Here is a 287629-nt window from a genome sequence, read left to right as displayed (position 1 = left end):
TTCAATCATATTTATTGAGTGCTTACTGCGAGCTGAGCACTGTGCTAAGCACTTGGCACTGTACTAAGTGCTTGGCACTGTACTAAGCACTTGGTGATGACGATGTCCCTGGCCTGTTGGATGGATTTAGGCAAGTCACTTGATCTCTCTGGGATTCAGTTTCCACTTTAGTAAAATGGGGGTAAAGAACCCAGCTTTTCCTCCCTCGTAGACGGCGAGCCCCACGTGGAACAAAAATTTAGTCTGGTATGATTACCTTATACCTACCCAAGTGTTCATTCAGTACAAGTCTTGGCTCATAATAAGTCCTTAATGAAAATTGTCTTTATTATGGTTTGTTCCATTTTTTCACAACATCCGTTAAGCACTTACTATGTGCCAGGCACTGTATAAGCGCTGAGATAGTTACAAGCTCATCAGGTTGGACACAATCCCTGTCCTACGCGGAGCTCACCGTCTTCATCTCCATTGTACAGATGAGGTAACCGAGGCCCAGAGGAGTGAAGCGACATGCCCAAGGTCACACGGCGGACATGAGGCGGAGCCGGGATTAGAACCCAGTTCCTCCTGACTCCTCTTCCCGGGGTCTATCCTGTGGGAATTCTGCAGTGAGCAGAGAGCATATGACACCTGGCTCATTCTCTATCCATTTCGACCTGATTTCTACCAAAGATCACCTCTACACGTCCCTGCAAAAGAGAATTTTTGCAGTCAGGTTGAGAGTGTGCGCACACGTGCGCGTGTGTGTATTTACTCCCCATCAGGAAATGCCATTTTTGAAGGTTCTTTTCGAGAGCGAGGGGGGAGAGGGGGAGGAACGGGAGAGCTGTTTCTTATTTGAGTGTGGCGATCACGTTAGACTGGGGGCCACCCAAGTGTCATGGCACTGGAGGAAATTAGTGGAAACGAGGAAATGAAATAGGCCATGACCCCAGAAAAACGGAAAATCAACCAGTGGGTTTTTTCCTCTGCCCAGACAGAGGGATGTAAACGAATACCATAAACTTTCCTGGAACCGAGTCACCGCAGACGATGCCATGTTTAATTTTCAGACCGCCGGTTCCCATCCGTTTTACAGGACGTTTTTCCCCATCCGATGGAACCGAAGAATCGGATGCCCTAATAGGTGATCCTAATAATAATAATTGTGGTATTTGTTAACTGCTTACTGTGTGCCGGGTATTACACTAAGCACTGGGGTGGATACAAATAAATCGGGTTGGACACGGTCCCTGCCCAACGTGGGGCTCACAGTCTCGATCCCCATTTTATAGATGAGGTAACTGAGGCCCAGAGAACCACTGACCTCCTGGCTTCTAGGTCCGTGCTCTAGCTCTATTGCAGATTCACATATGTAAGATTCAGAGGGGAGGGTGAATAGGATGGGGCGATAAATCAATCACTGATTTATCTTTCAATCATTGATATTTATTTATCTCTATGTGCGGAGTACTGGACTAAGTGCTTGGGAGAGTGCAGTCCAACAAAATTAGCAGACAGGTTCTGTGTCCTTAACAAGCTTACAGTCTAGAATAATAATAATAATGGTATTTGTTAAGCGCTTACTATGTGCCAAGCACTGTTCTGAGCACTGAGCACAAAAGAGATGACCAGACTAAGCCCCCCTTTTCCTCAGCTCCCCCTCCCCTCCGCCTCAACTCTCTCCCTATGCCAACCCTCCTCCCCTATGGCGCTTATGTATTTATTCAATCGTATTTATTAAGTGCTTACTGTGTGCAGAGCACTGTTCTAAGCACTGGGAAAGTACAATTTGGCAACAAATGGACACAATCCTTACCCGCTGGATGGTTTCACGGCTTCCCATGGGAGTGGATTCATTCGTTCGTTCGTTCAAGCGTATTTATAGAGCACTTACTGCATGCAAAGCACCGTACTAAGTGCTTGGGAGAGCGCACTATAACAACAAACAGACCCATTCCTGCCCACAGTGAGCTCACAGTCTAGTGGGTGAGACAGACATTAATATAAATAAAGAGACGCGTACAAAAATAAATCATTTACGGATATATACAGATATAGACAGATGTGCTGTGGGCATGAGAGGGAGGATAAATGAAGGAGCAAGAAAGAGTGACGCAGAAAGGAGTGGGAGAAGAAGAGAGGAAGGCTTAGGGAAGTCAGGAAGGGATCTCCTGTGCTTGTCCCCTGCTGAAGGAAAAGTCAACCATTAATCAATTGTATTTATTGAGTGCTTATTGTGTGTATTCCTTCTCCAGGAGGCCTTCCCAGACTGAGCCCCCTCCTTCCTCTTCCCCTCCTCCCCCTCTCCATCCCCCCCACCTTACCTCCTTCCCCTCCCCACAGCACCTGTATATATGTGTATATATGTTTGTACATATTTATTACTCTATTTATTTATTTTATTTGTACATATTTATTCTATTTATTTTACTTTTTTTAATATGTTTTGTTTTGTTCTCTGTCTCCCCCTTCTAGACCGTGAGCCCACTGTTGGGTAGGGACCGTCTCAATATGTTGCCAACTTGTACTTCCCAAGCGCTTAGTACAGTGTTCTGCACACAGTAAGCGCTCAGTAAATACGATTGAATGAATGAATAAATGCAGAGCACTTTACTAAGCGCTTGGTAGACTACAAAATAACAAGACCTCCCAACCCAGAAGTTAGTTTTGAGGGAGAGCGTAAACGGGGATGGAAGAGGATGAGGGGAAGGCGTAGACGGAAAAGGCAGGGAGATTTAGGGGAGACGTGGAGAGGGATACAAAGTGGGAAAAGTTGCGGAGGTGGAGGGCGAGGTTGTCAGACGAGAAGCCAGTCGAGAAGCAACATAGCCCACGGAAAAGAGCCTGGGCCTGGGAACCAGAGGACCTGGGTTCTTCTCCCAGCTGCGTTCCTTGTCTGCTGTGTGACCTTGGGCAAATCACTTCTAGACAGTCTTCTAGACTGTGAGCCCGCTGTTAGGTAGGGACCGTCTCTATATGTTGCCAACTTGTACTTCCCAAGCGCTTAGTCCGGTGCTCTGCACACAGTAAGCGCTCAATAAATACGATTGAATGAATGAAAGTCACTTCTATTCACTGTGCCGTAGTGGACTGCGTCCAACCCGATTTGCTGGTATCCACCCCAGCGTTCAGTACAGTGCCTGGCACATACTAAGTGCTTAACGAATATTACAATTATTATAAATGATTCATTCATTCATTCAATCGTATTTATTGAGCGCTTACTGTGTGCAGATCACTGTACTAAGCGCTTGGGAAGTACAAGTTGGCAGCATATAGAGACGGTCCCTACCCAACAGTGGGCTCACGGTCTTATTATTATTGGGGGTGGGGGGCCCTTATTTCAGTGCCTCCTGACGCTGCTCCGTTTATGTCAATCCTTTCATGCATTTTCATCTTACACGGCACCTTCCGCCTCGCATCGCATAGCCCAGCGGGGGACACCCAGGACCCCCCATTCCCCAGTTCAATTGAGGTCAGATTACCTCAGGGACGGCCCGGTCGTTTCGACCACCCAGAAGGAAGCAGGACCGATGTTCGGCGGGGAATCGGGGCCTGGAAAGTGGGACTGTCACCTCCCTCCTCATCCGGGCCGGACCACGGAGGCGTTGCTCCCCAGAGCACGTTGACAATTATTTCGGTCGAGCGGGTTTCAAGCGACTCAGGTGAGGGGTTTTTACGGCCCCTGCGGGGCGAGAGGGGCTGGGGTCTGCTGAGCCTCGCCATGCCTGCCAAGATGGGTGGGAGGGGGGATTCCAACCCAACTTTCCCTTTGTGACTGGTGACAAATGTAGCCTCCTCAAAAGGAGAGAATGACTTTAACCGGAGCCATTCCACGTTCTATCCATTTCAGTCTTAGGAACAGTGCGGCAGCCTAGAGAAAGGAGCCTGGGCCTGCTGGGTGACCTTGGGCAAGTCGCTTGACTTCTCCATGCCTCAGTTTCCTTGTCTGCAAAATGGGGATTCCATACCCTGATTCAATACCCTATTGAGGGTGAGGGGGAAAGATACGGTGGGAATTGGCAGAGAGCCATGAAGAAGGCTGTGAGGAGTGTTTACTTGATGAGCCAGGACGAGGAAGGGTTTTGAGGAGAGATGTGGGCCAAGTGGCTCTTCAAGAAGACGGTGAGTACTGCAGTGCGGAGAGGAGGAGGAGGAAGAGGAGGCAGGGAGGCAGGGAGGCCAGCGAGGGGAGGAAGAAATAATCAAGCAGAAATAGGACAAGAGGCGCTCAGACCAGGGAGGGCGAGGCGGAGGGGGTGGATCTGGGAGGTTTCGGGTAGGAAGAATTAAAGGGATTTGGCAGGAGGCTGACCGTGACCGTTGAAGGAGGGCGAGGAGTCGAGGACGAGGTTGAGGCTACAAGTGTCCCAGCCGGGGTGGAGACGTGGTTCAGTGGAAAGAGCCCGGGCTTTGGCCCTCTGACTCCAAAGCCCGTGCTCTTTCCAATGAGCCACGCTGCTTCTCGACCTGGGCCCTTGCTGTGCCCTGCATTGCTGTGAACATCGCTTGGTTGCTGAGTTTCTGACCTAGACGACGTCCGCGAGAAGACACCGCCGTTTTCTCATTGTCCCCACCCTGGTCTCGGGTTGTTATTAAATGAAGTCTGTTGCGCCGGCCAAGCGCTGAGCTCTGCCAGCTTCCGAAGGGCGCCCAGACCCCGACTGCCGTCCCCGGCCCGATCCCGGAGAGGCCTGAGTCATCTACGTCCGGCATTAAAAATGACCCCTGGGGAGTTTCCAAAGCGCCTATCTTGGGCCTGGCAGTGTGCACATCGCTGGGGTGTGACTTTGGGCAAGTCACCTAACTTCTCTGGGCCTCAGTTACCTCATCTGGAAAAATAGGGATTAAAACTGTGAGCCCCCCGTGGGACAACCTGATCACCTTGTAACCTCCCCAGGGCTTAGAACAGTGCTTTGCACATAGTAAGCGCTTAATAAATGCCATTATTATTATTATTATATGAAATAATCAGGTTGGTTACAGTCCCCGCCCACATTGAGCTCAGAGCCGAAGTAATGATAATAATATTAATAATGATGGTACTTGTTAAGCACTTACTACATTCCAAGCACCATTCTCAGCACCGGGGTAGATACAAGTGAATTGGGTTGGACATAGTCCCTGCCCCACATGGGGCTCAGAGTCTCATTCCCCATTTTGCAGATGAGGTAACTGAGGCCCAAAGAAGTGAAGTGACTTGCCCCAGGTCACACAGCAGACAAGTGGCGGAGCTGGGATTAGAACCCGTGTCCATGGTGGGAAAGAGCAGAGGTGTCAGCCCCCCTTCTAGGCATGAGGAAACCATGCCTAGAAGCAGCTGCTTAAGAGAAGCCGCATGGCTCAGTGGAAAGAGCCCGGGCTTTGGAGTCAGAGGTCGTGGGTTCAAATTCAGGCTCCGCCACTTGTCAGCTGTGTGACTTTGGGTGAGTCACTTCACTTCTCTGGGCCTCAGTGACCTCATCTGGAAAATGGGAATGAAGACTGTGAGCCCCCCGTGGGACAACCTGATCACCTTGTAACCACCCCAGTGCTTAGAACAGTGCTTTGCACCTAGTAAGCGCTTAATAAATGTCATCATCATCATCAAGGCCCATAGATGTCTTGCTGTAGGTCTCATGGCAGGCCACTGGCAGAGCCGGGACTCGAACTCAGGAGTCCTGATACTCTGATGCACATCATCCCCACTGGGACAACACTTTCCCTTTCATGGTTTAATAATAATAATAATGATGGCATTTATTAAGCACTTACTATGTGCAAAGCACTGTTCAAAGCAGTGGGGGGATACAAAGTGATCAGGTTGTCCCACACGGGGCTCACAGTCTTAACCCCCACTTTACAGATGAGGTAACTGAGGCTCAGAGAAGTTAAGTGACTTGCCTGCGGTCACACAGCAGACACGTGTTGGAGCTGGATTAGAACCCATGACCCTTGACTCCCAAGTCTGTGATTTTTACACTGAGCCAAACTGCTTCCCAGTACCCACCAGGAGCCCCTCTGGTCGCCTGTCTCACCCAGTTCAGGGGTCGTGGTCCGGGCCCGTCTGCCGGGAATTCGCACCTCTCCCAGCCTGGAAAGTGACAGGTGGGGGTCAGCTGGGCCGGCCGCGGTCCACCCCCTGGTCGCCCTTGATCCATGCGACAACCCTCCGGGCCCCCGGCCCGACAGCCGTCCACTCCCAGGGTCCGGAGCCTGAAGGCCTCTGGGAATGTCGTCCTGTCCGGATGCGACCATTCCCATCAAGCACGGATAAAGTGGTGTGGCCAAGGGGGCAGAGCATGGAATAAGGAGACGGGGTATCTGGGTTTTAGTCCCGGCAGGACCCCTGGGTGACCGGCAGGTCACCTACCTCATCATCATCATCATCAATCGTATTTATTGAGCGCTTACTGTGTGCAGAGCACTGTACTAAGTGCTTGGGAAGTCCAAGTTGGCAACATATAGAGACAGTCCCTACCCAACAGTGGGCTCACAGTCTAGAAGGGGGAACTGTCGGGCACTTCAGTTTCCCCATCTGTAAAATGGTCCGGGGGACGGGTGGGGACCTCCGGCTTCCCGCGGGTTGGAAAGTGGTGGGCCGGGGTCGGCCCGGCTGGGCTTCCAGGCCCCCCCGGCTGGAGCTGGGGTTGGGGCTGGGGGTTGGGACTGGGAGTTGGACACTGGGCCTGGCATTGCATGAACTGTGGCTGCTCCCTGCCGGAAGACCTGGCACAGTGCTGCCTCTGGAAAACTGAGGCTGGGGCCATTCCCGGGCCTCTCGAGGGAACGAGCACGCGTCCAGGATGGAGGGAGGGAGGGAAGACTCCGGCTTCTTCGTGGATGCATATGCTCCACAAACGTTGTAGACATTAGCCGCAACAATCTCGAGCATCCTACAAGTTCCCCTCGGCCCGGTCGTCTTCCCTGACGGACAGGGAATTTATCATTCAAAGGTATAATAATGATGGCATTTATTAAGCCCTTACTATGTGGAAAGCACCGTTCTAAGCACTGAGGAGGGTACAAGGTGATCAGGTTGTCCCCTGGGCGGCTCACAGTCTTAATCCCCATTTTACAGATGAGGGAACTGAGGCACAGAGCAGTTAAATGACTTGCCCAAAGTCACACAACTAATTGGCAGAGCTGGGATTTGAACCCATGACCTCTGACTCCAAAGCCCGGGCTCTTTCCACTAAGCCACGCTGCTTCTCTGAGCAGAGTATAATTATGATGGCATTTATTAAGTGCTTACTATGTGCAAAGCACCGTTCTAAGCACCGAGGAGGGTACAAGGTGATCAGGTTGTCTCCCGGGTGGCTCACAGTCTTCATCCCCATTTTACAGATGAGGGAACTGAGGCACAGAGAAGTTAAGTAACTTGCCTGAAGTCACACAGCCGAGAAGTGGCAGAGCCGGGATTTGAACCCATGACCTCTGACTCCAAAGCCCGGGCTCTTTCCACTGAGCCACGCTGAGAGATGTGTCCATGGAGTAGCTGTGGGTCGGAAACAACTCCACAGCATAAGAGAAGAAATGTTCCACACACTGTTCATTCATTCATTCAATCGCATTTATTGAGCGCTTACTGTGTGCAGAGCACTGTACTAAGCGCTTGGGAAGTACAAGTTGGCAACATATAGAGACGGTCCCTACCCAACAGCGGGCTCAGCGCTGGAGTGGATACAAGCAAATTGGGTTGGACACAGTCCCCGTCCCATATTCATTCAATCGTATTTATTGAGGGCTTACTGTGTGCGGAGCCCCACCTGAATCCCGATTTGCAGATGAGGAAACTGAGGCACAGAAAAGTTAAGTGACTTGCCCAAGGTCACACAGCAGACACGTGGAAGAGCCGGGATTAGAATCCAGATTCTTCTGATTCCCAGGCCCGTGCTCTAATCACTAGACCGTGCTGCTTCTTAACCAGTCAGTCAGCATGGCTCAGTGGAAAGAGCCCGGGCTTTGGAGTCAGAGGTCATGGGTTCAAATCCCGGCCCCTCCAATTGTCAGCTGTGTGACTTTGGGCAAGTCACTTCACTTCTCTGGGCCTCAGTTCCCTCATCTGTAAAATGGGGATTAAGACTGTGAGCCCCCCGTGGGACAACCTGATCACCTTGTAACTTCCCCAGCGCTTAGAACAGTGCTTTGCACACAGTGAGCACTTAATAAATGCCATTGTTATTATTATTATTATCATTATTATTATCATTATTCAGGCCATTTTAATGATTGAGCGCTTACTGTGTGCAAAGCACAGTACGAAGTGCTTGGGAAAGGACACTATAACAATATAACAGACACATTCCCTGCCCAGAGTGAGTTTACAGTCTAGAGACATTAATATAAATAAATAAAATTATAGATACGGACATAGGTCCTGCATTACTGGGAGGGGGGATGAATAAGTCAAGGAGATGCAGAAGGGAGTGGGAGAAGAGAAGAGGAAAGGGGGGCTTAGTCAGGGAAGGCCTCTTGGAGGAGATGCTCCCCTTTTAGACTGTGAGCCCACTGTTGGGTAGGGACTGTCTCTATATGTTGCCAATTTGTACTTCCCAAGCGCTTAGTACAGTGCTCTGCACATAGTAAGCGCTCAATAAATACGATTGATGATGATGATGATGATGATGTGCCCTCGTGGCTCCGTGGAAAGATCCCGGGCTTTGGAGTCAGAGGTCATGGGTTCAAATCCCGGCTCCGCCGCTTCAATCAATCAATCAACCGTATTTATTGAGCGCTTACTGTGTGCAGAGCACTGTACTAAGCGCTTGGGAAGTACAAGTTGGCACCATATAGAGACAGTCCCTACCCAACAGTGGGCTCCCAGTCTAGAAGAGTGGGCTCACAGTCTAGAAGTCACTTGTCAGCTGGGTGACTTTGGGCAAGTCATTTCACTTCTCTGGGCCTCAGTTCCCTCGTCTGTAAATGGGATGAAGACTGTGAGCCCCACGTGGGACACCCTGATCACCTTGTAACCTCCTCAGCGCTTAGAACAGTGCTTTGCACAGAGTAAGTGCTGACTAAATGTTATTATAAAAAACAAGACTTTGAAGGAGAAGAGAGTAATTGTCTGTCACGTAATTGCTCAGATAAACAGCACAGCCTAGTGGAAAAAGCATGGTGGGCCTGGAACTCAAAACCTATTCCCAGCTCCATCGCTTGCCTGCTGGGTGACCTTGGACAAGTCATTTCACTTCTCTGTGCCTCAGTTTCCTCTTCTGTACCATAGGGATTAAACACCTCCCCTCTCTCTCCCCTCAATCAATCGTTTTTATTGAGCGCTTTCTGTGTGCAGAGCACCGTACTGAGGGCTGGGGAGAGAAGTTGGTCGACACGTCCCCCGCCCACAGCGAGCTCACAGTCTAGAGGGGGAGACAGACATTAATATAAATAGATAAATCACGGATATGGACGCAAGTGCCGTGGGGCTGAGGGAGGGGTGACAAAAATGCAAGGACGATGCAGAAGGGAGTGGGAGGAGAGGAAAGGAGAGGCTAAGTCAGGGAAGGCCCCTTGGAGGAGGCGGGCCTTCAGTAAGGCTCTGAAGGCGGGGAGAGGCATTGTTCATTCATTCAATCGTATTTATTGAGCACTTACTGTGTGCAGAGCACTGTACTAAGTGCTTGGGAAGTACAAGTTGGCAACAAATCAGATATGAGGAGGGAGACCGTTCCAGGCCAGAGGCAGGATGCGGGCGAGATAGAGAAGGTGACGGTGAGCCTCATGAGATGAGAGAGGGGGTGTGATCACCTTGTGTCTCCCCCAGCACTTAGCACAGCTTTCGGCCCGTAGCGAGTGTGGAACAAACACCTCAACGGTCATTATTGGGTTCCCTTCCCCGCAGTCCCATCCCCAACTAGGCAGCCCCCTGGGCAAACCCAGCCGCTACCCTTTCACTTCTCAGCCTTTTCAACACCAGCAGGTATTTTTACTCAGCTGAACAGTCAACTATTTATTTTGATTACTGTATCTGTGAATATTCGTGAGGATCTATAAATATATTTCCGTCCATCTCCGCCGTTGGAGCTTACGTTGCTCTGGGGGAAGGAGATGTATCTCTCTGCGTTGCGCTTTCCCAAGGGTTCAATACAGCGCGCTTATATTCATCTTATACCGTCCAGTCATCTCCGAACCATAGCGACGGCAGGGACACGTCTCTCCCAGAATGCCCCCACCTCTGTCTGCAATCGTTCGGGTAGTGGATCCACGGAGTTTTCTCGGGAAAAATCTGGAAAGGGTTTTCCCTCTCCTCCTCCCGGGCAGGAAACTTGAGTCTCCTCTCTCCCAGCCCACTGTTGCCCAGCACGGGGGAGTTTGGACTTGTAGCCGATTGCTTGCCACTGGCTAGTCACTGCCCAAGCTAGGAATGGGATGGGTAGGCCTCTGCTTGACTCTCCCTCCCGGTAGTCAAGACGGATAGAGGACTGGAAACTCTCCAGGTGAGACCCTGAGAGGGGACTACAGTGCACTGTCCCAGCTGAATCTCCTCCACTAGACTGTAAGCTACATGTGGGCAGGAATTGGGTCTATCATCAGCTTTATTGTCCTCTCCCAAGCGCTCAGTAATGATCATCATCGTCATCATCATCAATCATATTTATTGAGCACTTACTATGTGCAGAGCACTGTACTAAGCGCTTGGGAAGTACAAATTGGCAACATATAGAGACAGTCCCTACCCAACAGTGGGCTCACAGTCTAAAAGGGGGAATAATAATAATAACTAATCATGGTACTTGTTAAGCACACACTGTGTGCCAAGCACTGGGGGGGCGGGGGATGGAAGCAGGGGGCAAATAAAATCACCTGTATATATGCATATATGTTTGTACATATTTATTACTCTATTTATTTATTTATTTTACTTGTACATATCTATTCTATTTATTTTGTTAGTATGTTTGGTTTTGTTCTCTGTCTCCCCCTTTTAGACTGTGAACCCACTGTTGGGTAGGGACCGTCTCTATATGTTGCCAACTTGTACTTCCCAAGGGCTTAGTACAGTGCTCTGCACACAGTAAGCGCTCAATAAATATGATTGATTGATGGATTGATTGTTCTTCTAGACTGCGAGCCCACTGTTGGGTAGGGACCGTCTCTATACGTTGCCAACTTGTACTTCCCAAGCGCTTAGCACAGTGCTCTGCACACAGTAAGCGCTCAATAAATATGATCGATTGTTCTAAGCTCTGGGGTAGATACAAGTTAATCGGATTGGACACGATCCCCGTCCTACGTGGGGCCACGCTCTTAAGCCCCATTTTCAAGATGAGGGAACTGAGGCCCAGGGAAGTGACTCGCCCAGGGTCACGCAGCCGACGTGTGGAGGAGCCAGGATTAGAACCCAGGTCCTCTGACTCCAGGCTGTAGCCACTAAACCGTGCTGCAGACTGTTAGCTCCCTCTAGACTGTAAATCCGTTGTGGGCAGGGAATGTCACTGCTTATTGTCGTATCGTACTTTCCCAGGGGCTTAGTAATAATAATGACGGCATTTATTAAGCGCTTACTATGTGCAAAGCACTGTTCTAAGCGCTGCACACAGGAAGCGCTCAATCAATACGATTCATGCTCTGCAAACAGTAGAGCATAAGCTCCTTGTGGACAGGGATCTCGTCTACCAGCAATATTGTACTGTCCTCTCCCAAACTCTGAGTTCATTGCTCTGCCCACAGTAAACGCTAAATAAGGACTGTACTCTTCCAAGTGCTCAGTAAAGTGCTCCTAACATAGGAAGCGCTCAATAAGTAGGATTGATTGGTAAGTAACATTGGCCGATGGATAGCCCTCAGTGGGCGCACAGCAAAGAGGGGGCTGTCCGCTTCTTGACTTCGAGACTGTGAGCCCGCTGTTGGGTAGGGACTGTCTCTAGGTGTTGCCGACTTGTACTTCCCAAGCGCTTAGTACAGTGCTCTGCACACAGTAAGCGCTCAATTAATACGATTGATTGATTGATTGATTGATTGGGTCAGGTGAAATCGGGCTAAGGCTGGGGGGAAGAGGGAGGGAGGGATGGCTGACGTGTGAGTTGGGTGTTGGGAAAGTCGACGTCCTCTATTCACATGCTAATGGATTCTTTGTCTAGGGTGTGAATCGGGGACAGATGGAACCATTTGGACACGGTGTGGGACTCCAGGCGAAATCAGCTTAAAGAAAGCAATAAAAATCCCATCCTCCCATTTTTTTTTTAATTTTTTATGGTATCTGTTAAGCGCTTACTATGTGTCAAATGCTGTTCTTAGCGCTGGGGAAGCCGGTGAGATTGGACAGGGTCGCCGCCCCGCTCACGGTCTAAGTAGGAGGGAGGATAGGAGAACTGGGGCCCAGAGAAGTTAAGTGGCTGGCCCGAGGTCACCCAGCAAGCAACTGGCAGAGTCAGGATTAGAACCCAGGTCCTCTGACTCCTCCCAAAACTGTGCTTTATCCCCTAAGTCAATGCTGCTTCTCTGGGAAATGGCAGCATAGACTGTGAGCTCGCTGTGGGCAGAGAAGGTGACTACCAACTCTGTGATATTGGAGAATCAGTGTGGCTCAGTGGAAAGAGCCCGGGCTTTGGAGTCAGAGGTCATGGGTTCAAATCCCGGCTCCGCCACTTGTCAGCTGTGTGACTTTGGGCAAGTCACTTCACTTCTCTGGGCCTCAGTTCCCTCATCTGTAAAATGGGGATGAAGACTATGAGCCCCCTTGGGACAACCTGATCACCTTGTAACCTCCCCGGGCACTTAGAACAGTGCTTTGTACATAGTACGCACTTAATAAATGCCATCATTATTATTATTTATTTCATTTTGTTCATATGTTTGGTTTTGTTCTCTGTCTCCCCCTTCCAGACTGTGAGCCCGCTGTTGGGTAGGGACCGTCTCCATATGTTGCCAACTTGTACTTTCCAAGGGCTTAGTACAGTGCTCTGCACACCTTAAGCGCTCAATAAATATGATTGAATGAATGAATGAATGAATATTGTACTCTTCCGAGCGCTTAGTACTGTACTATGCACACAGTAAGCTCTCAGTAGCTACCATGGATTGATCGATTGATTGTTAGCATTCCTCTAAGCGCTGGGGCAGGTATAGTGGTAGAGGGTTCTAATCCCGGCTCTGCCACTTGTCGGCTGTGTGACTTTGAGCAAGTCACTTCACTTCTCTGTGCCCCAGTGACCTCATCTGTAAAATGGGGATTAAGACTGTGAGCCCCATGTGGGACAACCTGGTCACCTCGTAACCTCCCCAGCACTTAGAACAGTGCTTTGCACATAGTAAGTGCTTAATAAATGCCATCATTATTATTATTATTATAGTGCAACAGCCTTTATCCCACAAGCAGGTCTCAGACTCTAAGGCAAAACCCCTTCTAGACTGTGAGCCCACTGTTGGGTAGGGACCGTCTCTATATGTTGCCAACTTGTACTTCCCAAGCGCTTAGTACAGTGCTCTGCACACAGTAGGTGCTCAATAAATACAATTGAATGAATGAATGAAGTGGCGGAGCTGGGTTTTGAACCCATGATCTCTGACTCCAAAGCCCGGGCTCTTTGACTCTCTTTTGTTGTCTGTCTCCCCCTTCTAGACTGTGAGACCATTGTTGGGTAGGGACCCTCTCCATCTGTTGTCAACTTGTACTTCCCAAGCGCTTAGCACAGTGCTCTGCACACAGTAAGCGCTCAATAAGTACGATTGAATGAATGAATGATTGAATGAATAGATGTGATCGAGGTCCATTAGAAGAGTGAAACGTGTGGACTGGGTTGTAAGAGGAGAGCAATGAGCGTGGCTTAGTGGGAAGAGCCCAGGCTTGGGAGTCAGAGGTCGTGGGTTCTAATCCCGGCTCCACCGCTTATCGGCTGTGTGACTTCGGACAAGTGACTTCACTTCTCTGGGCCTCACTTACTTCATCTGTAAAATGGGGATGAAGACTGTGAGCCCCACGTGGGACAACCTGATAGCCTTGTATCCACCCCAGTGCTTAGAACAGTGCTTGGCACATAGTAAGCGCTTAACAAATACCATCATCGTTATTATTACTATTAAGGTTGGAGGGGGCAAGGCGATTGAGTGGTTTAAAGCCGATGGAAAGGAGTGTCTGTTTGACGTGGAGGTGGATAATAATAACAATAATAATTGTGGTATTTGTTAAGCACTTACTATGTGCCGAGCACTGTGCTAAACATTAGCACGGATACAAGCAAATTGGGTTGGACACAGTCCCTGTCCCACATGGGGCTCACGGTCTCGATCCCATTTTGCAGATGAGGAAACTGAGGAACAGAGAATAATAACAAGAATGGTATTTGTTAAGGGCTTACTCTGTGCCAGGCACTGTATTAAGCACTGGCTAAAGCGACTTGCCCAAGGTCACACAGCAGACACGTGGCGGAGCCAGGATTAGAACCCATGACCTTCTGACTCCCACATTGGGCCCTAACCACTACACCACGTTCACTCCTTCCTCTCCCCTTCCTCTCCCCTCCATCCCCCCCGCCTTATCTCCTTCCCTTCCCACAGCCCCTGTATATATGTATATATGTTTGTACATATTTATTACTCTATTTATTTATTTTACTTGTACATATCTATTCTATTTATTTTATTTTGTTAAAATGTTTGGTTTTGTTCTCTGTCTCCCCCTTCTAGGCCCACTGTTGGGTAGGGACCGTCTCTATATGTTGCCAACTTGGACTTCCCAAGAGCTTAGTACAGCGCTCTGCACACAGTAAGTGCTCAATAAATACGACTGATTGATTGATTGATTGATTGAGGAGTGGGGAGATGCGGACTGACCTTTTTTTCAGAAAATCGATCTGGGCAGCCGAGTCAAGTAGGGTCCTAGTAAGGGCTTGATAAGTATTCCCATTTTCATCCTCCTCATCATCAGAATTATTAGTCTTTTTTTCCTACCTGCCCAACCTCTCAGGCTGTGAATTGTCCCTTCCATGGACATCCTCACGGAAAAGTCCCGGACATTGACGCATCCACCCCTAGTGCTTTGGTTTCTCCCACGGGCCACTGTGGGCAGAGCATTCATTCGTTCATTCATTCAATCGTACTTATTGAGTGCTTACTGTGTGCAGAGCACTGTACTAAGCGCTTGGGAAGTACAAGTTGGCAACATAGGGCACTGCCCTGGCCATCTGCACTGGGTGCTCACTGTGGACAGGGCACTGTACTATCTCCTTGGCAGCTTGCAGGAATATGATAATAATGATGACATTTATTAAGCGCTTACTATGTGCAAAGCACTGTTCTAAGCGCTGGGGAGGTTACAAGGTGGTCAGGCTGTCCCACGGGGGGCTCACAGTCCTCATCCCCATTTTCCAGATGAGGTCACGGAGGCCCAGAGAAGTGAAGTGACTTGCCCAAAGTCACACAGCTGACAGGTGGCGAAGCCGGGATTTGAACCCATGATTCGATACTGGAAGCAGAAGAAGCAGCGTGGCTCACTAGAAAGAGCCAGGGCTTTGGGGTCAGAGGTCACGGGTTCAAATTCCGGCTCCGCCAATTGTCAGCTGTGTGACTTTGGGCAAGTCACTTCACTTCTCTGGGCCTCAGTGACCTCATCTGGAAAATGGGGATTAAGATTCTGAGCCCCCTGTGGGACAACCTGATCACCTTGTAACCTCCCCAGCGCTTAGAACAGGGCTTTGCACATAGTAAGCACTTAATAAATGCAATTATTACTATTATGGGGATTAAGATGCTGAGCCCCCCATGGTGTCCCACCTGATCACCTTGTAACCTCCCCAGCGCTTAGAACAGTGCTTTGCACATAGTAAGCGCTTAATAAATGCCATTATCATTATTATTATTATTAATCAATCAATCAATCAATTGTATTTATTGAGCTCTTACTGTGTGCAGAGCACTGTACTAAGCGCTTGGGAAGTACAAGTTGGCAACATATAGAGACAGTCCCTACCCAACAGTGGGCTCACAGTCTAATTATTATTAGTAGTAGTATTATTATTACTAGTGGAAGACACCGTCCCTGCCCTCAAAGAGCTCCCCGTCTAAGGGGGAGACCTACCCACACAGTCCAGATCAGAGCATACGGTCCATGTCAATAGCAGGAGCCCGGCAGGATACACAGAAAAGGAAATATCAATTAAACTGAGTCCGGCTGCGGTTAAGAAGGCTAAACGGAAACAGAGATTCCCAGGGCCGCGGCCGGAGACGAGGCGGGTGGCATCAGAGTGTAAGCTCGTCGGGGGCAAGGAATGTGCCCGTTTCTTGTGGTATGGTGCTTAGTAGAGTGTTCTGCACAAAGTGCTCAGTAGATACAGTATTCAGTAAGCACACAGTAAGCGCTCAATAAATACGATTGATGATGATGATGATACGACCGAATGAACGAAAGGACGAAAGGGACGGGCTTCGCCCTGGCTCTGGCCTACGATGCCTGCCCACAGACCCCTCTGTGAGGGCTCCGGGCCCGGCTCGCGGCCGGATTTTCCGTCCGCCTTTGTGGCTCACTGCCCTGGGTCGACGGCCAGGCCTCCCGGGCCCCGTGTCTGGCAAAAGTCCCCGTGGAGCGCCTCCTGCTCCCCTCGCCCCCCCCTTTCCGCCGCCCCCCACCCCCGGCCTCCCAGAAGCAGGCGTGCCATCTGCAAACTGTGATTCATAAACACTCTGTCAGCCTGCCACGGACCCCGACATCATAAAATCACAAGCGGCGGCGGCGACTGAGGCATCAGAATAAAGAGGGGTGAGGGGGAGTGGGGGACCACAGCCTTCCAATTATGGGCATCTCATTTATTTCTGTTACAGCTGAGACTTTATTTATTAGTAAACAGCTGCATTTAGGTCCCTTTTCACGCGAGGGGGAGAGCACAAGGGGCACTTCGGATAATGCGTTAATCCTAAATCATCATCTGGGCCCTCCTGGCAGTGGGCGTGCCCACCGGGGCCGGTGGCGGGGCGGGCAGAGCAGCCCAGGGACCAGGCCGGAGCGTCCTGGGAAAGGGCCCACGTCGTCCCCCCGCTTCTCATTCATTCAATCGTATTTATTGAGCGCTTGCTGTGTGCAGAGCACTGTACTAAGCGCTGGGGAGGTTACAGGGTGATGGGGTTGTCCCACAGGGGGCTCACAGTCTTCATCCCCATTTCACAGATGAGGTAACTGAGGCTCAGAGAAGTGAAGTGACTTGCCCAAAGTCACACAGCTGACAAGTGGCGGAGCCAGGATTTGAACCCATGACCTCTGACTCCAAAGCCCGGGCTCTTTAATAATAATAATGAGGGCATTTATTAAGCGCTTACTATGTGCAGAGCGCTGTTCTAAGCGCTGAGGAGGTTACAGGGTGATCAGGTTGTCCCACAGGGGGCTCTCAGTTTTCATCCCCATTTCACAGATGAGGTAACTGAGGCTCAGAGAAGTTAAGTGACTTGAGAAGTGACTTCTCTAGCATTCATTCATTCAATTGTATTTATTGAGCGCTTACTGTGTGCAGAGCATTGTACTAAGCGCTTGGGAAGTACAAGTTGGCAACATATAGAGACGGTCCCTACCCAACAGCGGGCTCACAGCACTTCCCAAGCACTTAGTGGGCGCAGTCTAGTGGAAAGAGTCTGGGCCTGGGAGTAAGGGGACCTGGGTTCTAATCTCGCTCTGCCACTTCCCTGCCTCCTGACCTCGGGCGAGGTACTAAATTTCGGTGGGCCTCGGTTTCCTCCTCTGTAAAATGGGGATTCAATTCCTCCTACTGGGACTGTTAGCCTCATGGGGGATAGGGACTGCGTCTGACCTGGTAATCTTGCCTCTATTTAAGTGCTTGGCACATAGTAAGCACTAAACAAATACCATAGTTAATTTTTTTTTGAGTGTCTTGTCCCCAATAGGCAGTTAATTAACGCTGTTACTACGACCACCACTACCACCATTACTACTAGTAGTAGAGAAGCAGTGTGGCTCAGTGGAAAGAGCCCGGGCTTGGGAGTCAGAGGTCATGGGTTCAAATCCCAGCTCTACCACTTGTCAGCTGTGCGACTTTGGGCGAGTCACTTCACTTCTCTGGGCCTCAGTGACCCCATCTGGAAAATGGGGATGAAGACTGTGAGCCCTCCGTGGGACAACCTGATCACCTTGTAACCTGCTCAACACCTAGAACAGTGCTTTGCATATGGTAAGCACTTAATAAATGCCATAATTATTATTATTGGAGAAGCAGCGAGTCTCAATGGAAAGAGCACGGGCTTGGGAGCCAGAGGTCACGGGCTCAAATCCCGGCTCCGCCACTTGCCAGCTGTGTGACTTTGGGCAAGTCACTTCACTTCTCTGGGCCTAAGTGACCTCATCTGGAAAATGGGGATGAAGACTGTGAGCCTTCTGTCTTAATCCCCATTTTACAGATGAGGTGACTGAGGCACAGAGAAGTTAAGTGACTTGCCCAAAGACAGGATTTGAACCGATGATCTCTGACTCCAAAGCCCAGGCTCTTTCCACTGAGCCACGCTGCTTCCCCATGCTGCTTAACAAGTACCATTACAAAAATGATTTTTTTTGTAAAGTGCCCAGATCTGATGCTGGCAGTTATGTGGGATCAGAGAGGGGTCCCTAGGAAGCCCCCAGGGAAGGTGAACTGGGACCTGGGCTTAGCCAAAGGCCTCTCTTGCAGCCTTATAATAATATTAATAATTGTGGTGTCAATTAAGGGTATTTTTATAGTATTTGTTATTTGCTGCGCTCACTCCTCCAAACTGGGGGACAGAATATAGGCCTAGGGGGTGGGGGGAACGTGTGTCTATGGGGGGTGGGGGGCCGATCCGTGGGGGCATTGCCTGAACCTGGGCCTCTGAGAACACAGCCCCATCTTCCATGATCCTCTCCCAGCCTTTAGTTCGGAGAGGACTTTTATCCGTCAGCTCATTCGAGTCCTATTACCTTAATCGTTCCGGATTAACAAATGGGTCATTTTCTCCGGCTCGATAGAGCCAGGCCCAAATGCCAGTTAAATGCTTTGGAAAAATTCAATCTCTCTTCCTCCTCTTTATCCCTTCCTGATTCCTTGGAGCTAATACGCACACATACTACACCTAAACACAAACACGCGTACCCACAACCACACACGTACACGCACAAAAACACGTGCAAACACACACCCGCGTACATTCATTCATTCATTCATTCGATCGCATTTATTGAGCGCTTACTGTGTGCAGAGCACTGTACTAAGCGCTTGGGAAGTACAAATTGGCAAGATCTAGAGACGGTCCCTACCCAACAGCGGGCTCACAGTTTAGAAGGGGATCACCATTACTACACACACGGGGAGAATCATTTCCTGGTAGGACTGCGTTAAAAACAGGTCTTCCAGGTTATGAAGCAGGGAGGGGAATTAGGGTTATTTAAAAGCAAGCACTTTTACACCTGGGCTGCCTCCCCCGGCTACGGATACCCGGGGAAATCCGTTCCCCACCGTGTGCCATCCAAGGGGGAGGGAGAGATGAAATCGAAATTACCCGTGGGCCGTTTCTGGGTGAAATCCTCCCTGCCCGTACCCCAAACCACGAAGGCTCTGCCCTCCGAGAGACGAGGTTTTCCTCGGCCCAGAGACGTCGTCTCTCCACCTCCACCCCCCAGCTGAGCCCGGCCCTCCCTGCCCTTCCCCCTGAGAGGGTCTGGTTCCCCTCACCAAACCTGTAACTTTAACCGAGGGTGACAGGGTGACCTTGACGACAGATGTTCTCATGGCAACAGATGGCCCTGGCAAGGCTGATCGGCGGCTGGGTGCCGTCCCCGTGCCACCTGTGCCCAGTCTGATGGAGTCCATTAATTATGCCGGCACGTCTCTTTCCGGTTCCAGCCGGTTGGGTGGGCAAGCTCGGGGGGCACAGGCTGAGAGCCGGCTGCACCTCGTCATGTTGGCCCGCTTTCTGCGTATGCCCTCCTCCTCAAGGCCCTCCTGAGAAGAGAGAGAGGGCAAGCCCGTCGAAGCCAGGCAAGGCGTCTTTTGTTCCTGCCGTGCCCTCTCCGACGCTGGGCACCAGCCCCCAAACTCCGGGCCCCCTCTATAAATGGCCCCTCTTCCCGGACAGAGGCAGAGCTCATCACCCCCATTGAAAAGAGAGGAAAAGTGGAGGCCCAAAGAGCTGAGGAGCAGCAGGGCCTGGTGGAAAGAGCCCAGTCCTGGTGTCAAGGGACGTGGGTTCTCATCCTGGCTCCACTCCTCTCCTGCTGGGTGACCTTGGGCAAGTCACTATTGTGTGCCTCTGTTTCCTCATCTGGAAAATAGGGATTAATAATCATAATAACAATAATGATGGATTTGTTACACGCTTACTATATGCCAAACACTGTTCTAAGAGCTGGGGTAGATACACGGTAATCAGGTTGTCCCACGTGGGGCTCCCAGTCTTCATCCCCATTTTACAGAGGAAGCAGCTGAGGCACAGAGAAGTGAAGATTGCCCAAAGTCACACAGCTGATAAGTGGCGGAGCCGGGATTAGAACCCACGACCTCTGACTCCCAAATCCAGTTTCTCTCCATTAAGCCGCGCTGCTTCTCCCTAAGTAGGAGGGAGAAGCAGCGCGGCTTAATCAATCAATCAATCATATTTATTGAGCGCTTACTGTGTGCAGAGCACTGTACTAAGCGCTTGGGAAGTCCAAGTTGGCAACATCTAGAGACAGTCCCTACCCAACAGTGGGCTCACAGTCTAGAAGGGGGAGACAAAGAACAAAACCAAACATACTAACAAAATAAAATAAATAGAATAGATAGGTGCAAGTAAAATAAATAAATAAATATTAATGGAAAGATCCCAGATTTGGGAGTCAGTCATGAGCCCCACGTGGGACAGGGACTATGTCAAACCTGGCTATTTTATATCTACCCCAGCGCTTAGTATTTAAGCCCTCACAATGTGTCAGACATTGTCGTAACGCTGGGGTAGATTCAAGTTTATCAGGTTGGACACAGTCCCTGTCCCACGTGGGGCTCACAGTCTTAGTCCTCATTTTACAGATGAGGGAACTGAGGCACAGAGAAGTGAAGTGATTTCCCCAAGATCACCCAGCAGGCAAAAGGCCAAGCCAGAATTAGAACTCAGGTCCTCCCTGACTTCCAGGCAAGGCTCTAGCCACTAGGCTACACCGCCTCTATTTATTGATTAAACACGCATTATTGCACCAAGGTTGGCACTGAGATGCAAAATAAGCAGAACGAGACTTAGTCCTGGTCCTCAAAGATGAAAGGGAATTTAACCCCCATTTGACAGATGAGAAATAAGAGGCACAGAGACGTGAAATATAAGCTCGTTGAGGGCAGGGAACATGTCTACCAACTGTATTCTATTGTACTCTTCCAAGCACCTAGTACAGTGTGCTGGCTCAGTGGAAAGAGCCCGAGCTTTGGAGTCAGAAGTCATGGGTTCAAATCCCGGCTCCGCCACTTGTCAGCTGTGTGACTTTGGGCAAGTCACTTGACTTCTCTGTGCCTCAGTTACCTCATCTGTAAAATGGGGATTAAGACTGTGAGCCCCACGGGGGACAACCTGATCACCTTGTTTCCTCCCAGCGCTTAGAACAGTGCTTTGCACATAGTAAGCGCTTAACAAATACCATTCTTTTTTTTTTTACATACTGTAAGTGCTCAGTAAAGAAAATTGCTTGACTGATTGATTGATTGGCCTACCCAAGATCACTCAGCAGGCGAGGAGCAGAGCCGGAATTAATAATAATAATAATAATAATAACAATAATAATAATGACATTTGTTAATGCTTACTATTCATTCATTCAATCAATCAATCATATTTATTGAGCACTCACTGAATGCAGAGCACTGTACTAAGTGCTTGTGAAGTACAAGTTGGCAACACATAGAGATGGTCCCTACCCAACAATAGGCTCACATTCTAGAAAAAAATAATAATGATGGCATTTATGAAGCACTTACTATGTGCAAAGCACTGTTCTAAGTGCTGGGGAAGTTACAAAGTGATCAGCTTGTCCCACGGGGGGCTCACAGTCTTCATCCCCCTTTTTCAGATGAGGGAACTGAGGCCCGGAGAAGTGAAGTGACTTCCCGAAGGTCACGCAGCTGACAAGTGGTAGAGCCAGGATTCAAACCCATGACCTCTGACCCCCAAGCCCGGGCTCTTTCCGCTGAGCCAAGCTGTTTCTCACAGTCTTAATCCCCATTTTACAGCTGAGGGAACTGAGGCCCAGAGAAGTGAAGTGACTTGTCCGAGGTCACACAGCGGACGAGTGGTGGAACAGGGATTAGAACCCAGGTCCTTCTACCTCCCGGGCCCCACGTGGGGAAAACTCTCTCTGGGGGACGGCCGACAATAAAAAATCTTATACTCTACAAAGTTTGAGGAAGCAGTGCGGGCTAACGGATAGAGAATGGCCCCGGGAGTGAGAGACAGTGGCTCCACCACTTGACTGCTGTGTGTCCCTGGGCAAGTCGCTTCACTTCTCTGTGCCTCACTTTCCTCAACTGGAAAATGGGGGTGAAATACCCGTTCTCCCTCCCGCTCCTAAGTGAAGCAGCGTGGCTCGGTGGAAAGATCACAGGCTTTGGAGTCAGAGGTCATGGGTTCAAATCCCAGCTCTGCCAATTGTCAGTTGTGTGACTTTGGGCAAGTCACTTCACTTCTCTGGGCCTCAGTTACCTCATCTGTAAAATGGGGGTGAAGACTGTGATTCCACGATCACCTTGTAAGCCCTCCAGCACTTAGAACAGTGTTTTGCACATAGTAAGCGCTTAATAAATGCCATTATTATTATTATTACTTAGAGTGAAAGCCCCAAATAATAGTAATAATGATGATGGTATTTGTTAAGCGCTTACTATGTGTCAAACACTGTTCTAAGCACTGGGGTAGATACGAAATAATCAGGTTGTCCCACGTGGGGCTCACAGTCTTCATCCCTGTTTTACAGAGGAAGCAACTGAGGCACAGAGATGTGAAGTGACTTGCCCAGAGTCACACAGCTGATAAGTGGCAGGGCCGGGATTAGAACCCACAACCTCTGACTCTCAAGCCCGGGCTCTTGCCACTGAGCCACGCTGCTTCTCTTTCATTCAATCGTATTTATTGAGCGCTTACTGTGTGCAGAGCACTGTACTAAGCGCTTGATCTATATAGAACAGAGACTGCGTCCACCCTGATTAACTTGTATCTACTCCAGCGTTTAGAGCAGTGCTTGGTACGTCGATTCATCCGTATTACCATCGTTATCATTATTCAACGATTCTCCTTCCTCTTCCGCGGCGCGGAGACGGGCCGGGAAAATCCGTCCGGTTTGCCTCCTTTGGAAGAAAAGCGGAATACCGTATGAAATCATCAGTAGGCCGTCAGCCAGATGGCAGTGTCATTTCGAGGGAAAAGCATATGTTAGCTATTATGATACTTAAATGTAATGGTTTTATATGGCTCCAGTGCGGAGGAGGGATGGATTGCAGCGTGGCTCAGTGGAAAAGAGCATGGGCTTTGGAGGCCGAGGTCATGGGTTCAAATCCCGGCTCCACCAATTGTCAGCTGTGTGACTCTGGGCAAGTCACTTCTCTGGGCCTCAGTTCCCTCCTCTGGAAAATGGGGGTGAAGACCGTGAGCCCCCATGGGACAACCCGATCACCTTGTAACTTCCCCAGCGCTTAGAACAGTGCTTTGCACATAGTAAGCGCTTAATAAATGCCTTCATTATTATTATTATTATGGATTGGCGAGCAATCGCTTTGAATCCGAGGCCCTTCCCGGCGGGCCGGGAAGAGTGGGAGTCGACCCACCCTCCGCCTCGCGTTCCCCCTTCCTCGAAGGGGGACGGGGTCGAGACGATTCACCTCGCGACCGCGATGGGGGGTCTATTAAACCCTCCCCCTGCGATCGGTGCCGGCATCGCCACGGGATCACCCAGCCGTCAGTGGTGTTTACTGAGAGCTTACTACGTGTGGAGCACTGTGCTAAGTGCTTGGGAGAGCCCAGTACAACAGAGTTGGTAGAAACCATGCCTGCCCACGGGAACTTATAGTCTACAGCGGGAGAGATAGATGTAGGCCCCATCCCCCATAATAATAATAATAATAATAATAATAATAATAATAATAAATTAGTATATTAATTAATTATTATATTAAATAATATTAAAAATATTAAAATATTTAAAATAAATTAAATATAAAATAAATTAAATAAATTAAATTAGATTAAATAAATTAAATATAAACTGTTTAATATTAAAATATTAAAATATTTTAAAATATTTTAAAATATTAATTAATTATTATATTGATTAATAATAATAATTATTATTATTATTATTATGGTACTTGTTAAGCGCTGACTATGTGCCGGGCACTGTACTAAGCGCTGGGGTGGAGACAGAGCAAATCGGGTTGGACGCAGCCCCCGTCCTACATGGGGCTCACAGACTCAATCCCCATTTTACAGATGAGGTCACTGAGGCACAGAGAATAGTAATAATAATTATTATTGTGGTGTTTGTTAAGTGCTTACTATGCATCACACCGTTCTAAGCGCTGGGGTAGATACAAAGTTATCAGGTTGTCCCACGTGAGGCTCACAGCCTTAATCCCCATTTGAGAAGCAGCGGGCTTGGGAGTCAGAGGTCATGGGTTCTAATCCCGGCTCCGCCGCTTGTCAGCTGGGTGACTTTGGGTAAGTCACTTCACGTCTCTGGGCCTCAGTTCCCTCCTCTGTAAAATGGGGGTGAAGACTGTGAGCCCCACGTGGGACAATGTGATTACCTTGTATCTCCCCCAGTACTTAGAACAGTGCTTTGCACATAGTAAGCACTTAACAAATACCATCATTCATCAATCGTATTTATTGAGCGCTTACTATGTGCAGAGCACTGTACCAAGCGCTTGGGAAGTACAAATTGGCAACATATAGAGACAGTCCCTACCCAACAGTGGGCTCACAGTCATTATTATTATTATTATTCTTATTACAGATGAGGTCACTGAGGTACAGAGAATGATAATAATAATAATGATGGTATTTGTTAAGCACTTACATGTGTCACAACTGTTCTAAGCTCTGGGGTAGATACAAGGTAATCAGGTTGGACAGAGTCCCCGCCCTACAAGGGCTCAGTCTCAATCCCCATTTTACAGATGAGGTCACTGAGGCACAGAGAATAGTAATAATAATAATAATGATGGTATTTGTTAAGCGCTTACTATGTGTCATGCACTGTTCTAAGCTCTGGGGAGGTTACAAGATAATCAGGTTGTCCCACGGGGGGCTCACAGTCTTCATCCCCATTTTACAGATGAGGTCACTGAGGCCTAGAGAAGTGAAGTGACTTGCCCAAGGTCATACAGCAGACAAGCGGAGGAGCCGGGATTAGACCTTCCAACTCCCAGGCCTGTGCTCCAGCCACTGTGCCAAGCTGCTTCTTTAGGGCTCCCAGGCTAAGAGGAAATGGGGGCAAGGGCCCTCTCCCCATTTTATGTTGCCAACTTGTACTTCCCAAGCGCTTAGTACAGTGCTCTGCACACAGTAAGCGCTCAATAAATACGATTGATTGATTGATTTTACAGGCGAGGAAACAGAAGCCCAGAGATTCAGCAATATTACTAGTAACCAAGAATAATAATTATAATTATGGTGTTTGTTCATTCATTCATTCATTCATTCAATCGTATTTATTGAGCGCTTACTGTGTGCAGAGCACTGGACTAAGCGCTTGGGAAGTACAAGTTGGCAACGTATAGAGACGGTCCCTACCCAACAACGGGCTCACGGTCTAGAAGGGGGAGACAGACAACAAAACAAAACATGTTAACAAAATAAAATAAATAGAATAAATATGCACAAATAAATAGAGTAATAAAGAAGGGGGAGACAGACAACAGAACAAAACACGTGTACAGGTGTCAAGTCGTCAGAACAAATAGAATTAAAGCTAGATACACATCATTAACAAAATAAATAGAATAGTAAATATGTCCAAGTAAAAGAAATAGCGTAATAAATCTGTACAAACATATATACAGGGGCTGTGGGGAGGGGAAGGAGGTAGGGCGGGGATGGGGAGGGGGAGCGCTTACTATGCTTAATATTTGCCAAGCACTGTTCTAAGGGCTAGAATAGATGATAAGAGTAATAGTGTGGTATTTGTTAAGCACTTACTATGAGCCAAGCAGTGTGGCTCATTGGAAAGAGCCCGGGCTTTGGAGTCAGAAGTCATGGGTTCGAGTTCCGACTCCGCCACATGTCCGCTGTGTGACCTTGGGCAAGTCACTTAACTTCTCTGTGCCTCAGTTACCTCATCTGCAAAATGGGGATTAAGACTGTGAGCCCCACATGGGACAACTTGATCACCTTGTATCCCCCCAGCGCTTAGAACAGTGCTCTGCACATAGTAAGCACTTAACAAATGCCATTATTATTATTATTACTAAACACTGGGGTGGATACAAGGAAATTGGGTTGGACATTGTCCCTGTTCCATGTGGGGCTCACAGTTTTCATCCCCATTTTACAGATGAGGAAACTCAGAGCCCGTTGTTGGGTAGAGATTGTCTCTGTTGCTGAATTGTACTTTCCAAGCGCTTAGTACAGTGCCCTGCACACAGGAAGCGCTCACTAAATACGATTGAATGAATGAGTGGCACAGAGAAGTGAAGTGACTCATGGCACACAGCGCCCTGCACACAGTAAGCGCTCACTAAAGACGATTGAAGGAATGAGTGGCGTAGAGAAGTGAAGTGACTTGTGGAGCACAGCAGACATGCGGCAGAACCAGGATTAGAACCCACATCCTAGGCCCATGCTCTCTCCACCAGGTCGTGCCGCTTTGCCAGTGACTCGGCCAAGGTCACACGGCAGAGGCCAATTAGAACGTGACTCTCCCTACGTCCAAACCTGGGCTCCGTCCACGATGGGCCCGCTGACCCTTTTTCACCCACGAGCCCACGGTATCTGGGGTGGCTGGCGGATTTTAAAAATTTCCCCGAAAGGTTATTTACACTCGCTTTATAACAAAGAGGGCAAGAGAACTCATTTTCTTCCTGGGGCGATTGACCGTGAATCATTTCCCAAGAAATGAGGTTAATTAACGCGTGGAGGAAGATAGCGATAAATCACCGAAGGGGCCACTCCCTAAGTGGGGTTAAAAACGTCTTGTTTCAAACCCCCACGGACGCAATCTCCGGCTGTAAATTATGTGTGCGGGGAAATCATCTTCTCCCGGGCCGGGCAAACTCGGAAACGGGTGAGGGAAGAAAAATGAAAAGCCAGGACTGGTTGAGGTGGTCAGAGCGCGGCCTAGTTAAAAAAGCCTGGGCCTTGGAGCCAGATGACCTGGGTTCTAATCCTGGCTCTCTCCCGCATCAACTATGTGATCTTGGACAAGTCACTTCACCGCTCCGGGCCTCAGATTCCTCATCTGAGGAAGCGGCGAGGCTCAGTGGAAAGAGCCCGGACTTGGGAGTCAGAAGTCGTCGGTTCTGATCCCGGCTCCTCCACATGTCAGCTGTGTGACCTTGGGCAAGTCTCTGAGCCTCAGTTCCCTCATCTGGAAAATGGGGAGGAAGACCGTGAGCCCCCCGTGGGACAACCTGATCACCTTGTAACCCCCCCCCCAGCGCTTAGAACAGTGTTTTGCACATAGTAAACGTTGAACAAATGCCATCATTATGTTATTTGTAAAATGGGCTCATTCGTTCGTTCAATCGTATTTATTGAGTGCTTACTGTGTGCAGAGCACTGGACTAAGCGCTTGGGAAGTACAAGTTGGCAACATAGAGAGACGGTCCCTACCCGAAAGTGGGCTCACAGTCTAGAAGGGGGAGACAGAGAACAAAACAAAACATATTAATACGATTATTAATATATTAATATTTCTATTATATATACAATATGCTATTATATTATATATTATGTATGTTGTGTATAATATTTTATATAATATATAATATGTGTTATTATATATTATGTATAATATAATATATGATATTATAGATATATAATATATGTAATCTAATATATAATTATATGTGATATGATATATTATGTATTAATAGGTTATTTATATATTAATATTTATATTAATATATCGATATAAATACGATTGATGATATTAACAAAATTAAATAAATAGAATAAATATGCGCAAATAAAATAAATAAATAGAGTAATAAATTCATACAAACATATACATATATACAGGTGCTGTGGGGAGGGGAAGGAGGTAAGGCCGGGGGGATGGGGAGGGGGAGGAGGGGGAGAGAAGGAATTAAATCCTACTCCCCCCTACTTAGACTGTGAGCCCCATGTGGGACATACCAATTAAGCTGTATATTCCCCAGCGCTTAGAACAGTGCTTAGCCCATAGTAAGAGCTTAATCTCCACAATGGTAACTTCTCCAAAAAGGTCTTCCCTGACTAAATCCTGCTTTAGTGGGAAGAGCCCGGGCTTGGGAGTCACAGGACGTGGGTTCTAATCCCGGCTCCGCCTCTTGTCCGCAGTGGGACCTTGGACAAGCCACTTAACTTCTCTGTGCCTCAGTTCCCTCATCTAGAAAATGGGGATTAAGAGTGTGAGCCCCACGCGGGACAACCTGATCACCTTGTAACCCCCCCCCCCAGCGCTTAGAACAGTACTCGGCACATAGGAAGCGCTTAACAAATACCATCATTATTATTATTATTATTATTTTCTTATTCTCCTTCCCTTCTGTGTCACCTGTGCACATGGGGCTGTACCCCTTGAGCACTTTGATATCCCTTCTACCCCCGTCCCCACAGCCCTCATGTCCATTTCTTTTTTCTGGTATTTTTTAAGCACTTATTGTGTGCCAGGCTCCGTACCGAGCACTGGGGTAGATCCGAGCAAATCAGATTGGACACAGTCCCCATCCCTCATGGGGCTCACAGCCTGAATCCCCATTTTACAGGCGAGGGAACTGAGGCCCAGAGAAGTGAAGCGACTTACCCAAGGTCACACAGCGGACAAGTAGCGGAGCCGGGACTAGAACCCAGGGCCTTCTGATTCCCAGGCCACCGAACGATGCTTTAGATTGACGGGTCGATTGGCCATTGGGGGTTTGGTGGACGGTGGTTGGCAGGCATCAGCAGTATTTACTGAGCGCTTACTGTATATGTATATATTACAAATAATTTAGTCATATTAACCTCCATTTAGTGTACTCTCCCAAGCAGTTAATCCAGTGCTTTGCACCCAGTAAACTCTCAATAAATACAATTGAATGAATGAATGAATGAATGAATGAATGAATGAAACTCCCCATCTAGACCGTAAGCTCGATGTGGGCAGGGAAAAGTATTTTATTAATGATGTGTATATATAGCTATAATTCTATCCATCTATTTTAATGCTACTGATGCCTGTCTACTTGTTTTGTTGTCTGTCTCCCTCTTCTAGACTGTGAGCCCGTTATTGGGTAGGGATTGTCTCTATCTGTTGCCCAATTGTATTTTCCAAGCGCTTAGTACAGTGTGCTCTGCACACAGTAAGCGCTCAGTAAATACAATTGAATGAATGAATTTTATTTTCCAAGAGCTTAGTACAGTGTGCTCTGCGCACAGTAAGCGCTCAATAAATATGATTGAATGAATGAATTTTATTTTCCAAGCGCTTAGTACAGTGTGCTTTGTGCACAGAAAGCGCTCAATATAACGTGCATCTAGCTTTAGTTCTATTTATTCTGATGACTTTTATTCTTTTGGACTGTGAGCCCACTGTTGGGTAGGGACTGTCTCTATATGTTGCCAACTTGTACTTCCCAAGCGCTTAGTACAGTGCTCTGCACACAGTAAGCGCTCAATAAATACGATTGATTGATTGATTGATTGACTTGACACCTGTCCACATGTTATGTTTCGTTTGTCTCCCCCTTCTAGACTGTGAGCCCGTTGTTGGGTAGGGACCGTCTCTATATGTTGCCAACTTGGACTTCCCAAGTGCATAGTACAGTGTTTTGCACACAGTAAGCACTCAATAAATATGATTGAATGAATGAATAAATATGATCGAGTGAATGATTGAATACAATCCTCGCTGTTGGGTAGGGACCATCTCTAGATGTCACCAACTTGGACTTCCCAAGTGCTTAGCACAGTGCTCTGCACATAGTAAGCGCTCAATAAATACGATTGAATGAATGAATGAACATGATCGAGTGAATGATTGAATACAATCCCCGCTGTTGGGTAGGGACCGTCTCTAGATGTCACCAACTTGGACTTCCCAAGCGCTTAGCACAGTGTTCTGCACACAGTAAGCGCTCAATAAATACGATTGAATGAATGAGTGAATCTACCAATTCTGTTATCTTGTCCTCTCCCAGGCGCTTACTAAAGTGCTCGGCACCCAATAAGTACCGCTGATTGATCTGTGAAATGGGTGAAGGTGGCTTTTCGGGGCCTCCTCCGCAAGGACCCCGGGAGGGGCCGGGTCAGCGATAGGGGCTCGGTGGGCAGCCGAGGGTTAAACTTCCCCCCACCCCCCCACCCCAGTTCGGGGGCTCTCTACCAAGCCCGCCCCGTAAATTAATTTCTGCGGGCCATCCACGTCGGTTTCAATAACTCCTCATTATTCCATCCCCCAGCTGAGACTTCTTCAAATGTTGATCTCGTTTCGCGAGGGGTGTTGTCTGGCAGAGGCTCCACTCGGGCTCCTTCGCCGCCTGCTCTATGTCATTCTCACTATTTTTGGAACGGAGCTGGGGGTCCAGGTGATTTAATAAATTGCTTTTTGTGTGTGTGTGTGTGGGGGTCCCTTTTAACTTACCCATCTGCTCAACACATGCGTAACTTGCAATCTGTCGGCAGTTTGCAGAAAGACAAACTGTCAGAGCTCCCGCATTTGATAACTTTGTTCCCAATTAGATCCGTGGTGATTTTAACAGATTTCGGGATGACAGGTTATTAAAGCATCCGTTTTGACAGGCCCGAGCGCAGATGATTTCGACGTTAGCGATTTTAAATCCTTTAATTAAAAGCCCGCAAGATCTCCCTTCTGACGGGTTTCAAAGGGGAGCCGGGAGCAGGGGAGTTTTTTCGGGTGTCATCCGTGCGGATGTGATTTCCCTTTCTTCCCCATTTCTACCTCTCCCCCCTCTTCTTCCTCTTCCCCACCCCTTCACTCAACCCAATGCCGCCGGCCTTTCTTTTGGGGCTGGGGCGAGCTCCCCAGCGCTCAAGACTGGAGATGCCAACCCTCAGCTGTCTGCAAAACTGTTAGCAAGTAGTACATTGGATTTCATTCATTCACTCAATCGTATTTATTGAGCGCTTACTGTGTGCAGAGCTTGGGAAGTCCAAGTTGGCAGCATCTAGAGCCGGTCCCTACCCAACAGCGGGCTCACAGTCTAGAAGCGGGAGACAGACAACAAAACAAAACATATGAACAAAATAAAATAAATATGTACAAATAAAATAGAGTAATAAATACGTACAAACATATATACAGGTGCTGTGGGGAGGGGAAGGAGGTAAGGCTTGGGGGGGATGGGGTTGGATCCTCTGGAGAGAGGGAAAGGATAATAATAATAATGGCATTTATCCATTCATTCAATCGTACTTATTGAGCGCTTACTGTGTGCAGAGCACTGGACTAAGTGCTTGGGAAGTACAAAGTTGGCAACATATAGAGACGGTGCAAAGCACTGTTCTAAACGCTGGGGAGGTTACAAGGCGATCAGGTTGTCCCATGGGGGGCTCCCAGTCTTCATCCCCATTTTCCAGATGAGATAACTGAGGCCCAGAGGAGTGAAGTGACTTGCCCAAAGTCACACAGCCGACAATCGGCAGAGCCGGGATTTGAACCCGTGAACTCTGACTCCAAAGCCCGGGCTCTTTCCAGTGAGCCACGCTGCTTCTCTGAGGGACGAGGGAGAAGAGAGGGGAGAAGGAGGTGGGGGGATGGAGGAGCCATGGGAGGAGCAGGAGAAGGGCAGAAGGTGGGAGCTGGGAAGCGCAGAAGTCCAAGAGAGGGATTGGATTCTGCATTCTTGAAATTCCAGACAAGCATACCTGGAGGACGGAGTGAAAAGTTCACGGGGGCCCAGAGCTCGGCTCGGGGAGACCATAAATCACAAGACAGCCCTCCGACCGGTCTTCTGTGTAAATGAAGCATCAGTCATACGGTGATCGTAAGCCCTTGGAGCGCGGAGATCACGTTTGCAAGCACAAAAGATCGGAGAAAAACAAGTACCCGCGAGCCGCCACCCTGTCCATGTCCCTCCCTTGGGGCACTGACGCCCTCTCGGGTGCCATTTCTCACCCATATTTACTGAGCACTCACTGTCTGCAGAGCACTGGACTAAACGCTTGGTAGAGGATTCATTCAATCGTATTTATTGAGCACTTACTGTATGCAGAGCACTGTACTAAGCGCTTGGGAAGGACAAGTCGGCAACATATAGAGACGGTCCCTACCCAACAACGGGCTCACGGTCTAGAAGGGGGAGACAGACAACAAAACAAAGCATGTGGACGGGTGTCAAGTCAGCAGAATAAAGAGACGTAAAGCTAGATGCACATCATTAACAAAATAAATAGAAGAGTAAATAGAATAGCATCATCATCATCATCAATTGTATTTATTGAGCGCTTATCCCCCGCGCTTAGAACAGTGCTTGGCACATAGTAAGAACTTCACAAATACCATAATTATTTATTAATGATTACTGTTATTTTGGATGGCCGCCCAAGTCAGGCCAACGCCGTTTGTCCCTCCCGCCCGAGGGGCCTGGAAGCCAATGGCGCAGCCCGCTGTTGAATAGGGACTGTCTCTATGTGTCGCCGACTTGTACTTCCCAAGCGCTTAGTACAGTGCTCTGCACACAGTAAGCGCTCAATAAATACGATTGATTGATTGATTGATTGATTGATGGTGCACTGGCCACGTTTGCTGGCCGCGTTTCTCATGGCCACCCGAAGGCATCGACGGCCTCCGGTGGGCAAAGCTCGAGGATAATACCACAGTGTCGGTAGACACGTTTTTCACCCACATCTCTCCTTTTCTTTAAGTTATTTTAGTGTCTGTTCCTCATTTATGGATCAATCTGTGGTATTCTCATTTGGAGAAGCAGCATGCCATAGTGGCTAGAGCAGGGGCCTGTGACTGGGAAGGTCATGGGTTCATTCATTCATTCATTCAATCATATTTATTGAGCGCTTACTGTGTGCAGAGCACTGTACTAAGCGCTTGGGAAGTATGGGTTCTAATCCGGCTTCCGCCACTTGCCCGTGGGGTGATCTTGGGCAAGTCACTTTACTTCTGTGGGCCTCAGTGGCCCTCCTTCTAGACTGTGAGCCCACTGTTGGGTAGGGACCGTCTCTAGATGTTGCCAACTTGTACTTCCCAAGCGCTTAGTCCAGTGCTCTGCACACAGTAAGCACTCAATAAATATGAATGAATGAATGAATCTTTCCTCAAGGTGCCAATAAACGGTGAGCTCCTTGAGGGCAGGAAAGAAATCGGCTCTCCTTAGCGCTTGGTACAGTGCCCTGCGCACGGTAAGCGCTCGACAAATACCACCGATCGATCGATTGATTGCTTCTATTCCCAAAGCCAGCGTCCTCCGGAAGCCCCCCGGGAGGTAGAGGGAAGGGAGATTTGCATGAGAAGCAGCGTGGCTCAGTGGAAAGAGCACGGGTTTTGGCATCAGAGGTCATGGGTTCAAATCCCGGCTCTGCCACTTGTCAGCTGTGTGACTTTGGGCAAGTCACTTCACTTCTCTGGGCCTCAGTTACCTCATCTGTAAAATGGGGACTAAGACTGTGAGCCCCCCCGTGGGACAACCTGATGACCGTGTAACCTCCCCAGCGCTTAGAACAGTGCTTTGCACATAGTAAGCGCTTAACAAATACCATCATTATTATTATTATTATTACTTAGTGCCTTCTCCAAGGGCACTGCTCTGATCGCCAGGTTTCCCGAGGACCGTCTGTTCTCCCTCTCCCCGTTTGTTCATCTTACGGTCCATCACTGTAAGGAGCAGCGTGGCTCAGTGGAAAGAGCCCGGGCTTTGGAGTCAGAGGTGATGGGTTCAAATCCCAGCTCTGCCAAGGTCAGCTGTGTGACTTTGGGCAAGTCACAACTTCTCTGCGCCTCAGTTCCCTCATCTGTACAATGGGGATGAAGACTGTGAGCCCCGCGTGGGACAACCTGATCACCTTGTAACCTCCCCCGTGCTTAGAACAGTTCTTTGCACATAGTAAGCACTTAATAAATGCCATCATCATCATTATTATTATTATCACAGTCCATCGCGGTCTTCAGACTCTGAGCGGAAACGCTGGGCTAGCGGAGAAATGGCGCAGAGAATGCACAGAATCTCCGGGGAGAAAACCTTTCTTCTTCCTCACGGATCACGTCTCTAATCACCACGGGCACCCTCCGAGCCATTAAAACTAGCCGGTTGTGGCCAACCACCAACTCCCCCTCCGAAAAACGTCCATTGGGGGAATCGTGGGTGCCGGCGGAATCGCTTCTTAACGGCGGAGGCCCCGGCTCCGTGAGCCAACCTCTGGAGGGTCTGATTCTATTTCTCCAAGCCAATGCAATCTCCTGGCCTAATTGCATTTCATTTCGGATACCTTAAGGAGACCCTCGCCGGTAGTTTTCGCCATCCCGTCTCTTTCTGGAGACTACGCATTATCCCTCGCAGACGCGAAGGCGTACGGGGAAGAAGGGCACGCGGGGGTGGGGGAGCCGCTGCAGGATGGGGAATGGACTTCGGGCAAGTCACTTCACTTCTCCGGGCCTCAGTTCCCTCATCTGTCAAATGGGGATTAAGACTGTGAGCCCCACGTGGGACAACCTGATGACCCGTGCTCGGCACATTGCAAGCGCTTAACGAATATTCATTCATTCATTCAATCTTATTTATTGAGCGCTTACTGTGTGCAGAGCACTGTACTAAGCGCTTGGGAAGTACAAGTCGGCAACATATAGAGACGGTCCCTACCCAACAGTGGGCTCACAGTCTAGAACACCATCGTTATTATTATTACTCTATTTATTTATTGTTACTCTACTTATTTATTGTTACTCTATGTATTTATTTATGTATTTTACTTGTACATATCTATTCTATTTATTTTACTTTGTTAATATGTTTGGTTTTGTTCTCTGTCTCCCCCTTTTAGACTGTGAGCCCACTGTTGGGTAGGGACTGTCTCTATATGTTGCCAATTTGTACTTCCCAAGTGCTTAGTACAGTGCTCTGCACATAGTAAGCGCTCAATAAATGTGATTGATGATGATGATTATTATTATTATTGTTATGATTCATTCATTCATTCAATCGTATTTATTGAGCGCTTACTGTGCGCAGAGTACTGTACTAAGTGCTTGGGAAGTACAAGTTGGCAACATATCGAGACATTCCCTACCCAACAGTGGGCTCACAGTCTAGAAGGTGGAGACAGAGAACAAAACCAAACATATTTACAAAATAAAATAAATAGAATAAATAAATTGAGGACTCTTTTTCTTTAGCAGCATTTGCTAAACAGTGCCTGGCACTGTACTAAGCCTGTATATATGTATATATGTTTGTACGTATTTATTACTCTATTTATTTATTTATTTTACTTGTACATATTTATTCTATTTATTTTATTTTGTTAATATGTTTTGTTGTCTGTCTCCCCCTTCTAGACTGTGAGCCCGCTGTTGGGTAGGGACCGTCTCGATATGTTGCCAACTTGTACTTCCCAAGCACTTAGTACAGAGCTCTGCACACAGTAAGCGCTCAATAAATACGATTGAATGAATGAATGAATAATAACAATAATAATAATAACGATGGTATTCCAGACTGTGAGCCTACTGTTGGGTAGGGACCGTCAATAAACATGATTGAATGAATGAATGAATGAAACGCCAGGGTAGATACGAGACAATAATAAGAATAATGATGGGATTTGTTAAGCGCTTAATCCCCATTTTACAGATGAGGTCTCTAAGGCACAGAGAAGTGAAGTGACTTGTCCAAGGCCACACAGCAGACAAGTGGAGGGGCCGGGATTAGAACATGGGTTCTTCCTAGCTCTGCCGCATGTCAGCTGTGTGACTTTGGGCAAGTCACTTCACTCCTCTGTGCCTCAGTTCCCTCATCTGTAAAATGGGGATTAAAACTGTGAACCCCCCCGTGGGACAACCTGATCACCTTGTAGCCTCCCCAGCACTTAGAACAGTGCTTTGCACATAGTAAGTGCATAACAAATACCATCATTATTACTATTATTATTTATTGAGCACTTACTGTGTGCAGAGCACTGTATTAAGCGCTTGGGAAGTAATAATAATGGTATTTGTCAAGCGCTTACTATGTGCAAAGCACTGTTCTAAGCGCTGGGGAGATGCAGGGTGATCAGGTTGCCCCACATGGGGCTCACAGTCTTAATCCCCATTTTACAGATGAGGGAACTGAGGCCCAGAGAAGTTGTGACTTGCCCAAAGTCACACAGCTGACAATTGGCGGAGCCAGGATTTGAACCCACAACCTCTGATTCCAAAGCCCGGGCTCCTTCCACTGAGCCACGTTGCTTCTCTATAATAATGTTGGCATTTGTTAAGCGCTTACTATGTGCAGAGCAATGTTCTAAGCACTGCGTGGGGGGGGATACAAGCTGATCAAGTTGTCCCACGTGAGGCTCACAGTCTTCATCCCCATTTTACAGATGAGGGAACTGAGGCTCAGAGAAGTGAAGTGACTTGCCCAAGGTCACACAGCAGACATGTGGCGGGGTCAGGATTCGAACCCATGACCTCTGACTCCAAAGCCCGGGCTCTTTCCACTGAGCCACGCTGAAGTACAAGTTGACAGAGACTGCGTCCACCCGAATTTGCTTGCATCCGTCCCAGAGCTTGGTACAGTGCCTGGCACATACTAAGCGTTTAACAAATACCACAATTATTATGAATCAATCAGTCAATCAATTGTATTTATTGAGCACTTACTGTGTGCAGAGCACTGTACTAAGCGCTTGGGAAGTACAAGTTGGCAACATATAGAGACAGTCCCTATTATTATTATTATTATTATTATTATTATTATTATTATTATTATTATTATCATCATCATCCCATGTAGGTCTTAGACTTTTAGACTGTGAGCCCCTTGTAGGACAGGGACTATGCCCAACCTAATCAGCTCGTACTCAACCCAGGGCTTAGAGCAGTGTTTTACACATAGCACTTAACAAATAATGTGAGAAAAAAAAAAGACCACAAAAGCCAGAGACCCCAGAATGCGATAGTGGGGGGGGGAGAATGAAAACACAATCATCTTTAAGATATTAAACTGTCTTTCTTCTTTCCAACCTTCCTTTCAGTGCAGCGAAACCATGAGTCATTGTTTATATAATTTAATTAACATTTGCCAGGGCCTGTAACCTCAAAGCCCGCCTGAAAATGTTTTCTCAAATAGCCTCCCGCGCGGGACCTGCCACTCTCCCGCGTGATAGATGACGGATAGAAATAATTATCCCGGATCAGGGCAGACAGCTTGAACGATCGGAGTTTCAAAGAATTAGCCGCCTTAGCAAAACATCGTGGTTCTCCAGGCCCGTTAATAGGAGGGGGGAAAGGCACAATCTGGGGGACAGATCTGAGGTTGATAATAATAATAATAATAATAATAGCATTTATTAAGCGCTTACTATGTGCCAAGCACTGTTCTAAGTGCTGGGGAGGTTACACGGGGATCAGGTTGTCCCCCGTGGGGCTCACAGTCTTCATCCCCATTTTACAGATGAGGTCACCGAGACTCAAAGTGAAGTGACTTGCCCAAAGTCACACAGCTGACAAGTGACGGAGCCGGGATTTGAACCCATGACCTCTGACTCCAAAGCCCGGGCTCTTTCCACTGAGCCACGCTGCTTCTCCATGCTGATGATGATGGTATTTAGCTCACTGTTGGGTAGGGACCGTCTCTATATGTTGCCAACTTGTACTTCCCAAGCGCTTAGTACAGTGCTCTGCACACAGTAAGCGCTCAATAAATATGACTGATTGATTGTTAAGCACTGTTCTAAGCACTGGGGTAGATACAAGGTCACCAGGTTGTCCCACAAGGGATTCACAGTGTTAATCCTCATTTTCCAGATGAGGTAACTGAGGCACAGGGAAGTTAAGTGACTTGCCCCAAGTCACACAGATGACAAGTGGCGGAGGCAGGATTAGAACCCACATCCTCTGACCCCCAAGCCCGGGCTCTTCCCACTAAGCCACGCTGGGCCTTGGGAAAAACACACTGGAGATTTTCTGGACACAGAGGGGCTAAAATTAGCCTGCCAGCCCACTCGGCATAAATCCACCCACGCAGCGGCCTCCAGGTAGTGCTGAATTTTGATTAATTGGTTCATTCATTCATTTATTCATCATCATCATCATCTTCATCAATCGTATTTATTAAGCGCTTACTGTGCGCAGAGCACTGTACTAAGCGCTTGGGAAGTACAAGTTGGCAACATATAGAGACAGTCCCTACCCAACAGTGGGCTCACAGTCTAAAAGTCATTCATTCATTCCGGTACTTATTAAATGCTTACCCCTGTGCCGAGGGATGATCATACGGAGAGCAGCATGGCATAGTGGACAGAACACAGGCTTGGCGGTCAGAAGGTCGTGGGTTCTAATCCCGGCTCCGCCACTTGTCTGCTGTGTGGCCTTGGGCAAGTCACTTCACTTTGCCTCGGTTCCCTCATCTGTAAAATGGGGATGGAGACCGTGAGCCCCATGTGGGACAGGGACTCTGTCCAACCCGATTTGCTTGTAGCCACCCCAGCGTTTAGTACAGGGCCTGGCATGTTTAAGCGATTAACAAATACCGCAATTATTATGATCAATCAACCCACTGTATTTATTATTTATTATTATTTATTATGATCAATCAACCCATTGTATTTATTGAGCACTTAAGCGATTTACAAATACCACATTACCACATTATTATGATCAATTATCAATTATTATGATCAATCAATCCATCGTATTTACTGAGCGCTTACTGTGTGCAAAGCACTGGGCTAAGCACTTGGGAGAGTACGCAATGACAGAGTGCGTAGACACGTTCCCTGCCCACAGGGAGCTTAAAGCCTAGAGGGGGAGACAGACATTAATAGAAATGAAATAAATTACAGATTAGGACATCAGTGCTGTGGGGTTGAGGGACGGGAGAAGCAGCGTGGCTCAGTGGAAAGCGCCCGAGCTTGGGAGTCAGAGGTCGTGGGTTCTAATCCTGGCTCTGCCGCTTGTCAGCTGTGTGACTTTGTGACTGTGTGACTGTGTGACCCCACAGCACCTGTATATATGTATATATGTTTGTACATATTTATTAGTCTATTTATTTATTTATTTATTTATTTATTTTACTTGTACATATCTATTCTATTTATTTTATTTTGTTAGTATGCTTGGTTTTGTTCTCTGTCTCCCCCTCTTAGACTGTGAGCCCACTGTTGGGTAGGGACTGTCTCTATATGTTGCCAACTTGTACTTCCCAAGCGCTTAGTACAGTGCTCTGCACACAGTAAGCGCTCAATAAATACGATTGATGATGATGATGACGACTTTGGACAAGTCACCTCACTTCTCTGTGCCTCAGTTCCCTCACCTGTAAAATGGGGATGAAGACTGTGAGCCCCACGTGGGACCACCTGATCACCTTGTATCCCCCCCCCCAGCGCTTAGAACAGTGCTTTGCACATAGTAAGCGCTTAACAAATATCATCGTTATCATTATTATTATTAAAGGGGGCAAATCCAAGAGGAAGGGGGGTGCAGAAGGGAATGGGAGAAGAGGAGAGGAGGGCTTGGTCAGGGAAGGCTTCTTGGAGGAGGCGGGCCTTCAATAAGGCTTTCAACGGGGGAAGAGTCATTGCCAGTCAGATCAATCAATCAATCAATCGTATTTATTGAGCGCTTACTATGTGCAGAGCACTGTACTAAGCGCTTGGGAAGTACAAATTGGCAACATATAGAGACAGTCCCTACCCAACAGTGGGCTCACAGTCTAAAAGGGGGAGACAGAGAACAAAACCAAACATACTAACAAAATAAAATAAATAGAATAGATATGTACAAGTAAAATAAATAAATAAATAGAGTGATAAATATGTACAAACATATATACATATATACAGGTGCTGTGGGGAAGGGAAGGAGGAGGGAGGGCATTCCAGGCCAGAGGCAGGGTGTAGTTGAGCGGTCAGTCAACCTTCTGTCCCCCCAGGGGGTTTACAGTCAAAATAGGAGGAAGAACAGGAACCGAATCCCCATTTTACAGATGAGGTAACTGAGGCACAGAGAAGTGAAGTGCCGCTTACTATGTGCAGAGCACTGTACTAAGCGCTGGGGAGAGTACAATGCATCAGAATGAGCAGACACAGTTCCCTGCCCCTACTATGGAGTTTACAGTCTATTGTAGTAGGAACCGTATTTACTAAGCGCTTCCTGTGGGCAGAGCCCTTTCCTGAGCACTGGAAAAGAAACAACAGGTGGGAATTCAACACAGTCCCAGGCCCTACAGGGATTCGTAATCTAAGGACTAAAAATGAAGAGGATCTGCATGGTATCACCTTGAAAATTAAACAAGCTACTCTCCTATGTCCACCAAAAAGATCTAATTCAAAAGCTTTCGTTTTCCCGACAAACTTGCAGTGCTCACAATCTGAGGACTGTAAATGAATAGGATGTGAATGATATTACTGAGAAGCAGTGGGGTGCAGTGGCCAGAGCTCAGGACTGGGAGCCTATATATATATATATAGGTAGGTATATATGTTTGTACATATTTATTACTCTATTTTATTTGAACATGTTTATTCTATTTATTTTATTTTGTTAATATGTTTTGTTTTGTTCTCTATCTCCCCCTTCTAGACTGTGAGCCTGCTGTTGGGTTGGGACCGTCTCTAGATGTTGCCCACTTGTACTTCCCAAGTGCTTAGTACAGTGCTCTGCACACAGTAAGCACTCTATAAATACGATGGAGTGAATGAATGAATGAATGAATGAAGGGCCTGGATTCTAAACCTGCCTCCGTCGCTCGTCTCTTGTGTGACCCTGGGCAAGTCACTTTCCTTCTCTGTGTCTCAGTTCTTCAACTGTAAAACAAGGATTAAGACTGAGCTCCATGTGGGACACGTCCTCTGTCCAACCTACTTTGCTTGTAATAATAATGATAGCATTTATTAAGCGCTTACTATGTGCCAAGCACTGTTCTAAGCGCTGGGGAGGTTACAAGGTGATCAGGTTGTCCCACGGGGGGCTCACAGTCTTCATCCCCATTTTACGGATGAGGGAACTGAGGCCCAGAGAAGTGAAGTGACTTGCCCAAAGTCACACAGCTGACAATGGGCGGAGCCGGAATTTGAACCCATGACCTCTGACTCCAAAGCCCGGGCTCTTCCCATTGAGCCACGCTGCTTCTCTAATAATAATGATGGCATTTATTAAGTGCTTACTATGTGCAAAGCACTGTTCTAAGCGCTGGGGAGATTACAAGGTGATGAGGTTGTCCCACAGTGGGGCGCACAGTCTTCATCCCCATTTTACAGATGAGGGAACTGAGGCCCAGAGAAGTGAAGTGACTTGCCCAAAGTCATACAGTTGACAATGGGCAGAGCCGGAATTTGAACCCATGACCTCTGACTCCAAAGCCCGGGCTCTTTCCACTGAGCCACGCTGCTTCTCTGATTCTCTACCCACCCCAGTGCTCAGTACAGTGGCTGGCATGTAGTAGACACTTAACAAATATCACTGTTATGGTTATTATCGCTTGGAAAATTAAATACACTATTCGCTTTAGCCCCACCAAAAAGTCTAATTCCAAATCTTACATTAGCCCCACGGATTTGCATTGTTTTTTTCAATCATGTGTCTTTTAATCACTGATTTTTTATCGCTCCAGGATTGGTTTCATTCCGGGTCTTTGGCTCTTGGGCAAGCCTTAATGCACTTTCTACTATTTCCTGCGGGAAATGTAACTTAGCACAGCGCTCTTTAGCTTAACACTCTATTGATCTGGAACTAATTAAGAGCAGTCACCGGAGGGGACAGCTTATCCTAAATCCTGCCGGGGGACCAGATCGGGGCTGAGACAGGTAGGGGGAATAATAGTAACCGTATCTATTGAGCGTCCCGCAGGCGCGAGGCACTGTACGAAGCGCTCGCTAAATTAATCGATCGATCAATCGGTCGTCTTTATTGAGCAGAGCACTGTGTTATGCAGCTGGGAAAGTACGATAGAACAGAATTAGCAGTCACGGTTCCTGCCCGTCTGCAGGGCTTCAGTTCTGGGTCCGTGAAGAATTCATATCTTGGTGCTTATAAATACGGTAATCCCGATAAAGGCTGAATTTATGAAAAATTGAGGACTGACTGTGAGCCAAGCATTGTACTGAGCACTTGGGAGGGTATGGTAGAGGTAGTAAACTCAACTACGGGTGATCCCCTTTACACCGTAAGCTCGTTTTTTCATTTGTTTTTTCCCAGTGTTATTTGCTAAGTGCTTACTATAATAATAATAATAATAATGGCGTTTATTAAGCGCTTACTACGTGCAAAGCACTGTTCTAAGCACTGGGGTAGATACAAGATAATTAAGTTGTCCCACGTGGGGCTCACAGACTTAATCCCCATTTTACAGATGAGGTAACTGAGGCCCAGAAAAGTCAAGTGACTTGCCCAAAGTCACACAATAGACAAGTGGCGGAGCCAGGATTCGAACCCATGAGCTCTGCCTCCAAAGCCCGGGCTCTTTCCACTGAGCCACGCTGCTTCTCTATACCAGGTACTGGTCAAAGCACTGGGGTAGATGGAGGGTAAACAGGTTGGACACGGTCCATGTCCCTCAGGGGGCTCTCAGGCTTCATCCCCATTTTATAGATGAGGTAACTGAGGCACGGAGAAGTGAAGCGACTTGCCCAAGGTCACCCGGCAGTCATGTGGCAGAGCCGGGATTAGAACCCAGGTCCTCGACTCCCAGGCTCTATCCGCTAGGCCATACTGCTTCTCAGCTCATTGTAGGTAGGGAATGTGTCGACCAACTCTGTTATACTGTACTTTCCCAAGCGCTCAGTACAGTTCACCGCACCCACTGATCCATAAATGAAAGACAGACACTAAAATAACTTACCGAAAAGGAGAGAATTGAGCAGGGAACGTCTTGCCGGCTCTGCTGTATTGTCCTCTCCCAAGCACTTAATACAGTGTCCGCACACAGTCAGCGTTAGATAAATACCACTGATTGATTGACAGGGACGTGAATTTGTGAGTTAACAACGGGAAGGCAAGATGGAAACAGACGTGCCCAGGGAGGAGAGTGTGAGGGCGGGGGGCCGGGGGGATCTAAGACGTGGCGGCTACCAGGATTTGGCCTGGGGAGCGGAGGAATTAATCGGGGAAGACTCTTGGAAGAGGTGGGCTTTCAGAAAAGACCCTGAAGATGGGAAGAGCTGAGGTTCTGGTGAATTTAAAGGGACCAAAGGGCTCGCAGTTCCTGCCTCTTGCCCCGGGTCAGTAAAGGACACCTCCTGCTGCGGCTTCCAGCAGAGAATGACCCTGAGGAGAGATAAACCCCTTTACTGCCCACACCACCCCCGAACAATGAAAAACGTTCAGCTCAGAGCTGTGCGTGTGGACTTCAGTCTTTAGAGATTAACCACCGCAATATCAACGAATCAATCGAACCGTTTCGGGGGGCCAGGAGGTCCGGCGGGGCAGCCCTTCCCAAATCCGTTCCCGGGAATGAGCCAGATAATTAATAATAATAATGATGGCATTTGTTAAGTGCTTACTTTGTGCAAAGCACTGTTCTAAGCGCTGAGCAATCCCGGGACCGAGTCGCTCCTTGATTAAATGGGCAGGAAATCAATCAACTTTGAGGAGGGATTAAGGGGCAGTGGGATCAGAGATGTCAGGCCCAATCAATCGAGGCGCGGCGGAAGTTGGGAGAGCGGGAACTGGGCCGCTGATAGGTGGGAATCCCAGATTCCTTTGCCCGCCCAAGGTCACCTGGCAGACAGGTGGCAGAGCCGGGATTGGAACCCAGGGATTTGGGAACGCGTGAGCGGGAGGAGCTCATGGGAAACAACAGGATGGGGAGGAGGGAATTGGCCACCTTGATATCGAGGTGGGGGGTACCTGTGAGTGGGTAGGGGCCGTCTCTATATGTTGCCAACTTGTACTTCCCAAGCGCTTAGTTCAGTGCTCTGCACACAGTAAGTGCTCAATAAATACGATTGAATGAATGATGGTGATGATGGATGAGCTCGTGAAAGCCTTAATCCCTCGTGCCTACGTACAGGAGTGGATTCAGTCAATCAGTCAGTCAGTCGTATTTATTGAGTGCTTACTGTGTGCAGAGCACCGTACTAAATGCTTGGGAAGTACAAGTTGGCAACATATAGAGACAGTCCCTACCCAATAGTGGGCTCACAGTCTAAAAGTGCCATCATTATTATCGTTATTATTATTATTATTATGGTACTTGTTAAGTGTTTACCATGTGCCAAGCATTGTTCTAAACGCCGGGATAGATACAAGCTAATCAGGTTGGACAGAGTCCCTGTCCCACATGGGGCTCACACTCTTAATCCGGCACTTAGTACAGGGCCTGGCGCATAGCAAGTGCTTAGCAAATGCCATAATAATGATAATAACACAGTGGGGTTTTATTATTAATAGTAATAATAATAATAATCCCCATTTTTTATGAGATGAAGGCCAGAGAAGTGAAATGACTTGCCCAAGATCTCGCAGCAGACTTGGGGCAGCGCTGGGATTAGAACCCAGGTCCTTCTGACTCCCAAGCCCGGTCTCTATCCACTAGGCCTCGCTGCTTCTTTTGAAGTCACCGTGTTGACTTCAGCCCGTTTCCTCGTGCAGATGGCGGACACTTGTTGAATTAAGGAGGCAGGCTTACTCTGAAGTGACTTCTAATCGGCCTATTCCTGTGGGTCGGTGAAACGTTTTTGCGGCTCTGATGACAACCGGAAGATGTAAAAAGCTGTTGTTTTGCGGCGACCGGGATTCCCGTCCCCTTCCGTGCCCCCGGCTCCGACACCTTTTCAACCTGTGACAAGCCTGAAAGAGATGGGTCACAGATCTGGATTTTACTCTCTCAAGTGCAGTGCATTTTACCCAAGGGGCACTCAGCAGATAACAATAATAATAATAATAATAGTGGCATTTGTTAAGCGCTTACTATGTGCCAAACACTGTTCTAAGCACTGGAGTAGTTACAAGGTGATCAGGTTGTCCCACATGGGGCTCACAGTCTTAACCCCCATTTTACAGATGAGGTAACTGAGGCCCAGAGAAGTGAAGTGACTTGTCCAAAGTCACACAGCTGACAAGTGGTGGAGGCGGGATTAGAACCCACGACCTCTGACTCCCAAGCCCGGGCTCCTGCCACTGAGCCACGCTGCTTCTCTAGATGCCACTATCACTTCCACAGAATAATAGTTCAAGGAAGTTCAAGGAAGCAATATGGCCTAGTGGAAAGAGTCTGGGCCACAGAGTCAGAAGGTCCTGAGTTTTAATCCTGCCTCTGTCACTTGTTCGCTGTGGGACCTTGGGCGAGTCACTTCACTTCTCAGTGCCCCATTCCCTCATCTGTAAAGTGGGGAGTAAGATTATAAGCCCTATTTGGGGTAGGGACTATGTCCAACCCAATTATCTTGTATCTATCTCAGCGCTTAGAACAGTGCCTGGCACACAATAAGCGTTTACCAAATACATAATTTTTAAAAAGTTATATAATGATGTAATAGTAACGGTATTATTGTGGGTATTTGTTAAGCACTTACTATGTAATGAGTTAAGTGCTGGAGTAGATACACCCAGATAGACTGTCTTCTAGACTGTGAGCCGCTGTTGGGTAGGGACTGTCTCTATGTGTTGCCGACTTGTACTTCCCAAGCGCTTAGTACAGTGCTCTGCACACAGTAAGACCTCAATAAATACGATTGATTAAGATAGGACATAGCCGCTACACCTGACTGGGGCTCACAATCTAAGTAAGAGGCAGAACGGGTATATTCATCCTCATTTAACAGGTGAGGAAATCAAGGTGTGGAGAAGTAAAGTGACTTACCCAAGGTCACACAGCACCCCAATTTGTTTGTATCCACCCCAGGGCTTAGTATAGTACCTGGCATAGTATAGTATTATTATTATATATATATTATATATTATATATATTATATATTATATATTATATATATATATATTATATATATTATATATATTATATATATTATATATTATAATAATAATAATAGCATTTATTAAGCGCTTACTATGTGCAAAGCACTGTTCTAAGCGCTGGGAGGATACATGGTGATGAGGTTGTCCCACGTGGGGCTCACATTCTTCATCCCCATTTTACAGATGAGGGAACTGAGGCCCAGAGAAGTTAAGTGACTTGCCCAAAGTCACACAGCTGACAAGTGGTGGAGCCAGAATTTGAACCCATGACCTCTGACTCCAAAGCCCAGGCTCTTTCCCACTGAGCCACGCTGCTTCTCTAATTATTATTATTATTATTATTAAGTGGCAGAGCAGGGATTAGAAGTCAGGGTCTCTGATTCCCAGGCCCAGGCTCTTTCCACTAAGCCTCGCTATTCTTTGCTTTTCTTGTGGGATCCCAGACCCCCTCCCTGAGGAAATCAAGTCAGCCTGCCGGTCCAGCCTCCACAGGGAGGCAGGCACTTCCTCTCATCAATTAATCGCATTAATTGAGTGCTTACTATTTGCAGAGCACTGTACTAAGCACTTGGGAGAGGACAGTTTAACAATAGGACAGACAAATTCCCTTCCCATAACGAGTTTACAGTCCAGTCGGGGACACTGACATTAATAAACAGAAATTATGGACATGGACTTGAGACCTGTGGTGGTGAGGGAGGGGTGAAAAAAGAGTGCAAACCCAGCGCTTAAAACAGTGCTTGACACATAGTAAGCGCTTAACAAGTACTATTATTATTATTATCCTAGTGCAAGAGTGACGCAGAAGGGAGTGGGAGACCTGGAAAGGAAGACTTAGTTAGAGAAGGCCTCTTGGAGGAGATGAGAAGCAGTGTGGCTCAGTGGAAAGAGCCTGGGCTTGGGAGTCAGAGGTCATGGGTTCTAATCCTGGCTCCGCCACTGTCGGCTGTGTGACTTTGGTCAAGTCACTTCACTCCTCTGTGCCTCAGTTACCTCATCTGTAAAATGAGGATCAAGACTGTGAGCTCCATGTGGGACAACCTGATTACCTTGTATCCCCTCCCCAGCGCTTAGAAAAGTGCTTGGTACATAGTAAGCACTTAACAAATGCCATTGTTATCATTATTATTACCTTCAGTAAGATTTTGCAGTTGGGGAGAGTGATCGCCCGTCGAGTGTAAAGAGGGTGGGGGTTCCGGGGCCGAGGCAGGAGGTGGGCGAGGGAAACGTGAGGTGTGTGATGGCCTGGCGGAGAAATCCTCCACTTCTGGCAGCCCCAGGCCTCGCCCTCATCATCAATCGTATTTATTGAGCGCTTACTGTGTGCAGAGCACTGTACTAAGCGCTTGGGAAGTACAAGTTGGCAACATATAGAGACAGTCCCTACCCAACAGTGGGCTCCACCTCAGTGCCAGAGGGAGTGGGAGGAAGGCCAAGAGAGTCCTCTCCCAGATCTTAGCACGATTCATCTCCAGACACCGGGCCCCCCTCTGCCCGCCTCCCTCCCCGCCTCACGCGCTTCACACTTTGGAAGATTTTAGAAAACAGGCTCCATCTTGGCAAGGGACGGGGGACGTTTCGGCAGCAAACGGCTTTCTGGCTCAGTGTAAAATCCGTTTGGGATGGCGAGAGCGGAAAACCGTTTGCTCTTTTATTTTCCCTCCAGGGTTGAGGGTTTCCCAACACCTCCAAAGGAAGAGCGCGGTCCTCTCGCCCCCCAAGAGACACCGCCTCCTGTTTTAGCGCAGACACTATGTGCAGAGCGCTGAGTCAAGCTCCAGCTGTGTGCAGAGCACTGTACCGGGTGTCTGCTGTTGCAGAGCACTGAACTGAGCGTCCACTATGTACAGAGTGCTGTGCTGGGTGCCTGCTGGATGCAGAGTGCTTTCCTGGGTTCCTGCTATGGGCAGAGCACTGTCATAATGATAATGACGGTATCTGTTAAGCGTTTACAATGTGCCAAGCACTGTTCAAAGCACTAGGGTAGATACAAGGAAATCAGGTTGTCCCACGTGGAGCTCACTGTCTTCATCCCCATTTTACAGATGAGATAACCGAGGCACAGGGAAGTGAAGTGACTTGCCCAGGGTCACACAGCTGACAAGTGGCGGAGGTGGGATTAGAACCCACAACCTCTGACTCCCAAGCCCGGGCTCTTTCCACTGAGCCACGCTGCTTCTCTAGATGCCACTATCACTTCTATTCATTCATTCAATCGTATTTATTGAGCGCTTACCGTGTGCAGAGCACTGTACTAAGCGCTTGGGAAGTACAAGTTGGCAACAACTTCTACTGAATAAATTATTCTACTGGATAAATAGTTCAAGGAAGTTCGAGGAAGCAACGTGGCCTAGTGGAAAGAGCCTGGGCCGCAGAGTCAGAAGGTCCTGAGTTTTAATCCTGCCTCCGCCACTTGTTTGCTGTGGGACCTTGGGCGAGTCACTTCACTTCTCGGTGCCCCATTCCCTCATCTGTAAAGTGGGGAGTATGATTATGAGCCCTATTTGGGACAGGGATTGTGTCCAACCCGATTATCTTGTATCTACCCAGCGCTTAGAACAGTGCCTGACACACAATAAGCGCTTACCAATTACATTATTTGTAAAAAGTTATATAATGATATAATAATAATAATGATAATGGCATTTATTAAGCGCTTACTATGTGCAAAGCGCTGTTCTAAGCGCTGGGGAGGTTACAAGGTTGTCCCACGGGGGGCTCACAGCCTTCATCCCCATTTTACAGATGAGGTAACTGAGGCCCGGAGAAGTGAAGTGACTTGCCCAAAGTCACACAGCTGACAATTGGTGGAGTCGGGATTTGAACCCGTGACCTCTGACTCCAAAGCCCGGGCTCTTTCCACTGAGCCACGCTGCTTCTCTAGCCACGCTGTTTTACTGTGGGTATTTGTTAAGCATTTACTATGTAATGAGTTAAGTGCTGGAGTAGATACATTCAGATAGGACATAGCTGCTACCCCTGACTGGGGCTCACAATCTAAGTAAGTGGCAGAACAGGTATTTCATCCTCATTTTAACAGGTGAGGAAACTGAGGTGTGGAGAACCCAGGACCTCTGACTCCTAGTGCAGAGCACTGTAATAATATAATAATCATAACAATGGCATTTATTAAGCGCTTACTATGTGCAAAGCACTGTTCTAAGTGCTCGGGAGGTTACAAGGTGATCAGGTTGTCCCACGGGGGGCTCACAGTCTTAATCCCCATTTTCCAGATGAGGGAACTGAGGCCCAGAGAAGTGAAGTGACTTGCCCAAGGTCACACAGCAGACAAGTGGCAGAGCCGGGATTAGATTTATTGAGCAGCTCTGGTGCCCAGAACACCGCACTAAAGTGCTTGAAGGAGTGAGTAGACATGATCTTTGCCTTCCATGAGCTCAGTCTAGGGGTGGGAGACTGAGTCTAGAGAGGGAGGGAGGGAAAGAAGGAGGGAGGGAGGAAAGGAGAAGGGAAGGAAGGAGGGAGGGAAAGAAGGAGGGAGGGAAGGAAGAAGGAAAGGAGGGAGTGAAGCGCTTAGTACGGTGCTCTGCACACAGTAAGCACTCCATAAATGCAATTGAATGAAAGCAAGAAAAGGAGGGAGGAAGGGAGGAAAGGAGGAGAAGGGAGGGAGGGAAAGAAAGAGGGAGGAAAGGAGAAGAGAAGGAAGGAGGGAGAGAAGGAGGGAGGGAGGAAAGAAGAAGGGAAGGAAGGAAGGAGAGGAGGAGGGAGGAAAGGAGAAGGGAAGGAAGGAGGGGAGGAGGAGGGAAAGAAGGAGGGAAGGGAGGGGAGGAAGAAGGAAAGGAAAGAGGGAAGGAGGGAGGGAAAGAAGGAGGGAGGGAAGAAGGGAGTCAAGAGCTTAGTACAGTGCTCTGCACACAGTAAATGCTCAATAAATGCAATTGAATGAAAGGGAGAAAAGGAGGGAGGAAGGGAGGAAAGGAGGAGAAGGGAAGGAGGGAAAGAGGGAGGGAGGGAGGAAAGGAGAAGGGAAGGAAGGAGGGAGTGGAGGAGGGAGGAAAGAAGAAGGGAAGTAAGGAGGGAGAGGAGGAGGGAGGGAGGAAAGGAGAAGGGAAGGAAGGAGGGAAAGAAGGAGGGAGGGAGGGGAGGAAGAAGGAAGGGAGGGAGGGAAGGAGGGAGGGAGTCAAGCACTTAGTACAGTGCTCTGCACACAGTAAGTGCTCAATAAATGCAATTGAATGAAAGGGAGAAAAGGAGGGAGGAAAGGAGGAGAAGGGACGGAGGGAAAGAAGGAGGGAGGGAGGAAAGAAGAAGGGAAGGAAGGAGGTAGAGGAGGAGGGAGGGAGGAAAGGAGGAGAAGGGAAGGAGGGAAAGGAGGAGGGAGGGACAGAAGGAGGGAGGGAGGAAAGGAGAAGGGAAGGAAGGAGGGAGAGGGGGAGGGAGGGAGGAAAGAAGAAGGGAAGGAAGGAGGGAGAGGAGGAGGGAGGGAGGAAAGGAGAAGGTAAGGAAGGAGGGAAAGAAGGAGGGAGGGAGGGAAAGAAGAAGTAAAGGAGGGAGGGAAGGAGGGAGGGAAGAAAGGAGTCAAGCTCTAGTACAGCGCTCTGCACACAGTAGGCACTCAATAAATGCAATTGAATGAAAGGGAGAAAAGGAGGGAGGGAGGAAAGGAGGAGAAGGGAAGGAGGGAAAGAAGGAGGGAGGGAGGAAAGAAGAAGGGAAGGAAGGAGGGAGAGGAGGAGGGAGGAAGGAAAGGAGAAGGGAAGAAAAGAGGGAAGGAAGGAGGGAAAGAACGAGGGGGGGAAGGAAGGAGGAAAGGAGGAAAGGAAGGAAGGAGGGGGAAGGAAGGAGGAAAGGAGGGAGGGAAGGAGGGAGGGAAAGAAGGAGGGAGGGAAGAAGGGAGTTAAGCGCTTAGTACAGCGCTCTGCACACAGTAAGCACTCAATAAATACAACTGAATGAAAGGGAGAAAAGGAGGGAGGGAGGAAGGAAAGGAGGAGAAGGAATGGAGGGAAAGAAGGAGGGAGGGAAAGAAGGAGGGAGGGAGGAAAGAAGGGACGGAGAAAAGGAAAAGGAGGAAGAGAGGGAGGGAAGGAGGAGAAGGGAAGGCGGGAGAGAGGAAGAGATGGCTTTTCCCTCCATGGTGTCTGGCCTGCCGATCTAGGAAACAGGAAGCGTCAACAAAGAGTTTCCAAACAAAAGGCATCAATATTATTCCGGAAAGTCTAGATTGCCTGGGGCACAATATGGTTCTCCATGAACTAAGCGGTCTGTTTTCCTGTTCCCAGGAGCGTTTTGCCCGCGGGTGGTGAGGAGGAGTTGGGGGGGGGGGGGTGGTCCCCATTAGGAGGGAGGGGAGCGAGGCGAGCATCGCGACAGAGGACTCAGGGCCCTACTCTCCTCTGCCTCAGTCTATCTGCGTGGATGGTGGGCCTCTCAGCATGGAGCCACCATCCTGATTTCTGCTGGAACACCAGGGTTGAGATGGGGGCTCAATCCGTCAATCAGTCAGACAGGTATTGAGCATTACTGTCCGGCAGTTAGTTATTGACGGGGAGAGGAATTGTCTGTGGATGTGAGGAGGGAGGGTGTTACAGGCCGGAGGCAGGACATGGGCGAGAGGTTGGTGACGAAACAGATGAAATGGAGGGACAGTGAGAAGGTTAGCATAGAGGAGCAAAGTGTGCCGGCTGGCTTGTAGCAAGAGAGCACTTATGCTGTGCAGAGTTCCTGAAGCCCCTCATAGTTCCCGAAGAGTTTGAATGTAGAAACCGTTGATTAGATTGGAGATGACGGATTAGGGGGTTAAGAAGTTGGAAAGCTCCACGACTGAAAATTCTCAACACAAAGTGTTACCGATCCAACCGAAACTCCCTCAAGGAGTTTCCAGTCTACTGTGCGCAGAGTGTCATTATAAGCACTTGGGAGAGTCCAAAGGAAGAGCCCTCCCCACAGAAGCTCAGGGTTTGATCTCTGCCCACAAGGAGTTTACACTCTAATACAAGCTCCCATCATAATACGAATGCCATCGTTATTATTATTATTATTATTATTATTATTATTATTATTATTATTATGTCCTTCTGACACCCAGCCCCGGGCTCTATCCACTAGGCCATGCTATACTATTCCAGTACAGTACAGTGCTCTGCACACAGTGAGCACTCAATAAATACGATTGAATGAATGAAGACGTCCCGAGAGGCTATTGCTCCTCCAGTCCGGCCGGACCTCTTTAGGACAAAATTCCAGCGCCGACCGGAATCAGGATTTCCGATCCCTGAAGCCGCGGTGGACTCTGGCGGACCCCCCAGGCAGGACCCCCAGGGAGACCCGGGTTGCCCCCCGCACGGTCTTTCTTACCTGCTGTTAGCCGGCTTTCGGGAGCTGTGGGATGCTTCGATTTTAGTGGCTGGATTTTCCATCTGTCGTGCCAACATTCAGGGCTGTTTGGGCTTTCATTATCCAAACCAGCCTCCGGCTACGATTGTTTTATTCATTTGCTCCCTCTTTTGTCTGTTCGTTGGCCGCTATTTCTTGAGCACCAACTAGAGTGCTCAGTGCTTGGGAGAGCGCAATAATAATAAAATAATAATAATAATAATAATAATAATAATAATAATAATAATAATAGCATTTGTTAAGCGCTTACTATGTGCAAAGCACTGTTCTAAGCGCTGGGGGGATTCAAGGTGATCAGGTTGTCCCACATGGGGCTCACAGTCTATATCCTCATTTTACATATGAGGGAACTGAGGCTCAGAGAAGTTAAGTGACTTGCCCAGGGTCTCACAGCGCAATAGAAGCCCAACATGTTCCCTGCCCTCACGGAGCCTTAAGTGATGAGGAAACTAAAGTCCACAGAAGTGAAGTGACTTGCCCGATGTCACACTGAGGGTGCAACAAGAATAATTAATAATTGTGGTATTTAAGTGCTTACTATGTGCCAGGCACTGTACTAAGTGCCAGGCAGTGCTCTCTGACCTCAGGCTGGTCACTTCACACCTCTGGCCCTCAGTTTACTTATCTGTAAAGTGGGAATTAAGTACCCCTTGACTCTTCTCCATAGACTGCAAACCCCCAGGTCAATCAATCATCAATCAGTGTCAGTCATTAGGTCAGTCAGTCGGTCAATCGTATTTATTGAGCGCTTACTTCAAGCGCTCAGTACAGTGCTCTGCACACAGTAAGCACTCAATAAATATGATTGATTGATTGATTACTGTGTGCAGAGCACTGGACTATGCATTTGGGAGAGGACAATTTAACATTCATTCATTCATTCAATCGTATTTACTGAGCGCTTACTGGTGCAGAGCACTGTACTAAGCGCTTGGGAAGTACAAGTTGGCAACATATACAATATAACAGACGCATTCCCAGTCCACAGTGAGCTTACAGTCTAGCGCTTATTATGTGCAGAGAACAGTACTAAGCATTTGGGAGAGTCATTCACTCATTCAGTCGTATTTATTGAGCGTTTACTGTGTGCAGAGCACTGTACTAAGCGCTTGGGAAGTACAAGTCGGCAACATATAGAGATGGTCCCTACCCAACAACGGGCTCTAGAAGAAGCACTATGGCCTGCTTGATAGAGCCCGGGCCTCGGAGCCAGAAGGACCTGGGTTCTAATCCCGGCTCCACCACATGTCTGCGGGGGGACTTTGGGCAAGTCACTTCACTTCTCTGGGCCTCAGTTCCCTCATCTGTAAAATGGGGGTGAAGACTGTGAGCCCCACGTGGGACGGGGACTGTGACCAACCTGATTAATTTCTATCTATCCCAGTGGTTAGAACAGTGCTGGGCACATAGTAAGTGTTTAACAAGTACCATAATAATAACAGTAATAATAACAATAACTATAACAATATTAATAACAATGATAAATATTAATAACAATAATGACAAGGACCATGAGTGATCTGACTGTATCTACCCCAGCATTTGGGACAGTGATTGGGCTTCATGGTACAGTGTGCTCAAAGGACACCACAAAAAGCAATATAATTTTTATGCTGCAATCAATTCGAGGGGAATTGTCCGTTCACCTCCCTTTTGAACTGGGGTCCTTTCGTGCATCCGGGGGGATGAGGGAGAAGAGGGCTCGGAAGCTCCCAGGGTGGCTTCTGTCCATGCGGAACACTTGTCCCAGCTGGGGACAGATCGCTTCTTCCTTGGTTTCTCCCTTGTGGAAAAAAAAGGAGAGGGGGGAAAAAAAAATAAATCCGAGTCCGGGAGCGCCTAGAAAAGCAACACGTGAAAGCCATATTCTCCAGAAAGAGCAAGAGCGATGGGTTTGAGGCCCCAAACAGCTGCATGAGGGAGCCAGTGGGAATAGCAGATCTGTGTGTGAATAATTTATATGTTTGGGCTGTGTAAAAAAAAAACACCCCTCATTATCAGGATGGACGGAATTTCAGTCACCCGGCTATTTGCAGTACATTAGTTAATTTTATGGCCTTGTTGTGAATCTTACAATATTTCATCTTCCTAATTCGGAATACTCGTTCCGAGCCGTTCCAACTTTACAAATAATTCCTGTCGGAAAATAAGAGTTTTTCCATCTGTCGGGTCCGTTTTCCATCTGTTCCTGTAATCTCGCAGCAGCGCTGATCTAGTGTCGGAGGCTTCGTTTATTAATCCTGATTTAAGAAGGAATTTCCCCCCCAGATTGATTACATTTAGGGATTTTTTTTAAAAAGGAAAATGGGATTCAGATGGCATCAGGGTGTTGGGGAGAGAAGGTTTGTGGAACCCGGTTGGAATTCGAGGGGGGGACGTCGGCTGGGGAGGGGGCTGAGGGGGTTGGGAGGAGGTCAGGGTGCCGGGGGTGGGAAGAGGCTGGGGGAGAGGAGGCTGGGGAATCGTTGCCAACTTGTACTTCCCAAGCGCTTAGTACAGTGCTCTGCACACAGTAAATGCTCAATAAATACGATTGAATGAATGAAGTGGGGTTGAGACTCGGGGGTTGGGGGACCAGGTGAGGGGAAGTCAGGGTGTCAGAGCAGGTGGAGGCCTGGGATGTGGGAATGAGGGGAGGTCTAGGTTTTGGGGGTGGGAAGAGGCCAGGGGGTTGGGAGACTGGGTGGAGAGGAGGCTGTGGGGTTGGGAAGCCTGGGAGGCCGGGGATTTGAAGAGTCCAAGGAGATAGAGGACCCGGGAAGGGGAGGCCAGGGTGCCGGGGACGGAGGGAGGCGGGAGCCAGAAGCTATATCTCCTCCCCTGTTCTCTCTCCCTCCCTCCAAGCTCACGTCTCCTCCTGCCTTCAGGACATCTCTACTTGGATGTCCTCCCACCACCAAAAACCCACCATATCCAAGACTGAGCACCTTATCTTCCTCCCCAAACCCTGTCCTCTCCCAGACCTTTCCCGTCACTGTGGACGGCACAACCATCCTTCTCGTCTCACAAGACCGCAAACTTGACTCCGCTCTCTCATTCACCCCACACATCTAATCCTTCACCAAAGGCTGCCGGTCTCACCTTCACGACATGGCCCAGATCCTCCCTTTCCTCTCTATCCAAACCGCTAGTACAATCACTCATCCTATCCCGACTGGATGACTGCATCAGCCTCCTTCCTGACCTCCCAACCTCCTGCCTCTCCCCACTGCAGTCCACACTTCACGCCGCTGCCCGCATTATCCTTCTACGGAAACGTTCAGGGCATGTCACCCCCTCCTCAAAAATCTCCAGCGGTTGCCCATCCACCTCCATATCAAACAAAAACTCCTCCCTCTCGGCTTCAAGGCTGCCCATCCCCTCGCCCCCTCCTACTGCACCTCCCTTCTCTCCTTCTCCATCCCAGCCCGCACCCTCCATTCCTCTGCCGCCGCTAACCTCCTCACTGGGCCTCGTTCTCGCCTGTCCCACCGTCGACCCCCGGCCCAAGTCCCACCTCTGGCCTAGAATGCCCTCCCTCTTCAAATCCACCAACAATCACATTTTCCCCGTTCAAAGCCCTACTGAAGGCTCACCTCCTCCAAGAGGCCTTCCCAGACTAAGCCCCCTGTTCCTCAGCTCCCCCTCCTTTCCACGTCACCTCGATTCATTCCCTTTGCTCTTCCCCCAATCCCTGCCCCACAGCACTTATGTATATATGTATATATCTATAATTCTATTTATTTATATTGATGCCTGTTGATTTGTTTGGATGTCCGTCTCCCCGGCTCTAGACTGTAAGCCTATTGTGAGCAGGGATTGTCTCTCTTTATTGCTGTATTGGACTTTCCAAGTGCTTAGTACAGTGCGCTGCACACAGTAAGCGCTCATTAAATACAACTGAATGAATGAATGAATGAATGTTTATTAAGGTGACCTTCCAGGGTAATAATAATGATGGCATTTGTTAAGCACTTACTATGTGCAAAGCACTGTTCTAAGTGCTTGGGGGGATACGAGGTGATCAGGTTGTCCCACGTGGGGCTCGCAATCTTAATCCCCATTTTACAGATGAGGTCACTGAGGCACAGAGAAGTTAAATTCATTCATTCATTCATTCATTCAATCGTATTTACTGAGCACTTACTGTGTGCAGAGCACTGTACTAAGTGCTTGGGAAGTACAAGCTGGCAACATATAGATACGGTCCCTACCCAACAACGGGCTCACAGTCTAGAAGGAGGAGACAGACAAAAAAACCAAACATACTGACAAAATAAAATAAATAGAATAGATATGTATAAGATTAATAAATAAATAAACAAATAGAGTAATAAATATGTACAAACATATATACATATATACAGGTGCTGTGGGAAAGGGAAGGGGGTAATGTAAGATGGGGGGATGGAGAGGGGGACGAGGGGGAGCCCACTGCCCACGGGTGGCCTAATGACCATTACAGAGCGGGCATGGAGACGGGTGCCTGTAGCTGGCAGGAAAGGTCCCAGGCAGATTGCCGTAGTGGGTTTTTTGGTATTTTTATGGTATTTGTTAACAATAATAATAAGAATAAGGATGGCATTTAGTAAGTGCTTACTATGTGCAAAGCACTGTTCTAAGTGCTGGGGAGGCTACAATCAATCGAGCAATCAATCATATTTATTGAGCGCTTACTGTGTGCAGAGCACTGCACTAAGCGCTTGGGAAGTCCAAGTTGGCAACATATAGAGACGGTCCCTACCCAACAGCGGGCTCACAGTCTAGAAGGGGGAGACTGACAACAAAACAAAACATATTACCAAGATAAAATACATAGAATAAATATGTACAAATAAAATAGAGTAATAAATCTGTACAAACATATATACATATATACAGGTGCTGTGGGGAGGGGAAGGAGGTAAGGCGAGGGGGAGGAGGGGAAGAGGAATCAATCAATCAGTCATATTTATTGAGCGCTTACTGTGTGCAGAGCACTGTACTAAGCGCTTGGGAAGTCCAAGTTGGCAACATATAGAGACAGTCCCTACCCAACAGTGGGCTCACAGTCTAAAAGGGGGAGACGGAGAACAAAACCAAACATACTAACAAAATAAAATAAATAGAATAGATATGTACAAGTAAAATAAATAGAGTAATAAATATGTACAAACATATATACATATATCCAGGTGCTGTGGGGAAGGGAAGGAGGTAAGATGGGGGGAATGGAGAGGGGGACGAGGGACGAGGAAGGAGGGAGGTCAGTCTGGGAAGGCCTCCCGGAGGAGGTGAGCTCTCAATTGGGCTCTGCACATCATCATCATCATCAATCGCATTTATTGAGCGCTTACTATTGAGCGCTTCCCCCCCATCTTACCTCCTTCCCTTCCCCACAGCACCTGTATATATGTATATATGGTTGTACATATTTATTACTCTATTTATTTATTTATTTATTTATTTATTTATTTTACTTGTACATTTTATCCTATTTATTTTATTTTGTTGGTATGTTTGGTTCTGTTCTCTGTCTCCCCCTTTTAGACTGTGAGCCCACTGTTGGGTAGGGACTGTCTCTATGTGTTGCCAATTTGTACTTCCCAAGCGCTTAGTACAGTGCTCTGCACATAGTAAGCGCTCAATATATACGATTGATTGATTGATTGATTACTATGTGCAGAGCACTGTACTAAGTGCTTGGGAAGTACAAATTGCACATGGGAAGCGCTCAATAAATACCATCGACGGATCGACTGGGGGTGGTCCCGATGCGGGGTGGGGGTACCGCCTCTAGGTCCCGATGTGATGTTTTAGGTTTGGAAGGTCGGCCGGGGCCCGGGCCTGGCCCTGCTTGGGAGCGCGGTGGAGTTTGGCACGGGCCGTGTTTTGCAGGGAGAGGAGAGCGTGTGGTGAATGTGAATGAAATCAGGGGTGGCTTGGTGCCCGCCGCCTGGGGAAGACTGAGCCATGGCTTCGGCAGGCGGGGGATCTGGGGGGACACAGACTGGGGGGGAAGCAGATGACAAGGCCGAGCCTCGGACTCAGCCTAAGGAGGGGCTCCTCCCCGTTTTACGGATGAGGAAGCTGAGGCTCGGAGAGGTGCAGTCATTATTATTTTACCCACACCCACAGGTGCGGGGCCTAGCTGGCGTGAAAACTGGATCTCGGGGGGCCGGACCAGCTAAGCTGTTGGTCCAGGGGGCCCTCCCCGCACCACGCCGCCTCAGATTCATTCATTCAATCGTATTTATTGAGCGCTTGCTGTGTGCGGAGCACTGTACTAAGCGCTTGGGAAGTCCAAGTCGGCAACCTAGAGAGACGGTCCCTACCCAACAACTGGCTCGCAGTCTAGAAGGGGGAGACATTATATTCATTTGTATGTTTATAAACATATGTTTATATATGTTTACTTACATTGATGTCTGTCTCCCCTCCTTTAGGCTGCGAGCCCGTTGAGGGCAGGGATTATCTCTCTTCATTGCTGCACTGTAATAATAATAATAATAATGGTATTTGTTAAGCCTGTACTACATGCCAGGCACTGGACTAAGCACTGGGATGGATACAAGCAAATCGGGTTGTACACGGTCCCTGTCCCATGTTGGGCTCGCAGTCTCAATCCCCATTTTCCAGATGAGGTAACTGAGGCCCAGAGAAGTGAAGTGGCTTGCCCAAGGTCACACAGCAGACAAGAGGCGGAGCTGGGATTAGAAACCACAACCTTGTATTTTCCAAGCGCTTAGTACACTGCTCTGCACACAGTCAGTGCTCAGTAAATAGCTATAATTCTATTTATTCTGACGGTTTTGACACCTGTCTACGTGTTTTGTTTTGTTGTCCGTCTCCCCCTCCTAAACTGTGAGCCCGTGGTTGGGTAGGGACTGTCTCTATATTTTGCCGACTTCCCAAGCGCTTAGTACAGTGCCCTGCACACAGTAAGCGTTCAATAAATACGATTGAATGAATGAATGAATAAATACAATTGACTGAGCTGCTGCCTCCCCCCGTCCCCACCCGTCTGCCTGTTTGCTCGTCTCACAGAGGGAACACAACCGGCAGGGGAGAGGGTGTGTGAGTGATTCTGGACAAGCCAGTAGTACTAGCATCAACTCCTCCGCACAGTTTCTCAGTCTAGAAGGTTCAGGGTGGAGGTTTGGCCTTCTTTTCCGAGGGGATCTTCTCTGCTACCCCCTCGGCTTGTACGGCTCCCGGATAATGATGATAATAATGACGGAGCCCTTCTTTAAGCACTTATTATGGGCCAGGCATTCATTCGATTTGAATTGAATTGAATTTGAATTGAGGACAATTTGAATTGTCCTCTCTCAAGAGCTTAGTAGTAATAATGATGGCATTTACTGAGCTCTTACTATGCGCAGAGCACTGTCCTAAGCACTTAGAACAGTGCCCAGCGCTTAGAACAGTGCTTTGCACATAGTAAGCGCTTAATAAATGCCATCATTATTATTACTAAGCTCTTGAGAGAGGACAATTCAACAATACAAAAATGAGGGAACAGAGGCATGGAGAAGTGATGTGACTTGCCTGCAGTCACGCAGTAGGTAAATGATGATGGCATTTATTAAGCGCTTACTATGTGCAAGGCACTGTTCTAAGCGCTGGGGAGTTTACAAGGTGATCAGGTTGTCCCACGGGGGGCTCACAGTCTTAATCCCCATTTTACAGATGAGGTAACTGAGGCCCAGAGAAGGGAAGTGACTTGCCCAAAGTCACACGGCTGACAAGTGGCGGAGCCGGGATTTGAACCGATGACCTCTGAATCCAAAGCCTGGGCTCCTTCCACTGAGCTGGGATTAGAACTCAGGTCTAATTTCCACTGAGCCACGCCGCCTCCCAACGTGAAAATCACCTCAGAGACCAAGAGCAGTCCAATCAATCAATCAATCAATCGTATTTATTGAGCGCTTACTGTGTGCAAAGCACTGTACTAAGTGCTTGGGAAGTACAAGTTGGCAACATATAGAGACAGTCCCTACCCAACAGTGGGCTCACAGTGCAAAAGTCTAAAAGTCCAGCACCCAAATGTTTGGGAAAGCGGTAATCTTTATCTATTTTTTTATTGGTATGGGTTAAGCTCTTGCTCCGTGCCAGGCACTGTTGTAGACACAAGCTCATCAGGTTGGACACGGTCCCTGTCCCACATAAGGCTCCCATTTTACAGATGAGGTAACTGAGGCCCAGAGAAGTGAACTTGTCCAAGGTCACACAGCAGACACGTGGCAGAGCCAGAATGTTTTGTTTTGTTGTCCGTCTCCCCCTTCTCGACTGCGAGCCCATTGTTGGGTAGGGATTGTCTCTATCTGTTGCTGAATTGTACTTTCCAATCGCTTAATACAGTGCTCTGCACACAGTAAGCGCTCAATAAATACTACTGAATGAATAATAATAATGATGATGGTATTTGTTAAGCGCTTACTAAGTGCAAAGCACTGTTCTAAGCACTGGAGTAGTTACAAGGTGATCGGGTTATCCCACGGGGGGCTCACAGCTTTCATCCCCATTTTCCAGATGAGGGAACTGAGGCCCAGAGAAGTGAAGTGACTTGCCCAAAGTCACACAGCTGACAGTTGGCGGAGCCGGGATTTGAACCCATGACCTCTGACTCCAAAGCCCGGGCTCTTTCCACTGAGCCACGCTGTCCTTCTGGCTCCTCCGCCCAGACTTTGTCCTCTAAATTGGCCTTGGTCTCTGGCCCTCGGGCGGGTCATGCAGGGGAGGTATTGTCCTCTCGCAAGTGCTTAATATAGTGCTCTGCGTATAATAAGGGCTCAATAAATGTCATTGATTGATTGATTGAGGAGAGGGAGAGGCTGGGAGTCAACAGACCAGGGTCTCTGTTTATATTAATGTCTGTCTCCCCCCGAGACGATACGCTCCTCGTGGGCGGAGAATGTGTCTATTATTCTTTTATGCTCTCCCGAGCTCTTAGTACAGCGCTCTGCACATAGTAAGCGCTCAATAAATACGATCGAATGAATGAATCTGTTCTTTGCTCGGTCTCTGGCCGAACCCGGGCAGCCCGGGTCAGAGGCACCACGGGACAAGGAAGCCCGGGAGACCCCATGTGCCCGGGATTTCTGTCCACGTGCCCTGAACCTAGGGGCGAGGCCCAGAGCCCACATTCTCTGGAGGGCAGATGAGCTCTCCAGGTTTTCCAGGACGGCCCCGGGAGAGTTTTCCAGAAGTGGATGGGCTTGAACAGACTTCTGTGATCCTTGCTCCATGAACTCTCGACCTCTGGTACGTGTTTTCCGGCTGCCTGAAACTTGTTCCTTGTTCCCCCTCCCTCCTAACCCTGCCCCTCCCATTGCAGCGGTGAAGGCCTACGACGGGACCTGCCCGCTGTGGCCAGGGTGTCGACCATGCCTCCCCAGGAGGGATCGTTGCCCGTTTCCTTTTGGGAAAAAGCCACTTTTCAGAGCGTCTTGCTGTTCCTGGTCGCCTTCCTGCTGTTCGTGGATCTCAGGAAGAGACGGCGGCCCGAAGGCTACCCCCCGGGACCCTTCCGTCTGCCCTTCTTGGGGAACATCTTCCACTTGAACTTACAGATGCCTACGGGCCACCTCCAAAAGGTACTCAGGGGGCCAGGGCCGTCTGGGAGGGACACATCTGCTCCCACTACCAGGCTCCCGTTTCCACCAGGCCTCAAAGGCAGTGAAAAGTCTCCCTCTGCTGGTTTTTACCCCGTGCAGAACCTCCATCAATGTTTTGGGGGGCTATTTCTGTGAGGAGAACAATAATAATTATTATGGTACTCGATAAACACTTACCCCGGGCCAAGCACTGTTCTAAGCGCTGGGGTAGATGCAAGCACCGCCCTCAACAGTGCTCTCGCACGCAGTTTTTTGGTCCTTTCTCAAATGCCGTTGAGTCACTTCCGATTCACAGCGACTGTAAGGGCGCATTTCCTCCAGAACGTCCTATCTTCTGCCATAGTCCGTATCCTCGCTAACGGCTCCTCCGTTGTCATTGCTATGGTTTCTAGCCATCGTAATAATAATGGCATTTATTAAGCGCTTACTAAGTGCAAAGCACTGCTCTAAGCGCCGGGAAGGTTATAAGGTGATCGGGTTTTCCCTCGTGGGGCTTACAGTCTTAATCCCCTTCTAGACTGTGAGCCCACTGTTGGGTAGGGACCGTCTCTATATGTTGCCAACTTGGACTTCCCAAGCACTTAGTACAGTGCTCTGCACACAGTAAGTGCTCAATAAATACGATTGAATGAATGAATGAATGTTGGGTAGGGACCGTCTCTATATGTTGCCAACTTGTACTTCCCAAGCACTTAGTACAGTGCTCTGCACACAGTAAGCGCTCAATAAATACAATTGAATGAATGAGTGAATGTTGGGTAGGGACCGTCTCTATATGTTGCCAACTTGTACTTCCCAAGCGCTTAGTCCAGTGCTCTGCACACAGTAAGCGCTCAATAAATACGATTGAATGAATGAATGAATGAATCCCCATTTTACAGATGAGGGAACTGAGGCACAGAGAAGTTAAGTGACTTGCCCAAAGTCACACAGCTGACAATTGGCGGAGCCGGGACTTGAACCCATAACCTGTGACTCCAAAGCCCGGGCTCTTTCCACTGAGCCACGCTGCTTATCCATCTAGCCGTCGGCCTGCCTCTTCCATGTTTTCCTTGGATTTTTCCTAGCATTAGTGTCTTCTCCAGAGGAATAGTCCTCCTGATGATGTGTCCGAAATATGTTCATCTAAGTCCCGTCATTAGGCCTTCTAAAAACCACCATTGGCTTAAATTTACTCTAGAACCCGTTCGTTTGTTTGTTTTCCTGGCAGTCCACTGTAGTCCCAAAAGGCTTCTCCAGCACCACATTTCGAAAGAATCGATGCTCTTTCTATCCTGTTTTTTCACTATCCGGCTTTCAGATCCATACAGAGTCTCGGGGAACATCGTAAGGTTGACGGTTTGTATTTTTGTGGCGATCGTTACATCAGCACTTATCATGATTCTTTTCCAGGCTCTTCATAGCAAATCTTCCTAGCATTTATCTTCGGGGTAGGTCTTGATTGCCCACGGCAAGCGCTCAATAAATACGATTGAATGAAATACGATTGAACAAAAGTTAATCAGGTTGGACACAGTCCCTCTCCCACAAAGGGCTAGCCATCTAAGTATGGTGTTTTGTTAACTAGTGAATCAATCAATCATATTTATTGATCACTTACTGTGTGCACAACACTAAACTAAGCACTTGGGAGAGTATTGTATAACAAAGTTGATAGTCACGTTCCCTGCTCACAATGAGTTTACGGTCTAGAAGGGGAGACACTAATATAAAGATATAATTTACAGTTCTGGATATAAGTTCTGTGGCGTCAAGGGAATGGTGAATGAGAGGAACAAATCCAAGAGCAAGGACAATGCAGAAGGGAGTGGGAGAAAAGGAAATGAGGGTTTAGGATTAGTTAAGCTCTCACTATGTGCCAAGCACTCCACTAGGAGCTGGGGTAGATGCAAACCAATCCGGTTGGACGCAGCCTGTGTCCCCCATGAGGCTCACAGTCTTAACGCCCATTTTACAGATGAGGGAACCAAGTAGAAATATAGTGACTTGCCCCAGACAAGAGGTAGAGCCGGGATTAGAACCCAGGTCTTTCTGAACTCCTAGGTCTGAGCTCTATCCGCTAGGCCAAGCTACTTCTGCCGCTGTTGTCCTGAGGCCTTGCTGGCAATAGGATGGAGAAAAAAAGCCTTTCTGCTCCTCCCCTCAGTCCCGAGTCCTAACAGCCAGCCGGTCTCCCGAGTGGACTCTGCTATCGCCCTCGGGTTACGGGAGTTTGAGTCACTGTGGGCATTGGGGAGGGAGTGTCAGGAAGTGGCATTGGCTCCCAATCCTCCATCCTGCCCTGGGCAGGATCCAAGGTCCAGCAGATAAGACGTACTCGGAAGAGGACATCAGAGAGAACACTTTGCCCTGTGCTGTGGGCAGCTGGGCAGAAGGCCTTGAAGCCATGACCACGTCCAGGGGAGCAGGAAACCGACGGTCACTGCGGGCCAGACTTTTGCCAGCGATTGGGCCCCGGAGGAGGCTGGGAGGGCCAGTCCGCTGGTTGTCGGTTTTGACATCCATCTCCGGGCTCAGCCCGTGACTGTAAGACAGCCTTAATATTTCCCTCCACACGCCCAGATTTTTCCCTCTCAAACCCCAATGGTCCTAGAAGCCCAGCAAAGATTTAGAGAGAAAAATGATGATGATGATGATGATGATCATCATCATCATCAATCGTATTTATTGAGCGCTTTCTGTGTGCAGAGCACTGTACTAAGCACTTGGGAAGTACAAGTTGGCAACATACAGAGACAGTCCCTACCCAATAGTGGGCTCACAGTCTAAAAGGGGGAGACAGAGAGCAAAACCAAACATACCAAGAAAATAAAATAAATAGAATAGATATGTACAAGTAAATAAATAAATAAATAAGTAAATAAATAAATAAATAAATAAATAGAGAAATAAAAATGTACAGACATTTATACACATATACAGGTGCTGTGGGGAAGGGAAGGAGGTAAGATGGGGGGGATGGAGGGGGGACGAGGGGGAGAGGAAGGAAGGTGCTCAGTCTGGGAAGGCCTCCTGGAAGAGGTGAGCTTTGAAGGGAGGAAGAGAGCTAGCTTGGCGGATGAGCAGAGGGAGGGCATTCCAGGCCCAGGGGCCATTCCAGGCCCGGGGGATGGCATTTATTAAGCGCTTATTATGTGCAAAGCACTGTTCTAAGTGGCTAAGGACAGTGGTGCTGGGCAGGATAGGGTGCCCCGGCCAGCACACCCCCTGTCTCTCCCCGCGGCCTTATGGGAAGAATAATAATAATAATGGCATTTATTAAGCGCTTACTAAGTGTAAAACACTGTTCTAAGCGCTGGGGAGGTTACAGGGTGATCAGGTTGTCCCACAGGGGGCTCACAGTCTTAATCCCCATTTTACAGATGAGGTAACTGAGGCCCAGCGAAGTGAAGTGACTTGCCCAAAGTCACACAGCTGACAAGTGGCAGAGCCGGGATTTGAACCCACAACCTCTGACTCCAAAGCCTGGGCTCTTGCCACTGAGCCATGCTGATGAGGCCACCTAACGGCCGGTGTCCATCCACCCTGAGTCCTGGGTTCATCTTTGGTCACAGCCTCCCTCTGGCCCCACGGGGGTCTATAATAATAATAATGGTATTTGTTTAGCGCTTACTATGTGCCAAGCACCGTTCTAAGCACTGGCATAGATACAAGCTAATCAGGTTGTCCCACGTGGGGCTCACGCTCTTCATCCCCATTTTACAGATGAGGGAACTGAGGCACAGAGAAGTTAAGCGGCTTGCCCAAAGTCACCCAGCAGACAAGTGGCGGAGCCGGAATTAGAACCCACGTCACCTGACTTCCAAGCCCGGGCTCTTTCCACTAAGCCCGGGCTCTTTCCACTAAGGCACGCTGCTTTTCTTGCCTAACTAAGTCCTCATCTCCTCTTTCCCCACGCCCTTCTGTGTCGCCCTTGGACTTTGATTTCTTCCTCTTCCCCTTTTCCAGAGCACTTATGTACACATCCATAATTCATCTATATTAATGTCTGTCTTCCTCACTTAGACTACAAGCTCTCTGCGGGCAGGGAATGGGTCTGTTTATCATTATACCGTGCTCTCCCAAGAGCTTAGTATAGTGTTCGGCCTACAGTAGCTGCTCAATAACTACAATCGATTGATGGATTGATGCTCCTTATCTTTCAGCTTGTGGGGAAATATGGGAACCTGTTCAGCTTGGAATTTGGAAAGATGAGATTCGTGTTGGTCACGGGGATGAAGCAGATCAAAGAGGTCCTCGCCCGACAGGATGAAAACCTGGACAATCGCCCCGAGTTTCCCATTCGAAATGAGATCTTCCCTAAAGCGTCCGGTGAGGGACTCTGAGGCCCTTCCCTTCGGGGGGCTGGGATTTTCCTGAGATTTTCCTTCTGATGACCCGGCACGGAACATCCCACCCCCCTGACTCTCCCCTCCCCATCCCTGACTCTTCCCCAGGGACCCAACGCGGACCATCCCACGCCCCAACTCTCCCCTTCTCGTTGCTGCAACAATTTAATGGCACATTGAAACAAAATGACCTCTTTGTAGTATTTTAGCTGCTTGGATAATAATAATAATAATAATAATAATGGCATCTATTAAGCGCTTACTCTGTGCAAACCACTGTTCTAAGCGCTGGGAAGGTTTCAAGGTGATGAGGTCGTCCCACAGGGGGCTCCCGGTCTTAATCCCCATTTTCCAGATGAGTTAACTGAGGCCCAGAGAAGTGAAGTGACTTGCCCGAGGTCACACAGCTGACAATTGGCAGAGCCGGGATTTGAACCCATGATCTCTGACTCCAAAGCCCGGGCTCTCAGTCGGAAATTCTAGGCGTCCTATAACGTTTTAAGGAGAACCACCCATCAGGTAAATGTGTTTAGCCCGACGGGCCCCTTAAACTCTCTAAAATCAGGATGAGAAGCAGCGTGGCTTAGTAGAAAGAGCCCAGGCCTGGGAATCAAAGGATCTGGGTTCTGATCCCGACTCTGCCACCTGGCTGCTGTGTGGCCTTGGGCAAGCCGCTCAACTTCTCTGTGCCTCAGTTCCCTCATCTACAAAATGGGGATTGAGACCGGGAGCCCCACATGGGGCAACCTGATGACCTTGTATCTACCTCAGCGCTTACAGCAGTGCTCGGCACATAGTAAGCACTTAAATACCATGGTTATCAGTCGCTGTGCCTCAGTTTTCCCTCCTGTTTAGGCTGGGACCTCTAGGAGTCAGGACCTGGACAGGGATTGGGTCCAACCTACTTCACTTTTACCTACCCCAGTGTTTATGACAGTTTGACACAGAGTAAGCACTTAAGAACCCTCTCAGGATCACACCTGAAGCGTTTCCAGCCCTCTACCAGTCTCATCTATGGGCGGGAGAGTCAAGCAGAGGCCTACTCATCCCATTCCTAGCTTGGGCAGTGGCTAGCGAGTGGCAGGCCACCTGCTCCGGCCTTCCCAGACTGAGCCCCTTCCTTCCTCTCCCCCTCGTCCCCCTCTCCATCCCCCCCATCTTACCTCCTTCCCTTCCCCACAGCACCTGTATATATGTATATATGTTTGTACATATTTATTACTGTATTTATTTATTTTACTTGTACATTTCTATTCCATTTATTTTATTTTGTTAGTACGTTTGGTTTTGTTCTCTGTCTCCCCCTTTTAGACTGTGAGCCCACTGTTGGGTAGGGACTGTCTCTGTATGTTGCCAATTTGTACTTCCCAAGCGCTTAGTACAGTGCTCTGCACACAGTAAGCGCTCAATAAATACGATTGATGATGATGATGATGCTCCAAGTCAAAATTCCCCTGTGCTGGGCAGCAGCAGCAGGAGAGAGAGTCGAGGCCGGAGACTCAAGTTTGCTGCATGAAAGAGGGTGGCGATAAACCGCTTCTGGATTTTTCCCAAGAAAACTCTCTGGATTCACTACCAGAACGACCACAGATGGAGGCTGGGTGGGCTTCTGGGAGAGTTGTGACCATGGAGTGACTATGGGTCGGAGACCACTCGACGGCATAAGACAAGCGCTTAATACTATTTTTTAAAAAAATCGCCAATAGTGACTGTCTCCCCACAGGGCTCCTGATGTCCAACGGCCCAGTGTGGAAACAACACCGGCGCTTCACGTTGATGACCCTGAGGAACTTGGGTTTAGGCAAGAGGAGCCTGCAGGAGCGGATCCAGGAGGAGGCCTCGTTCCTCGTCCAAGAGATGGAGGAGGAAAGAGGTGAGCATGGGGCGCAGGGGGATGCTCAGCCGGGGCCGTGGAGCCTCCTCCCTGCCCCGGGGGCTGAGGGACGGAGACCCAATGGGGTCTTAGAGCAGGATCAGCAGGAAGCACAAAATGGAAAGTACCTTCCTGAAAGGGCCTTTTGGGGGGAGCTAATAATTGTAATAACGATCATAATCACGGCATTTGTTCACTCATTCACCTCAGGTCTGACATTCGGTGACTCTCCCCGACTTCTAAACCTTATTTTTTTTTAATGACATTTATTAAGCGCTTACTATTTGCAAAGCACCCTTCTAAGCGCTGGGGAGGTTACTAGGTGATCAGGTTGTCCCACGGGAGGCTCACAGTCTTAATCCCCATTTTACAGATAAGGTAACTGAGGCACAGAGAAGTGAAGCGGCTTGCCCAGAGTCACACAGCTGACAATGGGCAGAGCCGGGATTTGAACCCATGACCTCTGCCTCCAGAGCCCGGGCTCTTTCCACTGAGCCACGCTGCTTCGTGGAGGCCCATCTCCTCCAAGAGGCCTTCCTTGACTAAGCCCTTCCTTCCTCTTTCCCCATTCCCTTCTGCGTCGCCCTGACTGGCTCCCTTTATTCATCCCCGCTCTCCACAGCATTTATGTCCACATCTGTCATTTATTTATTTCTACCAGCATCTGTCCCCCCGTCTAGACTGTAAACTCGTTGTGGGCAGGGAATGTGTCTGAGACTGTGAGCCCGTTATTGGGTAGGGACCGTCCCTATATGTTGCCGACTTGTACTTCCCAAGCGCTTAGCACAGTTCTCTGCACACAGTAAGTGCTCAATAAATACGATTGAATGAATGAATGTTATATTGTACTCTCCTGAGGGCTTAGTACAGTTCTCTGCTCACAGTAAGCGCTCAATAAATACCGCTGACTGACTGATTCTCCCGCCTAAGAGGAAAAGCAACCATTCCCATGGGGCCAGAGGAACCGCGCTCCCCTCGGATGAGATCCGAAAGGGGGGAAGTGGAGTGGCTCCTCCCCACCCACCCACCGCGGCCCCCCGTTTCCTCTCCCCGTCCCTCCAGGAGAAGCTTTCGACCCCCACTTCAAGATCAACAACGCCGTCTCCAACATCATCTGCGGTGTCACCTTCGGCGAGCGCTTTGACTACTTCGACCCACATTTCCAGGAGCTGCTGCGTCTGCTAGATTCCATCATCGGCCTGGAGGCCCGTATTTGGGGCCAGGTAAGCGAGGGGCCGTGCTGTGTGACCTCGGGCCAGTCACTTAGCCTCTCTGGGCCTCAGTTTGCTCCTCAGTTCACCATCACCATCACCATCATCATTATAATGATCATAATATCATCATCAATATCATCATCATTATCATCATCAGAGCCCAGGATCATAATATCATCATCAATGATCATTATCATCATAATAATAATGATGGCATTTGCTAAGTGCTTACTCTGTGCCAAGCACTGTTATAAGCGCTGGGGGCATACACGGTGATCAGGTTGTCCCACGTGGGGCTCACAGTCTCCATCCCCATTTTACAGATGAGGTAACTGAGGCACAGAGAAGTGAAGTGACTTGCCCAAAGTCACGCAGCCGATAAGCGGCGGAGCCGGGATTAGAACCCATGACCTCCGACTCCCAAGCCCATGCTCTTTCCACTGAGCCATGCTGCTTCTCTATTAATAATAATAATGATGGCATTTGCTAAGCGCTTACTACGTGCCAAGCACTGTTCTAAGTGCTGGGGGCATACACGGTGATCAGGTTGTCCCACGTGGGGCTCACAGTCTCCATCCCCAATTTACAGGTGAGGGAACTGAGGCCCAGAGAAGTGAAGTGACTTGCCCAAAGACACACAGCCGATAAGTGGCGGAGCTGGGATTAGAACCCACGACCTCTGGCTCCCAAGCCCGGGCTTTTTCCACTGAACCACGCGGCTTTAATGCTATCGAAAGCAGATTGTAGAAGAGCACTGCACTAAGCACTTGGGGGAGTCCAATACAACCGAGTCGGCAGACACATCCCCTGCCCCCAAGGACGGGAGATGGGCGTAAATATAAATGAATAATTTATAATCTACAATGGATAGATCCGTTCACAGAGGTCGGGAGCCCCGAGGGGAGCGGGGACAATGTCCGATCTGATTACCCAAGCTCAGCCCAAAGATCGGCATTTATCAGATGCCGGAATAATAAGTAACTGAGGCCCAGAGAAGTGAAGTGCCTTGCCGAAGGTCACACAGCATCATCATCATCATCAATCGTATTTATTGACCGCTTACTGTGTGCAGAGCACTGTACTAAGCGCTTGGGAAGTACAAGTTGGTAACATATAGAGACAGTCCCTACCCAGCAGTGGGCTCACAGTCTAAAAGGGGGAGACAGAGAACAAAACCAAACATACTAACAAAATTAAATAAATAGAATAGATATAGATATGTACAGGTAAAATAAATAAATAGGGTAATAAATATGTACAAACATATATACATATATACAGGTGCTGTGCTTTTAGACTGTGAGCCCACTGTTGGGTAGGGACTGTCTCTATCTGTTGCCAATTTGTACTACCCAAGCGCTTAGTACAGTGCTCTGCACATAGTAAGCGCTCAATAAATATGATTGATGCTGTGGGGAAGGGAAGGAGGTGAGATGGGGGGGATGGAGAGGGGGACGAGGGGGAGAGGAAGGAAAGGGCTCAGTCTGGGAAGGCCTCCTGGAGGAGGTGAGCTCTCAGTAGGGCCTTGAAGGGACGAGAAGCAGAGCGGGGGATTAGAACCCATGATCTTCTGATTCCCAAGCCCGTGCTCTGTCCACTACCGGCACTTAGGAGGGTGCCCGGCACATAGTAAGCGCTTAACGAATACCATAATTATTATTGTTACCGTGCCATCCCGCGACTCACCCCTCTACCTCCCGGGAGAGGTCCCGGGGCGTCTTCTCCCCCCGGGACACTCCGCGTAATCCCTTCTGGGCGCCTCTCGTTCCCGTCAGCTGTTCAACGCGTTTCCGTCCATTATGAGGTGGCTGCCCGGGCCCCACAGGGAGATTTTCAGAAAGTGGTCCAAGCTGAAGGCGTTCACGTCGGACATGATCCGACGGCACCGGGAGGATCGGAACCCGGATGAGCCCAGGGATTTCATCGACGCTTACCTGGGCGAGATGGCCAAGGTGAGGAGGGAAGGCCGCTGGGGCGGAGCGGGGCCGCTAGGCCTGGGGTGGTCCTACCTCGCTTCCCGACGCCGATCGGTCCTTCGGCCGTGGTATTCACTCATCTCCCCCTCCGCGGGCGAAACGACGCCATAAAAGCTTGGGCGACCACGACACGGATGGCAAAACACGGGCTCCCTGCCTTCAGGGAGCTCACAGTCTCACAGCCGCCAAACTAGGAGGAGGAACAGCGTAATAATGATAATGATAATGATGACGGCATTTGTTAAGCGCTTACTACGTGCGAGGCACGGTACTAAGCCCTGGGGGGATACAAGGTGATCAGGTTGTCCCATGGAGGGCTCACGGTCTCCGTCCCCATTTTACAGGTGAGGTCACTGAGGCTCAGAGAAGTGAAGTGACTTGCCCAAAGTCACACAGCCGACAAGTGGCGGAACCGGGATTGGAACCCAGGACCTCTGGCTCCCAAGCCCGGGCTCTTTCCACTGAGCCATGCTGCTTCTCTTTGTAGGGTAGTGGAGCGAGCCCTTAGAGAAGTGGAGAGAGGCCCGGCCTGGAAGTCAAAGGACCTGAGTTCTAATCTCAGTTCTGCCCCTTGGGCAAGACACTAAACCCCTCGGGGCCTCGGTTTCCTCATCTGCAAAATGGGGATCCGTGTGCCTGTTCTCCTTCTTCCCCACAGCGGGAGCCTCATGCTTGTTGTGGTTGGGAACAGCGTGGCTTAGTGGAAAGAGCCCGGGCTTGGCAGTCAGAGGTCCTGGGTTCTAATCCCGGCTAAGCCTCTTGTCTGCCGGGTGGCCTTGGGCAAGCCACTTCACTTCTTTGTGCCTCAGTGACCTCATCTGTAAAGCGGGGACTAAGACCGTGAGCCCCACGTGGGCCAACCCAATCACCTTGTATCTATCCCAGTGCTTAGAACAGTGCTCAGCATATAGTAACCGCTTAATCAATCAATCGTATTTATTGAGCACTTACTGGGTGCAGGGCACTGTACTAACCGCTTGGGAAGTACAAATTGGCAACATATAGAGACGGTCCCTACCCAACAGTGGGCTCATTCATTCATTCATTCATTCATTCAATCGTATTTATTGAGCGCTTACTGTGTGCAGAGCACTGTGCTAAGCGCTTGGTAAGTATAAGTTGGCAACATATAGAGGCAGTCCCTACCCAACAGTGGGCTCACAGTCTGGAAGCTTAACAAATACCATCATTATTATTATTATTATTCCACTATCGGGGGAGGCAGTCATAAATACATGTGCAGCTCGAGGACCGTAATCTCATCTCTAGACTGTAAACTCATTGTGGGCAGGGAACGTGTCTGTTTATTCTTCTATTTTCCTCTCCCAATCAATCAATCGTATTTATTGAGCACTTACTGTGTGCAGAGCACTGCACTAAGCGCTTGGGAAGTACAAGTGGTCAACATATAGAGACAGTCCCTACCCAACAGTGGGCTCACAGTCTAGAGCGCTTAGTACGGTGCTTTGTACCCACGGAGCGCTCAGTAAATACAACTGAATGAGGAGGCAGAGGGAGGCCACAGGCACGGGGGGTCGGAGGCGGGCGAGGTGATGATGCCCGGCTTCTCCGGCCCGCCGGCCCGCCCCGTCTAGGAGAAGGACGCGGCCGGCTCCTATTTGAACGAGGACAACCTGATGACCTCCACGTTGGACCTGTTCCTGGCCGGGACGGAGACCAGTTCCACGGCCCTGCGCTGGGCTTTGCTCCACATGGCGCTGAACCCCGAGATCCAAGGTAGGGCTAAGGGGACGATTCCGGGGAAGGAACGGGGCCCATCCGCCCCGCTCCCATCCGGGTTTGGTCCGCTCCGGCGTGGACGCTGTTTGCGGGGACGAGGGGAGGCGCGGTCCAGGGGCTCCCGCTGTCCGCTTCCTGGCCGGGGGTAGGCCGCGGGTGGGCCGGAGCCACGATTCCTGGTGCGGTGGGACCCACGGGTGGCCCGACGATGCGGCCCTGTGCCAACACTGGGCCGTGCCACCCTGACTAGGCTGACGGCCACCTTGGAAATCGGCTGCTGGGCCTGTCCACCTCCCAGAATACCCCGGGCGGCTCTTGGGTTCGAAACCATCACGGTGGCGTCACCCTCCTCTTTGGCTGTTTCTCTCCCCCCGCTATGGGAGGGCGTCGGTCAGGCCTGGGTGGTGGGGAGGGTTTACACACATGCACACACACACACACACACACACACACACATATATATAAAAGATTTCCTCTCTACACGCAAAGATCTTGATAAATACATACCTGTCCTCTGTGCACAAAGAAAATAATCATGATCATCAATCGATCATATTTATTGAGCGCTTACTGTGTGCGGAGCACTGTACTAAGCGCTTGGGAAGTACAAGTTGGCAACATATAGACACGGTCCCTACCCAACAGTGGGCTCACAGTCTAATAATAATAATGGCATTTGTTAAGCGCTTACTATGTTCTAAGCGCTAGGGAGTTTACAAGGTGATCAGGTTGTCCCACGGGGGGCTCACAGTCTTAATCCCCATTTTACAGATGAGGTCACTGAGGCCCAGAGAAGTGAAGTGACTTGCCCAAAGCCACACAGCTGACCATTGGTGGAGCTGGGATTTGAACCCATGACCTCTGACTCCAAAGCTCTGCTGTGTGACCTTGGGCGAGTCACTTAACTTCTCTGAGCCTCAGTTACCTCATCTGTCAAATGGGGATTAAGACTGTGATTCCCACGTGGGACACCTGATCACCCTGTCTCCCCCCCAGCACTTAGAACAGTGCTTTGCACATAGTAAGCGCTTAATATCATTATTTAGAGCAGCAGCCATGCAGCTCATACAGGGTGGTCTAATAGCTACAGGGAGTCGGGACCTGGGTTCTAATCCCAGCTCTGCTTCCTGCCCGCTGGGTGACTTTGGACAAGTCACTTCACTTCTCTGTGCCTCAGTTCCCTCATCTTTAAAAATGGGGATTAAGACTGTGAGTCCCATGTGGGACAGGGACCGTGTCCCACCCAATCGGCTTGAATCTACCCCAGCGCATAGTACAATGCTTGGTGCATTTTAAGTGCTTAACAAATACCATTTATTATTATTATTATTATTGTTATCATTTGCTTGTTATCAAGCGCTTAACAAATACCATTTATTATTATTATTATTATTGTGATCATTTAGTCACTTCATTCATTCAATCATATTTATTGAGCGCTTACTGTATGCAGAGCACTGGACTAAGCGCTTGGAAAGTACAATTCGGCAACAGATAGAGATAACCCCTACCCAACAACGGACTCACAGTCCAGAAGGGGGGAGTTTCTCTGGACCTCAGTGACCTCATCTGTAAAATGGGGCGTGAGATTGTGAGCCCCGTGTGGGACGTGGACTGTGTCCAACCTGGTTAGCTTGCCTCTTTCCCAACGCTCAATACAGTGCCTGGCCCATAGTAAGCGCTTAACAAATACCAAAAAATAAAAAATAAACGCCACGGCAGCGTGGAAGGTGTCACTTCACCGTGATATCCACAGCCACCCCCTGCGGATACGGAGAAGTCACACGCTCTCTCGGTGAAAGCGAGGACCAGCGAAGCCCGCCCGCCCCTCAGTCCGTGGTATCTACTGAGCGCTTACTGAGTTAGTACAGTGCTCTGCACATAGTAAGCGCTCAATAAATACGATTGATGATGAGTGCAGAGCACTGAGCCGAGAGCTTGGCAGAGGACGACTTGACCAGAGTCTTTGGACACGTTGGCCCGTCCCAAGCGGCGTCCTCGAATTTTAGACTGTGAGCCCACTGTTGGGTAGGGACTGTCTCTCTATGTTGCCAATTTGTACTTCCCAAGTGCTTAGTACAGTGCTCTGCACACAGTAAGCGCTCAATAAATACGATTGATTGATTGATTGATTAAGAGCCGGAGCTAGGCCCGGTCCCCCCCGGCCCAGCCCGATCCCACCCCGGGACCTCTCGTCCCGCAGAGACGGCGCAGGCCGAGATCGACGGCGTCGTGGGCCGGTCGCGGCCGCCCACGATGGACGACAGGGAGAGCATGCCCTACACCTGTGCCGTCATCAACGAGGTCCTGAGGATGGGCAACATCGTCCCCCTGAACGTGCCGAGGGAGACCGGGGCCCACACCACCGTGGGGGGCTACCACCTGCCCAAGGTAAGCGCCAGCGGGGGGTCTAATGACGGCATTTATTAAGCGCTTACTATGTGCACAGCGCTGTTGTAAGCCCTGGGGAGGTTACAAGGTGATCAGGTTGTCCCACGGGGGGCTCCCAGTTTTAATCCCCATACACGAGGTGAAGCATGCCCTAGTGGACAGAGCCCGAGCCTGGGATTCGGAAGGTCTTGGGTTCTAATCCCGCCTCTGCCACTTTTCTGCTGTGTGACCTTGGGCGGGTCACTTCACTTCTCTGGGCCTCCGTTACCCCCTCTGTAAAATGGGGATTGAGAATGTGAGCCTCACGTGGGACAAGGACTGCGTTCAACCTGATTTGCTTATAGCTACTCCAGCCCTTACTAGTGTCTGGCACATAGTAAGCGTTTAACAATTATTATCATCAAATACCAAAAAAAAAGGGGGCGGGGGAGTCTCTGGCCTCTGACCCGCAGGTGGGCAACATCACCAACGCTCCTCATAAAACGAATAATAATAATAATGATGGCATTTCTTAAGCGCTTCTAAGCGCAGGGGAGGATACAAGGTGATCAGGTTGTCCCACGTGGGGCTCACAGTCTCCATCCCCATTTTACAGATGAGGGAACTGAGGCACAGAGAAGTGAGGTGACATGCCCAAAGTCACATAGCTGACACAGTAAGCGCTCAGTAAATACGATTGAATGAATGAATGTATGAATGACAAGCAGCGGAGCTGGGATTAGAACCCACAACCTCTGACTCCCAAGCCCGGGCTCTTTCCACTGAGCCACGCTGCTTCTTGTTAGCCCCATGTGGGACAGGAACTGTGTTCAACCTGATTTGCTTGTATCCACCCCGGCGCTTAGTACAGTGCCTGGCACATAGTAAGCGCTTAACAAATACTGTTATTATTTTTAGAGCTGGGGGGAGGGGGGTCTCCCAACCAGGCCACCCTAACCAAGTCCACGCCTTGCGTCCATGGGGGGTGGACAGCAATGCTGCCGGAGGGAACTAATTTAGGAAGAAAAGAGGTTTGGGGGGCTTCCTCAGAAACGCCCAACAATTCTTTTCGGAAACTTCCCCTTTCACGGGAAGGACAGGTATAATCCCGCTGCCGTGAGACATAATTCATGGAGGGCTGAATATGTGCTGATGGCGGGGGTGTTTATAATTATAATGGTAATGATGGCATTTGTTCATAATAATAATAATGGTATTTGTTAATCAATCAATCAGTCGTATTTATTGAGCGCTTACTGTGTGCAGAGCACTGTACTAAGCGCTTGGGAAGTCCAAGTTGGCAACATATAGAGACGGTCCCTACCCAACAGTGGGCTCACAGTCTAGAAGGGGGAGACAGAGAACAAAACCAAACATACTAACAAAATAAAATAAATAGAATAGATATGTACAAGTAAAATAAATAGAGTAATAAATATGTACAAACATATATATATATTCATATATATATATATATATATATATTCAGGTGCTGTGGGGAAGGGAAGGAGGTAAGATGGGGGGGATGACGAGGGGGAGAGGAAGGAAGGGGCTCAGTCTGGGAAGGAAGGGGCTCAGTCTGGGAGCACTTACTATGTGCAAAGCACTGTTCTAAGCGCTGTGGGGGGAATACCAGGTGAGCAGGCTGTCCCCCGTGGGGCTCACAATCTTAATCCCCCATTTGACAGATGAGGTCACTGAGACACAGAGAAGTGAAGTGACTTGCCCAAAGTCACCCAGCCGACAAGTGGCGGAGCTGGGATTAGAACCCACGACCTCGGACTTTCGAGCCCGGGCTCTGTTAAGCGCTTACTATGTGCAAAGCACTGTTCCAAGTGCTAAGTTCTAAGCGGGGTTTTATCAGCCCTGGGCCCTCTAGAATGGAAACTGGTTGTGAGCAGGGAACGTGTCAGTCAGTCAATCCTATTTATTGAGCGCTTCCTGTGTGCAGAGCACTGTACTAAGCGCTTAGGAAAGCACAATATAAAAATGGTGCAGATACATTCCCTGCCCACAGTGAGCTTACAGTCTAGAGGACTGTACAGTCTACGTGTCTGCTCGCCCCGTTGGTTTGTAAAGAAGCAGCGTGGCTCAGTGGCTAGAGCCCGGGCTCGGGAGTCGGGGGTCATGGGTTCTAATCCCGGCTACGCCACGTCTGCTGTGTGACCTTGGGCAAGTCACTTAACTTCTCTGAGCCTCAGTTACCTCATCTGTCAAATGGGGATTAAGATTGTGAGCCCGACATGGGACAACCTGATCACCTTGTAACCTCCCCAGCGCTTAGAACAGTGTTTTGTACATAGTAAGTGCTTAACAAATACCATCATTATTATTATTGTCAGCTGTGTGACTTTGGGCAAGTCACTTCACTTCTCTGGGCCTCGGTTACCTCACCTGTAAAATGAGGATGAAGACTGTGAGCCCCAAGTGGGACCACCTGATTATCTTGTAACCACCCCCAGCGCTTAGAACAGTGCTTGTCCTACTATACATAAGCCCTACTGAGAGCTCACCTCCTCCAGGAGGCCTTCCCAGACTGAGCCCCATTTTTCCCCTCCACCTCCCCATCGCCCCATCTCCTTCCCCTCCCCACAGCACTTGTATATATTTATTACTCTATTTATTTTACTTGTACATATTTACTATTCTATTTATTTTGTTAATTATATGTATCTAGCTTTAATTCTATTTGTTCTGATGACTTGACACCTGTCCACGTTTTGTTTTGTTGTCTGTCTCCCCCTTCTTTATTACTCTATTTATTTATTTTGTGCTTATTTAATCTATTTACTTTATTTTGTTAATATGTTTTGTTTTGTTCTCTGTCTCCCCCTTCTAGAGTGTGAGCCCACTGTTGGGTAGGGACCGTCTCTATATGTTGCCAACTTGGACTTCCCAAGCGCTCAGTCCAGTGCTCTGCACACAGTAAGCGCTCAATAAATACGATTGAATGAATGATTAAATATGATTGAATGAATGAATGCTTGGCACATAGTAAGTGCTTAACAAATGCCATTCTTATCATTATTATTATTGCTCTCCCAAGCACCTAGGAAGAGCTCAGTAAGTAATAATGTTGGTATTTGTTAAGCGCTTACTATGTGCAAAGCACTGTTCTAAACGCTGGGGGGAATACAAGGAGATGAGGTTGTCCCAAGTGGGGCTCACAGTCTTAATCCCCGTTTTACAGACGAGGGAACTGAGGCCCAGAGAAGTGAAGTGACTTGCCCAAGGTCACCCAGCAGACATGTGGGGGAGGCGGGATTCGAACCCATGACCTCTGACTCCCAATCCCGCGCTCTTTCCACCAAAAAGTACCATTTGCTTGAGGGGCCCCCGAGGCACGGCGAGCTGATACCGTAGCCCGGTTTTTCAGAGGAGGAAGCTGAGGCCCAGAGAGGTTCGGTGACCGGGTGGGGGGTCACCCAGCAGGCCCGGGGGGGAGCTGGGACTGGAACGCGGGGCTCCCGAGCCTCTCCCCCGGCCACCGGCAGCATCCGGAGACCTCTCTCGGGCTCCCGGCTTGGTTTTCCAGGGGACCGTCGTCGTGACCAACCTGACGGCCCTCCACCGGGACCCGGCCGAGTGGGAGACCCCAGACAAGTTCAATCCTCAGCACTTCCTGGACAACGGCCAGCTGAAGAAAAAGGAGTCCTTCCTGCCCTTTTCCATGGGTGAGGCCCACCACCGGCCCCGCCGTCGGGCCTGGGGAGGGGAGGGCGAGGAGCCCGCTGGGGGCCACCAGGGTAGGGGGGCAGCCAGCCGGAGACGACCAGGCCAGCCCGGCCAAGATGACGGAGCATTCTCTGATGTTGCCAATTTCTACTTCCCAAGCGCTTAGCACAGTGCTCTGCACATAGTAAGCGCTCAATAAATACGATTGATTGATTGATTGATTGAGAGGGGGGTGGTCCCCGGGGTCGCCGGAGGGCAAGGTTCTTCTCTAGACGCATCCACGGTGGTGGTAACAATAATAATAACGACGTCATTCGTTAAGCGCTTACTATGTGCCGAGCACTAAGCGCTGGGGTAGATACCAGGCCATCAGGTTGCCCCACGGGGGGGCTCACAGTCTTCATCCCCATTTTCCAGAGGAGGGAACTGAGGCCCCGAGAAGCGACTTGCCCGAAGTCACACAGCCGACGAGTGGCGGAGCCGGGATTAGAACCCAGACTGAGCCCCTTCCTTCCTCTCCCCCTTGTACCCCTCTCCATCCCCCCCATTTTACCTCCTTCCCTTCCCCACAGCACCTGCATATATGTATAGATGTTTGTACATATTTATTACTCCATTTATTTATTTATTTTACTTGTACATATCTATTCTATTTATTTTCTTTTGTTAGTGTGTTTGATTTTGTTCTCTGTCTCCCCCTTTTAGACTGTGAGCCCACTGTTGGGAAGGGTCTGTCTCTATATGTTGCCAATTTGTACTTCCCAAGCGCTTAGTACAGTGCTCTGCACATAGTAAGCGCTCAATAAATATGATTGATGATGATTAGAACCCACGACCTCTGACTCCCAAGCCCGGGCCCTTTCCGATCAATCAATCGCACTTATTGAGCGCTTACTGCGTGCGGAGCACTGTACTAATCAATCAATCGTATTTATTGAGCGCTTACTGTGTGCAGAGCACTGGACTAAGCGCTTGGGAAGTCCAGGTTGGCAACACACAGAGGCGGTCCCTACCCAACAGCGGGCTCACAGTCTAGAAAGCCACGCTGACTCTCTGGTACGCAGAAGCGGCGTGGTCTGGTGGATAGAACGTGGGCCTGGCAGTTGGAAGGTCGTGGGTTCTAATCCTGACTCCACTAGAATGTTGTGTGGCCTGGGGCAGGTCACTTTACTTCTCCGTTCCTCGGTGACCTCATCTGTAAAATAGGGATGAAGACTATGTATGAGCCCTGTGTGGGACGGGGACCGTGTCCTACCCCGGTGCTTAGTACAGTGCCCGGCACCTAGTAAGCGCTTAACGAATGGCATGATTATGATTCTGTGAGGCCGGGGCTGGGGACGGGGCGACCCTCCCCGCCCTCACACGTCTGTTTCCCAGGAAAGCGCATGTGTCTGGGAGAGCAGCTGGCCAGGACGGAACTGTTCATCTTCTTCACCTGTCTCCTCCGCAACTTCACCTTCCGCGCCCCCGAGGGTGTGACGCTCAGCCTCCGAGCCAGAAACGGAATCACGCTCTCCCCATTCCCCTACCGCATCTGTGCCGTGCCCCGCTAGGGCCGGGCTTCCCTCTCCCCTCGGCGCTCAGTGCGTTGCGTCTCATGGGCGCTCAATAAACGGCCCCGCCGCTCCTGCGTCTCTGTGATAGCCAACGAGGCCTAGGCCGGTCGACCGATCGATGGCGTGGGGACGATGGACTCAGGGGACCCGGATCCCTGCCCTCGGGGGGCTTTCGGGGCTAGCGGGGAGGACTGTGAGCCCACTGTTGGGTAGGGACTGTCTCTATATGTTGCCAATTTGTACTTCCCAAGCGCTTAGTCCAGTGCTCTGCACATAGTAAGCGCTCAATAAATACGATTGATGATGATGACGACTCGGGGCAGAGTATTTATTGAGCGCTTACTGTGTGCAGAGCACTGGACTAAGCGCTTGGGAAGTACAAGCTGCATTTATTACAATAATAATAACGATGTTTAAGCGCTTACTATGTGCAAATCACTGTTCTAAGCGCCGGGGGGATACCAGGTGATCAGGTTGTCCCACGTGAGGCTCACAGTCTTAATCCCCATTTTACAGGCGAGGTCACTGAGACACAGAGAAGTGACTTGCCCAAAGTCACATAGCCGATAATAATAATAATAATGATAGCATTTATTAAGCGCTTACTATGTGCAAATCACTGTTCTAAGCGCCGGGGGGATACCAGGTGATCAGGTTGTCCCACGTGAGGCTCACAGTCTTAATCCCCATTTTATAGGCAAGGTCACTGAGACACAGAGAAGTGACTTGCCCAAAGTCACACAGCCGATAATAATAATAATAATGATAGCATTTATTAAGCGCTTACTATGTGCAAATCACTGTTCTAAGCGCCGGGGGGATACCAGGTGATCAGGTTGTCCTACGTGAGGCTCACAGTCTTAATCCCCATTTTACAGGCAAGGTCACTGAGACACAGAGAAGTGACTTGCCCAAAGTCACACAGCCGATAATAATAATAATAGCATTTATTAAGCGCTTACTATGTGCAAATCACTGTTCTAAGCACCGGGGGGATACCAGGTGATCAGGTTGTCCCACGTGAGGCTCACAGTCTTAATCCCCATTTTACAGGCGAGGTCACTGAGACACAGAGAAGTGACTTGCCCAAAGCCACACAGCCGATAATAATAATAATAATGATAGAATTTATTAAGCGCTTACTATGTGCAAATCACTGTTCTAAGTGCCGGGGGGATACCAGGTGATCAGGTTGTCCCACGTGAGGCTCACAGTCTTAATCCCCATTTTACAGGCGAGGTCACTGAGACACAGAGAAGTGACTTGCCCAAAGCCACACAGCCGATAATAATAATAATAATGATAGAATTTATTAAGCGCTTACTATGTGCAAATCACTGTTCTAAGTGCCGGGGGGATACCAGGTGATCAGGTTGTCCCACGTGAGGCTCACAGTCTTAATCCCCATTTTACAGACGAGGTCACTGAGACACAGAGAAGTGACTTGCCCAAAGTCACACAGCCGATAATAATAATAATAATGATAGCATTTTTTAAGCGCTTACTATGTGCAAATCACTGTTCTAAGCGCCGGGGGGATACCAGGTGATCAGGTTGTCCCACGTGAGGCTCACAGTCTTAATCCCCATTTTACAGACGAGGTCACTGAGACACAGAGAAGTGACTTGCCCAAAGCCACACAACCAATAATAATAATAATAATAATAATGATAGCATTTAAGCGCTTACTATGTGCAAAGCACTGTTCTAAGCGCTGGGGAGGTTACAAGGTGATCAGGTTGTCCCACTGGGGGCTCACAGTCTTTCAGAGGAGGGAACTGAGGCGCAGAGAAGTGACTTGCCCAAAGTCACAGAGCTGACAGTTGGCGGAGCTGGGATTCGAACCCATGACCTCCGACTCCAAAGCCCGGGCTCTTTCCAGTGAGCCACGCTGCTTCTCCGTAAGTGGCGGGGCGGAGATTAGAACCCGTGACCTCTGATTCCCAAGCCCGGGCTCTGCCCACTCAGCCACGCTCCTTCTCTAACACGCTATCATCATCATCATCAATCGTATTTATTGAGCGCTTACTATGTGCAGAGCACTGGACTAAGCGCTTGGGAAGTACAAATTGGCAACATAGAGAGACGGTCCCTACCCAACAGTGGGCTCACAGTCTAAAAGGGGGAGAGTGACCCCCTGACCGTGTGCAAGGCACTGTACTAAGCGCTTGGGAGAGTAGAACAGGAAACGGACACATTCCCTGCCACAGCGAGCTTCCAGCGGCCAGCCCCCACATTCTGGTGGGAAGGGACTGTCTTTATGTGTTGCCAACTTGTACTTCCCAAGCGTTCCAAGGTTTGCGTCGGTTCTTCCCGCGTGCCCGCCGAAAGAGAACATTTTCACCTTATTCTCACGTTTTGCCTTCAGACAGTTCTTCCTTTTCTAAGCCATGAGGCTTAGTGGAAAGGAGCCCGGGTTTGGGAGTCAGAGGTCATGGGTTCTAATCCCGCTCCGCCACTTCATCATCATCAATCGTATTTATTGAGCGCTTACTATGTGCAGAGCACTGGACTAAGCGCTTGGGAAGTACAAATTGGCAACATATAGAGACAGTCCCGACCCAACAGTGGGCTCACAGTCTAAAAGGGGGAGACGGAGAACAAAACCAAACATACTAACAAAATAAAATAAATAGAATAGATATGTACAAATAAAATAGAGTAATAAATATGTACAAACATATATACATATATACAGGTGCTGTGGGGAAGGGAAGGAGGTAAGATGGGGGGGATGGAGAGAGGGACGAGGGGGAGAGGAAGGAAGGGGCTCAGTCTGGGAAGGCCTCCTAGTCGGCTGAGTGTCTTTGGGCAAGCCGCTTCACTCCTCTGTGCCTCAGTTACTTCAACCCGGAAAATGGGGCTTAAGACTGTGAGCCCCACATGGGACAGCCCGATCACCTTGTCACTGTGTGACTTTGGGCAAGTCACGTCACTTCTCCGGGCCTCAGTGACCTCATCTGGAAAATGGGGATTGACCGTGAGCCCCCCCCGTGGGACAACTTGATCACCTTATAACCTCCCCAGCGCTTAGAACAGTGCTTTGCACATAGTAAGCGCTTAATAAATGCTATCATAGATAGATAGTACAGTGCTCTGCACACAGTAAGCGCTCAATAAATATGATTGATTGATTGATTGATTCTGCACGTCCGCTGGCCGGGCCAGTGACAGGAACCATTCGCTGGGGAGAGAGCGTTGGCCAGGCCTCTCTAGCCATTGCCCATTTCCCTCTTGGGAAAAAGCCACTTTTCGGAGCGTCTTCTTGTTTCCGGTCTCAGGAAGAGCCGGGGGGCTCCTCCGGTCCCCGCGGTCTGCCCGTCCCGGGGGACGTCTTAGACCCGGAATTCTCACAGCCTCCGGGTCACCTCCAAAAGGTAGCCGGGGGACAGGGCCGTCCGGGAGGGAAATACTAGTAGGGAAGCGGGGCGGCCCGGCGGAAAAAGCACGGGTCTGGGAATCTGAGGATCTGGGTTCTAAATCCCCGCTTTGCCGCCTGTCTGCTGTGTAACCTCTCCGTGCCTCAGTTACCTCATCTGCAAACCGTGAACCCATGTGGGACTCATTGCATCCAACCTAACTGTGGTATTTTTAAGTGCGTCTGATGTGCCAGGCACTGTATTCATTCATTCATTCATTCAATCGTATTTATTAATAAGAATAATAATAATGGCATTTGTTAAGCATTTACTATGCACAAAGCACTGTTCTAAGCTCTGGGGGGGGAATACAAGGTGATCAGGTTGTCCCACGTGGGGCTCTCAATCTTGATCCCCATTTTACAGATGAGGGAACTGAGGCTCAGAGAAGGGACTGTCTCTATATGTTGCCAATTTGTACTTCCCAAGCACTTAGTACAGTGCTCTGCACACAGTAAGCGCTCAATAAATACGATGATGATGATGATGATGATGAAGTGACTAGCCCAAGGTTACACAGCAGACATGTGGCGGAGTCAGGATTCGAACCCATGACCTCGGGCTCCAAAGCCCGGGCTCTTTCCACTGAGCCACGCTGCTTCTCCTCCTTATTGAGCGCTTGCTATGTGCACAGCACTGGACTAAGCGCTTGGGAAGTACAAGTTGGCAACATAGAGAGACGGTCCCTCCCCAACAGCGGGCTCACAATCTAGAAGGGGGAGACAGAGAACAAAACATATTAACAAAATAAAATAAATAGAATAAATATGTACAAATAAATAGAGTAACTGTACTAAGCACTGGGGTAAAATGGGGATTAAGACTATAAGCCCCATGTGGGGCAACCTGATTACCTTGTATCAACCCCAGCGCTTAGAACAGTGCTTGGCACATAGTAAGCGCTTAACAAGATAAGCTGTCCCTGTCCCACAGAAAGCTCCCAGCCTCGATCCCCATTTTACAGATGAGGAAACTGAAGCACAGAGAAGTGCAGCGACTCGCCCACGGTCACACAGCAGAGAAGTAGCAGAGCAGGGATCAGAACCCATGACCTTCTGACTTCCACTCGGCAGCACTCCTTCTTACGTTGTAGTCTCTCAGGCGCTTAGTACACGAGAAGCAGCGTGGCTCAATGGAAAGAGCCCAGGCTTGGGAGTCAGAGGTCGTGGGTTCTAATCCCGGCTCCGCCACTTGTCTGCTGCTGTGTGACCTTGGGCAAGCCACTTTACTTCTCTGTGCCTCACCTCACCTGTAAAGTGGGGATTAGGACTGTGAGCCCCGCGTGAAACAGCCTGATTACTTTGTATCTCCCCCAGCGCTTAGAACAGTGTGTTTGGCACATAGTAAGCGCTTAACAAATACCACCATTATTATTATTATTATTACACGCTCTGCGCTCAATAAATACAAACTGATGGACTGAGCAGAAAAAGCCCAGAAGGAACACACGCTCTTTGGGGCTCTGGGTTGTTTTTTTTTCCACTGCCCCATTTGAGGCGAGGGTCGCCTCGGAAGCAGCGTGTCTCAGTGGCTAAGTGGAAAGAGCCCGGGCTTTGGAGTCAGAGGTCATGGGTTCGAATCCCGGCTCCCCCACATGTCCGCTGTGTGACCTTGGGCAAGTCACTTAACTTCTCTGAGCCTCAGTTACCTCATCTGGAAAATGGGGATTAAAACTGTGAGCCCCCCGTGGGACAACCTGATCACCTTGTATCCCCCCCAGTGCTTAGAACAGTGCTTTGCACATAGTAAGCACTTAACAAATGCCATTATTATTATTATCCTTACCACCTTCAGACAGGGACCATCTCACCCCTCGCTTTCCCCTTCAATCAATCGATCGTATTTATTGAGCGCTTACTGTGTGAGGAGCACTGTACTAAGCGCTTGGGAAGTACAAGTTGGCAACTTCCTCCCTGGGGGGCACCCCCAATCCTTTGTGGGGCGACGAGAAGCAGCGTGACCTAATGCAGAGAACACGGGCCTGGGAATCAGAAGGCCCTGGGTTCAAATCCCAGCTCGGCCACTGGTCCGACTTGGGACCTTACGCCAGTCATTTCACTTCTCCGGGCCTCAGTTCTCTCGGCTGTAAAACGGGGATTAAGACTGCGAGCCCCACGTGGGACACGGAATGGGGCCAACCCGATCAGCTTGCATCTAGAGAAGCAGCGTGGCTCAGTGGAGAGAACACGGGCTTGGGAGTCGGAGGTCATGGGTTTGAATCCCGGCTCTGCCACTTGTCAGCTGTGTGACCTTGGGCAAGCCACTTAACTTCTCTGGGCCTCAGTTCCCTCATCTGTAAAATGGGGATTAAGACTGTGAGCCCCACATGTGACAACCTGATTACCTTGTATCCCCCAAGCGCTTAAAACAGTGCTTTTCACACAGTAAGCGCTTAACAAATACCATCATTATTATTATTATTATTATTATTATTGTATCCCCCAAGTGCTTAGAACAGTGCTTTGCACATACTAAGCGCTTAACAAATACCATCATCATCATTATTATTATCTACCCCAGCACTTAGAACAGTACTTTGCACATAGTAAGCACTTAACAAATACCATTATTATTATTATTACTGCATTCCCCAAGCGCTTAGAACAGTGCTTTGCACATAGTAAGCGCTTAACAAATACCATCATTATTATTATTGTATCCCCCAAGCGCTTAGAACAGTGCTTTGCACATAGTAAGCGCTTAACAAATACCATCATTACTATCATTATCTACCCCAGTGCTTAGAACAGTACTTTGCACATAGTAAGCACTTAACAAATACCATCATCATTATTATTATTATCTACCCCAGCGCTTAGAACAGTACTTTGCACATAGTAAGCACTTAACAAATACCATCATTATTAATATTATTATTGTATCCCCCAAGCGCTTAGAACAGTGCTTTGCACATAGTAAGGGCTTAACAAATACCATCATTATTATTATCATTATTATTATCTACCCCAGCGCTTAGTACAGTGCCTGGCACATAATAGGCACTTAACATATACCATTAACAACAACAACAAAAAAAGAATCCTCCTTCCAGGGAAATAACAGGCAGGAAGAGTGACCCAACCAACGCGCCTAGTTCAAATTTTATTTGACTATCAAAGAAAGTTTCCAGAGAAGTAAAATCACCTCATTAAAAAATTAGTGCATTTTTTTCCCCTTCTGACGACAAACACCTCGATCGTGTATCTAGAAACAACCACCGCCAGCAGAGTGACCGTCTACTAAAACCAGACTCAAGCCCCCAAACACCGGGCTCTTCCTGGAGCTCGTCATTCCAACCGCATCAGTCCTTTCTGACCACGACCTTACGTATCGGCTTAGAAAAATCAATCAGTCCTTGCTCGCCTTGCCTTCCAAAGAGTGTGTCCACCCTGGAACACAAAGAACCTCCGCCTATACCTCTTGCGGAAAGAGAAATCTCGGAAAAAAAAAATCCAGGAATCGCCGCTCTCACCTAATTTTTTAAGAGGTGAGGGTGCTGGGGTGGATTAGGAATAAAAGGTCGCAGACCGAGCCTGAGAATGTAGGCCTGGGCCTGTAGAGACTCCCACCATGGGAAAGAGGGGACAGGATATACCACCTTAGCTCACTGGCCCCGGCGTACATAACGCCATTTCCAGAATCCCTTGCCGTGGATACCTAACTGCAGATAAGCCCACCATGGGTTACTTTATCGGGTCTCGTTTGAAGCTTCTTTGTCCAGCCGGACCCCAAGGTGACCTGACTGGAAAAACGAAGCTCCGATCGTTCTCCCTGAGGAGCTCCGATCGTTCTCCCTGCCCTCTATCCCTCTGAGCTAAGTATCCCCGCCGGACGCGTCCCTCCACGTACATCCTGTGGGCACGCGCCCCCGGGCCGACGGGAATTCAGGTCGGTGGGCCCAGAGGACCGGCGGTGAAACCACGCAAATATTACCGTCAACCTACGGGGTGACAATCGCTCCTTTCCTCACCGGGGATGGGAAGAGTCCTCCCACCCGGTCGGTTCTTTAGTCGCCGTCCAGAACCAGGCGCTCCGATAGTCTGACGCCAACAGGCCTTTCCCCGTAAAATGGATCCATCCGACGGACCGTCCCTGGCCCATCACCTGCGCCACGCTGACGAGACCGGCCCAGATTTCTCGCTCAGGGACTGTGGTCTCCGGGCGGGCCTTCCGGAAGCTTCCGTGAGGGACTCACCTGTGGAGGAGGCTACCACCCGATGGCTTATCACGCTCGGAGCCTCCTTCCGAGAAATGTGAGCAGTCCGTGGGAACGGATGCTCCGAGACCCACATCTCTAAAAAGGGGCCTCAACGTCTTCATAACCAAAACGCCTCCCACCCATGCCGTCCTCTCTCTGCCTGCTAACTAGAAGATTCCAGCACGCTTGGAAAACGGCATTTCGAGGTCTGTGCGAAAAAGCCGTTCGTTTCCGGAGGAGGCTTTGGCAAGCCAGGTTTTTAACCGAGACAGAAAACGCCAACCGACGGTCTCGTCGCTCGGGAATATAAATAACCGAGACCTAAGAGGTAGAATCGTCAGAAGTTCAAAGGTTGCCCTGCGGGAGAGAAGCCGACGGAACAAAAATCTTTTCAAAGGATGCGTGCGTTTACCTGCCGTCTGGGCATCCACAACCGGATGTTCGCTTGATTAATACTGTCAATGGAACCCAAACTCTGGCCTTACCAATAAAGACGGGTTCTGCCTGACTGCCCTTTGTTGAATTAGGGGTCTTTCATCAATACTAGGGGCTCAGAACAGATAAGAGAAGTTATCCACGTCAAGCAGAAGACGGGCAGAAGACCCCACAGAGCCTAAAAGATGGAGAAGACTTTAGATGAGAATCCGATGTCAGAAAACAAGAAAGAGAAACATTGTGGACTGGGAGAAACAGGCCTTCCCGCTCTACTCAATTCATTTTCCTGGGATAAAAACAAAATCTAGACGATCTTAAATCAAGTAGAAAACGATTTTTGCTCCTTAAAACTACACACCGATTCCCCAGAGCACACCTCCGGCTAAAGCTTAGCGACTTCCCGGTAAACGGACCTTCGGCTCCGGCGAACCACCGGGTCGGTACATTAACACAGAAACGGGAAAAAAACCTAGGTGGTTTCCAACCTCTTCCTCACTGTTAACGTCCTAGACCGGTTTACCCTCACGACGGGCCTTCGGTTTTTGGTGACTGCCTTGGATCTGATTAGATTTCCCAGTTGGCCTTTCCCCAAAGGAATCCGGTCATTTTCAACACCTAAAGGCCAACTGCCTTGTCGCCCAAGGAAAGGCAGCTTAGGGAGAACGTTTACTCTGACATGATTCTGCGGATTGAACCGGGACCGGCCGAGAATACGATGCCACAGATGGACTAGTGTGGTAGAGGGTTGTGGGGTGGGGAAGGGACCCGGGATTTTTTGCTCACTAAGCAACTCCTGCTCAAATTGCTGCTTGGCCTTGAAGCAATCCCTGCCTCCTGCAAAAAGTCTGAGGGAAGGTCAGGTGGAAAGGGGACCCAGAGGGACGCTGGAGCAGCGTGGATTTTCACCCCAACCGCATCTACGGGGCCAACGGAATATCACCGCTGTCGCTACGCGACGGCAGAACGAGGGGAAGTCATCGAAATCTCAAAAGCCAAACAGCACGGCCGGAGAACGCCCTCCGGGTGATACCCGTCCTCCTCGGGGAGGTGGGCTTTCGGACGCATTTCGACGATGGGAATTTGCTTCCTTGCAGGTCCTTTACTGTGTATTACAAAACGTCCGACCGGATTCGTTTCCTCGTTTTTTGATCCGGGAAAGGATCGGACGTCCGGCGTCCCAACTTCCCCTTGGACCCGGAAGCTGCCGAATCTGTAAGGGCACTTGGGAATCGGCGGCGGCCCTTCGGCGGTTTAATCCGAGGAGGCCGCGGGGCCCGGGCCCGGGCCGGGGTGATTCTTCCTCGTGTTGGTGATGTGGCGTTGCTGAGCTAAGAAAGAGCGGGCCGGGGGGCCCGTGCCGGTGCCGATCAGTCTGGATTCCATGCCCAACTTTTGGATGGCGAGACTCTGGATGAGACGCACAAACGAAAAGACACGCACGGGCCACCCCGCCGTCAACCCCGGGAAGATTGGGCCCTCCACCCCCCAGTCTTGGCCGCCACTAAAATTAATAAGGATGGTACTTGTTAAGTCCTTACTATGTGCCAGGCACTGTACTTAGCGCTAAATACCTGACTGTGTCAGGTTGGACACAGTCCCTGCCCCACGTGGGGCTCAGTCTTCATCCCCATTTTACAGATGAGGGAACTGAGGCACAGAGAAGTGAAGTGACTCACCCAAGGTCACACAGCAGACACGTGGCAGAGCCGGGATTAGAACCGGGACCTTCCCATTCCCCGGCCCAGGCTTTATTAATAATAATAATAATAATGATAATGGCATTTGTTAAGCGCTTACTATGTGCAAAGCACTGATCTAAGCACTGAGGGGGATACAAGGTGATCAGGTTGTCCCACGTGGGGCTCCCAATCTTAATCCCCATTTTACAGATGAGGTAACTGAGGCTCAGAGAAGTGAAGTGATTTGCCCAAGGTCACCCAGCAGACACGTGGCAGAGCCGGTATTCGAACCCATGACCTCTGACTCCCAAGCTCAGGCTCTTTCCACTGAGCCATGCTGCAGACACTCCAGGCCAAAGCCCTGGCCTCTTTTCTCTCTCCGACTTCGCATCCTCCCCTCCTGGTGGATCAGTTCCTGCCGGAAATCTCCCCCGTGCCAGGGAGGTGGTGCCCACCGCCTTTTCGACAGACCCGATTTCATTCTCCTTTACTGAATCTCTCCCACCGGGGGAGCAGATAAGCTGGCCTAGTGGCTACAGCCCAAGCCTCGGAGTCAGGAGGACCCGGGTTCTAATCCTGGCTCCGCCACTTGTCTGCTATGTGACCTTGAGTGAATCGCTTCGCTTCTCCGGGCCTCAGTTCCCTCGTCTGTGAAATGGGGATGAAGACTGGGAGCCCCATGTGGGACATGGACTGCGTCCAACCCCAGTGCTCAGTACGGGGGCCGGCACTTAGTTAGCACTTAAATGCCATTTTAAAAAGAGGTGGTAATCTATTGACAGAGGATACGATCGATTTTGCTGCCAAGGGCACTAAGAGGTCACCGCCCGAAGCAAAGGCGATGTCCAGAGTTCAAAAGAGTTCAAACAGGAGCCTTGGGCCTGGGACCAAGCTATCATTCTGGCACGTTTTGTGGGAACACCGATCTAAATCTTTCGGGATCACCCTCGGGAGAACAGCCTGCAATCGTTTCAGAAAGACCAAAAACAGGAATTTTCCAATCTTCATCAAGGGGATTTTCCAAAGAGTAATCGGCTCCCAATCTCCTACAGTATCTAATCACTGCAGTTTCCACCTACCTTATTATACCACGCAGACACGATAAGTTTTTCTTCATAATCACGAAATTTTGCAACTTTACATTCACCCTGAAAAGAGACGAGGAATATTAAAGATGTATCTCTCTCGCCCCAGATACTCTAAGCGGTGGGTAGATTGTGCTGCGGTAAAGACGGTTGTCAACCAGAGGCAACTCTTGTTTTGATAATAATTATAATAACTGCGGTATTTGTTGAGTGCTTACTACAGGCCAGGCACCGCCCTAAGCGCTGGCGTAGAAACAGCAGAAGCGTGTCTTCCGTTTCCGTCGGACCTAATGCTCGCGAACGAGGCCCTCCAACACCATGACAACGATTGCAACCCTCGGGATGTCCTCAGATCTCGCAGTTTGATCGTTTTCCACGGCTTTAACGGCAAGCACCTCCTTCCTCCAAGACGGAGCGAATGGGACACCTACGCTGCGACCGACCCACCCTGTCCCGGACGCTCTCCCCTCCGCTGGTGAAACGCACGTCCGGTACAGCGCCTTACCTCCTTCCCCTCCCCACCTGTATATGTTTGTACATATTTATTACTCTATTTATTTATTTTACTTGTCCGTATTTATTCTATTTATTTTATTTTGTTAATATGTTTTGTTTTGCTGTCCGTCTCCCACTTCTAGACTGTGAGCCCGCTGTTGGGTAGGGACCGTCTCTGTATGTTACCAACTTGTACTTCCCAAGCGCTTAGTACAGTGCTCTGCACACAGTAAGCGCTCAATAAATACGATTGAATAAATGAAGGATCCTCGCCACTCGCGTCTCTGTCTGCGACGGGGGCTGCGTCCCTCTGAACTCCTCAGCCGGGCCGTGGGAGTCTCACAGCTTAGCGCCTCTTTGGATCTCTTCGGCCTTGGCGTCCCCTCACCAGATATACCCATTTTCCCCAGCGCAATGCTCCCCTGCAGGTTGCCACCCTTTCTTCCTGTCCTCTCCCGTGCTGCACCCAGCAGGCGCTTGATACAAATGAAAGAATGAAATAACGAACGAATGAACGAATGAAAGGCTCCGCGCCTGAAGGAATACCAGGTGTGGTTTGCTGCACGCCGTGTGAAAATTTGGGCGATGCATTGCCGGATTCACTTTGCCTCCCCCGGATGGATGTGGCCTCGAAGAAGTGGCCCCTGGCTGCTCAGGCCATCACTCGGAACCAGGCTTCCTCGTCCCAAAGGGCTACGGGGAGACCGCCACCATCCTTTTCTTTTGTTTTGTTTTTTTTGTGGCATTTGTTACAACAGTTATGGTGCTTGTTAGGCGCTTACGATGTGCCAAGCACTGTTCTAAGCACCGGGGTAGATACAAGGAAATCAGGTTGGACACAGTCCCTGTCCCACATAGGGCTCGCACGCTTAATCCCCATTTTATAGATGAGGTAACGAGGCCCAGAGAAGTGAAGTCTTCTAGACTGTGAGCCCACTGTTGGGTAGGGACTGTCTCTATATGTTGCCAACTTGTACTTCCCAAGCGCTTAGTACAGTGCTCTGCACACGGTAAGCGCTCAATAAATACGATTGATTGATTGAAGTGGCTTGTCCGAGGTCACACGGCAGACAAGGTGGCGGAGCCGGGATTAGAACCCACGACCCCTGATCTTCCAGCTCCCAGGCCCATGCTCTACCCACTGGCCATGCTGTTTCTAAGTTAAGTGCTTATTACGTGCCAGTCACTGTACCAAGTGCCAGGGGAGACACAAGCTAATCAGGTTGGATACCGTCCGTGTCCCACATTCATTCATTCATTCAATCGTATTTATTGAGCGCTTACTGTGTGCAGAGCACTGTTGGGGCTCACGGTCTTAATCCCTATTTTCCAGGCAGAGAGGGAGAGAGAAGTGACTCGCCCACGGTCACACGCTGGACGAGTGGCGGAGCCGGGATCAGAGCCCAGGTCCTTAGGTCCGGGCTCCATTCATTCATACATTCATTCATTCAATCGTATGTATTGAGCGCTTACTGTGTGCAGAGCACTGGATTAAGCGCTTGGGAAGTCCAAGTCGGCAACATATAGAGACGGTCCCTACCCAACAACGGGCTCCCGGTCTAGAAGGGGGAGACAGATCCTCTATGCCACGCCGCTTCCAGACACGTCGGCCGCTTCCCGGGTCGGAAGGGGACAACTGACCCAGGGGGACTGACTTCACCTCCAATATTTCGATCCTTCGGTCTTTGTCGGCCAGTTGCTTCCTGAGGAGCAGGATTTCTGCCGACGCTGGGTTGAGTTTCGGGTCCAGGGCTTTGATCACCTGTGCGGAGGAAATAAAAGACGACACACGGGGACTCGGGCTGTGACCCCGCTGACGGGTAGTAGATGGAAATGATCCAATACTGGTATTTATTGAGCACTTACTATGTGCAGAGCGCTGTCCTAAGCGCTTGAGAGAATACAACGGGATTAACAGACATGTTCCCTGCCCATAAAGGGTTCCCCGTCTTAATCTGCATTTTACAGATTGAGGCCCAGAGACGTGAAGTGACTTACCCAAGGTCACACAGCAGACATGTGGCAGGGCTGGGATCAGGACCGAGGTTTTTCTGACTCCGAGGCCCGGGCTCTCTCCACTAGGCCAGACTGCTTCCTTTAGGTTCTGCCTCAGTGGGTGACTCTGCCCTCCGCCAATAAGGCATGGGGCACTGAAAGAGCCCGGGCTTGGGACTCAGAGGTCGTGGGTTCTAATCCCAGCTCCACCACTCGTCAGCTGCTTGACTTTGGGCAAGTCGCTTCACTTCTCTGGGCCTCACTTACCTCATCTACATGCTTTGTTCTGTCGTCTGTCTCCCCCTTCTAGACTGTGAGCCCGTTGTTGGATAGGGACCGTCTCTATATGTTGCCGACTTGTACTTCCCAAGCGCTTAGTCCAGTGCTCTGCACACAGTAAGTGCTCAATAAATATGATTGAATGAATGAATGAATGAATAAAATGAGGATGAAGACTGTGAGCCCATGTGGGACAACCTGATTACCCTGTAAACCGCCTCCCCCCCCCCGGCCCCGCAGCGTTTAGAACAGTGCTTGGCACATAGTAAGCGCTTAACAAATACCATCATTATTATTATTATCCCTCTGCCAACTCTCATCCCGCCCTCCAGATGGGCCTCAAACCACGGCCCCCTGGGACTTGCATTGTTTTTTTTTTTATTATTTTTCTAATGGCATTTGTTAAGCGCTTACTATGTGCCAGGCACCGTGCCAAGCACTGGATTAGATACTAGCTAAACCCCCAGACTGAGCCCCCTCTTTCCTCTCCTCCTCCCCCACCCCCCCACCCCTACCTCCTTCCCCTCCCCACAGCACCTGTATATATGTTTGTACAGATTTATTCCTCTATTTATTTTTCTTGGACATATTTCCTATTCCATTTATTTTGTTAATGATGTGCATTTAGCTTTAATTCTATTTGTTCTGACAAGTTGACACCTGTCCACATGTTTTGTTTTGTCGTGTCTCCCCCCTTCTAGGCTGTGAGCCCGTTGTTGGGTAGGGTTGAGAAGCAGCGTGGCTCAGTGGAAAGAGCCCGGGCTTTGGAGTCAGAGGTCACGGGTTCAAATCCCGGCTCCGCCAATTGTCAGCTGGGTGACTTTGGGCAAGTCACTTCACTTCTCCGGGCCTCAGTTACCTCGCCTGTAAAAGGGGGATTAAGACTGTGAGCCCACCTTGGGACAACCTGATCACCTTGTAACCTCCCCAGCGCTTAGAACAGTGCTGGGCACATAGAAAGCGCTTAATAAATGCCATCATAATAGGGACCGTCTCTATCTGTTGCCAACCTGTACTTCCCAAGCGCTTAGTCCAGTGCTCTGCACATAGTAAGCGCTCAATAAATACGACTGAATGAATGAAGCTAATGAGGCTGGGCACAGTCCCTGTCCCGCATGGGGCCCACAGTCTTAATCCCCAATTCAGAGATCAATCAATCAATCAATCATATTTATTGAGCGCTTACTATGTGCATAGCACTGTACTAAGCGCTTGGGAAGTACAAATTGGCAACATATAGAGACAGTCCCTACCCAACATTGGGCTCACAGTCTAAAAGAGATGAGGGAACTGAGGCCCGGAGAAGTGAAGTGACTTGTCCAAGGTCCCACAGCAGACGAGTGACGGAGCCAGGATCAGAACCCAGATCCTTCTGACTCTCAGGCCCGGGCTCTAGCCATTAGGCCACACTGTTTCTCTGGGAGTTGGTCCCGGGTAGGGGGGTGGGTTGCTGTTTTGGGGCGGGTTTGGCTCCCCCGGGGCCAGCTCGGGGAGGGGAGGCGTCCTGGGGGCCGCTTCTCGGGCCCCGCACGCCACCCTGCTCCGAGGGCCGCGGCTCGGCCCACGGCCTCCTGACAACGAAACCCGACTCACGTTTCTGGCTTTCTCCAGGTACATTTTGTATCTCTCCTCCATTGCTTTCATGTCCTCGTCTTTCTTCTGGAGAGCTGCTTCCAATTCCTCCATCTTTTGGGCTTAATTAAAAAGAAAATGGCCCCCAGAAGGCCACGGTCAACCTCAGTCAGGCAGTTGATTCGATCGTATTTATTGAGCGCTTACTGTGGGCAGAGCACTGCACTAAGCACTTAGGAGAGGACAAAAGAACAATAAACAGACACATTCCCTAAGTGGCGTGGCTCAGTGGAAAGAGCCCGGGCTTTGGAGTCAGAGGTCATGGGTTCAAATCCTGGCTCTGCCACTTGTCAGCTGTGTGACTTTGGGCAAGTCACTTCACTTTTCTGGGCCTCAGTTACCTCATCTGTAAAATGGGGATGAAGACTGTGAGCCCCCCTGTGGGACAACCTGATCACCTTGTAACCTCCTCAGCCCTTAGAACAGTGCTTGGCACATAGTAAGCGCTTAATAAATGCCATTATTATTATTATTGTAACCTCCCCAGCACTTAGAACAGTGCTTGGCACATAGTAAGCGCTTAATAAATGCCATTATTATTATTATTATTACTTAACTTCTCTGGGCCTCAGTTACCTCATCTGTAAAATGGGGATGAAGACTGTAAGCCCCCCGTGGGACAACCTGATCACCTTGTAACCTCCCCAGTGCTTAGAACAGTGCTTGGCACATAGTAAGCGCTTAATAAATGCCATTATTATTATTATTATTGTAACCTCCCCAGCACTTAGAACAGTGCTTGGCACATTGTAAGCACTTAATAAATGCCATCATTATTATTATTATTATTATTACTTAACTTCTCTGGGCCTCAGTTCCCTCATCTGTAAAATGGGGATGAAGACTGTGAGCCCCCCGTGGGACAACCTGATCACCTTGTAACCTCCCCAGCGCTTAGAACAGTGCTTGGCACTTAGTAAGTGCTTAATAAATGCCATCATTATTATTATTATTATTATGAGCTTAAAGTCTAGAAGGGGAAACTGACATTAATATACATAAATCAAATTACAGATATTCATTCATTCAATCGTATTTATTGAGCACTTACTGTGTGCAGATATGCACATAAGCGCTGTGGAGTTGGAAGGCGGGGGGCGCGGATGACTCCGAGGCCCTTCATAAACTTTCTCAGTGGTCGATCAGACCACATCCTACCAAACACAGGGGAACGAGAAGATTTCGGGATTCAGTTTAGCCTGCTTACTGAAAGACGGCACGGAGTATTTTATTGAATTTTATTTTTTGTCTTTTTAAACGGCATTTGCTAAGCATTTACTATGTACCAGTCACTGTACTGAGTGCTGAGGAAGATTTTTTTTTAATAGTATTTTTTTTTTGGCTTTTTTTAAATAGTATTTGTTAAGCGCTTACCAGGTGCAGACTGTGAGCCCACTCTTTTAGACTGTGAGCCCACTGTTGGGTAGGGACTGTCTCTATGTGATGCCAATTTGTACTTCCCAAGCGCTTAGTACAGTGCTCTGCACATAGTAAGCGCTCAATAAATACGATTGATTGATTGATTGATTGCAAAGCACTGTTCTAAGAGCTGGGGAGGTTACAAGGTGATCAGGTTGTCCCACGGGGGGCTCAAAGTCTTCATCCCCATTTTACAGATGAGGGAACTGAGGCACAGAGAGGTGACTTGCCCAAAGTCACACAGCTGACAACTGGCGGAGCGGGGATTTGAACCCATGACCTCTGATTCCAAAACCCGGGCTCTTTCCACTGAGCCACGCTGTAACTGCTTACTACGTACTACTGTTCGAAGTGATGGGGTAAGTACAAATTAATTAGGATGGACACAATCCCTGCCCCACATGAGGCACCGCTTAGAGGCTAGAGCCCGGGCTTGGGAGTCAGAAGGACCCGGGTTCTAATCCTGGCTCCGCCCCCATCTGCCGTGTGACCTTGGGTGAATCCCTTCACTTCTCCGGGCCTCGGTTTCCCCGTCTGTAAAATGGTGATTAAAACTGCGAGCCCCGTGTGAGACAGGGATTGTGTCCAACCTGATGACCTTGTATCTACCCCAGCGCTTAGAACGGTGCTTGGCACCTAGTAAGCGCTTGCCAAATACCATCATCCTTATTTTTGTTATCAAATGTTACAGTCTCTAGACAGTGAGTTCGTCACGGGCAGGGAATGCGTCTGCTAATTCTGTCCTATTGTACTCCCGAGCGCTTAGTACGGTGCTCTGCTCTGTCTACATGTTTTGTTTTGTCGTCTGTCTCCCCCTTCTAGACTGTGAGCCCGCTGTTGGGTAGGGACCGTCTCTATCTGTTACCGACTTCTACTTCCCAATCGCTTAGTCCAGTGCTCTGCACACAGTAAGCGCTCGATAACTCCGAGGCCCTTCATAAACTTTCTCAGTGCTCGATCAGAACACATCCTACCGAACACAGGGGAACGAGAAGATTTCGGGATTCGGTTTGGCCTGTTTACTGAAAGACGGCACGGAGTATTTTATTGAATTTTATTTTTTGTCTTTTTAAATGGCATTTGCTCAGCATTTACTATGTGCCAGTCACTGTACTGAGTGCGGAGGAAGATTTTTTTTTAATAGTATTTTTTTGTGGCTTTTTTCAAATAGTATTTGTTAAGCGCTTACTAGGTGCAAAGCACTATTCTAAGAGCTGGGGAGGTTACAAGGTGATCGGGTTGTCCCACGGGGGGCTCCCAGTCTTCATCCCCATTTTCCAGATGAGGGAACTGAGAAGTGACTGGCCCAAAGTCACACAGCTGACGAGTGGCGGAGCCGGGATTTGAACCCATGACCTCTGGCTCCAGAGCCCGGGCTCTTTCCACTGAGCCACGCTGCTTCTCTATCCTACTACTACAGGGAGACTCACCATTGTGCTGTCCTTCGGGCTGCAGATCTTCGATGAGCGCCTGCTTTTTCTGTAATTCCTCCTGGACCTCGGTCAGTTTCTCCCTAGGGAGACGAGACCCAGATTGTCAAGGCACAGTGTAACGGCGCGCATTTTTACACAACTCCTTATCATCATCATCATCAATCATATTTATTGAGCGCTTACTATGTGCAGACCACTGTACTAAGCGCTTGGGAAGTACAAATTGGCAACATATAGAGACAGTCCCTACCCAACAGTGGGCTCACAGTCTAAAAAAAAAAGCCTTATCACATATCCAGCACGAGCCCTCAGGAGAGGTTCTCTGTGTCGCTTTGAGGATCGCCCGCTCGCCTAAAAATGCCGTTAAAAAGGAAATTCCGGAATACCTGCTCCTAAGTGCAAATACTTAACGGTATTTAAGGGCTTACTATGTGCCGGGCACCGTACTAAGCGCCGGAGTGGATACAAGCAAATCGGGTTGAACACAGTCCCTGCCCCCCGTGGGACTCCCAGTCTTAATCCCCATTTTACAGATTAGGTAACTGAGGCCCAGAGAAGTGAAGTGACTTGTCCAAGGTCACACAGCAGACAAGTGGCGGAGCCGGGATTAGAACCCGGGTCCTTCTGACTCTCAGGCCCGGGCCGTAGCCACTAGGCCGCCCTGCTTCTCTGTGACCTCCCTTCGTTCCCTTTCTATTCCTTTTCACGAAGACCGTAAGCTCGTTGTGGGCAGGGAATGTGTCTGCCAACTCTGCCTCCCAAACACTTAGTACAGTGCTCTGCACCTAGTAAACACCACTGACTGATGACCAGAAAATGGAGTGAGGTCTCACACTTGACTGCGGTCGGTGTTTAGAAGTACCCTGAGTTTCCAGTAAGAACATTTCAAAGATCAACTCTCTGAGGCCCAAAGTCCCCGACAAATGGCTAACGTTTCCTCTCGGGGGAAGGACGAAGTAAATATTAAAAAAAGTGACGCTGACCTGATCCGAGAACGGAACTACGAGACTTTTCTTGCCACTGAGGCATCGAGGTTAGGGTGACAACTTTCTAACTCTTTTGGGGTCGGGGTAACGACTGGGTTGGTTGGAGTTACTGATCAAGATTCAAACCACCAAGGACAACTGAAGCGCTCTCTGAAAGCCTCATTTCAAAGACTGAAATATCCCTTCCCTTCCTTTAAACTGAGCGCATTTACCATTCACGGAAACATGGAAATTGGGTTTTGCGACCGCCGCCTTCAGAAATGCTTTAATCCCCTTGTCTCTCTCAAAGGAAACATTGATGGGTTTTACTTACATGTGAGCTTCTAATTTCTGCTTTAGTTTGCTGGACTACGAAATGACAAAAAAAACTCAACATTAATTTTCAGTTCACTGAATTCAACACTGAAAAAAGCTAACTGCGTATATCCCCGCGAGCCACTCGGAATCAAACGGAGAGAGACCGTTAACCATATTTCCATCATCGTCATTATTATTATTATTATTACGACCGTGGTTATTAATAACGATCGTGACTATAATCAGATTTAATCATTTCTAATTTAATACCAGTAATTCGATTTTACCATTTTTATTCATCCATTCAATCGTATTCATTGAGCGCTTACCGTGTGCAGAGCACTGTACTAAGCGCTTGGTGGGTAGGGACCGTCTCTATATGTTGCCGACTTGTACTTCCCAAGCGCTCCGTACAGTGTTCTGTACACGGTAAGCGCTCAATAAATACGGTTGAAAGAATGGGAAGTACAATTCGGCAACCCCTACCCAACAACGGGCTTTAATTTCATAATGTTAGATTTAACTCTTTCTGTTTTAAGATAATAATAATAATAAAAAGAGATAATAATAATACTGAGGGATATGGCATTTACTCAGTGCTTACTACGTGCTAAGCACTGGGAGAGACACAAAGGGGATGGAATTGAATAAAGTGATGGCACAAAGAAATGGGGCTATTTTCCAGTTTTGCATGCTTGAAACTACAGTGAAAGCTCTGAGGGGTCGGGTCTTCGACACAAATCTGAATCGTGTTGGCTCTAAGAGAAATCGGATGACAGGGATATGGGAACGGAGCCGCGAAGAAGCGGAAGAGACGGCACGGAGCGGACCAGCTTGGGTGATGGCAACCGGGGGATGCAGCGGCTACAACGTTGGGGAGGTTGGCATCACCTGGCTGGGGCTGGGCGTGTAGTATGTGGCTCCGCACGCAGTAAACGCTCATTAAATACCATCGATCTATTGATTGCCCACTGGGAATGGGCCTCGCAGACTAGCAAGAGGCCTGAAAACGACACCACCTGTTACTGTGGTCAGCCTTCGTTGACCACTTCTCTGGGGCACCTGATGCCAAGCCTCCCCCGCTGCAGGTACGTGTTCAATTTACGCTCCTGCCAACCTTTCACCAGGATTTAGTCCCGTCTTTGGCCCCAAGTAGACACTTGATAAATGCAATTAAAGAAGCAGGAGACGGAAAAAACGACAGTAAAACCAAAGAGGCAGAGAGGGAGATGCCAGAGAGAAAAACAGAGACGAGACCCGGGATCGCAAAGAGCGCCGGTCTCCCAGGGCTCCCTTCGCCGACAACCGCGGGTGGAAAAATCATTTACATTCCCAGGTCCCGGCGGCCAATTGGTTGCACGTCTCCCAGTTTGGAAAGCCGAGGCTCAGCGAAGACGCCAGGGCCCGTTGCCGGTGGAGGAGCGGGAGAATAACCAACGCGGCCGGGCCTTCTCCCCTGCCCACCCCGCGTTCATCCGTTCATTCCGTCGTCTTTATTGAGCGCTGACTGTGTGCACGGCACTGTACTAGGTGCTTGGGAGAGGATAAGAGGACAACAGAATGGGCATGTTCCCTACCCAGAGGACAGACATGAATATAAATAAATGACAGATACGGATATAAGTGTCGTGGGGCCGGGAGGGGAGATAAAGAAAGGGAGCAAGTCAGGGCGACGCGGAAGGGAGTGGGAAAGCAGAGATGGGGTAAGAAACAACACAAGGCCAATACACTCACACACACAGACACACACACACACACACATAAACACTCTCACACACAAGCAAGCATTCGAGCTCTTGTCTCCTGGTTTTTGAGCCACAACTAAGCAGGCAATAAATGCTACAATAAATATAACAATTGTGGGATTTGTTAATCTGGAGGAGATTGGAGATAATCAGGTCCCACATGGGGCTCACAGTCTAAGTAGGGGGGAGAACACATATTGAATCCCCATTTTGCAGATGAGGGAACTGAGGCCCGGAGAAGTGAAGTAGGAAGGAGAACAAGCATTGACTCAAGGCCCTGCTGAGAGCTCACCTCCTCCAGGAGGCCTTCCCAGACTGAGCCCCTTCCTTCCTCTCCCCCTCGTCCCCCTCTCCATCCCCCCCATTTTACCTCCTTCCCTTCCCCACAGCACCTGTATATATGTATATATGTTTGTACAGATTTATTACTCTATTTATTTATTTATTTATTTATTTTACTTGTACATATCTATCCTATTTATTTTATTTTGTTAGTATGTTTGGTTTTGTTCTCTGTCTCCCCCTTTTAGACTGTGAGCCCACTGTTGGGTAGGGACTGTCTCTATATGTTGCCAATTTGTACTTCCCAAGTGCTTAGTACAGTGCTCTGCACATAGTAAGCGCTCAATAAATACGATTGATGATGATGATGATGACTCCCCATTTTGCAGATGAGAGAACTGAGGCCCGGAGAAGTGAAGCGACTCGCCCAAGGCCACACAGCAGGTACGTGGCGGAGCCGGGACTAGACCCCACATCCTCTGACTCCCAAGCCCGTGTGGTTTCCACCACACCACGCTGTTTCTCTAATAATATTTATTACTCTATTTAGTTATTTATTTTACTTGTACATATCTATTCTATTTATTTTATTTTGTTAGTATGTTTGGTTTTGTTCTCTGTCTCCCCCTTTTAGAATGTGAGCCCACTGTTGGGTAGGGACTGTCTCTATATGTTGCCAATTTGTACTTCCCAAGCGCTTAGTACAGTGCTCTGCACATAGTAAGCGCTCAATAAATATGATTGATGATGATGATAATAATGGCATTTGTTAAGCATGTACCATGTGGCAGGCACTGTACTGAGCGCTGGAGTGGATACAAGCAAGTCAGGTTGGACACAGTCCCTGTCATTCATTCATTCATTCAATCGTATTTATTATTAGTATTAATAATAATTATTCTCTCAAGCGCTTAGTACAGTGCTCTGCATATAGTAAGTGCTCAATAAATACCAGTATTGGATCATTTCCATCTAAGCACTTACTCTGTGCAAAGCACTGTTCGAAGTGCTGGGGAGGTTACAAGGTGTTCAAGATGTCCCACGGGGGGTTCCCAGTCTTAATCCCCATTTTCCAGATGAGGGAACTGAGGCCCAGAGAAGTGAAGTGACTTGCCCAAAGTCACACAGCTGACAATTGGCAGAGCCGGGATTAGAACCCGTGACCTTCTGAATGCCAGGCTGAAGTGCCGTCCACTATGCCATGCTCTCTCTCTTTCTCGCACTCTCACATACACACACACACACACGTGGAAAAACTCACCCTTCCCTCCCCAGCACGTGTCCATCACCTGTTGCGTCACCCTCTCCGGAGCCTTTCGTCCGGTGCTCCGGCACACAGTAAGCGCTCCAGTAAATCCCACCGATGGAGCGGTTGATCAATCAATCAATCGTACTTATTGAGCGCTTACTGTGGGCAGAGCACTGGACTAAGCGCTTGGGAAGTACAAGTTGGCAGCACATACAGACAGTCCCTACCCAACAGTGGGCTCACAGTCTAGAAGGGGGAGACAGAGAACAAAACCAAACGTACTAACGCAATAAAATAAATAGAATAGATATGTACAAGATAAATAAATAAATAAATAAATAAATAAATAAATAAAAGGATGAATGAATGAATAAATAAATGAATGAATGAATGAATGAATAAGTAAATAAATAAGTAAATGAATGAATGAATAAGTAAATAAATAAATAAGTAAATAAATGAATGAATGAATAGATAAATAAATGAATGAATGAATGAATGAATGAATGAATGAATGAATGAATAAATAAATAAATAAATAAATAGAGTAATAAATATGTACAAACATATATCCATATATACAGGTGCTGTGGGGAAGGGAAGGAGGTAAGATGGGGTGATGGGGGGGGGGGAATGAGGGGGAGAGGAAGGAAGGGGCTCAGTCTGGGAAGGCCTTCTGGAGGAGGTGAGCTCTCAGTAGGGCCTTGAAGGGAGGAAGAGAGCTAGCTTGGCGGAGGGGCAGAGGGATTGGGGGCATTCCAGGCCCGGGGGATGACGTGGGCCGGGGCTCGACGGCGGGACAGGCGAGAACGAGGCCTAACGGGGAGGAGATTGGCGGCAGAGGAGCGGAGCGGTGGATCCCTGCCTTTCCCAACGGTCCCGTCACCTTCCCGGTTAAGGCTCTGAGCAGCGCCCCGGGCGGGCTCCCTATCGTCACCGTCCTCCTGGGACGTGGGGCCGCCGTTTCCGCGAAGGCCCCGTGGGCTTTTTAAGCTACTTACCCCTTCGCTCTCGGCCTTGGCTCCTTGATCTTGCAGGGCGTTCTGGAGGTCCTCCACTTGGCGCTGGAGCTCGCCGATGTGTTCCTCGCTCAGCCTGGAAGGGAAGGCTCTCATTCCTCCGGGAAGGAGGCGGCCCGGGCTCTCGGGCCTGGTGGGTAACCACTCCCAAACGACCGTTAATTCGTGGCTGCCGTATCTGAGCACTTAGTACGTGCCGACCGCTGTTCTAAGCACTGGGGTCGATACAAGATAACCGGGTGGGACGCGGTCCCCGTCCCACGTGGGGCTCACAGGGAAGCGGCGTGGCTCGGTGGAAACAGCCCGGGCTTTGGAGTCCGAGGTCGTGGGTTCAAATCCCGGCTCCGCCAACTGTCAGCTGTGTGACTCTGGGCAAGTCACTTCACTTCTCTGGGCCTCAGTTACCTCATCTGGAAAATGGGGATTAAAACTGTGAGCCCCCCGTGGGGCAACCTGGTCACCCTGTAACCTCCCGAGCGCTTGGAACAGTGCTTTGCACATAGTAAGCACTTAACAAATATTATTATTATTATTATTGGGAGTCAGAGGTTACGGGGGCAAGTCCCGGCTCTGCCAATTGTCAGCTGTGTGACTTTCAGCCAGTTACTTCACTTCCCTGGGCCTCAGTTCCCTCATCTGTAAAATGGGGATGAAGACTGTGAGCCTGCCATGGGACAATCTGATCACCTTGAATCCTCCCCAGTGCTTAGAATGGTGCTTTGCACATAGTAAGCGCTTAACAAATGCCATTATTATTATTCATCTCTGGGCCTCAGTTCCCTTATCTATAAAAACGGGGATCAAGACTGTGAGCCCCAAGTGGGACAACCCGATTACCTTGTATCGATCCCAGCGCTTAGAACAGTGCTTGGCACATAGTAAGCACCCAACAAATAGTACCATCATTATTATTATTATGATAATTGGGTCCCACCTGGGGTTCGCTGTCTACATAGGAGGGCCAACAGGAATTGAATCCTCATTTTGCACGAGGGAACTGAGGCCCAGAGAATAATAATGATGGCACATGTTAAGCGCTAAGTGCGGAGCGCTGTCCTAAGCGCTGGGGTGGATCCAGAGCGATCAGGTTGTCCCACACAGGGGGCTCCCAGTCTTCATCCCCATTTCCCAGATGAGGGAACTGAGGCCCAGAGAAGTGAAGCGGCTTGCCCAAAGTCACACGGCTGGCAAGCGGCGGAGCCGGGATTGGACGCACAAGCCCGGGCTCTTTCCACTGAGCCATGCTGCTTCTCAGAGATGTGAAGTGACTCGCCCAAGGTCTCCCCGCAGACCAGGAGGACTTTCCACTAGGCCCCACCGCCTCGCTAGCCCCGGTATGGGGGTCTCAGCCCCGGCGAGCAGCCACCCGGGCTCAGGGGGAGGGAGGGAGGGAGGGAGGGTCCCGTCACCTCTGTTCCGTTTCCAGCCGGTTGGTCTTGCGCTGCTTTTCCTCGAGCTCCTCTTGGAGCTGGGCGATGCGCTCATTCTCGGAGCCCTCCTGCTGCAGCCGCAGCATCTTGTTCTCGTGCTGCAGCCGGATGAACAGCTCCCTGGGGGGAGGAGAATCAATCAATCGATCAATCGATCGTATTTATTGAGCGCTTACTGTGTGCAGAGCACTGGACTAAGCGCTTGGGAAGTCCAAGTTGGCAACATAGAGAGACGGTCCCTACCCAACAGTGGGCTCACAGTCTAGAAGGGGGAGACAGAGAACAAAACATACTAACAAAATAAAATAAATAGAATAGATATGTACAAGCAAAATAAATAAATAGAGTAATAAATCAATCAATCGTATTTATTGAGCGCTTACTGTGTGCAGAGCACTGTACTAAGCGCTTGATATGTACAAACATATATAGACAGTCCCTACCCAACAGTGGGGTCACAGTCTAGAAGGGGGAGACAGAGAACAAAACCAAACATACTAACAAAATAAAATAAATAGAATAGATATGGACAAGCAAAATAAATAAATAGAGTAATAAATCAATCAATCATATTGACTGAGCGCTTACTGTGTGCAGAGCACTGTACTAAGCGCTTGAGCACTGTACCTTGATATGTACAAACATATATACATATATACAGGTGCTGTGGGGAAGGGAAGGAGGTAAGATGGGGGGATGGAGAGGGGGACGAGGGGGAGAGGAAGGAAGGGGCTGAGTGTGGGAAGGCCTCCTGGAGGAGGTGAGCTCTCAGTAGGGCCTTGAAGGGAAGAAGAGAGCTAGCTTGGCGGGATGGGCAGAGGGATTGGGGGCATTCCAGGCCCGGGGGATGACGTGGGCCGGGGGTCGATGGCGGGACAGGCAAGAACGAGGCGCGGAGATTAGCGGCAGAGGAGCGGAGGGTGCGGACTGCGATGGAGAAGGAGAGAAGGGAGGTGAGGGAGGAGGGGGCCAGGGGATGGACGGCCTTGAAGCCCAGGGTGAGGAGTTTCTGCCTGATGCGCAGATTGATTGGAGAAGCGTCAAGGTGCCACACGCTCGGGCTCAGCTCTCTTATTACGATCATAATAATAATCACGGAATTTGTTAAGAGAAGTGTTGGCAGCAGAGAAGCAGCCTGGCTCAGTGGAAAGAGCCCGGGCTTGGGAGGCGGAGGTCATGGGTTCAAATCCCGGCTCCGCCGCTTGTCAGCTGGGTGACTCTGGGCAAGTTCTCTGGGCCTCAGTTCCCTCATCTGGAAAATGGGGATCAATCAATCAGTCGTATTTATTGAGCGGTTGCTGTGTGCAGAGCACTGTACTAAGCGCTTGGGAAGTACAAGTTGGCAACATATAGAGACGGTCATCTGGAAAATGGGGATGAAGACTATGAGCCCCCCGTGGAACAACCTGATCACCTTGTAACCTCCCCAGTGCTTAGAACACTGCTTTGCACATAGTAAGTGCTTAATAAATGCCATCATTATTATTATTAAGCAATTACTGTGTGCACAGCACTGTACTAAGCACTTGGGGAAGTACAATATAACAGGAAATAGTGACATTTCCTGCCCTTCTTGGGCAAATCCCTTCATTTCTCTGGGCCTCGGGTCCTTCATCTGTCCTACTCCCGGACAAGAAGAGCGGCCCAGTGGATAAGAACCTGGGCAGCGGAAGACCTTGGCTTCCAATCCTGGCTTTGTCACTTTATTTTTTTTTAATGGTATTTGTTAAGTTCGTTCAATCGTACTTATTGAGCGTTTACTGTGTGCAGAGCACTGTACTAAGCGCTTGGGAAAGTACAATACAACAATAAACAGTGACATTCCCTGTGTCTTACAGATCAGGTAACGGAGGCCCAGACACATGAAGTGACTTGCCTATATATGTATACATGTTTGTACGTATTTATTACTCTATTTTATTTGTACATATTTATTCTATTTATTTTATTTTGTTAATATGCTTTGTTTTGTTGTCTGTCTCCCCCTTCTAGACTGTGAGCCCGCTGTTGGGTAGGGACCGGCTCTATATGTTGCCAACTTGTACTTCCCAAGAGCTTAATACAGTGCTCTGCACACAGTAAGCGCTCAATAAATACGATTGAATGAATGAATGAAGTGGCAGGGCTGGGATTAGAACCCAGGTCCTTCTGACTCACAAGCCCGGGCTCTTCCCACTAGGCACCACCGCTTCTCAACGGGTTCAACGGTCTCCAGAATTAAGGAAGAGTGAGCAATGTGTAGCTTCCCGCTCCCGTCCCGCTCAACCTGGTCATTCATTCATTCAAACGTATTTGTTGAGCACTTACTGGGTGCTCAGCACTGTACTAAGCGCTTGAGAGAGGACAGTGTAACAGTAAACAGGCACATTCCCTGCCCACAAGGAGCTTACAGTCTCGAGCAGCGTGGCTCAATGGAAAGAGCCTGGGCTTGGGAGTCAGAAGTCGTGGGTTCTAATCCCAACTCCACCGCCGCTTGTCAGCTGTGTGACTTTGGGCAAGTCGCTTTAACTTCTCCGTGCCTCAGTTACCTCATCTGTAAAATGGGGATTAAGAATGTGAGCCCCACGTGGGACAACCCGATGACCTCGCTTCTCCCCCAGGGCTTAGAACGCTGCTTGGCACATAGTAAGCGCTTAACAAATGCCATCATCATTATTATTAAAGACAACGAGCCCCACTTCTCTGCAGTCCATTCATTCATCCAATCGTATTTACTGAGCGCTTACTGTGTGCAGGGCACTGTACTAAGCGCTTGGAACAGCCACGTTCCCTGCCCGTAACGGGCTTACTGTCAATACAAATAAATAAAACGCCGAACCCTTGGAAGCCGGGGATCTTACCTGCACTCGACTGGCATCATCTCGGCGGCGAGGTTCCCGTGGCTCCCTGCAGCAGACGCCCCTGAAACCACACAGCGCGGTTAACAATCCTAATAATAATGACGATGGCTTTCGTTAAGCGCTTACTACGTGCCGAGCGCTGTACTAAGCGGCTGCACCCCGCAGGAAGGGGAAGGGAACCCGAGGAATCTTCCCGCCCGCTGACTTTACCCGCCAGGTTCAGATGATTCTGCTGCATCTGCGAACAGCGGAGCTCCTCGTTTGTCTCCTTCAGGGTGTCCCGCTGGGTGATCAGCCTCTAAGGAGGGGAACCAATTAATCCATCAACCGGTGGTACTTATTGAGCGCTTACTAAGCTCAGATCTTTTTTTAACGGTATTATTATCATTATTATTATTATTATTATTATTATTATTATTATTATTATTATCTCCCCCAGATCTTAGAACAATGCTTGACCTATCATAATAAGTAGGGCTTAATGAACACCACAAGCAGCGTGGCTCAGTGGAAAGAGCCCGGGCTTTGGAGTCAGAGGTCACGGGTTCAAATCCCGGCTCCGCCACTTGTCAGCTGTGGGACTTTGAGCAAGTCACTTCACTTCTCCGGGCCTCAGTTCCCTCATCTGTAAAATGGGGATGAAGCCTGTGAGCCCCCCATGGGACAACTGGATTACCTTTTAGGCCCCTGGCTCTTAGAACAGTGCTTTGCACATAGTAAGCGCTTAATAAATGCCATCATTATTATTACCACAAGTAGCAGTGGTCTAGTGGCTAGAGGCTGGGCCTAGAAATCAGAAGGATCCGGGTTCTAATCCCAGCTCCGTCATTCATTCATTCAATCGTATTTATTGAGCACTTACTGTGTGCAGAGCACTGGACTAAGCGCTTGGGAAGTACAAGTTGGCAACATATGTCTGCTGTCATATGGCACATGGCAGGCGTCACCTGTCTGCCGTGTATATATGTATATATGTCTGTACATATTTATTACTCTATTTATTTATTTATTTTATTTGTACATATCTATTCTATTTATTTTATTTTGTTAGTATGTTTGGTTTTGTTCTCTGTCTCCCCCTTTTAGACTGTGAGCCCACTGTCTCTATATGTTGCCAATTTGTACTTCCCAAGCGCTTAGGACAGTGCTCTGCACATAGTAAGCGCTCAATAAATACGATTGATGATGATGATGATGTTGATGGTGTAAACGGGGGCAAGTCACTTCCCTTTTCTGGCCCTCAGTAGCCTCATCTGTAAAATGGGGGTTAAGTCTGTTAAGTTGGTTAAGTCTGTGAGCCCCACGTGGGACAACCTGATTATCCTGTATCTATCCCAGCGCTTAGAACAGTGCTTGGCACGTAGTAAGCGCTTAACAAATACCACCGTTATTATTATTGTTATACTGGGACAGGGACTGCGTCCAACCCGATGAGCTTGCATCTATCCCGGCGCTCAGCAGAGTGCCCGCCAAATCATGCCTAAGGAATACCCCAAGAAAAAAATCAAAATCATCATCTTCATCGCTGAAGGGCTGCTCACGGGAGGCGGGAAAATCAAAATCATCATCATCGCTGCTCACGGGAGGCGGGAAAATAGTTTTGGGGTGGCGCCTGGGTCCCGAGGTGTACCTCTTTCTCTTTGAGCAAGGCTTCGTGCTTCTCTTCGAGTCGCTTCATCTCGAACGCCAACGTGTCGGCCCTCTTGGACTCGCCGGTGAGCTTGGCGTGAAGGTCCTGGATCTTGAGGGGGAGACAGAAGGGCAAGCCGGGGCCGGGCCATCGGGGGTTTGGGGGGCAAGGAGAACGCCGCGGGGAAGCTGGCCAGAACGCGATGACCTTGCTGGGGTCATTAGGGACGGGCAGACTCGGGGAACCCCGCCTTGACCTCCCTCGCTCTCTCCCTACCGCTCGGTTACAGTGCTTTGCACACAGTGAGTGCTCGAGAAACCCGACTGACTGACTCTCGCCTGCTCTAGACTGTGAGCCCACTGCTGGGTAGGGACTGTCTCTATATGTTGCCAATTTGTACTTCCCAAGCGCTTAGTACAGTGCTCTGCACATAGTAAGCGCTCAATAAATACGATTGATGATGATGCTCTGGGGTGCTGGGGGTTTGTCACCTGTAAAATGGGGATGAATAATAATAATAATAATAATAATGGCATTTAGACAGTAAGCCCCACGTGGGACAACCTCAACACCTGGTATCTCCCCCAGAGCTTAAGTAAGCGCTTAACAAATACCATCGTTATTATTTAAGTTCAGGCCGGAAGGGCGCTGCGACGCGGCTTAGCTGGAAGAGCTAGGGCCTGGGAGTTGGGGGTCCTGGGTTCTAATCCCGCTCCGCCGCTTGCCTGCTGGGGGACCGTGGAGTGACTTCTCACTGCCTCAGTCGCCTCATCGGTAAAACGGGGACCCGATCCCCGTTTTCCCTCCTAATTACACTTTGAGTCCCATATGGGCTCCAAGAGAAGCAGCGGGCCTCAGTGGAAAGAGCCCGGGTTTGGGAGTCAGAGGTCGTGGGTTCTAATCCCGCCTCCTTGTCAGCCGTGTGACTTGGGGCAAGTCACTTAACTTCTCTGAGCCTCAGTTCCCTCATCTGTAAAATGGGGATGAAGACTGTGAGCCCCCCATGGACAACCTGATCACCTTGTATCCCCCCCAGTGCTCAGAAAAGTGCTTCGCACATAGTGAGCACTTAACAAATGCCATTATTATTATTATTATCATCATCACCATTATTATTATTATATGGGACAGGGGCTGTGCCCGATTTGATTATATTGTATCTACCCCAGCATTCATTCCTTCAATCGCATTTATTGAGCGCTCACTGTGTGCAGAGCACTGTACTAAGCGCTGGGGAAAGTACAACACGACAATAAACAGTGACATTCCCTGCCCACAACACGCGTACGGTCTTACAGTCTCTATGCTACAGTTTAGCACTTGCCACAGTCCTAGGCAAAGAGTAAGCGCTTATCAGAAATCATTATTTATCCTCTAGGCCGCTTCTACTGTATTGCCCTCTGCCAGGCGCTCAGCACAGTCGACTGAAAGCCTCTACTGTACCGTCCTCCGGGTCCCTTTCCCGGCTCTTCCCCTGACCTGCCGCGTCAACGCTTCACCCAACCGTATTTACTGAGCGCTTACTGTGTGACCGTGCTAAGCGCTTGGGAGAGGATGATACCACACTACAGCAGGCGCATTCCCTGCCCACAACGAGCTCAGAGTCGGGAGGGGAAGACGGATATTAATAGAAATAAAAAAATCAATTACAGACTAGGCTTCAATCTCCTCATCTGCATCCATTCATTCAATTATATTTGAGGGCATTTACTGTGTGCAGAGCACTGTACTAAGCACTCGGGAGAGTGCAATATGACAATAAACAGGCATATTCCCTGCCCACAACGAGCTTATAGTTTAGAGGGGGAGACTGACATGAATGTAAATAAATGAAAGATATGGACATAATAATAATAATAATGGCATTTATTAAGTGCTTTAATTATGTACATATAGCTATAATTCTATTTATTCTGACAGTTTTGACACCCATCTACTTGTTTTGTTGTCTGTCTCCCCCTTCTAGACTGTGAGTCCGTTGTTGGGTAGGGGCCGCCTCTATATGATGCCGATTTGTACTTTCCCCAGCGCTTAGTACAGTGCTCTGCACACAGTAAGTGCTCAATAAATATGACTGACTGAATGAATGAATGAATACTATAGTCCTAAGCGCTAGGGTAGATACAGGTAATCAGGATGTCCCACGTGGGGCTCACAGTCTTCATCCCCATTTTCCAGATGAGGTGACTGAGGCCCAGAGAAATGAAGCACCTTGCCCAAAGTCACCCAGCTGTCGAGTGGCGGAGCCAGAATTTGAACCCACAACCTCTGACTCCCAAGCCCGGCCTCTTTCCACTGAGCCACGCTGCTTCTCACAATGCTTCTCGTAAATGACACCTGTCCACATGTTTTGTTCTGTCGTCTGTCTCCCCTTCTAGACTGTGAGCCCATTGTTGGGTAGGGACCGTCTCTATATGCTTCCGACTTGTACTTGCCAAGCGCTTAGTACAGTGCTCAGCACACAATAAGGGCTCAATAAATATGATTGAATTGAATGAAATGCTGTGGGGCTGGGAAGGGTGGCGATGACTTCTAGACTGTGAGCCCGCTGTTGGGTAGGGACTGTCTCTGTGTTGCCGAATTGGTCTTCCCAAGTGTTTAGTACAGTGCGCTGCACACGGTAAGCGCTCAGAAAATACGACTGAATGAATGGTGAATATTTTAGACTGTGAAATTTTAGAATTTTTAGACTGTGAGCCCACTGTTGGGTAGGGACTGTCTCTATATGTTGCCAAGTTGTACTTCCCAAGCGCTTAGTACAGTGCTCTGCACATAGTAAGCGCTCAATAAATGCGATTGATGATGATGATGGTGAATAAAGGGAGCAAGTCAGAGGGAAGGCCGCCCCCAGGACCGGGCCGGCGAGGGGCCGGGGGCGAGCAGGGCGGATCCCTTACCTGCCTTTTGTGCGTTTCCAGTTGGGCGCGGGCGGCGTTGGCCTTCTTCAGCTCCTCCTCCAGGCTGACCATGTTCTGCATGTACAGCATGTTGGTGTCTTGTAGGGTCTTCACCTGCCGTCGCAGGTCCTGCAGATCCTGCAGCTTCTTGCGGTACACTTCCACCGTCGCCTCCAGCTTGCCGGCCTTGTCCGAACTCAGCCTGGGACGGCGGAGACCGAGGAAGACGCGCTGACTCGCGGGGAGGGTCCGAGGGAGAACGACGCGCGACACTTACGTCCGGGGCCGTCGTCGATTTCTTCACGTGCCCGTCTGCCCGTGGCCGAGGGCGCGGAGGCGGGCATCCCAATACCCACCCGGGGACGACGGCATCGGGGCCCGGGCGTCCCGTGTCACGGGGACGCGGCTCCTCGGGCGGGACGCCAAGCTCCAGGGTCTTTCCCGCCCCTGCCCATTCATGTATATGTTGCCAACTTGTACTTCCCAAGCGCTTAGTACAGTGCTCTGCACACAGTAAGCGCTCAATAAATATGATTGATTCATTCATTCATTCACTCGATCGTATTTATTGAGCGCTCGCTGGGGTGCGGAGCGCTGTGCTAAGCGCTTGGGAGGATACACTACGACAATGGACAGACACATTCCCCGCCCAAGATGAGCTTACGGTCTAGACCGGCTCTTTTAGACTGTGAGCCCACTGTTGGGTAGGGACCGTCTCTATACGTTGCCAACTTGTACTTCCCAAGCGCTTAGTACAGTGCTCTGCACACAGTAAGCGAAGCGCTCAATAAATATGACTGATCAATTGATTGATTTTCGGGTGGTCTACTTAGGCCGCCTGGCATCCAGAGGGGGTCACCACCCAAAAACCCTCTGAGGGAGGTCAATCCACCACCGCTATTTATCTGATAATAAGAATAATGACGGCATCCAGCGTGGCTCAGTGGAAAGAGCCCGGGCTTTGGAGTCAGAGGTCATGGGTTCAAATCCCGGCTCCGCCAATTGTCAGCTGTGTGACTTCACTTCTCTGAGCCTCAGTTGCCTCATCTGTAAAATGGGGATTAAGACTGTGAGCCCCCAGTGGGACAACCTGATCACCTTGTATCCCCCCCAGTGCTTAGAAAAGTGCTTCGCACATAGTAAGCGCTTAACAAATGCCATCATTATTATTATTATTATTATTATCATCATCACTATTATTATCCCCTCAACTGTAAAATGGGGATTAATACTGTGAGCCCCACATGGAACAACCTGATCACCTTGTAACCACCCCAGCCCTTAGAACAGTGCTTTGCACAGAGTAAGCGCTTAATAAATGCCATCATCATTATTATTATTATTAAGTGCCAAGCACTGTTCTAAGCACTGGGGGGGGGCGGAGATACAAGGTCATCAGGTTGTCCCATGCGGGGCTGACAGTCTTCATCCCCATTTTACAGATGAGGGAACTGAGGCACAGAGAGGTGACTTGCCCAAAGTCACACTGCTGACAAGTGGCGGAGCCGGGATTGGAACCCACAACCTCTGACTCCCAAGCCCGGGCTCTTTCCCCTGAGCCACACCGCTTCTAGGGCTAACTGCTCGGAGGGTCTGAAACAACAACCTCGATAGACGCGATCCCTGCCCTCAAGGAGCTTACGGTCTATGGTGGAGACGGGCGTTTAAATAAAGGACGGCGAGGGGAGAGGGCAGAGTGTGAGGATACGGACACAACAGCTGTGAGACTGAAGGTGGGGGACCACCCCGATGCTTCAGGGGTACGGGAAATGGGGGCTTCATCGGGGAAGACCTCTTGGAGGAGACGGGATTTAGGAGGGCTCTGAAAATGGGGCAACCTTGCTGTGCAACCTTGGGCAAGCTGCTTCACTTCTCTGTGCCTCAGTTCCCTCACCTGCAAAATGGGGATGAAGACTGCGAGCCCCACATGGGACAACCTGATCACCTTGTAACCTCCCCAGCGCTTAGAACAGTGCTTGGCACATAATAATAATAATGATGATAATGATGATGGCACTTGTTAAGCGCCTACTATGTGCACGCTGCACATAGTAAGCGCTAAACAAATACCATCATTATTTTACTCTTTTTTATTTTATATGACGGGAAAGGGGATTCCGGGCCAGAGGGAGGACGTGGCCGAGGGGCCGGCGGCGGGACAGATGAGGACGAGGTCCAGCGGGAAAGCTGGCAAGGAGAATAATAATAATAATAATGGCATTTATTAAGTGCTTACTATGTGCAAAGCACTGTTCTAAGCGCTGGGGATGTTATAAGGTGATCAAGTTGTCCCACGGGGGGCTCACAGTCTTAATCCCCCATTTTCCAGATGAGGGAACTGAGGCTCAGAAAAGTGAAGTGACTTGCCCAAAGACACACAGCTGGTGAGTGGCGGAGCCGGGATTTGAACCCAGGACCTCTGACTCCAAAGCCCAGGCTCCTTCCACTGAGCCACGCCGCTTCTTCACGAATCTTGCGAGATTCAAGGTCCCCAGTCCCCCGATAGTGGTACGGTGCTCTGCACACGGTGAGCGCTCAATATATATGATGGAAGGACTGAGTGAACCATTTTCCAACTAATTATCAAGCTGTTTAAAAATACTTTCTCTGAGAGGTGGAGGTGGCTTGCAGGCTTCTCAGTAACCTAATTGCGTATCTAAAAAAAGCCGCTCTTAGCAGAGCTGAGATCGTGAGGGAAAAGAGCCCCTAGCTGGGAGCGGGCAGGGAACGTATCTGCTAACTCCGCTGTATTGGACTCCCCCAAGCACTTGGTACGGTGCTCTGTACACAGTAGGTGCTCAATGTATACCACAGATGGATTGAAGGACTCAAGTGACAAGATTAAGCTTTATCGGATTTATGGGAAATGGCTCAAAGTGAAAACGTGCCACGCAAAAGCTCTATCGATTTTGTCCGGGACCCCCCCGCCCCCAGCAGCGTGACCTAGAGGAAAGAGTCTGGGAGTCAAGGGACCTGGGTTCCAATCCCGACCCCGCCACCGGCCTCCCGGGTGACCTCGGGCGAGTCGCTTTGCTTCTCTGGGCCTCAGTTCCCTCGTCTGTAAAACGCGGCGCCTGAGAGCCCCACGTGGGACTGTGTCCCACCCGCTTCGCCTCGATCCACCCCAGCGCTTAGAACAGTGCCTGGCACATAGCAAGTGCTTAAAAAATACCATCCCTATTCTCTGGACCTCCGTTTCCTCCTCCGTAAAGCGGGGATTCAATTCCTGTTCTCCCTCCCTCTGAGACCGAAAGTCCCGTGTGGAACACGGACAGGGTCGGTCTGATTATCAGGTAGCTTACCCGGCGCTTAGTGCAGTGCTTGGCGCACAGTAAGCGCTTAAAAAATATCATGATTATCCTTCGGGACATCATCATCATCATCATCATCATCATCATCAATCGTATTTATCGAGCGCTTATTGTGTGCAGAGCACTGCACTAAGCGCTTGGGAAGTACAAGTTGGCAACATCTACAGACAGTCCCTACCCAACAGTGGGCTCACAGTCTGAAAGGGGGAGACAGAGAACAAAACCAAACATACTAACAAAATAAAATAAATAGATAAACAGAATAGATATGTAAAATAAAATAAATTGAATAGATATGTAAAATAAAATAAATAGAATAGATATGTAAAATAAAATAAATTGAATAGATATGTAAATAAATAGAATAGATATGTAAAATAAAATAAATAGAATAGATATGTAAAATAAAATAAATTGAATAGATATGTAAATAAATAGAATAGATATGTAAAATAAAATAAATAGAATAGATATGTAAATAAATAGAATAGATATGTAATAAATAGAATAGATATGTAAATAAATAGAATAGATATGTAAATAAATAGAATAGATACGTAAATAAATAGAATAGATATGTAGATAAATAGAATAGATATGTAAATAAATAGAATAGATATGTAAATGAATATTGTAGATATGTAAATAAATAGAACAGATATGTAGATAAATAGAATAGAAATGTAGATAAATAGAATAGATATGTAAATAAATAGAATAGATATGTAGACATGAGCTACATGAGCTAGGACATGAGCTAGGGAGCGATCAAGGAGGAGATACGAAGTTAAATCAGTAGCCCCCTTAAAAAGGCCTGACCGCTCCTCAGAAGGACACCCCCCGGGGCAACAAGACAACCGTGCCCTACCTAAGAACGTCGATTTCATCCTTCAGGGCCCTCGTTTCTTCGGCGAAGCTGGTCAGTTCGTCATTCCGATGCTGGAACTCGATGAGCTGTTTCTCCAGATCTTCGCAGTGAAGACGATAGTCATCCTTAGCGGCTTCCAGTCTATCCGCCCCCCACAAAAAGAAAAAAAACAAAAAACAAACAGTGGAACCATAAATTAGTTCGGCTCTGCCCGTTTTCGCTTCTGAGCCGTTTAGACGCTTAACGGAGCACGTCTCTCAGATAATCCGTTTTGAAACCAAAAATCAAGACAGGAACCGAAAACCTGCATTCCAACCCGACTCCGATGCACAGCAAATGCTGGAACGCCCAGCTTTTCTTCCGGAACCCGAGGTGTTTTTGCTTTCTTTTGGAAATTCCCCTTTCACGTCTCGGGGGATTTGTCTGGCTTATTCCCCTTGTCCTAGGAATTTGGGATTTTGATCCAAATCTCCCAGTTCCACAGAACCTAATTCTCAGGCTTTGAGCTTAGGGTGGGAACGGGGACTACATCCAATCTGATGATCCTGCCACCGATCCTAGCATTCAGCATGGCATCGGCACTTAATTCTCTAATGATTATTAATTATTAATTATTATCATCAAATGCGGTCGAGTTCATAGAGACCTGATGGATACATTTTCTCCAGAACGTCCTATCTTCTGTCACAATCTGTAACCTTGCTAATGGTTCTCCCGTTCTATCCAGCTAGCGTCGTTTAAGACCACACTGGTTTAATTTGCTCCCAAACCCATTACTACAGCCCCCAAAATAGACGCTTTAATAATAATAATAATAATGATAGTATTTGTTAAGCGCTTTCTATGCGCCCAATCACTCTTCTAAGCGCTGGGATATTTATGATAGCATTTATTAAGCGCTTACTATGTGCAAAGCCCTGTTCTAAGCGCTGGGGAGGTTACAAGGCGATCAAGTTGTCCCACGGGGGGGGCTCAGGGTCAACCCCCATTTTCCAGATGAGGGAACTGAGGCCCAGAGAAGTGAAGTGACTTGCCCAAAGTCACACAGTGACAAGGTGATCGGGTTGTCCCACGTGGGGCTCACAGTCTTAATCCCCATTTTCCAGATGAGGTAACTGAGGCCCAGAGGAGTGAAGCGACTTGACCAAAGACACACAGCTAAGTGGCGGAGCCGGGATTAGAACCCATGACCTCTGATTCCCAAGCCCGGGCTCTTTTCTAAGCCTCGCTGCTTAGAAAAGGAAGAACTGTCTGAAGGCAAAACCTGAGAATAAGGTGAAAATGTTCTCTTTCGGCCGGCACACGGGAAGAACCGACAAAAACCTCGGGGGATTTTCATACCTGAAGTTTTCTTCTTGTAACTGCTCTACCTGTAACTGAGCTTGAAGGTATTTTTTGGCCACCACGGTGCCGGGATCGTCGAAGGGGTTGTCCAGCTGGTCGAGCCTTTCATTCATCAGCTCGTTCTCAGAGAGCAGTGTGTTCTTTTCGTCTTGAAGCGCGGTTACCTGGAAAGCCAACACAGCGACAGGATCGTGGGTTCGGCTCATCGTGACGCGCGGTTATCGGCCGTGTGACCTTGAGCGAGTCACTTCGCGTCTCCGGGCCTCAGTTCCCTCCTCTGCAAAATGGGGATGGAGACCGTGAGCCCCACGTGGGACAACCTGATGACCTTGTATCCACCCCAACGCTTAGGACGGTGTTGGGCACATAGTGAGCGCTTAACAAATACCATCATTATTATTAAGAGCCTCACAGTGACTGGTGAGGCCCGATAAAAGCAATCTAGCATCGCGCTTGACATTCAGGCTCCCAGGGGTTTTAATAATAATAATTATTATTATTATGGACGTGACTTTGGGCAAGTCACTTCACTTCTCTGTGCCTCAGTTACCTCATCTGTAAAATGGGGATTAAGACTGTGAGCCCCCCGTGGGTCAACCTGATCACCTTGTAAATTCCCAAGTGCTTAGAACAGTGCTTTGCACATAGTAAGCGCTTAATAAATGCCATCGTCATCATCATCATCATCATTTGGTAAGCACCTACTATGTGCCAAGCACTGTTCTAAGTGCTCCGATGTGATTTTCAGAAACGAGGCCCAGGGGAGCAGAATGTTACCTGGAGAATGTTAACAGCCGTAAGAGGGGCAAGGGACACGAGGGTAGGATTTACAGGCTCCGGGCTGTTTAGCTCACGTTTGTGCCACGTCAAAAAAAAAAACCGGAACATAATTATAATAATAATAATGATGTCATTTATTAAGCACTTACTATGTGCAAAGCACTGTTCTAAGCACTGCGGAAGATACAAGGTGATCAGGTTGTCCCACGTGGGGCCTTCCTAGACTAAGCCCCCTTTTTCCTCTCCTCCTCCCCATTCCCCCCGGCCCTACCTCCTTCCCCTCCCCACAGCACTTGTACATATATATATATATATATATATATATATATATATATATATATATATATATGCATATTTGTACAGATTTATTTCTCTATTTATTTTATTTGTACATATTTACTGTTCTACTTATTTAATTACTGATGTGCATCTAGCTTTAATTCTATTTGTTCTGACGACTTGACACCCGTCCACATGTTCTGTTTTGTTGTCCGTCTCCCCCTTCTAGACTGTGAGCCCGTTGTTGGGTAGGGACCGTCCCTATAGGTTGCCAACTTGCGCTTCCCAAGCACTTAGCACAGTGCTCTGCACACGGTAAGCGCTCAATAAATACAATTGAATGAATGACTGTTGTATTGGGAGAGTCCAAAACAACAGAGTTGGGAGACTGGCTCCTTGCCCACAGTAGGCGAGAAATGGCTCTTCACCTGCACGTCCAGTTCCTGGCATCTCTGCTTCAGTTCTTCTTTTTCGGCCAGGGCCTCCTGAAGGTCTTCCAAAGCCATCCGGAGCTGCAAGAAGGGATTCCATGAGCTTGTTTCAGGATCACATCTACGCCCACACCCCGCTCCCTTCCCCCCTTGCCCGAAGCCGTTGAAAAGAGATTTCATCCCACGGGATCCCCCCTCCGCCAGAAAGACCGGGCTGGGAGATTCAACAACCCTTATTTCATTCCTAGAATCCCCTCGCGCTCGGGGTAGGCAAGGCCCGAGATTTCACCCGGAGGTCGGAGAGGGCTGACCGCCAGGGAATGATAAGCTGTGACCATCAAGAGAGGCAGTGTGGCCTAGAGGAAAGAGCCCGCGCCTGGAAATCAGAGGGCCTGGGTTCTAATCCCGGCTCCGCCACCGGTCTGCGGCGTGACCGTGGGTGAGTCACTTCTCCGGGCCTGTTCCCTCATCCGCAAAACGGGGATTAAGACTGTGAGCCTCATGCGGGTCAGGGACTGGGTCCAACCTGATTATCTTGGAGCTATCCCAGCGCTTAGTACAGTGCCGGGCACACAGTAAGCACTTAGCAAATACCGGAAAAAAGAAATGGATAGTGTGCTGTGTTCAATGAGGTCGAAGTGCGAGATTGGGGCTTCCGTCCCAACTCTCCGTGGCCCGTGGACCTCTGAAGAGAGTTGACAGGGTTGGGAAAGGGGACTCTGAGTCCTGCTGCCCTGAACTCTCCCAACTGCTTAGCAGAGTGCTCTGGCGCTCCATAAATACCACAGATCGATGCCCTCCGTGGGCAGGAAGACCACAGGCCCCATTCCGCTTCCCCTCCCTTCGCCCCGCCGCCCGGGTTCGGCCCGTCCCGGTCACCTGTTGCTCCAAATCTCCGGGGCCGTGAGTGGAGGCAGCGGAGCCCAGCGTTTCTTTACTCATCAGCTGTGAAACAGAATTTTCGTAACTTGAATCACCCCGGAGAATGAAAAACCAGGTTAAACAAGAAAACACCATGACCTAAAATTGACTCTGCTGTGCTCTCTGTGCGGTAAAAATCCCAGACTGTCGACTCGACGAGCCCCTTCCCTTCCCTGGGCCGAGCCGCCGCCAGCTGCCTCGACTCCGTGCCTGGGGTCGGACTCGGTTTCCCCCACCAGAACGCTCTTATAAATTGGGGGAAGAAGGAGGGTGGTTCCTAAGCCACAGCCAGAGACCCAATTTTGGCCAAAAATATTGAGTGAGGCAGTTAGGGAAGCAGCAGGCCTAGTGGAGAGGGGACAGGCCTAGGAGTCGACAGGTCTTGAGTTCTATTCCCGGCTCTGTCACTCACCTGCTGTGTGACCTTTTCATTCATTCGTTCATTCAATCGTATTTATTGAGCGCTTACTGTGTGCAGAGCACTGTACTAAGTGCTTGGGAAGTACAAGTTGGCAACATATAGAGACGGTCCCTACCCAACAGTGGGCAAGTCACTTCTCGGTGCCTGTTACCTCATCTGTAAAATGGGGATTAAGACTCTGAGCCCCACGTGGAACAGGAACTGTGTCCAACCTGATTAATTTGTATCTACCCCAGCACTCAGTACGGTGCCTCACACATAGTAAGCGCTTAACAAATACCATTTTTTAAAAAAAATCCACATTTCTCTGTATTCCTAACCAATGACAGTGTAGTATGCATTTCCCTAGGGCCTCAGGTTACCTCTTGTATGGCTGTCATGATGACATGTTGAACGGATTCCTCGAAGGTCATTATGTTCTGAATGTGTTCTAGAACCAAAAAAACATAAAAGCGGTTAGATTCCGTACTCCTCCCACAACCTCGCTGAGGCCCAGCTTCATTCCCACCCACCTCACAATGCCTAGTAAATAGCCCAGGGAGCCTTGAATAGTTTTCTTCAGCTCAGAGACCCTCTCCGTGCATCTCAAAATGGGTCCAACGCTCTTGGGATGAAGACGGCTCTGAGAAGGAGGGAAGGAATGCCCCTGTGAAATCAATTAAGCTTTCAGACAGGCAATCGTATTTATTGAGTGCTTACTGTGAGGAGAGCACTCTACTAAGCGCTTGGGAGACTACAATATGAAAATATAACTTCCTTCGGGAGGAGGAGGGAACCGTTAACTCTTCGACAGGTTTTCGGAGGCCAAAATCCCAGCGGCTAAACTCGTGAGAGAATGTCTCTCTCCATCTCAAGGCTGTCCATCCCCTCGCCCCCTCCTACCTCACCTCCCTTCTCTCCTTCTCCAGCCCAGCCCGCACCCTCCGCTCCTCTGCCACTAATCTCCTCACCGTACCTCATTCTCGCCTGTCCCGCCATCGACCCCCGGCCCACGTCATCCCCCGGGCCTGGAATGCCCTCCCTCTGCCCATCTGCCAAGCTAGCTCTCTTCCTCCCTTCAAGGCCCTACTGAGAGCTCACCTCCTCCAGGAGGCCTTCCCGGACTGAGCCCCTTCCTTCCTCTCCCCCTCGTCCCCCTCTCCATCCCCCCCACTTACCTCCTTCCCTTCCCCACAGCACCTGTATATATGTATATTTGTTTGTACATATTTGTTACTCTATTTATTTATTTATTTTACTTGTACATTTCTATTCTATTTATTTTATTTTGTTAGTATGTTTGGCTTTGTTCTCTGTCTCCCCCTTTTAGACTGTGAGCCCACTGTTGGGTAGGGACTGTCTCTATATGTTGCCAACTTGTACTTCCCAATCGCTTAGTACAGTGCTCTGCACACAGTAAGTGCTCAATAAATACGATTGATGATGATGATGATGTCTCGCCCTCGTGCTCTGGAAGCTTCTTCTGAATGTCCCGTGCCCTAAATGTACAATTTGTCCATGCCGACCGTCCCCGAGCCCGGTCTTCTAGTTCGGCCCACCTCCTCCGGGAGCCGAGGGGAACGGCTGACCATCGTCCTCCGGCTGGGGCCCCTCCTCAGCATGAGGACGCCACAGCCTCTCCTCCGGGCGGGGAAACTTTCTAGCTTGTAAATTTCCAGCGGGGAGGCCTCAAGAACTAAAGAGAGGGTCTCTGGGGGGCTGCCCGGCTCACGTTTCCTCGGGGCCACTCGCGGGGTCCGTCTCCATCGGTCCGAGGCAACACAGCACCTGTTCTGAGCTGCTGCTTCCCACCGTCACATTTCAGAAGTTGCCCAGGTGGGGACCGACAGACCCAACATCGGATCCGGATATATACATACACCTGTATATATCTGTAATTTATTTATTTATATATTTATATTAACGTCTGTCTCCCCCTCTGGACTGTGAACTCGCTGTGGGCAGGAATGTGTCTGTTTGTGGTTATACTGTCCTCTCAATCAATCAATCAATCAATCGTATTTATTGAGCTCTTACTGTTTGCAGAGCACTGTACTAAGCGCTTGGGAAGTACAAGTTGGCAACATATAGAAACAGTCCCTACCCAAGCACTTGGTGTAATAATAATAATAATGGCATTTCTAAGCACTGGGGAGGTTACAAGGTGATCAGGTTGTCCCATGGGGGGCTCACAGTCTTCATCCCCATTTTACAGATGAGGGAACTGAGGCCCAGAGAAGTGAAGTGACTGGCCCAAAGTCACACAGCTGACAATTGGTGGAGCTGGGATTTGAACCCATGACCTCTGACTCCAAAGCCCGGGCTCTTTCCACTAAGCCACACTGCTTCTCTAATGATGTACATTTAGCTTTAATTCTATTTGTTCTGACGACTTGACACCCATCCACCTGTTTTGTTTTGTCATCTGCCTCCCCCTTCTAGACTGTGAGCCCGTCGTTGGGTAGGGACCGTCTCTATATGTTGCCGACTTGTCCTTCCCAAGCGCTTAGTCCAGTGCTCTGCACACAGTAAGCGCTCAATAAATACGATTGAATGAATGAATGAATGTGCCAGCTTAGAAGCTCTGCTGGCTACACGGCACCTCGGGCTTCTCCTCCATCAGCTGGGGGCCTGGCCCTCTGTCGCGAGGAACGGCTTCGCCAGCAAAGGCCGGGACTCCTGGCCGGAACCCTGTCTCCCGCCGGCTGGGGCCGGGAACGGTGAATTCGGTAGGCCTTCGGCCCCGGGATTCATTCATTCATTCATTCAATCGTATTTATTTAGCACTTACTGTGTGCAGAGCACTGGACTAAGCACTTGGGAAGTACAAGTTGGAAACATATGGAGACGGTCCCTACCCAACAGTGGGCTCACAGTCTAGAAGGGGGAGACAGAGAACAAAACAAAACATATTAACAGAATAAAATAGATAGAATAAATGTGTACAAGTAAAATAAATAGAGTAATATATCCGTTCAAACATATATACATACATACAGGTGCTGTGGGGAAGGGAAGGAGGTAAGGCGGGGGGGATGGAGAGCGGGCGGAGGGGGAGAGGAAGGAGGGGGCTCAGTCTTCACGGGCCCTGGGTGACCGCGGGAGGAGAACGGTCAGGGGGTTGGGGGCTTGCCCCACCCCGGGGCCCAATTTTCTAATAATAATAATAATAATAATAATAATAATAATGGCATTTATTAAGTGCTTACTATGTACAAAGCACTGTTCTAAGCGCTGGGGAGGTTACAAGGTGATCAGTTTGTCCCCCGGGGGCCTCACAGTCTTAATCCCCACTTTACAGTTGAGGTAACTGAGGCCCAGAGAAGTGAAGTGACTTGCCCAAAGTCACCCAGCTGACAATTGGCGGAGCCGGAGTTTGAACCCATGACCTCTGACTCCAAAGCCCGGGCTCTTTCCACTGAGCCACGCTGCTTCTCGCCAACCCCTCCGCCTCTCTCACAGGATCCTGCGCTCACTCCCGGATGCCTCGGGGGCACCGCCTTGTCCGCTGCCTTGGAGGGAAACTCAACTTGGGAGAAAAAGCATATTTTGCATCTGCCCTTTGGCTGGTCTTCCGTTGACCTTTAAAAGGAGGGTGGGAAAAGCAGCGTGGCTCAGTGGAAAAGAGCATGGGCTTTGGAGTCAGAGGTCATTGGTTCATTCATTCATTCATTCAATAGTATTTATTGAGCGCTTACTGTGTGCAGAGCACTGGACTAAGCGCTTGGGAAGTACAAGTTGGCAACATATAGAGACGGTCCCTACCCAACAGCGGGCTCACAGTCTAGAAGGGGGAGACAGAGAACAAAACCAAACATATTAACAAAATAAAATGAATAGAATAAACATGTACAAATAAAATAAATAAATAGAGTAATAAATACGTACAAACATATATACAGGTATACATCCTTTATATCAAATCCCGGCTCTGCCAACTGTCAGCTGTGTGACTTTGGGCAAGTCACTTAACTTCTCTGGGCCTCAGTTACCTCATCTGCAAAATGGGGATGAAGACTGTGAACCCCCCGCGGGACAACCTGATCACCTTGTAATCTTCCCAGCACTTAGAACAGTGCTTTGCACATCGTAAGCGCTTAATAAATGCCATTATTATTATTATTATTATTATTATTATTATCGGAGTGGCGCACATCATGGACGGCGTCAACTTTTCCGTACCTTGTTTCTTTTCACAGTGGACCGCGCAGCCCAGGATAAGCTGCAGTAGCCGGCCTAGCTCCGTCGGGTCGGAATGGTCGGTTATCTGGCTCAAATCGGGAACGAGTTCTTCCGAAATCTGCTGACCCAAATACTGGAAGACGGAGAGGGGTTCTCAGTTAGGATTCCCGGTCGCGAAATGGGGCGCTCGCACCGATCGAGTTTTCCGTTTCACCCGGATAGGGAAGGCGATCAGCTGGGATCCGCGAGTTGGGGATCGGGAGAGCGGAGAGGGGGTGGGCGTTTTCACGGTTAGTGGAGCGTGTCCGCGGCCCGAGAGAAATCAAGATGACGCCTGAGTTGTGCAACACTGCATGACTGGAGAGGGGCTAGAAAATCAATCAATCAATCGCATTTATTGAGCGCTTACTGTGTGCAGAGCACTGTACTAAGCGCTTGGGAAGTACAAGTTGGCAACATATAGAGACAGTCCCTACCCAACAGTAGGCTCCCAGTCTAGAATAAAACAATATGAGGAGAGCCTGTGCCTACCTCAGCGCTTAGTACAGTGCAACGCCGGGGTGGATCCCAAGGAGATCGGGTTGGACGCAGACCTTGTCCCGAAGCGGGCTCTTACCATGTGTATTACTCTATTTATTTATTTATCTTATATTACTCTTTATTTACTTATTTTATTTGTACATGTTTATTCTATTTATTTTGTTTTGTTAATATGTTTTGTTGTCTGTCTCCCCCTTCTAGACTGTGAACCCACTGCTGGGTAGGGACCGTCTCTATATGTTGCCGATTTGTACTTCCCAAGCGCTTAGTACGGTGCTCTGCACACAGTAAGCGCTCAATAAATACGATTGAATGAATGAATGAATACAGTACATGGCATATAGTAAGCACTGAAAAAATACCATAAAAAAAGAAAAAAGGAATCAGGACTTAAATTCTAGGTATTTTTTTTTTATTTTCAAATGGTACTGGTTACGCTCTTACTACGTACCTGCCTGCACTTAATTAAACCCTGGGGGAGATCCAATAATAATAATAACGATGGTATTTGTTAAGCACTTACTATGTGCAAGGCACTGTTCTAAGCGCTGGGGGGATACAAGGTGATCAGGTTGTCCCATGTGGGGCTCACAGTCTTAATCCCCATTTTACAGATGAGGGAACTGAGGCACGGAGAAATGAAGTGACTTGCCCGAAGTCACACAGCTGACAAGCGGCAGAGCGGGGATTTGATCCCATGCGCCAACTTGTACTTCCCAAGCGCTTAGTACAGTGCTCTGCACACAGTGAGCGCTCAATAAATACGATTGAATGAATGAATGAAATGACCTTTGACTCCCAAGCCCGGGCTCCTTCAGGCGGTGGTCGTTTTCGGAGGTCCTGGTTTCCAAAGCAACGCTGTTCCCAGACGCTGCCTGAACCTGCCCTTGCAGGCAGGGAACCTCGGCGCTTAGTACAGTGCCTAGCACATGGTAAGCGCTGCACCGATACCACCATATTATTAATATCAACTCCGTTGGGTTGTCCTCTCCTACGCACTTACTGTAGTGCTCTGCACACAGTGAGTGCTCAATAAATATCACTGAATAATTGATTGATGATCGAGAAGCAACGTGGCCCTTGAGAAGCTAGAGCCCGGGCCTGGGCGTCAGAAGGTCACGGGTTCTAATCCTGGCTTCACCGCTTTTCCGCTGTGTGACCTTGGGCAAGTCACGTCCCTTTGCTGGGTCTCGGTTTCCTCACCTGTAAAATGGGGATTGAGACGTTGAGCCCCACGTGGGACGGGGCCGTGTCCAACCCCATTTGTTGGTATCCACCCCAGCGCTTAGTACGGTGCCTGGCACATAGTAAGCGCTTCATAAATACCACAATTGTTAGTCTGTCCAAAATGGGGGGCTTCGGGCCCTGATGTTCCTTAATACGATTTTAGGGAAGCAGCGCGGCCCAGAAGAAAGAGTCCGCGCCTGGGAGTCAGAGGACCTGAGTTCTCATCCCGGTCCCGCCTCTTGTCTGCTGTGTGACCTCGGGCAAGTCGCTCTGCTTCTCTGGGCCTCAGTTCCCTCTTCTGTAAAATGGGGATTAAGACTGCAAGCCCTGTGAGGGACAGGGACCGCATCCTACCTGTTTATCCTGTATCTACCCCAGCGCTTAGTATGGTGCCCAGCACATAGTAAGTACTGAGAAGCAGCGTGGCTCAGTGGAAAGAGCCCGGGCTTTGGAGTCGGAAGTCATGGGTTCAAATCCCGGCTCCGCCAACTGCCAGCTGTGTGACTTTGGACAAGTCACTTCACTTCTCTGGGCCTCAGTTCCCTCATCTGTAAAATGGGGATTAAGACTGTGAGCCCCCGTGGGACAACCTGATCACTGTGTAACCTCCCCAGCGCTTAGAACAGTGCTTTGCAAATAGTAAGCGCTTAATAAATGCTATCACACTTATTATTATTACTGAACAAATATCCCTAAAAAAGAACCAAGTTCACGTAATTCACTGTATCCTACCTAGTGATCTTGTAGTTACTGCAGCGCTTAATACAGTGCTTAGCACATAGTAAGTGCTTCACAAATACCCCATCTGCTGTTGTTTGTTTTTGGTTTTTATTACTGGTACTTGTTAAGTGCTTACTATGGACCAGGCACTGGCACAAGGTAATCAGGTTGGACACAGTCCCTGTCCCACATGGGGCTCCCAGTCTTCATCCCCATTTTCCAGATGAGGGAAGTGAGGCCCAGAGAAGTGAAGTGACTTGCCCAAGGTGGCCCAGCAGACAAGTGGAGGAGCCGCATTGGAACCCAGGCCCTTCTGACGGGCTCTCAATGCTGGGCCTCGCCGCTCTCTTCCCAAAGGGTAGAGGGGAAAAACTGCAACAGGAAGTCACTGAGAAAGAGATGAGTCATTCAATCGTATTTACTGAGCGCTTACTGTGTGCCTCTAGAGCACTGTACTAAGCGCTTATCCGGGATGCTAACCAGCAGGCCGCACCGGCCCTGCAGATTCTAAAACAGGGCAAACGGATTGCAACGCGGACTTTAGGGAAACCTCGCCCCGCTCGGAAATCCCGATCTCCCTAACCCTTCGGCTGAGCTTCGGGAAGCTGCATCGTTGACCGTTTCTCATTCCCGCGCGGAAGCAACCGGCCGCGATCCCAAATCTCTCGGCTTCCCGGTCGAGAGGGCAGCCCACACCCTACATCCTCCTCCCTAGAAGACTTTAGACCGTGAGCCCACTGTTGGGTAGGGACCGTCTCTATATGTTGCCAACTTGTACTTCCCAAGCGCTTAGTACAGTGCTCTGCACGCAGTAAGCGCTCAATAAATATGATTGATTGATTAGGAGCCGCCCTTCCCAGCGCTCCGCAAGGAATCCTGACCAAAGTCCTTTGCTGGAAGAGCTGGGAGGCTGGCCTATTTCAGGGAAAATGAGGGCAATCAGCTGGTAGACACTGTTTGCTTTAGATAACCGAGGGATCCACTCTGACTTCATCCGGGCAGTGCCCTTATAAAGATACCTTCCCTTTTATTAAAAATAAAATGGTATTTGGGAAACGCCTTCTGTGTGCCAAGCACTGTTCAAAGCGCTGGGGTAGTTACTAGTTAATCAGGCCGAAGACAGTCCCTGTCCCAGGTGGGGCCCACATTCGAAGTAGAATATCTAAGAATATTCAATATACTATGAGCTCCATCATCATCATCAATCGTATTTATTGAGCGCTTACTGTGTGCAGAGCACTGTACTAAGCGCTTGGGAAGTACAAGTTGGCACCATATAGAGACAGTCCCTACCCAACAGTGGGCTCACAGTCTAAAAGACGGGACACGGACACGTGGGACACGGACTGTGTCCAACCTGATTAACTTGGCGGCGTTTAGAAAAGTCCTCGGCACAGAGTAAGCGCTTAACAAGTGCCATAATTATTATGCTTATACGGCCATCGTCCGCATCAGATGAGGGGGCTACTCTCATGAAGCCCCCACCGCTTCTTTAATGAAGCAGCGTGGCTTAGCGGAAAGAGCCCAGGCTTGAGAGTCAGAGGTCGTGGGTTCAAATCCTGGCCCCGCCACTTATCAGTGGACAAGTCTGTGCCTCAGTGACCTCATCTGTAAAATGAGGATTATGCCTGTGAACCCCACGTGGGACAACCTGATGACCTTGTATCTACCCCGAGTGCTTAGAACAGTGATTGGCACCTAGTAAGCGCTTAACAAATACCATCATTATAACTACTCTTATAGTGAGCCACAAGAAACGAAGGAGGTGGCGTCCTTGACGTCACTAATCAGTCCGTCAGGGGAATTTACTGAGCGCGTACCGCGTGCAGAGCACTGTACCAGACGCTTGGGAGAGAACAATATAACTGAGTCATATTGACACGGGTTCCCTCAAGCTTAGAGTCCACAGGGGAGATGGACATTGTTACAAATAAATAATTGGTGGATAAGAGAAGCAGTGTGGTGGGCTTGGGAGTCAGAGGTCATGGGTTCGAATCCCTCCCCCCCACACGTCTGCTGTGTGACCTTGGGCAAGCCAGTTAACTTCTCTGTGCCTCAGTTCTCTCATCTGTAAAATGGGGATTAAGACTGTGAGCCCCACGTGGGACAAGCTGATCACCTTGTATCCCCCCCCCCAGCGCTTAGAACGGTGCTTCGCATATAGTAAGCGCTTAACAAATACCAACATTATTATTACTATTATTATAAGGGCCGTGTGGGGCTGAGGGGGAGCAAATACATGGTACAAATCCAAGAGCAAGGGTGACACAGACGGGAGAGGGAGAAGAGGATGTGTTTCCTCATCTGTAAAATGAAGATTAAATCCCCGTTCCTCCTCCCTAGACTCTGAGCCCCAGGCGAGACAGGGATTGTGTCCGAACTGATTAACCCTGTATCTACCCCAGAGCTTAGAACGGTGTTTGGCACATAGTAAGCGCTGAACACCCTCCCTCCTCATTCACTCATCATTCAGTCGTATTTATTGAGCGCTTACTGTGTGCAGAGCACTGTACTAAGCGCTTGGGAGGTACAAGTTGGCAACATATAGAGACGGCCCCTACCCAACAACGGGCTCACTGTCTAGAAATCCGACAGACAACTGCTTTCCTCCCTTCAAAGCCTTATTGAAGACTTCTAGACTGTGAGCCCACTCTTCTAGACTGTGAGCTCACTGTTGGGTAGGGACCGTCTCTATATGTTGCCAACCTGTACTTCCCAAGCGCTTAGTACAGTGCTCTGCACACAGTAAGCGCTCAATAAATACGATTGAATGAATGAATGAAGGCCCATCTCCTCCCAGAGGCCTTCCCTGACTGAGCCCTCCTTCCCTCGTCTCCCGCTCCCTTCTGTGTGGCCCTGACTCACTCCCTTTATTCATCCCCCCTCCCAGCCCCACAGCACTTATGTCTGTATCTGTTATTTATTTCTATTAAAGTCTGTCTCCCCCTCTAGACTGTAAGCTTAGTGTGGGCCGGGAATGTGGCTGTTATACTGTTTATTAATAATATTATTATTTTATTTTATTTTGTTAATATGTTTTGTTTTGAAGTCGGTTTCTCCCTTCTAGACTGTGAGCCCGCTGTTGGGTAGGGACTGTCTCTATATGTTGTCAACTTGTACTTCCCAAGTGCTTAGTCCAGTGCTCTGCACACAGTAAGCGCTCAATAAATATGATTGATTGATTGATCGCCAACATGTATTTCCCAAGCGCTTAGTACAGTGCTCTGCACACAGTAAGCACTCAATAAATACGACTGAATGAATTCTATTACACTCTCCAAAGCACTTAGTCCACAGCACTCTGCACACAATAAGTGCTCAATAAATACGAAAGAAACAGTTCTCTGTGAGCAGATGTTTTGCGAGGAGAGAGATATAAGAGGACGACAAAGAGAACACTAACAACACTAGCAATTGTGGTAATTTTAAGCGCTTACTATGTGCCAGGCACTGCACTAAGCACTCTCAGGTGGATTCCAGCAAATCGGGTCGGACACAGCTCCTGTCTCACATGTACATATTGACTCTTGCACATATTTACTATTCTATTTATTTTATTTTGTTAATATGTTTTGTTTTGTTTTGTTGTCTGTCTCCCCCCTTCTAGACTGTGAGCCCGTTGTTGGGTAGGGACCGTCTCTGTATGTTGCCAACTTGTACTTCCCAAGCGCTTAGTACAGTGCTCTGCACACAGTAAGCGCTCAATAAATACAATTGACTGAATGAATGAATGAATGAGGCGCACAGAATGATAATAACTAAAACTAAAGGCTGATAATTATCGCCTACGTTTTAATGTGAACGGAAGGTACTTTTATTTGATTTTTTTTTTTTTTTGGTAAGAAGGGGTGAAACCGAATCGAAACGGATTGAAATAGAGAAGCAAATACTGGAAATGGAACTCCAAGGGGCAGGAGAGTATGCCTGGCATGTCTTTGAATGGGACCCAGTGGCATTTAAATCAGTGACCAACAGCAAACAAACTGCGAATATCAAATTTCCCCATTTTCCAGATGAGGGAACACAGAGAAGTGAAGTGACTCGCCCGAGGTCACACAGCAGACAAGTGGCAGAGCCGAGATTAGAACTCAGGTCCTTCCAACTCCCAAGCCCGGGCTCTAGCCACTAGGCCCCGCTACCCCGCTACTGCTGGAGGAGCAGCGTGGCTCCGTGGAAAGAGCCCGGGCTTTGGAGTCAGAGGTCATGGGTTCAAATCCCGGCCCTGCCGATTGTCAGCTGGGTGACTTTGGGCAAGTCACTTCACTTCTCTGGGCCTCAGTTACCTCACCTGTAAAATGGGGATTAAGATTGCGAGCCCCACATGGGACAACCTGATCACCTTGTATTCCCCCAGCGCTTAGAACAGTGCTTGGCACATAGTAAGCGCTTAACAAATACCATCATCATTATTATTATTAGTACTCCTCATCTGTAAAAGGCTGCAATCGAGGGTCCCATGCTGGCCTTCCCAGCCGCCCCTTCGCCCTCGGGCCAACAGTGACCTCGGGGGCGTCTTCAACACCCCAGATCCCCAACAATCCACAAACACCAAGCCCAATCCCGTAGTCCCGTCGGAGTTTAACTTTCCCATAAGGGCACTTCTCATACCGTACCTCATGGTAGTAACTCATAATTTGCTGCAGAATCTTCTTCAGATTGCTACTCTAAAACGACAAGAATGACAACAGCTAAAACAAAGGCCGATAATTACTGCGTAGGTTTTAACGTGAACCGAAGGTACGTTGGCCCGATTTTTTTTTTCTAGTAAGACGGGGTGAAACCAAATCGAGACGGATCGAAACAGGGAAGCAGATATTGGAAACGGAAATCCAACAGGCAGGAAAGTATGCCTGCCATGTCTTTGAATGCATTTAAATCCGTGACCAACGATAAATAAACTTCAAATATCAGGTTTTAAAATGAGCTCCGATGTGTTCGGGCGGAGAGCGTCGTGTCGGCACGTCTGGGCGGTGGGTATCGAAATCATCATCATCATCATCATCAATCGTATTTGATCGAAGTTGAATCGAAGTTGAGGCCCATAAATCCCCCTGGCTGAGAAAGGTCCCTCACGGATACCTTTATTCTCCGATTGTCGCTGACGTCTTCTTTAATTCGACCTAACCAAGGCTCATCGAACCAAGCCGCATCTCTAGAAGGGAAAACAAACACGCGCGCTCCAATCATTCAAACGCGTTCCGGTTGAAGGGACGCGGCGCCGCTGGAGGAAAAAGTACCCCTTACTGTCAGTCAGTCGTATTTATTGAGCGCTTACTGTGTGCAGAGCACTGTACTAAGCACCTGGGCGGTTACGATATGACAAATTAAGAGAGTAGAATATAAGAGTCGTTAGACACGTTCCCTGCCCATAATGAGCTTACAGTCTAGTGGGGGAGACAGACATTGATATAAATAAATTATTTATTATTCGGCTACTGTGTGGTCCTATGAGAAGCAGCGTGGCGTGGTGACTGGAGCCCGGACCTGGGAGTTAGAGGCGTTATCTGCTGCGTGACCTTGGGCAAGTCATTTCACTTCTCTGGGCCTCAGTGACCTCACCTGCAAAATGGGGATGGGACCGTGAGCCCCTTGTGGGACAGGGACCGTGTCCAACCCGATGTGCTGGTATCTACTCCAGAGCTTAGTACAGTGCCTGGCACCTAGTAAGTGCTTAACAAATGCCATAATTATTATTATTACAGGCAGAACCCTGAACTAAACACTTGGGAGAGGACTTTATCACAGACACGTTCCCTGCCCGCAACAAGCTTACCGTCTAGAGGACCATCAGGAGAGTCAAACCTGCTCATTTCCCTCACGAGCCACTCGCAAACTCAAGGTGGAAATAATAATAATAATAATGGCTTTTATTGAGCACTTACTATTCATTCATTCAATCGTATTTACTGAGCGCTTACTGTGTGCAGAGCACTATACTAAGCGCTTGGAGAGTACAAGTTGGCAACATATAGAGACGGTCCCTACCCACCAACAGGCTATGTGCCAAGCACTGTTCTAAGCACTGGGGTAGATACCAGGTAATCAGGTTGTCCCACGTGGGGCTCACAGATTTCACCCCCATTTTCCAGATGAGGTCACTGAGGCGCAGAGAAGGGAAGTGACTTACCCGAAGTCACACACAGCTGACGAGTGGAGGAGCCGGGATTAGAACCCGCGACCTCCGACTCCCAAGCCTCGGCTCTTGGCACTGAGCCACACTGCTGCTCACAAAAGGCCTGAGGGTCATCCCGGACGGGATATTCAGCAGTTCTCCTTTTAGACTGTGAGCCCACTGTTGGGTAGGGACTGTCTCTATATGTTGCCAACTTGTACTTCCCAAGCGCTTAGTACAGTGCTCTGTACACAGTAAGCGCTCAATAAATATGATTGATTGATTGATTGATTCTCCTGGACTTAACCGAGGCTATCTATAGAAACGCAGCCCGCAGGCTTGCCCTAATTCCCTGGGCCGTCCTTCATCCTTTGCCTACCCCGGGAATCAGGTCAGGCCGCTTCTCCGGAGGCAGCCGAGCCCCTGTGCGCCGGGGGGGAGAAGGGGATAATAATAACTATGGCATTTTTTAAGCGCTTACTATGTACCAAGCGCTTGTTCTAAGAGCTGGGCTAGATACAACGTAATCAGGTTGGACAAATCCCTGTCCTACGTGGGGCTCACAGTCTCAATCCTCATAATAATAATAATATGTTGGTATTTGTTAAGCGCTTACTATGAGCAAAGCACTGTTCTAAGCGCTGGGGGGAATACAAGGAGATGAGGCTGTCCCATGCGGGGCTCACAGTCTTAATCCCCATTTTACAGATGAGGGAACTGAGGCCCGGAGAAGTGAAGTGACTCGCCCAAGGTCACACAGCAGACATGTGGGGGAGGCGGCATTCGAACCCATGACCTCTGACTCTCAAGCCCGGGCTCTTTCCACTGAGCCACGCTGCTTCTCATAATGTTATAATAGCATAGCGCTGAGGGGAATACAAGGAGATGAGGTTGCCCCATGTGGGGCTCCCAGTCTTAATCCCCATTTTCCAGATGAGGGAACTGAGGCCCAGAGAAGTGACTTGTCCAAGGTCACACAGCAGACAAGTGGTGAAGCCGGGATGGTAGGAGAGGGGAGGTTGTGGCTTCCCAGCCTTCCCGCATGGATCCTTACCAAGCTTCCTCCGGCCTTCATCTGCTGTTGGCTGATTTCAGCTGATCGGCCAATTCATCATCATCAATCGTATTTATTGAGCGCTTACTATGTGCAGAGCACTGTACTAAGCTCTTGGGAAGTACAAATTGGCAACATATATTAAAGAATGTATTAAGGAATTAAGGAATGGTATTTATCGAGGGCTTACTAAACGCGCAGCACTGTACTAAGCGCTTGGGAGCGGATAGAGCACAGGTCTCGGAGTCAGAAGGTCATGGGTTCTAATCGCAGCTCCGCCACTTTTCTGCTGTGTGAAGTCACTTCACTTCTCTGTGCCTCAGTTCCCTCTTCGGTTGTTACTCTATGTATTTATTTATTTTACTTGTCCATATCTATTCTATTTATTTTATTTTGTTAGTATGTTTGGTTTTGTTCTCTGTCTCCCCCTTTTAGACTGTGAGCCCACTGTTGGGTAGGGACCGTCTCTATATGTTGCCAACTTGGACTTCCCAAGCGCTTAGTACAGTGCTCTGCACACAGTAAGCGCTCAACAAATACGATTGATGATGATGATATGTTGCCAACTGGTACTTCCCAAGCGCTTAGTACAGTGCTCTGCACACAGTAAGCGCTCAATAAATACGATTGAATGAATGAATGAATGAGACGGTGACCCCACCCGGGACAGGGATTGTGTCCAACTCGATCTGCTTGGATTCACCCCAGCGCTTAGGACGGTGCTTGGCACATAGGAAGCACTTAACAAATACCGTCATTATCCTGCTGAAAACGGGAGGTCACGCAACATCTCAGCCTCCCCTGGCCACGGAAAATTATTAACTCACATTTGATGGAGAACTTGGGCCATGGCGACGCCATTAGTCAACTCCTGGACGTCTCGACAAGGCGCCGTGGTGTTGAACGTCTGCAACTGAGGACGGAAAACGCAATTCAGTGAACAGTTTTTTGTTTTCCGGAGACAACTGACCTCCCTGGTCGTCTGGACATTCAGCTGTTGACATTTACGAGCTCAATAAATACGATTGATGATAATGATGATGAATAAAACGACGACCCAACCCAGGAAAACAGTCTCCTTCCCAGACTGAGCCCCTTCCTTCCTCTCCTCCTCGTCCCCCTCGCCATCCCCCCCATCTTACCTCCTTCCCTTCCCCACAGCACCTGTATATATGTATATATGTTTGTACATATTTATTACTCTATTTATTTATTTTACTTGTACATATCTATTCTATTTATTTTATTTTGTTAGTATGTTTGGTTTGGTTCTCTGTCTCCCCCTTTTAGACTGTGAGCCCACTGTTGGGTAGGGACTGTCTCTAGATGTTGCCAACTTGGACTTCCCAAGTGCTTAGTACAGTGCTCTGCACACAGTAAGCGCTCAATAAGTACGATTGATTGATTGATTGATTGGATAGAGCTATCCCGACTGGATTACTGCATGAGCCTCCTCTCTGATCTCCCATCCTCCTGTCTCTCCCCGCTTCAGTCTATACTTCACGCCACTGCCCGGATCATCTTTGTGCAGAACCGCTCTGGGCACGTTACTCCCCTCCTCAAAAATCGCCAGTGGCTACCAGTCAACCTAGGCATTAAGCAAACACTCCTCCCTCTCGGCTTCAAGGCCGTCCATCCCCTGGCCCCCTTCTACCTCCCCTCCCTTCTCTCCTCCTCCATCGCAGCCCGCACCCTCCGCTCCTCTGCCGCCGCTCACCTCCTCACTGGGCCTCGTTCTCCCCCATCCCGCCATCGACCCCCGGCCCACGTCCTTCCCCCCGGCCCGGAACGCCCTCCTTCCCTCCGCACATCCGCCAAACTCGCTCTCTTCCTCCCTTCAAATCCCTCCTGAGAGCTGACCTCCTCCAGAAGGCCTTCCCACACTCATCCCCCTTTTTCCTCTCCTCCTCCCCATCCCCCTCACCCTACCTCCTTCCCCTCCCCACAGCGCCCGTACATACGTTTCTACAGACTTATCACTCTATTTTACTTGTACATATTTACTATTCTATTTATTTTGTTAATGATGTGCATTTAGAGAAGCAGCGTGGCTCAGTGGAAAGAGCACGGCCTTTGGAGCCAGAGGTCGGGGGCTCAAATCCCGGCTCCGCAAATTGTCAGCTGTGTCTCTTGGGCAAGTCACTTAACTTCTCTGTGCCTCAGTGACCTCTCTGCACACAGTAAGGGCTCAATAAATACGAATGACTGAAAATGGGGATTAAGACTGTAAGCCCCATGTGGGACAACCTGATCACCTTGTAACCTCCCCAGCGCTGAGAACAATGCTTTGCACATAGTAAGCGCTTAATAAGTGCCATCATTGTTATTATTATTTAGCTTTAATTCTATTTGTTCTGACGACTTGACACCCGTCCACATGTTTTCTTTTGTTGTTCGTCTCCCCCTTCTAGACTGTGGGCCCACTGTTGGGTAGGGACTGTCTCTATATGTTGCCAACTTGTACTTCCCAAGCTCTTAGTACAGTGCTCTGCACACAGTAAGCGCTCAATAGATACGATTGATTGATTAGTACAGTGCTCTGCACACAGTAAGCCCTCAATAAATACGATTGAATGAATGAATGAATGAAGAACAGCCTCGCCAGCTTAATTTGGCTCTGACCCTGTGCAGTGTAGCACGAAGTAATAATGGCGTTGCAATAAAACCAGGCAACCTCATGCCAAGTCTGCCCAATTAGCCAGATGAGGTTACACTCCTTAATGATCGGTCTGATTGAACAAAAAGCGGTCGATTCCTCCGTGCCACGTGTCGGTTTCCCGTCCGCTTAAAAGAAAACCCAAGCATCCCGGTTGAACTGGATTCTTCCAGACTTGGGAAGCGCCCGTGGCCACGGTCATCCACCGCAACCTGGGACCGGGAGCGTCCGGGCCTGGTGGCTACCACACGGACCCGGAGGAGCCGGGTTCTAATCCTAGCTCCTCCACCTGTCTGCTGGGCTACTCTGGGCAACTCATTTCGCATCTCCGGGCCTCAGTTCCCCCGTCTGTAAAATGGGGATTAAGACTGTGAGCCAGACTGCGTCCAATGCGATCATCTTGTATCTACCCCAGCGCTTAATACAGTGTCGGGCACTGCATCCGAAAAAGAAAAGGAAACCACCTGAGTTCCAACATTTACTTGCCAAATAACGATGGTATTTGTTAAGCGCTTACTATGTGCAAGGCACTGTTCTAAGCACTGGGGAGGTACAAGGTGATCAGGTCGTCCCACCGGGGGCTCACAGTCTTAATCCCCATTTTACAGATGAGGAAACTGAGGACCAGAGAAGTGAGGTGACTTGCCCAAAGTCGCACAGCTGACAAGTGGCAGAGCCGGGATTTGAACCCATGACAAGAGATTTCCAAATCAATCTCTTGCATCGCGTATGGACCCCAGCGCTTAGCACACGGTAAGAAGCACGGCCCAGTGGCAAGAGCCTGGGCTTGGGAATCAGAGGTTGTGGGTTCTACTCCTGGCTGCTGGGTGACCTTGGTCAAGTCACTTCACTTCTCAGTAATTATTAATGTCATTATTATTATTATTATTAAGCACTGAGCAAATACCATCATCCTCCCCGGGCTGAACAGGCCACTCGGCTCTTTCACCCTAGAAACAGAAATAGTAATAATTCTAGACTGTGAGCCCGCGGTTGGGTAAGGACTGTCTCTATATGTTGCCAACTTGGACTTCCCAAGCGCTTAGTACAGTGTTCTGCACACAGTAAGCGCTCAATAAACACAATTGAATGAATGAATAATAATTATTATGGTATTTGTTAAGCGCTTACTATGTGCCAGGCACTGTTCTAAGCGCTGGGGTGGGTACAAGCTAATCGGGTTGGACACAGTCCCTGTCTCACATGGGGCTCACCGCCTTAATTCCCATTTTACAGGTGAGGGAACCGAGGCCCAGAGAAAAATAATAATAACAGTGATGGCATTTATTAAGTGCTTACTATGTGCAGAGCACTGTTCTAAGCACTGGGGAGGTTACAAGGTGATCAGGTTGCGAAGGTGATCACAGAAGCGAAGTGACTTGCCCAAGGTCACCCAGCAGACAAGCGGCAGGGCCGAAACTTTTCCGGATGACCGTCCTGCCCATGGACCTCGCCGGAGGGTTTGGGCGAGCCCGCCACATTCTGCAGGAGACACATTTCAGGACAGGGAACGTGGGCAGAAAATGTGCCTGTCATATTGCTCTACTGGCCTCTCCCAAGCGGTTACTAATAACAATAATAGTAATAATAATAATGGCATGTATTATTTATTTTATTTTGTTAGTATGTTTGGTTTTGTTCTCCGTCTCCCCCTTTTAGACTGTGAGCCCACTGTTGGGTAGGGACTGTCTCCATATGTTGCCAACTTGGACTTCCCAAGCGCTTAGTACAGTGCTCTGCACACAGTAAGCGCTCCATAAATACAATTGATTGATTGATTGATTATTAAGTGCTTACTATGTGCAAAGCACCGTTCTAAGTGCTGGGAGGTTACAAGGCGATCAGGTTGTCCCATGGGGGGCTCACAGTATTCATCCCCATTTTCCAGATGAGGGAACTGAGGTCCGGAGAAGTGAAGTGACTTGCCCAAAGTCACACGGCTGACAACTGGCAGAGCCGAGACTTGAACCCACGACCTCTGACTCCAGAGCCCGGGCTCCTTCCACTGAGCCACGCTGCTTCTCCGCCGCTTCCGCTAGAAGCGGTCAGTGCTTCGTAAATACAATTGAAGGACATCCACGCCAAGGCCCTGGAAAGAGCCCGGGCTTTGGAGTCGGAGGTCATGGGTTCAAATCCCTGCTCCGCCACATGTCTGCTGTGTGACCTTGGGCAAGTCACTTCACTTCTCTGAGCCTCTGTTACCTCATCTGTAAAATGGGGGTTAAGACTGTGAGCCCCACGTGGGACAACTTGATCACCCCTTCTAGACTGTGAGCCCACTGTTGGGTAGGGACCGTCTCTCTATGTTGCCAACTTGGACTTCCCAAGCGCTTGGTACAGTGCTCTGCACACAGGAAGCGCTCAATAAATACGATTGATTGATTGATTGATCCCCCCCAGTGCTTAGAACAGTGCTCTGCACATCGTAAGCGCTTAACAGATGCTATCGTTATTGTTCTTTTCATTAAATCCCCATTTTACAGAGACTTTGGGGTTATTTGTGCGGCCACAGTTAGGGCGTCGGATCCGGTCTGTTGACATTCCACCGGTCACCCAACCTAACGACGCACCCGGAAATTGGTTCTGGGCAGGGCCGGGCGCCAATCTCCGTGCCCCCTCCTAACTCGCCTCGCTCCGATGCCAACCCCGGGCCCTCCGCCTTGTCCACCGCCGACCTCTCGTCCACGTCCCGCGCCCTCCTCCCTCTTCATAGAATAATAATAATAATAATGACGGTATTTATTAAGCGCTTACTATGTGCAAATCCCTGTTTCAAGCACGTCTACTATGCTCTTGTCCTCTCCTAAGCGCTCAGTACAGCACTCTGCACACAGTGGACTGTCAGCTCCTTGAGAGCAGGGACCGTGCAAACTAACTCTATCATCATCATCAATCGTATTTATTGAGCGCTTACTATGTGCAGAGCACTGTACTAAGCGCTTGGGAAGTACAAATTGGCAACATGTAGAGACAGTCCCTACCCAACAGTGGGCTCACAGTCTAAAAGGGGGAGACAGAGAACAAAACCAAACATACTAACAAAACTCTATTTTGCTCTCCCAAGAGCCCAGTACAGTGCTCTGCACAATAATAATACTAATAATGGCATTTATTAAGCGCTTATTATGTGCAAAGCACTGTTCTAACCACAAAGTAAGCACTCAATAAATACCGACATGGCATAGTTGCTAGAGCCCGAGTCTGGGAGTCCAAAGATCCTGGGTTCTAATCCCGGCTCCGCTACCTGTCTGCTGTGTGACCTTGGGGAAGTCACTTCGCTTCTCTGGGCCTCGGTTTCCTTACCTGTAAAATGGGGTTGAAGACTGCTAGCCCCACGTGGGACGGAGAGTGTGTCCAACCTGATTTGCTTGTATCCACCCCAGCGCTTAGTACAGTGTCTGGCACATAGTAAGCGCTTGAAAAACACCACAGTTACTACTCTTGTTATCACTGACTGAATGCCTGACCTGACAGAGGAGGAAACTGAGGCCGGGAGAGGCTCCTCAAAGCTGGGTCCCCCTCCCCCCAGCAACGGGCTCTGTCAATAATTGGCATTTATGGGGCGCTAAGAGAAGCAGTGGGGCCTAGTGGCAATTTATTACTCTATTTTACTTGTACATATTTACTGTTTTATTGATTTTATTTTGTTAATATGTTTTGTTTTGTCATCTGTCTCCCCCTTCTAGACTGTGAGCCCGTTGTTGGGTAGGGACCGTCTCTATATGTTGCCAACTTGTCCTTCCCAAGCGCTTAGTACAGTGCTCTGCACACAGTAAGCGCTCAATAAATATGATTGAATGAATTAAATGAAAGAGTCCGGGCTTGGGAGTAGGAGGTCGTGGGTTCTAATCTCTCTCCACCACTTGGCTGCTGGGTGACGTCCCTTCCCTTCTCCGTGCCTCAGTGACCTCATCTGGAAAATGGGGATTGAGACCGTGAGCCCCTCATGCATCCAGCCTGATTTGCTTGTATCCACCCCAGAGCAGAAAAAGCGTGGCTTGGTGGAAAGAGCCCGGGCTTGGGAGTCAGAGGTCATGGGTTCTAATTCTGGCTCCGCCACATGTCTGCTGGGGGACCTTGGGCAAGCCGCTTCACTTCTCTGGGCCTCAGTTACCTCATCTGTAAAACGGGGATGAAGATGGTGAGCCCCCCGTGGGACAACCTGATCTCCATCTATTCTCACTCCCTCGGTGACCTCATTCGCTCCCACGGCTTCAACTCTCATCTGTACGCTGATGACCCCCAAATCTCCACCTCCGCCCCTGCTCTCTCTCCCTCCCTTCAGGCTCGTGTCTCCTCCCGCCTTCAGGACATCTCCATCTGGGTGTCTGCCCGCCATCTAAAACTCAACATGTCCAAGACCAAGCTCCTTATCTTCCCTCCCAAACCCTGCCCTCTCCCTGACTTTCCCGTCACTGTAGACGGCGCTACCGTCCTTCCCATCTCACGAGCCCGCAACCTCGGTGTCACCCTCGACTCCACTCTGTGGTTCACCCCTCACATCCGATCTGTCCCTAAAACCGGCCGGTCTCACCTCCGCGACATGGCCAAGATCCGCCCTTTCCTCTCCATCCAGACGGCTACCCTGCTGGTTCAATCTCTCGTCTTATCCCGACTGAATGACTGCATCGGCCTCCTCTCCGATCTCCCATCCTCCTGTCTCTCCCCGCTTCAGTCTATACTTCACGCCGCTGCCCGGATCATCTTTGTGCAGAAACACTTTGGGCACGTTACTCCCCTCCTCAAAAATCTCCAGTGGCTACCAGTCAACCTAGGCATCAAGCAAACACTCCTTCCTCTCAGCTTCAAGGCCGTCCATCCCCTGGCCCCCTCCTCCCTCCCCTCCCTTCTGTCCTTCTCCATGGCATCCCGCACCCTCCGCTCCTCTGCCACCGCTCACCTCCTCACCGGGCCTCGTCCTCGCCCGTCCCGCCGTCGACCCCCGGCCCACGTCCTCCCCCTGGCCCGGAATGCCCTCCTTCCCTCCGCACATCCGCCAAACTAGCTCTCTTCCTCCCTTCAAATCCCTCCTGAGAGCTCACCTCCTCCAGGAGGCCTTCCCACACTCAGCCCCCTTTTTCCTCTCCTCCTCCTCCCCACCACCCTACCCCGTTCCCCTCCCGTACATATTTATTATTCTATTAATTTTATTGACATGTATGGAGCTATAATTCATCTATTCTGATGCTATTGACACCCGTCTACTTGCTTTGTTTTGTTGCCTGTCTCCCCCTTCCCCGCTTAGAGAATCAATCAATCAATCAATCAATCGTATTTATTGAGCACTTACTGTGTGCAGAGCACCGTACTAAGCGCTTGGGAAGTCCAAGTTGGCAACATATAGAGACGGTCCCTACCCAACAGCGGGCTCACAGTCTAGAAGGGGGAGACGGAGAACAAAACCAAAATACTAACAAAATAAAGTAAATAGAATACATATGTACAAGTAAAATAAATAGAGTAATAAATATGTACAAACATATATACAGGTGAGAAGCAGCGTGGCTCAGTGGAAACAGCCCAGGCTCGGGAGTCGGAGGTCATGGGTTCCAATCCCGGCTCCGCTACATGTCTGCTGTGTGGCCTTGGGCAAGTCACTTCACTTCTCTGAGACTCAGTTCCCTCAACTGTAAAATGGGGATGAAGATTGTGAGCCCCCCGTGGGACAACCTGATCACCTTGCATCCTCCCCAGCGCTTAGAACGGTGCTTGGCACATAGTAAGCGCTTAACAAATGCCCTCATTATTATCTTGTAGCCTGTGAGCCTGTTGTGGGGTAGGGATTGTCTCTATCTGTTGCCCAATTGTACTTTCCAAGCGCTTAGTCCAGTGCTCTGCACCCAGTAAGCGCTCAATAAATATGACAATGAATGAATTACCTTGTATCTCCCCCAGTGCTTACAACAGTGCTTGGCACATAGTAAGCGCTTAACAAATGCCATCATTATTAGTATTATTACAGTGCCCGGCACCTAGTAAGAGCTTACAAAATGCCACAATGATTTTTACTATGGTCTGCTATGTGACCTTGGGCAAGTCTGGGCCTCAGTTCCCTCATCTGTAAAATGGGGATGAAGACTGTGAGCTCCACGTGGGACAACCTGATTATCTTGTATCCCCCCCAGCGTTTAGAACAGTGCTTGGCACATAGTAACAACAATAATAATAATAATAATAATAATGGCACTTGTTAAGCGCTTACTATGTGCAAAGCACTGTTCTAAGCGCTGGGGAGGTCACAGGGTGATCAGGTTGTCCCACGGGGGGCTCACAGTTTTAATCCCCATTTTACAGATGAGGTCACTGAGGCACAGAGAAGTGAAGTGACTTGCCCAAAGCCACACAGCTGACAGTTGGCAGAGCTGGGATTTGAACCCATGACCTCTGGCTCCAAAGTTCGGGCTCTTTCCACTGAGCCACGCTGGCGCTTAACACCATCATTATTATTATTATTATAGTGGCGGGCACCTAGTAAGCACTTAATATTTGGCACAATGATTACTATTATGGTCTGCGGTGTGACCTTGGGCAAGTCACTTCCCTGGGCCTCAGTTTCCCTCATCTGTAAAATGGGAATGAAGACTGTGAACCCACGGGAGACAACCTGATCACCTTGTATCCCCCCAGCGCTTAGAACAGTGCTTGGCACATAGTAAGTGCTTAACAAACACCATCATCATTATTATTATTATTATTACAGTGGCAGGCACCTAGTAAGTGCTTAATAAATGCCACAGTGGTTATTATTATTCCTGCTGTGTGACCTTGGGCAAATCACTTCTCAGGGCCTACATTCCCTCATCTGTAAAATGGGGATGAAGACTGTGAGCCCCACGGGGGACAACCTGATCACCTTGTATCTCCCCCAGCGCCTAGAACAGTGCTTGACACAGAATAAGCGCTTAACACCATGTTTGCTCAGTGGGTAGAGCCCGGGCTTGGGAGTCAGAGGTCATGGGTTCTAATCCCGGCTCCGCCACTTGTCAGCTGTGTGACTTTGGGCAAGTCACTTCACTTCTCTGGGAATCAGTTCCCTCATCTGGAAAATGGGGATGAAGACTGTGAGCCCCACTAAGCGCTTAACAAATGGCACAATGCTTATTATTACGGCCTGCGGTGTGACCTTGGGCAAGTCACTTCCCTGGGCCTCAGTTTCCCTCCTCTGTCAAACGGGGATGAAGACTGTGAGCCCCACTAAGCGCTTAACAGATGGCACCATGATTATTATTACGGTCTGCGGTGTGACCTTGGGTAAGTCATTTCCCTGGGCCTCAGTTTCCCTCCTCCGTCAAATGGGGATGAAGACTGTGAGCCCCACTAAGCGCTTCACAAATGGCACAATGCTTATTATTACGGTCTGCGGTGTGACCTTGGGTAAGTCACTTCCCTGGGCCTCAGTTTCCCTCCTCTGTCAAATGGGGATATAGACTGTGAGCCCCACGGGGGCCAACCTGATGACCCTGTAACTCCCCCAGCGCTTAGAACAGTGCTTGGCACCTAGTAAGCGCTTCACAAATGGCACCATGATTATTATTAGGGTATGCGGTGTGACCTTGGGCAAGTCACTTCCCTGGGCCTCAGTTTCCCTCCTCTGTCAAATGGGGATGAAGACTGTGAGCCCCGCTAAGCGCTTCACAGATGGCACCATGATCATTATTACGGTCAGCGGTGTGACCTTGGGCAAGTCACTTCCCTGGGCCTCAGTTTCCCTCCTCTGTCAAATGGGGATATAGACTGTGAGCCCCACGGGGGACAACCTGATGACCCTGTATCTCCCCCAGCGCTTAGAACAGTGCTTGGCACCTAGTAAGCGCTTCACAAATGGCACCATGATTATTATTAGGGTCTGCAGTGTGACCCTGGGCAAGTCACTTCCCTGGGCCTCAGTTTCCCTCCTCTGTCAAATGGGGATGAAGCCTGTGAGCCCCACTAAGCGCTTAACAGATGGCACCATGATTTATTATTAGGGTCTGCGGTGTGACCTTGGGTAAGTCACTTCCCTGGGCCTCAGTTTCCCTCCTCTGTCAAAAGGGGATGAAGACTGTGAGCCCCACTAAGCGCTTAACAGATGGCACCATGATTATTATTAGGGTCCGCGGTGTGACCTTGGGTAAGTCATTTCCCTGGGCCTCAGTTTCCCTCCTCTGTCAAATGGGGATGAAGAGAGTGAGCCCCCCCCCGCCCCCGCCCCGGGGGCCAACGTGGTGCCCTCGGATGTCCCCCAGCGCTTAGGGCAGTGCTTGGCACAGAGTGAGCGGTTGCAGCTGGGCGCTGAGGGGTCAGGGGTCAGGGGTCAGGGGTCACTCACCCAGAGGAGGAGGCTGTCGCACAGCAACGCGGCCGGCGGCCGTTGCCCGTCCATGGCCCGGCGGCGGGGGGCGCGCTTGGGGCGGGGGCGCGCGGGCGCGGGCACGGCGGGCGCGGGCACGGCCAGGAGGGCGCGCCGCACCTGCGCCCCCGCCCGCCCGCGCGCGCTGATTGGACCCCGCCGCCCGGGGCCGGCCAATCGGGACAGGGGAGGCGGAGCCGGGGAGGGGGAGAGAGGTGCGAAGCGGCCGGCGCGCGCGCTGATTGGGCGCGCCTCTCTGGGGCCGGCCAATCGGGAGAGAGGAGGCGGGGCCGGGGGAGAGCGGTGCGAAGCGGCCCGGCCGCGCGCTGATTGGGCGCGCCTCTCTGGGGCCGGCCAATCGGGAGAGGGGAGGCGGGGCGGGAGAGGGGGTTCTGTGATCTCAGCAGGTGCTGCGCGGGGGAGAGGTACGAAGTGTCCCGAGCGCGGGGAGCGCGCTGATTGGACGCCGCGGCCTGGGGCCGGCCAATCGGGAGAGGGGAGGCGGGGCCGGGGGGAGAGAGGTGTAAAGCGGCCCGGCCTAGCGCTGATTGGACGCGCCTCTCTGGGGCCGGCCAATCGGGAGAGGGGAGGCGGGGAGGGGAGGGTCTGTGACCTCAGCAGGTGCCGAGCGGGGACGGGGCGGGGGGGGAAAGGTGCGAAGTGTCCCAGGCGCGGGGAGTGCGCTGATTGGACGCCGCGGCCCGGGGCCGGCCAATCAGGAGAGGGGAGGCGGGGCGGAGGGGGAGGAGAGGTGCGAAGCAGCCCGGCCGCGCGCTGATTGGACGCGCCTCTCTGGGGCCGGCCAATCGGGAGAGGGGAGGCGGAGCCGGGGGGGGAGAGAGGTGCGAAGCGGCCCAGACGCGCGCTGATTGGGCGCGCGTCTCTGGGGCCGGCCAATCGGGAGGGGGCGGGGGGGGGTCTGTGACATCAGCAGGTGCCGCGCGGGGACGGGTCCGAGGGGGGTTGGGGGGAGAGGTGCGAAGTGTCCCGGGCGCGGGGAGCGCGCTGATTGGACGCCGCGTCCCGGGGCCGGCCAATCGGGAGAGGGGAGGCGGGGCGGAGGGGGAGGAGAGGTGCGAAGCAGTCCAGCCACGCGCTGATTGGACGCGCCTCTCTGGGGCCGGCCAATCGGGAGAGGGGAGGCGGGGCGGGGGGGGGGTGTCTGTGACCTCAGCAGTTGCCGCGCGGGGACGGGTCCAAGGGGGGTTAGGGTGGAGAGGTGCGAAGTGTCCTGGGCGCGGGGAGTGTGCTGATTGGACGCCGCGGCCCGGGGCCGGCCAATCGGAAGAGGGGAGGTGGGGCGGAGGGGGAGGAGAGGTGCTAAGCAGCCCGGCCGCGCGCTGATTGGACGCGCCTCCCTGGGACCGGCCAATCGGAAGAGGAGAGGCGGGGCGGGAGGGGTCTGTGACCTCGGCAGGTGCCGAGCGGGGACGGGGCGGAGAGCGCGATGATTGGACGCCGCGGCCCGAGGCCGGCCAATCGGGAGAGAGGAGGCGGGGGGAAGGGCCGGCTGAGGCGCCGGCCACGTGACCTCCTCGCGCGCCGACGCCAACGGTCGCTCCCAGGCACGTGACCAATCTGCCTCATCATCCTCCTCATCAATCATCATCACTATGGTACTTATTAAACGCTCCATAAGTGCCAAGCACTGTTCTAAGCGCTGGAGTGGATACAAGGGCATCAAGCGCTTAGTCCAGTGCTCTGCACACAGTAAGCGCTCAATAAATACGATTGAATGAAAGTTGGACCCAGCCCCTGTCCCCCATGAGGCTCTCAGGCTCCATCCCCATTTTACAGCTGAGGGAACTGAGGCCCAGAGAACAGTGAGAATTAATAATAACGATATTTGTTAAGCGCTCACTATGTTCCAAACACTGTCCTACAAGTTAAGCAGGTTGGACACAGTCCCTGTACCACCAGGGGCCCACCGTCTCCATCCCCATTTTACAGCTGAGGGAACTGAGGCCCAGAGAACAGTGAGAATTAATAATAATGATATTTGTTAAGCGCTCACTATGTTCTAAACACTGTCCTAAGCGCTGGGGCAGATACAAGTTAAGCAGGTTGGACACAGCCCCTGTCCCACCAGGGGCCCACAGTCTCCATCCCCATTTTACAGCTGAGGGAACTGAGGCCCAGAGAAGAAGAATAATAATAATGGTATTTGTTAAGTGCTTACTATGTGCCAGGCGCTGTACTAGGCGCTGGGGTAGATTGGACACAGCCCCTGTCCTACCAGGGGCCCACAGTCTCCATCCCCATTTTACAGCTGAGGGAACTGAGGCCCAGAGAACAGTGAGAATTAATAATAACGATATTTGTTAAGCGCTCACTATGTTCCAAACACCGTCCTACAAGTTAAGCAGGTTGGACACAGCCCCTGTACCACCAGGGGCTCACAGTCTCCATCCCCATTTTACAGCTGAGGGAACTGAGGCCCAGAGAATAATAATAATAATAATAATAATGGTACTTGTTAAGCACTTACTATGTGCCAGGCACTGTACTAGGCGCTGGGGTAGCTTGGACACAGCCCCTGTCCTACCAGGGGCCCACAGTCTCCATCCCCATTTTACAGCTGAGGGAACTGAGGCCCAGAGAACAGTGAGAATTAATAATAACGATATTTGTTAAGTGCTCACTATGTTCCAAACACTGTCCTAAGCGCTGGGGCAGATACAAGTTAAGCAGGTTGGACACAGCCCCTGTCCCACCAGGGGTCCACAGTATCCATCCCCATTTTACAGCTGAGGGAACTGAGGCCCAGAGAATAATAATAATAATAATGGTATTTGTTAAGCGCTTACTATGTGCCAGGCGCTGTACTAGGCGCTGGGGTAGATTGGACACAGCCCCTGTCCTACCAGGGGCCCACAGTCTCCATCCCCATTTTACAGCTGAGGGAACTGAGGCCCAGAGAACAGTGAGAATTAATAATAACGATATTTGTTAAGCGCTCACTATGTTCCAAACACTGTCCTACAAGTTAAGCAGGTTGGACACAGCCCCTGTACCACCAGGGGCTCACAGTCTCCATCCCCATTTTACAGCTGAGGGAACTGAGGCCCAGAGAATAATAATAATAATAATAATGGTACTTGTTAAGCACTTACTATGTGCCAGGCACTGTACTAGGCGCTGGGGTAGCTTGGACACAGCCCCTGTCCTACCAGGGGCCCACAGTCTCCATCCCCATTTTACAGCTGAGGGAACTGAGGCCCAGAGAACAGTGAGAATTAATAATAACGATATTTGTTAAGCGCTCACTATGTTCCAAACACTGTCCTAAGCGCTGGGGCAGATACAAGTTAAGCAGGTTGGACACAGCCCCTGTTCCACCAGGGGCTCACAGTCTCCATCCCCATTTTACAGCTGAGGGAACTGAGGCCCAGAGAATAATAATAATAATAATGGTATTTGTTAAGCGCTTACTATGTGCCAGGCACTGTACTAGGCGCTGGGGTAGCTTGGTCACAGCCCCTGTCCTACCAGGGGCTCACAGTCTCCATCCCCATTTTACAGCTGAGGGAACTGAGGCCCAGAGAACAGTGAGAATTAATAATAATGATATTTGTTAAGCGCTCACTAAGTTCCAAGCACTGTCCTAAGCGCTGGGGTAGATACAAGTTAAGGAGGTTGGACACAGCCCCTGTCCCACCAGGGGCTCACAGTCTCCATCCCCATTTTACAGCTGAGGGAACTGAGGCCCAGAGAATAATAATAATAATGATGGTGTTAACAATAATAATAATAATAATGGTAAGCGCTATGTGCAAAGCACTGTTCTAAGCGCTGGGGGGCTACAAGGTGATCAGGTTGTCCCACGGGGGGGCTCACAGTCTTCATCCCCATTTTATAGCTGAGGGAACTGAGGCCCAGAGAATAATAATAATAGTAATGGTATTTGTTAATAATAATAATAATAATGGTAAGCGCTTACTATGTGCAAAGCACTGTTCTAAGCGCTGTGGGGATACAAGGTGATCAGGTTGTCCCACGTGGGGCTCGCAGTCTTCGTCCCCATTTTACAGCTGAGGGAACTGAGGCCCAGAGAATAATAATAATAGTAATGGTATTTGTTAATAATAATAATAATGGTAAGCGCTTACTATGTACAAAGCACTGTTCTAAGCACTGGGGGATACAAGGATCCGCCCTTTCCTCTCCATCCCAACCGCTACCCTGCTCATTCAAGCTCTCATCCTATCCCGTCTGGACTACTGCACCAGCCTTCTCTCTGATCTCCCATCCTCGTGTCTCTCCCGACTTCAATCCATACTTCATGCTGCTGCCCGGATTGTCTTTGTCCAGAAACGCTCTGGACATATCACTCCCCTCCTCAAAAACCTCCAATGGCTACCGATCAATCTGCGCATCAGGCAGAAACTCCTCACCCTGGGCTTCCAGGCTGTCCATCCATCACCTCGCCCCCTCCTACCTCACCTCCCTTCTCTCCTTCTACTGCCCAGCCCGCACCCTCCGCTCCTCCACCGCTAATCTCCTCACTGTACCTCGCTCTCGCCTGTCCCGCCATCGACCCCCGGCCCACGTCCTTCCCCGGGCCCGGAATGCCCCCAATCCCTCTGCCCATCCGCCCAGCTAGCTCTCTTCCTCCCTTCAAGGCCCTGCTGAGAGCTCACCTCCTCCAGGAGGCCTTCCCACACTCAGCCCCTTCTTTCCTCTCCCCCTCGTCCCCCTCTCCATCCCCCCGTCTTACCTCCTTCCCTTCCCCACAGCACCTGTATATATGTATATATGGTTGTACATATTTATTACTCTATTTATTTATTTATTTATTTATTTATTTTACTTGTACATTTTATCCTATTTATTTTATTTTGTTGGTATGTTTGGTTCTGTTCTCTGTCTCCCCCTTTTAGACTGTGAGCCCACTGTTGGGTAGGGACTGCCTCTATGTGATGCCAATTTGTACTTCCCAAGCGCTTAGTACAGTGCTCTGCACATAGTAAGCGCTCAATAAATACGATTGATTGATTGATTGTACAAAGCGCTGTTCGCTATCTAACGGCTTCATTTCCCAACGCTTTCAAACATGCCTATGTATATGTATATATATGTATATATGTATATATACCTGTATATATGTTTGTACATATTTATTACTCTATTTATTTTACTTGTACCTATCTATTCTATTTTATTTTGTAGTATGTTTGGTTTTGTCTCCCCCTTTAAGACTGTGAGCCCACTGTTGGGTAGGGACTGTCTCCATATGTTGCCAATTTGTACTTCCCAAGCGCTTAGTCCAGTGCTCTGCACACAGTAAGCGCTCAATAAATACGATTGATGATGATGATGCCTGGATCCCTTTATTCATTCATTCATTCATTCATTCATTCATTCAATCGTATTTATTGAGCGCTTACTGTGTGCAGAGCACTGGACTAAGCGCTTGGAAAGTACAATTCGGCAACAGATAGGGACAATCCCTACCCAACAACGGGCTTATAGTCTAGAAGGGAGGAGACAGACAACAAAACAAGTTGACAGGAATCAATAGCATCAAAATAGATAAATAGAATTATAGATCTAGACACGTCATTAATAAAATAAATAGAATAATAAATATGGACAAATACACACAAGTGTTGTGGGGCGGGGAAGGGGGTAGAGCAGAAGGAGGGAGTAGGGGCGATGGGGAGGAGGAGGAGAAGATTTCCTCTCCATCGTTCATTCATTCACTCATTCAGTCATATTGATTGAGCGCTTACTGTGCTAAGTGCTTGGAAAGTACAATTCGGCAACAGATAGAGCAGCGTGGCTCAGTGGAAAGAGCCCGGGCTTGAGAGTCAGTCATGAGTTCTAATCCCGGCTCCGCCACTTGTCAGCTGGGTGACTTTGGGCAAGTCACTTCACCTCTCTGGGCCTCAGTTCCCTCATCTGTAAAATGGGGATTAAGACTGTGAGCCTCACGTGGGGCAACCTGATCACCTTGTAATAGTAATAGTAAAAATAGCATTTTATTCAGCACTTACTATGTGCAAAGCACTGTTCTAAGCGCTGGAGAGGTTACAAGGTGATCAGGTTGTCCCACGGGGGGGCTCACAGTTTTAATCCCCATTTTTTACAGATGAGGTAACTGAGGCACAGAGAACTGAAGTGACGTGCCCAAAGTCACACAGCTGGCGACTGGCGGAGCTGGGATTTGAACCCATGACCTCTGACTCCATTCATTCATTCAATCGTATTGATTGAGCGCTTACTGTGTGCAGAGCACTGGACTAAGCGCTCGGGAAGTACAAGTCGGCAACATATAGAGACGGTCCCTACAGTGGGCTCAGACTCCAAAGCCCGGGCTCTTTCCACTGAGCCACGCTGCTTCTCTTGTATCCCCCCCAGCGCTTAGAACAGTGCTTCGCACATAGTAAGCGCTTAACAAATGCCACCATCATCATCATTATTATTACCTGCTGATCTTGTATCGGCTCCAGCACTCGGCGCAGGGCTTGGCACACTGTAAACGCTTCACGACCACCTACGCCAGTGCTTCGACACAAGGCGACGGGGTCTCCCGGCGTGTCCTGAGGTGCCCGCGGGGGAACCCGGCCGTGGGCAGCCCGGCCGTGGAATGGGGGGTGGGGGTTTCTGGGCCAGGCTGGGGGAGCAGGGGGGTCTCTTACAGCGCTCACAACCACTTGACGTCTCGTTCATGTCACTCTGCAGCTCCGGCCGACCAGTCCGACGGCCGGCCGGGCCCCGGGAAGGCCCATCCGGGCCGCAGCGGGCTCCCCGAATCCCACGGGTCACCGCCCCTGTCCCTTTTCCCCTGGCCCCCGCTGGACCCCAACGGAGTCTTGGGAAACAAGGTAAGCGCTTAGTAAACACCATTCATTCATTCGATCGTACTTATTGAGCGCTTACCGTGTGCAGAGCACTGGACTAAGCGCTTGGGAAGTCCAAGTTGGCAACATATAGAGACGGTCCCTACCCAACAGCGGGCTCACAGTCTAGAACACCAGACCTTATCAATATTAATAATAATAATAATAATCGTATTTGTTAAGCGCTGGCTATATGCCTGGCACCGTTCTGGCGCTGGGGCGAATACGGGTTGCTCCTCGGTTCAAATCCCGGCTCCGCCGCTTATCAGCTGTGTGACTTTGGGCAAGCCACTTAACTTCTCTGGGCCCCAGTTCCCTCGTCTGGAAAATGGGGATGAAGACTGTGAGCCCCCCCGTGGGACAACCTGATCACCTTGTAAACTCCCCAGCGCTTAGAACGGTGCTTTGCACATAGTAATCGCTTAAGAAATGCCATCATCATTATTATTATTATCAGGTTGGACCACATGGAGAAGCAGCGTGGCTCAGTGGAAAGAGCCCGGGCTTTGGAGTCAGAGGTCGTGGGTTCAAATCCCAGCTCCGCCAACTGTCAGCTGTGGGACTGTCTCTATGTGTTGCCAATTTGTACTTCCCAAGCGCTTAGTACAGTGCTCTGCACATAGTAAGCGCTCAATAAATACGTTTGATGATGATGATGATGATGACTTTGGGCAAGTCACTTCACTTCTCTGGGCCTCAGTTCCCTCATCTGTCAAATGGGGATGAAGACTGTGAGCCCCCCGTGGGACAACCTGATCACCCTGTATCCCCCCAGCACTTAGAACAGTGCTTCGCACATAGCAAGCGCTTAACAAATACCATCATTATTATTGGGGCCCACACTCTTAATCCCCACTTCTACCCCAGCGCTTAGAACAGTGCTCCGCACATAGTAAGTGCTTAACAAATATACCATCATCATCATCATTTTGCAGATGAGGGAGCTGAGGCACAGAGGAGTGAAGGGACTTGCCCGAGGTCGCATGGCGGACATGTGGCGGAGCCCGGATGAGAACCTAGGTCCTTAATATAATAATAACAATAATAATAACGGCATTTATTAAATGCTTACTATGTGCAAAGCACTGTTCTAAGCCACGGCCTCTGACTTCAAAGCCCGTGCTCTTTCCGCCGAGCCACGCTGCTTCTTGTGGCATAGGCGAGGTTTGAAGAACGGAGAGGAAGGAAGTGTGGGGAATTGGGGGACCGACGGCCCAGGGTCCCGACGGCCCGAGGCCCCGTCCGTCCCCCCCCCCGAGGGCCCGGACACTGGCCCCGGAAGGCTTGAGAGTGGCACAGCCCAAGCTGTCACTCGTCCGGTCGTTTTTATTGAGCGCTCACTGTGCTCGGGAGGGTACGACGCAACAATAAACAGACACGTTCCCTGCCCGTAACGACCTTACGGTCTCTCGGCCCTCTCTAATGGTATTTGGTAAGCACTGACGATGTGCCAAGCGTTCATTCATTCAATCATATTTATTGAGCGCTTACTGTGTGCAGAGCACTGTACTAAGCGCTTGGAAAGTACAATTGGGCAACAGATGGAGCCGGTCCCTACCCGACAAAGGGCTCACGGTCCAGAAGCACGGGGGCTGTCCCCCGTGGGGCTCACCGTCTTCATCCCCATTTGACCGATGAGGTGACTGAGGCCCAGAGAAGTGAAGTGGCTTGCCCAAGTCAAGTGGCGGAGCCGGGATTCGAACCCACGGCTTTCCCGACGACGGCGGTCTGCGGGAGGCGGCGGTCCCGGCGCGGGTCAGGGCTCTTCCATGATGGCGGCGTACTCCCTCTGGTGTTCCACTAGCTTCAGGAACACGCGGTACTTCTGGTTGTAGAACCTGGGTGGGCGGGCGGATGGGCGGAGGCGGCCCCCGGTGAGCCCACCCGCCCATCCTGACCCTCGCCCCCCATCGTAGGCCCGACCGGGGCCTCCCCTTCCCTGGCGGCCCCGTGACCTCACCCCTCCGCTCTCCCCCACCGGCTCTGCGGGCACTAGACTGGAAGCCCCCTGAGGGCAGGGATTGCAGGTAAGAGAAGCAGCGTGGCTCAGTGGAAAGAGCCCGGGCTTTGGAGTCAATCAATCAATCAATCAATCAATCGTATTTATTGAGCGCTTACTGTGTGCAGAGCACTGTACTAAGCGCTTGGGAAGTACAAGTCGGCAACATACAGAGACAGTCCCTACCCAACAGTGGGCTCACAGTCAGAGGTCATTGGTTCAATTCCAGGCTCTGCCACTTGTCAGCTGGGTGACTTTGGGCAAGTCGCTTCACTTCTCTGGGCCTCAGTTCCCTCATCTGTCAAATGGGGATGAAGACTGTGAGCCCCCTGTGGGACAACCTGATCACCTTGTAACTTCCCCAGCGCTTAGAACAGTGCTTTGCACATAGTAAGCACTTAATAAATGCTGCAATTATTATTATTATTATTATTATTAGTGAGCAGCCCCGGTTGGTGGGTGGCTGGGTGGGACCGCAGGCGGCCGGCAGGGGGCGCTGGGCGAGACGCAGCGCTATGCCGCAGGCGGCCGGCAGGGGGCGCCGGGCGATAGGCGGCGCTGTGCCGCAGGCGGCCGGCAGAGGGCGCTGGGCAAAAAAAGCGCTGAGCCGGCAGTACCTCAGGCAGCCGGCAGGGAGCGCCGGGCGAGAGGAGGCGCTGTGCCGCAGGCGGCCGGCAGGGGGCGCCGGGCGAAAGAAACGCTGAGCCGGCACTACTGCAGGCGGCCGGCAGGGGGCGCCGGGCGAGACGCAGCGCCGTGCCGCAGGCGGCCGGCAGGGGGCGGCGAGCACCGGGCGAAGGCAGCGCTGTGCCGGCAGTACCGGAAGCGGCCGGCAGGGAGCGCCGGGCGCCGGAAGAAAGGCATTGCTGTGCCGGCAGTGCCGCAGGTGGCCGGCAGGGGGCGCCAGAAAGCGCCAGAAATAATAATAATAATAATGGTATTTGTTAAGCGCTTACTATGTGCCCAGCACTGTTCTAAGCACTGGGGAGGATACAAGGTGATCAGGTGGTCCCGCGTGGGGCTCACAGTTTTCATCCCCGTTTTACAGATGAGGTAATTGATGCCCAGAGAAGTTCAGTGACTGGCCCAAAGTCCCACATCTTATAAGTGGCGGAGTCATGATTAGAACCCACGACCTCTGACTCCCAAGCCCGGGCTCCTACCACAAACCACGCTGTTTATCTCGCTGTGCCGTCAGTGCCCCCAGGCGGCCGGCAGAGGGCGCCGGGCACCGGGAGAAAGTTAGCGCCGTGCCGGCAGTGCCGCAGGTGGCCGGCAGGGGGCGCCAGAAAGCGGGCGAAATAATAATAATGGTATTTGTTAAGCGCTTACTATGCGCCGAGCACTGTTCTAAGCACTGGGGAGGATGCAAATAAATACGATTGAATGAATACAAGGTGATCAAGTGGTCCCACATGGGGCTCACAGCTTTCATCCCCATTTGACAGATGAGGCAATTGAGGCCCAGAGAAGTTCAGTGACTGGCCCAGAGTCCCACATCATCTAAGTGGCGGAGTCGGGATTAGAACCCACGATCTCTGACTCCCAAGCCCGGGCTCCTGCCACAAACCACGCTATTTATCTTTTAGACTGTGAGCCCACTGTTGGGTAGGGACTGTCTCTATATGTTGCCAATTTGTACTTTCCAAGCGCTTAGTACAGTGCTCTGCACATAGTAAGCGCTCAATAAATACGATTGATGATTTATCTCGCTGTGCCGGCAGTGCCCCCAGGCGGCCGGCAGAGGGCGCCGGGCGAAAGGTAGCGCTGTGCCAGCCGAGCCTGCAGTGCCCCCAGGCGACCGGCAGAGGGCGCCGGGCACCGGGCGAAAGGCAGCGCTGTGCCGGCCGAGCCGGCAGTGCAGGAGGCGGGCGGCAGGGGGCGCCCGAGCCCTTCCTACTCCAGATGGGCCGCAGTGGGACGGGGGTCCCGGGGTTGGGGGAGGGTCACGGGGAGCCCGAGCGACCCCGACCCCCGACAGCCCCGGGGACCCAGGGGGGGGAGGGGGCGGGGCCTGGAAGGGCGGGGTCGGAGGGGCGGGTCCCAGTGGGCGGGGCTTCCGAGGCTGAAAGGGCGGGGCTGCGGGAGCTGATTGGGCGGGGACGGGTGGGCGGGGCTGAAAGGGCGGTGCTACGGGAGCTGATTGGGCGAGGCCGAGTGGGCGGGGCATCCGGGGCTGAAAGGGCGGGGCTTGCGGGAGACGACTGGACGGGGTCGAGGGGGCGGGGCTCCAGGAGATGATTGGTCGGGGCCGAGGGGCGGGGCTGAAAGGTTGGCACTGCGGGATCTGATTGGGCGATGACGAGTGGGCGGGGCTTACGGGGCTGAAAGGGCGGGGCTGCGGGAGCTGATTGGGCGAGGCCAAGTGGGCGGGGCTTCCGGGCCTGAAAGGGCGGGGCTGCGGGAGATGATTGGGTTGGGGCCGAGGGGGCGGGGCTTCCGGGGATGAAAGGGCGGGGCTGCGGGAAACGATTGGGCGAGGCCGAGGGGGCGGGGCTGCGGGAGCTGATTATGCAAGACCTAGTGGGCGGGGCTTCTGGGGATGAGGGGGCGGGTCGTCTGAGGCTGAAGGGGCGGGGCTCCGGGAGCTGATTGGGCGGGGCCGCGTGGGCGGGGCTCCGGGAGCTGATTGGACGGGGCCTGGGAGGGCGGGGACCGGCAGGGCGGGGCTCCAGGAGCTGAATGGTCGGTGTGCCCTGGGGCGTTTCCCGGGGGGCGGGGCGTGTCGGCGCATGCGCAGAGGCTGACCTTGTGAGGTGAGGAGCGGGGCATCTCCGGGTGGCGGGGCCGCCCATGGCCCGCATGGCCTCCTGGGGGACGGAAACACACCGACACCAGCAGCAGCATCATCAGCATCATCATCATTGTGGCATTTCTGAAGCGCTTACTAGGTGCCAAGCACTGTTCTAAGCGCTGGGGAGGTTACAGGGTGATCAGGTTGTCCCACGTGGGGCTCACGGTCTTCATCCCCATTTTACAGGTGAGGGAACTGAGGCGCAGGGAATAATAATGATAATGATGGCATTTATTAAGCGCTTACTATGTGCCAAGCACTGTTCTAAGCGCTGAGGGAGTTACAAGGTGATCAGGTTGTCCCACGTGGGGCTCACGGTCTTATTCCCCATTTTACAGATGAGGGAACTGAGGCCCAGAGAATAATAATGATAATGATGGCATTTATTAAGCGCTTACTATGTGCCAAGTACTGTTCTAAGCACTGGGGGAGATACAAGGTGATCAGGTTGTCCCACGTGCGGCTCACAGTCTTAATCCCCATTTTTACAGATGAGGGAACTGAGGCCCAGAGAATAATAATGATAATGATGGCATTTATTAAGCGCTTACTATGTGCCAAGCACTGGGGGAGATGCAAGGTGATCAGGTTGTCCCACGTGCGGCTCACAGTCTTAATCCCCATTTTACAGGTGAGGGAACTGAGGCCCAGAGAATAGTAATGATAATGATGGCATTTATTAAGCACTTACTATTGCCAAGCACTGTCCTAAGCACTGGGGGAGATACAAGGTCATCAGGTTGTCCCACGTGGGGCTCACGGTCTTATTCCCCATTTTACAGATGAGAGAACTGAGGCGCAAAGAATAGTAATGATAATGATGGCATTTATTAAGCACTTACTATGTGCTAAGCACTGGGGGAGATACAAGGTCATCAGTTTGCCCCACGTGGGGCTCACAGTCTTATTCCCCATTTTCCAGATGAGGGAACTGAGGCCCAGAGAATAATAATGATAATGATGGCATTTATTAAGCGCTTACTATGTGCCAAGCTCTGTTCTAAGCGCTGGGGAGGCGAGCGCTTACTGTGTGCAGAGCACTGTACTAAGCGCTTGGGAAGTCCAAGTCGGCAACACATAGGGACGGTCCCTACCCAACAACGGGCTCACGGGCTACAAGGGGGAGACAGACAACAAAACATGTGGACAGGCGTCAAGTCGTCAGAACAATTAGAAACAGAGCTAGATGCACAGCATTAACAAAATAAAGAGAATAGTAAATATGTACAAGAACACTTAACTTCTCTGTGCCTCAGTTCCCTCATCTGTCAAATGGGGTTGAAGACTGTGAGTCCCACGTGAGCCAATCTGATCACCTTGTATCCCCCCCAGCGCTTAGAACGGTGCTTGGCACATAGTAAGCGCTTAACAAATGCCATTATTATTGTTATCCTCGCTAAAATGCCACCTCCTCCACCTTGGACCCTGAGCCCCGGGCAGGATGAGATCCAACCCGATCACCCTGCCTCCTCCCCGGCGCTCAGTACGGCGCAGGGCCCGTAGTAAGTGCCGAACACACGCCGTCATTAGGATTCCCGTTGCTAGAAGGCCGGATCCGAACCGTGACCCCTGCGGACGAAGCCACCCCTCCGTCTGCGGTCTAGACGGCTCGGGGAGAGCTTACTCATTTTCCTTTTCTCCCGAACGCACAAAAGAAAGCTTTTTTCAAACAAAGTCCTCTGTGGAGTGGTGTTTTCATCATCCTCTCTCTCCACAAAGGCAGCCGCTATAAATAAGGCCCGAAAGCTCGCGGTCGGCCGTGGCTTCTCAAAGGCAAGCGGAGGGAGGGCCGCCCCGGGAGGAACAGAGCCCTTGTTTCGCCCCCCTGTCAAAGGACGCATTGACCAGCCCGGGGCGCGAGGGAGGGGACCCGGGGGTCCGGGCCACCGGCCTGAGCCCACCATCGCCTCTCCCTCGCCCGGGGCTCTCCGAGGCCGGAGGCCGGGGCCCCTAAGGACCCCGGGTGGGGGGCTTGTAGGGGAGCAAGATGGAAGGCCGGGGGCGGGGGCGACCAACCTCGGGCGTCGAGTCTAACAGTGAGCCGGGCGGGCCCAAGGCCTCCCCTTCCAGCCCGGCCCGGGCCCCTTAATAAGAAATAATAATGATGGCATTTGTTAAGCGCTTACTATGTGCAAAGCACTGTTCTAAGCATTCCCTTCAAGGCCCTTCTGAGAGCTCATCTCCTCCAGGAGGCCTTCCAAGACTGAGCCCCTTCCTTCTTCTCCGTCCCCCGCATCCTACCTCCTTCCCTTCCCCACAGCACCTGTATATATGTATATATGTTTGTACAGATCTATTACTCTATTTATTTATTTTACTTGTACCTATCTATTCTATTTATTTTATTTTGTTAGTATGTTTGGTTTTGTTCTCTGTCTCCCCCTTCTAGACTGTGAGCCCACTGTTGGGTAGGGACTGTCTCTAGATGTTGCCAGCTTGTAATTCCCAAGCGCTTAGTACAGTGCTCTGCACACAGTAAGCGCTCCATAAATACGATTGATTGATTGATTGGGGTAGATATAAGGTGATCAGGTGGTCCCACGGGGGGCTCACAGCCTTAATTCCCATTTTCCAGATGAGGGAACTGAGGCCCAGAGAAGTGACTTGCCCAGAGTCACCCAGCTGGCAAGTGGCGGAGCCGGGATTTGAACCATGACCTCTGACTCCAAAGCCCGGGCTCTTTCCGGCTTTCCGGGCTTCTGCGAGGCCAGGCGGCCCGTCCTCCCCCTTTGACGGCTGGGGAAACCGAGGCCCGGAGCTGTTAAGCGACCTGACCCGAAGTGCCGCAGCAGGGCTGGGCAGGGCTCGCTTTTGGCCCCTGGCCCTGCAGCGAGGGGGCCGTGTCGGGCGCCGGGCGGGTGGCTCATGGGTCGGGGCGGACGCCAGCCGCTGTGGTGGACGCTCGGGTGCCCCTGAGGGTCCGGGGGGTCTGGGAGGGCGGCCTCTCTGCCCGTCCTCCGGCCCCCCGGGCCGGCGGGGGTGGTCGGAGGCTAGGCCCCGGGCTGGGAAGGAGGAGGAGGAGCTCAGGGGAACGGGATGGGAGAGCTGGCGGGTGGAAGACAGGGAATTAGCGCTTAGTACAGTGCTCTGCAATCAATCAGTCGTATTTATTGAGCGCTTACTGTGTGCAGAGCACTGTACTAAGCGCTTGGGAAGTACAAGTTGGCAACATCTAGAGACGGTCCCTACCCAACAGAGGGCTCACAGTCTAGAAGGGGGAGACCGAGAACAAAACCGAACATATTCACAAACATATACACATAGATATAGGCACATCATTAACAAAATAAATAGAATAGTAAATGTGTACAAGTAAAATAGAGTGATAAAGCTGTACAAATATATATCCAGGTGCTGTGGGGAGGGGAAGAAGGGAGGGCGGGGGGGATGGGAAGGAGAAGAGGAAAAAGGGGGCTTAGTCTGGGAAGGCCTCCTGGAGGAGCTGCACACAGTAAGCGCTCCATAAATACGACTGAATGAATGAATGATTGAATGGTGGGAGCCGTAAGCCAGGGGCAGAGGGACCGCTGGCAAAGGGGCCAGCCCGCATGGAAAGAGCCCGGGCTTGGGAGTCAGACGTCATGGGTTCAAATTCCGGCTCTGCCAATTGCCAGCTGGGTGACTTTGGGCAAGTCACCTAACTTCTCTGGGCCTCAGTTCCCTCACCTGGAAAATGGGGATGAAGACCGTGAGCCCCACGTGGAACAACCTGATCTCCTTGTAACCTCCCTGGCGCTTAGAACGGTGCTTTGCACATAGTAAGTGCTTAATAAATGCCAATTATTATTGTCCCGGCCAGAGTGTTGGGTTGGGCAGAGAGGGTGGCATCTCGGGCCCGGGGCCTCGCTGACCCGTCCCGGGGAAAGCTTCGTCGGCCCTTTCCGTCCCCCTCCCGCCCCGACCTTCCTCTACCACGGGCCTGACGTCTTAAGATAGGCAGCGTGGCTCAGTGGCAAGAGCCCGGGCTTTGGAGTCAGAGGTCATGGGTTCAAATCCCAGCCCCGCCACTCATCAGCTGGGTGACTTTGGGCAAGACACGTCACTTCTCTGGGCCTCAGTTCCCTCATCTGGAAAATGGGGATGAAGACTGTGAGCCCCCAGTGGGACAACCTGATCACCTTGTAACCTCCCCAGCACTTAGAACAGTGCTTTGCACACAGTAAGCGCTTAATAAATGCTATTATTATTATTATTACTATTATTATCTGCGGCAGGAGGAGCTCACCGCCTCCTCCGTGCTGGCTCTAGGGGTTTAGCGAGGGCAGGAGAGGGGTTGGGGGGCCGGGATGATTGCTTCCATATGTCCCTTTCTCCGGAGATCATTTTTCTGGATCTAGTTGGCCCGCGGCCACGACCTCGCACGGCACAGACGCCGTTCCCGAGGGGCAGTTCCCCGGCAGGACCATTCATTCATTCACTCATTCATTCATTCAATCATATTTACTGAGCACTTACTGTGTGCAGAGCACTGTACTAAACGCTTGGGAAATACAAGTTGGCAACATATAGAGACGGTCCCTACCCGACAACGGGCTCACGGTCTAGAAGGGGGAGACGGACAACAAAACAAAACCTATTAAGCACTGTTCTAAGCGCTGGAGAGGTTATAAGGTGATCAGGTTGTCCCACGGGGGCCTCACAGTCTTAATCCCCATTTTCCAGATGAGGGAACTGAGGCCCAGAGAAGTGAAGTGACCTGCCCAAAGTCGTACAGCGGACAATCGGCGGAGCCGGGACTTACGACCTCTGACTCCAAAGCCGGGGCTCCTTCCACTGAGCCAAGCTGCTTCTCATAATATATACAGTAATAATGTTGCTATTATTATCTTTAATGAGGGGAAAAACTAGTCGCCCAACGTGGGGCTTGAACCCACGACCCTGAGATTAAGAGTCTTATAATAATAGTGTTGGTATTTGTTAAGCGCTTACTATATGCCAAGCACTGTTCTAAGCGCTGGGGGGATACAAGGTGATCAGGTTGTCCCACGTGGGGCCCACAATCTTAATCCCCATTTTCCAGATGAGGGAACTGAGGCCCAGAGAAGTGAAGTGACTTGCCCAAAGTCACCCAGCTGACAAGTGGCGGAGCCGGGATTCGAACCCATGACTTCTGACTCCCAAGCCCGGGCTCTTTCCGCTGAGCCACGCTGCTTCCCCTAGAGTCTCATGCTCTACCGACTGAGCGCTTACTATGTGCAAAGCACTGTTGGAGAAGCAGCATGGCTCAGCGGAAAGAGCCCGGGCTTTGGAGTCAGAACTCACGGGTTCAAATCCCGGCTCCGCCGCTTGCCAACTGTGTGACTTTGGGCAAAGTCACTTCTCCGGGCCTCAGTTCCCTCATCTGGAAAATGGGGATTAAGTCTGTGAGCCCCAAGTGGGACAACCTGATTACCTGGCATCTACCCCAGCGCTTAGAACAGTGCTTTGCATTGTTAATATATTTTGTTTTGTTGTCTGTCTCCCCTTTCTAGACTGTGAGCCCGCTGGTGGGGAGGGACCGGCTCTAGATGTGGCCGACTTGGACTTGCCAGTTGCTGTGCACACAGTGAGCGCTCAATAAATACGACTGAATGAATGAATGAATGAATGAATGAGGGCCACACGGGTAAGTACCTGGAGGGAGAGGAAGTCCCCGGAGGCCCGGGCTCCCAGGATGGCGGCCCCCACCAGGACGGACTCCACCTCCTCGGGCAGGATCACGGGCAGGCCTGCGGGAGACGGGAGGCCGGTCGGGGGGCGGCCATCTGGGAGCCCCCGCCGCCCCGCCTCGGTCTCCCCCGGCCTCCTCACCCGTGACGTCGGCGTGCACCTGCACGAAGAGGGGGTTCTTGCTGAGGCCCCCGCACAGGAAGAGCGCGCCGACCGCGTGCCCCGCCGCCCGCATGGCGTCCAGGATGTGGCGCGTCCCCAGCTGCGGGGCCGGGAGCCCGGCGGGCCGGGGCCTGAGTGCGAGCGGAGGCCGCCGGGGCCGGACGCCCGCGGGGACCCACCCACGGGGCCGGTGGCGGGATGCCGACAAAGGGGCTCCGTCGATCGGTTCTAGCGCCGACCGGGTGCACGGCACCGTACGGGGCCCCTCCCGGGGGCACAGCTCTGTACGGGACGCCTACCGTGTTCACAGGGCTGTGGAGGAGGCCTACTGTGTGCTCAAGGGGCGACTGTAAACTCGTCGTGGGCAGGGAATGGGTCTGTCTAGCTCAGTCCAGTGCTCTGCACACGGTAGATCGGAAGCTCCCGGAGGGCGCGGATCGTGTCCGCTAACTGGTGCTTCATTCATTCATTCAATCGTATTTATTGAGCGCTTACTGTGTGCAGAGCACCGGACTAAGCGCTTGGGGAGTACAAGTCGGCAACATAGACGGTCCCTACCCAACAGCGGGCTCACAGTCTAAAAGGGCTCACAGTCCTCTCTCCAGGCGCTCAGTACAGCCCTGCGTACGGGGAAGGCGCTCAGGAAACAGCCCCGACGGACTGACGGGCGGGAGGGCGGGCGAGTTGCGGGGAGCGGGCTTCTCTCACCGCGATGGCCTGGACGGTGGCCAGGTAGAGGAGGGCGAGGTCGTCCAGTCCGTGGGAGAGCCGCAGGCCGCTCACCTGGAGCCGACAGCGGCAAGGGAAGGGCCGGGCTCGAGAAGCGGCGCGGACGCCTCCGGGCGACCGCGGGCCGGTCGCTCCGCTTCTCCGGGCCTCGGCTCCCTCGTCTGCAAAACGGGGGTGAAGGCCGGGGGCCCCACGTGGGCCGGGGACCGCGTCCGGCCCCGTTAGCCGGCGTCTACCCCGGTGCTCGGGACGGCGACCGGCGCTTAGCGAGCGCGGGACGAATACCGTTTGTCACCCCTTCCCCGCCGTCCGCTGAACGGGGACGGGCCGAAGACCGGCGCTTAGCGAACGTGGGACGAATACCCGGGGGGCTCACCGTGCCCTTCAGGGTGGCGTCGGCCAGCGGCGAGCGGTTGCCGTGGAAGTCGGGCCAGACGTGGAGGTCCCGGGTCAGCCCGTCCACCGGGCCCGTCCCCTTCATCAGCCGCAGGTGGTCGTTCAGGTAGGCCGAGACCGGCTGGCCCCTGGAGGACGCCGGGGGGGGAACCGACGGGACCCGGCCCGGGGTGGGAGGGCGGTCTTCTCTAGGGGTCCCGCCTCGTTCGCCCCTCGCAGTGAAGGCCGGGACGGCTCCGCGGCCCACCCCGGCCCGTGGCTCCCAACCCGGGGGGATGCCGGGAAGGCCCCGACAAGGGAATGGGGCGGGCCGCGGCCTCTCGGGGTGCCCGCCGCGGGCAGCCGCGTCGAACCCGGGTCCCGGCCGGGCCGGGGGAGGCGGGGAGGCGGAGGAGGAGGCGGCCCGCCTACCTGGCGGCCGCAGCGGCCCGCAGTTCCGGGAAGGCCCGGTGCCCCTGGACCACGTGGTCGATCTGAGGGGAGAGAGCCGCGCGGATGCCCGCCGTGGGCGAGGCGCCGTTCCGGCTGCCTACTCTGCGCAGGGCGCCCCGTCTGAGCCCGGTCGGTTTGCCGGAGGGAGGGCGGAGAGCAGCGAGGGGACGGGGAAGGGATGAGGGAGAGCACTGTGGAGGTGGGGAGGGAGCAAGGAGAGCACTGTGCAGGTGGGGACGGGGGTGGGGGGGGAGCCTGGAAGCGGGCTGGCAGGACCCCAGTCTACCGCGGCCCCACGGAATATCCCGGCACCCCGCCCGCCCCGCCACCTTCCCGGTGACCGTCCTGCCGTCTGACCAGTTTCCCGGTGGCACTCTGCCCGCCCTCGTTGAGCCACAGCCCGGGGACCAGGGCGGAGAGGTAGGGCCCCCACACGCCCGGCACGAAGATGGGGCTCTCGCTGACCTGGACACACGGGCCGGGGGAGAGACGGAGAAAGACACACACCGACAGAGACACACGGAGACGGTGTCAAGGCCCCGGGGCTCCGCCACCGCCGAGAAGCCTTCCCAGACTAGGGACGGCTTGAGATCCCCCGATCCGGGCAGCGCCCCGACAGACGATGTGGCCCCAGGCTGGGGAATACGGCATACTGTCCCACGCGCTTAGTGCAGTGCTCTGCATGGCAGTGAGCACTCAATGATTATGATCGAATGAAAGAACTGAAGACCCAGTGAAGAACTGGGGGGGCTCCGAGGGCATTGGGATCCAGGGGAGCAGGGGAAGAGAAGCAGTGTGGTTCAGTGGAAAGAGCCCGGTTTGGGAGTCAGAGGTCATGGGTTCAAATCCCGGCTCCGCCGCTTGTCAGCCGTGTGACTGGGCAAGTTACTTCACTTCTCTGGGCCTCAGTTCCCTCATCTGGAAAACGGGGATTAAGTCTGTGAGCCCCCCGTGGGACAACCCGATCACCTTGTATCCTCCCCAGCGCTTAGAACAGTGCTTTGCACATAGTAAGCGCTTAACAAATACCAAAATTATTATTATTAAGAGAAGGAAGGCCGGCCGGGGCAGAGGGTGGGCCGGGATGGGGGGGCGGGGGTGTTTTCCGCCCCACTCGACCGAGTAGGGGGCCTGAGGAGCCCCCAGAGTTGCCCGCTGCGCCCCCAGACCCAACCCCGACAGGATGGGGGCCGGGGGTGGCGTGTGGGGGCAACGAGACCCCCGGGTGGGCAGGGTGAATGTCCGCAAACATTCGCGGAGGCAGAGAGAGACAGAGAGCTAGAGAGGTGGACACGGAGAGCCGGACAGAGATGGCATTAGAGGCACAGAGACGCGGTGGCAGAGACAGGGCCCAGCCACAGAGGGGGAGAGACAAGCGGAGGCCGGGACGAGAGACAGAGAGAGCCCGGCCCTCGGGCCCCAAACCGCTCAGCCAGCCTTCGGTGGCCCCCCTGGACCCTCTTCCCCTCCCACCCACCTCACCCACCCACCTCACCCTCCAGACACTCCTGCTGTCTCTCACCACTCCCACCCCCCAGTTCCCTGTGTCTGAGCCCCCCAATTTCTGTGTCTCAGCCCCCTGGTTCCGTCTCTCAGCCCCCCAGTTCCATCTGTCAGCTCCCCCGTTCCCTGTCTCTCAGCTCCCCCCCCGTTCTGTGTCTCAGCCCCCTGGTTCCCCGTATCTCAGCCCCCCGGTTCCCTGTCTCTCAGCCCCGCGTTTCCCTATGTCTCAGCCCTCTGGTTCTTTATCTCTCAGCCCCCCAAGTTCCGTCTCTCAGCGCCCCCAGTTCTGCCTCTCAGTCCCCCGGTTCCCCGTCTCTCAGCCCCCCGGTTCTGTCTCTCAGCCCCCCGGTTCCCCGTCTCTCAGCCCCCCAGTCCCCCAGTTCCCTGTCTCTCAGCCCCGCGTTTCCGTGTGTCTCAGCCCTCTGGTTCTTTATCTCTGAGACCCCCCCAGTTCTGCCTCTCAGCCCCCCAATTCCCTGTCTCTCAGCCCCTGGATTCCCTGTCTCTCAGCCCCCCAGTTCCTTGTCTCTCAGCCCCCCGCAGTTCCATCTCTCAGCCCCGCGTTTCCCTGTCTCTCAGCCCTCTGGTTCTTTATCCTCGGCCCCCCCCCAGTTCCGTCTCTCAGCCCTCCGGTTCCTTGTCTCTCGGCCCCCCCCCCCCCCCCAAGTTCTGCCTCTCAGTCCCCCGGTTCCCTGTCTCTCAGCCCCCCACAGTTCCATCTCTCAGCCCCCCCATTTCCCTGTCTCTCAGCCTTCTGGTTCTTTGTCTCTCAGCCCCCCAGCTCTGCCTCTCAGCCCCCCCCCCCGCCCGGTTCCATCTCTCAGCCCCTCAGTTCCCAGTCTCTCAGCACCCCCGCAGTTCTGTCTCTAAGCCCCCCGGTTCCCCGTCTCTCAGCCCCCTAGTTTCCTGTCCCTCAGCCCCACAGTTCCCCATCTCTCAGCACCCCCAACCAGTTCTGTCTCTCAGCCCCCCAACTCTGCCTCTCAGCCCCCCTAGTTCTGTCTCTCAGCCCCCCAGTTCCCCCCTCTCAGCCCCCCGGTTCCCCATCTCTCAGCCCCCCCAGTTCCCCATCTCTCAGCCCCCCGGTTTCCCATCTCTCAGCCCCCCCAGCTCCGCCTCTCAGCCCCCCAGTTCCCTCTCTCAGCCCCGCAGTTCCCCGTCTCTCAGCCCCCCGGTTCCCCGTTTCTCAGCCCCCCGGTTCCCCATCTCTCAGCCCCCCCAGTTCCATCTCTCAGCCCCCCAACTCTGCCTCTCAGCCTCCCCCCAAACAGTTCTGTCTCTCAGGCCCCCAGTTCCCCCTCTGTCAGCCCCCTGGTTCCCCATCTCTCAGCCCCCCCAGTTCCCCATCTCTCAGCCCCCCGGTTTCCCATCTCTCAGCCCCCCGGTTCCCCAAGTGTCAGCCCCCCCATCTCCGTCTCTGTCAGGCCCCCGTTGCCTCGCCGCCTCCGAGACCCCCAGGACCTTGGGTCCCTGGGCCCGGCGGCGGCACAGTGGGGCCTCGGGGCCTGGCTCGGGGCCCGCACGCCCGGGGCCTGACTTGAGCCCGTTTTGGGCCGCCCGTGCCCGCTGGTCTCCCCAGCTCGGGGGTCCCCGGGCCCCTCACTCACCACCAGGTGACAGGACGAGGTCCCGCAGACGAGGGCGAGGCGGGCGCTGAGCGGCAGCTCCCCGGAGCGCGGATCCCCGAGCGTGGGCACGGCCGCACCCATGACGCCTGCGGGGACGAGGCACGTGTGGGGACGGGGCACGTGTGGGCCCGGGCCTACGGGTAGGCACGTGGGGACGCTCATTTGGGGGCGCAGGCCCGCGGGGGTACAGGCCCGCGGGATAACGCTTACCGAGGGCCCCGGCGTGCGCGTCGATGAGCGAGGCGGCCACGGCGATGCCCTCCGGGAGGCCCAGCTCGGCCGCGGCCTCCGGGGTCAGTCCCCCGCCCAGGGCCGCCCCGGGGGGCAGCGCCTCGGTTCCTGCCCAAAACACACGGGGGGCACTCAGCGCGGACGCCCAACGTGGAAGCGGCGTGGCTCAGTGGAAAGAGCCCGGGCTTTGGAGGCAGAGGTCACGGGTTCAAATCCCGGCTCCGCCACTCAGCTGTGTGACTTTGGGCGAGCCACTTCAATCAATCAGTCGTATTTATTGAGCGCTTCCTGTGTGCAGCAAGCTTGGGAAGTCCAAGTTGGCAACATCTAGAGCCGGTCCCTACCCAACAGTGGGCTCACGGTCTAGAAGCCCTCACTTCTCTGGGCCTCAGTGACCTCATCTGGAAAAGGGGGATGAAGACTGGGAGCCCCCCGTGGGACAACAGCACTTAGAACAGTGCTTTGCACATAGTAAGCGCTTTATAAATGCCATGATTATTATTATTATTACAGGCATCCTTTCATTCAGTCGGATTTATCGACTGCACAGAACTGAACTAAGCGCTTGGGAGAGGATTGCATTCGTTCATTCAATCGGATTTATTGAGCGCTTACTGCGTGCACAGCACTGGACTAAGCGCCTGGGAGAGGATTGCATTCATTCACTCGTTCATTCAATCGGATTTACTGAGCGCTTACTGCGTGCACAGCACTGGACTAAGCGCCTGGGAGAGGATTGCCCTCATTCACTCGTTCGTTCAATCAGATTTATTGAGCGCTTACTGCGTGCACAGCACTGGACTAAACGCTTGGGAGAGGACGGCATTCGTTCACTCGTTCATTCAATCGGATTTACTGAGCGCTTACTGCGTGCATAGCACTGGACTAAGCGCTTGGGAGAGGACTGCATTTGTTCATTCATTCATTCAATCGGATTTATTGAGTGCTTACTGCCTGCACAGCACTGGACTAAGCGCCTGGGAGAGGATTGCATTCGTTCATTCATTCATTCAATCGCATTTATTGAGCGCTTACTGCCTGCACAGCACTGGACTAAGCGCCTGGGAGAGGATTGCATTCGTTCATTCATTCATTCAATCGGATTTATTGAGCGCTTACTGCCTGCACAGCACTGGACTAAGCGCTTGAGACAGGATTGCATTCGTTCATTCAATCGGATTTATTGAGCGCTTACTGCGTGCACGGCACTGGACTAAGCGCTTAGAAAGTACAATTCGGCAAGAGATAGAGACCTTCTTGACCCAACAATGGGCTCACAGGCTAGAAGATAATAATGATGGTATTTGTTAAGCGCTTACTATGTGCCAAGCACTGTTCTAAGCGCTGGGGGAGATACAAGGTAATCAGGCTATCCCACGTGGGGCTCACAGTCTTCATCCCCATTTGACAGATGAGGGAACTGAGGCCCAGAGAAGTGAAGTGACTTGCCCAAGGTCACACAGCCGACAAGTGGCGGAGTCGGGATTAGAACCCACGATCTCTGACTCCCAAGCCCGGGCTCTTTCCACTGAGCCACGCTGCTTCTCCCTTTTGTGGCATTAATGGCATAACAAGGCCTAGCATCCCTTTTTTTTTTAATGGTATTTATTAAGTGCTTACTATGTGCCAGGTGCTGTAATAACGAGGGCATTTATTAAGCGCTTACTATGCGCAAAGCACTGTTCTAAGCGCTGACACCGGGGTGGATATTAGGTCATCGGGTTGGACACAGTAGTCCCTGTCCCCCGTGGGGCTCACAGCCTTCATCCCCATTTGACAGATGAGGTAACTGAGGCCAGAGAAGTAAAGTAATAATAATTGGGGTATTGGTTAAGCACTTACTGTGTGCCAGGCACTGTACTAAGCGCTGGGGTGGATCCAAGCAAATGGGGTTGGACACAGTGGTCCCTGTCCCCCGTGGGGCTCACGGTCTTCATCCCCATTTGACAGATGAGGTAATTGAGGCCAGAGAAGTGAAGTAATAATAATAATAACTGTGGTACTGGTTAAGCGCTTACTGTGTGCCAGGCACTGTACTAAGCGCTGGGGTGGATCCAAGCAAATGGGGTTGGACACAGTCCCTGTCCTACATGGGGCTCACGGTCTCCATCCCCATTTTCCAGATGAGCGAACTGAGGCCCAGAGAAGTGAAGTGGCTTGCCCAAGGGGAGGAATGAGGAGAAGCAGCGTGGCTCAGTGGAAAGAGCCCGGGCTTTGGAGTCAGAGGTCATGGGTTCGAATCCCGGATCCGCCACATGTCTGCTGTGTGACCTTGGGCAAGTCACTCCACTTCTCTGAGCCTCAGTTCCCTCATCTGGAAAATGAGGATTAAGACTGTGAGCCCCCCGTGGGACAACCCGATCACCTTGTATCCCCCCCAGCGCTCAGAACAGTGCTTGGCACATAGTAAGCGCTTAACAAATGCTATCACAATTAGAATCCAGGTCCTTCTGATTCCCGGGCCCGGGCTCTAGCCGCTTAGACGGTCCTCCTCCTCCTCCTCCTCCCTGAAAAACGTTCCTTCGCCCCAAATTGCGTTGGCGTTTTTCAGCGTGGCTCAGCGGAAAGAGCCCGGGCTTGGGAGTCAGAGGTCGTGGGTTCAAATCCTGGCTGTGCCACTTGTCAGCTGGGCGACTTTGGGCAAGTCACTTCACTTCTCTGGGCCTCAGTTTCCTCATCTGCAAAATGGGGATGAAGACTGTGAGCCCCACGTGGGACAACCTGATTATCTTGTCTCTACCCCGGCGCTTAGAACAGTGCTTTGCACATAGTAAGCGCTTAACAAATACCAACATTATTATTATTATTATTATTATTATTATTATTATTATTATTATTATTATTTTACCTATTTTGCGGTAATTGTCGGCGACGAGGTCCCCCAAGCCGATCTCCTGCCAGAAAGTGTCATCCCAACCCTTGTCCGCCGAATACATCCATTTACACACCAGGGAACACAGAGACCTAGACACCGGAGAGACACCGAGAGACGGAGAGAGACAGAGAGAGAGAGATAGGGAGCTTAGCGTCCTAGCCGCGCTTCGGGTTCCTTCGCCTTAAGAGGCAGAATCCGCTCGGAAAACGATAAAATAATAACGAGGAGGCAGAATCCACTCGGATAACGATAATAATAATAGCATTTGTTAAGCGCTTCCTATGGAAAACGATAAGATAATAACGAGGAGGCAGAATCCACTCGGATAACGATAATAAGAATAATAATAATAATAATAGCATTTGTTAAGCGCTTCCTATGGAAAACGATAAGATAATAACGAGGAGGCCGAATCCACTCGGATAACGATAATAATAATAATAATAGCATTTGTTAAGCGCTTCCTATGGAAAACGATAAGATAATAACGAGGAGGCAGAATCCACTCGGATAACGATAATAATAAGAATAATAATAGCATTTGTTAAGCGCTTCCTATGGAAAGCGATAAGATAATGAGGAGGCAGAATCCACTCGGATAACGATAATAAGAATAATAATAACAGCATTTGTTAAGCGCTTCCTATGGAAAACGATAAGATAATAACGAGGAGGCAGAATCCACAGAATCCACTCGGATAACGATAATAAGAATAATAATAATAGCATTTGTTAAGCGCTTCCTATGGAAAACGATAAGATAATAACGAGGAGGCAGAATCCACTCGGATAACGATAATAATAATAATAATAGCATTTGTTAAGCGCTTCCTATGGAAAATGATAAGATAATAACGAGGAGGCAGAATCCACTCGGATAACGATAATAATAATAATAATAATAATAATAATAATAATAGCATTTGTTAAGCGCTTCCTATGGAAAACGATAAGATAATAACGAGGAGGCCGAATCCACTCGGATAACGATAATAAGAATAATAATAATAGCATTTGTTAAGCGCTTCCTATGGAAAACAATAAGATAATAACGAGGAGGGAGAATCCACTCAGATAACGATAATAATAATAATAATAGCATTTGTTAAGCGCTTCCTATGAAAAACGATAAGATAACAACGAGGAGGCAGAATCCACTCAGATAACGATAATAAGAATAATAATAATAGCATTTGTTAAGCGCTTCCTATGGAAAACGATAAGATAATAACAAGGAGGGAGAATCCACTCAGATAACGATAATAAGAATAATAATAGCATTTGTTAAGCGCTTCCTATGAAAAACGATAAGATAATAACGAGGAGGCAGAATCCACTCAGATAACGATAATAATAATAATAATAATAGCATTTGTTAAGCGCTTCCTATGGAAAACGATAAGATAATAACGAGGAGGGAGAATCCACTCAGATAACGATAATAAGAATAATAATAGCATTTGTTAAGCGCTTCCTATGAAAAACGATAAGATAATAACGAGGAGGCAGAATCCACTCGGATAACAATAATAAGAATAATAATAGCATTTGTTAAGCGCTTCCTATGGAAAACGATAAGATAATAACGAGGAGGCAGAATCCACTCGGATAACGATAATAATAATAATAATAATAATAATAGCATTTGTTAAGCGCTTCCTATGGAAAACGATAAGATAATAACGAGGAGGCAGAATCCACTCGGATAATGATAATGATAATAATAATAGCATTTGTTAAGCGATTCCTATGGAAAACGCTAAGATAATAATGAGGGGGCAGAATCCAATCGGATAACGATAATAATGATAATAATAATAATAGCATTTGTTAAGCGCTTCCTATGGAAAATGATAAGATAATAACGACGAGGCCGAATCCACTCGGATAACGATAATAAGAATAATAATAATAGCATTTGTTAAGCGCTTCCTATGGAAAACGATAAGATAATAACGAGGAGGCAGAATCCACTCGGATAACGATAATAAGAATAATAATAGCATTTGTTAAGCGCTTCCTAAGTGCCAGGCACTGTTTGGAGCGCCAGGGTGGATACAAGGTGATCAGGTGGTCCCCCGTGGGGCTCACAGTCCTTATCCCCATTTTACAGATAATAATAATAATAATGATGATGATGGTATTTGTTATCAATCAATCGTATTTATTGAGCGCTTACTGTGTGCACAGCACTGGACTAAGCGCTTGGGAAGTACAAGTTGGCAACGTCTAGAGACGGTCCCTACCCAACAGTGGGCTCACAGTCTAGAAAATCTATAATAATTCATTCATTCATTCATTCAATCGTATTTATTGAGTGCTTACTGTGTGCAGAGCACTGTACTAAGCGCTTGGGAAGTACAAGTTGGCAACGTATAGAGACGGTCCCAACCCAACAGTGGGCTCACAGTCTAGAAAGTCTGTGATCATTCATTCATTCATTCAATCATATTTATTGAGAGCTTACTGTGTGCAGAGCACTGTGCTAAGCACTTGGGAAGTACAAGTTGGCAACATACAGAGACGGTCCCTACCCAACAGTGGGCTCACAGTCTAGAAAGTCTATAATAATAATAATAATAATAATAATAATAATAATAATAATAATAATAATCAACAGGTCCCCGGTTCATATCTAGAGAAGCAGCGTGGCTCAGTGGAAAGAGCCCGGGCTTTGGAGTCAGAGGTCATGGGTTCAAATCCTGGCTCCGCCAATTGTCAGCTGTGTGACTTTGGGCAAGTCACTTCACTTCTCTGGGCCTCAGTTCCCTCATCTGGAAAATGGGGATGAAGACTGTGAGCCCTCCCGTGGGACAACCTGATCACCTTGTAACCTCCCCAGCGCTTAGAACAGTGCTTTGCACATAGTACATGCTTAATAAATGCCATTATTATTATTATTATTATTATTATCTGGGTGCCCCCGCCCCCTCCTCCCCCCGCCCCCCGCCTTACCTCCTTCCCCTCTCCACAGCCCCTGTATAGATGTTTGTACAGACTTATTACTCTATTTATTTTACTTGTACATATTTACTATTCTATTTATTCTATTTTGTTAATATGTTTGGTTTTGTTGTCTGTCTCCCCCTTCTAGACTGTGAGCCCGTTGTCGGGTAGGGCCCGTCTCTATATGTTGCCACCTTGGACTTCCCAAGCATTTAGTCCAGTGCTCTGCACACAGTAAGCGCTCAATAAATACGATTGAATGAATGAATGACTTTGAATGAATGACTTCTTTTACTTGTACATATTTACTATTCTATTTATTTTATTTTGTTAATATGTTTTGTTCTCTGTCTCCCCCTTCTAGACTGTGAGCCCACTGTTGGGTAGGGACCATCTCTCTATGTTGCCGACTTGTACTTCCCAAGCGCTTAGTCCAGTGCTCTGCACACAGTAAGCGCTCAATAAATACGACTGATTAATTGATTGATAGGGGCGTCTCTATATGTTGCCAACTTGTACTTCCCAAGCGGTTAGTACAGTGCTCTGCACACAGTAAGTGCTCAATAAATACGATTGAATGAATAAATGAATGAATAGGGACTGTCTCTATATGTTGCCAACTTGTACTTCCCAAGCGCTTAGTCCAGTGCTCTGCACACAGTAAGTGCTCAATAAATACGATTGATTGATTAATTGATTGACAGGGACTGTCTCTATATGTTGCCAACTTGTACTTCCCAAGCGCTTAGTCCAGTGCTCTGCACACAGTAAGCACTCAATAAATACGATTGATTGATTGATTGATAGGGGCGTCTCTATATGTTGCCAACTTGTACTTCCCAAGTGCTCAGTACAGTGCTCTGCACACAGTAAGTGCTCAATAAATACGATTGAATGAATTAATGAATGAATAGGGGCGTCTCTCTATGTTGCCAACTTGTACTTCCCAAGCGCTTAGTCCAGTGCTCTGCACACAGTAAGCGCTCAATAAATCCGATTGAATGAATTAATGAATAACGATGGTATTTGTTAAGCACTTACTATGCGCAGAGCACTGTTCTAAGTGCTGTGGGGGATGGAAGGCGATCAGGTTGTCCCACGTGGGGCTCACAGCCTTCACCCCCGTTTTACAGATGAGGGAGCTGAGGCCCAGAGAAGCGGCTTGCGCAAGGTCACGCGGCTGACAAGTGGCGGAGCCGGGATTCGAACCCACGACCTCTGACTCCCAGACGCTCTGGCCGTCGGCCACTACGGGCGCGGGTGTGTGTGTGTGTCTGTGTGTGTCTGTTTGTGTCTGTGCTGGCCGGGCGGCCCCCACCAGCTGTCGGGGGCGGACGGACAGGTGACGTCCGGCCGGTGGCTCGGGGCCACGGTGGCCGGTGGCTCGGGGCCACGGTGGCCAGTGGCCCGGCCCCGGAGGCCAGGGCTCCTCTTGCTGAGTCAGAGGCCCAGCCCGCCGTCTGGCCTGGCACCGAGGGCGAAGGAGGGCACGGGCCCCCGACTCTCGGGGCGGGCAGTGGGCCCCACCTCCTGAAAACCCATTTCTATCAATCAATCAATCAATCAATCAATCGTATTTATTGAGCGCTCACTGCGTGCAGAGCACTGGACTAAGTCCAAGCTGGCAACATCTAGACCCGACAGCGGGCTCGCAGTCTAGAAGGGGGAGACGGACGACAAAACCAAACATATTCATTCATCATCATCATCATCATCATCAATCTTATTTATTGAGCGCTTACTGTGTGCAGAGCACTGCACTAAGCGCTTGGGAAGTCCAAGTTGGCAACATAGAGAGACAGTCCCTACCCAACAGTGGGCTCACGGTCTAAAAGGGGGAGACAGAGAACAAAACCAAACATACTAACAAAATAAAATAAATAGAATAGATATGTACAAGTAAAATAAATACATAGAGTAATAAATATGTACAAACATATATATATATATATATGTATACATATACATATATACAGGTTCATTCAATCGTATTTATTGAGCACTTACTGTGTGCAGGGCACTGGACTAAGCGCTTGGGAAGTCCAAGTTGGCAACATATAGAGACGGTCTCTACCCAACAGCGGGCTCACAGTCTAGAAGGGGGGGACAGACAACAAAACCAAACATATTAACTAAATAAAATAAATAGAATTCATTCATTCATTCAATCGTATTTATTGAGCGCTTACTGTGTGCAGAGCACTGTACTAAGCACTTGGGAAGGCAACATCTAGAGACGGTCCCTACCCAACAGCGGGCTCACAGTCTAGAAGGGGGAGACAGACAACAAAACCAAACATATCAACAAAATAAAATAAATAGAATTCATTCATTCAATCGTATTTATTGAGCGCTTACTGTGTGCAGAGCACTGGACTAAGCGCTTGGGAAGTACAAGTTGGCAACATATCATCATCATCATCATCATCAATCGTATTTATTGAGCGCTTACTATGTGCAGAGCACTGTACTAAGCGCTTGGGAAGTACAAATTGGCAACACATAGAGACAGTCCCTACCCAACAGTGGGCTCACAGTCTAGAAGGGGGAGACAGACAACAAAACCAAACGTATTAACAAAATAAAATAAATAGAAAAGATATGTACAAGTAAAATAAATAGAGTAATAAATCCGTACAAACATCAATCCAGGTGCTGTAGGGAAGGTAAGGAGGTAAGGTGGGGGGGATGGAGGAGGGGGAGAGGAAGGCTGTGAGCCCGTTGTTGGGCAGGGACCGTCTCTGTCTGTTGCCGAATTGTACTTCCCAAGCGCTTAGTCCAGTGCTCTGCACACAGTAAGCGCTCAATAAATACGATTGAATGAATGAATGAAAACGTTTCCCCTCCCAGGCCCCCAGGGAGACGCCGGCGAAGCTCAGAGAGAGCGGGGTCTGGGGCCCGGGCAGCACAGCCTGGCCGGGGACACCTTCCCCTCCCCACAGCATTTGTATATATGTTTGTAGGTATTTATTACTCTATTTATTTTATTTGTACATGTTTCTTCTATTTATTTTATTTTGTTGATATCTTTTGTTTTGCTGTCTGTCTCCCCCTTCTAGACCGTGAGCCCACTGTTGGGTAGGGACCGGCTCTAGATGTTGCCAACTTGTCCTTCCCAAGCGCTCAGTCCAGTGCCCTGCACACAGTAAGCGCTCAATAAATCTGATTGATTGATTGAGTTTATGAATGCCACCGGTGGCTCTCCCTGCCGTGTCCCTCATCCCCACGGCCACGGGCCTCCTCTTCTCCCACGGTCGCCCGGGAGCGGCCCAGGGCGAGCGGCCAAAACCCGTGCCACCCGCCCGGCCGTCACCCGGCTTCACCCTCCGCAAATAGCCCGTCTGCTGCCGCCTCTCAAATGTCACATCCACACGGAGGAGTCCAGGGGAGGACCGCAGGGAGGAGGACGGCGGGGGCTGGGGGAGGGAAAGGCAGGGAGAAAAAAATCATAATAATAATAATGACATTGGTATTTGTTAAGCGCTTACTATGTGCCGAGCGCCGTTCTAAGCGAACTTGTCCTTCCCAAGCGCTTAGCACAGTGCTCTGCACACAGTAAGTGCTCAATAAACACGATTGAATGAATGGATGGGGGAGATCATAATAATGATGATGATGGGATTTGTTAAGCGCTTACTATGTGCCGAGCACTGTTCTAAGCGCTTAGTACAGTGCTCTGCACACAGTAAGTGCTCAATAAATACAATTGAATGAATGGATGGGGGAGATCATAATAATGATGATGATGGGGTTTGTTAAGCGCTTACTATGTGCCAAGCACTGTTCTAAGTGCTTAGTACAGTGCTCTGCACACAGTAAGTGCTCAATAAATACTATTGAATGAATGAATGGGGGAGATAATAATAATGATGATGGGATTTGTTAAGCGCTTACTATGTGCCGAGCACTGTTCTAAGCGAACTTGTACTTCCCAAGCGCTTAGTACAGTGCTCTGCACACAGTAAGTGCTCAATAAATACGATTGAATGAATGAATGATTGAATGGGGGAGATACTAATAATGTTGATGATGGGATTTGTTAATCGCTTACTGTGTGCCGAGCACTGTTCTAAGCGCTTAGTCCAGTGCTCTGCACACAGTAAGCGCTCAATAAATACGATTGAGTGAATGAATGAATGGGGGAGATAATAATAATGATGATGATGGGATTTGTTAAGCGCTTAGTGCTCAGCCCAGCGTAAGCACTCAACAAGGAGGAGTGGGAATGAAGCCAGAGAGGGCCGCCCGGCGTCCCCCCGGGACCCCCGGCCCGTCTCTGGGTGAGGGGCCCCGAGGGCAGCCCACCTGCCCCGGCCCGGGCCCCGGCCCCGGCCCCAAGTTGGGGCCACTGATGGCTTCCAGATGTGTCCAGCGGGCTAAATCACCTGCAGGTGGGCCGGCCGGGGGGGGGGGGGGGGGTGTCCCCCCCACCGTCAGCCGAGACAGAAGTTGGGCACCCACCCGAGAGACACAGAGAGAGAGAGAGACAGAGAGAGACGGACAGAGAGATGGGGGGGAGAGACAGAGAGAGAGGTGGGGAGAGAGGGAGAAAAAGAGAGAGACACGCACAGAGACACTGGGAGAGGGAGAGACAGGGAGAGAGAAAGGGGGGAGGGAGACAGTCAGGGAGAGGAGAGACAGAGAGAAGGGGAGAGAGAGAGACAGACAGGGAGAGAGAAAGGGGGGAGGGAGACAGACAGGGAGAGGGAGAGATGGAGAAATGGGGGAGGGAGAGAGAGAGAGAGAGCCAGACAGATGGCGAGGGAGAGACAGGGGAGAGAAAGGAGGGGAGAGAGACAGACAGAGAGACAGGGAGAGAGGAAGGGGGAGAGAGAGACAGAGATAGGGAGAGATAGGGAGAGAGAGACAGACAGGGAGAGGGAGAGACAGGGAGACAGAAAGGAGGGGAGGGAGGGAGAGACAGGGAGAGAGGAAAGGGGGGAGAGAGACAGATGGAGAGGGAGAGACAGGGAGAGAGAAACGGGGGAGGGAGGGAGGGAGAGACGGAGAGAGAAAGGGGGAGGGAGGGAGAGACAGGGAGGAAGGAAAGGGGGAGAGAGAGAGACAGACAGGGAGAGGGAGAGACAGGGAGAGAGAAAGGAGGGGAGGGAGGGAGAGACAGGGAGAGAGGAAAGGGGGAGAGAGAGAGAGAGACGGGGGAGAGAGAGACAGATGGAGAGGGAGAGACAAGGAGAGAGAAAAGAGGGAGGGAGGGAGGGAGGGAGGGAGGGAGAGGGAGAGACAAGGAGAGGGGAGGGAGAGGGAGAGACAAGGAGAGAGGAAAGGGGTAGGGAGGGAGGGAGAGGGAGAGACAAGGAGAGGAGAGAAAAGAGGGAGGGAGGGAGACACGGAGAGGGAGAGACAGGGAGAGAGGAAAGGGGGAGAGAGAGAGACAGACAGGGAGATGGAGAGACAGGGAGAGAGAAAGGAGGGGAGGGAGGGAGAGACAGGGAGAGAGGAAAGGGGGAGAGAGGGAGAGAGACCGGGGGAGAGAGAGACAGATGGAGAGGGAGAGACAAGGAGAGAGAAAAGAGGGAGGGAGGGAGGGAGAGGGAGAGACAAGGAGAGAGAAAAGAGGGAGGGAGGGAGGGAGGGAGAGGGAGAGACAAGGAGAGGAGAGAAAAGAGGGAGGGAGGGAGACAGGGAGAGGGAGAGACAGGGAGAAAGGAAAGGGGGAGAGACAGGGAGACAGGAAAGGGGGAGGGAGGGAGACAGACAGGGAGAGACAAAGGGGGGAGGGAGGGAAGGAGACAGGGAGGGAGGAAGACAGGGAGGGAGGAAGACAGGGAGGGAGGGAGACAGGGAGAGAGAGAAAGGAGGGAGAGAGAGACAGACAGGGAGAGGGAGAGACAGGGAGAGAGGAAAGGGGGAGGGAGGGAGACAGACAGGGAGAGTGAGAGACAGGGAGAGAGAGAAAGGAGGGAGAGACAGACAGGGAGAGAGAGACAGACAGGGAGAGGGAGAGACAGGGAGAGAGAGAAGGGGGGAACGAGAGGGGGAGAGACGGATGGAGACAGAGAGAGAAAGGGGGAGGGAGGAGAGAAGAGGGGGCAGGCGCCCCCGGGACGCTGAGCATACCTGGTGGTCACCCCTGTGGCCTTCCACGTTAAGAAGTCGGGGAGGTCAAAGAAGTGCGCAGCCCGCTCCCAGCAAGCCTCTCTCAGGTTCTGCCGGGCGAAACGGATCGGATCGGATCGGATCGGATGGGATGGGATGGGATGGTGGGAGCAGAGGCGGCGCGCCCTGCCCGAGGCCCCCGATGCCCCCACTCCCCTCCCCGGGCTGGGCCTAGGCAGCAAAGGGCTCGCTCTGACAGTGGCATCGTCGTCGTCATCATAAGGATGGGATGGGATGGTGGGATCAGAGGCGGGGCACCCGGCCCGAGGCCCCCGATGCCCCCACTCCCCTCCCCGGGCTGGGCCTAGGCAGCAAAGGGCTCGCTCTGACAGTGGCATCGTCGCCGTCGTCATCGTCATCATAAGGACGGTCCCCGTTAGGCGCTTACTACGAGCCAGGTCCGGCCCCCGAATCAATGGAAGGCATTTGGCAGGGCCAGGATTTGAACCCACGACCTCTGACTCCGAAGCCCGGGCTCTTTCCACCGAGCCACGCTGCTTCTCCAAGGGCCATCGGTGTCGGGGCGTACCCCCTCCCCCGGCGTCCAGGACACCCACCTCTTTGATCCACAGGAGTTTGGGGGGCTGCATCTCCACAGACATGACTCCGCCGACGTGGGCGAGCACCGGGTGGTGCGTGCCGTTGATCCTGGCCACCTGCGAGGCCGCCCGGTGATCCGACCACATCACCACGTTCCTCTCCCCCTCGCCTACGGGAATCAATCGATCGTATTTATTGAGCGCCTAACTGTGTGCAGAGCACTGGACTAAGCGCTTGGGAAGTCCAAGTGGGCAACATCTAGAGACGGTCCCTACCCGACAGCGGGCTCACAGTCTAGAAGACGATCCGGGCAACAGCAGCGTGAAGCGTAGACCGAAGCGGGGAGGGCCGGGAGGATGGGAGATCGGAGAGGAGGCCTGATGCAGGAATCCAGTCGGGAGAGTGCTCCGCACACAGTGAGCGCTCAATAAATACGATTGATTGACAGGATGAGAGGCGGTATGAAGGAGGTGGCGGGGCGGGCGGGAAGCGGGGCTCACCTTCGACGTTCACGGGCAGCGGGCGGAACTGCCCGTCCAGCACCACCAAGGAGCAGGTGGCGTCGAAGCCGAGGCCGCGGATCCGGGCGGCGGGCACCCCGCCGGCCACCGTCTGTCCCGGAGAAAACCCGCTCCCTTAATCAATCCGTCATACTTACTGAGCGCTTACTGTGTGCAGAGCACTGGACTGAGCGCTTGGGAAGTACAAGTTGGCAACACCTGAGAAGCAGCGTGGCTCAGTGGAAAGAGCCCGGGCTTTGGGGTCTAATTATTTGCCAGGGCGGAATTCACAAATCTTGGTTTTTGTTTTCTTTTAAATGGTAGCTTGGCCTAGTGGAAAGAACCCAAGCCTGGGAATCAGAGGACCTGGGTTTTAATGCCAGCCTTGCCACTTATCTGCTCTGTGACCTTGGGCAATTGTATTTATTGGGCGCATACTGTGTAAAGGGCACCATCCGAAGCGCTTGGGAGAGTCCCCTCCAGGTTCTCCTCTTATCTCTCCGGCCGTTCATTCTCAGTGTCCTTTGCGGGCTCCTCCTCCCCTTCCCATCCCCTTACATCTGTAAAATGGGGATTAAGACTGTGAGCCCCCCCATGGGACAACCTGATCGCCTTGTAACCTCCCCAGCGCTTAGAACAGTGCTTTGCACATAGTAAGCGCTTAATAAATGCCATTATTATTATTATTATTATTTCTGTGGGGGTTCCTCAAGGGTCAGTTCTCGGTCCCCTTCTGTTCTCTATCTACACTCACTCCCTCGGTGACCTCATTCGCTCCCACGGCTTCAACTATCTTCTTTACGCCGATGACCCCCAAATCCCCATCTCCGCCCCTGCTCTCTCTCCCTCCCTTCAGGCTCGCGTCTCCTCCCGCCTTCAGGACACCTCCATCCGGATGTCTGCCCGCCATCTAAAACTCAATATGTCCAAGACCGAGCTCCTTATATGTTGCCAACTTGTACTTCCCAAGCACTTAGTCCAGTGCTCTGCACACAGTAAGTGCTCAATAAATACGACTGATTGATTGATTTGGGGTCAGAGTTCGTGGGTTCAAATCCCGGCTCTGCCAGTCGTCAGCTGTGTGACTTTGGGCAAGTCACTTCACTTCTCTGGGACCTGTAAAATGGGGATGAAGACGGTGAGCCCCCCCGTGGGACAACCTGATCGCCTTGTAATCTCCCCAGCGCTTACAACAGTGCTTTGCACATAGTAAGCGCTTAATAAATGCTATTATTATTATATAGAGATGGTCCCTACCCAACAGTGGGCTCACTTAAGCGCTCGGTACAGTGCTCTGCACACAGTCAGCGCTCAATAAATACGACTAAACGAATGAATGAAGCAGAAGCGGCCTGGCCTAATGGCGAGAGCCCGGGCCTGGGACTCAGAAGACCTGGGTTCTGATCCCGGCTCCGCCCCTCGTCTGCTGGGTGACCTGGGGCAAGCCGCTTCCCTTCTCTGAGCCTCAGTTCCCTCATCTGGAAAATGGGGATTAAGACTGGGGGCCCCAAGCAGGACAACTCGATGACCCTGTATCTCCCCCAGTATTTAGGACAGTGCTTTTAGACTGTGAGCCCACTGTTGGGTAGGGACTGTCTCTATATGTTGCCAACTTGTACTTCCCAAGCGCTTAGTACAGTGCTCTGCACACAGTAAGCACTCGATAAATACGATTGATTGATTGATTGATTGGCACATAGTAAGCGCTTAACAAGCACCATCATTATTATCCAGCGCTTACAACAGTGCTTGCATATAGTAAGCGCTTAACAACCACCGTCATTATTATCCAGCGCTTACAACAGTGCTTGCATATAGTAAGCGCTTAACAAACACCGTCATTATTATCCAGTGCCTACAACAGTGCTTGGCACATAGTAAGCGCTTAACAAACACCATCATTATTATCCAGTGCCTACAACAGTGCTTGGTACATAGTAAGCACTTAACAAACACCGTCATTATTATCCAGTGCTTACAACAGTGCTTGGCACATAGTAGGCACTTAATAAATACCATAATTATTATTATTAGCATTCGCCTCTCCCGGCCTCAGTTTCCTTATCTGTAAAATGGGCGTGAGATCCCTGCTGTCCCTCCCCTTTAGACCGTGAGCCCCGTCAGAGAAGATCTCCTCCCCATCTCCCCAACCTTACCTCCTTCCCCTCCCCACAGCACCTGTATATCTGTATATATGTTTGTAGATATTTATTACTCTATTTATTTATTTTATTTGTCCATATTTATTCTATTTATTTTATTTTGTTAATATGTTTTGTTTCGTCTGTCTCCCCCTTCTAGACTGTGAGCCCGCTGTTGGGTAGGGACCATCTCTATATGTTGCCAACTTGGACTTCCCAAGTGCTTAGTACAGTGCTCTGCACACAGTAAGCGCTCAATAAATACGATTGATTGATTGATATTAACAAAATAAAATAAATAGAATAAAAATGTACAAGTAAAATAAATAAAGTAATAAATCCGTACAAACATATATACGTCTATACAGGTGCTGTGGGGAGGGGAAGGAGGTAAGGCGGCAGGGATGGGGATGGAGAGGAGGGGGCTCAGCGTGGGAAGGCCTCCTGGAGGAGGTGAGCTCTCAGTAGGGCTCTGAACCGTCTCTATAGGTTGCCGACTTGTACTTTCCAAGCGCTTAGTCCAGTGCTCTGCACACAGTAATAATAATAATAATAATAATAATAATAATGGTATTTGTTAAGCGCTTACTACATGCCAAGCACTGTTCTAAGTGCTGGGGAGGTTACAAGGCCATCAGGTTGTCCCACGGGGGGCTCAGTTTTAATCCCCATTTTACAGGCGAGGTAACTGGGGCCCAGAGAAGTGAAGTGACTTGCCCCAAGTCACCCAGCTGACAGTTGGCAGGGCCGGGATTTGAACCCATGACCTCTGACTTCAAAGCCCGGGTTCTTTCCACTGAGCCCCCTTGTCCCCCTCTCCATCCCCCCCGTCTTACCTCCTTCCCTTCCCCACAGCACCTGTATATATGTATATGCGTTTATACATATTTATTACTCTATTTATTTATTTATTTTACTTGTACATATCTATCCTATTTATTTTATTTTCTTAGTGTGTTTGGTTTTGTTCTCTGTCTCCCCCTTTTAGACTGTGAGCCCACTGTTGGGTAGGGACTGTCTCTATATGTTGCCAATTTGTACTTCCCAAGCGCTTAGTACAGTGCTCTGCACATAGTAAGCGCTCAATAAATACGATTGATGATGATGATGATATTTATTACTCTATTTATTTATTTTACTTGTCCATATCTATTCTATTTATTTTATTTTGTTAGTATGTTTGGTTTTGTCCTCTGTCTCCCCCTTTTAGGCTGTGAGCCCACTGTTGGGTAGGGACTGTCTCTAGATGTTGCCAACTTGGACTTCCCAAGCGCTTAGTCCAGTGCTCTGCACATAGTAAGTGCTCAATAAATACGATTGATTGATTGATTGATTGAGCCACACTGCTCTCGCAGTGCCCCCTTCCCTTATGGCATCCGCAGATGGGCGTCCCTGGCCCCGAAAGGCCAGAGGCCGACCAATCCGCCCCTCCAACCTCCCTCCCAAGCGTCCCCAAGCCCCATCCTTCCCCCTCGGGATGGGGCCGCGGCCGCCCGCTCCCAGCTCTACCACTTACTCCGGAAGCGCTCAATAAATTGAGCGGCCTGCGGCTCTCCCACGTACTAGACGACCTCGCCCTCCTCTACCTGGCCACCATCCGGGCCATGGCGGTGAGAGAAGCCCGCTCCCCACATCTCGCCCTCCCGCCCGTCAGTCCGTCGGGGCTCTTTCCTGAGCGCCTTCCCCGTACGCAGGGCTGTACTGAGCGCCTGGAGAGAATCAATCAATCAATCGTATTTATTGAGCGCTTACTGTGTGCAGAGCACTGGACTAAGCGCTTGGGAAGTCCAAGTTGGCAACATAGAGAGACGGCCCCTACCCAACAGTGGGCTCACAGTCTAGAAGGGGGAGACAGAGAACAAAACCAAACATACTAACAAAATAAAATAAAATAAATAGAATAGATCTGCACAAGTAAAATAAATAAAGAGTAATAAATATGTACAAACATAAATACATATATACAGGTGCTGTGGGGAAGGGAAGGAGGTAAGATGGGAGGGATGGAGAGGGGGACGAGGGGGAAAGGAAGGAAGGGAGAAGACTGTGAGCCCGCTGTTGGGTAGGGGCCATCTCTCTATGTTGCCGACTTGGACTTCCCAAGCGCTTAGTACAGTGCTCTGAACACAGTAAGCGCTCAATAAATACGATTGAATGAATGAATGAATGTCTCCCCCTTCTAGACTGTGAGCCCGCTGTTGGGTAGGGACTGTCTCTCTATGTTGCCGCCTCGTACTTCCCAAGCGCTTAGTAGTAATAATAATAATAATGATGATGGCATTTGTTAAGCGCTTACTATGTGCAAAGCACTGTTGTAAGCGCTGGGGAGGTTCCAAGGTGATCAGGTTGTCCCTTGTGGGGCTCACAGTCTTCATCCCCATTTTACAGATGAGGTAACTGAGGCGCAGAGAATCAATCAATCAATGAATCGTATTTATTGAGTGCTTACTGTGTGCAGAGCACTGTACTAAGCGCTTGGGAAGTCCAAGTCGGCAACACATAGAGACAGTCCCGACCCACCAGTGGGCTCACAGTCTAAAAGGGGGAGACAGAGAACAAAAGCAAACATACTAACAATAAAATAAATAGAATAGATATGTACAGGTAAAATAAATAGAGTACAAGTTAAAGAAGTTGGTGGTGGAGGGTAATAAGGTTGTCCCACGTGGGGCTCACAATCTTAATCCCCATTTTACAGATGAGGGTACTGAGGCCCAAAGAAGTGAAGTGACTTGCCCAAAGTCACACAGCTGACAAGTGGTAGAGCTGGGATTTGAACCCATGACCTCTGACTCCAAAGCCCATGCCTTTCCCACTGAGCCACGATGCTTCTCCTAGAACAGTGCTCTGCACACAGTAAGTGCTCAATAAATGCGATTGAATGAACGAATCATCATCATCATCATCAATCGTATTTATTGAGCACTTACTATGTGCAGAGCACTGTACTAAGCGCTTGGGAAGTACAAATTGGCAACATATAGAGACAGTCCCTACCCAGCAGTGGGCTCACAGTCTAAAAGGGGTCTAAATCTTGACCCCAGCGGTCGGCTGCGCTTCGGCGCTCAGTAAAGCCCACGACGCCGAGGCCTGGAGGAAGGAAGGGGTCCCCGAGGACGGGGGTCCCGGCTTCCCGGCGCCCCGGGCCTGCCCCGGGCACCGTCCTCGGGCGGACGGGCAGACGACCTTACCCGGGTGGCGTCACAGCAGGCCCGCCAGATATCCCGGGAGGACTGCTCGTGGTGGTCCGGGCGAGGCTCCCAGGAGCGGATGGGCCGCTCGGCGTGGGCCACCACGGCCCCCGCGGGGTCCACCACGGCGGCCCGCACGCTGCCCGTCCCCACGTCCACGCCTACGTAGTAGCCGGCCGCCGCCGCCGCCATCGCTCCGGCCTCCTGGGGGGCACCGCCGTCGCCGCACAGTCACTCCGTCGATCCTATTCACCGAACACTGACGGTTAAGAAGAATGGTATTTGTAGAGAATACAAGCATTATCATAATAATAATCATGACAGCGTTTATTAAGCGCTTACTATGTGCAAAGCACTGTTCTAAGCGCTGGGGAGGTTACAAGGTGATCAGGTTGGCCCACGGGGGGCTCACGGTCTTCATCCCCATTTTACAGATGAGGTCACTGAGCCAGAGAGAGTAATAATGATAATGATGGCATTTATTAAGCGCTTACTATGTGCAAAGCACTGTTCTAAGCGCTGGGGCGGTTACAAGGTGATCAGTTTGTCCCACGGGGGGCTCACAGTCTTCATCCCCATTTTACAGATGAGGTAACTGAGCCAGAGAGAGTAATAATGATAATGATGGCATTTTTTAAGCGCTGACTATGTGCAAAGCACTGTTCTAGGCACTGGGGAGGTTACAATAATAATAATAATACTGATGGCATTACTAAGCGCTTACTATGTGCAAAGCACTGTTCTAAGCGCTGAGGAGGTTACAAGGTGATCAGGTTGTCCCACGGGGGGCTCACCGTCTTCATCCCCATTTTACAGGTGACGGAACTGGGCCAGAGAGAGTAATAATGATAATGATGGCATTTATTAAGCGCTCACTATGTACAAAGCACTGTTCTAAGCACTGGGGAGGTTACAACAATATAATAATACTGATGGCATTTATTAAGCGCTTACTATGTGCAAAGCACTGTTCTAAGCACTGGGGAGGTTACAATAATATAATAATACTGATGGCATTTATTAAGTGCTTACTATGTGCAAAGCACTGTTCTAAGTGCTGGGGAGGTTACAAGGTGATCAGGTTGGCCCACGGGGGGCTCACGGTCTTCATCCCCATTTTACAGATGAGGTCACTGAGCCAGAGAGAGTAATAATGATAATGATGGCATTTATTAAGCGCTGACTATGTGCAAAGCTCTGTTCTAAGCGCTGGGGAGGTTATAATAATAATAATAATAATGGCATTTATTAAGCACTTACTATGTGCAAAGCACTGTTCTAAGCGCTGGGGAGGTTACAAGGTGATCAGGTTGTCCCACGGGGGGCTCACAGTCTTCATCCCCATTTTCCAAGTGAGGGAACTGAGGCCCAGAGAAGTGAAGTGACTTGCCCAAAGTCACCCAGCTGACGAGTGGTGGAGCCGGGATTTGAACCCATTACCTCTGACTCCAAGGTCCAGGCTCTTTCCACTGAGCCACGCTGCTTCTCTAGGAGCCCGGGGTTTGGAGTCAGAGGTCAGGGGTTCAAATCCCGGCTCCGCCAATTGTCAGCTGTGTGACTTTGGGCAAGTCACTTCACTTCTCCGTGCCTCAGTTCCCTCATCTGTAAAATGGGGATTAAAACTGTGAGCCCCCCGTGGGACGGCCTGATCACCTTGCAACCTTCCCAGGGCTTAGAACAGTGCTTTGCACATAGTAAGCGCTTAACAAATACCCTTATTATTATTATTATTATTCTCTGGGCCTCAGTGACCTCATCTGTAAAAGGGGAATGAAGACTCTGAGCTGTTCTTTCCACTGAGCCACGCTGCTTCTCCAGTCAATCAATCCATCAGTCAATCAGACTTGTAATGATAATAGGGTATTTGTTAAGCGCTTACTATGTGCCGGGCACTGTACTAACTGCTGGGGTGGATGCAAGCAAATCGGGATGGACGCAGTCCCCGTCCCATGTGGGGCTCACAGTCTCATCCCCGTTTTCCAGATGAGGGAACTGAGGCACCGAGAAGTGAAGTGACATGCCCAAAGTCACACAGCGGACAGGTGGCGGAGACAGGATTAGAACCCATGACCTCTGACTCCAAAGCCCGGGCTCTAGCCACTAGGCCGACTTACTGAGCACTTACTGGGCGCAGTGCGCTGTACTAAGCGCTTGGGAGAGGACGATATAACAAGAAACGGACACATGCCCTCCCCACAATGAGTTTACGGTCTTGTGGTGGACGCGGACACTAATAGAAATTAAATAAATGACGGATGATAGTAATAATAATGGTACTTGTTAAGCGCTTACCATGTGCCGAGCACTGGGGTAGATACAAGGCCATCGAGCTTGGGGCTCCCAGTCTTCATCCCCATTTTACAGCTGAGGGAACTGAGGCCCAGAGAAGTGAAGAGACTTGCCCAAGGCCACCCGGCAGAGGAGTGGAGGAGGCGGGATTAGAACCCACGACCTTCTGACTCCCAAGCCCGGGCTCTAACCACCAGGCCGTGCCGCTTCTCTCCCCGAGAGCTAGAAGGAGCGAGGCAGGGGGCCGGGGGGCCAGCAGCCGGGGTGTCCCCCCCTCCCCGGAGGGACCCAGGCGGCCGGTGTCCCCTCACCTTACCTGAGAAGCAGCGTGGCTCAGTGGAAAGAGCCCGGGCTTTGAAGTCGGAGGTCCTGGGTTCAAATCCCGGCTCCGCCAGTTGTTGCTGTGTGACTTTGGGCAAGTCACTTCACTTCTCTGGGCCTCAGTTCCCTCACCTGGAAAATGGGGATGAAGACTGCGAGCCCCCCTGTGGGACAACCTGATCACTGAGGCCCAGAGAAGTAAAGTGCCTTGCCCAAAGTCCCACAGCTGACAATTGGCAGAGCCGGGATTTGAACCCCTGACCTCTGACTCCAAACCCCGGGCTCCTAGAGAAGCAGCCTGGCTCGGTGGAAAGAGCCTGGACTTTGGAGTCCGAGGTCGTGGGTTCAAATCCCGGCTCCGCCCCTCGTCAGCTGGGTGACTTTGGGCAAGTCGCTTCACTTCTCTGGGCCTCAGTTCCCTCACCTGGAAAATGGGGATGAAGACTGCGAGCCCCCCTGTGGGACAACCTGATCACTGAGGCCCAGAGAAGTGAAGTGACTTGCCCAAAGTCCCACAGTTGACAAGTGGCGGAGCCGGGATTTGAACCCCTGACCTCTGACTCCAAACCCCGGGCTCCTAGAGCAGCAGCCTGGCTCGGTGGAAAGAGCCTGGACTTTGGAGTCTGAGGTCGCGGGTTCAAATCCCAGCTCAGCCCCTCATCAGCTGGGTGACTTTGGGCAAGTCACTTCACTTCTCTGGGCCTCAGTTCCCTCACCTGGAAAATGGGGATGAAGACTGTGAGCCCCCCGTGGGACAACCCGATCACCCTGTAACCTCCCCAGCGCTTAGAACGGTGCTTTGCACATAGTAAGCGCTTAATAAATGCCATCATTATTATTATTATTATTGTAACCTCCCCAGCGCTTAGAACAGTGCTTTGCACATAGTAAGCGCTTAATAAATGCCATTATTATTATTATTATTGTTACCTTCCTGGGCCAGGGGAGCCCCGGGCCCTCCGACTCCCAGCAGGGCTGCAGCCGGACTCCAGGCAGGGCGCAGGACTGCGACCTTTGCCCCCGGCCCACGCAATCCTCCCGCCCTCCTCCCTAATACTAATCAAAAATCCTTTTGGTATTTGGGAAGCGCTTACTACATCCCAGGCACCATACTAAGCGCTGGGGTGGATACCAGCAAATGGGGTTGGACACGGTCCCCGTCCCCCATGGGGCTCACGCTCTTCATCCCCGTTTTCCAGATGAGGGAACTGAGGCCCAATTGAGCGCTGACTGTGTGCGGAGCACTGTACTAAGCACTTGGGAGAGGACAATACATTAGAACGGACACATTCCCTTTTCACATTCCACATTTTTAGACTGTGAGCCCACTGTTGGGTAGGGACCGTCTCTAGGTGTTGCCGACTTGTACTTCCCAAGCGCTTAGTACAGTGCTCTGCACATAGTAAGCGCTCAATAAATACGATTGATGATTCCCTGCCCATGACGAGCAGACAGTCTAGAGGGGGAGCCAGGCATGAATAGAAATAAATAAATTACTGACGCGGACATAAGTGCTGTGGGGTTGGGAACGGGAATGAATAATAGTGCTTTGCACATAGTAAGCGCTTAATAAATGCCATTATTATTATTAATTATTATTATTATGGTATTTGTCACTTCACTTCTTTGGGCCTCAGTTCCCGCACCTGTGAAATGGGGATTAAGACTGTGTGGGCCCCACGTGGGACAGGGACTGTGCCCCAACTGATGACCTTGGCGCATAATAAGCGCTTAAATACCGTCGTTATTTTTATTATCATTCTTAAAGGGAGCAACTGGGAAGGGAACGGGCCACACTGGCACTGCTGGTCATCATCATCATCAATCGTATTTATTGAGCGCTTACTGTGTGCAGAGCACTGTACTAAGCGCTTGGGAAGTACAAGTTGGCAACGTATAGAGACGGTCCCTACCCAACAGTGGGCTCACAGTCTAAAAGGCGGTGTCCGTAAGCTGGCCCACTGCCCCTCTGACCCACAGGGAAGCAGCGTGGCTCAGTGGAAAGAGCGCAGGCTTGGGAGCCAGAGGTCATGGGTTCGAATCCCGACTCCGCCACTTGTCTGCTGGGTGACTTTGGGCCAGTCACGTCACTTCTCTGGGCCTCAGTGACCTCATCTGGAAAATGGGGATGAAGACTGTGAGCCCCACGTGGGACAACCTAATCACCTGGTATCCCCCAGTGCTTAGAACAGTGCTTGGCACATAGTAAGCGCTTAACAAATGCCATTATTATTATTATTATTAATATTAATATTATTAATATTATGGCCCCCGACCTCCGGCCTGCCCTGCCAGACTTTGGGGGGTGGACTTTGGGGTGACTGAGAGTCCTAAAAGGTAAGCAGTGAGGTTTAGTGGCAAGAGCCCAGGCTTGGAAGTTACAGGACGTGGGTTCTAATCCCGCTCTGCCACTCGTCTGCTGTGTGACCTTGGGCAAGTCACTTCACTTCTCTGGGCCTTGGTTCCCTCATCTGTGAAATGGGAGTGAAGACTGTAAGCCCCACGTGGGTCAACCTGATCGCCTTGTATCTCCCCGAGCTTTAGAACAGTGCTTGGCACATTGTAAGCGCTTAATACCATCATTTTTTATTATTATTAGTAAAAGGAGCCGCTGTGGGTTGGAGACTTTGATTTTAACGCTCTGCACACCTACGACATTAATAATTGCCCACTTTCAACAACACAGGGGGAAGCGCGCGCGTGTGTGTGTGTGTGTGTGTGTGTGTGTGTGTGTGTGTGTGTGTGTGTGTACTTGGGAGTCAGAGGTCATGGGTTCTAATCCCAGCTCTGCCTCTTGTCAGCTGTATGACCTTGGGCAAGTCCCTTCTCTGTGCCTCAGTTCCCTCATCCGTAAAATGGGGGTGAAGACTGGGAGCCCCACGTGGGGCAACCTGATCACCTTGTATCCCCCCAGCACAGTTGTCAGCTGTGTGCCCTTGGGCAAGTCGCTTCACTTCCCTGGGCCTCAGTGACCTCATCTGTAAAATGGGGATGAGGACTGGGAGCCCCACGTGGGACAACCTGATGACCATGGATCTCCCCCAACTTTTGGAACAGTGCTTGGCACAGAGTGAGCGCTTAATAAATGCCATCATCATCATCAACTCCCAGACTGAGCCCCCTCCTCCCCGCCCTACCTCCTTCCCCTCCCCACAGCGCCTGTATATATGTTTGTACAGGTTTATTACTCTATTTATTTTACTTGTACATATTTATTCATTCATTCAATCGTATTTATTGAGCGCTTACCGTGTGCAGAGCACTGTACTAAGCACTTGGGAAGTACAAGTTGGCAACATACAGAGACGGGCCCTACCCAACAGTGGGCTCACAGTCTAGAACTCAATCGTATTTATTGAGTGCTTACTGTGTGCTGAGCACTGTACTAAGCGCTTGGGAAGTCCAAGTTGGCAACATATAGAGACGGTCCCTACCCAACAGTGGGCTCACAGTCTAGAAGGGGGAGACAGACAACAAAACAAATTAACAGAATAAAATAAATAGAATAAACATGTACAAATAAAATAAAAGCGCTGATGTACTCTCCCAAACAGCTCCGTGTAGAAGACACTCAATAAATAGTATCTACGGGATTGATCTCGCCGATGCTTGTCTGGTCTTCGTCCTTCGGGCCCTTTAAACCAGGTTATTATTTCTATCTGAACAGGGGTAGGAGCGGGGATAGCGACTAATATCGAACCTGAAGACTCTGCTGCTATTTAGACGATTAAGCAGGGAGCTTTTTGGAGAAGGTCCAAACTTTGGGCTGAAACGAGGATGGACTTCCAGTGGATTTCACGAGGATTATTCAAGTGGGAATTGTTGGAGGGTGTCACTAATCCCTGCTTCCTGATCCCGATTCGCCTGGATAATAATAATAATAATGGCATTTATTAAGCACTTACTATGTTCAAAGCACTGCACTAAGCGCTGGGGAGATTACAAGCAGATCAGGTTGTCCCACGGCGGGGGCTCACAGTCTTAATCCCCATTTTACAGATGAGGGAACTGAGGCGCAGAGAAGTGAAGTGACTTGCCCAAAGTCACCCAGCTGACACCTGGCAGAGCCGGGATTCAAACCCATGACACCTGACTCCAAAGCCTGGGCTCTTTCCACTGAGCCAGGCTGCTTCTCTAGATAATACTAATAATAATACTAGAATAATAATAGAATAATACTATTCTATTTATTTTATTTTGTTAATACGTTTTGTTTTGTTGTCTGTCTCCCCCTTCTAGACCGTGAGCCCGCTGTTGGGTAGGGACCGGCTCTATATGTTGCCAACTTGTACTTCCCAAGCGCTTAGTACACTGACATGCACACAGTAAGCACTCAATAAATACGACTGAATGAATATGTTTGTACATAGTTATTACTTCCATTTATTTTATTTTGTTAATATGTTTTGTTTTGTTCTCTGTCTCCCCCTTCTAGACCATGAGCCGGCTGTTGGGTAGGGACCGGCTCTAGATGTTGCCAACTTGTACTTCCCAAGCGCTTAGTACAGTGCCCTGCACACAGTAAGCGCTCAATAAGTACGACTGAATGAATATGTTTGTACACAGTTATTACTTCCATTTATTTTATTTTGTTAATATGTTTTGTTTTGTTGTCTGTCTCCCCCTTCTAGGCTGTGAGCCCGCTGTTGGGTAGGGACCGTCTCTGTTGCCAACTTGTCCTTCCCAAGCGCTTAGTACAGTGCTCTGCACACAGTAAGCGCTCAATAAATACGATTGAATGAATGAATATGGACATATTTACTATTCCATTTATTTTATTAATATGTTTTGTTTTGTTGTCTGTCTCCCCCTTCTAGACTGTGAGCCCGCTGTTGGGTAGGGACCGTCTCTCTATGTTGCCAACTTGTCCTTCCCAAGCGCTTAGTACAGTGCTGTGCACACAGTAGGCGCTCAATAAACACGAATGAATGAATGAACTCCATGGTCCTCTCCCGAGCGCTCAGCACAGTGTTCTGCTCAGGCAATAAGAATGATAAACTGACCGTCCGAGGATGATGGAGAAGGGCAAGGCCTAGAAGCCAAACAATAGCCTGTGCGTGCCGACGTCCGTGCGTAATGACGTCCGACCGAGGGAGACGCGCCCGTCCGTGCCGACGCGGGATGACGTCATCACGTACGCCCTCGTCGTGCCCTAAAAAGGACTTGGGTCGGCGCGGCCGCCCCCCCCCCTTTCCCCGTCCGTAACGCGGCTTCCGATTGGCCGTTGCGCTCGCGGGGCCCGCACCGGAAGTAGCGCTTCCCGCTCTTTCCCGCCGGAAGTGGCTCTTCCCGCGCCTTCCCACCGGAAGTAGCGCCTCCCGCGCCTGCCGGCCGCCTTTCCCTCAGGGCCCCGAGGCGCACCCCCCCCCTTTCCGTCAATCATTCAATCAATCTAATAATGATAATGATAATAATAATAATAATAATGGTAGACTGTGAGCCCGCTGTTGGGTAGGGACCATCTCTATATGTTGCTAACTTGTGCTTCCTAAGCGCTTAGTACAGTGCCCTGCACACAGTAAGCGCTCAATAAATACAATTGAATGAATAGTATTTATTAAGCACTTATCATGTGCAAAGCACAGTGCTCTGCACACAGTAAGTGCTCAATAAATACAATTGAATGAATAGTATTTATTAAGCGCTTACCATGTGCAAAGCACCGTTCTAAGCGCTGGGGAGATACAAGGTGATCCGGTTGTCCCACGTGGGGCTCACGGTCTTCATCCCCATTTTACAGATGAGGGAACTGAGGCCCAGAGATGTGAAGTGACTTGCCCAAAATGTATCGATCAATCAGTTGAGGAAAATAATAATAATGATGGCATTTATAAAGCACTTACTATGTGCAAAGCACTGTTCTAAGCGCTGGGGAGATACAAGGTGATCAGGTTGCCCCATGTGGGGCTCACGGTCTTCATCCCCATTTTACAGATGAGGGAACTGAGGCACAGAGAAGTTATGACTTGCCCAAAATCTATCGATCAATCAGTTGAGGAAAATAATAATAATGATGGCATGTATTAAGCGCTTACTATGTGCAAAGCACTGTTCTAAGCGCTGGGGAGATACAAGGTGATCTGGTTGTCCCACGTGGGGCTCACAGTCTTCATCCTCATTTTACAGATGGGGGAACTGAGGCACAGAGAAGTGAAGTGACTTGCCCAAACTCTATCGATCAATCAGTTGAGGAAAATAATAATAATGATAGCCCAAAATCTATCGATCAATCAGTTGAGGAAAATAATAATGATAGCGTTTATTAAGCACTTACTATGTGCAATGCACTGTTCTAAGCGCTGGAGAGGTTACAAGGTGATCAGGTTGTCCCACGGGGGGCTCACAGTCTTCATCCCCATTTTACAGATGAGGTAACTGAGGCCCAGAGAAGATGAGACTTGCCCAAAGTCACACAGCTGACAAGTGGCAGAGCCGGGATTTGAACCCATGACCTCTGACTCCAAAGCCCGGGCTCTTTCCACTGAGCCATGCTGCTCCTCTAAGGGTGGCCTAAAGGGCTGAGCCCTTGTCGGCTTTACTTCTCTGGGCCTCAGTGACCTCATCTGTAAAATGGGAATTTTATTTATATGAATAAATGGCCTGGGAGACGGAAGGACCTGAGTTCTAATTTTGCCCCCGCCACGTGTCCGCTGTGTGACCTTGGGTGAGTCACTTCATTCATTCATATTTATTGAGCGCTCACTGTGTGCCGAGCACTGGACTAAGCGCTTGGGAGAGGACACTGCAACTCTAAACAGACGCATTCCCTGCCCACAATGAGCTTACAGTCTAGAGCAGGGGGGGAGACAGACATTAATAATAATAATACTAATAATAATTTTGGTATTTATTAAGCACTTACTATGTGCCAAGCGCTGTTCTAAGCGAAGGTAATCAGGTTGTCACCCGTGGGGCTCACAGTCTTCATCCCCATTTTACAGATGAGGTAACTGAGGCCCAGAGAAGTGAAGCGACTTGCCCAAAGTCACGCGGCTGACTAGTGGCGGAGCCGGGATTAGAACCCACGACCTCTGACTCCTAGGCCCGGGCTCTTTTTGCTGAGTCACACTGCTTCTCTGGGCCTCAGTTCCCTCATCTGTAAAATGGGGATGAAGACTATCCGCCCCACGTGGGACTTGGACTGTGTCCTGCCTGACTTTTCTGCGTCTTCCCCAGCGCTCAGTACAGTGCCTGGCACTTTGTAAGCGCTTAAATACCATAAAAGAAATCAAGCCGGCAAGCAATAGGGTCATAATGCTGAGTTCTGTTCTAATCCCGCTCCTCCTCTTGTCTGCTGGCTGACCTTGGGCAAGTCACTTCTCTGGGCCTCAGTTCTCTCATCTGTAAAATGGGGATGAAGACTGTGAGCCCCAAATGGGACAGAGGCTGTGTCCAACCCGATTTGCTCGTATCCACTCCGGCGCTTAGTACGGTGCCTGGCATAGAGTAAGCGCTTAACAAATTCCATTGGCATGAAACGGGTGGCAGGGTGAATCCAGGGAGGCTGACGGGAGGAGGGGGCTGAGGTGAGCCCATTCATTCATTCATTCATTCAATCGTATTTATTGAGCGCTTACTGTGTGCAGAGCACTGTACTAAGCGCTTGGGAAGGACAAATCGGCAACATATAGAGACGGTCCCTACCCAACAACGGGCTCACAGTCTAGAAGGGGGAGACAGACAACAAAACAAAACACATGGACAGGTGTCAAGTTGTCAGAACAAATAGAATTAAAGCTAAGTGCCCATCATGAGACTGTGAGCCCACTATTGGGTAGGGACTGTCTCTATATGTTGCCAACTTGTACTTCCCAAGCGCTTAGTACAGTGCTCTGCACACAGTAAGCGCTCAATAAATACGATTGATGATTGATGATTAACAAAATAAATGGGGGGGGCTGGCTGACACCTGGCCTCCAGGCCCCCCAGGTGCTTCCTCTCACGGGGGCAACACGGAAAATATTTGCAAATCGCGGGAGCAGAGAAGCTTCGAGGATACAACAGGTAATCGTTCTAATTATTTGCCAGGGCGGAATTCACAAATCCTGTTTTTTGTTTTTTTTTTAATGGTAGCTTGGCCTAGTGGAAAGAGCCCGGGCCTGGGAATCAGAGGACCTGGGTTTTAATGCCAGCCTTGCCACTTATCTGCTCTGTGACCTTGGGCAATTGTATTTATTGGGCGCATACTGTGTAAAGGGCACCATCCGAAGCGCTTGGGAGAGTCCCCTCCAGGTTCTCCTCTTATCTCTCCGGCCGTTCATTCTCAGTGTCCTTTGCGGGCTCCTCCTCCCCTTCCCATCCCCTTACATCTGTAAAATGGGGATTAAGACTGTGAGCCCCCCCATGGGACAACCTGATCGCCTTGTAACCTCCCCAGCGCTTAGAACAGTGCTTTGCACATAGTAAGCGCTTAATAAATGCCATTATTATCATTATTATTATTACTGTGGGGGTTCCTCAAGGGTCAGTTCTCGGTCCCCTTCTGTTCTCTATCTACACTCACTCCCTCGGTGACCTCATTCGCTCCCACGGCTTCAACTGTCACCTGTAGGCTGATGACCCCCAAATCCCCATCTCCGCCCCTGCTCTCTCTCCCTCCCTTCAGGCTCGCGTCTCCTCCCGCCTTCAGGACATCTTCATCTGGATGTCTGCCCGCCGTCTAAAACTCAATATGTCCAAGACCGAGCTCCTTATATGTTGCCAACTTGTACTTCCCAAGCGCTTAGTCCAGTGCTCTGCACACAGTAAGCACTCAATAAATACGATTGATTGATAGATTGATTATCTTCCCTCCCAAACCCTGCCCTCTCCCCGACTTTCCCATCACGTCCTTCCCCTGGCCCGGAACGCCCTCCCTCCACACATCCGCCAAGCTAGCTTAGTCCAGTGCTCTGCACACAGTAAGCGCTCAATAAATACGATTGAATGAATGAATAGCTCTCTTCCTCCCTTCAAAGCCCTACCGAGAGCTCACCTCCTCCAAGAGGCCTTCCCAAACTGAGCCCCCTTTTTCCTCTCCCCCTCCCCATCCCCTCCACCCTACCTCCTTCCCCTCCCCACAGCACCTGTATATATATTTGTACAGATTTATCACTCTATTTTACTTGTACACATTTACTATTCTATTTATTTTGTTAATGATGTGCATATATCTATGTATATATGTTTGTACATACGTATTATTCTATTTATGTATATATGTGTATAGGTTTGTACATATTTATTACTCTATTTTATTTGTACATATTTATTCTATTCACTTTATTTTGTTAATATGTTTTGTTTTGTTCTCTGTCTCCCCCTTCTAGACCGTGAGCCCACTGTTGGGTCGGGACCGTCTCTATCTGTTGCCAACTTGTCCTTCCCAAGCGCTTAGTCCAGTGCTCTGCACACAGTAAGCGCTCAATAAATACGATTGAATGAATGAATGAATTTATACATAGTCTATTTATTTTATTTTGTTAATATGTTTTGTTTTGTTGTCTGTCTCCCCCTTCTAGACCGTGAGCCCGCTGTTGGGTAGGGACCGTCTCTTTATGTTGCCAACTTGTACTTCCCAAGCGCTTAGCCCGGTGCTCTGCACACAGTAAGCGCTCAATAAATACGATTGATTGATTGATTAGTACAGTGCTCTGCACACAGTAAGCGCTCAATAAATACGATTGAATGAATGAATGAATGAATGTTCTTCTCACTCCCAGCCTTTGCTCTAGCCATTAGGCCACGCTGCTCTCCAGTCGGACGTGAGATAATAATAATAATAATGATGATGATGGTATTTGTTAAGCGCTTACTATGTGTCAAGCACTGTTCTAAGCGCCGGGGCACTGTTCTAAGCGCTGGGTAGCGCTGAAGAAGAGGGAGACCTGTATATATGTTTGTACATATTTATTACTCTATTTATTTCTTTATTTTACTTGTACATATCTATTCTATTTATTTTATTTTGCTAGTATGTTTGGTTTTGTTCTCTGTCTCCCCCTTCTAGACTGTGAGCCCAATGTTGGGTAGGGACTGTCTCTATATGTTGCCAATTTGGACTTCCCAAGCGCTTAGTCCAGTGCTCTGCACACAGTAAGCGCTCAATAAATACGATTGATGATGATGAGGGGAGGCTGAATTTGCAAGACGGGGGGAAATCCAAGCCCCAGTGACTTCCTCCCGCAATTTCCCTGAGGTTTTCATCATTTAGAGGGCGCAGAGACCCCCATTCGATTTCCCTTCGAAGCCCACCGGCCACCCTCTTCATCTCCGAGCCCCCGGCCGGTTTCTCCCACCGAAGCCAGGGTGGTTCTCTCATCGCGGCCTTTGCTCGGCAGCCGTGAATTACGGCCCTCCCGCCCGAGACCCTCGAGTTCGGACGCTCCCGGGGGAAAAATCCCGCTCCATCAATCTGTCCGGCCCGGACGTGCGCGTCCCATTACTCCACAGCCCCGCCGACCTTGGCGGGCGGGAGCCCAGACGGGTCGAGAGGTGGAAGACGGGCCCGTAAAGGCGACGATCCCATTAAGAGGAAAGCCGGCGGGCGGAGGGCGGGAGAGAGACGGACAGGGAAAGAAGGAGGCAGGGAGAGAGCGGGGAAGAATCATAATGAGAAGCGTGCTATTTGGTAAGCGCCTCCTGCGTGCCGCTTCCCGGGATACGCGAGGCCGGACGCCGTCTCCGTCCCGGTCTCCCGGACAGAGAAGCAGCGTGGCTCAGTGGAAAGAGCCCGAGCTTTGGAGTCAGCGGTCAGGGGTTCGAATCCCGGCTCCGCCACATAGTCACTTCTCTGAGCCTCAGTTACCTCATGGGGATTGACCGTGAGCCCCACATGGGACAACTTAATAACTTTGTATCAATCAATCAGTCGTATTTATTGAGCGCTTACTGTGTCCGTAGCACTGTACTAAGCGCTTGGGAAGTCCAAGTTGGCAACATAGAGAGACGGTCCCTCCCCAACAGCGGGCTCACAGTCTAGAAGGGGGAGACAGACAACAAAACAAAACACGTGGACAGGTGTCAAGTTGTCAGAACAAATAGAATTAAAGCTAAGTGCCCATCATTAACAAAATAAATGGGGGGGGGCCATTATTAACATATTAAACATATTAACAAAATAAATAGAATAGATATGTAGAAGTAAAATAAATAAATAGAGCAATAAATACGTACAAACATATATACAGGTATCCTCCCCAGCGCTTAGAACAGTGCTTTGCACATAGTAAGTGCTTAACAAATGCCAACATTATTATTATTATAATAATCGGGTTGTCCCACATGGGGCTCCCAGTCTTCATCCCCATTTTCCAGGTGAGGGACCCGAGGCTCAGAGAAGTGACTCGCCCAAGGTCCCACGGCAGGCATGCGGCGGAGCCGGGATTAGAACCCAGGTCCCGCTGACTCGCAGGCCCGGGCTGTAGCCGCTGGATCACGGAAGCCCCAGACGGGGACGTGCGGGCGGGCGGGCGCACGGACGTGTGCGGCGTTAGTCATCCGTGACCCAGCCGCGAGGAGGACCCTCGGGGACATCATTCATCCGGGCCGTCGTCGTCGTCAGCGCCGAGGCGGACGCTCCGGGCCCGACCCGCCATTTGGGCCGGCGCCGTCATTTCGCCCTCTCCCCCCCGGCCTGGCCTGGTCTGGCCTCCTCCTCTGCCCTCCTCCTCCGCCCGCCATCCCGCAGACGGGGCCTTCGGGGGCGATAAAAAAGGGAGGCTGGCCCTGCCTGCTCTTGGGTGTCCTTGGGCTCGGCAGCCGGCTGCAATCATTATAATAATAATAATAATAATGGCATCTAAGCGCTTACTATGCGCAAAGCACGCCCTAAGCGCTGGGGAGGTTACAAGGTGATCAGGTTGTCCCACTGGGGGCTCACAGTCCTCATCCCCATTTGACATTTATGCTGCCAACTTGTACTTCCCAAGCGCTTAGTCCGGTGCTCTGCACACGGTAAGTGCTCAGTAAATACGATTGATTGATTGATTGACAGGTGAGCCCGCTGTTGGGTAGGGACCGTCTCTATAGGTTGCCAACGTGTACGTCCCAAGCGCTTAGTCCGGTGCTCTGCACACGGTAAGCGCTCAATAAAGACGATTGATTGATTGATTGACAGGTGAGCCCACTGTTGGGTAGGGACCGTCTCTATATGTTGCCAACGTGTACGTCTCAAGCGCTTAGTCCAGTGCTCTGCACACGGTAAGCGCTTAATAAATACAATTGATTGATTGATTGACAGGTGAGCCCGCTGTTGGGTAGGGACCGTCTCTATATGTTGCCAACGTGTACTTCCCAAGCGCTTAGTCCAGTGCTCTGCACACAGTAAGCGCTCAATAAATATGATTGATTGATTGATTGACAGGTGAGCCCGCCGTTGGATAGGGACCGTCTCTATATGTTGCCAACGTGTACGTCCCAAGCGCTTAGTACAGTGCTCTGCACACGGTAAGCGCTCAATAAATACGATTGATTGATTGATTGACAGGTGAGCCCGCTGTTGGGTAAGGACCATCTCTATATGTTGCCAACATGTACCTCCCAAGCGCTTAGTCCAGTGCTCTGCACACGGTAAGCACTCAATAAATACGGTCGGATGAATGAATGAAGGTAACTGAGGCACAGAGAATAATAATAATAATGATGACATCTATTAAGCGCTTACTATGTGCAAAGCACTGTCCTAAGCGCTGGGGAGGTTACAAGGTGATCAGGTTGTCCCACGGGGGGCTCACAGTCTTCATCCCCATTTGACAAGTGAGCCCGCTGTTGGGTAGGGACCGTCTCTATATGTTGCCAACGTGTACTTCCTAAGCACTTACTACAGTGCTCTGCACACAGTAAGCGCTCAATAAATACGATTGAATGAATGAATGAAGGTAACTGAGGCACAGAGAATAATAATGATAATGATGACATTTATTAAGCGCTTACTATGTGCAAAGCACTGTTCTAAGCACTGGGGAGGTTACAAGGTGATCAGGTTGTCCCACGAGGGGCTCACAATCTTAATCCCCATTTTCCAGATGAGGTAACTGAGGCCCAGAGAAGTGAAGTGACTTGCCCAAAGTCACCCAGCTGACAAGTGGCGGAGGCGTGATTTGAACCCATGACTTCTGACTCCAAAGCCCAGGCTCTTTCCACTGAGCCACACTGCTTCCCCAATGGTACTTATTAGAACGGTGCTCAGAGCTCAGAACACTGCTTGGCACTTAACAAATACCATCATTATTAAGATTATTAAGCGGCATGTTGTTAAGAAGCAGCGTGGCCTAGCGGCTAGAGCCCGGGCCTGGGGGTCAGAGGGTCATGGGTTCTAATCTCAGCTTCAATCAATCAATCAATCAATCGTATTTATTGAGCGCTTACTGTGTTCAGGGCACTGTACTTAGCGCTTGGGAAGTCCAAGTTGGCAACATCTAGAGACGGTCCCTACCCAACAGTGGGCTCACAGTCTAGAAGGGGGAGACAGACAACAAAACAAAACAGATACAAGTATCCTACTTGTATCTTCTATCAATCAATTGTATTTATTGAGCGCTTACTGTGTGCGGAGCACTGTGCTAAGCGCTTGGGAAGTACAAGTTGGCAACATATAGAGACAGTCCCTACCCAACAGTGGGCTCACAGTCTAGAAGGGGGAGACAGACAACAAAACAAAACAGATACAAGTATCCTACTTGTATCTTCTATCCATCAATTGTATTTATTGAGCGCTTACTGTGTGCGGAGCACTGTACTAAGCGCTTGGGAAGTCCAAGTTGGCAACATATAGAGACGGTCCCTACCCAACAGTGGGCTCACAGCCTAGAAGAGTCTAGAACAGTGCTTGGCACATAGTAAGCGCTTAACAAATGCCATCATCATCAGCCAAAGTGGGGGGGCTCAGTGTGGGAAGGCCTCCTGGAGGAGGTGAGCTCTCAGTAGGGCTTTGAAGGGAGGAAGAGGGCTAGTTTGGCGGATTTGCGGAGGGAAGGAGGGCATTCCGGTCCAGGGGGAGGATGTGGGCCGGGGGTTGATGGTGGGATGGGGGAGAAAGAGGCCCGGTGAGGAGGTGAGCGGCGGCAGAGGAGCGGAGGGTGCGGGCTGCCATGGAGAAGGACAGAAGGAAGGGGAGGTCGAAAGTCCGGGGCCGCCCAAGAGGGGACCCGCCGGGGAGACCTCAGGAAGGCTGGCAGACGGACCCCCCGCACTCTGAACCCCGACGGGAGGCGGGCGCCTCGCCCCTTCTGCCTTCTTCTTCTGCTCTGCACACAGTAAGCGCTCAATAAATACGATCGATTGATTGATTGATTCTTCTGGACTGTGAGCCCACTGTTGGGTAGGGACCGTCTCCAAGTTGCCAACAATCAATCAATCAATCAATCAATCCATCCATCGTATTTATTGAGCGCTTACTGTGTGCAGAGCACTGGACTAAGCGCTTGGGAAGTCCAAGTTGGCAACATATAGAGACGGTCCCTACCCAACAGTGGGCTCACAGTCTAGAAGGGGGAGACGGAGAACAAAAGCAAACATACTAACAAAATCAAATAAATAGACTAGATATGTACAAGTAAAATAAATAGAGTACTAAATATGTACAAATGCGATCAATAAATATGACTGATTGATTGATTGTGTTGCCAATTTGTACTTCCCAAGCGCTTAGTACAGTGCTCTGCACATAGTAAGCGCTCAATAAATACGATTGATTGATTGATTGATTGATTCAGGGATCCCTCGCGGCATCCAGACCAGAGCCGGACCCCCGAGAGGGCCCCGAATCCGGGCCGGGACTCAGCAGCCGAAGCGGATCGCCTCGGCCTTGGGCCGCTGTCCGGCGTGGGGCCCCGCAGCCGACCCCGCGGTGGCCCCCGAGGCCGGCCCCGTCGAGGCCCCTCGACCCCCAGGCCCCACGGCGGACCGGACGGGAGAAGCAGACCGGCCCAAGCCCGCGGGAGGACTGGACACCCCCAAAAAAAGAAAGACGGATATTTACGGGCCGAGGACTCGGCCTACGGATTAGGCGAGGGCCTCGCGGGTCACGTGGCCACTCCGTCTTCCCTAATGCGAAGCAGATTGGCGGCCTCCTGGCCGCCCAGGAGTTGGGATCGGCCCGGGGCCCCGCCGAGGCACAGAGGAAACCGCCTCGGAAGGGGCCCCGGCCTGCTCGGCTTCATTCATTCATTCGATCGTATTTATTGAGCGCTTACTGTGTGCGGAGCACCGGACTGAGCGCTTGGGAAGTCCAAGTTGGCAACATACAGAGACGGTCCCGACCCAACAGCGGGCTCACCTGTCAATCAATCAATCAATCGTATTTATTGAGCACTTACTGTGTGCAGAGCACCGGACTGAGCGCTTGGGAAGTACAAGTCGGCAACATGTAGAGACGGTCCCTACCCAACAGCGGGCTCACATTCATTCATTTGATCGTATTTATTGAGCGCTTACTGTGTGCTGAGCACCGGACTGAGCACTTGGGAAGTACAAGTCGGCAACATCTAGAGACGGTCCCGACCCAACAGCGGGCTCACATTCATTCATTCGATCGTATTTATTGAGCGCTTACCGTGTGCGGAGCACCGGACTGAGCGCTTGGGAAGTACAAGTGGGCAACATGTAGAGACGGTCCCTACCCAACAGTGGGCTCACATTCATTCATTCGATCGTATTTATTGAGCGCTTACTGTGTGCAGAGCACCGGACTGAGCACTTGGGAAGTACAGGTTGGCAACACGTAGAGACGGTCCCTACCCAACAGCGGGCTCACATTCATTCATTCGATCGTATTTATTGAGCGCTTACTGTGTGCAGAGCACCGGACTGAGCGCTTGGGAAGTACAGGTTGGCAACATGTAGAGACGGTCCCTACCCAACAGCGGGCTCACATTCATTCATTCGATCGTATTTATTGAGCGCTTACTGTGTGCTGAGCACCGGACTGAGTGCTTGGGAAGTACAAGTCGGCAACATCTAGGGATGGTCCCTACCCAACAGCGGGCTCACATTCATTCATTCATTCGATCGTATTTATTGAGCGCTTACTGTGTGCAGAGCACTGGACTGAGCGCTTGGGAAGTACAAGTCGGCAACACGTAGAGACGGTCCCTACCCAACAGCGGCCTCACATTCATTCATTCAATCGTATTTATTGAGCGCTTACTGTGTGCAGAGCTCTGTACTAAGCACTTGGGAAGTACAAGTCGGCAACATGTAGAGACGGTCCCTACCCAACAGCGGGCTCACATTCATTCATTCGATCGTATTTATTGAGCGCTTACTGCGTGCAGAGCACTGGACTGAGCACTTGGAAAGTACCATTCGGCAACAGATAGAGACAAAAGAATAATATGACCATTCTGGTATTTGTTCAGTGCTCACTGGGGGAGATGCAAGGTCATGAGGTTGTCCCCCGTGTCTGGTCTTCATCCCCATTTTACAGACGAGGTCACTGAGGCCCAGAGAAGTGAAGTGGCTTGCCCAAGGTCCCACAGCAGACACGTGAAGCAGCGTGGCTTAGTGGAAAGAGCACAGGCTTGGGAGTCGGTGGTCATGGGTTCGAATCCTGACTCCGCCACATGTCTGCTGTGTGACCTTGGGCAAGTCACTTACTTCTCTGAGCCTCAGTTCCCTCATCTGGAAAATGGGGGTGAAGACTGTGAACCCCGCCTGGGCCAACATGATCATCTTGTATCCCTCCCAGCGCTTAGAACAGTGCACATAGTAAGCGCTTAACAAATGCCATCATTATTATTATTATCCCCATTTTCCAGATGAGGTCACTGAGGCCCAGAGAAGTGAAGTGACTGGCCCAAAGTCACCCAGCTGGCAATTGGCGGAGACGGGATTTGAACCCATGACTTCTGACTCCAAAGCCCGGGCTCTTTCCACTGAGCCACGGTAAGCGCCTGGCAGCGATCGTTCGTTATTTGGTGGGGCACGGGGGGGGACAGAAACTCCTCACCGTGGGCTTCCAGGCTGTCCATCCATCCATCCATCCCCTGGCCCCCTCCTACCTCCCCTCCCTTCTCTCCTTCTCCATCGCAGCCCGCACCCTCCGCTCCTCTGCCACCGCTAATCTCCTCACCGTTAGGCCTCGTTCTCGCCTGTCCCGCCATCGACCCCCGGCCCACGTCCTCCCCCGGGCCTGGAATGCCCCCAATCCCTCTGCCCATCCGCCCTTCAAGGCCCTACTGAGAGCTCACCTCCTCCAGGAGGCCTTCCCAGACTGAGCCCCTTCCTTCCTCTCCCCCTCGTCCCCCTCTCCATCCCCCCCATCTTACCTCCTTCCCTTCCCCACAGCACCTGTATATATGGATATATGTTTGTACATATTTATTACTCTATTTATTTATTTATTTTACTTGTACCTATCTATTCTATTTATTTTATTTTGTCAGTATGTTTGGTTTTGTTCTCCGTCTCCCCCTTTTAGACTGTGAGCCCACTGTTGGGTAGGGACTGTCTCTATACGTTGCCAATTTGTACTTCCCAAGTGCTTAGTCCAGTGCTCTGCACATAGTAAGCGTTCAATAAATACGATTGATGATGATGATGATGATAGGCCCCAGCCGAGAGGGCGAGGCAGCCAGGGTTAGGATTCGAACCCAGCGCCTCCAATGACTTCCAGGATTCGTGTCCTGCCCCGGCCCGGACCGGTGGGTCCCCCGGGCGGGTGGGTGGGCGGGCGGACAGGCCCAGGTGACCCGCGGGGACCGGTTCCTCCGGAAAGACGGGTTCTGGGGGCGGGGGGGGACGGGCAGGCCACCCGGCGGGCACAGTCTGGGCGGCCGGGGCAACCGGGCCGGCCGGCTCGCCCTCGCAGCCTCCTCCTCCTCTCGCACCCAGGACCCGCCGCCGAGGCCCGGACAGGCCCGGCCTACCCTTGAGGAGAAGATACCACATAAGCACTAGACGTTTAGACTGTAAGCCCACTGTTGGATAGGGACCGTCTCTATATGTTGCCAACTTGGACTTCCCAAGCGCTTAGTACAGTGCTCTGCACACAGTAAGTGCTCAATAAATATGATTGATTGATTAGACACATTCCCTACTACCCGGAGTTTCTGTGCCACCTGAGGAGACTAACATAAATATGTGTGTGTGTGTGTGTGTGTGTGTGTGTGTGTGTGTGTGTGTGTGTGTGTGTATCAATCAATCGATCAATCGTATTTATTAAGCGCTTACTATGTGCCAAGCACTGGACTAAGCGCTTGGGAAGTACAAGTTGGCAACATATAGAGACGGTCCCTGCCCAACAATCAATCAATCAATCAATCATATTTATTGAGCGCTTACCATGTGCACAGCACTGGACTAAGCGCTTGGGAAGTACAAGTTGGCAACATATAGAGACGGTCCCTGCCCAACAATCAATCAATCAATCAATCAATCAGTCGTATTTATTGAGCACTTACCGTATGCAGAGCACTGGACTAAGCGCTTGGGAAGTACAAGTTGGCAACATATAGAGACGGTCCCTGCCCAACAATCAATCAATCAATTGTATTTATTGAGCGCTCACCGTGTGCAGAGCACAGGACTAAGCGCTTGGGAAGTACAAGTTGGCAACATATAGAGATGGTCCCTGCCCAACAATCAATCAATCAATCATATTTATTGAGCGCTTACCGTGTGCAGAGCACTTGGGAACTACAAGTTGGCAACATATAGAGACGGTCCCTGCCCAACAATCAATCAATCAATCAATCAATCGTATTTATTGAGCGCTTACTGTGTGCAGAGCACTGGACTAAGCGCTTGGGAAGTACAAGTTGGCAACATATAGAGAGGGTCCCTGCCCAACAATCAATCTATCAATCAATCAATCGTATTTATTGAGTACAAGTTGGCAACATATAGAGACGGTCCCTGCCCAACAGTGGGCTCACAGTCATGTGTGTGTGTGTGTGTGTGTGTGTGTGTGTGTGTGTGTGCGCGCGCATATATATATATTATACGTATATATATATAGGATAAACATAAATAAATCCATTAAGGGTAAGAGGAAGCTGAAGGGCTGATAAGAATTGGGTTCCTGAAAATTTAGTTGGGAATGTTTTTTGGGATTTTAGGAGGGATTTAGAGGTACAGTGCTCTGCACACAGTAAGCGCTCAATAAATACGATTGATTGATTGAGGTCTGCCACATCCTGGGAGGTTGGAGACAGGAATCTTCTAGACTGTGAGCCCACTGTTGGGTAGGGACCGTCTCTAGATGTTGCCAACTTGGACTTCCCAAGCGCTTAGTCCAGTGCTCTGCACACAGTAAGCGCTCAATAAATACGATTGATTGATTGATTGATTGATTTTCCACTGAGCCACGCTGCTTCTGTTGATTTATACGCCTGTTTACTCATTTTGGTGTCCATCTCCCCGCTCCTAGACCGTGAGCCCGTTATGGGCGGGGATTGTCTCTCTCTGTTGCCAGATTGTACTTTCCAAGCGCCTAGTACAGTGCTCTGCACACGGTAAGCGCCCAATAAATACCATCAATGAATAATAATAATAATAATGACGGCATTTATTAAGCGCTTACTACGTGCAGAGCACCGTGACTCACCCCAGGTCACGCAGCGGACTGGTGGTGGAGCCGGGATTAGAACCCACAACCTTCTGATTCCCAGGCCTGGGAGCTCTCCACTTTGCCACGCTGCCTCTCTAATGCTGTACTGGGTGACTACTGATGATGATGATGGTATTTGGTAAGCGCTTACTATGTGCCAAGCACTGTTGTAGTTGCAGAGCAATGTCCCAAGCGGGCCCGGAGCCCTCGGCAGGCTTCTACTCTGTGCGAAGCACTGAACTGGCTACTTTTCCTTCCCAAGCGCTTAGTACAGTGCTCTGCACACAGTAAGCGCTCAATAAATACGATTGATTGATTGGAAGACTGGGGAAATAGAAAAGCCCCCGTCTCTGCCCTGAAGGAGCTGACACTTCATTTATTCATTCCGTCCTGTTTCTGGGGAAGCGGCGTGGCTCGGTGGAAAGAGCCCGGGCTTTGGAGTCCGAGGTCACGGGTTCAAATCCCGACTCCGCCACTTGTCAGCTGGGTGACTTTGGGCAAGTCACTTCACTCCTCCGGGCCTCAGTCCCCTCATCCGTAAAATGGGGATGAAGACTGTGGAGCCCCACGGGGGACAAGCCGATCGCCGTGTATCCTCCCCAGTGCTTAGAACAGGGCTTGGCACATAGTAAGCGCTTAAGAAATACCGACATTATTATTCTCTGTGCCTCAGTTCCCTCGTCTGTTAAATGGGGATTGAGACTGTGGGCCCCCCGTGAGACAACGTGATCACCTTGTATCTCGCCCAGCGCTTAGAACAGGGCTTGGCACATAGTAAGTGCTTAACAAATACCATTATTATTATTATTGAGCGCTTACAGTGTGCAGAGCACTGTACTAAGCGCTTGGGAGAGGACAGTCCAACAATAAACGGGCCCATTCCCGGCCCTCAATGAGCTCGCAGCCCAACTAACCTCGGGAAAACCTGGCCAGAACCTCGTTCATTCATTCATTCAATCGTACTGCTTGAGCGCTTACCGTGTGCAGAGCACTGTACTAAGCGCTTGGGAGAGGACAGTCCAACAATAAACGGGCCCATTCCCGGCCCTCAATGAGCTCGCAGCCCAACTAGCCTCGGGAAAACCTGGCCAGAACCTCGTTCATTCATTCATTCAATCGTATTGCTTGAGCGCTTACCGTGTGCAGGGCACTGTACTAAGCGCTTGGGAGAGGACAGTCCAACAATAAATGGGCACATTCCCTGTCCTCAATGAGCTTGCAGGCCAACTGACCTCGGGAAAACCTGGCCAGAACCTCGTTCATTCATTCATTCAATCGCATTGCTTGAGCGCTTACCGTGTGCAGGGCACTGTACTAAGCGCTTGGGAGAGGACAGTCCAACAATAAACGGGCCCATTCCCGGTCCTCAATGAGCTTGCAGGCTAACTGACCTCGGGAAAACCTGGTCAGAACCTCATTCATTCATTCATTTAATCTCATTGCTTGAGCGCTTACCATGTGCAGAGCACTGTGCTAAGCGCTTGGGAGAGGACAACCCAACAATAGACACATTCCCTGTCCTCAATGAGCTCGCAGCCCAACTAACCTCGGGAAAACCTGGCCAGAACCTCGTTCATTCATTCATTCAATTGTACTGCTTGAGCGCTTACCGTGTGCAGAGCACTGTACTAAGCGCTTGGGAGAGGACAGTCCAACAATAAACGGGCACATTCCCTGTCCTCAATGAGCTTGCAGGCTAACTGACCTCGGGAAAACCTGGCCAGAACCTCGTTCATTCATTCATTCAATCGCATTGCTTGAGCGCCTATCGTGTGCAGGGCACTGTGCTAAGCGCTTGGGAGAGGACAGTCCAACAATAAACGGGCATATTCCCGGCCCTCAGTGAGCTTGCAAGCTAACTGACCTCGGGAAAACCTGGCCTGAACCTCTTTCATTCATACATTCAATCGTATTGACTGAGCGCTTGCCGTGTGCAGAGCACTGTACTAAGCGCTTGGGAGAGGACAGTCCAACAATAAATGGGCCCATTCCCAGCCCTCAATGAGCTTGCAGCCCAACTAACCTCGGGAAAACCTGGCCGGAACCTCATTCATTCAATTGTATTGCTTGAACGCTTACCATGTACAGAGCACTGTACTAAGCGCTTGGGAGAGGACAGTCCAACAATAAACAGGCACATTCCCGGTCCTCAATGAGCTTGCAGCCTAACTAGCCTCGGGAAAACCTGGCCAGAACCTCGTTCATTCATTCATTCAATCGTATTACTTGAGCGCTTACTGTGCGCAGAGCACTGTACTAAGCGCTTGGGAGAGGACAGTCCAACAATAAACGGGCACATTCCCTGTCCTCAATGAGCTCGCAGGCTAACTGACCTCGGGAAAACCTGGCCAGAACCTCATTCATTCATTCATTCATTTAATCGCATTGCTTGAGCGCTTACCGTGTGCAGGGCACTGTGCTAAGCGCTTGGGAGAGGACAGTCCAACAATAAACGGGCACATTCCCGGCCCTCAGTGAGCTTGCAGGCTAACTGACCTCGGGAAAACCTGGCCAGAACCTCGTTCATTCATTCATTCAATCGTATTGCTTGAGCGCTTACCGTGTGCAGGGCACTGTACTAAGCGCTTGGGAGAGGACAGTCCAGCAATAAACGGGCACATTCCCGGCCCTCAATGAGCTTGCAGCCTAACTAGCCTCGGGAAAACCTGGCCAGAACCTCGTTCATTCATTCATTCAATCGCACTGCTTCAGCGCTTACCGTGTGCAGAGCACTGTACTAAGTGCTTGGGAGAGGACAGTCCAGCAATAAACGGGCACATTCCCGGTCCTCAATGAGCTTGCAGGCTAACTGACCTCGGGAAAACCTGGTCAGAACCTCATTCATTCATTCATTTAGTCTCATTGCTTGAGCGCTTACCATGTGCAGAGCACTGTGCTAAGCGCTTGGGAGAGGACAACCCAACAATAGACGCATTCCCTGTCCTCAATGAGCTCGCAGCCCAACTAACATCGGGAAAACCTGGCCAGAACCTCGTTCATTCATTCATTCAATCGTACTGCTTGAGCGCTTACCATATGCAGAGCACTGTACTAAGCGCTTGGGAGAGGACAGTCCAACAATAAACGGGCCCATTCCCGGCCCTCAATGAGCTCGGAGCCCAACTAGCCTCGGGAAAACCTGGCCAGAACCTCGTTCATTCATTCATTCAATCGTATTGCTTGAGCGCTTACCGTGTGCAGGGCACTGTACTAAGCGCTTGGGAGAGGACAGTCCAACAATAAATGGGCACATTCCCTGTCCTCAATGAGCTTGCAGGCCAACTGACCTCGGGAAAACCTGGCCAGAACCTCGTTCATTCATTCATTCAATCGCATTGCTTGAGCGCTTACCGTGTGCAGGGCACTGTACTAAGCGCTTGGGAGAGGACAGTCCAACAATAAACGGGCACATTCCCGGTCCTCAATGAGCTTGCAGGCTAACTGACCTCGGGAAAACCTGGTCAGAACCTCATTCATTCATTCATTTAGTCTCATTGCTTGAGCGCTTACCATGTGCAGAGCACTGTGCTAAGCGCTTGGGAGAGGACAACCCAACAATAGACGCATTCCCTGTCCTCAATGAGCTCGCAGCCCAACTAACCTCGGGAAAACCTGGCCAGAACCTCGTTCATTCATTCATTCAATTGTACTGCTTGAGCGCTTACCGTGTGCAGAGCACTGTACTAAGCGCTTGGGAGAGGACAGTCCAACAATAAACGGGCACATTCCCTGTCCTCAATGAGCTTGCAGGCTAACTGACCTCGGGAAAACCTGGCCAGAACCTCGTTCATTCATTCATTCAATCGCACTGCTTGAGCGCTTACCGTGTGCAGAGCACTGTACTAAGCGCTTGGGAGAGGACAGTCCAGCAATAAACGGGACCATTCCTGGCCCTCAATGAGATTGCAGGCTAACTGACCTCGGGAAAACCTGGCCAGAACCTCTTTCATTCATACATTCAATCGTATTGACTGAGCGCTTACCGTGTGCGGAACACTGTGCTGAGCGCCCGGGAGAGGACAATCCAACAATAAGCAGTGACGTTCCCTGCCCACAGTGAACTCACAGCCTCCTCCGACGTCCAGAAATGGGGATGAAGACGTGAGCCCCACATGGGACAACCTGATCACCTTGTATCCCCCCAACGCTTAGGACAGTGCTTGGCACATAGTAAGCGCTTAACAGATGCCATCATCATCATCATCATCAACCTGCTGCCCACAGGGTTGAGCTGGAGCTCGGAAGCCCCTCCACGTGCCCCCGGGCGTGGAGGCACCTGGACATTTAGAGAACGGGCGTGCAGCCATGGCCGCGCGACACGGGCGCCCCTAAAACACGCAAGTGTGAAACACGCCCCAGTGGGACAGGACACCGTCGTGGCCTTGTGGGTAATCATTGTAGTATTTGTTAATAATAATAATAATAATAATAATAATAATTGTTAAGCACTTACTATGTGCCAAGCACTGTTCAAAGCACTGGAGGGATACAAGGTGATCAGATCCCTTCAAGGCCCTATTGAGAGCTCACCTCCTCCAGGAGGCCTTCCCAGACTGAGCCCCTTCCTTCCTCTCCCCCTCGCCCCCCTCTCCATCCCCCGCTTCTTACCTCCTTCCCTTCCCCACAGCACCTGTATATATCTATATATGTTTGTACATATTTATTACTCTATTTATTTATTTATTTTACTTGTACATATCTATTCTATTTTATTTTGTTAGTATGTTTGGTTTTGTTCCCTGTCTTCCCCTTTTAGACTGTGAACCCACTGTTGGGTAGGGACTGTCTCTATTTGTTGCCAATTTGTACTTCCCAAGTGCTTAGTACAGTGCTCTGCACATAGTAAGCGCTCAGTAAATATGATTGATGATGATGATGATGATGATGATGATGATGATCAGGTTGTCCCACGTGGGGCTCACAGTCTTCATCCCCATTTTCCAGATGAGGGAACTGAGGCATAGAGAAGAATAATAATAATGATGATGGCATTTGTTAAGCGCTTACTACGTGCCAAGCACTGTTCAAAGCGCTGGGGGGATACAAGGTGATCAGGTTGTCCCACGTGGGGCTCACAGTCTTCATCCCCATTTTCCAGATGAGGGAACTGAGGCATAGAGAAGAATAATAATGATGATGATGGCATTTGTTAAGCGCTTACTATGTGCAAAGCACTGTTCTAAGCGCTGGGGAGGATACAAGGTCATCAGATTGTCCCACGGGGAGCTCACAGTCTTCATCCACATTTTACAGATGAGGGAACTGAGGCCCAGAGAAGTGAAGTGACCTGCCCAAAGTCACCCAGCCGACAAGTGGCGGGGCCGGAATTTGAACCCACGACCTCTGACTCCAAATAATAATAATAATAATGATGGTATTTGTTAAGCGCTTACTATGTGCAAAGCACTGTTCTAAGTGCTGGGGGATACAAGGTGATCAGGTTGTCCCATGTAGGGCTCATAGTCTTAATCCCCATTTTACAGATGAGGGAACTGAGGCCCAGAGAAGTGAAGTGACCTGCCCAAAGTCACCCAGCCGACAAGTGGTGGGGCCGGAATTTGAACCCACGACCTCTGACTCCAAATAATAACAATAATAATGATGGTATTTGTTAAGCGCTTACTATGTGCAAAGCACTGTTCTAAGTGCTGGGGGATACAAGGTGATCAGGTTGTCCCATGTAGGGCTCATAGTCTTAATCCCCATTTTACAGATGAGGGAACTGAGGCCCAGAGAAGTGAAGTGACTTGCCCAAAGTCACACAGCTGACAATTGGTGGAGCCGGGATTTGAACCCACGACCTCTGACTCCAAAACCCGGGCTCTTTCCACTGAGCCACGCTGCTTCTAGACTCCGAGCCTGTCGTTGGGTAGGGACCGTCTCTATCTAGTAATAATAATAATAATGGTAGCATTTATTAAGCGCTTACTATGTGCAAAGCACTGTTCTAAGCACTGGGGAGATTACAAGGCAATCAGGTTGTCCCACAGGGGGCTCACAGTCTTCATCCCCATTTTCCAGATGAGGGAACTGAGGCCCAGAGAAGTGAAGTGACCTGCCCAAAGTCACCCAGCTGACAAGTGGCAGAGCCGGGATTTGAACCCATGACCTCTGACTCCAAAGCCTGGGCTCTTTCCACTGAGCCACACTGTGAAGCGCTTCCTAGGTGCCGAGCACTGTTCTAAGCGCTGGGGTAGATTCAAGCTCATCGGGTTGTCCCCCGTGGGGCTCACCGTCTTCATCCCCATTCGACGGATGAGGAAACTGAGGCCCGGAGAAGTGAAGTGACTCGCGCAAGGTCACGCAGCAGAGGAGCGGCAGAGCCGGGATTAGGACCTACGGCCTCCGACTCCCAAGCCCGGGCTCTCGCCACCGGGCCACACTTCCTCTCACTCCCGGGCCTGGGAATCAGAAGGATCCGGGTTCGGATCCCAGCTCCGCCGCTCGTCTGCTGCGTGACCTGGGGCAAGTCGCTTGGCTTCTCTGGGCCTCAGTTTCCTCGCCTGGAAAGCGGAGATGAAGACCGCGAGCCCCCCGCCGGACCGGGACCGGGCCCAACCCGATTTTCTGGTATCCATCCCGGCGCTCAGAACGGAGCCTGGCACTTAGTGAGCGCTTACCCGCTGCCACGGTTATCGTCGTTGTTACTACTTCTCGTTACTTAGAAGCAGCGTGGCTCAATGGAAAGAGCCCGGGCTTTGGAGTCAGAGGTCATGAGTTCAAATCCCAGCTCCGCCACTCGTCAGCTGGGTGACTCTGGGCAAGTCGCTTGGCTTCTCTGGGCCTCAGTTCCCTCATCTGGAAAATGGGGATGAAGACTGGGAGCCCCCCGTGGGACAACCTGATCACCTTGTAACCTCCCCAGCGCTTGGAACGGTGCTTTGCTCGTAGTAAGCGCTTAATAAATGCCATCGTTATTATTATTATTACTACAACCGGAACAGGCCCCCGGGCCAGGCCTCCGCACGGGCAGGCGTTTAGTACACACACCTCCGAAATGTGGGGCGAGAAGGGACGCACACCTGGCGAAACAAGACTCCGCCGCCACCGCAATAAAGTGTCGGGGCCGGGGGCTGGGGGCACCCGGCTCCGCTGCCCACAATCGGGGCTTTGTGCCGGACGAGCGGGCGTCGGGGCGGCTCTCCCTGGCTCGGCCCGCCCGACAGGTGTTCCCGGGAGGAACTCCGGCTCATTAAGGGCATCTGGGATCTGGGAGCGGGAATTCCCGTCCGGGAGAACCGTCCGCTGCCAGCCAGCAGATGGGAGAGGGCCCAGGGGGTGCTCCGCACCACGTGCCCCGAAGCCCAGGGTGGCAGAGAGCTGGCACCCTCCCTTCATTCATTCATTCAGTCATTCATTCAATCGTATTTATTGAGCACTTACTGGGTGCAGAGCACTGTACTAAGCGCTTGGGAAGGACAAGTCGGCAACATCTAGAGCCGGTCCCTACCCGACAGCGGGCTCACGGTCTAGAAGGGGGAGACGGACGACAAAGCAAAACACGTAGACAGGCGGCAAAATCGTCAGAACAAATCGAATTTTGTACTCTATGTATTTATTTATTTAATTTATTTGTACATATCTATTCTATTTATTTTATTTTGTTAGTATGTTTGGTTTTGTTCTCTGTCTCCCCCTTTTAGACTGTGAGCCCACTGTTGGGTAGGGACTGTCTGTATATGTTGCCAATTTGTACTTCCCAAGCGCTTAGTACAGTGCTCTGCACATAGTAAGTGCTCAATAAATACGATTGATGATGATGATGAATTAAAGCTAGATGCCCATCATTAACAAAATAAAAAGACTAGTAAATATGGACTAAACGTTTTCCGATGGCTGTTAACGCTGTCCAGATATTTCCGAACAGAGTGTTGCGATGACCCAGCCAAGAGGGTTGTTGCCAACTTGTACTTCCCAAGCGCTTAGTACAGTGCTGTGCACACAGTAAGTGCTCAATAAATGTGATTGATTGATTGATTGATTGATTGATTGAAGAGGGAGAAGTCTCAATTGTATTTTCAACACAGTCTTATAGAGAAGCAGGGTGGCTCAGTGGAAAGAGCCCGGGCTTTGGAGTCAGAGGTCGTGGGTTCAAATCCCGACTCCGCCACTCGTCGGCTGGGTGACTTTGGGCAAGTCACTTCACTTCTCTGGGCCTCAGTTCCCTCATCTGTAAAATGGGGATGAAGACTGTGAGCCCCATGTGGGACAACCTGATCACCTTGTCACCTCCCCAGCGCTTAGAACGGTGCTTGGCACATAGTAAGCGCTTCATAAATGCCATCATCATTATTATTATTATGTCTCTTTTATTAAGCGCTTATTTAAGATATTTATGCCATCATCATTATTATTATTATGTCTCAAATATCTGATGCAGAAAGAAATGTTTGATAATACCAGCATCTGAATCTTCCTTGTCCCATAGCAGGGCATTGGAGATTTTTATTGTTTGGAGACCCCCGTCCCTCGAGTGGCCCCGGGGAGAACGGGGAGGGGGCCCACGGCGGGCTGAGGTGGACGGACGCGGGCCGGAGGAGGTGGGGACGCCCCAAAATGGGGAACGAGCCCCAGAGCCCCACGTGGGACACGTTCCCCATTCGCTTCTGTCCACCCCGGCGCTCAGTACAGGGCCTGGCACACAGTAAGCGCCCGACATGCCGTCATTGTTATTATTGGTATAACTACAATTGACCGATGGGTTGATTGATTCTCTAGACCGTGAGCTCATCGTGAGAAGCAGGCTGGCTCAGTGATGCGAGCCAGGGCTTGGGAGTCCGAGGTCGTGGGTTCTAATCCCGCCTCCGCCACGCATCTGCAGTGTGACTTTGGGCAAGTCACTTGACTGTTCTGGGCCTCAGTGGCCTCATCTGGAAAATGGGGATGAAGACTGTGAGCCCCACGGGGGACAACCCGAGGACCTTATATCCTCCCCAGCGCTTAGAACAGTGCTTTGCACATAGTAAGCGCTTAACAAATGCCATCATTATTATTATTGTCTGCTGTGTGGCCTTGGGCAAGCCACTTCACTTCTCGGGGCCTCAGTGATCTCATCTGTAAAATAGGGATGAAGACTGGGAGCCCCACATGGGACAACCTTTTACCTCGTATCTACCCCAGTGCTCAGAACAGGGCTCGGCACATAGTAAGAGCTTGACAAATACCATTATTATTATTATTATTAGTGTGTCTTTTTGTTATTCTAGTGTACTCTCCCAAGCGCTCAGTACAGTGCTTTGCACAGAGTAAGCACTCAATAAAAACGATTGAGTGAATGGATGAGGGGACGGACAGGGCAGGATTTCCCGCTCCCCAATCCCGCCACCACCCCCTGGGCGAGGGGTCCCCGCCGGAGCAGGGGCAGGCAGGTTTGGCCCTGCTGGCGGAGGGCGTCTCTCCCTTCCCCCGGCCTCGGGGGACCCCACGATTCCCTCCCTCCCTCCCCGCAGGGAGCCGGGAACTGGACACGTCCGCTGGTCCGGAGGGCCAGACGGGTCCCTGGACCAGCCTCCGGGCCGGGTCAGCGGGGGAGAGTCAGGGATGGACGGGGGAGAGTCAGGGGGGCGTTGGATGGTCCATGCTGGGTCACCGGGGGACAGTCAGGGATGGACAGGGGAGAGTTAGGGGGGCTGGATGGTCCATATTGGGTCACTGGGGGACAGTCAGGGATGGACAGAGGAGAGTCAAGGGTATTGGATGGTCTGTGCTGGGTCACTGGGGGACAGCCAGGGACAGACATCACTGGGGGACAGTCAGGAATGGGCAGTGGAGAGTCAAGGGTGTTGGATGGTCTGTGCTGGGTCACCGGGGGACAGTCAGGGAAGGACAGGGGAGAGTCTGGGGTGGGGCGGTCTGTGCTGGGTCACCGGGGGACAGTCAGGGATGGACAGGGGAGAGTCAGGGGTCCAGGCTGGGTCAGTGGGGGGACAGTCAGGGGTGGACAGGGGAGAGTCAAGGGGGTTGGACGGTCCGTACTGGGTCACTGGGGGACAGTCAGGGATGGACAGGGGAGAGTCAGGGGGGCTGGGTCACTGGGGGACAGTCAGGGACCGGCGGGGGAGAGTCTGGGGGTCACTGGGGCACGGTCAGGGACCGGCAGGGGAGAGTCAGGGGGTCACTGGGGGACAGTCAGGGATGGACAGGGGAGAGTCAGGGGGTCACTGGGGGACAGTCAGGGATGGACAGGGGAGAGTCAGGGGGCTGGGTCACTGGGGGACAGTCAGGGACAGACGGGAGAGTCAGGGGGTCACTGGGGGACAGTCAGGGATGGAAGGGGAGAGTCAAGGGTGTTGGATGGTCTGTTCTGGGTCACTGGGGGAAAGTCAGGGATGGACAGGGGAGAGTCAGGGGGTCACTGGGGGACAGTCAGAGAAAGAGAGGAGAGAGTCAGGGGGTCACTGGGGGACATTCAGAGAAAGAGAGGAGAGAGTCAGGGGGTTGGATGGTCCATGCTGGGTCACTGGGGGACAGTCAGGGATGGACAGAGGAGAGTCAGGGGGGTCACCGGGGGACAGTCAGAGAAGGAGAAGCAGCGTGGCTCAGTGGAAAGAGCCCGGGCTTGGGAGTCCGAGGTCATGAGTTCTAATCCCGGCTCCACCACTTGTCCGCTGTGTGACTTTGGGCAAGTCACTTCACTTCTCTGGGCCTCAGTGCCCTCCGACTCCCAAGCCCGGGTTCTTCCCACTGAGCCACGCTAGCATTTAACAAATACTGGTAGGTGCTTAGCTCTCTGTGGGCAGGGAGCTTGTCTACCAACTCTGTTGCAGTGCACTCACCCGAGCGCTTAGTACAGTGCTTTGCACACAGTAAGCGCTCAGTAAATACTATTGAATGAATGAATGAAGGCACGTGGACAGCGCTCGCTAAATACGACTGATGGATGGAGGGACTCTCAGATACCACAATTATTACGCTTCCAGACCCAGGTCTGGCCCTGGCTCGCGATGTGGTTTAGGACTAGCCTGGTTGGAACGTGTCTGGGCCTCAGTTTCCCCCTGGGTAACATAATAATAATAATAATGGTGGCATTTATTAAGCACTTACTATGTGCAAAGCACCGCTGTAAGCGCTGGGGAGGTTACAAGGTGATCAGGTTGTCCCCCAGGGGGCTCACAGTCTTCCTCCCCATTTTCCAGATGAGGGAACTGAGGCCCAGAGAAGTGAAGTGACTTGCCCCAAGTCACACCGCTGACAATTGGCAGGGCCGAAATTTGAACCCATGACCTCCGACTGCAAAGCCCGGGCTCTTTCCACTGAGCCACGCTGCTTCTTCTGTAACACGGGGGTGGGGTCCCCTGGCATGCCCCCGGCAGGTCTTAGGCCGGGAGGGAGCCGGGGGCGGGACGGGACGGGGACTGGGTCCCATCTGGGCCCGGCGCTCAGCGCACAGTCGGCGCTCAGTGAGGAGGGCGGGGGAAGGATGGATGCATGGACGGACGGACGGACGGACGGACGGACGGATGCTGGGCCAGGATTCAGGACCAGGATTCAGGACCAGGGCTCAGGACCAGGATCCACGATGAAGAGCAGGCCCGGGCCCGGGCCGAGAGAGGAGGAGGAGGAGGAGGAGGAGGAGGAGGAGGTGGAGGCGGAGGCTGGGCAGGGTCCGGCCCGGCACCACAGCGGTTAAGGCCGTTGGAGGCCCGGCACTGGCGGCCCTCTCCTCCTCTCCCTCTCCTCCTCTCCCTCTCCTCTCCCTCTCCTCTCCCCTCTCCTCCCCTCCCCTCCCTCTCCTGTCCTCTCCTCTCCCCTCCCTCCCCTCTCCTCTCCCCTCCCATCTTCTCTCCTCCCCTCTCCTCTCCTCCCCTCTCCTCTCCTCCCCTCTCCTCTCCCCCTCCTCTCCTCTCCCCTCCTCTCTCCCCTCTCTTCTCCCCCCCCGCTCCCTCCTCTCCTCTCCCCTCCCCTCTCCTCTCCCCTCCCCTCTCCCCCCCTCTCCCCTCCCCTCCCCCCTCCCCCCCTCCCTCTCCCCTCCTCTCTCCCCTCTCTTCTCCCCCCCTTCTCCCCCCCCCCTCCCTCTCCTCTCCCCTCTCTCCTCTCCCTCTCCCTCTCCCCTCCCCCCGTCCCCTCTCCCCGGTCTCCCCCGGTCCCCCCCCCCGCCCCCGGTCTCCCCCCCTCCCCCGGCCCGTGTCCGTCCGTCCCCCCCCTCCCCCCCCCCCCCGGCCGGCGGGTGCCCGCCCGCGGTATTTTTAGCCCCGGCCTGTTTACCGTCCGTCTCGTCCTGCCCCAGCGGCCTGCCGGGCGCGGACGGACGCATGGACATGCCCATGCACACATACACACCCCCTACACACAGTCACACACACCCCTTGACACACCCCCACACACAAACACACCCTACACACATACACAAACACACAAACACACCCTACACACACACAAACACACCCTACACACACTTTGGGCAAGTCACTTAACTCCTCTCTGCCTCAGTTACCTCATCTGGAAAATGGAGATCAAGACTGTGAGCCCCCCGTGCGACAACCTGATCACCTTGTAACCTCCCCAGTGCTTAGAACGGTGCTTGGCACATAGTAAGCGCTTAATAAATGCCATTATTATTATGATTATTATTCTCTGTGCCTCAGTGGCCTCATCTGTAAAATGGGGGTTAAGCCTGTTAGCCCACCGTGGGACAACCTACCTAATCACCTTGTAACCTCCCCGGCGCTTAGAACGGTGCTTGGCACGTAGTAAGCGCTTAGAGAAGCAGCGTGGCTCAATGGAGAAGAGCCCGGGCTTTGGAGTCAGAGGTCATGGGTTCAAACCCCGGCTCTGCCAATTGTCAGCTGCGTGACTTTGGGCAAGTCACTTCACTTCTCTGGGCCTCAGTTACCTCATCTGTAAAATGGGGATTGAGACTGTGAGCCCCACGTGGGACAACCTGATCACCTTGTAACCTCCCCGGCGCTTAGAACAGTGCTTGCACATAGTAAGCGCTTAATAAATGCCATAATTATTATTATTAATAAATGCCATTATTATTATTCTCTGTGCCTCAGTGGCCTCATCTGTAAAATGAGGATTAAGCCTGTGAGCCCCCCGTGGGACAACCTACCTGATCGCCTTGTAACCTCCCCGGCGCTTAGAACAGTGCTTTGCACATAGTAAGCACTTAACCAATGCCATTATTATTATCATCATCATCATTATTATTATTAGAGGGGACTAGATTCCGCACCTGGGGAAATCGTAGGCCCACGGCGGGGTCAGGTGGGGATCCGTCGGCCGTAAATCGGGGCCGGGACGTTACTCCGGGGCCCCGGGGGACTGTGCCCGAGCCGGCCCGGGTGTGAGCCCGCTGTTGGGTAGGGACCGTCTCTAGATGTTGCCAACTTGTACTTCCCAAGCGCTTAGTACAGTGCTCTGCACACAGTAAGCGCTCAATAAATACGATTGATGATATTTATTACTCTATTTATTTATTTATTTATTTTGCTTGTACATATCTATTCTATTTATTTTATTTTGTTAGTATGTTTGGTTTTGTTCTCTGTCTTCCCCTTTTAGACTGTGAGCCCACTGTTGGGTAGGGACTGTCTCTATATGTTGCCAATTTGTACTTCCCAAGCGCTTAGTACAGTGCTCTGCACATAGTAATTGCTCAATAAATACGATTGATGATGATGATGATGATGATGATCCCTCGAGACGGGACGGCCGCGCCTGTCCGATGGGCCGGGCCGGCTCCCTGGCTGGCCGACGGTCATTCCTTCATCCCGTCGTATTTACTGAACGCTTACTGTGTGCAGAGCAACGTACTAAGCGCTTGGGAGAGGACTCTATAACAATATAACAACAGACCCAATCCCTGCCCATAAGGAGCTGACAGTCTTGTGGGGGGACAGGCATAAATAATAATAATAATAACATTTATTAAGCGCTTACTATGTGCAAAGCACCGTTCTAAGCCCTGGGGAGGATACAAGGTGATCGGGTCATCCCACGGGGGGCTCACAGTCTTCATCCCCATTTTAGAGATGAGGGAACTGAGGCCCAGAGAAGTGAAGTGACTCGCCCAAAGTCACACAGCTGACAGTCGGCAGAGCCGGGATTTGAACCCGTGACTTCTGACTCCGGGCTCTTTCCACTGAGCCACGCTGCTTCTCCTCAAATCCCACAGACCACCACCCTCCCCCTGCTTCAAAAAGGCCCACCTCCTCCAGGAGGCCTTCCCTGACTGAGCCCCCTCCTTCCTCTCCCCCTCCTCCCCCTCTCCATTCCTCCCGCCTTACCTCCTTCCCCTCCCCACAGCACCTGTGTGTATATATATGTTTGCACGGATTTATTACTCTTATTTGTACATATTTATTCTATTTATTTTATTTGGTTTACATGTTTTGTTTTGTGTCCATCTCCCCCTTCTAGACTGTGAGCCCGCTGCTGGGTAGGGACCGTCTCTGTATGTTGCCCACTTGTCCTTCCCAAGCGCTTAGTACAGTGCTCTGCACACAGTAAGTGCTCAATATATACGATTGATTGAATGAATGAATGAAATAAAGGACAGAGCGGGATATAAGCGGCGTGGGACTGGGAGGGGGGGGGCGGTGTCAAGAAAGGGAGCAAGTTGGGGTGATGCAGAAGGGAGTGGAAGAAGAGGAACGGGGGGCTTAATCGGGGAAGGCCTCTTGGAGGAGGTGGGCCTTAATTCAGGGTGTGAAGCAGGGGGAGAGTGGTGATCTGGGGGATTTGAGGAGGGAGGGAGGGAGGGAGGGCCAGAGGCGGGACGTGGTCGGCGGTGGGGCGGGCGAGAACGAGGCCCGGGGAGAACGGGGGCACAGTCGGGGGTCTCGGGTGGTCTTTGTCCGTGCCTGGGCACTGGGGGACAGTCGGGGGTCTCGGGTGGTCCGTGCCTGGGGCACTGGGGGACAGTCGGGGGTCTCGGGTGGTCCGTGCCTGGGACACTGGGGGACAGTCAGGGGGCTCGGGTGGTCCGTGCCGGGGCACTGGGGGACAGTCAGGGGGCTCGGGTGGTCCGTGCTTGGGGCACTGGGGGACAGTCAGGGGTCTCGGGTGATCCATGCCTGGGCACTGGGGGACAGTCAGGGACCTCGGGTGGTCCGTGCCGGGGCAGGGGGGCGACAGTCAGGGGTGTCGGGTGGTCCGTGCCGGGGCAGGGGGGCAGAGTCCGGCTCCCCCGACCCACCCCCGCATCCCCGGCGGAGAAGGTGGTGTCCGGACGACCGAGGGCTCACGGCCTCTGGTTCTGTCTGTCCGTCTGTCTGTGTGTGTCTGTCTGCGTGTGTGTCTGTGTATCTGCGTGTGTCTGTCTGCGTGTGCGTGTGTCTGTCTGCGTGTGTGTGTCAGTGTCTGCGTCGTGTATCTGTGTGTCTTTACACCGTTGTTCCTTGGCCGGAGTGAGCGGGTCCCGGGCCAGAGCGGAAGCCCCCGGAGGGCAGGGACGGGATGGGATGGGATGGGATGGGATGGGGCGGGATGGGATGGGATGGGGCGGGATGGGCCGGCGGCGGCGGGGCGACCACCAAGTCCGCGGGCCGGTCCTGCCCGCCCGAGCGCTCAGTACGCTGCCCTGCGGACGGCTGACTGCCCGGCGGACACGGCTGACTGCCCTGCAGGCCGGAGGGCCGGGCCGGGCCGGGCCGGTCCGGTGAGTGCGGGGGCCGGACGGACTGACGGACCCTCAGGCCTCTAGGCCTTGGCGCCGCGCTGTGACCCCGGGCGGCGCTCAATAAGTAGCGCCCGACGGATGGATGGGATGGACGGACGGATGGATGAGCGGGCCCCAGACACACACACACGGACACACGACGACACACACACACACACGGACACACGACGACACACACAGACACACACAGACGGGGGGAGGGGAGAAGGGTGTGCGGGGGAGGGGAGAGAGGGGGGAGGGATGGACGGATGGATGGATGAGCGGCCCCCCCCCCACACACAGAGACACACACACACACACACACACACACACACACACACACAGACGGGGGAGGGGAGAAGTGTGTGGGGGAGGGGAAAAGTGTGAGGGGGGAGGGGAGAGAGGTGTGAAGGGGGAGGGATGGGTGGATGAGCGGGGGCCCCCCACACACACAGACAGACACACACACACACACACACACACACAGAGACGGGGGGAGGGGAAAAGGGTGTGTGGGGGAGGGGAGAAGTGTGAGGGGGGAGGGGAGAGAGGGGGGAGGGGGAGGGGGGAAAGCGAGGGGGGAGGGGCAGGGTCCGAGGTCTCGCGAGAGCGCAGGCCCCGCTCCCCCGCGCCCCCCGCGGCCACCAGAGGGCACCACCCGCCCCACGCCCCACCGCCCGTCCCGTCCCGTCCCGTCCCGTCCCGGCCCGCACGTAAGTCAGGCCCGGGGCTGCTGCGGCGGCGGGTCCCCCCTCCTCCCTCCCTCCCTCCTCCGCCCTCCTCCCGCTCCTTGGGCGGCGAGGAGCGCATGCGCGCGCGCGCGGCCGTGATCCCGGCGGCCCAACCCTACGACGTCAGCCCAGAATGCCCCGCGGCGGCGGCGGCGGCGTCCGGGCCCGGGGGGCGGTCCCCTCCGCGCGCGCGCGCGCGCCCCCTCCCTCTCCCTCCCTCCCCCCCCCCCGGCCCCCTTGGGGTGGGCATTACCTCATCCCGTGAGGCTCCGCGCGGCGGGTCCCGGGGAGGGGCGGGTCCCGGGGCGGGGCGGGGCCGGGCGCGCGTCTCCAGGGCGACGGGGCGTCGGCGGCCAATGGGAGCGCGGCGGGGTGACCTCATGCGCTATTTTTAGGGGGCTCCGCCGCCCAGATAAGTGGGCAGGCGCCCGACCCGCCGGGCCTCACTCCGTCCGTCCGTCCGTCCGTCCGTCCCTCCCTCCCTCCCTTCGTCTCCTCACCGACGGACCGACCGACGGACACACCGACCGACCGACCGACCCACCCACCCCGGGACGGCGACCGGTCCCGGGCGGCTGAGCCTGGGGGGGGGCTCCCCCCCCTCACCAACCCGGACCCCGCGGATCCGGCCCCGCGACGGAGATTCGAACCCAGACCTCGGCCCCCAGGACCGGGCGGACCGGAGGAGGGACCGGGGGGATCCCCCCCTCCCTCCGCCCCGCGCGCAGGAGATTCGAACCCAGACCTCGGCCCCAAGGACCGGAGGGACCGGAGGGATCCCCATCCGGACTCTGGCCCAGAGGGGCCCTCCCACCCCCAGCACGCCGGAGATTCGAACCCAGACCTCGGCCCGAAGGACCGGACTGACCCCTCCCCCCTCTCCACTCCCGCGCAGCAGATTCGAACCCAGACCTCGGCCCGAAGGACAGGACGGACCCCCACCCCACCCCCCAGCTCAGCAGATTCGAACCCAGACCTCGGCCCGAAGGACCAGAGTGACCGGAGGGACCCCCCCCCCCCCACCCGCACTCCCAGACTCTTAGCTCAGGGCCCCCACTCCCCCACCGGAGATTCGAACCCAGACCTCGGCCCCAAGGACCGGACGGACCGGAGGAGTGACCGGGGGGAGCCCTCCCGCACCCCCGGACTGCGACCTAAAGGGCTTCCTCAGTGCCGGAGATTCGAACCCAGACCTCGGCCCGAAGGACCGGACGGATCGGAGGAGTGATTGGGGGGAGCCCCACCCCCCCCAGCCGGAGATTCGAACCCAGACCTCGGCGGGAAGGACCGGAGGGACCCCCACCCTCACTCCCAGACTGGCCGAGAGGGGCCCTCCCCCTCACCACCACCACGCCGGAGATTCGAACCCAGATCTCGGCCCGAAGGACCGGAAAGACCAGAGTGACTGGAGGGAGCCCCCCCCGCTCTTCCCGCACCCCTGGACTCCGGCCTAAAGGGAGCCCTCCGTGCCGGAGATACGAACCCAGGCCTCGGCCGGAGGGACCAGAGTGAGCGGGGGACCCCAGACTCCGGCCGAGGGGGGACCTCCCCCCCACCACGCCGGAGATTCGAACCCAGACCTTGACGGGGGGCCCCGCCCACACTCCCAGACTCCGGCCGGGAGGGGATCTCTCCCTCCCCCCCACACCGGAGACTCGAACCCAGACCTCGGCGGGAAGGACCGGAGTGACCTGGGGGAGCCCCGCTCCCCGCCCACGCCCCCGGACTGAAGGGATTCCCCCCCCCCCCCGCGTGCAGGAGACTCAAACCCAGACTTGGCCCGGAGTGTCCTGGGGGGCAACCCCCAGAAGGGGAGAGGAAGGGCCGAGGAGGGGGGACCCTAAAAGACGCCCCCGCTTCCCGCCACCTCCCCCCGGCTGAAATCGGGCGGCGGGCGGAGGGCCTATGAGTGCGAAGATGGAGCCTACTTTCTACGAGGATGCCCTGAGCGCCGGCTTCGGCCAGGCCGACGGCGGCTACGGGCCCGGCGGTCCCCCCGGAGCCGGCGGCGTCGCCGCGGGCGGCGTCGGCGGCGGTTTCGGGCCGGGCCCCGGGGGCGCGGGGGGCCCGGCCAAGGCCCTGAAGCACAGCCTGACGCTGAACCTGGCGGGCCCCGGCGGGCAGCTGAAGCCGCACCTGCGGGCCAAGGAGCCGGACCTGCTGACGTCGCCGGACGTGGGGCTGCTGAAGCTGGCCTCCCCGGAGCTGGAGCGGCTCATCATCCAGTCCAGCAACGGGCTGGTCACCACCACGCCCACCCCGACCCAGTTCCTCTGCCCCAAGAACGTCACCGACGAGCAGGAGGGCTTCGCCGAGGGCTTCGTGCGGGCCCTGGCAGAGCTGCACAGCCAGAACACCGGGCCCGGGCCCGCCCCGGCCCCGCCGCCCCCGGCACCCGCGGGAGGCGGTGGAGGCGGCGGCGGCGGAGGCGGCGGCGGCGGCCCGGGCCCGGCGGGGGCCGGGGGCGGCTTCCCCTCCGGCCTGCACAGCGAGCCCCCCGTCTACGCCAACCTGAGCAACTTCAACCCGGCCTACGGCGGCGTGGAGGGCCTGGGCTACCCGGGCCCGCAGCCCCCGCTGGCCCCGCAGCTGCCCGGCCCCCCGGCCCACCCGCCCCGGCTCCAGGCCCTGAAGGAGGAGCCGCAGACGGTGCCCGAGATGCCCGGGGAGACCCCGCCGCTCTCCCCCATCGACATGGAGTCCCAGGAGCGCATCAAGGCCGAGAGGAAGCGCATGCGGAACCGCATCGCCGCCTCCAAGTGCCGCAAGAGGAAGCTGGAGCGCATCGCCCGGCTCGAGGAGAAGGTCAAGACCCTCAAGGCGCAGAACTCGGAGCTGGCCTCCACGGCCAACGTGCTGCGCGAACAGGTGGCCCAGCTTAAGCAGAAAGTCATGAACCACGTCAACAGCGGCTGCCAGCTCATGCTCACGCAGCAGTTGCAGACGTTCTGAAGAGGCCGGGCGGCCCACGGCCGGGCCGGACCCGTCCCGCGACCCGCGACCCCCGGGACGGGGTCCGGGGGGGGGGGACAGCGGAGGGGTCGGCCCAAGACCCCCGACACGGGGACGACGGGCGGCGCCGTCCCCGAGGCCTCCCCCGAAGCGCGCGGGGAGGCGACGGGTGGCACGCTCGGCACCGGGGGTGAAACGAACCGCGGTAGAGACTGACCTGCGACCGGCCCGGACCCGGGGAACGGAAGGCGGGCGGGCCCCTGGAGGAGCAGGAGGAGGAGAAGGGGTGTGGGGGGGGGGGCCGAAGGCCTCCCCCCTCTTTACTGCGTCTGTACAGCTCCCTTGTTTTTTTTTTTATCACCATCATCATTATCATTATTTGACGAAAGCAGACGGGACGCCAATAAACAGCTCCAGGCCTTTGTAAGTTATTCTACAGTTGCTCGGGTCCGGCCCTCCGTTGTTTGTAAATAAGAGATCTGGAACGCTCTGGGTTTACCGTTTATAATAAAGTATATAATTTTTTTACGTTCCGTTTCTGGAAAAAGAGCCGTAAAGGAACCCCCAGCTCCCCCGAGGAGCTCTCCTAGGGAAGAAGATGCAATAAAGTACGGAAAGAAAAGCCCACAAGAAGGCCCCCGTCCCCGCCCGCTTTCTCGGCCCGCGTCGCCGCCGCCGCTTTCCGTTCCAAACGCTTCCCTCTCCTCCGGCGGCCGGGATGTACGTCTACCCGGGCCGGATTGGGGGCTGGAAGTGGGGTGGGCGCGGGCATCCAGAAGGGAGTCCGGGCGGGAGCGTTTTTCCCGGTGGTGCGGGACCGGGGCCCGCTGCCCCGGGAAGAGCCGACTCTCCCGGAGCCAAGGCCCGAGCGAGTGGCGGAGAGAGACGGTTGCCAGCTGGCGGGCAGGGGGTCCGCGGGGGGCTTTGCGTGTCCTCATCTCCTCCTCCTCTTCCTGGCTAAGAAGGTGGCCTTTGTTTCCGCGCGTCGATCGGGCCGGGCCGCCGTCACCATAAAGTCAACCGCTCACCCTCTCCGGGCCCCAAATTCCTTTTCCCTCCATTTCCTCCTCCTTGTTTTTCTTTCTCCTGCCCGTGAACTTTCCAGCGGGGTCCGGGCCCGGAGCCCCCGGCTGGTGGTGGGGGGGTCCCCGGGGCCTCCCTGGGATCAGAGGAGGCCGGGTCCGTCCGTCCGTCCGTCCGTCGGCCCACCGCGCCGCGTGCGACGGGGAGACCAGTTGGGAGGGCGTGCCCCTCGCTCCGGTCTCGGGGGCCCGGTCGGGGGGAGTCTCGGGTCGGTCCTGGCCGCGACGTGTGTTTCGTGGGGGCGGGGGAGGGCCTCCGTGGGGCTCGCCGACGTGTTTCCAGTCGCGTCGGCTCCCGTCCGGAGCGGCCGGGCGCGGGGGCGGTGCCGGGAGCCGGCGTGAGGCCTAGCTTACTTTGGGCGGGAGGCCGGGGGCGGCCCCCACAGAGGAGGTCGGGCAGCAGAAAGACCCCAGAGTCCCACCTGGCACGAAGCCAGGCCGGGGGGCCCCCCGCCCGCTCCCACCCACTGGACTTGGGCCGGATGCGAGACCCCCAGGGCCCAACCCTGGGTCCTAGGGACCCCCCAAAACGGCCTCCCTCTGGGCCTCTGTGTCCCCCCACCCAGGAGCCTTCGGGGCTGTGGGGGAACGGCCTCCGGGCACCCGTGGGCACGCAGGGGGGCGGCTGCAGAGGGTGACCCACCTCTGCCCACCCTCCTGCTCCTTTATCTGAGTCGCCACCACCTTTAACCGCCCCCCCCCCCCATCTCTCTCTCTCTCTCTGTGTGTCTTTCTCCCTCCCGGTGGGGTACTAATAATGATAATAATAACGATGGTATTTAAGCGCTTACTAGGGGCCGAGCACTGCTCTAAGCACTAGGGTAATAATAATAATAATGATGATGATGGTATTAAGCACTTGCTAGGTGTCAAGCACTGCTGTAAGCACTGGGGTAAGAATAATAATGGTATTTGTTAAGCACTTAGTATGTGGAAAGCACTGTTCTAAGCACTGGGGAGGTTACAAGGTCTAAGCGCTGGGGAGGTTACAAGGTCTAAGCGCTGGGGAGGTTACAAGGCGATCAGGTTGTCCCACAGGGGGCTCGCAGTTTTAATCCCCATTTTACAGATGAGGCCACAGGCGCAGAGAAGTGGGGTGACTTGCCCAAAGTCACACAGCTGACAGGTGGCGGAGCCGGGATTTGAACCCATGGCCTCTGATTCCAAAGCCCATGCTCTTTCCACCGAGCCACGCTGCTTCTCTAGATACAAGGGGTAGCTACAAGGTGATCAGGTTGGCCCCCATGGGGCTCCCAGGCTTCATCCCCATTTTCCAGATGAGGGAACCGAGGCACAGAGAAGTCCAGGGGCCCGCCCAAAGTCGCCCAGCAGACAACAGTCATAACGATAATGGCATTTGCTGAGCGCTTACCATGTGCCAAGCCCTATTCTGAGTGCTGGCAGGGTCAACAGGTTGTCCCCCGTGGGGCTCACAGTCTTCATCCCCATTTTACAGAGGAGGGGACTGAGGCCCAGAGAAGTGACCCGCTCAAGATACATTGCCGACTTGTCCTTCCCAAGCGCTCGGTACAGTGCTCCGCGCGCGGTAAGCGCTCAGCAAATACGATTGAATGAATGGCCCGGCACACAAGTGGTGGGGCCGGGATTAGAGCCCGGGGCCCCCGACTCCCAAGCCCGGGCTGAGCCCCGCTGGCCCCCCTAAAGACCCCCTCCCCACCACCTCCTCCTCCTCCTCCGGGGAGGGAGCGCTCTCTCTCTCCTCGGCGCTCGGATAAGCCATCCCATCCCCTCCCCTCCTGTCCACCGTCCGCCGGGCCTGGCCCGAGCCCAGCGGGGGCCGGGGATTCGGGGAGGGGGGACGACGGGGCGCGGCCCACCGGGTGGTCCGGGGCCGCGCGGCCCCCTGGATCAGCAGGCCCGGACCCCCCAACCCGGGCCCGCCTCTGGGTCCCGGTCCACCCCGGGGCAACCCGGACGCCAGACCGGTCCGCAAGGCTGACTAATAATCATTCTTCTAATTATAATTATTTTATATATAATAATTTTATATATAATTATTATAATATGATTATATATTCTTATTAGAATAATAATCTTCTAATGATAATTAATAATAATGGCATTTATTAAGCGCTTACTAGGTGCAAAGCACTGCTCTAAGCGCTGGAGAGGTTACAAGGTGATCAGGCCGTCCCACGGGGAGCTCACAGTCTTAATCCTCATTTTACAGATGAGGGAACTGAGGCCCAGAGAAGTGAAGTGACTTGCCCCAAGTCACCCACCTGACAATTGGCAGAGCTGGGATTTGAACCCGCGACCTCCGACTCCAGAGCCCGGGTTCTTTCCACTGAGCCACGCTGCTTCTCACAATGTTGGCATTTAAGCGCTGACTATGTTCAAAGCACTGTTCCAAGCACTGAGGGGGGGATACAAAGGGATCAGGTTGTCCCACGGGGGGCTCACAGTCTGAATCCCCATTTTCCAGATGAGGCCACTGAGGCTCAGAGAAGTGAAGTGACTTGCCCAAGGTCACACAGCAGACATGTGGCAGAGCTTGGATTCGAACGCCTGTCCTCTGACTCCAAAGCCCGGGCTCTTTCCACTGAGCCACGCTGCTTCTCTAGACTGGGAACCCGCTTTTGGGTAGGGACCGTCTCTAGATGTTGCCAACTTGGACTTCCCAAGCGCTTAGTACAGTGCTCTGCACACAGTAAGCGCTCAATAAATACGACTGAATGGATGAATGAGGATCACTCACGCCAACCCAACCCCGCCAGCCTAACCTTTGACCCACTGTCCACCCGCCCGTCCGCCCGCCGGATTGATTTCAGGGGCCGGCTCTCCCCGGCCAGACGGGGAACGCCTAAAGGGCAGCCGTCCTGGCTGCCGCCAACTCTCTCGTCTTCTCCCAAGCGCTCAGTACAGCCCTCTGCCCAGAGTAGACCGGCAGCTCCTCGAGGACGGGAATCGTGTCTACTAACTCCGTTGTCCTCTCCCAAACGCTCAGTACAGAGCTCCGCCCGGGGTAGACTTGGAAGCTCCTCGAGGACGGGAATCGTGTCTACTAACTCCGTTGTCCTCTCCCAAACGCTCAGTACAGAGCTCCGCCCGGGGTAGACTTGGAAGCTCCTTGAGGACGGGAATCGTGTCTACTAACTCCGTTGTCCTCTCCCAAACGTTCAGTACAGAGCTCCGCCCGGGGTAGACTTGGAAGCTCCTTAAGGACGGGAATCGTGTCTACTAACTCCGTTGTCCGCTCCCAAACGCTCAGTACAGAGCTCCGCCCGGGGTACACTTGGAAGCTCCTTAGGGACGGGAATCGCGTCTGCTAACTCTTTGTCCTCTCCCAAACGCTCAGTACAGAGCTCCGCCCGGGGTAGACTTGGAAGCTCCTTAAGGACGGGAATCGTGTCTACTAACTCCGTTGTCCTCTCCCAAACGCTCAGTACAGAGCTCCGCCCGGGGTAGACTTGGAAGCTCCTTAAGGACGGGAATCGTGTCTACTAACTCCGTTGTCCGCTCCCAAACGCTCAGTACAGAGCTCCGCCCGGGGTAGACTTGGAAGCTCCTTAAGGACGGGAATCGCGTCTGCTAACTCTCTGTCCTCTCCCAAACGCTCAGTACAGAGCTCCGCCCGGGCTCGACTTGGAAGTGCCTTAAGGACAAGAATCGCGTCCGCCAACTTTGTCCTCTCCCAAGCGCTCAGTACAGCGCTCTGCCCGGAGTAGACTTGGAAGCTCCTTAAGAACAGGAATCACGTCTGCTCTTTGTCCATTCATTCATTCACTCATTCGTATTTACTGAGCGCTTACTGTGTGCAGAGCACTGTACTAAGCGCTTGGGAAGTCCAAGTTGGCAACATATAGAGACGGCCCCTACCCAACAACGGGCTCACAGTTTAGAAGATTGTGGCTGCTAACTCTGTTCTCTCCCAGGCGTTCAATACGGCGTAGACTGGAAACTCCCCGAGGACAGGAATCGCGTTTGCTAACTCTGTTGTCTTCTCCCAAGCGTTCAGTACAGCACTCTGCCATCCCGACTCTGCCACTTGTCTGCTGTGTGACCTTGGGAAAGTCACTTCACTTCTCTGTGCCCCCTCTGGAAAACGGGGATGAAGACCGTGAGTTCCACGGGGGGACAACCTGATCACCTTGTATCTCCCCCGGCGCTTAGAACAGTGCTTGGCACATCCATCAATCAATCAATCAATCATACTTATTGAGCGCTTACTGAGTGCAGAGCACTGTACTAAGCGCTTGGGAAGTCCAAGTTGGCAACATATAGAGACGGTCCCTACCCCACAGTGGGCTCACAGTCTAGAATGGGGAGACAGAGAACCAAACCAAACATATTAACAAAATAAGATAAATAGAAATGTACAAGTAAAATAAATAAATACATAGAGTAATAAATCCGTACAAACATATATACAGATATACAGGTGCTGTGGGGAAGGGAAGGAGGTAAGGCGGGGGGGATGGAGAGGGGTTGTCCCTAGGTGTTGCCGATTTTTACTTCCCAAGCGCTTAATACAGTGCTCTGCACACAGTAAGCGCTCAATAAATACGATTGAATGAATCTTCTAGACTGTGAGCCCATTGTTGGGTAGGGACCGTCTCTAGATGTCGCCGACTTGTACTTCCCAAGCGCTTAGTACACAGTAAGCGCTCAATAAATACGATTGAATGAATGAATTCTCTGGGCTTCGGTGAAATCCTCTATCAAATGGGGATGAAGATTGTGAGCCCCACGGGGGACAACCTGATCACCTTGGATCTCCCCCAGCGCTTACAGCAGTGCTTGGCACATAGTAAGCGCTTAACAAATACCATAATTAATATTAAGCGCTTAGTGCAGTGCTCTGCACACAGTAAGCGCTCAATAAATATGATTGAATGAACTAATAATAAAATAATAATAATAATGGCATTTATTAAGCGCTTACTATGTACCAGGCACTGTTCTAAGAGCTGGGGAGGTCACAAGGTGATCAGGTTGTCCCACGGGGGGCTCACAGTCTTCATCCCCATTTAACAGAAGAGGGAACTGAGGCCCAGAACAGTGAAGTGACCTGCCCAACGTCACCCAGCTGACAAGTGGCGGAGCCAGGAATGAAATACCATCATTATGTTGATTATGATGATGGTTGTTATCCATCTTCCTCCTCCTGCCCTCTGGCCATCCAGGGCCGTCCCACGCTTGGGGCGGTGACATCACACCCGGGAGGGCCGTTGGCTTCGCCCAAAGGAGGGCCACGGACGGACACACAGACAGTCATTCATTCATGCATGCATTCATTCATTCCATCGTATTTATGGAGCGTTTACTGTGTGCAGAGCACTGCACTAAGCGCTTGGGACAGGACAATTCGGCAACAAATTTGTCAGACACACACACATACACACACACTCTGTCTCTCTCTGACAGAGACTGACAGAGACAGAGAGAGACCGACACACACACACACACACACAGAGGCTGACAGAGACGGACAGTCAGAGATTGACAGGGAGACAGACTGACTGACAGAAACTGACAGAGACAGTCAGACTGATGGAGACTGAGAGACCCAGAGACTGACTGAGACAGTCAGGCTGACAGAGACGGACAGAGTCAGAGGTTGACAGGGAGACAGACTGACAGAAGCTGACAGAGACGGTCAGACTGACGGAGACTGAGAGACCCAGAGATGGACAGAGACAGGCTGACAGAGATGGACAGAGTCAGAGATGACAGGGAGACAGACTGACAGAGACGGTCAGACTGATGGAGACTGAGAGACCCAGAGATGGACGGAGACAGTCAGGCTGACAGAGACGGACAGAGTCAGAGATTGACAGGGAGACAGACTGACAGAAACTGACAGAGACGGTCAGACTGACGGAGACTGAGAGACCCAGAGACTGACAGAGACAGTCAGGCTGAGAGAGGCGGACAAAGTCAGAGATTGACAGGGAGACAGATTGACATAAACTGACAGAGACGGTCAGACTGACGGAGACTGAGAGACCCAGAGATGGACAGAGACAGTCAGGCTGACAGAGACGGACAGAGTCAGAGATTGGCAGGGAGACAGACTGACAGAAGCTGACAGAGACGGTCAGACTGACGAAGACTGAGTGACCCAGAGATGGACAGAGACAGTCGGGCTGACAGAGACGGACAGAGTCAGAGATTGACAGGGAGACAGACTGACAGAAGCTGACAGAGACGGTCAGACTGACGGAGACTGAGAGACCCAGAGACTGACAGAGACAGTCAGGCTGAGAGAGGTGGACAGAGTCAGAGATTGACAGGGAGACAGACTGACAGAAGCTGACAGAGACGGTCAGACTGACGGAGACTGAGAGACCCAGAGACTGACAGAGACAGGCTGAGAGAGGCGGACGGAGTCAGAGATTGAGAGGGAGACAGACTGACTGACAGAAACTGACAGAGATGGTCAGACTGATGGAGACTGAGAGACCCAGAGATGGACAGAGACAGTCAGGCTGACAGAGACGGACAGAGTCAGAGATTGGCAGGGAGGCAGACTGACAGAAACTGACAGATACAGTCAGAGTGACAGACTGAGAGACCCAGAGATGGACAGAGACAGGCTGACAGAGACGGACAGAGTTAGAGATTGACAGGGAGACAGAATGACAGAAGCTGACAGAGACGGTCAGACTGATGGAGACTGAGAGACCCAGAGATGGACAGAGACAGTCAGGCTGACAGAGACGGACAGAGTCAGAGATTGACAGGGAGACAGGCTAACAGAAACTGACAGAGACGGTCAGACTGACAGAGACTGAGAGACCCAGAGACTGACAGAGACGGACAGAGTCAGAAGTTGACAGGGAGAGAGACGGACAGAAACTGACAGAGACGGTCAGACTGACAGAGACTGAGAGACCCAGAGACTGACAGAGAAGGACAGAGTCAGAAGTCGACAGGGAGAGAGACGGACAGAAACTGATGGAGATTGAGAGACGGACAGAGTCAGGAATTGACAGGGAGAGAGACTGACAGAAACTGACAGAGATAAACAGAAACTGAGACGATCAGACAGAGACAGAAACTGACAGACCCAGAGACAGACAGAAACTGACAGAGACAGTCAGACTGACGGAGACTGAGAGACACAGAGGCAGTCAGGCTGAGAGAGGCGGACAGAGTCAGAGATTGACAGGGAGAGAGAGAGACTGACGGAGATAAACAGAAACTGACAGAGATGGTCAGAGACAGAAACTGACAGACAGTCAGACTGAGGGAGGCTGAGAGACCCAGAGACAGACAGAAACTGACAGAGACAGAGACAGAATAAGCCCCCTGCACAGAGGACACAGGCAGAGACAGACAGAAACTGACAGACAGAGACTGACAGAGACAGTCAGAGATGGACAGAGACAGAGACTGACAGAGACAGTGAGACTGACCGAAACTGACAGAGACCACCAGAGATTGACTGACAGAGACAGAGACTGACAGAAACGGACAGAGACCGCCAGAGACTGACAGAAACTGAGACAGAGATTGACAGAGACAGAGACTGACAGAAACTGACAGAGACAGTGAGACTGACAGAGACAGAGATTGACAGAGTCAGGGGCTGACAGAAACTGACAGAGACAGTCAGAGATGGACAGAAACGGACTGACAGAGACAAGTGAGACTGACAAAAACTGACGGCGACCATCAGCGATTGACAGAAACGGACAAACTGATAGAGACAGTCAGAGGTTGACAGAGACTGACAGAGACAGTCAGAGATTGACAGAGACAGTCAGAGATTGACATAGACTGACAGAGACAGAGACGGACAGAGACGGAAGATGGTCTTCCAGCACGGGGCCCTGCGGCCCCGGCCCTGCAGCAGACCCAGACAGAGATGGTCAGAGACACAGAGAGACAGTGAGGGAGACACAGAGAGAGAGAGGGAGACACCCAAAATGCTTCATTCCTGATCAGTGACCAGACTGAGCGGTCTCTGTACCCCTGCAGAGAAGAAGGCAGACGGCCACTGGAGAGACCCGCAGAGACACACAGAGACAGACAGAGGCCTTCCTTTTTCACGGACATACACACACGGCAGGTTGGTGACCACCCCTCCAAATGACAGTCTGTTCCTTGCCTCAGTAGGTCTTTCCTGTAGCCCAGCTCCAGTTCGGATCAATCCGTCCATCGGAGGCATTTACTGAGCGCTTTCTGCATGGAGAGCACTGTTCTAAGCACTTGGGAGAGGACAGTACAGTGGAGCTAATAATAATGATAATGACGGCATTTGTTAAGCGCTAACTATGTGCCAAGCACTGTTCTAAGCGCTGGGATGGGTACAAGGTCATCAGGTTGTCCCCCCGTGGGGCTCACGGTCTTCACCCCCATTTTACAGATGAGGTCACTGAGGTCCAGAGAAGTGAGGTGACTTGCCTAAAGTCACACAGCAGACAAGTGGCAGAGCCGGGATTGGAACCCAAGACCCGGGCTCTTGCCGCTAAGCTACGCTGCTTCTCGTGTCTCTGTCCCGCTGGGTCACTGGGGGAGAGTAGGGGATGATAATAATAATACTACAAGCGCTTATTATGTGGCAGGCACTATTCTAAGTCAGCCCTGGGGTGGATCCAAGGTAATCAGGTTGGACACAGTCCTTGTCCCAAGTGGGGCTCACAGTCTTTATCCCCATTTTACAGATGAGGGAACTGAGGTCCAGGGAATAATCATAATAATGATGGTATTTGTTAAGCACTTACTGTTTGCCAAGCACTGTTCTAAGCCCTGGGGGAGATACCTTCCTCTCCCCCTCCTCCCCCTCTCCATCCCTCCCATCTTACCTCCTTCCCTTCCCCACAGCACCTGTATATATGTATATATGTTTGTACATATTTATTACTCTATTTATTTATTTTACTTGTACATATCTATTCTATTTATTTTATTTTGTTAGTATGTTTGGTTTTGTTCTCTGTCTCCCCCTTCTAGACTGTGAGCCCACTGTTGGGTAGGGACTGTCTCTATATGTTGCCAACTTGGACTTCCCAAGCGCTTAGTACAGTGCTGTGCACACAGTAAGCGCTCAATAAATACGATTGATTGATTGATTGAGTGATCAGGTTGGGCACAATCCCTGTCCCACTCCCTGTCTCCATCTCCATACAGCTGAGGTCACTGAGGCCCAGAGAAGTGAAGGGACTTACCCAGGGTCACACGACAGACAAGCGGCAGGGTCAGGATTGGAACCCACGACCCGTGACTCCCAAGCCCGGGCTTTGGCCACTAGGACCGTGCTGCTTCTCCTGGAGAAGGGGGAGAGTCGGGTGCGGGAGGGTCCCCGCCAGCTCACCGGGGGCCAGGCCGGGGTGCGTGACGGGCCCGGGCAAAGAGGCCAAGGCAGAAGGAGGAGACGGCGGCGGAGACAGCGAAAGGAAGAGACAAACCGAAAGAGAAACGGAAGGACGGAAACTGAAAGACAGAGAAGGCTGAGAGAGAAACGGAAAGACGAAAGAGCCTGGCAGTGAAAACAGAAAAGGGAAAGAGAAAGAGGGCAGGCCCCTGCCCGGGCCCCCCTCCAGCCCCCTACCTCCATCAGCCTCCTGATTGAACCCTGTGCCCTCCTACCTAGACTGTCAGCCCCAGGGGGGACTGTGTCCAACCTGATTACCTTCTAATAATCATAATAATAGTAATGATAGCATGTATTAAGCGCTTACTATGTGCAAAGCACTGTTCTAAGCGCTGGGGAGGTTACAAGGCGATCAGGTTGTCCCACGGGGGGCTCACAGTCTTCATCCCCATTTTACAGATGAGGTCACTGAGGCCCAGAGAGGTGACTTGCCCAAAGTCATTATTAGTATTATTAAGTGCCAAGCACTGTTCTAAGCACTGGGGTGGGGGGGGGAGATACAAGGTCATCAGGTTGTCCCACGCGGGGCTGACAGTCTTCATCCCCATTTTACAGATGAGGGAACTGAGGCACAGAGAGGTGACTTGCCCAAAGTCACACAGCTGACAAGTGGCGGAGCTGGGATTTGAACCCATGACCTCTGACTCCAAAGCCCGGGCTCTTTCCACTGAGCCACGCCGCTTCTCCTAATCATTCATTCATTCATTCAATCATATTTATTGGGACAACTTGATCACCTTGTAACCCCCCCAGCGCTTAGAACAGTGCTCTGCACATAGTAAGCGCTTAACAAATGTCATTATTATTATTATTATTGAGCGCTTACTGTGTGCAGAGCACTGGACTACGCGCTTGGGAAGTACAAGTCGGCAACATATAGAGACTGGTCCCTACCCAACGACGGGCTCACAGTCTAGAAGGGGGAGACAGACGACAAAACAAAACATGGGAACAGGTGTCAAGTCATCAGCATAACCAGAAGTAAAGCTAGACGCACATCATTAACAAAATAAAAAAAAATGGAATAGTAAATATGTACAAGTAAAATAAATAGAGTACTAAATCTGTCCAAACATAGATACAGGTGCTGTGGGGAGGGGAAGGAGGTAGGGCGGGGGGGATGGGGAGGGGGAGAGGAAGGAGGGGGCTCAGTGTGGGAAGGCCTCCTGGAGGAGGTGAGCTCTCAGGAGGGATTTGAAGGGAGGAAGAGAGCGAGCTTGGCGGATGGGCAGAGGGATTGGGGGCTGTGAGCCCACTTTTGGGTAGGGACTGTCTCTATATGTTGCCAATTTGTCCTTCCCAAGCGCTTAGTACAGTGCTCTGCACATAGTTAGTGCTCAATAAATACGATTGATGATGATGATGATGATTCCAGGCCCAGGGGAGGACTTGGGCCGGGGGTCGATGGCGGGACAGGCGAGAACGAGGCCTAACGGTGAGGAGATTGGCGGCAGAGGAGCGGAGGGTGCGGGCTGCGATGGAGAAGGACAGAAGGGAGGGGAGGGAGGAGGGGGCCAGGGGATGGATGGATGGATGGACAGCCTGGAAGCCCACGGTGAGGAGTTTCTGCCTGATGCGCAGATTGATTGGCAGCCATTGGAGGTTTTTGAGGAGGGGAGTGACAGGCCCAGAGCGTTTCTGGACAAAGACAATCCGGGCAGCGGTAATGAAGTATGGATTGAAGTGGGGAGAGACACGAGGATGGGAGATCAGAGAGGAGGCTGATGCAGTAATCCGGTCGGGATGATGATGATGATGGTATTTTTTTAAGCGCTTACTGATGATGATGATGATAATGGCATTTATTAAGCGCTTACTATGTGCCAAGCACTGTTCTAAGCGCTGGGGAGGATACAAGGTGATCAGGTTGTCCCACGCGGGGCTCACAGTCTTAATCCCTATTTTACAAGCACTGGGGTAGATATAAAGTAATTAGTTTGTCCCCCGTGGGACTCCCAGCCGTAATCCCTCTGCCCGCCTTCCCCCGGCTGCGCGCTCACCCCATCGCCCCGCCCTCTCCCGGCTGCGCGCGCACCTCCTCTCCCCGCCTTCCCCCGGCTGCGCGCGCAACCTATCGTCCCGCCCCCCCCCGGCTGCGCGCGCATTTTATCGCCCCGCCCCCCCAGGCTGCGCGCGCACCTTATCGTTCCGCCCCCTCCCGGCTGCGCGCGCACTTCCCCACTCCGGGCCCCCCCCCCGGCTGCGCGCGCACCTCCTCACTCCCCCGCCCCTCCGGCTGCGCGCGCACCTCCTCACTCCGCCCCCCCCCCCCAGGCTGCGCACGCACCCTCGCCCCGTCCCCTCCTCTTCCCCCTCCCCCCTGCCGCCGGGGAGGTGGGGTGGGGCGCGCCGCCTCCGTTTTCGCAGTCCCGCCGGGTCTCGCGAGATCTGCGGGAGCGCGAGGGACAAAGGCGGCGGCGCTGGGGGGCGTGGAGGGAACGTGGCGGGGCCGCGATGGCGGCCGAAGAAGCGGATGTGGACGTCGAGGGAGACGCGGTGGGCCTGGCCCCGCGCGGGTGAGCAGGGCCGGGGGGCGGAGGGGTCACCCGGTCACCCATCCTCTCCCCCCCCCCCCGCGCGCGCACACACACACACACACACACACACACACACACACACACACACACACAGCCGGGCCCAGCCTGGGCGGGGGCGAGGGGGCGCGGTCTCCCGCACGCACTTCCTCCCGGGGCTGCTGGGAGTTGTAGTTCCGGGAGGCCGCGCTTTCCGTCCGGGGCTGCTGGGAGTTGTAGTTCCGGGTGGGGGGGTCCACTTCCGGCCGGGGGGCTGCTGGGAGTCGTAGTTCGGAGGGGGCGCGCTTCCGGCCGGGGCTGCTGGGAGTTGTAGTTCCGGGAGGCCGGGCTTTCGGGCCGGGGTTGCTGGGAATTGTAGTTCCGGGAGGGGGTAGAGCACTCCCGGGCGGGGGCTGCTGGGAGTTGTAGTTAGGGAGGGGTAGAGCTCTCCCGGGCGGGGGCTGCTGGGAGTTGTAGTTCCTGGAGGCCGCGCTTTCAGGCCGGGGTTGCTGGGAGTTGTAGTTCCAGGGAGGAGCGAGCACCTGCGGCCGGGGGCTGCTGGGAGCCTTCGTTCCATAGTTAGGAGGCCTTCCCAAACTGAGCTTCCTTCCTCTCCCCCTCGTCCCCCTCTCCATCCCCCCATCTTACCTCCTTCCCTTCCCCGCAGCACCTGTATATATGTTTGTACATATTTATTACTCTACTCACTTATTTTACTTGTACATATTTATTCTATTTATTTTATTTTGTTAGTGTGTTTGGTTTTGTTCTCTGTCTCCCCCTTCTAGACCGCAAGCCCACTGCTGGGTAGGGACCGTCTCTATATGTTACCAACTTGGACTTCCCAAGTGCTTAGTCCAGTGCTGTGCACCCAGCAAGCCCTCAATAAATGCGATTGATTGATTCCATAGGTGCACTTCCGGCCGGGGCTGTTGGAAGTTGTGGTTTCTGGGGGAACGTCCTTTCCAGCCGGGGGCTGCTGGGAGTTGTAGTTCGGGGGGGGGACAGCACTTCCGGCCGGGGCTGCTGGGAGTTGTAGTTCCGGCGCCGCCTCGCCGCTTCCGGTCAGGCCCTCGCAGCCCGGCAACGGGCCTCGTTCATTCATTCAATCGTATTTATTGATCGCTTACTATGTGCCAAGCACTGTTCTAAGCGCTGGGGGAGACACAAGGCCATCAGGTTGCCCCACGTGGGGCTCACAGCCTCCATCCCCATTTGACAGATGAGGTCAATAGAATAATAATGTCGATATTTGCCAATATGTCTATATGTTGCCAATTTGTACTTCCCAAGCGCTTAGTACAGTGCTCTGCACATAGTAAGCGCTCAATAAATACAATTGATGATGATGATATTTGTTAAGTGCTTACTATGCGCCAAGCACTGTTCTAAGCGCAGGGGTAGATACAAGCGCTTAGATTCGGCGCTTAGAACAGTTCTTGGAACATAGTAAGCACTTAATAAATGCCATTATTATTATATATTATTATATTTCCACTAGGCCTCACTGCTTCTCCACTATGACCTTTGACTCTCATTTTGTGCTAGGCAGGGCACAAATCCTACTTCATAATTAAGCCATAGTGATCTTTTGCATGTATTTATTACTCTATTTATTTTACTTGTACATATTCTATTTATTTTATTATGTTAATATGTTTTGTTTTGTTTTCTGTCTCCCCCTTCTAGACTGTGAGCCCACTGTTGGGTAGGGACCGTCTCTAGATGTTGCCAACTTGGACTTCCCAAGCGCCTAGTACAGTGCTCTGCACACAGGAAGCGCTCAATAAATACGATTGAACGAATGAATTATACAAGATAATCAGGTTGTCCTACATGGGGCTCACAGTCTTCGTCCCCATTTTACAGATGAGGTCACTGAGGCCCAATCAATCAATCGTATTTATTGAGCGCTTACTGTGTGCAGAGCACTGTACTAAGCGCTTGGGAAGTACAAGTTGGGAACATATAGAGACAGTCCCTACCCAACAGTGGGCAGAATAATAATAATAATGATGGTATTTGTTAAGCGCTTACTATGTGCAAAGCACTGTTCTAAGCATTGGGGAGGTTACAAGGTGATCAGGTCGTCCCACGGGGGGCTCACAGTTTCAATCCCCGTTTTACAGATGAGGTTACTGAGGCCCAGAGAAGTGAAGTGACTTGCCCAAAGTCACACAGCTGACAGTTGGCAGAGCTGGGATTTGAACCCATAACCTCTGACTTGCAAGCCCAGGCTCTTTCCGCTATGCTATTCTGCTAATAATAATAATTATTATGATATTTGTTAAGCGCTTACTATGTGCCAGGCGCTGTACTAAGCACTGGGGTGGAGACAAGGAAATCAGATTGTCCACAGTCCCTGTCCCACATGGGTCGCACAGTTTCAATCTCCATTTTCCAGGTGAGGTGACGGAGGCCCAGAGAAGTGAAGTGACTTGCTCAAGGTCATACAACAGACAAGTGTCAGGGCCGGGATTAGAACCCATGGGCGCCTATTATGTGCAGGACACTGTACCAGCTGCTTAAGAGAGCAGCCTATCAGTGGTATTGATGATGATGATGATGATGGTATTTGTGAAGCTCTTACTATATGTGCCAAGCACTGTTCTAAGAGCTGGGGGAGCTACAAGGTGATCAGGGTGTCCCACGTGGGGCTCACAGTCTTCATCCCCATTTTACAGATGAGGGAACTGAGGACCAGAGAAGTTAATAATAATAATAATAATAATTACTATTATTTTGGAATCCATGGGGGCTTGGCAGCGGGGGTCCGCGGGGCGCCACGCCAGGTGCCCGATGCTCGGGAAAAGCCCGACGGGAGTAGGGGTGGTAGGAGCAAAGAGGATTTATTGAGTGCCCACTGGGCATAAAGCAGCGGTGCTCCGTGCTGGGGCCTGTACAACGTGGCCTGATGGCTGCTATCTGTGCTGTTGGATCAGATGGCTCCACCACTTGTCTGCTGTGTGACCTTGGGCCAGTCACTTCACTTCTCTGGGCCTCAGTTCCCTCATCTGTAAAATGGGGATATTTTGGTATCTGTTAAGTGCTTGCTATATGCAATCACTGTGTATATATATGTATATATATATATAGATGTAGATATATATATATATATATATATATATATATATAGATGTAGATATATAAATACATATATTTATTAAGCACTTACTATGTGCCATGCACTATTCTAAGTATTGGCATAGGTACAGGATCATCAGGTTGTCCCACGTGGGGCTCACAGTCTTCATCCCCGTTTTACAGATGAGGGAACTGAGGAACAAGAAGTTAATGATAATAATAACTACTATTATTATGGTATCTGTTAGGTGCTTACTGTATGCAGTCACTGTGTGTATACATGTATGATAACGATGGTATTTGTTAAGCGCTTACTATGTGCAAAGCACTGTTCTAAGCGCTGGGGGGCATACAAGACGATGAGGTTGTCCCACGTGGGGCTTGCTGTCTTAATCCCCATTTTACAGATGAGGTAACTGACGCTCAGAGAGTGACTTGCCCAAGGTCACACAGCAGACATGTGGCAGAGCCGGGATTTGAACCTATGACCTCTGACTCCAAAGCCTGGACTCTTGCCACTGAGCCACGCTGCTTCACATACATATATTCATTCATTCATCCATTGTCGTATTTATTGAGCGCTTACTGTGTGCAGAGCACTGTACTAAGCGCTTGGGAAGTCCAAGTTGGCAACATAGAGAGATGGTCCCGACCCAACAGCGGGCTCACAGTCTAGAAGGGGGAGACAGACAACAAAACAAAACATATTAACAAAGTAAAATAAATAGAATAAATATGTACAAATAAAATAAAGTAATAAATATGAACAAACATGTGTACAAACATATATACATCCCTTCTAGACTGCTCACAGTCTAGAAGGGGGAACAGACAACTAAAACAAAACATATTAACAAAGTAAAATAAATAGAATAAATATGTACAAATAAAATAGAGTAATAAATGTGTACAAACATATATACATCCCTTCTAGACTGCTCACAGTCTAGAAGGGGGAGGCAGACAACAAAACAAAACATATTAACAAAGTTAAATAAATAGAATAAATATGTACAAATAAAAGAGAGTAATAAATATGTACAAACATATATACAAACATGTATACATCCCTTCTAGACTGCTCACAGTCTAGAAGGGGGAGACAGACAACAAAACAAAACATATTAACAAAGTAAAATAAATAGAATAAACATGTACAAATAAAATAGAGTAATAAATATGTACAAACATATACACAAACATGTATACATCCCTTCTAGACTGCTCACAGTCTAGAAGGGGGAGACAGACAACAAAACAAAACATATTAACAAAGTAAAATAAATAGAATAAATATGTATAAGTAAAATAGAGTAATAAATATGTACAAACATACATGCAAACATATATACATCCCTTCTAGACTGCTCACAGTCTAGAAGGGGGAGACAGACAACAAAACAAAACATATTAACAAAGTAAAATAAATAGAATAAATATGTACAAATAAAATAGAGTAATAAATATGTACAAACATATGTACAAACACATATACATCCCTTGTAGACTGCTCACAGTCTAGAAGGGGGAGACAGACAACAAAACAAAACATATTAACAAAGTAAAATAAATAGAATAGGTATGTACAAACATATATACAAACATATATACATCCCTTCTAGACTGCGAGCCCTCCGTTGGGTCGGGGCCGTCTCTATATGTTGCCAACTTGTACTTCCCAAGCGCTTAGTCCAGTGCTCTGCACATAGTAAGCGCTCAATAAATGCGATTGATTGATTGATATACATGTTTGTATACATATATATATATATATATATATATATATATATATATATATATGTACATATATATGCAAAGTGAAGTGACTTGCCCAAGGTTCATACAGGATACAAGTGACAGAGTGGGGATTAGAACCTGTGACCTTCTGACTCGCAAGCCCGTGCCCCATCCACCACGCCACGACCGCTCAGCCGACCAGCGGCAGAGTCGGGATTAGAACCCGTGTCCTTTTATTTTATTTTGTTAGTATGTTTGGTTTTGTTGTCCGTGTCCCCCTTTTAGACTGTAAGTCCACTGTTGGGTAGGGACCGTCTCTATATGTTGCCATCTTGTCCTTCCTAAGCGCTTAGTCCAGTGCTCTGCACACAGTAAGCGCTCAATAAATACGATTGATTCTGACACTCGGGCCTGGGCTCCGTCCACTGTGTCCTCAGCGAGCTTCCAGTCTAGCAAAGCCCGTGTCCCACACGGGGCTTCCGAGGGCGGGAGGGCGGCCGTCAGATCCCCATTTTACAGATGAGGAAACGGAGGCCCGGAGAGGTGGCCGTCGTGCGGACACGGGGCAGGCCGGAGCCGGGTGCGAGGCGTCGGGGTCGGCGGGGAGGGGGTCCGGCTCGCCGGCGCGGGGGCCGGGGACTGACCCGTCTGCTCGTTTCAGAGAAAACTACCTCGATTCCTCGTGGAGGGCGGACGGCGGCCCCACGGTGAGTTCCCCGGGCCGCGCCACGGCCGGAGCCCGTCCTCCCCGCCCGCCCCGGGGGGGCTCGGCCGCTGGGGTCCGCGGGGTGCCCGAGCCCCACAGGAGTAGGGACGGGAGGGACAGGGAGATTTATTGAGCACCCACCGGGCGCGAAGCGGTGGCCCAGCTGTCGGTCAGATGGGTAGCGTGGCGTCGAGGGGTCTCTTAGCGGGCGGCGGATGGGTACGGCTCGGGGGGCTGGGAGCGGATCTCGGGGAAGGCCGGTTGGGGGGCCAAGTTATTTTTCCCGTGGTCGACCACCCCGTCCGTCGAGCCGCCTCGCCGGTAGCTAAGGCGTCTGTGCCTGGCGCCCCATAAACCCACCTTCCCCCTCCCCTCCCGCCGTCCACACCACGGTGGCCTCTCCATCCGTCCGTCCGTCCGCCCGCCCGTCCTCCGTAGCCGTGGGCCCTGGACGGCACCATCAGCGAGGAGAACAGGGTCGCCATCGAGAAGATGCTCCTGGAGGAACAGTATCCTTGCCCGGCCTCGGTGTTCGCCGCCTCGGGAGGGCCGCTTCGCTTCTCTGGGCCTCGGTTCCCCCCGCTGTAAAGTGAGGCTGAAGACCGGGAGGCCCGTGTCGGGCAGGGAGTGGGTCCGACCTGATGAGCTTGCCAATCAATCAATCAATCAATCGTATTTATTGAGCGCTTACTGTGTGCAGAGCACTGGACTAAGCGCTTGGGAAGTCCAAGTTGGCAACATCTAGAGGCGGTCCCTACCCAACAGTGGGCTCACAGTCTAGAACGGGGAGACAGAACAAAACAAAACAGATACAAGTATCCTACTTGTATCTTCTATCAATCAATCAATTGTATTGAGCGCTCACTGTGTGCAGAGCACTGGACTAAGCGCTTGGGAAGTCCAAGTTGGCAACATCTAGAGACGGTCCCTACCCAACAGTGGGCTCCCAGTCTAAAAGGGGGAGACAGAGAACAAAAGCAAACCTACTAACAAAATGAAATAAATAGAATAGATATGGACAAGTAAAATAAATAAATAAATAGAGTAATAAATATGTTCAAACATATATACAGGTGCTGTGGGGAAGGGAAGGAGGTCGCCGTCCTAGCGCTTAGTATAGCGCCTGGCACGTCGGGCTCAGTATGGTGTCGTCATGCAGAGCAAGCGCGTAACAAACGCCATGGGAATCAACAGTGGGGGACCACAGCTCACCGAGCCCTTTTTTTCCTTCTATTGATACCCGTTAAGTGCTTGCTACGTGCCAGGCGCTGTACTAAGCAGTAGGATTCATTTATTCAATCGTATTTATTTATTGAGCGCTTACTGTGTGCAGAGCACTGTACTAATCAATCAATCAATCGTATTTATTGAGTACTTACGGTGTGCAGAGCACTGTACTAAGCGCTTGGAAAGTACAAGTTGGCAACGTATAGAGCCAGTCCCTACCCAACAGTGGCCTCACAGTCTAGATTATTACTCTTTATTTATTTTACTTGTACATGTCTATTCTATTTATTTCATTTTGTTAATATGTTTTGTTTTGTTGTCTGTCTCCCCCTTCTAGACTGTGAGCCCACTGTTGGGTAGGGACCGTCCCTATATGTTGCCAACTTGGACTTCCCAAGCGCTTAGTACAGTGCTCCGCATACGGTAAGCGCTCAATAAATGCAATTGATTGATTGATAGAAGATCCAAGTAGGATACTTGTATCTGTTTAGTTTTGTTGTCTGTCTCCCCCTTCTAGACTGTGAGCCCACTGTTGGGTAGGGACCGTCTCTAGATGTTGCCAACTTGTACTTCCCAAGCGCTTAGTACAGTGCTCCGCACACAGTAAGCGCTCAATAAATACGATTGATTGATAGAAGATACAAGTAGGATACTTGTATCTGTTTTGTTGTCTGTCTCCCCCTTCTAGACTGTGAGCCCACTGTTGGGTAGGGACCGTCTCCATATGTTGCCAACGTGTACTTCCCAGGAGCTTAGTACAGTGCTCCGCACACAGTAAGCGCTCAATAAATACGATTGAATGAATTGTAGGATACAAGCTAATAAGACGGCGTCCAGTCGGTGTCCCACCTGGGCTGCCCGGTCCTAAATCCCCACGCTGAGGGGACCGAGGCCCGGTGAAGCGCCGTCGGGAGGTCCCCGGGCACCCGGGGCGGCGGTCCGAACCCACGCGTTCAGGAAGATCGATCAATCAATCAATCAATCAATCAAGATGCGGTTTCCTTAGCGCTCCCCGCCCCCAGGTACTACCTGTCTTCGAACAAATCCGTCCCCGGTCGCCGCTGGCCAGCCCGGAGAGAAGGCGGCGGGAAACCCGCCAGGAGGTAAGGGCCGCGGACGGACGCTCCAGCGAATTAGATTGGATTTAATTAGATAAAAATTAGATTCACGGGTGGTTGCTTTTTCTGCTTTCTCTTTCATGTGCAGCGCAATGAAGAAACCTGGAAAACCTGGGTATGACCCTTCCTGTCACCTCCATGCCTCCCCACCCTGCTTTTTTTTTCTTCATGGTATTCGTTAAGCGCTTCCAATGTGCCAGGCACTGTACTAAGCGCTAGGGTAGACATAAGCCAGTCAGGTCAGACGCAATCCCTGTCATCATCATCATCATCAGTTGTATTTATTGAGCGCTTACGATGCGCAGAGCACTGTGCTAAGTGCTTGGGAAGTCCAAGTTGGCAACATATAAAGACAGTCCCTACCCACCAGTGGGCTCACAGTCTAAAACGGGGCTCACAGTCTTAACCCCCATTTAACTAATCGGGTCGGACGCAGTCTGTGTCCCACGGGGGCCTCACAGTCTTAAACCCCCATTTAACAGACGAGGAAACTGAGGCACAGCAAAGCAGCGTGGCTTGGCGGAAAGAGCCCGGGCTTTGGAGTCAACGGTTGTGGGTTCAAATCCCGGCTCCGCCAATTGTCAGGTGTGTGAGTCTGGGCAAGTCACTTCACTTCTCTGGGCCTCAGTTCCCTCATCTGGAAAATGGGGATGAAGACTGTGAGCCCCCGTGGGACAACCTGATCACCTTGTAACCTCCGCAGAGCTTAGAACGGTGCTTGGCACATAGTAAGCGCTTAATAAATGCAGTTAAAAAAAAAAAAAGTGAAGTGACTTGCCCGAGGTCCCACAGCCCGTTGTTGGGTAGGGACCGTCCCTAAATGTTGCCGACTTGTACTGCCCAAGCGCTTAGTCCAGTGCTCTGCACCCAGTAAGCGCTCAATAAATACGATTGAATGAGTGAATGAATGTACCAACCCGCACCAGGGTAGGCATGCACACGGCTAAAAATTTGCCCTTGTCAACACACAGCTATCAGCTGAGACAGAATTCTGCTACCCGGGCAGCCGGTCAGTCGATGGTGTTCATTGAGCGCTTACTGGGTGCAGAGCACTGTACTGAGCGCTCGGGAGAGTACAGTAGAACGGTATAGCAGACTCATTCCTCGCCCACAGCGAGCTTAGCGGGCACACCTGTCAACGATAAAAGGGCAGACCAACAAATAGAAGGGGGAGTTTAGGTGGCCGACGCGTCTGAGAGACGGTTGCCCAACCTTCTGCCACGTGTCTGCTGTGTGACCTTGGGCAAGTCAACTTCTCTGAGCCTCAGTGACCTCATCTGTAAAATGGGGATTAAGACTGTGAGCCCCACGTGGGACAGCTTGATCAACTTGTATCCCCCCCAGCGCTTAGAACAGTGCTGTGCACATAGTAAGCGCCTAACAAATGCCATTATTATTATTATTATTATTCTGTATGGCTGGAAGACCCGGACAGATGCCTCATCCGGTTCCTCGGCCCCTTCCTCCGTCTCTCTGCGGGAAGGGACCCGGCGTGGGGGGCAAGCCCGGCGGTGGGGCGCCGCCCGCCTCCGACACCGAGGGCCCGGGAGAGACGGGTCCCTCCGGTCCCTGCGAGAGGAGAAACCCGGTGGGATGGGAGGAAAAGGGCCTTCCTTTCATTCATTCCTTCCTTCACTCATTCAGTTGTATTTATTGAGCGCTTACGGTGTGCAGAGCACTGTACTAAGCGCTTGGGAAGTCCAGGTCGGCAGCAGATAGAGACGGTCCCTACCCAACAGTGGGCTTATAGTCGAGAAGGGGGAGACTGACAACAGAACAAGTAGACAGGCGTCAATAGCATCAAAATAGATAAACGGAATTTAGGAAGGGCGCTCTCTCCCCCACCACGCGCGTACACTCACACGATGAGGTCCGTGCCGGGAGAAGGGCCTTCGGGACGCCGACTCGAACTCACAACCCTGGCTCGATTGCCAGTCCCTCGCCGGGGATTCATTCATTCATTCATTCCATCGTATTTATTGAGCGCTCACTGTGTGCAGAGCACTGGACTAAGCGCTTGGGAAGTCCAAGTCGGCAACATAGAGAGACGGTCCCTACCCAACAGCGGGCTCACAGTCTAGAAAAATTCCACGGGGATCACCGTGGAATCAGCGGAGCGCTCACTCTGTGCCAAGCGCCGGGAGGGGGAGATCCGAGATCGTCAGGTCGGATATGGTCCCCGCCCGCCTTGGGGCTTCCGGTCCGAGGGCGGGGGGAGAGCAGGGACCGAATCCCCATTTTGCAGTTGGGGAAACTGAGGCACGGGAAGGGACTCGCCCCAGGCGACTCAGAGGCGGGCAGGTGGCGGAGCCAGGGTGAGAACCCGGGTGGCCCGACGTGGGCAGAGTTTGGGGGGCCTCCCGGGCACCGCTGACCCCCGGTCCGCTTTCCCCGCTCAGGGCGGCCTCTCCCGTCAGACCAGCCGGCGGTACGGCCAAGTGGACGGCAGAGGAGAGAGACCTATTTGAACACGGCCTGGTGAGTGGGCGGCGCGGCCCCCCGACCCCAGAGGCGCCGGGCCCCTGCCCGGCCATCCTGCCGTCCCTCCCCTACCCCGGCCGGGCAGCGCGGCCGGCCCGGTAACGACGGTGGCGTCGGTTAAGCGCTTCCCCCGTGCCAGGCACCGTACTAAGCGCCGGGGCGGACCCCGGCTAATCAAGTTGGACTCGGTCCCCGTCCCTTGTGGGGGCTCACAGTCTCGACCCCCAGTTGACAGATGAGGGAACTGGGGCCCAGAGAAGTGGAGTGGCTTGCCCAAAGTCACACGGCCGACTGTTGGCGGTGCCGGGATTTGAACCCGTGACCTTTTGACTCCCAGCCCTGGGCTCTCTGCGCTACGCCACGCTGCTTCTTGTGATCTCCCCACCACGCTGGCGGAGTGGGTGTTGTGGGGGGGCTGTCCAGTGTCGGGGTTCGGCCCCATGCCCCCCCCCTCCACCCCAGAGATATTTCCGTCCGGCACGGAGACAGGCCGGCCTCTCAGAGACCAGCCGAGAGACGTGGCAGGAAGAGCAGCCCTGGGGTCGCCGGTATTTGTTGAGCTCTTACAGCGTGCCGGGAACTGTACTAAACGCTGGATTATTTTATTTTATTTTACTTGTACATACCTATCCTATTTATTTTATTTTGTTAGGATGTTTGGTTTTGTTCTCTGTCTCCCCCTTTTAGACTGTGAGCCCACTGTTGGGTAGGGACCGTCCCTATATGTTGCCAATTTGTACTTCCCAAGCGCTTAGTACAGTGCTCTGCACATAGTAAGCGCTCAATAAGTACGATTGATGATGATTAGGTACAACATCATCGGATCGGGCATCCCAAAGAAGGTTCACGGTCCTTATCCCCATTTGACAGATGAGGGAAATGAGGCCCGGAGAAGGGAAATGACTTTCCCAAGGTCCCACAGCAGCAGACGAGTAGCGGAGCCGGGATTAGAACCCAGGTCCTCTGCTTCCCAGGCCCAGGCTCTTTTCCATTAGGCTTCGGTTTTTCGAGTGGCTCGGGGCCGGGGCGAGCGCGTGTCCGGGCTTCTCCGCCCGTTACACGGCTCCTCCGCGGCAAACGTGCCCGTAAGGCGAGTGGGCAGCGCTCGGGAGGAGCCACGGGGGCCCTTTCAAGCCGACCGGGCCCTCCCAGGCGCCGAGGAGAGCGACCCGTGCACAGAAAGCGTTCAGTAAGGCCCCGCGGGTGGATGGGTTGGGGGGTCCGGGCCCCAGGAAAACCGTCCCTCTCTCTCCTTCCCTGTTCCTTTTATCTGGCGGCCGCAGGCCACATTCGGCCGGAGGTGGACGAAGATCGCCAAGCTGATCTCCGGCCGCACCGTCTTCCAAGTGAAGGGTTACGCTCGCCAGTACTTTAAGAATAAGGTAAGAGCCGGGGGCGGGCCGGGCCCGGTGTCCCGTCTGTTGTCCTGCTGTCCTCTCCCGAGCGCTTAGTACGGTGCTCTGCTCACAGTAAGCGCTCAATCAATGGGATCGACCGACCGGTCAGGAGAGCGTGGGATCCGTGGCAGCCCACGGGAGCAAGACGCAGCCCTTAACTTGGGGGATGGGTGGGCCGATGGATCGATCGAGCGATAGTTTTATTCGGGGATGGATCTGGGCACTCGGGGGGCGGCCGGTTCTTTGGCTTGGGGCCCCGTCCCTTCTTGGCCTGAGGTGGAGCGGGGTTCTCCCCCCCCAGCTTCACCGGGGAGGAGACGGAGGCCCAGAGAGGGCGAGGGAGCGGAAGGGACGTGGCCCAGCTCCAGGCCAGATGCCCTTGAGGATGGGGCACCGAGAGCGGGCGCGGGGCCCTCCCCGGCTCCGAGCCCCGAGCGGACGGGTGCTGCGGGTTGGTCGGCCCAGCCCCCGGGGACCCCGCCGGGCGGGCTCACCCCTCGCCTGGCAGAGGCGATCCCATCAAATATGAGCCGACCCCCCCACCCCCCCCGCCCCTTTGGCTCCCCGTACCAAGGTGGGCACCGTGTTCCCCTGGCCTCAGGTCCCTTCCGCTTGCCCCCTGCATCAGGCCAAGTTGGAAGGGCCCGGGAGAGAGGCCGCCGCCCCCGCTGCCGTGGGGGCGAAGGAGGGTCCGGCACGGGGACTGCCCGCCCTCAGGGGCCGCGCCGACCCCAACCTCAACGCCGTGAGGATCGAGCAGCTGTCCGGCGACGAGGACGTGGACATCACGGACGAGGCGGACGAGGGAGGCGGGGAGGCCGGGCCGCCGCCCCAAAACCCTCCGAGGGAGCCCCCATTGCCTGACCCGCCGGGCGGCCCCTCTCCGGGGCCGGCCCAAGGGAACTCGCCCCCGCCCCCGGGGAGCCCGCCGAGCGCCGGCGACCCCGGGCCGGCCGAGCCCCGTCCACAGGAAGAGGGCCTGCGAGCCGGGAGCGGGCCGGCCGGGGCCCCGGGGCCTCCCGTTCCGGAACGGGAGACCGTCGGAGGCGAGGCGGCACGGCCGCCCCCGGACGTGGGAGCGGCGATGGACCGGAGCGTCATCCGGGATGAGGAGAAGCGGGCTATCCCCGAGTTTTTCGAGGGCCGCCACGCCAAAACCCCTGAGCGCTATCTGAAGATTCGGAATTATATTTTGGATCAGTGGTGAGAGCGGGGGGTGGGCGATGGGCGCGGGGGGCCGCGCCTCACCGTCCCCGAGCCCCCCGGGAGGCGGCCGCACATTGGGGGACGTGGAGGGGAGGAGCGGTTGGAGAGAATTTGCGGCCGAGGGATCTGTAGCGGCTCCGCGGCGGGAGAGGTGGGGGGTCCGCCCATCCTGGGAGTCCATCCGCCCGCCTCCTGGCCGCGGCTGATGCTTGCCCAAGGCCCAGCTGAGAACGCGTATGTGGCCCGACGCAGCCCGCTCGTGCCCGGGGAGCCCGCGGGGAGGGGGTTCTCGAGACCGTCCCCACCGGGGCCGAGTGACCCGCGCCATCCCCCGGCCCGGCCGGACCGCGAGGTTTCCTGGGTCTCTGATCGCTCTTCCCCTGCCCGTCGAGGGCACTGCCTTCGGGGCCGGGCACCCGGCGCCGCTCAGCTCCTACCCCGGGCGGGGCGGCGGGCGATGGAGGCGGGGATCGGCGGCCGGTGGTCTTGTCCTCCGTGGCGTCCCCGCGGGGGGCACTGGGAGCAAACGGGCGGGGAATCCCCGGTGGCTGCGCTAAGTGGCTCCCGGGCTCTCTCCTTCCCCCGGACCTCCAGGGAGAGGAGCAAGCCCCGCTACCTGAACAAGACGTCGGTGCGGCCCGGCCTGAAGAGCTGCGGGGACGTCAACTGCATCGGGAGGATCCACGCTTACCTGGAGTCCGTCGGCGCCATCAATCGCGGCTGTGGTGAGGAGGCCCCTCCCCAGGACCCACAGGGCCACCGCCACCTGAGAGAGGGCCACGGGGGCAGAGAGAAGGACTTGGGGGGTGCCGGCCAAGGCGGGTGGCGGGGCAGAGGGCTTTCTGGTGGCCTGAGGCCGGGGCCGCAGGTTGGGCAGGGGGTCACGGACAGCCTGGTGGGGAGAGAGTCCGCTCCGAGACCACCAGTTCATGTGCCGGATCTCCCCCCCACCCGTGGCTCCCGCCTCGTCCGGGCCCCGACCCCCTCGGCCCCCCAGGGCTAGAGCAGAACAGGGGTCGGGGGGCGAGGCGCTGAGGGCAGAGACTCCGTGTCTCCCTCGCTGCTCTTCACCGCACTTGTCAGCTGCGTGACTTTGGGCAAGTCACTTTACATGTGGATGGGCGGCTTCGTACACGTGCTTAGTACAGTGCTCTACACATAGTAAGCACTCAATAAGTATGACTGAATGAGTGAATAAGGAAGGAGAGCCGGGGCGGAGCCGTACGGCCTTTACGTATGTTTGTGTGTCTCTGTGTGTGCGTGCACAACTCTGTCTTCTTCATTCCGGGAGTGGGCCCGGGGTGGGGGACAGCCGTTAGGGCTGGGGTCTCCGTGGCCGCTCCTGGACGCAGCCCGAAGGTCAGAAGCTGGCCGCCGATTCTCCGGGCCAGCCCCACGGCCCGCCGGCCCCGCTCGCGTCCCCCATCTCCCCGCCCCGCGGCCGGGAACCACCGCGCCCAGCCCGCGGGTTGCGCGCTCGTCCCCGGCCTGCCGGCCCCCTCAAACCGCGGCGCCCTCGGCATCTCCCCAGACCAGGCCGGGAACCCCCGCGCCCAGCCCGGGTCCGCAGCGCGGCCCCGACTCGGCCGGGACCCGGAGGGATCGCCGCGCCTGGCCCAGCGCCTCCAGTCCATGGTAGGTGCCCGGGGCGGCGAGTGATATTACTCTATTTATTTATTACTCTATCTATTTATTTAGTACTCCATTTATTCATCTATTTATTTATTTATTTGCTTACTTATTTATCTATTTATTTATTACTCTATTTATTTAGTACTCCATTTATTCATCTATTTATTTATTTATTTGCTTATTTATCTATTTATTTATTACTCTATTTAGTACTCCATTTATTCATCTATTTATTTATTTATTTGCTTACTTATTTATCTATTTATTACTCTATTTAGTACTCCATTTATTCATCTATTTATTTATTTATTTGCTCATTCATCTATTTATTTATTTATTTATTTATTCTCTATTTATGACTCTATTATTCCATTTATTTATTAATTAATTTATTTACTTATTTATCTATTTATCTATCTATTTATTTATTCTCTATTTATTACTCTATTCATTACTCTATTTATTTATTATTACTCTATTTTGCTTGTACATATCTATTCTATTTATTTTATTTTGTGAGTACGTTTGGTTTTGTTCTCTGTCTCCCCCTTTTAGACTGTGAGCCCACTGTTGGGTAGGGACGGTCTCTATATGTTGCCAACTTGTACTTCCCAAGCGCTTAGTCCAGTGCTCTGCACATAGTAAGCGCTCAATAAATACGATTGATGATGATGATGATGAGCGGGCGGCGGGGCCCCTCGTCCAATCTCCCCCAGCCCGCCACGGTCACCAGGGCGTCCGGGGCATCGAAGCGGGAGCCCCGGATCCCTCTCCATCAGCCGGCCCGTGGGCCCTCGTCCTGGGCGTCTCATCCATTCAATCTTTCAATCGCTCTTATCTATTGAGCGCTTTCCGGGTGCAGAGCACCACACTGAGCGCTTGGGAGAGGTCAGTAGAACAATCCACAGACGCATCCCCTGCCCACAATAAGCTAGACTGTGAGCCCACTGTTGGGTAGGGACCGTCTCTATATGTTGCCAATTTGTACTTCCCAAGCGCTTAGTACAGTGCTCTGCACACAGTAAGCTCTCAGTAAATACGATTGATGATGATGATGATGATAGAGAAGCAGCGTGACTCAGTGGAAAGAGCCCGGGCTTTGGAGTCAGAGGTCATGGGATCAAATCCCGGCTCCGCCATGTCAGCTGTGTGACCTCAGGCAAGTCACTTCACTTCTCTGGGCCTCAGTTACCACATCTGTAAAATGGGGATTAAGACTGTGAGCCCCCCGTGGGACAACCTGATCACCTTGTAACCTCCCCAGCGCTTAGAACAGTGCTTTACACATAGTAAGCGCTTAATAAATGCTATTATTATTATTATTATTATTATTATAATTATTATTATTATTATTATTATTATTATTATTAGAGGGGGGCTCTCATGAGCCCAAGAGCTGGAGATCTCTCCCAGCAACTCACGGGCTTAAGTTGGGGCGCCCGAGCCAGACTCCCATGGCCCTGCCGGGGGCAGGGGGTGCCTGCTTTGTGAAACTAAAAGTCCAGAGGACTCCTTTTGTAACGATGGTGGTATTTGTTAAGCGCTTACTACGTGCCAAGCACTGTTCTAAGCGCTGGGGTAGATACAAGGTAATCAGGTCATCCCACATGGGACTCATGGCAGCGCTTAGAACAGTGTGAGCCCGCTGTTGGGTAGGGACCGTCTCTATGTGTTGCCGACTTGTACTTCCCAAGCGCTTAGTACAGTGCTCTGCACACAGTAAGCGCTCAATAAATACGATTGAATGAATGAATAGTAAGCGCTTAATAGATGCCATCATTGTTATTGTTGTTATTCATCCCCATTTTCCAAGTGGGGGAACTGAGGCCCTGAGAAGGGAAGTGACTTACCCAAAGCCACACAGCAGACAAGTGGCAGAGCTGGGTTTAGAACCCATGTTTTAGAATCCATTTTTATTGTTCATTCAGTTGTATTGAGCGCTTACTGTGTGCACAGCACTGCACTAAGCGCTTAGTTATTGTTATTGTTAAATACCATCATTGTTCATTCGTTCAATCATTTATTGAGCGCTTACTGTGTGCACAGCACTGCACTAAGCGCTTAGTTATTATTGTTAAATACCATCATTGTTCATTCATTCAATCATATTTATTGAGCGCTTACTGTGTGCACAGCACTGCACTAAGCGCTTAGTTATTGTTATTGTTAAATACCATCATTGTTCATTCATTCATTCAGTCATATTTATTGAGCGCTTACTGTGTGCAGAGCACTGGACTAAGCGCTTGGGAAGTACTAGTCATTAATTATAAAACCATCATTGTTGCTATTAGTAGTAAAAATAATTATTTATTAGTAAAAATAATTATTTATTAGTAAAAATAATAATAGCAACAATGATGGTATTTGTTCAGCGCTCACTATGCGCCAGGCACCATGCTAAGTGCTGGGGTAGATATAAGATAATCCAGCTGGACACTGTCCATGTCCCACATGGGGTTCACAGTCTTCATCCCCATTTTCCAGATGAGGTAACTGAGGCCCAGAAAAGTGAAGTGACTTGCCCAAGGTCACCCAGCAGACAAGTGGCGGAGCTGGGTTTAGAACCCGTGGCCTTCTCACTCCCAGGCCCGGGCTCTGTTGGGTGGGGACCGTCTCTATATGTTGCCAACTTGTACTTCCCAAGCGCTTAGTACAGTGCTCTGCACACAGTAAGCGATCAATAAATATGATGGATTGATTGATTAGGCCCTGCTGCCGCTCCTCACAATAATAATAGTAATTGTGGGATTTGTCAAGCACTTGCTGTGGGGCTCGCACTGAACTAAGCGCTGATAATCAGTTCCCGCATGGGGCTCACCGTCCAAGTGAGAGGGAGAACAGTCAGTCAGTCGATCAATCGTATTTATTGAGCGCTAACTGTGTGCAGAGCACTGTACTAAGCGCTTGGAAAGTACAATATAACAAACACATTCCCTTCCCACAAGGAGCTCACAGTCTAGAGGGGGAGATAAACATGAATATAAATAAGTGAAATGAGAGATGTGGACATAAGTGGTGTGGATTGCAGGGGATCATCAATCGTATTTATTGAGCACTTACTATGTGCGGAGCACTGGACTAAGCGCTTGGGAAGTGCAAGTTGGCAACATACAGAGACAGTCCCTACCCAACAGTGGGCTCACAGTCTAAAAGGGGGATGAATAAAGGGAGCAAGTCAGGGCCACATGGAAGGGAGGGGGAGAACAGACCCTGAATCCCCATTTTATAGATGAGGAAACTGAAAAGTGAAGTGACTTGACCAAGGTCACCCCGTGGAGAAGTGGTGGAGCTGGGATTATTATTAATAATAAATAATAATAGTAATAATGATAATGGTATTTGTTAAGCGCTTACTATGTGCCAAGCACTGTTCTAAGCACTTTTAGACTGTGAGCCCACTGTTGGGTAGGGACTGTCTCTATGTGTTGCCAATTTGTACTTCCCAAGCGCTTAGTACAGTGCTCTGCACATAGTAAGCGCTCAATAAATACAATTGATTGATTGATTGATTGGGGGAGATTACAAGGTGATCAGGTTGTCCCACATGGGGCTCACGGTCTTCCTCCCCATTTTACAGATGAGGTTACTGAGGCACAGAGAAGTGAAGTGGCTTTCCCAAAGTCACGCAGCAGTCAGGTGGCGGAGCCGGGACTAGAACCCATGATCTCTGACTCCCAAGCCCGCGCTCTTTTCGCTAAAGCCACACTGCTTCCCTGGATTAGAACCCAGGTCTTTGGACTGTCAGACCCGGGCTTTTTCCACTAGGCCGTGCCACTTTACCGACAGAACAGATTCCGCAGTGTGGCCGTGGCAGGCGTTTTTCCGAGCCTCCGTTTTAGTTGCTAAGTTCTCTGGGGGTAGGAAGGACCCGATGGGTGGATCGATTTGATCAATCCAAGCATTTATGGAGCTCCTACTGTGTGTTGAGCACTGCTCTGAGAAAGTCAATAAACACCATCCCCGGGCGGCCTCGGGCGAGTCACTTGGCTTCTCTGTGCCTCAGTTCCTTCGTCTGTAAAATGGGATTAGGAGCAACCTCATTAATTTGTATCTACCTAGAGCATAGTACTGTGCTCGGCACATAATAATAATAATAATAATAATGTTGGCATTTGTTAAGCGCTTACTATGTGCAAAGCACTGTTCTAAGCGCTGGGGGGGGATACAAAGTGATCAGGTTGTCCCATGTGGGGTTCACAGTCTTAATCCCCATTTTACAGATGAGGTAACTGAGGCTCAGAGAAGTTAAGTGACGTGCCCAAGGTCACACAGCAGACGTGGCATAGTAAGCGCTTAAGAATTACCGTAAAAAAGGAAGAGGTTTGGGAGTGGCGATGGGCTGCAGGCCAGGTGCTGGGTAGTTGCCTGGGCATTCATTCAGTCGAATTTATTGAGCGCTTACTGCGTGCAGAGCACTGTACTGAGCGCTTGGAAAGTACAATAGAGCAATACAGAGAAACAACCCCAGCCCACAGCGGGTTTACAGTGTAGAGGATGACCCTCGACGCTCGGATGACCCTATTACAGCCCCCCACCCCGAGCTGTCGATCCCCGACGACGTCTGTTGGGTTGACAGCCCCCCTGCCCGTCTGCCTTTCCCAGCGTGCTCGGCGGCGGCGGGTCCGGGACCCCGGGGGGACCTGGTGTGACGCCCGGGACCTCGAAGGACAAACGTTCGAGGTAAGCGAGGGGCCGGGTGGCGACGATTCCCCTCTCCCCCGCACCGCGCCCCTGCCCCTCAACCTACCATCCCCTCGTCCTCTCTCCCCCTTCCTTCCGCTCCTGCTCTCCGTCTTCCCTCCTCTCCTGCTGTCCCTTTTCCTCTTCCCAATCCCTCCCTGTCTCACCTCGTCCAGTGCCCCCGTCCCCACCGGGTTTCCCTCTGCTTCCCAGAGGTTCCTTGTCCTCCACCTCTTCTCCCTCCTTCCTCACGAGTCCCTCAACCCCCACGTACTCCGGACCTCCCCCGGGGATGGAGGGAGGGAGGGACTCACGCCCGGTGAGGGGGATTCTGGGCCACTCCTGTCCCAGATGCTAGTCAAGTCAGGGTGTACTGAGCGCTTGCGGGGAGTACAGTATAACAATGTATGATAATGATGGCATTTATTAAGCGCTTACTATGTGCAAAGCACTGTTCTAAGCGCTGGGGAGATACAAGGTGATCAGGTTGTCCCGCGGGGGGCTCACAGTCTTCATCCCCATTTTACCCTGAGCGCTTGCGGGGAGTACAGTATAACAATATATGATAATGATGGCATTTATTAAGCGCTTACTATGTGCAAAGCACTGTTCTAAGCGCTAGGACGATACAGCGTGATCAGGTTGTCCCACGGGGGGGCTCACAGTCTTCATCCCCATTTTCCAGATGAGGGAACTGAGGCCCAGAGAAGTGACTTGCCCAAAGTCACACAGCTGACAAGGGGCGGAGCCGGGATTTGAACCCACGACCTCTGACTCCAAAACCCGGGCTCTTTCCGCACTGCTTCTCTAATACCCATTCTAATATTCTCTAATAATATAATAGACACATTCCCTGCCCATAAGGAGCTTACAGCCTAGAGGGGGAGACAGACATGAATATCAATAAATAAAGGACAGAGATGGGCATAAGCGGTGTGGGGCCGGGAGGGGGGATGAACAAAGGGAGCGAGTCAGGACGACGCAGAAGGGAGTGGGAGAAGAGGAATGGGGGACTTAGGGATGGCTTCTTGGAGGAAATGGGCCTTCAGTAAGGCTTTGAAGCGGGGGAGAGTCGTTGTCTGTATCATCATCATCAGTCGTATTTATTGAGCGCTTACTATGTGCAGAGCACTGTACTAAGCGCTTGGGAAGTACAAATTGGCAACATATAGAGATAGTCCCTACCCAATAGTGGGCTCACAGTCTAAAAGAGTGGGCTCACAGTCTGAAAGACTGTATCCTAGGAGGAGGGAGGGCGTTCCGGGCCGGAGGCAGGACGTGGGCGAGAGTCAACGGCGAGACAGGCGAGATGGAGAGACAGGGAGCTGACGCTGAGGCCGGGGCGGCCCCCCACTGCCCTCCTTTTCCGGCCGGCGGGTTGCCCAGCGCCCACTGCGTGGTGTGGCCCTGCCTGAGGCCTCGCCGGCCAGCCCCGTGGACCGCCCCCGCCCCCTCTCCGTTGCTCTGCCCGGTAGCATCTGTCGGCCGAGGAGTGGGCCCGGAGGCGGGAAGACGGCCAGGAGGAGGACGAGGAGGAAGAGCAGGCGGCCGGTCGGGCCAGGACGCCCAAGGGATCGAGAGCGACAAAGAGGTCCGTCTCCCTGCTCTGCCCGTGGTGGCGCCCGGCGGGCCCCCGTCCGTCTCTCCTCTCTGCCCGGGGATGGGGAGGTGGCGAGAGCCCACAACGGCCCGTCCCCTACCCCACCTTTGGCCCCGGGGTTCTCCCGGGGGAGGGTCCAGATTCCTTTGACGGTAGGGAGGAAGGGTAACTGTAACGCTCCGTCAACTCCAAGTCGCGGGCGAAAGCGGGGATGGTCCCCTTCCCCGTCGGGGCCCGCCTCCGTCGTCTACGCGGCGGGAGCCTGGGGGGACGGGGCGGGGACGGTCTTCTCCGCAAAGGTCCCCAACGCCGTGTCTCCCGGCAGCGCCTTCGACCCCTTCCAGCTCATCCCCTGCAGCTCCTTCACGGCGGAGAAGCCGGTGAGACCCCCGTGGGGACGGGGACGGGCGGGCGGGCGGGCAGATGGGCTGGTGGCCCGGCTCAACGGCCGGCGGTCTCTGTCCGTCCCAGGAGCCGTTCCAGGTGAAGGTGGCCTGCGAGGCGCTGCTGGTCATGGACCTGGTGAGGACCGCGTCCCCCGTCTCTCCCCACACCCCAGCTCTGACCGGCCCCGTCGGGGCGGCGGAGGCCAGGACGGCCCGGGGCCCGGGAGGGAGAATCCGTTGGAAATAATAATAATGATGATGATTTGTTGAGCGCTTACTATGTGCCAGGCGACGGGGCCAGGGGAGAGAGAGAAGTCATTCAGTCATATTCATATCCATATTTATAGTCAACCGAAGCAGCGTGGCTCGGTGGAAAGAGCCCGGGCTTTGGAGTCAGAGGTCCTGGGTTCCAGTCCCAGCTCCGCCACTTGTCAGCTGTGTGACTTTGGGCAAGTCACTTCACTTCTCTGGGCCTCAGTTCCCTCATCTGGAAAATGAGGATTAAGACCATGAGCCCCCCCCGCCGTGGGACAACGTGATCACTCTGTAACCTCCCCAGCGCTTAGAACAGTGCTTTGTCCATAGTAAGCGCTTAATAAATGCCATTATGATTTATCAATCAATCGTATTGAGCGCTTACTGTGTGCAGAGCACTGTACTAAGCGCTTGGGAAGTACAAGTTGGCAACATATAGAGACAGTCCCTACCCAACAGTGGACTCACAGTCTAAAATTATTATTATATTGATGTTCATTCAATTGTATTGATCGAGCGCTTACCGTGTACAGAGCACTTCGTACAGACCTGTGGCAATATAAAGTCAATCGATCCGTAACGATAGAAGAATGGTGGGATTTGCTACACACTTAACGTGTTAAGCGCCGCTCTGAGCCCTGGGGGAGACCAGGTCGGACCCAGGCCCTGTCCCACGTGGGGCTCAAAGCCTAAGTAGGGGAGAGAACGGGGACTGAATCCCCATTTTACAGATGAGGGAACTGAGGCAAAGAGAGGTTGTGACTTGCCCAGGGTCGCACAGCAGGCGATACGTGGCAGAGGGGGGATTAGAACCCAGGTCCTCTGACTCTCACCAGTAGACCCCGCTGCCTCTCCGTCGTATTTATTAAGCGCGTACTGTGTGCAGAGCACTGGGCTAGAGCACGTCCGAGCGCCCTCCCACCCCACCGTGTTTCCGTTTGGCCCTTGGGGGCCTGGTGCCCACCCCCTCTGCCCGCCGTCACCGGCTGTGTGGCCCCGCTTGCAGGATGCCAACCTGCCAATACACCTGTGCCCTCCCTAGCACTCAGTACGGCGCTTTGCGCCCAGTAAGCCCTCGATAAATGCCATTCGTCGTTCGTCGATCCGCTGATTACCTGCTTGGGAGTCAGAATAATAATAATAATAATAATAATAATGGCATTGGTTAAGCGCTTAACTATGTGCAGAGCACTGTTCTAAGCTCTGGGGGGGATACAAGGTGATCAAGTTGTCCCACGTGGGGCTCTCAGTCTTAATTCCCATTTTACAGATGAGGGAACTGAGGTTCAGAGAAGTTAAGTGACTGCCCAAGGTCACACAGCAGATGTGGTGGAGTTGGAATTCGAGCCCGTGACTGCTGACTCGAAAGCCCGTGCTCTTTCCACTGAGCCACGCTGCGGAGGTCGTGGGTTCTAATCCCGGCTCTGCCACTTGTCAGCTGTGTGACTCTGGGCAAGTCACTTCACTTCTCTGGGCCTCAGTGATCTCATCTGTAAAATGGGGGTGAAGACCGTGAGCCCCACGTGGGACAATCCGATTACCTCGTTTCTACCCCAGCGCTTAGAACAGTGCTTGTCACATAGTAAGCGCTTAACAAATACCATCATTATCCGATTACCTCATATCTACCCCAGCGCTTAGAACAATGCTTGGCACATAGTAAACGCTTAACAAATACCATCATTGTCCAATTACCTCATATCTACCCCAGTGCTTAGAACAATGCGTGGCACATAGTAAACGCTTAACAAATGCCATCATTATTATTATAATTATTATCATGTACGTGGTCAGTGTTTTTCTTCAGGGGGCCGGGAGCCGCCTTAGGGTTGCCTCTGTAACGGGGCAGGTCCGTGAGCTGGGGCGGGCGGGTGGGTGGGCGAGAGCAGAGCGTGCCCCGCGGGGCGGGCACAGGGGTGAGGAGTGTCCCGTGTGTCCGGCAGCACGCTCACACGTCCATGGCCGAGGTCATCGGGCTCCTGGGGGGCCGGTTCTCGGAAGCGGACCGGCTGCTGGAGGTGAGTGGAGGCCGGCCGCGACCCCGGAGGAGAAGGGTCCTCTCCCCGTCCCGCCCTCTGCCCCGGGCGCCGTCCCCGGCAACGGGGCGGCCGCACGCGAAGCCGACAGGACTTGGGCCGTGACTCTCCCCAGCCTCGTTGGAGGCCGCCTCCTCCCAGAGGCCTTCCCCGACTATGCCCTCCTCTCCTCCCTGTCCCTTCTTCGTCGGCCTGAGGGGCACGTCCACCCACCGGCCCGGGCCCGGGAGACGGGGGGCGGCTGCGGTCTGGGGTTTCCCGGTCCCGGGCGGCCCCCGTGAGCGGCCCTCCGTGCCCCAGATCTGCACCGCGGAGCCCTGCAGCAGCCTGAGCACTGGCCTCCAGTGCGAGATGGACCCCGTGTCCCAGACGCAGGCCTCGGAGGCGCTGGCCGCCCGGGGCTACTCCGTCATCGGCTGGTACCACTCCCACCCCGCCTTCGACCCCAACCCTTCCCTGCGGGACATCGACACCCAGGCCAAGTACCAGGTGCGGACGCCAGGCTGGAGGTGGCGGAGGGGCGGGGGGTCTTCCTTTCCTTTTTCCTTCCCTTCCCTTGCCTTCCCTTCCCAGCCACTCCCTTCCCTTGCCTTCCCTTCCCAGCCACTCCCTTCCCTTGCCTTCCCTTCCCTTCCCTTCCCTTCCCTTCCCTTCCCTTCCCTTCCCTTCCCTTCCCTTCCCTTCCCTTCCCTTCCCTTCCCTTCCCTTCCCTTCCCTTCCCTTCCCTTCCCTTCCCTTCCCTTCCCTTCCCTTCCCTTCCCTTCCCTTCCCTTCCCTTCCCTTCCCTTCCCTTCCCTTCCCTTCCCTTCCCTTCCCTTCCCTTCCCTTCCCTTCCCTTCCCTTCCCTTCCCTTCCCTTCCCTTCCCTTCCCTTCCCTTCCCTTCCCTTCCCTTCCCTTCCCTTCCCTTCCCTTCCCTTCCCTTCTTCCTTTCCTCCCTCCCTCCCTTCCTCCCCTTCCTCCCTCCCCCTTCTCCCCCTCTCCATCCCCCCCACCTTACCTCCTTCCCTTCCCCACAGCACCTGTATATATGTTTGTACAGATTTATTACTCTATTTATTTATTTATTTATTTTACTTGTACACTTCTATTTATTTTATTTTGTTAATATGCTTGGTTTTGTTGTCTGTCTCCCCCTTCTAGACTGTGAGCCCACTGTTGGGTAGGGACCGTCTCTAGATGTTGCCAACTTGTACTTCCCAAGCGCTTAGCACAGTGCTCTGCACACAGTAAGCGCTCAATAAATACAATTGATTGATTGATTGTACATATTTATTTATTTTACTTGTACATATCTATTCTATTTATTTTATTTTGTTAATATGTTTTGTTCTCTGTCTCTCCCTTCTAGACTGTGAGCCCACTGTTGGGTAGGGACCGTCTCTATATGTTGCCAACTTGTACTTCCCAAGCGCTTAGTACAGTGCTCTGCACACAGTAAGCGCTCAATAAATACGATTGATTGTACATATTTATTTTACTTGTACATATCTATTCTATTTATTTTGTTAATATGTTTTGTTCTCTGTCTCCCCCTTCTAGACTGTGAGCCCACTGGTTGGGTAGGGACCGTCTCTATATGTTGCCAACTTGGATTTCCCAAGCGCTTAGTACAGTACTGTGCACACAGTAAGCGCTTAATAAATACGAATGAATGAATGAATGAATGAATGAACATATAGAGACGATCCCTACCCAGCAGCAGGCTCGCAGTCTAGAAGAGGAAGACAGACAACAAAACAAAACATATTAACAAAATAAAATAAATAGAATAAATCTGTACAAGTAAAATAGAGTAATAAATACGTACAAACATACATATATGCATATATACAGGTGCTGTGGGGAGGGAAAGGAGGTAAGGCGGGGAGGAGAGGGAGAGGGAGGAGGGGGCTCAGCCTGGGAAGGCCTTGCTCTTATTATTATTAAACCAGTGTTTTGGCACATAGTATGCTCTTAATACCATTAGAATTCTTATTTGTAATAAAGTTCACTATCATGACAGTATCTTGCTGACACTCCTATTGTGTTAACATTCTTCTCACCTCACTCACCCTCAGCTACATCATATTACGAGCAACCCCTGACTTGAGGTTCACTTTCATCTCTGCGTAAACAGAAGCTTTATCAGGATTTGAGTTTATTTGTACACTAGCCTGAAGGGAAAGAGCGTGGGCCGGGGAGTTGGGAGCCTGAATCTCAGATTGTAAGGCCCTTCAGGGACTGAATCCAATCCAGGGCTCAGCACAGTGTTTCCACTTCGTTCGGTCCCATTTATCGAACGCCTTGCGAGCGCGGAAGCCCAGCAGCGCTGGGGAGGGCACGCGCTCGAGGGATCGGAAGTCGTGGGCGCTGAGGCGCGGGCGCTGTGCTTCGGTTCCAGAGTTATTTCTCCAGGGGAGGAGCCATGTTTGTCGGGGTGATCGTCAGCCCCTACAACCGCAACAACCCGCTGCCCTACTCCCAGGTCACCTGTCTGGTCATCAGCGACGAGACCAGTCCGGACGGCTCCTACCGTGAGTTGCTGGGGGGCGAGGGCCTTGGGTCGATCAATCAATCAATCAGTCGTATTTATTGATTTATCAATCCCCTCTCCCCGTTGGGCCTTGCTGGGCACCAGGAAACAGACCCTCGCCAGGTGGAGGGGGCGAGGGAGGAGCAGAGCAACCATAGTCTGCCCCATGGTTGTTGATGCTCCGTAGCGTGCTCCCTTAATAATAATAATAGTAATAATAATGATGATAATTGTGGAATTTGTTAAGCGCTTAATGCTTAATGCCCCACGGTTGTCAATGCTCCGTAGCGTGCTCCGTTAATAATAATAATAATAATAATAATAATAATAATAATTGTGGAATTTGTTAAGTGCATAATGATGACGGCGTTTATTAAGTGCTTACCCTGTGCAAATCACTGTCTTAAGCGCTGGGGTAAAGACGAGGAAACCAGGTGAGACACGGCCCCTGTCCCACATGAGAAGCGGCATGGCTCAGTGGAAAGAGCCCGGGCTTTGGAGTCAGAATTCACGGGTTCAAATCCCAGCTCCGCCTATTGTCAGCTGCGTGACTTTGGGCCAGTCACTTCACTTCTCTGGGCCTCAGTTCCCTCGTCTGGAAAATGGGGATTAAGACCGTGAGCTCCCCCCCGCCCGTGGGCCAACCTGATCACCTTGTAACCTCCCCAGCGCTTAGAACAGTGATTTGCACAGGGTAAGCGCTTAATAAATGCCATCATCATTATAATAATACTAATGGCATTTATTAAGCGCTTACTATGTGCAAAGCACTGTTCTAAGCACTGGGGAAGTTACACAGTGATCATGTTGTCCCACGGGGGGCTCACAGTCTTAATCCCCATTTTACAGACGAGGTAACTGAGGCCCAGAGAAGTGAAGTGACTGGCCCAAAGTCACACAGCTGACAGTTGGCAGAGCTGGGATTTGAACTCATGACCTCTGGCTCCAAAGGCCGTGCTTTTTCCACTGAGCCACGCTGCTTCTTATTATCATTATGGGGCTCACAGTCTCAGTCCCCTTTTGACAGAAGAGGTAACTGAGGCACGGAGAAGGGAAGCGACTTACCCAAGGTCACGCAGAGCTGGGATTAGAACCCGCATCCTCTGACTTGGAGGCCCGTGCGCTTTCCACTAGGCCCCGCCGCTTCTCAGCGGGCCCTGGGCTGGTGCTCTTGTGTTGCCCACCTGGGGCTGGCATGCCGCGCCCCGTTACTTTCGGGGTCGCACGGCCAGCCCCGGCGGGCTCCGTTTCGTGCCCATCCCGGAGGCGTCCTGTCACCGCTCCCTCGGTCCGGGCTTGTGGGTCAGGGCAACGGGCGTCCAAAGTGGCCCTCTCGCTTCTCGGATCGGCCGGTTTCCCTCCTCCCGGCCCGACGGTCAGGGTGCCCGCAGCCACAGTTGCCCCACCGGCCTTTGCCAATCCTGAGCTGTAGAGAAGCAGCGTGGCTCGGTGGAAAGAGCCCGGGCTTGGGAGTCAGAGGTCACGAGTTCAAATCCCAGCTCTGCCACTTGTCAGCTGGGTGACTTTGGGCAAGTCACTTCACTTCTCTGGGCCTCAGTTCCCTCATCTGTAAAATGGGGATTAAGACTGTGAGCCCCACGTGGGACAACCTGATCACCTTGCGTCCTCCTCAGTGCTTAGAACAGGGCTTGGCACATAGTAAGTGCTTAAGAAATACCAACGTTATTATTCTCTGCATCTCAGTTCTCTCATCTGTAAAATGGGGATTAAGACCGTGAGCCCCACGTGGGGCAACCTGATCACCTTGTATCCTCCTCAGTGCTTAGAACAGGGCTTGGCACATAGTAAGTGCTTAAGAAATACCAACATTATTATTCTCTGCATCTCAGTTCTCTCATCTGTAAAATGGGGAAGAAGTCTGTGAGCCCTACGTGGGTCAACCTGATCACCTTGTATCCTCCCCGGCGCTTAGAACAGTGCTTGGCACATAGTAAGCGCTTAACAAATGCCATCATTATTATTATTATTATTATTAATTGTCACGGTTTCTAGACCGTCAGCCCGCTGCGGGCAGGGATGGTCTCTATTGCTGAACTGTACTCTCCAAGCGCTCAGCACAGTGAGCTGCACACAGTGAGCGCTGAAGAAATAGGAATGAGTGAACCAACCGGTTCCCCCCGGCCCTGATTGGGTGCCCCCCGCCCTGCCCCCAGGTCTGCCCTACCAGTTTGCGATGCAGCAGATGCCGGAAGAGCCGCGTTGGGAGCTGCTATTCCAGAAGACCAGGTGGATAATAGAGAAATACCGGCTGTCCCGCAGGTAGCCCGCCCACCAGCCCACCCGCCCCTACTCCGTCCACACCCGGGGACGCGGCCCGGCACCGCGCCGGGCCCCCCCCGTCCATCCCTTTCCGCGGTCTCGCCCCCACAGCGGCGTGCCCATGGGCAAGATTTTCCACCGGGCGTCCGACCTCACCTGCCTGCAGAAGGTAGGAGGCTTGGCGAGGGTGGTGCTCGCCTGCGGGGGCACCTGGGGTGCCCATTTCTGGGCCGGGGGATGTGAGGTGGGGTCTCTGGGACTCTGGAATGGGCGGGCCATTCTCTGGACTCGAGTGGGCACATTGGGAGGGCGGCGGGTGGAACTTGGGCCTCTCATCCCCCACGCGCCCGACGGCCGGGAAGATTCCCGGCTCCGGCGTGACCTGTGGCTCCCCGGGGGCGGGTGCCCCGTGCCGGCGGTCCGCGTCCCCCGGGCTGCGCGCCCGGCTTCGGGGGTGGCAGCCGACGGGGTCCGCGTCCCCGCGCAGCTGCTGGCGAGCCTGCGGAAGACGCTGGGAGAGCTGCCCCGCCGCTTCCTGGCGGAGGAGTTTCTGAGCCGCGTCCAGAGCTTGTTCCTGGCCGCTTCCTGGGCCGAGCCGGTCGCCCCACCCGCCCGAGGAAGCCGCCCCGGGAGCACCCCCCCGGCAAGGAGCGGCCAGAGCACCCGGGGGCCGCGGGCCGGCCGGCCCGGTGCTGGGAAGGGAGCCGGAGCCTCCCGCCCTCGGGTGACCAGGCGGCCCGCGGCCTCCACCGGGAACGGCCGCCCGCGGGCAACCCCGGATGCTCGGTGGCGAGGCCGCTCCGTCCGGTCCCCGGCCTGGGAGACGTGGGAAGCGGCCTGGGGGAGCCGACCCGACGTCCGACGTCCGCCAAGGATGCCGGGAGATTCCGGGGATCCCTCGAGTCGGACCGGCCGTGGCCGGGCCCGTCACCTCCCCGGGCCTCCGTCTTTTCCGGGAGATTGGAAGCCCGCTCTCCAACCCCTTAAGCTGGGGGCCTCCGGGGCCGTCCCGTCGGATGACCATTCAGTGACCTCGGTGCTCAGCACGGTGCTCGGCCAACACCACAGCCGTCATGATCATTGTCCCCCAGCCCCTGGTTCAGCTCCGCTCCACTTTCGGCCCGCGTTTTCCCGCCCCCGCCGGGAGAGCCGGTGAAGTCAGCGGTCACCAGGCCCCGCCGAGGGGCGAGGGTCGGGACGGGCGAGGTCCCCGTGACCCCGGAGGATTCGGGTCCGGGGCTGGCCATGTGGCCGTCCTCCCTCGGCCGGGACTCCCGGGCCGAGCGGGTCCCGTCCCTAGGCGCCGCCCGACACCCCGGAGCCGCCCGCCCGGGTCGTGCCCGTCCTGCCCGCCGGCGGACGGGGCGGCTCCGAGCACGAGGGTCTCGGGGGACTCTGTACCCGGTAGAAATGATAAACGAATGGTGGGTGGGTGGGTGGGTGGGTGTGTGTGTGTGTGTGTGTGTGTGTGTGTGTGTGTGTGTGTGTGTGTGTGTGTGTGTGTGTGTGTGTGTGTGTGTGTGTGTGTGTGTGTGTGTGTCTCACGGCTGCCCGCTCGTTCTCTTGGGGCCCGAGAACCGTCGGACGACAGTGTGGGGGCATCCGACGGGCCGGGGAAAGAAGCTCCCGGGCTTTGCTCCCTGGTGGCGGCGGCGACAGCGGGCCGGGGTCCAAGGCGATCCGGCTTCTCCTTCGACTCTGGTGGCTTCTCCGGCCCTTTCTGGATAACAATAATAGAAATGATGGCATTTGTTAAGCACTTATGTGCCAAGCACTGTTCTAAGCGCTGGATCCCTGAGCCAGTGACAAGTGGGGGGGGAAGGGGGTCATGTGTGTGTCTGGCCGTGTCCATGTGTTGTAACTTGCACTCTTCCCAATCTGCCCATACACACTGCACATATAATAATAATAATAATTGTGGTATCTGTTCAGCATTTACTATGTGCCGGGCTCTGTACTAAGCGCTGCGGTGGAGACAAGCAGATGGGGATTGGGCACAGTCCCTGTCCCACTGGGGGCTCCCAGTCTCCATCCCCATTTTCCAGATGAGGGAACTGAGGCCCAGAGAAGTGAAGTGACGCACCCAAGGTCACCCAGCGGGCAAGGGACGCAGCCGGGATTAGAACCCACGTCCTTCTGACTCCTGTGCCCGGGCTCTAGCTACTAGGCCATGTTGCTTCTCTTAATAATAATAATAGTGTTGGTATTGGTTGAGCACTTACTATGTGCCAAGCACTGTTTCAAGCTCTGGGGTAGACACAAGGTGATCAGGTTCTCCCCCGTGGGGCTCCCAGTCTTCATCCCCATTTTACAGGGGAGAGAACTGAGGCCCAGAGAATAATAATAATAATAATGGCATTTATTAAGTGCTTACTAGGTGCACAGCACTGTTCTAAGCACTGAGGAGGTTACAAGGTGATCAGGTTGTCTCACGTGGGGCTCACACTCTTCATCCCCATTTTACAGATGAGGTAACTGAGGCCCAGAGACGTGAAGTGACTCACCCAAGGTCACCCAGTGGGCAAGGGACACAGCCTGGATTAGAACCCACGTCCTCCTGACTCCCATGCCCGGGCTCTAGCCACTAGGCCACGTTGCTTCTCTTAGTAATAATAATAATGATGTTGGTATTGGTTGAGCACTCACTATGCGCCAAGCACTGTTTCAAGCTTTGGGGTAAACAAGGTGATCAGGTTGTCCCCCGTGGGGCTCCCAGTCTTCATCCCCATTTTACAGGTGAGAGAACTGAGGCCCAGAGAAGAATAATAATAATAGTGGCATTTATTAAGCGCTTACTATGTGCAAAGCACTGTTCTAAGCACTGAGGAGGTGATCAGGTGGTCTCACGTGGGGCTCACACTCTTAATCCCCATTTTACAGATGAGGTAACTGAGGCCCAGAGAAGAAGAAGAATAATAGTGGCATTTATTAAGTGCTTACTATGTGCAAAGCACTGTTCTAAGCACCGAGGAGGTGATCAGGTGGTTTCACGTGGGGCTCACACTCTTAATCCCCATTTTACAGATGAGGTAACTGAGGCCCAGAGAAGAAGAATAATAGTGGCATTTATTAAGTGCTTACTATGTGCAAAGCACTGTTCTAAGCACTGAGGAGGTTACAAAGTGATCAGGTGGTCTCACATGGGGCTCACACTCTTAATCCCCATTTTACAGATGGGGTAACTGAGGCCCAGAGAAGTGAAGTGACTTGCCCAGAGTCACACAGCTGACAAGTGGCAGAGCCGGGATTAGAACCCACGACCTCTGACTCCCAAGCCTGGGCTCTTCCCACTGAGCCACGCTGCTTCCGTGTGACTGTGTGGTCACCGAGGCCTACTGAGGGCCGGCGTTCTGGCTCCGGGGGAGACCGGGGACGCCTGGGTGATGATGATGATGGCATTTGTTAATAGCTTACTATGTGCAAAACACTGTTCTAAGCGCTGGAGGGGGGATACAAGGTGATCAGATTGCCCCACGTGGGGCTCACCATCTTCATCCCCATTTTCCAGATGAGGGAACTGAGGCCCAGAGAAGTGAAGCGACTTAGCCAAAGTCACACAGCTGAGTGGCGGAGCTGGAATTAGAACCCATGACCTCTGGCTCCCAAGCCCGGGCTCTTTCCTTTGCGCCACACTGCTTCACACCTACGCCTGCACACCCCCATCAATTCACACAAACCCATACTTTCCAGCAATCAATCAATCGTATTTATTGAGCGCTTACTGTGTGCAGAGCACTGTACTAAGCGCTTGGGAAGTACAAGTTGGCAACATCTAGAAACGGTCCCTACCCAACTGCGGGCTCACAGTCTAGAAGGGGGAGACAGACAACAAAACAAGACAGATACAAGTATCCTACTTGTATCTTCTATCAATCAATTGTATTTATTTAGCGCTTACTGTGTGCAGAGCACTGTACTAAGCGCTTGGGAAGTACAAGTTGGCAACATAGACGGTCCCTACCCAACAGTGGGCTCACAGTCTAGAAGGGGGAGACAAAGCAAAACATTAATAAAATAAAATAGAATAAATATACACAAACTGAAGTACACACACCCATAAACACACGTTCACACGAACACAACCGCGGGCACACAAACACATGCGCACATCCACAGCAGCACTTAGAACAGTGCTTCAAAGCCTGGGTCATCAATCAATCAATCGTATTTATTGAGCGCTTACTGTGTGCGGAGCACTGTACTAAGCGCTTGGGAAGTACAAGTTGGCAACATATAGAGACGGTCCCTACCCAACAGTGGGCTCACTGTCTAGAAGGGGGAGACAGCGAAAATGGTGATCATTAGAAATATATTTAATCATTTCGTTCGCTGTTCTGGCATGCCACATTTTACGCGGATCTCAAATCCTACTCAGAAAAAATGCCATTGGCACGAATGAAAGGAATTACACACAAATGGCCTTCAATAATCATTCATAACGACTCATGAGTAGAACAGCATTCACATGGAAATTTAAAAAATCTTCAATGAGATCAAAAATTTAATATTTAGGGAGAAGTAAGTGTATGGTAAAATTCTGCCTTTTCAATGCTCCATAATTATTTATGACAATGTAATTCCAACTAACTGCATATTCATCGTGAGGGGCTTCGGGGGGTCCGGAGATGCCAGGGGTCATAAGGTAGGTGGTGGTCCGCCTGTGTTGCCAACTTGTACTTCCCAAGCGCTTAGTACAGTGCTCTGCACACAGTAAGCGCTCAATAAATATGATTGATTGATTGGAGGAGGGGGCAGGGGTGCTACCATTTCCTTAGGCCCCGTGCCCTCGTGGAGGCTGGGGGAGGCCCTGAAAATCGACATTTTGGGGGGGATCCGTTCATCCAACCATATTTATTGAGCGCTTACTGTGCGTAGAGCACTGCACTAAGCGCTTGGGACAGTCCTCCAGACTGTGAGCCCACTGTTGGGTAGGGACTGTCTCTATATGTTGCCAACTTGTACTTCCCAAGCGCTTAGTACAGTGCTCTGCACACAGTAAGCGCTCAATAAATACGATTGATGATGATGATGATGGGCAGGGATCGCCCCTATTGCTGTACTGTACTTTCCAAGCGCTCAGTGCTCTGCACACGGTAAGCGCTCAATAAATACAATTGGATGAATAAATGAATACACTGTGGAAATTTAGAGTGACAATCCCTGCCCACGACGAGCTTGCATATATGTATATATGTTTGTACATATTTATTACTCTATTTTACTTGTACATATCTATTCTATTTATTTTACTTTGTTAGTATGTTTGGTTTTGTTGTCTGTCTCCCCCTTTTAGACTGTGAGCCCACTGTTGGGTAGGGCCTATATATGTTACCAACTTGTACTTCCCAAGCGCTTAGCGCAGTGCTCTGCACCCAGTAAGCGCTCAATAAATACGATTGATTGATTGATTGAGAGGCGGGGAGGCAGACGTTCTTAGAAATAAAAGCAGAGGTGTCTACGTGAGTGTTGTGGGGATTCATTCATTCAGTCGTATTTATTGAGCGCTTACTGTGTGCAGAGCACTGTACTAAGGGCTTGGGAAGTACAAGTTGGCGACATATAGAGGCGGTCCCTACCCAACAGCGGGCTCACAGTCTAGAAGGGGGAGACAGACAACAAAGCATATTAACAAAATAAAATAATTAGAATAAATATGTACAAATAAAATAAATCAATAGAGTAATAAATACGTACAAACATATATACAGGTGCTGTGGGGATGCAATGGGGGGAGGACAAAGGGAGTGAGGGCAATGCAGGCCCCCCCCACCCCCCAAATCCTGTTCAGTCTGAACTGTGAGCGCCTTGTTGGGTAGGGACTGTCTCTCCCTGTTGCCAACTTGTACTTTCCAAACGCTTAGTACAGTGCTCTGCAATCAATCAATCGGATTTATTGAGTGCTTACTGTGTGCAGAGCACTGTACTAAGCGCTTACACAGTAAGCGCTCAATAAACACGATTGAATGAATGAATCCCGGCTCCGCCACCTGTCTGCTGTGTGGCCTTGGGCAAGCCACTTCACTCTCTGAGCCTCAGTTTTCTCTTCTGCAAAAAGGGGATGGAGAGAGTGAGCCCCCCGTGGAACAGGGACTGTGTCCAACCCGATTTGCTTCTATCCACCCCAGGGCTTAGTACAGTGCCTGGCACATAGTAAGCGCTTAACAGATATCATAATTATAATGATAATAATGATGATAGCATTTGTTAAGCACTTACTATGTGCCAAGCACTGTTCTAAGCGCTGGGGAGGATACAGGGTGATCAGGTTGTCCCACGGGGGGCTCACAGTCTTCATTCCTATTTTACAGATGAGGTAACTGAGGCCCAGAGAAGGGAAGCGACTTGCCCAAAGTCACCCAGCTGACAAGTGGCGGAGGCGGGATTTGAACCCATGACCTCTGACTCCAAAGCCCGGGCTCTTTTTACTGAGCCACGCTGCTTCTCTGTAGTGTGCTTCTCTGCTCCACATAGTAAGGGCTTAACAAATGCCATTATTAAAGCCCCTGGGAAGGGGCTGAGCGCCATCCCGCCGCTCGGACACCCGCGCTATTTGGCCGCGTGGCCGGCAGGGGGCGCCCTGAGCGTCTGTTATAGCGCTGATTCTCTGAGCGCCCATGTCAGAGCCCGGCGCTATTTGGCCGCGTGGCCGGCAGAGGGCGCCCTGAGCGTCTGTTAAAGCGCTGATTCTCTCAGCGTCCACGGCAGAGCCCGGCGCTGTTTGACCGCATGGCCGACAGAGGGCGCAAACAGCGTCTGTTACAGCGCTGACTCTCTGAGCGTAAACGTCAGAGCCCGGCGCTATTTGACCGCATGGCCGGCAGAGGGCGCAAACAGCGTCTGTTAGAGCTATGACTCTCTGAGCGTCCACGGCAGAGCCCGGCGCTATTTGGCTGCGTGGCCGGCAGGGGGCGCAAACAGCGTCTGTTAAAGCGCTGACTCTGAGCGTCCACGTCAGAGCCCGGCGCTATTTGATCAAGTGGCCGGCAGGGGGCGCCCAGACTATGTGTTAACCGCTGACTCTCTGAGCGTCCACGTCAGAGCCCGGCGCTATTTGGCCCCTTGGCCGTCTGTTGAAGCGCTGACTCTCTGAGCGTCCACGGCAGAGCCCGGAGCTGTTTGCCCGCGTGGCCGGCAGAGGGCGTCCAGGGCGTCTGTTAAAGCGCTGACTCTCCGAGCGCCCACGGCAGAGCCCGGCGCTATTTGGCCGCGTGGCCGGCAGAGGGCGCAAACAGCGTCTGTTAAGCGCTGACTCTCTGAGCGTTCACGTCAGAGCCCGGCGCTATTTGACCGCGTGGCCGGCAGAGGGCGCCCGAGCGTCTGTTAAAGCGCTGACTCTGAGCGTCCACGGCAGAGCCCGGCGCTATTTGGCCGCGTGGCCGGCAGAGGGCGCCCAGGGCGTCTGTTAAAGCGCTGACTCTCTGAACGTCCACGGCAGAGCCCGGCGCTATATGACCGTGTGGCCGGCAGGGGGCGCCCAGACTGTCTGTTAAGCGCTGACTCTGAGCGTCCACGTCAGAGCCCGGCGCTATTTGACCAAGTGGCCGGCAGGGGGCGCCCAGACTATGTTAAGCGCCAACTCTCTGAGCGTCCACGGCAGAGCCCGGCGCTATTTGACCGCGTGGCCGGCAGAGGGCGCCCGAGCGTCTGTTAAAGCGCTGACTCTCTGAGCGTCCACGGCAGAGCCCGGCGCTATATGACCGTGTGGCCGGCAGGGGGCGCCCAGACTGTCTGTTAAGCGCTGACTCTGAGGGTTCACGTCAGAGCCCGGAGCTATTTGGCCGTGTGGCCGGCAGGGGGCGCCCAGACTATGTGTTAAGCGCTGACTCTCTGAGCGTCCACGTCAGAGCCCGGCGCTCCTTGACCGCATGGCCGGCAGAGGGCGCAAACAGCGTCTGTTAAAGCGCTGACTCTCTGAGCGTCCACGTCAGAGCCCGGCGCTATTTGACCAAGTGGCCGGCAGGGGGCGCCCAGACTATGTGTTAACCGCTGACTCTCTGAGCGTCCACGTCAGAGCCCGGCGCTATTTGGCCGCGTGGCCGGCAGAGGGCACCCAGAGCATCTGTTAAAGCGCTGACTCTCTGAGCGTCCACGGCAGAGCCCGGCGCTATTTGGCCGCGTGGCCGGCAGAGGGCGCAAACAGCGTCTGTTAAACGCTGACTCTCTGAGCGTCCACGGCAGAGTCCGGAGCTATTTGATCGCGTGGCCGGCAGAGGGCGCCCAGGGCGTCTGTTAAAGCGCTGACTCTCTAAGCGTCCACCTCAGAGCCCGGCGCTATTTGGCCCCGTGGCCGGCAGAGGGCGCCCAGGGCGTCTGTTAAAGCGCTGACTCTCTGAGCGTCCACGTCAGAGCCCGGCGCTATTTGACCGCGTGGCCGGCAGAGGGCGCAAACAGCGTCTGTTAAAGCACTGACTCTGAGCGTCCACCTCAGAGCCCGGCGCTATTTGGCCCCGTGGCCGGCAGAGGGCGCCCAGGGCGTCTGTTAAAGCGCTGACTCTCTGAGCGTCCACGTCAGAGCCCGGCGCTATTTGACCGCGTGGCCGGCAGAGGGCGCAAACAGCGTCTGTTAAAGCACTGACTCTGAGCGTCCACCTCAGAGCCCGGCGCTATTTGGCCCCGTGGCCGGCAGAGGGCGCCCAGGGCGTCTGTTAAAGCGCTGACTCTCTGAGCGTCCACGGCAGAGCCTGGCGCTATATGACCGTGTGGCCGGCAGGGGGCGCCCAGACTGTTAAGCGCTGACTCTGAGCGTCTACGTCAGAGCCCGGAGCTATTTGGCCGTGTGGCCGGCAGGGGGCGCCCAGACTATGTGTTAAGCGCTGACTCTCTGAGCGTCCACGTCAGAGCCCGGCGCTATTTGACCGCGTGGCCGGCAGAGGGCGCAAACAGCGTCTGTTAAAGCGCTGACTCTATGAGCGTCCACAGCAGAGCCCGGCGCTATTTGACCAAGTGGCCGGCAGGGGGCGCCCAGGGCGTCTGTTAAAGCGCTGATTCTCTCAGCGTCCACCTCAGAGCCCGGCGCTATTTGACCGCGTGGCCGGCAGAGGGCGCAAACAGCGTCTGTTAAAGCGATGATTCTGAATGTCCACGTCAGAGCCCGGCGTTATTTGGCCGCGTGGCCGGCAGAGGGCGCCCAGACTGTTAAGCGCTGACTCTCTGAGCGTCCACAGCAGAGCCCGGCGCTATTTGGCCGCGTGGCCGGCAGAGGGCGCAAACAGCGTCTGTTAAAGCGCTGACTCCCTTGGCGCCCACGTCAGAGCCCGGAGCTATTTGACCGCGTGGCCGGCAGAGGGCGCCCAGACTCTGTTAAGCGCTGACTCTGAGCGTCCACGTCAGAGCCCGGCGCTATTTGACCGCGTGACCGGCAGGGGGCGCCCAAACTATGTGTTGAGCGCTGACTCTCTGAGCGTCCACGTCAGAGCCCGGCGCTATTTGACCGCGTGACCGGCAGAGGGCGCCCAGAGCGTCTGTTAAAGCGCTGACTCTCTGAGCGTCCACCTCAGAGCCCGGCGCTATTTGACCGCGTGGCCGGCAGAGGGCGCAAACAGCGTCTGTTAAAGCGCTGACTCTATGAGCGTCCACAGCAGAGCCCGGCGCTATTTGACCAAGTGGCCGGCAGGGGGCGCCCAGACTATGTGTTAACCGCTGACTCTCTGAGCGTCCACCTCAGAGCCCGGCGCTACTTGGCCGCGTGGCCGGCAGAGGGCGCCCAGGGCGTCTGTTAAAGCGCTGACTCTCTGAGCGTCTACGTCAGAGCCCGGCGCTATTTGACCGTGTGGCCGGCAGGGGGCGCCCAGAGCGTCTGTTAAAGCACCGACTCTGAGCGTCCACGGCAGAGCCCGGCGCTATTAGGCCGCGTGGCCGGCAGAGGGCGCCCAGACTATGTGTTAAGCGCTGACTCTCTGAGCGTCCACGTCAGAGCCCGGCGCTATTTGGCCGCGTGGCCGGCAGAGGGCGCAAACAGCGTCTGTTAAAGCGCTAATCCCCTTGGCGCCCATGTCAGAGTCCGGCGCTATTTGGCCTAGTGGCCGGCAGGGGGCGCCCAGACTGTCTGTTAAGCGCTGACTCTCTGAGCGTCCACGTCAGAGCCCGGCGCTATTTGGCCGTGTGGCCGGCAGGGGGCGCCCAGAGCGTCTGTTAAAGCGCTGACTCCCTTGGCGCCCATGTCAGAGCCCGGCAGGGGGCGCTCAGACTATCTGTTAAGCGCTGCCTCTGTGAGTGTCCACGTCAGAGCCCGGCACTATTTGAATGTGTGGCCGGCAGGGGGCGCCCCGAGGATAATAATAATAATAATAATAATTTTAATAATAATAATAATGATGGCATTTGTTAAGCGCTTACTATGTGCCAAGCACTTTTCTAAGCGTTGGGGGAGATACAAGGTGATCAGGTTGTCCCACGTGGGGCTCACAATCTTCATCCCCATTTTACAGATGAAGTAACTAAGGCCCAGAGAAGTGAAGTGACTTGCCCAACGTCACACAGCCGATAAGTAATAATAATAATGATGATGGCATTTATTAAGCGCTTACTATGTGCAAAGCACTGTTCTAAGCGCTGGGGATGTTCCAAGGTAATCAGGTTGTCCCATGGGGGGACTCACAGTCTTCATCCCCATTTTCCAGATGAGGGAACTGAGGCCCAGAGAAGTGAAGTGACTTTCCCAAAGTCACACAGCTGACAGAGCAGGAATTAGAACCCACAACTTCTGACTCCCATGCCCGGGCTCTTGCCACTAGGCCAGGCTGCAGACCTTGCATCTACCCCAGCGCTTAGAACAATGCTTGACACATAGTAAGTGCTTAGCACATACGCTATCACTGAGAAGCAGCGAGGCCCAGTGGAAAGAGCCTGGGCTTGGGAGTCAGAGGTCGTGGGTTCTAATCCTGACTCTGTCACTTGTCAGCTGTGTGACTTTGGACAAGGCACTTAACTTCTCTGGGCCCCAGTTACCTCATCTGTAAAATGGGGTTGAAGACTGTGAGCCCCACGGGGGACAATCTGATCACCTTGTATCCTCCCCAGCGCTTAGAACAGTGCTTTGCACATAGTAAGCGCTTAACAAATGCCATCATTATTATTACTTGTCAGCTGTGTGACCTTGGGCAAGCCACTTGACTTCTCTGGGCCTCAGTTACCTCAGCTGTAAAATGGGGATGAAGACTGTGAGCTCCATAAGCGCTTACAAATGCCATTATTATTATTATTACTTGTCAGCTGTGTGACCTTGGGCAAGCCACTTGACTTCTCTGGGCCTCAGTCACGGCCTCAAGTTACCTCAGCTGTAAAATGGGGATGAAGACTGTGAGCCCCATAAGCGCTTAACAAATGCCATCATGATTATTATTATTATTATTATTACTTGTCAGCTGTGTGACCTTGGGCAAGCCACTTGACTTCTCTGGGCCTCGTTTACCTCAGCTGTAAAATGGGGACGAAGACCGTGAGTCCCGTAAGTGCTTAACAAATGCCATTATTATTATTATTATTATTATTACTATTACCATGAATCACAAATACCAGGGACCGTCTCTATATGTGGCCAACTTATACTTCCCAAGCGCTTAGTACAGTGCTCTGCACACAGTAAGCGCTCAATAAATACGATTGAATGAATGAATGATAACGACGATAACGCGGCGCTGCGCGCACAGCAGGCGCCCCCTAACGGCGACCGTCAGAGGGCGGAGGCCCCGCCCCATGGGACGGGGACACGTGACCCCCTGTATCACGTGACCCGCGCAGTCCCCTCCTCCGCCCAGGCGGGGGCGCCCCAGCGCGGCGGGAGGCGGGGAGCCGGAAGGAGGCGCGCCGCCTCGACCCCCGCGGGCTCCCTCTGCCCTGCGTCACTTCCGGCGTGTCCCCCCGAGCGCGAGGGCGGGGTGAGCGCGGCGGGCCGGACGGGGGCGCGCGCGCGCGCGCGAGGGGGGAGGCGGGGTGGGGGAGGGGAGAAGGGGGCGTGGCCTGCACCTTCAGGGGGCGGGGCTTAGGCAGTTCGAAGTCGAAGCTGATTGGCTGGAAAGGGTGACGGGGCGGGACCTCTTTCGGCCCTAGCCGGAAGTGGCTGGGGCAGGGGCCGGACTTCCGGGTTACGAAAGGTCACGAAAGGTCACGAAAGGTCACGGCCTTGAGGGGGAGGGGCCTGCGGGGTGCAACAAGTCTATGTGGGGGGGAGGGGGCGGGTATAATAATAATAATAATAATAATGATGGTATTTTTTAAGCGCTTACTATGTGCCAACCACTGTTCTAAGCGCTGAAATATAATAATCATCATAATAATAATGATGATGGCATTTGTTAAGCGCTTACTATGTGCCAACCACTGTTCTAAGGGCTGAAATTATTATTAATAATAATAATAATAATGGCATTTAAGTGCTTACTATGTGCCAACCACCGTTTTAAGCGCTGAAATGTAGTAATGATAATGGTGGCATTTGTTAAGCGCTTACTATGTGCCAACCACTGTTCTAAGCGCTGAAATATAATAATCATAATAATGGTGATGATGGCATTTGTTAAGCGCTTACTATGTGCCAACCGCTGTTTTAAGCGCTGAAATGTAGTAATGATAATAATGATGGTGGCATTTGTTAAGCGCTTACTATGTGCCAAGCACTGTTCTAAGCGCTGAAATGTAATAATAATGATAATAATGATGGCATTTGTTAAGCGCTTACTATGTGCCAACCATTGTTCTAAGCGCTGAAATATAATAATAATGGCATTTGTTAAGCGCTTACTGTGTGCCAGCCACTGTTTTAAGCGCTGAAATGTAATAATAACAATGATAATAATGATGGCATTTGTTAAGCGCTTACTATGTGCCAACCACTGTTCTAAGCGCTGAAATATAATAATAACTATGATGGCATTTGTTAAGCACTTACTATGTGCCAGCCACTGTTTTAAGCGCTGAAATGTAATAATAATAATGATGGCATTTGTTAAGCGCTTACTATGTGCCAAGCACTGTTCTAAGCGCTGAAATGTAATAATAAGAATGATGATGATGATGGCATTTGTTAAGCGCTTACTTCCCCTTCTAGACTGTGAGTCCGCTGTTGGGTAGGGACCGTCTCTATATGTTGCCAACTTGTACTTCCCAAGCGCTTAGTACAGTGCTCTGCACACAGTAAGCGCTCAATAAATACGACTGAATGAATGAATGAATATATGCCAACCACTGTTTTAAGCGCTGAAATGTAATAATAATAATGATAATCATGATGGCATTCGTTAAGCGCTTACTATGTGCCAACCACTGTTCTAAGTGCTGAAATGTAATAATAATAATAATGATAATAATGATGGCATTTGTTAAGCGCTTACTATGGGCCAAGCACTGTTCTAAGCACTGGGGGATACAAGGTCATGAGGTTGTCCCCCGTGGGGCTCACAGTCTTCATCCCCATTTTCCAGATGAGGGAACTGAGGCCCAGAGAAGTGAAGTGGCTTGCCCAAAGTCACACAACTGACAAGTGCCGGAGGCGGGATTAGAACCCACAGCCTCTGACTCCCAAACCCGGGCTCTTTCCACTGAGCCACGCCGTTTCTCTTCTCGTAATAATGACAATAATGATGGTATTTGTTAAGCGCTTACTATGTGCGAAGCACTGTTCTACGCACTGGGGGGAAAACAAGGTGATCAGGCTGAATAACCATAATAGTAGTGATGATGGTCTTTGTTAGGCGCTTACTATGGGCCAAGCACTGTTCTAAGCACTGGGGGAGATACAAGGTGATCAGGTTGTCACCATCAGGTTGTTACTATTCATTCATTCAGTCATATTTATTGAGCGCTTAGTGTGTGCAGAGCACTGGACTAAGCGCTTGGAAATATCCTTGGGACCGCTTCCGGAGAAGCGGCTTGGCCTACTGGCTAGAGCCCGGGCTTGGGAGCCAGAAGGTCATGGGTTCTAATCCCAGCTTTGCCACTTGTCTGCTGGGTGACCTTGGGTGAGTCACTTCAATTCTCTGGGCCTCATAATGATAATAATAATGATGGCATTTATTAAGCGCTTACTATGTGCAAAGCACTGTTCTAAGTGCTGGGGAGGTTACCAGGTGATCAGGTTCATTCATTCAATTGTATTTATTGAGCGCTTACTGTGTGCAGAGCACTGTACTGAGCGCTTGCAGGGGGCTCACAGTCTTAATCCCTGTTTTACAGATGAGGTCACTGAGGCACAGAGAAGTTAGGCTGACGATTGGTGGAGCCGGGATTTCCCTCATCTGTAAAATGGGGATGGAGCTCGTGAGCACCGTGTGGGACAGGGACCATTTCCAACCCGATTTGCTTGTATCCCCCCCAGCTCTTAGTATAATGCCTGACACGTAGTAAGCTCTTAACAAATACTACAGCTATTATTATTATTATTATTATTACTATTAATAATAATAATAATAATTATTATTATTATTATTTGGGTCTGGCCAGCAGGACTCTGCCTCCGCAAGGGACTCTGGGAGCTTCCCAGACTCCTTCTTGGCCTCCCCCTGGCTTGCTTCATCCTGCCCTGGGGCGGACCTGTGTCTAATCATCTGGAAAAAAATGGTCAACTTTTGACCCTCCCCTTGATAACACAAACACCGGGGCCCCATGAATGCAATCAAACCATCAGTGGCATCCATTGAGCGCTCACTGCGTACAGAGCGTCGTACTAAGGGCTTGGGCGAGCGCAGTCCGAAAGAGGAGGGGTAGACGAGCCCCGTCCGCAAGAAGCTTGCGGGCCGCAGCGGGGTCCAGACCCGCGACGATATAGAAATCAGTCGAAGACATCCAGTCCGCCGCCCGAGAGCAGGGGTCTGGCCTGCCAGCCCCGCGGTTTGGCAAGGAAAACCCAGATTTCTTCATTTCACAACTTCTTAGTTCTTTCACACTCGAGCCGACATTTGCCAACTAATTCTTGGAATATCAAAATTGTCAGGCAACAGAAAGCCTCCCCCCCCTCCCGACAACTCCCACGGTAAACAAAACCGCGAGCGGCTTTCAACCCCCGGCTCTCGCCAGCCACTTCGCTGCCGCCGTCCCCGGCTCCGGGCTGCCGTCGTGGCCGCGGTCGGGCCCGACCGGGCCGGGCCTCGCGCGCGGTGGGTTCGAGGGTGGGGAGTTGGCCCGGTGGAAAAGTGGGAGACGGGGGATCGTCCGGGCCCGACCGGGATCCGGAACCCTCTGGGAACACAGGCCGTCCACTGACCCATCCATCCATCCATCCATCCATCCATCCATCCCTCCATCCCTGTCCCCCCTCCGTTCCTCAGTGGCGTGCCATCTGACACGGGAGCCTCAAACGGCACCTGCCCGTCCCCCCTTCCCCCCCCTCCGCCGCTCCATCCCTCGGCGGGGCGGGCTGGAGCGACAATTTTAAAGAACGTGTGTCCTCTTTTTTTTGCCAATCTGTCAGCTGTTTCCATAGAAACCGGGGCAGGGACGGCGGAGCTGTTAGAACCGTCTTGTGGGCTCGAGGCTGCCAGCTGAGTGAGACGTGCTCATTTAGAAATGATACTTAAGGAATTAAGCCTCTAAAATGTTCTTAAAGACTAGAATTCCAATTTCTTTAATTGGGTAAATTCATTACGCTCGCCAAGCGCCGCCGCCCTGTCAGCTCCCGGCGTCGGCCCGGCGGTGGGCCCCGGGAAGGAGGCGCGCGGAAGGCCGGGATCCGGGACGCCGGGGCCGACTCTCTCGACCTATGTTGCCAATTTGTACTTCCCAAGCGCTTAGTACAGTGCTCTGCACATAGTAAGCGCTCAGTAAATACGATTGATGATGATGACCTCCCTCGACCTCAGTTTTCGCCTCTGGAGCGCCGAGACGGACGGGGAACCTTCCGGCCGCTCGAGTTCACTCATTCCGTCCTATTTATTGAGCGCTGACTGCGTGCAGAGCACTGGACTGAGCGCTTGGAAACTACAATCCGGCCAAGTTCTCCTTCCCCCGGGGTCCTTGTGTCTTGTGGTTCCCTTGACAGGAATTCCTAATTCACTATTTTTGGGGAGGCGGGGGGCATTTTTTCCGTGCTATCTCCGCCGGGCACTGTAACGCTACTAGTACGAACAATGGTATCTGTTAAGCGCTTACTATGTGCCAGGCCTTGTATCAATTCTTTCAATCGCTTAGTACAGTGCTCCGCACACGTCGTCGACACCTGTCAACTTATTTTGTTGTCTGTCGCCTCCCCCCTTCTAGACTGTGAGCCCGTTGTTGGGTAGGGGCTGTCTCTATCCGTTGCCGCATTGTACTTTCCAAGCGCTTAGTACAGTGCTCTGCACACAGTAAGCGCTCGATAAATACGATTGAATGAATGAATGAAGCGCTCAGCAGATACAATGGAATGATTGAATAAAATGAGCACTTACTGAGCCCTGTACTGAGCGCCGGGGAGAGGACAGCATACAATACAACAACAAACAGACCCTTTCCCTGCCAACAACGAGCTCACGATTTAGAAGCGGGGAGAGGCTAAGCGCCGGGGCGGAGATGAGCAGATCGTGTTGGACTCAGTCCCTGTCCCCTGTGGGGCCTGTAGTCTCCATTCCCATATTCCAGCTGAGGTCACTGAGGCCCAGGGAAGCAAAGTGACCTGCCCAAGGTCACGCAGCAGACACGTGGCGGAGCCGGGATCCGAACCCATGACCCCCTCACGCCCAGGCCCGGGCTCCAGCTACCAGGCCGTGCTTCTAATCGCCGGGGTAGCTACTAGTTACTCCTGTATCCTCCCCAGCGCTTAGAACAGTGCTTTGCACATAGTAAGCGCTTAATAAATGCCATCATTATTATTATTATTATTACTAGTTAATCAGATTGGACACAAGGAAGCTATGAAAGCTAAGGTTTGCCTCCCTCTCCCCTCCCTCTCCGGCCCCCCTTTATTCAAGGGGACTAGGGGGATTTTAAAATCCTGTGGGCTTTTTTAAGTGCTTAATAATAATAATAATGATAATAATGATGGTATCTTTAAGCGCTTACTATGTGCCAAGCACTGTTCCAAGTGCTGGGGGAGATACGGGGTAATCAGGTTGTCCCCCGTGGGGCTCACAGTCTCCATCCCCATTTGACAGATGAGGGAACTGAGGCACAGAGAAATGAAGTGACTTGCCCAAAGTCACACAGCTGATAAGTGGCGGAGTGGGGATTAGAACCCAAGACCTCTGACTCCCGAGCCCGGGTTCTTGCAACTAAGCCACGCTGTTTCTCTGCTTACCGTGTGCCAAGCACTGTCCTGAACTCTGGGGTAGATGTAAGCTCCTTATGGGCGGGGAACGTGTCCGCTAATTCTTTTGCGTTGTGCTCTCCCAACTGCTTAGTACAGTGCTCTGCATAGAGTAAGAGCTCGATAAATACCATAGACTGATTGATTAATTGATACTGGGATTCTCAGTCTAAGTAATCAATCAATCAATCGTATTCATTGAGCGCTTACTGTGTGCAGAGCACTGTATTGAGCGCTTGGGAAGTCCAAGTTGGCAACATATAGAGACAGTCCCTACCCAACAGTGGGCTCACAGTCTAAAAGGGGGAGACAGAGAACAAAACCAAACATACTAACAAAATAACAAAAAATAAGTAGAAGGAAGGACAGGGATCGAACTCCATTTTGGAGCTGAGGGAACTGAGGCCCAGAGAAGTGAAATGACTTGCCTCACGTCACACAGCAGACAAGGTGGCCGAAGGGGGATTAGAACCCGGGTCCTTCTGACTTCCAGACGTGGGCTCTTTCCACTAGGCTACGTTGCTTCTCTACGGCTCTTAGAAAATGCTCTGGAGAACAGAGGTTCCGTATAGATATTGATTGTTTGCTCCCCTGCTTGGAGTAGGCATCCAGCACAGCAGCCTGCACACGTTAGGTGCCCGGTAGCAGCA

At 51.7% G+C, this 287629-nt stretch overlaps 5 protein-coding genes across 5 annotated transcripts; 3 read left to right on the top strand and 2 right to left on the bottom strand.

Moving 5' to 3' along the window:
* Positions 1–61744: 61744 nt before the first annotated feature.
* Positions 61745–81002, top strand: LOC119933691 (cytochrome P450 2J2). The gene is made up of 9 exons (XM_038753253.1): positions 61745–62037; positions 66204–66369; positions 68110–68259; positions 69322–69482; positions 71249–71425; positions 73045–73186; positions 75393–75580; positions 79095–79233; positions 80612–81002. The coding sequence occupies exons 1-9, from the start codon at positions 61828–61830 to the stop codon at positions 80785–80787; spliced, it is 1509 nt and encodes a 502-aa protein (XP_038609181.1). The 5' UTR covers positions 61745–61827; the 3' UTR covers positions 80788–81002.
* A 7230-nt stretch (positions 81003–88232) lies between these two features.
* HOOK1 (hook microtubule tethering protein 1) lies at positions 88233–146441 on the bottom strand. Its single transcript, XM_038752380.1, has 22 exons — positions 146368–146441; positions 136231–136316; positions 133317–133389; positions 132851–132901; positions 125751–125883; positions 121952–122019; positions 121127–121192; positions 120245–120328; positions 118755–118921; positions 117414–117554; positions 113235–113436; positions 110338–110448; positions 108918–109005; positions 108708–108768; positions 105847–105987; positions 104420–104513; positions 100159–100193; positions 98857–98939; positions 95969–96069; positions 93762–93863; positions 91601–91669; positions 88233–90249 (listed from the first exon to the last, which is right to left on the bottom strand). Exons 1-22 carry the CDS (start codon positions 146419–146421, stop codon positions 90094–90096), a joined length of 2166 nt encoding a protein of 721 aa, XP_038608308.1. The 5' UTR covers positions 146422–146441; the 3' UTR covers positions 88233–90093.
* Positions 146442–154865: 8424 nt separating this feature from the next.
* Positions 154866–194750, bottom strand: FGGY (FGGY carbohydrate kinase domain containing). The gene is made up of 16 exons (XM_038753122.1): positions 194677–194750; positions 187064–187322; positions 181732–181843; positions 181249–181400; positions 180653–180741; positions 171602–171717; positions 168733–168861; positions 168502–168608; positions 165749–165856; positions 165371–165432; positions 164940–165087; positions 164543–164617; positions 163814–163934; positions 163622–163731; positions 162847–162886; positions 154866–155072 (listed from the first exon to the last, which is right to left on the bottom strand). The coding sequence occupies exons 2-16, from the start codon at positions 187253–187255 to the stop codon at positions 154987–154989; spliced, it is 1647 nt and encodes a 548-aa protein (XP_038609050.1). The 5' UTR covers positions 187256–187322; positions 194677–194750; the 3' UTR covers positions 154866–154986.
* A 32667-nt stretch (positions 194751–227417) lies between these two features.
* On the top strand, positions 227418–229020 carry JUN (Jun proto-oncogene, AP-1 transcription factor subunit). The gene has a single exon (XM_038753153.1). It carries the CDS (start codon positions 227442–227444, stop codon positions 228486–228488), a length of 1047 nt encoding a protein of 348 aa, XP_038609081.1. The 5' UTR covers positions 227418–227441; the 3' UTR covers positions 228489–229020.
* Positions 229021–241292: 12272 nt separating this feature from the next.
* On the top strand, positions 241293–271079 carry MYSM1 (Myb like, SWIRM and MPN domains 1). Its single transcript, XM_038753237.1, has 20 exons — positions 241293–241429; positions 246909–246954; positions 247392–247462; positions 249203–249283; positions 249387–249413; positions 251698–251776; positions 253063–253161; positions 253805–254379; positions 254977–255107; positions 255914–256017; positions 260620–260697; positions 262173–262288; positions 262623–262677; positions 262769–262819; positions 264882–264956; positions 265275–265463; positions 267356–267488; positions 269662–269767; positions 269879–269936; positions 270255–271079. The coding sequence occupies exons 1-20, from the start codon at positions 241368–241370 to the stop codon at positions 270921–270923; spliced, it is 2805 nt and encodes a 934-aa protein (XP_038609165.1). The 5' UTR covers positions 241293–241367; the 3' UTR covers positions 270924–271079.
* The last annotated feature ends 16550 nt before the right edge of the window (positions 271080–287629 follow it).

The sequence above is a fragment of the Tachyglossus aculeatus genome, chromosome 10, assembly GCF_015852505.1.
Source record: "Tachyglossus aculeatus isolate mTacAcu1 chromosome 10, mTacAcu1.pri, whole genome shotgun sequence".
Lineage (NCBI taxonomy): Eukaryota > Metazoa > Chordata > Mammalia > Monotremata > Tachyglossidae > Tachyglossus > Tachyglossus aculeatus.
This window is presented reverse-complemented; position numbering and strand designations above follow the sequence as displayed.

Coding starts and splice junctions, on each gene's coding strand:
- HOOK1 (XM_038752380.1), bottom strand. CDS start 146,421: ATGGACGGGCAACGGCCGCCGGCCGCGTTGCTGTGCGACAGCCTCCTC. Junction 117,555..118,754: donor TTACAAGAAGAAAACTTCAG/GTATGAAAATCC, acceptor GGGGGCGGATAG/ACTGGAAGCCGCTAAGGATG. Junction 110,449..113,234: donor TGGAAACGCACAAAAGGCAG/GTAAGGGATCCG, acceptor CTCCCCCTCAAG/ATCCAGGACCTTCACGCCAA.
- LOC119933691 (XM_038753253.1), top strand. CDS start 61,828: ATGCCTCCCCAGGAGGGATCGTTGCCCGTTTCCTTTTGGGAAAAAGCC. Junction 75,581..79,094: donor GGGGCTACCACCTGCCCAAG/GTAAGCGCCAGC, acceptor TTGGTTTTCCAG/GGGACCGTCGTCGTGACCAA. Junction 79,234..80,611: donor CTTCCTGCCCTTTTCCATGG/GTGAGGCCCACC, acceptor TCTGTTTCCCAG/GAAAGCGCATGTGTCTGGGA.
- MYSM1 (XM_038753237.1), top strand. CDS start 241,368: ATGGCGGCCGAAGAAGCGGATGTGGACGTCGAGGGAGACGCGGTGGGC. Junction 256,018..260,619: donor CCCAGCGCCTCCAGTCCATG/GTAGGTGCCCGG, acceptor TGCCTTTCCCAG/CGTGCTCGGCGGCGGCGGGT. Junction 262,678..262,768: donor CCTTCACGGCGGAGAAGCCG/GTGAGACCCCCG, acceptor TGTCCGTCCCAG/GAGCCGTTCCAGGTGAAGGT.
- FGGY (XM_038753122.1), bottom strand. CDS start 187,255: ATGGCGGCGGCGGCGGCCGGCTACTACGTAGGCGTGGACGTGGGGACG. Junction 168,609..168,732: donor CGCGCACGCCGGGGCCCTCG/GTAAGCGTTATC, acceptor TCGTCCCCGCAG/GCGTCATGGGTGCGGCCGTG. Junction 165,433..165,748: donor AGAGTGCCACCGGGAAACTG/GTCAGACGGCAG, acceptor CTCTCCCCTCAG/ATCGACCACGTGGTCCAGGG.
- JUN (XM_038753153.1), top strand. CDS start 227,442: ATGAGTGCGAAGATGGAGCCTACTTTCTACGAGGATGCCCTGAGCGCC.